A 239,708-nucleotide genomic window follows, 5' to 3' on the forward strand; every position below is an offset into this window, starting at 1 on the left:
TGTTGTATTACATGCATTAGAAAACACAATAAAATACCGAAAATAAAATTCAGAGGCACTTAATGGATTAAACAGCACAATATCCTGGCCCCTGGGAGGGATCACTGAGTAACGAGGGACAAAGTGCAAGGCACCGTTGGGTTATAAAGCTTGTAGTTATATTATTGTCACTGAATAATAGCACCATGAAACAAAAAGAAAAACTTGAGAGGCAACGAAATTTAAATGCAGTTGTCCTTAAATCTTCCTGGAATATAGTGAAAAGTTGAATTATAATACAAAAGTTGAAATTATTTCGTCGTCTTCGCCGTATATGCTCATATCAAGAGCGTGTGTTAATAGCTAATTGAATTGTAATTTAGTTCTGAATGAAGATTCCACAGAGTTGGTGATCGATTGAATTTGTTTATTTATTTATTGCCATTATTGATTTGTTAATATGCTGAGCAGAGATCACTTAGCAATTTAAATTTTGTGAAAGACGCACTTCATCACAGAATTATCGAAAACTTGAACCTCGTACTGAAATATCCTACGCTTATCCTCTCTTTTTTATGTTACGATTTTTTGCTGTTGAAATTTTGAATACGATTTTTCTTTTGGGAGAAAAAAAACCTATTATGAAATTATCCATTGATTCACTTTCTTTTAAGACGCGTATCAAATTTAAACCCTAATTTTTTTGCATTCAAATAGTACGCAAAATTCCAACCTTTGGAGAAATTCGTACCTTATAGCTGATATTTCTCATTGGCCTTAGGAACATCACCGATAATTTATGCTGAAATAAACAGCTGATATTTAGCCTTTTCTGTTTAGTATAAAACTCTCTCCCTAAATTCGGTCACTATGAACGCTGATTATTAATTTTAGTTAAAAAAACTCTCTCTCAAAATTCTGCCGGTATGAACTTCCGCTACATAGATACTAATTCTTATATAAGGTCATATCTATCGCGAATTTCGGGATCCTAAATGTGCAGTAAGGCAAAACTTAACTTTAGAATTTAGCAGCGCTTTGCCGTGACTTCGGAGGAGTGAGAGCCTCTTCTCTGAGCCTGCAGGCTTCCTGTTTGTGCATATAGTTTGGGCTAAATTAAAACTTTGCCAGAATTATTCACTGGAGCGACTTTAGAAGTTCATGCCAGCATGAAGTGACCGTTCATCATTTTTAGAACAGCATGAAAATAAAGTGCAGTCATTTTATGGGGAAGGATAAAAATCTGCTAGAAGTTGTCCAAGTTTGCATGAAAGTTAGTGAGATGCTTCAACTTCTTCCGTGTCAAGTTGCGTAGATACGATAACAGGTCAGCGAATTTTCTGGTCAAGGTCTTTGGTGAACTTAGAGGCTGCCTGAGGCAACGACAAGTGTCTGTCTCAGTCTAATATATGATCGTTCATGGTTTGGTTGATTACGTAGTACATACAGAAGTAAGTTTAAATGAAGTGGAGAGAAATTTTTTCCGGTTAAGAAGACAGGAATAAAAGTTTATATGTAAGTAAATTTTGGTCATGCTTCTTCAAAAAACCAGAAGCGTTGAAATCATATAAAAAAATTATTCTCTAATCGGAATATGAAGTTCCCCTTAACATAGGCAGGGCATATAATTTAAAATACTATAAGATTCAAGCATTAATCAATAGAGGATTTTTTTTACAGCAACAAGTACATATTGAAATGATTAGTGTTCAATGACGCTTAATTTTTCGCTACTTTGGAAACTTTTGGCAAAATACATTAAGGAAATATAATTTGACTATAATTAAGAGTTAGTCATATTACACTTATTTTAAAGAGTTTAACATGGGTTTCAAAGTAGTAAATTACCTTCATGCATGCATTTCTTATTCAGCGGGAACTATTTTCAAATACGAATTAAGTACTGACATGGCAGGCATTTATTATCATTATTGATAGCGTAATCAGGAGTTTTTGATCTAGCTTTTATTTTTGTTTGATGAGCCTAAATATGTGATATATTATGAATTATCATTTGATAAATCGCCTTATATTTGGTAATACAAGGAACTACCCAAAATAAAGGTAACATTATTCTAATTAACAATAATTTCAAAATTTCAATGATTCTAGTGATCAAATTTTTTGACATTGAACAACTCCACCATTCGTTGCCGGGTTCATCCTAGTTTAAAAAGCCTTCATTATTTCTGCCGAGAAAAGAGAGCAAATAAATGATCGGGGCTTCCAGCTAACTGGAGAGCTAACGATACTATAGTCCTAGCAAAGCCTCGCCATAACTCATAATAATTAAAGCAATTGATCAGCCGCGATAATTGCGGGACTTCAAGGAGCCAAAAAGTTGCTGAAGGTTCCATTATAAATCTTGTCGAATGCGGCGAAGCTTTAATGCGATGCGGGACACTTGACAACAAATATTTTGAGTCCATCGGAGAATTACTGCACACGTATGCGGTGATGAGCTGTAGATCTTTTAACCACAAAGTGTATTTTAATTTTGCTGTCTGTGGTGACTGTAAATAGTATTGTCTTCAATTTTGAAAAAATTTAAGCACTGAAACTTACATCCTTGTTTTTTCGATCCCTTTATTTATGCCTAATTAAAAATTTACTCAACAGGGTTCCAATTATACTCCGATTTACCTTAAGAAATCACATATATCTTAAAGAACATACTGGCTTAATATCTTTTATCAAACAATGATCTTTAATGAATATTAAAGCTAATCTTGTCTGGATTCAAATTTACACGTAAACTTGAGCTCACGCAATTTTCCAACTTAATTTTTTTAATGTTCACTGTGACTAGCTAATACAAATAAGATGCCTGTGTCTATCAAATTTTAATACAACCATTACGAACTAAAATAGAACATTAACTAACGGCGATACAGTTGGTTGAAAGTTTTAATTTATACTTTGCTTCGTAGGAAATGCATCAATTAATGGGACTTGCATCGTAAAAAAAACTAAGTTTAACTTATAATTAGATTCTGTCTAATATAAGCTAAATTTAGCTTATTCGGGCTGTTTATTCGTGTTTGCTGCTTTATTTGATTTATAAGTTCAGTCATATGGTTGGTCTTGATCAGATTCGCTGTGTGCAGGTCAATTTGAGGTAAAGTAATGTAGATTTTTAGACAAAATTTAAATATATATATATATGAAAAAATTGCGCTATATACGCTATAATCTAAGATGTCGCAATGAAACATATACTTATTTTTCGCTCACATTACACAACTATATTACACTGGATAACATGAATGTATAGTCAAGACAGTAGTTTAACATATTTCAAGCCAAAAAGTCCTTGAAGATGGCAATGCCCGTTTTGAACGCACGCACAGATAAAAAATAGATACTGTCCATTTCCAGCAAGCGCAGTGCTGGAAATGGACAGTATATATAGGAATAGGCATCCGCATTTTTAAAGTGGAGATTTCAGGTGAATGGTTTGTTATGGATCAGCACGCGGGATTGAATGAATACGAGAAAAATTACCCTGTAATGCAATGGTCAACGGCAATCGTGCCATAGCAGCTAGTTAATAGAATGATTAATTAATCCACTTATGGACTTCAGGTCGAAATGACCGGCCGTTCTGTTAAAACACTCCAAAAAGGACACTAAATGTTATTTTTTTTTTTTTTTTGAAAAACGGGATTTTGCCCAAAATGTCCAAAAGAATAAAGAAAAATTTATATGTTGCTAATATGCACTTTTTCATGTAAGCTGTACGAAAAATGGTACATAACTGGTCTATATTCGGGTCAAAATGACCCATAATGCAATTGAATACAGTGCAAATCAAAGTCAGAGATATATTCATTAGCCACCGAATGTTTTGACTTCCATTTGTGTCCTGATATGTCTTAGATCAATAAGTTCCAAAGTAATGAGAGAATATTATGCAGTGTTTTCGTTGGCTCTCAGAGACCACATATTCATTAACAGAGCTTATAATGGCAAAGCAGGTAACATGACCGTAAGTTGTTCGTGAGCTGAAGAGATGAGTGTGCGTTGTAACGCTGAAGACTAGGTAGAGCTGATTTAGTCATATATCCAGCGATACAACTCAAATTCATAGGGGAAAAATAATGATGTGTCCAAAGAAGATGGGGACTGAGGAGGAGGAACACGAATCACAGTTTGATGAATCATCTTCAGAAGTAAGAGAAAACTCTGAAGAAGAAAGAGAATTTTTTTTTCTAAAAGAGCAAACCAACTCGGTCATCAGCTTCTAATGAACAACACAACATAAATATGATTCCATCCATAACCACAAGAAGTTCTGTGTCCCACGCCCATGATATTGTTACAATGTTCTGCATGTTTGAATAACAATACAGAAGATGCTACGATGAATATGATTTTGTCATCGCGTTGACACAAAACTTATGGCCATAGGTAACTGAAATAAAACCTTGTTACAACCTCAAAATTAATAAGCTATTAGAAGGGTGTTGGACAGACGATATCAGATACCCATTAATCAACAAATAAAATATTACAGTATTGATGAACGTGCCATAGATAAAAAGGTAAGAAATTCATCATCGAAATTTTCGTACATACTCGCTTATTCAAAATTCCCTCCTCTAGTTGTGGTTTAAGATCAAAATCCTTCCAGCAGATCATGCATCATTCTGTCACACTACACCAAGCTACACCAATGTTAAAAATTAAAAATTTGCACGGAAAATTCTAGGCAACAGCGGCAGTCTGCTTCAGGCAAAAAGTACTCGAATGTCAGTAAAACTTGTTACAGACAACGAACAGAAAAGCCCGCTACCCGGCAGTTCTTTGTAGGGTGCCTCGCAGACATACTTGAAATTTGTCGCGTCGAAAAGACAGTATCTTGTCATGCAAATTTAGCTGCTGCTATAGCTGCGAATTGGTCAATAAAGTGGCCTAATTTTGCATTCCTAGTCTGATCTCGGATCACTTACACATATTTTATTTCTCGTCACTCTCTCTTGCATTCATACGTATAAATAGATTCAGTTTACAAGTTTGAACGCAGCTTCCTTGCATGTCAGCATTCAATGTCTGCCATAGTTCAGTAGCTTATCGACTTTTCGGGAAACAAATAAGCACCGGCGGGCCTTCCTTCTGCTGAGTCGCGTCTTCCACAGCAGCCACAAGTCGACGAACTTTGAGACAACTTACTTAATTACGAGACAAATTTTACAAGTACCAGAGAGCGTGTGGACGTGCATCACAAGAGCAGACATCTCTGCAGCCATTTCTTAAAAATTGCCACTTTAATCTAACGCTGCTAAGTTGCGCCATTGAGTAAAACTTAGTACGTAATAAAGGCCCCAATTGCGGGCTGCTCTGAACATTAGCTTGCAATTTGATACTTGGTATCTGTCGCCGGTATTAGTAAGCTGTTTTATGCCTTAAATCTAAACGATTTGAATCGAGGAAAACATTGTCAGTGCTGAATTTAACAGATATGAATTGGAATGATGGAAACCTTTAATGGAAACCATTAATTTAACCGTATCATAAAAACAAGTTTTACTTCCAATTAAGACGTCTGTGTGTTGATTTCATGCGAGCGTAAATTATTATATGAGTTCAAATGCCCTAGTGAAATCTTTGTATATACTCAACGGCGGCCAAATAAATTTTGAACTCTTTAATTGTATGAATAAACGAAACAAGGGAAATTTTTATCTGGGTTTGAACATAGTATTTATTAGCTAAATATCATTCATGTATATTGTGCAGCCACACGGTGTATAATCGATCAACATCATGTGCGTAAAATTGATCTTTGGTAACTATAGTTGCTCAATCACATTTTTTTTTTGTGGCAAGAAATATTAGTATTGTTTCGTACACAGGAATTTTTTACAAATGTTCCGGAGGATATCTTTTCATTTGTTTCAATACATAGTCCAAAAAAATATAACTCAGTACTCACAGCAGTGAGTGACAGAAAGCGCATTTTCTCGTCGACGAAAACTTGAGGTCACGGACAGACGGACGGACGGACAGACAGACAGACAGACAGACAGACAGACGGACGGACATGGCGAGCACAATAGTGCATTTTTTCCATAAATGAGAAAATGCGCTAAAAATACTCAAATTTATCCTAGAAACTGAGGGAAACTGCAGCAAATCCTTCCCAGCAAACTTGAAGAAAATCATTCCAAGTCGTCCAACTGCTGATCGCTTGACCGGCTTCCATTATCGGAAGCACAAGTTGTTCGAAAAAATTAAAATTACTTTTCAGTCACGGCTTAGAAACTTCCTCCGCAATACCAACCTCGTGCGCAGCACAGATATCAAAAAATACAATACATTTGAAAAATTGATAGTTTAATAATTGATTATAATAATAATCTGTAAACAATCGATAATAATAAAGCAAGCTTTATGCCTGTTATTAAATCAAGTTTATTTGTGGCGATGGAAAAAAGTGGTTTTTAGGAATAAGCAAATTTTTTTCAAGTATTCTAATATTAAAATGAAGAAATTCAGTAATTGTCTTAGAATCACATTCCGTTAAACATTTTTTTTTTTTTTGCAATACCTTGTTGAAAATTTCACGGACTTCACGGACTTCTATTTGTTGAAAAATTCACGGACTCTAATTTATCAGTTATGATCTAAATAAATAGATTGAACATTTTTTCATGGAATTATCCTAATTTTCTCGCAGTGAATGACCTAAGTTACGTGTTATTGTTATCAATGTGGTTATTCAGATTCATCCGGACAATACGCAACTGTTTTAATTGAGTCACTCTTTTCCAATGAGTTCAAATGGATTATGTGCAACACGTCGACAGTATATAACAGGAAGAGAATCGACCGAGGTCTGATCCCTGTGCAGAGGTGGGTAGTAGCGCGCTACATGTAGCGGTAGCGGTAGCGTCTCTACATTTAAGGCAATGTAGCGGTAGCGGTAGCGCCCGCTACATATTTAAGTAGCGATACGAGGTTTTGCCGCTACAGCACTACCGCTACATTTATAGCTAAAGCCTTTAGATTTTACTTAAGGGGACCGGCTACCCTCCAACAAAACTTTTTTGTTTACAGACGGATCGTTTTGAAACTTGGTACACATTTGTAAAACAGAAATCTAAGACCTTTTTGTTCATGTAAATTTAAAAAATGAAAGAAAACATGGAATTAATAGAAAACGGCAAAGAAGGGGTACTCTAAAAAAGTTTATAAATTTCGCAAATCACATGCTACAATGTCGAGACACATATCATTGGATTTGTAACAACAATATCTAGCGACTGTAGAGCTCCGATTTTTGATTTTCCTCGGCGTTTTTTTTCGCGTTCTTCCCATTTTTTCACATTTTTACCCCCCACCTTTCTTCTCCTTCAATATATAATTCAAACCATGCACATAATTAAAAAAGGCTTCTAGATTCGCTAGGTATTGTTTTTACAAATCGAATGGTATGTCTCTCATTGCCGTAGCTTGAAAACTGTTGGAGTTATAATTTTTTTAAGATGGCGTTTTTTGGATTTTTAAATTGTTCAGGGGAGCCAAAAGTAGCGGTAGCGGTAGCGTCGCTACATTTCCAAGTAGCGCTGCCCAGCTCTGCGGCCCTGTGGTACGCCGCAAGTGACCAACGATGGCGTAGAAGAAGAGTTCCCGCGTCGAATCGAATGCATTGGACTATAGTGCTGAGATAAGACTCGAATCAATGCAGCACTGAGCCGCGCAGGCCGGATGATACGTAAAATGACGCAATAAAGTGGCGTGGACGACCGTGTCATACGCGGTTGACAGGTCGAGTGACGATGGTGTCGCAATGTTGCCACGGTCTAATGCTCGCAGAATGTCTGAAAGCATCTTCACAACAACTGTTCCCGTCGAGTGGAAATGCGGTGTGCAGACTGGAGGCGAGGCATGAGACCGGACTGCTGAAGATTCAGCTGTCGGTCTCATGCCGATTCAGCTGTCGGTCTCATAAAGATTCAGCTGTTGATCTCACAAAGATTCAGCTGTCGGATTCAGCTTTTTCAGCTGTCGGGCCTCAACGCGTTCCAGGAGTTTCGACTGAATCGACAGGTTGGAAATGGGTCGAAATGATTTGGCATCAGAAGTGGCAAGGTCAGGTTTTTTTTTTCAATAGAGGTGCAATGTAAGCTGATTTGAAGTTCTCTGGAACAACACCGTTAGTGAAGCAGCGGTTGAAAAGTTCGACCAGAAGAGGTGCTAGGGTTACGACATTCCCCTTAAGTAACGACATCGACAGCGGATCGCTGGCACACTGTTTCTTAAGGCCCGTTCATACTAGGGGCAAAACACGAGAGTCAAGTGCCTCAAAGCGCATGCAGAGGCGCTTTGCAGCCTCTGCATGCGCTTCTTGACCGATTGACGAGCTAGCGATTGACAGGGGCCATGCCTCATGAAACACAAGCGCGGCACTTAGTAGATAGCTATTAAAGTATTGATATCACTTGTATGCTTAAATCGCAAATTAACTATGAATTTAAATTGATTTAAAAATTTGAATCAAATTAAAAATCTAAATTAATTAATTAAAGAAATTCAATTCGTTCTATGGTTTCAATGTATTAATTTATGATTCTAGATTCTACGAACTGACTATGGAGCTGGTCTCCGAAACGTTTTCTATAAAGATATGAATTTTTGTGGACTATTCTTTTTTTTTTAAATTCTTAGTTAGTAGATAGATGTCTGTGGTCTAGTAAGGTTGATTGTGTACGCTGGTCCGGCACTCCAAATGTCGACTAACACCACTCTCGTTTGGAGTCACTCTCTAGTTGAGAGCCTAATTGATCTTTATAGAGAACACGAATGCCTATGAAGTGTTCGGTCAAAGGAGTACAAAAATCGAAATACAAATGATGTAAGTTATTTTTACATGACGTGTTTAGTTTATGTTATTTTAGCAACTCCTGACAATTTATGCATTACCGTTTAGCGATTTCAAAGGATGATGTAATATCTGTACGAATATTGGAGCTTTTTATTTAACAATAGACTATATTTTTTATAAACTGTATCTTTTTGAATGTGCTACTTCTCTAATTATGATGCCTACCCGAGAACAATGGCCCACAGCTCAAATTCGGTGACATCCATCCTCATTGACGTCTAGGAGGCAACTAGTGTTCAAAGCGCGCGGTCCCAAACTACCGAGTAAAAAAAGTAGTGTGAACGGTTGTGCGCGGTGAGGCACTGCAGCAAACGACTCAAAGCGCATGTCGTTGCCACTAGTGTAAACGGGCCTTTAGGCAGCGCGCGCGTTGCAGCGATGACGTCGTCAGCTGTGACGCTAGCGAATTCATGTAGCACGCAGTCGAACGAGCACGGCGCAAATTTTGCCGACGGAATACGGGTTGACGACATTCGCGCAACAGAAATTTTGTTTCAAAAAACGAAAGGAATTCCTCCACGCTTACGTCACCCGACGCATCTGTATGACCTCTTCCCATAAGTTTGTTCAGCGAACGCTACAGCGCTCGAGAGTCGCAGCCGAACAATGACCGGCAACACGGCAGCCAAACGATAACAAGAAGGGGGCAGTCGTGAGGCAGCCGAGAGATAACCGGCGATACGGCTGCACACAGTAGCGATCAACACGAACACAAAGCAGGTTCCGAGGCCTACTGGTCGACACAAGCCGATGCTCAGCAGCAGCATTCGCAGACGTAGAATTCAGCGCAAATGATTGCCGCCGTAGCAACGACCTATTGCCAGCGATTACGAACACACCGTTATGATCTAACTCAGATATATTTTGCCTCCCCTCGTAGGCAATATTTTTTAGAAGAATATGGTATATCCAGCAATGTTTACAACTACAGTCTTCCATATGATTTTAGATCAATCGAGCTGCTTGAAAATTGTTAGCATCGTTATTTATGCCGGAACCTCATTTTCATTTAGATCCTTCTCAGTTTGTTCATAGTTACGGTCTAATGACGCACTTAGTCACTCTAGTGACACGATTGGCGTTAAAAATTACATGACGTGATATTTCGGCTCACATCCATCCAATGCCGCAACCTGATCCATACTATACCATTCACCTGATGACGCCACTTCAGGTACGCGAAAGCCTTCTCCTATAGTCCATTTCATGCACTGCAACATCTGCGTGAGCCCCCGAAATGAGCATGCCATCTTCATGGACCTTTTGGCGTCAAACATCGTCAATTGTATATTGAAACGAGACTGGCATGGCTATACATGTGATGCAGGGGTGTGAAATTTGATTATGTATAATAAAGGAAAAATGAGTAAATGGTTCATGCGTAAGTAAAGCATTTGAGTATAGTGTAACGTATTCATATTTGAGTATAGTGTAAAACATTTAAAAAGACTATTTTGAAATTTCACATAAAAATCGACATTATTTTTACCCAAAAGCGACTTGCACTTGACGAATTTGATCAAAGCCGACCTCATGACTGAACTTATCGAGCCTGCAAAGGAGCAAATACGAGTTACCGCGACGAAAAATTTACGTTTGGCTTAGCTGGTACCTAAGTAAAAATAAAGGCCGGATTTCCAGGTCATAATTACATGGGAGTACCTGTGTGAATAATAATTAATAATAATAATTATTAATAATTAATGATGATTCTTTTGAAAATTAAAAACAATATTATGTACAATCATCACGGACAGCAAAACCAAAATGCACTTCATGGTTAAAAGATCTCCAGCTCACCACCGTATGCGAGTCGAGTAATCATCCAATGGACTCGGTCCATTCGCTGTCAAGTGCGACGCATGGCGTTCTAGCCATGCGTCGACATAATTTATAATAGAATCTTCAGCAACTTTTTCGCTCCTTGAAGTCTCGCAATTATCGCGGCTGATCAATAACTGAAATTGTTATGAGTTATGGCGGAGCTCTATCGGACTATTGCATCGTTAGCTCTCAAGTTAGTATAGAAGCCCTGAACATTTTTTGCTCTCTATTCCGACGGAGGCTTTAAGACTAAAATGGAACAAGCAACGAATTGGGCTGTAGTTGTGAAATTTTGACAAAGTTAATGTTCACTAGAATCAACCCATGCATCTGTTATGGGAAGTTACTTGTATTACTAATTATATGGCGATAAACCTAATGGAAATTCACAATATTTTAGAGATATTGGCTGATAATATATAATATATGATATTACAAATTAGAATAAAAATTCCCGATTATGCTATCGTCATTGAAAAGCAAATGACTAGAGTGTCAGCATTTTAACAGTTTCTCCATTAAATATTTATTAAATAAAAAATAAAATACAATTCTCAAGCCCGGGAACTTCATATTCCAGTTTATAGAATGAATTTGCTGTCAAATAGTTTCAATTCTTCTGGCTATCTGAAAAAGCCTTGCAAAGTTTTTACTTTCAGTACGTCTCTTAATTAATTTATTTTTAAGCGGAACAATTTTTCTCCGGATTATTTGGGAATTTCTCACTGATACTCAATAAATTATACAAACTACGAACGATCATGAACTTAACTCAAATTTTGGAATATACACATTTATATAGTAATATTAACGATTTGCTTCATGAAACAAACTACAAACGATCATATGTGCAACTAAAATAGACGCGGACCTGAACCTCAGGTGCACCAAAGAACCTGAGCAGAAAATTCGCTGACCTGTTATCGTATCTACACGACTTGACATGAAAGAAGTTTAAGCGTCTCCTTAACTTTCATGCAAACTTGGACAACTTCTAGCATCTTTTCATCCTCCTCCATAAAATGACTGCGCTTTTTAGCGCATTTTCTCATATATGGAAAAAAGGCTCGATATCTATTGTGCTCGCCATGTCCGTCCGTCTGCCTGTCCGTCCGTGACCACGTTTTCGTCGACGATAAAATGCGCTCTCTGTCACTCACTGCAGTGAGAACTGAGTTATATTTTTTTACATGCTGTTCTAAAAATTGTGAACGGTCACGTCTTCATACTGGAGATAAAAGGTCAGTTCATGCTGGTCAATTAAACTGTATGAACAAACAGGAGGCCTGCAGGCTCAGAGAAGAAGCTCTTACTCCTCTGAAGTCACTTCAAGCGCAGCCAAATTCTAAGAGTTTTGTCTTACTGCACATTTAGATTGGCGAAATTCGTGGCAGAACAGAATTGGTATCTATCTAGGAAAAGTTCATACCGGCAGAATTTCGGGTAAGTTTTATAAATTATTTTTAAATGTAAATTTTTGGAAGAATTGAATTTGGAAGAGAGTCCTTTCATCTCGTGAGAAATATAAACGTTTATACCTGCACAATTTTCCAAGAGAGTTCCTAAGGCTAATGCTAAATATCAGCTGAAATTCACGAATTTTTTACAATTATAATTATGAGTCCTATATGTAGGATAATCTTTTTTTAACAGGATAAGCTGCTATCGAAAAAGGGAATTAATAGATAGAATCATATTATTTCTTCTTGGCTCAGGGAAAAAAATTGTATTCATAATGTAAAAAAAACTACTAATAATTATAATAGTAATGATAATGTTATAAAAGTTGGGATAAGCATTGGAAACTTTAGTATGAGTTTCAAGTATTCAACAATTTTATGTTGAGGTGCGTACTTTCTCACAAACAAATATTGCAAAGTAATCTTATTTCATTATATCACACTTCAATAATCCCCATTAGTAATTAGTCGAGGCAAATACCCCAGAATAATCAGTTACAACTCAATTAGCTAGCAACACACATTTTTTAATGTTAACATATACGGCGAAAACGAAGGAACGACTCCATATTTTGTATAATAGTTCCACCTATCCCCATATTCTTATAGTTACGTGGAAACACAAATTTTAATTTGGGGACCTGTAAAGTTTGATGTTTCAGGCTGCTAAATGCTTTTATTCAGAGACAATAATATTACTGCAAATTTTATAACCCAACGGTGCCTTGCACTTTGTCCCTCGTTACTCTGTGATCCCTCCCAGGGGCCAGGATATTGTGCTGTTTAATCCATTAAGTGCCTCTGAATTTACGGTCGGCATTTTATTATCTTTTCTAAGGCATTTAAAACAACAGGAAAGCCCGAAAGTCTGTGCAGCTGCGCAAGCTGTAAAAAAAGGAAGGACGCCAGGCTTCACTACGTGGCTATGTTCAGGTTTGGTATTGAATCTCTTCTATTTCTTGTACAATTTACAAGTAAATTGAGTTATTTTAATATGAGGGCAATGAAAAGCATAAGAAACGAAAGAATCCGTTATACTTAGTCACTCTGATTTGTGTTTCCACCGCAGAGGTTCGTGTTTAAATTAGTTGTGTTTATTTTTTGGTGTCATACTCGTGCTGTTTTTTTCGTGGGAGTGTATATTATTAGTTATTTCCTATATTTATGCTATGTAATCCGAACAAAATTTTTGTTTTAATATCAGTTTATTTATTTCAATAGTGCCGAATTTTTCTTTAGTTTGTTGTTGCACAAAGGCTCTGGAACAAGGACTTGAAGAGATTCAAACAGGGAATGAATTGTTGGACTGATGAGAACGCACGCTTATTTCAATATGAATTTTTTACTTAAAGTTTGGTTATCTAGATTATTATTTTTGTTGTCTTATTTATCATTATTCATCCTTCTTTGTGATTGCAATAATTTATTACACGACCATACTGATGTCTGGAGCGATTGACGGCTTTATTTCCTTATATGTACATTCATTGAATGGGCCCCGACACTATGAGAATTCTAAGATAATTCAGTCATTTTCAGACGTGCGTTATTTATCTTTTTATTTTATTTTTTGCGTTCAATGTTTTGTTACAGTTAAGGTTGGGTACCATGCCACGTATTTTGACTTTAGAATAACTTCTCATTTCGTTGCTTGAGATTTGGTCGGAACGTGCCTACACTGTAACCTCTCGTGTTCGTTGCGTTCATATTATGTGGGTGTCGGTGTAAATAGAATTTAGTTTCATAGTAATAAGTGGTTTAAAATTATAATTCTTGAAATTTGTTTGTCCATGAATCGTTTAAAATTCTTCATAGTATTGGTACGCTCGTGTTAGTTAATGTCTTGCTGATCATTTTACTGCGTATCTTTTGTACTGCGTACTTTCTGTACTGCGTACCTTCTGTACAGCGTACCTTCTGTACTACGTACCTTCTGTACTGCGTACCTTCTGTACAGCGTACCTTCTGTACTACGTACCTTCTGTACAGCGTACCTTCTGTACAGCGTACCTTCTGTACTATACCTTCTGTACTGCGTACCTTCTGTACTGCGTACCTTACTACCTTCTGTACTGCGTACCTTCTGTACTGCGTACCTAAGTATAACGAAAACTGTGCGTATGGAGGTCGGAGATGGCACTGAAACAAAGTTCAATTTACTAATTTTTCTTTTCTCTATTATTCGAATTCTATGCAAATTCGATGAAAATACGCGGGTGAAGCGTAACTGGGCTGCGAGAACGCGTATATTGGCTCGGAAGCAACCAACCAACACGTCAGCTCTGCAGCCAATGAACCCTAGCAGTTTTGTTCGGAGCTGCCGAATAAAAATACTAATTTCAAATTAAAAGCTTAAATATTTGCAGTAGTAACATGACATCGAATATAAATATATTATCTTTATGAATTGGGATTATCTATCTGAATTATCAATTGACGATAATATATTTATCAATTATGTATTATAGACCAAGCCTATTGTAATTTGTGGTCGATCAGGTATCAATTCTCGGGAATGCGTCGGACCCAGCCCATCAATCATTTAAAAATATATAGCATGCCAGTAGTCATTAAATTATGTTCTTATTAAATTTAAATTGAATATCTATTAAAATTAATTATCCGCTAGAGTATATAGTTCTAGATGGGCAACACCTTTATTCTAATTTGAGGTCATAGCTATGTCAGTCTCTGTAACTGTTTGACACACACCAGCACAACTTAGTATTACCGAGGACATAGTTTCATGAAATGCTGAAGCGGGTGCAATCGGCTGAAGCAGGCGTGTGGTCCATCTAGGGCTCAGGAGACCATGTGGACGTTAATAAATTAGCACCTCATGACTCCCATCCACATGCGACGACGAAGCAGTATGTACCTGAACTCCAATCAGTGTCTTGGGATAAACTAACAAAAATTGACAGTCACACCCCAGGTCAAAATTCTAAGCCGCGACCGACGATTTTCTTGGCCGAGTCAAGACAGACGGAGCCGTGAAACGGCCAGACAGCTATCCCTAAAACAGCTTTGAAAACCATAGAATAAGTGTTCCATGGTTTGAAAACCATAGAATAAGGGTGCTGCGCCATGACTAGTATAGCGAAAAACTCTGTAAGCTCGGCGGAGACGGAACGCGGCGCTGATGTGGTTTTTCATAACTCCTCAAATTCAACTCGAAAGTTCTCCCAAACATTGATATTTATTCACTTTAAAGCAGCAAAAAGTCTATTATAATTTCACGAGTATCAGTTCAGCCGTATCTAAATTGAAATTAGTATTCATAAGTCCTTTATTTCAACTCAAATGTTCTCTCAAACCTAGAAATTTATTCTTTTTGAAGCGACAAAAAGGCTGTTATAATTTAACGCGTATCAGTTCAGCCGATTCCAAAATAGAATTAGTATTAATAAATACTTAAATTCAACTCGAAAGTTCACCAAAACCTAGAAATGCATTCACTTTATAGCGGGTAAAAGTTCGTTATACTTTCCGAATCAGCAGTTCTAGGTTCAGCTGTTTCTAAAATAGAATTAGTATTCATAACTCCTTGAATTCAACTCGAATGTTCTCCCAAACCTAAAATTTTATTTACCTTAAGGATGCAAAAAGTCTGTTATAATTTCACGATTATTAGTTCAGCCGCGGCAAAATAGACTTATTGTTCACAGCTCGTTAAAATTAACTCGTAAGTTCTCTAAAACCTAGAAATTTAGAAGAAGTTTTCTAGAAACGAGAATTAGTATTCATAACTCCTCAAATTCAACTCGAGAGTTCTCATATACCTAGAAATATATCTACTTTAAAGAAGCACACAGTCGGTTGTAATTACACGCGCAATAGTTCAGCCGTTTCTAAAATGGAATTAGTATTCATAACTCCTTAAATTCGACTCGAAAGTTCTCCCCAACCTAGAAATTTATTCACTTTGAAGCGGCACAAAGTCTGTTATAATTTATTGAGTATAAGTTCAGCTGCTTCTAAAATAGAATTAGCATTCATAACCGTTTAAATTCAACTCGAAAGTTCTCCCAAACCTAGAAATTTACTCACTTTAAAGCAGCAAAGAGTTAGTTATAATTTCGTAAGTGTGAGTTAAACCCTCTCTAAAATAGAAACAGTACTCATAACATTTTAAATTCAACTTGAAATTTCTTCCAAATCTAGAAATGAATTCATATTAAAGCTGCAAAAAAGTTGTTTTAATTTCAAGAGTAACAGTTCAGCCGTTTCTAAAATAGAATCAGTATTCATAATTTTTCAAATTCGACTCGAAAGTTCTCTCAAACCTAGAAATTTATTTACTTTTACGCCTCAAAAAGGCCTATAATTTCACCAGTATCAGTTCAACCGTTTCTAAAATAAAATTAATATTCGTAAATTTTTTCTACCAATTAAACTAGCATTGGTTCTGGAAGCGCTCTTTTGTTGTGAGAGTTACCCAATTCCTGGCGCTGTATGGCACCGTTTAGAATTTATTAGGGCCAAATATCGTCGGCATTCAGCATGAAGATCGTAGGTTGTCCGATGCAGGCCTGGAGAGCTCGTCACTCCAATGAAGTACGTCGATGTTGACTCCTTGCAAGAGCGGCCATCGCACAGACCATCTATTACGTATCCGTATTACTTTTAAAAATATAACTCGGTACTCACTGCAGTGAGTGACAGAGGGTGCATTTTCTCGTCGACGAAAAAGTGAAGTCACGGACGGACGGACGGACGGACGGACAGGACGAACACAATAGTGCATTTTTTCCATAAATGTGAAAATGCGCTAAAGAGACATCGTTTGTGTGATTAAAATAGGCATTCGATAATGGAGGGCTGCATTTCTGGTATATTTGTGAATGCATAGTGAACATTATGTCCTGCGAGATATTTTTTCCGTAGCTATAGTCATTTTTTTCATACGCTATGAGTGATTATTAAAAGCATAATTTGTTTATGCGCGTTTGCAACTTCAAATTTAAAAAATTTTTTACTCTATAACGATCAGGCGTTCAATTTAGTTCTTTCCATTGTATGTTATATCATACTGCAGATATGCAAAAGGTTTAAAAAGTTTATCCTGCTTGAGGTTTTGATAGGATTGATAACAAATCATTCAGGTTAGTACATGCAAATAATTGTAACCAATTACATGACGTCATCAACGAAATATCTGCCAATATCTGGCTAATGAACCGTTGATGTATCATAGCAATAGGTGTTCTAAGTTTAAATTCGAGAAGCATTCGTTTCTGGAATGATATTTCTGAGCTTCAACCACTTACATGAATCACGAGACCTGCGCCAAGCCTTTAAAATTCTCTGAACACCTTCTGTGTCTCTAAGAACTAAAACATGCAAAATCCCAAAATATTACGTTTCATTCTGCTCTTTGTGGTGTGTTGTTCTATGCAACACGCTCGCTCTGATGAAAGCTGATAGAAGAAACACTCATCAGAGCACACCACAAACTTTTTGTCACTTCTACACAAGAATTTTCAGAAAACTCCGAGCCAATTTGCGAGCAGTCGAAGGTCCCGTGACAAATGTCAGCCATTTTTATTCCAAGTGACTGGTTTGATTAAATTGCCAGCTGTGACTGAACAGTAGTCTCCACTTCGCTTCTTGTCTTCGTGTCGAGAAATTTATGCCCGGCCCTGTGCATGTTCTGGCTGCTTGAACAAGTCCTGGAACTTCACAGAGCTTCTGGAGCAGAAATCGCGATCTGTGTTCAAATTTATGTTTTCACGTACTCAACGAACGTGCTTAGTAAATTAACATTGTGCCTAAAGGTTCAATTAAAATATCATTTTTTGTTTGAAGATTACTATATATTTCTTGCCGGAATTTTTTTTAGAAAATAGATATTTACAGTGACGCTGAATCGAAGACTTACAGTATCAATTAATAGAGCATGAAAAAGGTCAAAATAAACCGGAATTAGAACGATATGTTCACGAAATACAAGCTTAAGTACTTCAGAAGACCATTATTGATAATATCAGGTAAGTTTACTGAGTAATTAAATATCACTTGTCTATAAAAATGCAGTAATATCACGTGCATATTACACCAGCCAACACAAGCCATACTATTTAATTCAGTTCGGGACCTAGGTACTATACGTCTACTTTGGTATGGTTCATTCGGGGAGCAAAAAAATCAATTTTAGTACGGAACTTTCCTTGATGTTTATGATGAGTTAGGGACGAACACTCACAACACTAAAATGTTGCAGCAATACTTCATTCGATGCTGAATACTGCCGGCTGCAATGAAGTCGTTGCCATCTCTCATCACTTCGGCAAAAAAACTTATGCTCGTCCTAATCGCTAGAGAGATCCTAGAAGTTAAAAAAATCCAATCCTAGTTTTGTGAATCAGAATTGATTAATGGCGGCCAACCAGTGGCCCCTGATGACCTGACCAAAAAAAATCATGTTACTCATGTGCATGACGAACACTCCTGCACGACGAGAAGGTACGAGGACAACGATCGTTTATTCAAACGAGCATGTGAGGGATGCGACTTTTCTTTCCGTCTGCCGACGTTGAGGGAAAAGGACAACGTTCCTTTTCCCATCGATCCTCCGCCTCGGAAATCCAGGCTTGTCCGCGGCCGCGGCCAGCATCGGTCATCTCCATTTCCTGACGCTGATGAATGACACTCGCTCAACCATGTTCCGTTTTGCCTATTGCTTTAACATTTAGAGTTTGACGAACGGATACTGGAAAATGAATTTATCATTTTGATGCCTTGAATTAAAAACAACTTCACGAGTAGTTAAAAAAATTTTCCTGGATGAAATTCAAATGTTGACGATTTAAATTCAGTCGGCGAGGGCCGTATATACATTGTAATTCTTACGCTAAATAAATATATTTGAGTACACTTGCATCAATACGCTTGTTTGCTCATGCGAATTGCTTAACTTAACCGCGAGACGAAAGTTAAGGCTTCACCGCCAGAGAAACAGATGGATGTTAGGAATTTATTTCTTGGTGGTGCAAGTATAGTCTGCACCTAGAATAAGCAAGGTTTAAAAGCGCCCAAAGAATATAGAAATTGTTGGATGCTTTGATGAAAATTTTCGGCGACAAGGACAATATGTATTTCTATAATATTTGAATTGTGAATAAGAACTAGGCTAAAAAATTTGCAATGCCATCAAAACTTCGGTTACCAGGACAAAGCTGCAAAAGTGTATTTACTTGGTGAATGCTTCTTTTGAAACAAGAAGTTTGATTGTGCTTAGCTACGAAATTTTATCCTGCTCAAATACAGCTCAACTTACGTGTTAAATTTTCACCGAGAAAAGAATTACATCAAATGCTATTCTATAAAGTTTATTTACTTCCATAATTTATTACAACCACGTTATAATGACATGCCTTATTTCCCATATTTTATTAATTACTCTGCCGTTCCACAAGTCAGCACTTTTATTGCTGAATGTCCAATACATTACAGCGATTGGCTATAAGTGCACAAATATATATTACAAGAACTGATGAGCCGGGACACAAAAGCAGTGCTGCCGCCACCTCGGTTGTCCGTTTATGCAGACGCTAGCAATACTTCTTCCGATGTTATCGCGTCCTATGAAGAATTGGCCTTGTAGACTTAGTCAGAGAACACTACTGATTCATGCGGAGTTTTCTTGCATTCAGAGGAAAGAATATCCTTGTTGAGGGACGTCGATTATTTTCGAGATAAAACACAAAAATTGTAAGAAATTTTTAGCGGAAGTGTTCAAACATTGTTGAATATGTATTGGAAAATAAAAAATCACTAATTTGGAACAATTGTTTGGTAACGCTGGTAAAGATGACGTCAAAATAGGTATTGTTGCAAAAAACATGAATTGAATTAGACTTGAATAAACTAAAAAATAAACGACAGACAATGGAGTTTACATTTAAAATGACGTTCAGAGAAATGTAACTGCCTACTCTATAAAATGTATTTTCGGTTCCAGAAAAATCAGGTAAATCGGGTAAACACTCAAAATGAATTCATCAAAATTGCTATACGGTAACGATTCAAATATTCTTCTTCTTAAATAAATGATTACAACGAGGCTCTGGTTTCAAGTAACGATGAAAATGAGTCCGGAAAGCAGGCTGCGACAAAGCTGCTGGAGAAGTTACCCTTAATTTTTGTGGACGACAGGAGACTTTTGTCAGGCGTTCCAGAAAATTTTACCTCTGTGTTTTCAGACCAAAGAGACGTTCTCTCTTGCGTGGAGAGAAGGAATTTTAAACGAGCACAGAAGTAAACCTTGGTTTTTAAAGGACGAATTTCCAGTGTTTGATTTAAAATTGTCATTGAGAATAGTTTGTTTGTTGGTATTGTTGTTTCTTGGAACGTACAAACTTTTCTCTTTTCACTGGTAATAATCAATAACTTTAATAGATTCTAACAGAATATCATCGATATAATTCAAAAACTGTTTTTTGATAGTAACCTCATAATTAAGGCACTACCTTGAAATTTTCACGGATAATGTACATAAGAGGGTCAAATTAATTTATATTTAAATAATTGATTTAAATCAAATTGAACAGGGGGCAAGAGGGGTCAAATTGATAAGGTCAAATTGAACACATAAGAGGGTCAAATTGATTTATATATAAATAATTGATTTATTGTCAAATTGATTTAAATTTGAAACTTACGTGTATGAGGTTAAAAATAGGCTATTAAAAAAGGTAAAAATCTCTGTTTTTTCCCTTATGTTGCACTTAACAAAACCTCTGGATGTCAAAAATGGTTCAAGTTCAAGTCTGAAGTAATAAATTTTTATTAAAACTAATTGTTTAATACATGCCATTGCCTTGTTATCATACTGTTATATACTATAGAACTATATACTGTTCACTTCCTCATGGAAGTGAACCATGAGATAGGTTCCCACCTAGGAAACTACTGAATGCCGTGGGTTTAAAATCGAAGCCAAAAAGACTTAAGAAGCCGATAACTTCAGTAAAAACGAAACGTTTCATCCTACTTTTACTGAGCTGAAGTCTGAAGAAACAGTTTACCTGTGCGAGTGGATTAGTAGCTATATATTCATTTTGTCAGCTGAGCTTATAACGTCAGCCGAACCTCCAGTAATTTGGTAAGACTTGATTGTTTACATCAAATATAAATTTAAACAATCACATACAAATTTGTAAAACAAATTTACGTCAAATATAAATTACATCGTAATAAAGATATTCTTGGTTTATTTCGGATATCATGTTTTTGTGTAGATTTCCAGAAACCGATCAATAAGCATCACGAAACTGCATGTTCAGCTGACAATCTACGTTCCTAAAGAATCCGCATAAATGATTCTCAACAATTTCAGTTAAGCATCAACGCTCCAAGGCAACGCATTGTAACATTAAAGAGCTGAAGTATCCATGAAAATGTTAAATAAATAAAATATTCATATAATCAATATTTAAAAGTTAATATAAGCAGATTAATAATTAATGGGGTGATGTCAATTGCATTTCTGTGATATTGAAGGATATGCATATATTATAGCGTCTGTGTTAAATAGGGAGAATAAACCTTTTTATTCTGTTTTTGCAACTAATTATTGTAGTTGATGTATTTGTTCTTATATTTTCAAGTTTATATTTTCAAGTTTCAAGCTGATGATTTATTATTGAAATTCAACGTTGTAAGGCTCATGTTCATCTGAATTGAATTTCATTTAAAGGTTCCGAAAATGGATTTTATTTACTAAGTATTTAATTTTAGGCTTTTCGTCGTTTTACTTGGAAAATGTTGTGTTTTGAAATGTTATTGTCTTTTCCTTAAAAAAGATTATCTATCTATCTATCTCCAAGACCCAACATGTTGACTTCATTATTATGGAATATTACGGTCAAAACTTTAAATTATGCGGTCCAAACTTCGATATTTGATCGATATTTTATCGATGCGCATAAAACTCACGCAGGATGACGAATCATAAAATTACTAGCATAATTTTGAGACATAAGGCCGCTTCCGTGGACCGGGTTCGAGAGAAGCGCCCATCATTAGGCTTCATTCAAGGCCTATAATGCAAGCCGAGAAATATGCTGGTCCTACAGGATGGCGTCACTGGTGGCTGGAATATCAATCGATCCTTTCACTCCCGTGGACTGATTGATTGAATCAATAATTGAATTGAAATCAATAATTGACCGATTGAATTGAAATAATACTGATTGAATAATAATAATTATTCAATCAATATTATTGATTGAATAATAATAATTATTCAATCAATAATAATAATTTACCGATTGAATAATTTTTGATTGAGATTTGCAATGCTGAACTTAAAATTTTTTCGTACAGTTCAGGCGCGCAATCAATCATTCTGGCGGATAATGATAATCTAATTAATTCAGAATATTTAAAGGTGTGGGTAAACTGTAATTGGGATAAAATTGATGGTAGGATTAAATTGCTTATAATGGGAATTTTGTTTGACTATGAATTATTGCTTGTCCTGGGCTTATTTGTCATTTACAGATTTCTTCAGCAGCATTTTACTCTGAATTAAACTCCACTCTGCGTGTGCAAGACATAATAATTTAGCAAATTGAAATGAATGTATTCATTTCAAGTAATTTCTTCGTTGGAATTAAGTGGCAAATTTACAATCTAGACTTTCATGCAAACAGTCTTGCCTATGTAAACAATTTGTGGTTTTCCCGTCACCTTCAGATGGGATGAGTGGTGGTGGAGCTGTTGACAATATTTACCAAAAAACTTTGGTAAGAAATTTTGTGAACTATTTCCCCGGGCTCAAGAATAAACGAAAGATGTTATGTATCGGAAAATCTACTGTCCCAAGACGTTAATTGCTGCCAACGGCTTCCTTATACTGTAAGAATTTCTTTGATAATTCGTAGAGTTAATGAGATGCGAACGGCGACGTTGTCAGCGTTGGTTAAATTTCTTCATGAATTTATTCATGAAGCGTCGCTTCCCAGCCTCTTCCTCTTAATTAATCGCGGCTCATTAGAATTATCTCATTAATAGATAATTGATAAATTTTCTCACTAGTGGTTATAATAAACAATACATTGATTTATTCAGAATTTATCATTCATTAGTAAGCAATATCGAAATAATCGTAGATTCATCAACTTCAAAAGCCCAAATTATTACTATATATTTTGAGAATTTTTTTATGCAAATTCAGGTGTCAAATGATGGTAATATTATTTTTAAAAAAGTTTTTAACAATGTAACTGGAGTTGGCTTGTTCAAAACTGGAGCATTTTTAAATTTACCGTTACTTATATAGTTCACCCTTCGCCATTAATAAGCATTGGTTATGTGCACATGCATGTCGGTGTAGTCGGTGCAATCAAAATTATTATCTGAGAGAATATCCTGGTTAAAATATTGTACGAGTGAGAGAATACATGTATAACATTTTGTACGATGCAAGTAAGAAAATTTCTATGCGTCTTACTGTATTCACTTCGTACTGTGTGGCATACAAAAGCTGAGATAAATTCGATAATTAGGACTGTTATCATAATAATGATTTATTTAGAATATAGAGTTTCAACAGTTTTTCAAGTTTTCTAAAAACTTCCTTTTCAATTACACTTAGGCGTCGAATAATGATTCTGGATAAAAAAGACACGATCGCAGTTCTGAAATAAAAATCCATATATTCTAACGTTTCGGCTATCTACACTTTAGCCATCATCAGAGTAAATATTCGACGCCTAAGTGTAATTGAAAAGGAAGTTTTTAGAAAACTTGAAAAACTGTTGAAACTCTATATAAAAATAAAGTCCGATTTATTATTTCTGGATTTATTTAGAACAAATCGTCATAATAACCGTACGACGTGAGACCGTAGCATTGCTATATATCTTGCCTTTCACGCCGCCGTACGCATGGTTTGCTTGACTGCCAAGAGGGAAAATGACATGAACTTAAGGACAGAATTTGTTATAATTGTATTTGATCGTATATGTCTTAATTAGTGATGAACTGGGATGCAAGAAGAAGGAAACGTTTAATTCGAAACTGTATAGAGGTAATACATGTCAGAGATAGAGGCAACAAATAATATTCAATAAATTCAGATAATTACAGGAACTAATGAATCGGTTGTCGTTCGTGTTACGTGTTAATAATAATAATAACAATTCACAGAACATTTTTCTATCTGATCCGTGCATGAACTGTTATGCTTTACAACACATGTCAGACGTATAGGGCAGACTACTTAGATACAGTGAGTAATGAAATATGATTACAATAATAATAAAAATAATACAATCTTTCAATAGAAAATACCAGAATATAGCGGCGTAAATAACACTTTTTTCTTCCGTAAAAAGCGTACCGATCGATGAAAAAGCTGGTCGCTAAAAATCATGTCTATGGCCACTAAGTTTTGTTAGCAACTTTCGGCATGAGGGTGAAATCGGAGACATGTTAAAATATCGTACATAAAATGTTAAGCTGGTGTATTCACCACATTAGGTGGGTGTATTAAATGATTTGGACAAGCGTATTTCTTGCGTTGGTAAGTAACAAAATGTCTCTGGGAGAGCTACAGAAGCCAGAGCGAGCGGGATGTGAACGGCACCACAGAGGGAGGAGGGCTCGATACAGTGACAATTAATAGCGCAAATCGAAAGATCATTTATTAATTAGGTAGAGTGATCGCTGGATTAAATTAACGGACATTGTGCTTTATCGCACCATGATCGAACATGAGCGTTCGATCCGCAGGGTCCGTTGAATGTGAAACAAATGGGACGAATTCATTAGTAATGAAGATTGCATATTCATGAGAAATTGCAGACACAAAGAAAGAAGCACCGAAAGTAGATTTAAATAACAATGTAAAATTAATATTGAATTCAATATGCGTCCCATCGTACAGAAAAGATGGGTGACCGCCGGCAAATCAGACTGCATCAGGTAGAGTATGAGATGCATGTTAGATTAATTTGTACGACATGGACCGGGATCAGATATGTATCAAAGTTTTATATATTCCGTTTAATGTTATGCAATAGTTATCATTCGTTTGAGCACCAATTTCCAAGAAAAAATGCAAATTGTTCACAGTTTTATGCAATACTTACACGTATCATGCTTGGATGTTTAGACAAAGAATTAAACCGGCACAGAGGAAAAATTCTGCTTTATCAGAACTTTCAGGCTGGCTGGCAGTTTTTTCGCACAGAATATTCTTAAAGGAACATGGAACAGTGATATAACCTGTATTTCATCAGCGAGCGACAAGTTTAAAATTAAGTCAATATTATGTCTATCGTTGCAGGGTCTTACATGAGTTCAAGCATGGGGAATTTTTGCGCTAAAATTGTTCATATTATTATTTGGCGATTAGTAGCTGTTGAATGGCCAGAATGGCAATCAGCGAAAATAATTTTTCAATCCAATTTGGATAGATCCGGATACTGCACTACAGTCTGTTCTATGATCAAGTACTACAATGGCAACAGGAAACTAACAGTTGAGCCTACGACACTAGATAGTCAAAGCTAGAAAATGCATATTTCGGTGAATTTAAACTACGGCGCCCAATTATTTTTATTGGGCAACTGAAAAATTGACACGAAAGATTCTAAGAAAAATTTTGAATACAGTCAGTGTCACGAACAACAACCTCAAATGACGAGCGGAAAGTATCATTAATACGAGAATTTATCGTGAAATTTTAGACATAGTTTGTCGAAAGAACACGGACAGTGAATGGTGACAGGCACTTGTAGTGAAGGCACCAAATGGCACCCTAGACATTCTATAGCGTGTCTAAAACACGAATTATTTTTAATTACCAGCCCCGTCAACAAGACTCACTCATATACTTTGTTTACAACATGTAGATTGTTCTATTTTAAATGTGGTGTGTCATTCAAATAGTCAAGATCTTATAAATTCAGCTCATGAATTTCGTTAACGAGGCTGGTAATGCATCCGCACTATTCACCAATGCACATCTATTCGAATGCCTAATTTTTAGAAGCGACAACGAAGTGCAACGGAATTTTACTTACTATTCGAATTAGAGACCCTAAATAGTCTTACTTCTGTCCTACCATGTCAGGACAAATTTCTGTTACATTTAATTACGAGAGTTAAATTTACTGCATCAATTTAAATTTGAACGCTTAAAAATCAACGAACGATTTAAGGCTCATCAATGCAAAAGATAGGAAATTAGAAATTTGAAAAAAAAACAAAGCAATTATATTAGTAAAGTCCTAATGGATTTATGAAATTAAAATGAACAATTCTGCTTCGCATGAGTGCAAGTTATGTAGCCAAGACAAGTTGGGTAAAAAAAAACAAAAAACTGTCATAGTTTTTAAAATAATATTAAATCCCATGGATCTAGACTCGAAATAACCCTACATATTGCAAAAACTATGAATAAGCTGCAAAAGTTTTACGTTCATCAAGAATTTATACAGTGAAGCGTTCAAAAACTTGATTACTTTCAAACAACCAAGAATATTCATTTAAATTAGAAAATTTCAAATTAAATAAACTGTTGCATCACAGATCGACTGATTTTTAAGCAGTGAATAGGTTAGTTTTTTGTAAACATTGAATACAAAATTCAATAAAATAACATTCACATAATTCATCATCATAACTCTCGCTAAAGTACATAAATAATAAATTATATGTCGATATACAAGGGCATTTTCCCTAAAGACATTGTTTAGATTTTGTAAAGTCAGTTACTTTTTTAGGGTGTGAAGCTTAAAAATTCTACTTAATACAATTAAACAATTGCGTTAAAGCCACGATGTGCACAATGTGAAAGAAAACTGTGAATGTTAACATAGAAAACTACAGATATTTTTTATAATATTTTCTTGGACGAAACATACCAAATATCGGAAACATATCATCTCTATGAAAACGCAGAGAATAATTGCATAAATTAGCATTAATGTTCAAACAATATCACAAATGTCGATGATAAAATACTCGAAAATGAACGCAGTGGCATTTACGATACAGATTTTCTTAATTCTATAAGGCATACTTTGCTCTTTATAATACAGGACGATTTTTATGTACAGCTCTGGTGCATCTCTTTCTGCCTGATAAAATCTTAGCATAAAGATAGCTTGGTAATCAAAGCGCTCAAAATGAATATAACCTGCAGAATAAGATCGAAGCGAAACGGCTTTTGTGCACATTGATACGTAATTCATAGGCAATTTCAATCGTTTCAATGATTAATCAAACCCGCATGCGAGTATGGCAAGACCATAAAAATCAATCACATTACTAACGAAAATATCTAATACTTTAAAAATTAAAACGGTGCTTTAACATGAGCCACATAATACTCTTCCAAGTAAATAGCATTTCTTTGTAAAGCAAATTTTAAATAAAACATGCGACATGGTTCCGTAAATTTTCATTTTCCATTGTATTGGTATTGATTTTGGTTGCATACGGGTACCATACATTTAACAATAATAATATTTGTAGTGATTTACATGAAATCACACAAAATCCATCGTAATTATTGTTGATAATAATATAACTTTCTTGGAATCCTACGTAAAATACTAAGTGGCTAAGCCTAGTTCACAAATTCACTAACAATAAGACCTCAATAGGCAATTTACAGATTTATCATTTAAACTTTGGAATTCGGGGATAGTGCTCAATGCCTTCCTCTAATAACATAAATATTTAATTAGATATTCGCTAAAATTCTTATCCTAAACCATTTATCAAACGAATAACGCGACACCAGGTGCAGTGAGGCAAGCAAATGACAAACCTTATTAAAGAGAAGAAGTAAACGTAAAATTATATAATCTTTCACACACCATATCCTTTCATATCATAAAAGCCTGTCAGAATCATTTAGCCTACACATCTTGGCCATTAACGCACTCGATGTGATTGATAAATATTCGTGTATATACGCAGGTAATTTACCAGTCACTCTGGACATCGCTCGATTTCAAAAAACGTAAAACGTTCACAAATCTCGCAATGAAGATATGTGACAAGTTCGTAACCCACGCGGATGAAATGAGATTGTAGATGTTCATTAAATTTCATATATGTTATGTAAATAACCATACATAAACAATTTTCTATCACAAGAATTCTTCTCGAAAAATATGAAAGTGTTCAAGCCTGAAGCGTATATCAAACCGCGTCTCTTACACATAAAAGACCACTTTTTATACGTATACGGATAAGTTTTAAAATATTATTAAGTCAGCTTACTTCCGATTTCTCACTTTTTAAAATGTAGATTCGTAAGTTACAGTTTGCTCGACCACCCCACATCACTGTCTGTTTTGGTTTAGTGAATCAACTAAATATTCAAACTCAACGTCGTGCTACGTTAGCTACGTGTTTCTTGCAGTTCTATTCGCGTTTTGCATCATAACTTGAAATGTTTGTTTGATTCTCATGCAAGAACTACTTTATTCTGTTTATAATTTATAAGCACACTTACATTCAACAATTAAGATATTCAAGAAGTAATTTAAAAAAATTAAGTTACAAATTTTCGTACGTACGAGTGTAACTCTCACTTCTGAAGAAACTAAAATGAAATGACTTCGAATATGCGAAATATCGATTAACTAATAACTGGTTTTGTACCTAAATTTAATGTTATACTGAATTATTTATTATATTCTTCAGCCGGTGTTTAAAATCAGTTTTGTAAACTCGATATCGTCCTGAGGTGTTCGGACAGACAGGGGACGGACGGTATCACTGATGCACAAGACTATGTGAACAGCTACACTATTTTCTCGATTACTCTACTTATATGACTTTTTATCTAACTTTAAGTAGGCGGGTGTGACGAAATATAATCAAGCACTTGTCCAAAACGAGATTTTCAACTCGAATAAAAAGAAGTCAGAAAAAATTGAAATTGTTCAAGAAAATTCAACAAAGAATTCAACGGAAATTATTTTTTAACAAACGTCACGAAGAACCTTAACGATGCTGGCGACTGCGGATCACATTATCCAATATTGGAACTGGCTGGGTAGATATTAAGTGAATTCGGGTAGTATTTGATACATTATAACCTATTTATGAACATTTGATACAAAATATCTCAAAAGGAGAAATATATGACGTATAATATTCCGATATTAGGAGGTTTTACAGATAAAATCCCGATATTAGAAATATTTTATACAAATCCTAACACTAGGAATTATTATACATAATATTCTGATCCTAGGAAAATTCTAGAGCACTGTGCGAAAAAATCGTAAAAAACGGTGTCAAAACAGTGTTACCGGCGTTAAGTGACAGGCAGCCACGTGAAAATAAACTGTTTCTCCGTTATTCTGTTCTGTGGTTGTACGGGTTCCTAGTGTAAAATTGGGAATAAAAACGGCGACACGGCGTTTTTTTCACGTGCTTGCCGGTCACTGACATGCCGGTAATGCCGTTTAACGGTGAATTTTCGATCAGTGTGACTGCAACTTGTCATAGAGGCTAATTAACAATTAATAATTATTAGATCTCAAAACGAAGAGCAGTAGGAAGTTTTTAGCAATATTTTTAAAAACTTCGTAAATATTAAATTTGCAAATTACTTTCATAGAGTTAAATTATATAAATGAGGGTTTGAATTTAACAAAACTACTTAATCAACTTACGCTTGAGAATACATTATCGTACGAGTATTTAAAGCAAAATGACGTCATCTCACATGATATAATATTGAACAACCCTCAAATCGGTATAAATTTTAAAACAAACATTTTTTAAAATAAAATAATCTGTTCATACCTCTTACGAGATGTTAAGGAGACCAGGAAAAAAGCATTGACTTGCACAAATTCTAAATAATTTTATGCATAATAATAATAATTGAATTAATTAAGCAATCAATAAAGAAATCATATCTAATAAAATTCTGTCAATTAAATAATAAATTATTTCATTGAAATAAAGAGTTCACTAAAGAATAAAATTGTCGTACAAAAAGAAACTTATAGCGCATCAGTCGATCGAGAACGAAGCTGAGTATGAATAATGATAAGCTTTAATAATAAATTTACCCCTGCGTCGAGAAATTAAAATTACTTCAAAGAATAGCAAATTTACAGACAAAGTTTATAGAAATATAGGAACTAAAAAACTTTGCAGCCTCATTGAATATAGCAATAACCATTAAGGCGGATACGTTAATCTAAAGCGAGTTAAAGCTTATGGCTACTGACTCTACAAAGTGCTTTTGAGAAATTTAAAGATTTTCTCACTATGAAATACATAAAAATATTGTAGTGTATTAGTTTTAAAAGCGGAACACTATTTTCCGTGGTTAAGAATACGGACGATAATAGAAATTAGGCTATAAATTCGTCGGAAACAAATTTATACGAAAGTCAGTACTTTAGTAAATTTATACTAAAGTACAGTCTGAAGCATGATAGAGATCTTTAAACAAGAAATCAAAAGCATTATTCACGGTGTGGTTATCATTTTCTTAAAAATGCAACGTGATTTTCAGTTTTAATATTATACATCAATAAGAGTGTAAAACAAACCTAAGATTGCATCCATCAACCACGACTGTACGATTGTGCTCAAACTTCATCAATCCGGGACTTATCGTTATCATATTAGATAATAGGTTCAACGAAGACGATGGAAATAGAAATATGTTTCTAGGCACCAGTACAAGGACTTTACGTACGCTTTCAAATTAAATAATTTTTCTATTGATCCAAATAAATATCTACTTCACATAAGTGTGAACAGTCAGTCAAAAATTGAACACAATTAATCAGAACACAATCAAAGCTGCCGAAAAATGAGCATCATTAACTATGGTGACTTCATCCATCAACGTGGATGAACAGGCAAAATGATTTTTATTATTTTGAATGCAATTTAACGGTGACTGAACAAATTCAGCCCGAATATGTGAACTAGAGATGTTGGCGCATAAGTTTCATGTTGCCTTAAAAACATCATCGTGTTTACAAACAAACATCATCATGTATGCGGATAACACATAACTATATTTGCGCACAATCATCACCATATTTGCGCACAAACATCACCACATTTCTGTACAAACATCACACTATTTGCGCACTGTCTTCCCTATATTTGAGTACAAACATCTTGTTTACACACAAACTTGACTATATTTGTGCAAAAACATGATGGTGTTTGCACAAGTCTGAAGCGTAGAAGACGGTCCCAGAGAGCTTAGAACTCGAGGTCCCAGCCCGAATTTTCGTCAGGAGGCACTTCCAGGTCCCGTGGGTACTTGTCGAAGTTGCTGGCGTCCGTGGCATCGGCAACCTGATATCAAAATAATTTTATTGGAAGCCAGTCTTGATTCTCATTGATGAATAACTAAAAAAAGGAGTAGAAACGTTGAAAAGTAGGCTGATAGGCTTCTTTTAATATATAAGTACAACACAAATGACAAACATTTATTTACAGAATCGCAATTACAGTTGTTCTAGAAGATAGTTACGTCAAAAGATAATTTCATTATAACCAATTATTATAATTATAACACAGATACAATCGATTGTGTGTATTCTAGAATTTTCGAGCTGATGATGGATCTGGACTCCTATGAGTTTTCTATTGAGAAATAGTGAATTTTAGTGGAATTTCCATCGATTTTAAATTTTTAGTGAACTTGCGATTCATGCAATCGAGTGACATTACTGCATGATAACGATATGTGATCCGAAACGATATTGCACAATTACAGGGATATCCGAACGAGGCAGTTCTGGAATAAATACAAAACAATCTGGAATTAAATACAAAACGATCTGGAATAAATAATAAACGATCTGGGATAAATAATCGATCTGGAATTAAATATCCGACATAATCACAGGCACCTTAGGTACGATGGGAGGAGTGAGGCACTGCATGTTGAGGCCGTCCCAGTCAAAGCCCTGGAACCACCTGCAACACAAACATGCTTTAATGAAGAGAATTTAGATCAAAATATGTGCTTTACTTTGAAAGAAAACTGGTTCGATACATGTTTCAAGCAAATCGTTGAAGTAGCGATACTTACGATTAATTTTTCTGCTACTAAATACCAACTTAGTAGCCATCAGTTTAGTAATGATTAGTATTTTCCTTGGATGCATTATCTGTCTTAATTGCTATTCGCATTAGAATGTTTGGTAACGATAGTTATACTGTCAGAAGGCTCAAGGTTAATACCTTAACAGTCTTTATTGATGTACCATCCCACCTGCTAACGACAGTTACCATCGATATACAAAATATTCAAGCGTTACCTGTGTTTCTTGACGTCCCATACCCCCTGGTAATAAAAGATGCCATCAATATACAAAATATGCAAGCATTACCTGTGTTACTTGATGTCTTGTATGCCACCTGATAATGTCAATTACCATTGGTATAGAAAATATACAAGCAAAACCTGTGTTTGACCTCCATACCACCTGGTAATGACAGTTGCCATTAATATACAAAATATACAAGCATTACCTGTGTTTCTTGATGTCCTGTATACCACCGCGCTGGTAGCCGAGCCTCTCCGTGACGTTCTCGCGACACAGTCTCTTGATGAGCGCCGTCGCGGTGCGGGTGACGTGGGGCGGGAAGCTGATCATGTCGATGCCCTTCAGGATGATGTTGTAGGTCTTCATCGGGTCTGATGCGTTGAAAGGCGGCCTGAAAACACAGCAGTGATTGCAGTTTTTTGTGGTAATATGTTTATGAATTAGTTTTATGAGTTGGCAGTATTATGATGCGTTGAAAGGCGGTCTGAAAACACAGCAGTACTTGTAGTTTATTGTGGTAATAGGTTTATGAATTGTGTAATATGATTATTATGTATTATGTTTTATTACTTGGCAGTATTATGAAGATAACTAGGCATCCAGCGAGCGATTCTGGGGGAGCTTGGGACAGGTAATTGCTATGTCAAATCGTTTTGCATGATACATTAGATAATCAAATAGACCACAAATTCCAAAAGAACATCTTCCTCTTATTTTGGATTTTAAATTTGAAAATGTTAATTGAATCTTATTTGCTTTTAATTTCCTGTTTTGTGGTGCCATGTTGTCCCATTAAAAAATTTAATTGCAGATGATATCCCGAGGCGATTTGCACTTTGGATACGCGCTTGAATAGCCAAGCATTAGTAACACCCAGAGTCATACACTCGAAAATAAATTATTGCATAGGCAAAATGAGATGAGACTCTTCAGAACATGGTAAAAATTTATATTGTTAGACAGATAAACAATCCATCTTGTGTTGACAATTGCAGCTCAGGTGACTAGTGATTAATACTCGGATGTAGGTGCGCATTATTCATATACCCTACCCCTCGAGTGTAGTGCATTGTCGCATATACGTTTCAAGAGACCTATACTCACGTTTCGCAGTGTATTCGTTCCTTCAGGCGTTATGCTCCTCGAATATGTTATATTCTGTACAATATTCCAGCTATACTACTCACGTTTCGGCGTGTATTAGTTTCTTAAGGCATTAGGCTCCTCGAATATGTTATATTGTTTTTCAATACTCCAGCAATACTACTCAAGTTTCGGTTAGTATTAGTTCCTTAAGGCATTATGTTCCTCGAATATGTTATATTCTGTACAATATTTCAGCAAAGCTACTTACGTTCCGGCGTGTATTAGTTCCTTAAGGCATTATGTTCCTCGAATATATTAAATACTGTACAATATTTCAGCAAAGCTACTCACGTTCCGGCGTGTATAAGTTTCTTAAGGCATTAGGCTCCCCGAATATATTTTATTGTAATTCAATACTCCATCAATACCACTTACGTGCCGGTGAGGAGTTCGAAGAGCAGGACGCCTACAGACCAGTAGTCCACAGCTCGGTCGTGTCCTTTGTTAAGGATGATCTCAGGCGCCACGTACTCCGGCGTGCCACAGAAAGTCCAAGTTTTGCTGCTCATGCCCAGGTACTTGCTGAAACCGAAGTCAACCTGCGCGATAATAAAGAATAAATAAGATATAAAAAAATTCCCTTAATAAAAGTAACTCTATGAGTTATGAGTAACATAAAGGAACTTTATGTAAATACAAAAACCAAACTGAAGAACCCATTTACAGAGATAAAAGCCCAAATCCGAAGTCAACCTGCGCGATAGTAAACATTAAATAACACTAATAAGCAAACTAAACTTAACGGAAATGAAAGAAACTCTATGAAATATGAGTAGCATAAAATAACTAAGTAAATAAAAACAAAACCCAAGTAGAGAAGAACCCATTTACAGTGATAAAAGCCCAAATCCAAAGTCAACAATATGACAATAAATAACAATAATAATAATATAAATAATAACAATAAATAATAATATAACAATAAATAACAATATGATAATTGTCAACAATATGACAATAATAGACAATAAATATGAATAAAAGACAAGCAAAACTATACGTAAATAAAAGTAACTCTATGAGTTATGAGTAACATAAAGGAACTTCATGTAAATAAAAAAACAAAACCCAGGTACTGAAGAACCTACTTACAGTGATTAAAGCCCAATTCCAAAGTCAATCTGAGCGACGACAGAAATTATTGTAAAAATGGATAAGAAGTGATCGTGTAGGCGACAAGTATGCGAAGGATGATAAATATTCATCGTCTGTCATACTGTCATAGGCTTGAAGTAATGAGCGAATACTTAGTAAATTGCCAATTCCCAGGTCCTAAGTCTTTTCATCCGTTCTCATACGTAGGAAAAAAAGTCAACTAATGATTCTCAAAAATAAAGTCAAAATTATTTCTTTAACTTTCGGTTAAAATTTCTCTACTTAAAAAAATTAAAATTTCTCTGTTACTTCATGCAACTACAAAATTTGTGATAAATACCAGACCCACCAGGTGCATGGAAGCTGGCACATTTAATGTTTGAATTAAATAATTGACAAAAGTTTTATGTCAAAATCAGGAATTTGTGACTTACTGATCTCTGGCTACTTTTTACGCCATGAAACGAAATGATACGCCGAGCCTTGAACTTGTGGTTCTTAGTTTCAGAATTGAATTGTTGCATGAATGATGAATGACATTATTTTGCGTCGAATATCAACCATAGCCTAAGTCAGAAAAAAACTATACTCATTTTAGGTCAGTCATTTTTTAACTAAATAATGATTTTTATATTATGCTCGATACCAAGAAGCACTTTTGAAGGGTTTCTTTATGAAGTTTGAAGATAACGACGAAGGCGTGAGCTCATGGCTAAAAGAATTTTTCACGAATTTAAACTTACGAAATATGTGATACAAAAGGGAAGGGTTTTTTTCTCACTAATTTATGATATCCGTTGTGGTCATAAGGCAATCCTATTTTCTAGTCAATTTTTTGATAAAACTGATATATATAGACAAAACCATAAATTGTCGAAATTTCTAACAGAAATTAATAATTAAAATTTACGAACAATTATAATGTAAACCGTTAATGATCAACGCACTAGTTTAACATATCCATTGTTGTCGAGAAGTAGGTTTTCAGGCTTGAGGTCTCTGTAAATAATGTTCTTGGAGTGGAGGTAGTCAAGCGCCTCCACCACGCAGGCGCTGATGAACCGCGCGGTCTCTTCGTCGAACCAACCGCGGTCCCGCAAGATGGTCCACACCTCGCCCCCCAGACACGCCTCCATCAGCATGTACACGCACTTGCTGTCCCGGAACGTCTTGTATAATCTGGGCACGAGAGAGTCATATGAGAAATAATATTGAAATAGTGCATGGTGAATGATATGGGTGAATTGGAAATAAAATGGAAGTTCACTTAAAGTTGAAAAACGCCTCCATCAGCATGTACACGCACTTGCTGTCCCGGAACGTCTTGTATAATCTGGACACGAGAGAGTCATATGAGAAATAATAGTGAAATAGTGCATGGTGAATGATATGGGTGAATTGGAAATAAAATGGAAGTTCACTTAAAGTTGAAAAACGCCTCCATCAGCATGTACACGCACTTGCTGTCCCGGAACGTCTTGTATAATCTGGACACGAGAGAGTCGTATGTGAAATAATAGTGAAATAGTGCATGGTGAATGATATTGGTGAAATGGAAATAAAGTGGAAGTTCACTTCAAGTTAAAAGAGGCCTCTGTCATCATGCACTTGCTGTTCTGAAACGTATCGTATGATCTTGACACGAGATAGTGCTTTGAAATAGTGCATGGTGCTATTCCGGAACATCTTGTATAATCCGGATACGAGAAAGTGGGTTGGAATCGTGTATGGTGTTGTCCCGGAACGTTTTGTATAATCTAAACACCAGAGGTTTGCTTAAAAATAATAGTTAAATAGTGCATGGTGAATGATTATGATATCATCGAATGAAAAATTATAATAGTGAGCTAGGCATCGACTTAAAAACAGGGCATTATGATAAATTTCAAAATGTTGTCGAGAAAAATTCGAACTAGAAAAGTTCTGTCTTGCACTTTTCTATCTAGAGTAGGCCAAAATTTAAATATCAGTCTGGATCAAAAACCAATGAATATTACATTTCCCACGAGAATTATAAGAAGCGTTGTGAATAAATGAATGTATATCAGAACGAATTGAAAGCCAAAATGACTGAAAGCGAAGCTATTACTTCGCTCCGAGTACAAGCACACTTCTTTGACTATACAAATTCTGACTAATGAATTCTGATAGTAGAAAACCCGAAGCAAAATCGTTCCATAAATGCACCCATTATTATTGTCAAATGAAACTCTAACATATGATTACATATAAGTAGGACAGATAGACGAAATTTCGTAACATATTCAGTTATTTCTGAAATGGCAGCAATGAATTGATAAAGGGAATTCCATAGCTACTGAACGTTTGAAAAAATATTCAGAGCGTTAAAGGTGATGCTGTAATCACCATTGACGATCTGATGGTTTCTGACCATTAACGTTTCATTACCTTAAACGTGGTGATGGTTTTATCACCACGTTAATAGTGATAAAAAAAGGAAAACAATATTTTAGGAAGTAGATTTAAAAATTGCGCCTACATCTCATGTTAGTCATACCAAAATTAAAAGAAATATGCGGTGAATAAATGAAATGAACCACCTATTTTTCATTTTAAACCTCAGAGATTCATGAAAACCTGTTCAAACAATAAAAGCACCTGCAGATAAATGGACTGCGGACGTTCATCATTATCCTCTTCTCAGAGTATACGTGATCTTGTTGCTGCGTCTCTACAATGTGCGTCTTGCGCAGACACTTGAGCGCGAACGTCTTCTTGCGGTCGTGCACGCACTGTACGAGCTCCACTCGCCCGAACCCGCCTACACCGAGCGTGGCTATGATGTCCAGGTCGTCCAGTTTGATGTGAGAGAATTCTGGGTGGGGATTAAAATAATAGAATTATATTCTTCTCAGTGATAATTAAAATTATAGAATTCTATTGTTCTGGGTGGGGATTAAAATAATAGAATTCTATTCTACTGAGTGAAAATTAAAATAAAATAATTCTATTCTTCTGAGTGAAAATTAAAATAAAATAATTCTATTCTTCTGAGTGGAAATTAAGATAATAGAATTCTATTCTTCTGAGTGGGAATTAAAATAATAGAATTCTATTCTTCTGAGTAGGAATTAAAATAATAGAATTCTATTCTTCTGAGTAGGAATTAAAACAATAGAATTCTATTCTTCTGAGTGGGAATTAAAATAATAGAATTCTATTCTACTGAGTGGGAATTAAAATAAAAGAATTCTATTCTTCTGAGTGGGGATTAAAATAATAGAATTCTATTCTTCTGAGTGGGAATGAAAATAATAGAATTCTATTCTTCTGAGTGGGAATTAAAATAATAGAATTCTATTCTTGATTGAATAATAGAATAAGAATCATACTTATATAAAAAATAAGGAGTTAACAACTGAAAAGATTTGATATGGGGGAATTATGTTATTGAACAACGAGAAATTTTAACGTAATAAAAGTTTAAATTGTAAACAAACTAGAAGAGTTGGGAAAAGCACTATTAGAATGAAGTATTACGTATGTTCGAAATATTTATTTGGAAATTCATTTTTGAGATAGCATTTATTATTAATATTATGCTACAGCTTGAACAATGAGTATTATTTGTAAATGCAAGTGAATTATTGAACTTTTATTTAACTCTTCATTTTTACAAGCACGATGTCTCAAAAATTTTATTGAGGAATACAAAATTTCGAAGGTGAAAAAAAAACTCCGCAATGCGACTGTCCGTTCTGTGGCTATAATTTTCTCAGGCCCAAACCTGGATTAACTCAGCAAGGCTGAACATTTTAAATGTGTTTTAAAACAAAAGCAAAAACAACTAACGTCAAAGAAAGATAACACATATATTGTGGACACGTACATAATAATTGAATTTTTTTCGGAAAAGGTCAGTGATTGCGGAGAAAGCTTAGATCAAACTTTAACGTTCATTTTCTTCTGAATTTCTGGATCAGTTTAGTTTATGCTAGCAAAGCAATAATAATGTTACTGTAGAGGAAATTCATCAGGCATGGCAACAGCGGCCAATCTTCATTGGTCCGCTGCGCCACGTCAGCAGATACGTAGCCAATAAGTAAGCGTAGGTAGCCTTAGTCATTAGCTCGTTGAAACTCGTGGGAGGTGGAACGCGAACTTCTCGTTTCCACTCTCGGGTAAGGATGCATCTTGGTGGAACCGTGCATCTTGGTGGAACCGTGCATCTTGGTGGAACCTTGCATCTTGGTGGAACCTTGCATCTTGGTGGAACTGTGCATCTTGGTGGAACTGTGCATCCTGGTGGAACCGTGATACCCCGGCAATCTTACGCACGCTGTTCAAGGGCACCGGTAACCTGCACTCCTTTACCTTTCCTGCTTTATTTCTATTGTTTATTAAATGTTAAGTAAGTTTCGCGTATTTCGATTTGCATCCCGTGGCGAGGTCTGGTTGCGGTAGATTCCTTGGCTGAGCTAACCCTGGACCGTAATTGGAATTTTCCAGCTTATCTGGACTACGGTTGTGGTAGTGCTCCGGAATTCCTTTACAGTTACTTTTAGTTCTAATTCTTTGAATACTAGGAGACAAAAGAAAAGTATACGAGCAACAAAATCTACACATAATAAATTTTTGCTAACCTTGCATGAAAATAATATTAGAAGGCTAAAAATTTTGAAGTTTATTAATTCGAACTCAAAGATATCTGAATTGAACAGAACCTTTAATTGTCGATAAATAAATTCCCTAAATTTAATAACAAAGTTGCCTTTTTTTCTTTTGGCGGCCTCTTACCCCTGGTTAGTATTAATACGGAATTTAAAATCGCTAATTTATTGGTACAAAAATTATATACTGTCCCAAATCGGTAATTTTTTCATATTTTCAGATTCGAACATAAATTCACCGAAAATGTCAATAAGACGTGAATATACGTTTTAAGTTATTATTTACATCACTTGAGTAAATAATTGATATTTCACCGCATTCTGTAATAATATTTAAGGTACAGCAAGACAAGGGAAAAGTTCACCTTCTTCAGGAGTGACGCTCCTTGGAGCAAGGATGTTTTTGGTGGACCGATGTTTAATTTACTTAAATTATTTACATCATTTGAGTAAATAATTGATATTTTACCCCGTTCTATAGTATTTAAGGTACTGCAACATAAGGGAAAAGTTCACCTTCTTCTGGAGTGACGCTCCTAGGAGCAAGGATGTTTTTGGAGGACCTCTCGTTCTCATACTCCTTCTCCCGCAGCTCCGACAGGTCCCCAATCAGCTGATTGAAAGAACTGAAACAAAAAACAAGCTCAGCGGAAAACCCGACGTTTCCAGTCCAACGGAACTGAAAGCTCATCGTTGTTGTCTTCTTCGGAACAATTTCCCGGGTTTTGTTGGGGCAGAAGTTCAAGGATGTTTTGTATGTTCAATATTCTGGCCTAATGTTAGGACGGAATTAGTACTGTGAGATATTTTTACTACTGAATAGTTAATAATGGTTTTCTAGATTAATGGAATATTTAGGGCAACCATTTTACGAAGAGAAAGAAATATTTTTTAAAGTACAGTCCCCGAACAGAGGAATTATGCCCACTCATGTTCTGACTATGATCATACAACAATCGCAACGATCAAAGCTCGTCAAAATAAAGTGCGACATTTAGGATTCCAATACAAATGAAATTAAACGACCAATTGTTTCTTCTTGTCGGTATTGACATTGGAACGGAGCCGCGCTAATATAAGTTCTATTTTCAACGCAGTGTTACCTTCCTTGTTCCTTCTTTCAGCGCTTAATCTCGCACAGTTCTCGTCAGATCAAAATCTCGAGTGCCTTGAGACAGACTTTCCACTTAATCTAACTGATCTGATAAAAATCTCAAGGGCCATCTAACAGACATCAGATGCATTCATCCCAGCCTCACATTTATAAAAAAAAATGAAAAAAATGATCACGATGAAGCCATTAAATGTATTAATAATTGTAATATGAAGATTTGTGAGTTTTTTCAAAACTGGGAAAATCAATGGGACTAAATTATTTTAAACATATCGATCATCTCGATAACAACAAATAAAAATATATTAGGAAGCAATTAGATGGATCATTCATATGTTTCGCGTTTCTCAGTGTCGGACCTGAGGTCGAATTGTTCGATCAGAAATAAATTATAGATACGAATACAACAATAAACCAACTCCAATCCAATTCTTAATCCATGAGTAAAAAAATTCAACTTGACTCGAAATAAAATAAAAAGTGTCCAAAAGTCATGTTCTCTTCCACGGAATATCAAAATAGGCACGGAATAGCCAGATCATTAACCAAAAGCAGTCAAGTTCACAATCTAGACCCCCTCCAAGCGTCGGATCCCATCTTTTACTGAAGACGTATCTCGCTACGTGTACGTATCTTGCTACGTGTACGTGTCTCGCTACAGGTACGTATCTCGCTACGTGTACGTATCTCGCTAGGTGTACGTACCTTGCTACGTGTACGTGTCTCGCTACGTGTACGTATCTCGCTACGTGTACATATCTCGCTACGTGTACGTATCTCGCTACGTGTACGTACCTCGCTACGTGTACGTGTCTCGCTACGTGTTCGTATCTCGCTACGTGTACGTGTCTCACTACGTGTACGTATCTCGCTACGTGTACCTATCTCCCTACATGTACGTATCTCGCTACCTGAACGTATTTCACTACGTGTACTTAAACAAGTTTTACTAAATTTGAGGTATCTTTTGATCGATGCCACTGATTGCTGTCCAAACACCATAATATGAGTTGACCTTCATATTATTATTTTATTGAATGAATGTCAAGAAAATTATATCATACCGATTCAAATGGTTAGCACATGTAAGTATGATTCCAATGTCATTTTATCTCTTTGGGTTATTCCATTTCAATATCAGAAACAAAGCTTGACAATATCCTAACAATTTCTTTTTTCGTTCGAATCCAATTTTCCTTTAATTTTGCGTTTGATTTTTGAAAGGTATAGTTACAATAGTTCAGAAATAAATTATGACATTTAGTAGTATTGTGTGAACTTCATAGTAATCGATGTTGAAAATCCAATTCCTTTATTTATACTAGGATATATATGGCCTGATCATCATTCACCATTTGATGCCGATTAGAAAGTCAGCTGACAAAAATGCATAACAATTATGAGACAAAATGTTTAACTTCTTCCTATGAATTTTTCTCGCCCAAAATTTTCTTCCTCAACACCTAATGCAATAAAATCGATTCCCAATATCATTAAATCTTAATTCTCAGAAACAAAGAATGTGTATATATGACTAAAGCTAATTTCATGGTGACTTCTCAAAACGTATACCAATAAGTCTCGTGTTCTTAAGATATCAATCTCTTACGTCGTCCTGATAATACGTATAACTTTTAAGCCCAGACAACTTTAAATCTACGGAGGCACTCGCCTTGAACGAAGCGCCCAGACGCTATAAAACATACGGAGGTACTCGCCTTGAACGAAGCGCCAAGACGCTGTAAAATCTACGGAGGCACTCGCCTTGAACGAAGCGCCCAGACGCTATAAAACATACGGAGGTACTCGCCTTGAACGAAGCGCCAAGACGCTATAAAATCTACGGAGGCACTCGCCTTGAACGGAGCGCCCAGACGCTATAAAATCTACGGAGACACTCGCCTTGAACGGAGCGCCCAGACGTTGTAAAATCTACGGATGCACTCACCTTCTGTCAACAACAAGGCACTCGACACCAGGCGGCGTGGCGATGACATTTGCGGTTCTATATTCCTCGTTGAGCAGCGCCTGCTCCCCGAAGTAAGATCCTTCTTCTAGCACACGCACTTCCTCTTCGATACTTTTGCCTGCAATACCCAAACAGAAATTTTAAAACACGCACAATAAATTTAACAAAAGAAGTAAGGATTGTGGTAAATGTTGGTTTGATCGCCATACCATTCAAGGCATTGGTTTCAATGCCTAAATATTTAAAGATTTGTGTTTAACACTTTACAACATCAAGTTACAATCGAAGCAGGAAAATTATGATAGACGAAATTATACAAGAAATAATGTAGAGTAAGTAACTTTCAAGTTGCACGACTATTTCTTCGATAATAGGATGACTTTTGTAAAATTGTATCATGTAAAAGACATAACACCTTAAATCTTCATTAATCATTTTGAGAAGCATATGGCAATGATTCACAGCATATCTCGGATTGGCTTTGTTACATAATTAGAAAAAATGTGTCATTCAAGAATTGACATTTGAATGACATTTGCAGTGTCATTCATGAATCTCAGTCAATCTGAAGGTTGAGCAACAAGACAGAAAAATGAATAACAGCAGAAACTTTTCAGACAATCCGTGGAGATTAAATGATTCATAAGCCGCGACTCGACAGGCATCAATTTTCCCACCATCTAGAATTAAATCAACATGAGAAGAACGAGACTAAATAGAGATAAAATAATGTGAGATACATACCAGAAATGAGTTATAGGAACGGTTATAAATGATTCATCACGAAAAAATACGAATATACGTATTAGTTTAGAGCAATAGTTTACATGAATAATTTGTAAATATTTCGGAACTTCGTTTGGCAATTCACTTAGAGCTAAAGGAACGCATGCTGGGCATGCCAAGACACCGAAGAGCCTAACTCAATACGCGTTTTCATACGTTTTGATATACAAAGAAAAAATCTTCTACGAATTTACGTCTCAAAAAATGTAATAAAACACACCGAACATTAAACACATGCTCATTAAAACTATCTCTTGCATACGACTTCACAAAAAAAAAACATTTTGCCTGTTTGAAAAAACATGGGCAATTAACTAAATTTCGATAATATAGACGTTTATTTACCTATACAAAATTGAAGGTTCATCACCCATAAGCAAATTCGTACATATTAAGGTAACCAAACATAAAATTTTGGAATTATCAGTTTACATACATTTTTTATTTTTTTTTCATCAACTTACATTTTATTTTATAGCAAGATAATTGAATGTTTCAGCAATAAATAGAAAAATAAAAGTTTTCTATTACCTCATGAAAATTTAGGTTTTGAAACTTATCTTGTATAGAAGAATCTATTATAATTAACGTCTAAATTAAACATAATTAGGCGTTAAAAGTTGACAGAACGAATAAATGCCATTAATAATTGCAGTGGCAGCTCAGCTTCATTTTCTCTTTGATGCAATGTAAAATGAACAGAAGACAGAGATCGGAATTCCAACAAATGAAATTCAAAGCAGTCGCTGCTAAAGGTGGTGCATACCGAAGCATTTTGCACGAGTATTTTATATCAACGATCTTTCATCTAAACGTTCTTCTATTTCAATGCTCTGTAGGAATATAGGGCCCTGATATAGACACCACTTCGCTCGCATTCATTACTGTGCTAGTAAAACTTACATCTTTGAGAGGGGAAATTGAAAGCGGAGCAATGAAAGCTCCATGCCAACAGTGGACTAAAATTTTAAAGGATTGAAAGAAACATTGGATGTTAAAATTTTCCACGCGACGAGCAATAAAATTGTGTAAAGGGTTTGATAGTGATAGCAAAACTTTAGCTTGACATCAATAATGAGCTTTTGGTACAAGGAAAAATGCCATGAGATTATGTAAATGACAATACAGAAATTTTATGATATTTTCCCGTAAATATATATGACATTTGAAGTATAAAATTTCGCACGTCTACGGTACATATCTCGGAAAATTTCGAAGTCATGTCGCACTAGCAAGAAGAAAGTTGTGGGGCTTGGCCGGGACTCGCAATTGCCTCAACAAAAGCCAAAATAGCGTTTCTTGTCAGCACAGAATTGCTCAGCGATTGACGGCGCAGCTGCACGGAGAAAGATTGCTGCCCATCCAGGCAAGTTACTTCGGAATCCCAAAGTCTGATTCCTACTACACAGAAAATGTCTCGAACTAATAGAAGGTTTTCGATCACGAAGTCTCGATTGAGTGTTGAGAATCTCGATGTTCCTGTCGTGAGATGCTGTTTATTTCATTGAATTGGAAGTAAACGAACGCTGGGCTACTGAGATAAAGAGAAGGCCGTCAAAATGTACAACTATTTGAGTGCTTGAAGTATGTGAGTGTTTGACGCTCTATAGCAATTCAATATTCCCATTGCAGAATACAATACGGGTTAAATTATGAAATTATTCAATTCGATTTACCACATTTTTTATATTTCATTTATATATCACTTATATACTTATGTTCCCAAACTGTTATATCTTCATTCAAAATAAAATTAGACTTTACACAGGAAGTGAACCTCATTGATATTAGCATGGCAACACCTCACGAACCAACCTTTAACTATAAAATTTCTACATCAACGCGTAACAAAATTCCACGCATCACCCAGCGCCATCCAACGGAGTGCCCGAAAATTTTCAAGAGATGTCCGGCTCCCAGTCAAATGAATGCGTTACAAACAAGCTTTGTAGTGACATCAATCAGTTTGCCTCTCGCAGAGATCATGTCACAGGGCTATTGAAGCGATCCATCGGCTAATTGAAGCCAACAGCAAAGACTTCAGGTTTCGACAGCGCGATATTGCATTATTTACAGTATGAAATGTAAACATATATATCTATATTTTAGACAATTTAATACAAAAAATTCTAATTTCACGCAAATTCGACTCCGCGATATTGCATTATTCACAGTATGAAATGTAAACATATACCTATATTGTAGACAATTTAATATAAAAAATTCAAATTTTATGCCAATCAGACGTTTTAAATACACTTGTGAGCAAGCATTAAAGTGCGATAGACTTTCACGATGCTGCAGCATGTCACAGCTCGTCTAGTTCTCAGTAATGCAAACCAGCGGCCGTTATTGGACGAGAAGCTTTTTAAATTAAAATATAGGCCGAGCTGTTATTCTCCAGGGTCTATACTTTAAAAAAAAGTTAAGAGATCGTAAGTTCATCAGCCAATCATTGACGGTCTTTCAAGCAAAATCCACCAATCATAGACAAGAAAATCGAGCGTAAGTACTTATATTCACTTAGCGAGTTTTGAAAGTATGGCCCCAGGGGCCATACTGATACTCATCGCAGACATGAAACATAAGCTTTATTTCGATGTATGTCATATTGGGAACAACAAGACGCCAGGCGAAAAAAACACTGTTTAATACGTAAGTTGAATGCAAAAATCTAATTTTATAATTTAATAGTTTCACTGACATGAAACATACACAAAGACAAAGCTGACAAAGTCATATCGTTCTAAAGAACTATAGTAATTAGAGAGCAACAAGAATAACTACGACTTCAAATTAATTGAAACATAGGATAGTTACGAAATTGCAAACCCCTATTACAGCTTAAATTACCGTTGCTTTTTAAGAGAGATACTAAGATGATTTCAGGCGAGATCGTTCAAGATACAAATATTTAAAAATCCAACAGAGCCGCAAACGAAGTGCTAATCTTACCGGACGCGAGTACGCGAAATCACATGAATATTTATTTCCAGATGCCACTTAGCATGAAAATACATGCGGGAGAGATAAGAACTACAGAGAAATATTTAAAAATAAAATTCTGAGTTCTTTTGGGGTTATGAATATCAGCAAAAGTCAAGACAAGCTTTGAAGGAATTTATAGATCTCTTCAGGTAAAGCTAAGGAGTGGAAATGTACGGTATCAGGCTGTTCTACGCCAATTACAGTAGAAGCAATTAATAATTCATTCAAGAAGACTCATCGATCTCTGTGATAAACTTTACAAAAAGATGCAGTAAATTGAATGCAATATTGTCCTACTTTAGTAAAATTATCGATCGCAGCAAGAAACTACCCACATGTCTACAGCAACGCAGTCCTCCAGGCAAATGACGTTGAAACATCGTTGATTACGAGTTGATTTAATAGAAACAACGTTTGAATAACGATTCTTTACCGTTATTTTCTCTCTGGGAAACGCAGTTGTAGCATCCCGCAGCTCACATATCGCAATCTGCACGACAAAGACTTCTCTTCTCCGTTATGAGAACGTGATGACAGAGATGGCGACATCCTGACGCTCAGAGGGTCTCGGCTCATCGAGTAAGTCATTTGCCACGGCTAATTGGATACCAACATTTGAGAGCCGCCGAGTCTGAATGCCGCGTTCCCACAAACTTGGGCGACAGGTCCAGTTTTGATGAACGTGTCGAGAAGTGCGACACGAGATCAATAAAATTGAAGTTATCATTAAGGTAAAAATTTTCATACTGGGCTTTTCTGTAGGCTGTTCTTTTTCGAAAGTAAGTTTATATGCTTGTTTTGTAAAAGGATTAAATAACTAGAAATGACATAGATAAATTTCTCTCCTCGATTTCGGAGAAAATCAATTTCTCACCTTACTTTGAATATTGAAAATCGTCAGCAAGAAAAAATTGTGAAACCCGCATGTTTTAATATTTGTAACAAAATATTAAAAATTAAGTTTTGATAATTTAGCATCCTCACTAGAATGTCAGTATTATAATAAGCGCGATATTACTACAATGAACGCGTCGGTTTCTGAATTTGCAAAAATAAAATTTGCACTACCACAAGCCATAAAATAAGAAATCATCAACTCATTTTTTTTAATTTCCTTAGATCAAAAATGACCAGAAAGTAGGGGTAAAGAAAAAAAGTCTAGGGGTAAAGAATCAGTCTGCATTCTTTACGTAAAATAGTGGAAGTTATTAATACATGACCAGTACTGGTCATTGAAAGGATTCGACGAGCTAAAGCAACCGTAGGAAATTTTGGTCCCGCTCGGTTATTAATTAAGAACTTTGAGACACGGAAGTTAAGTGGACGTGGCTCAGACTGGACCAGCAAGACTTCATGCTCCACGACCGAGTGAGTGGAAGATATTGTGTGGCATGACCACAACAGAGAATACAGACAAATCAAAAGTCAGTAGGTAAGTGAAAAATGGTTGGGTACCTTGAAAAAAAAATAGATTTTACCAATAAAAAATAGTAGTTTTTCTGGTAACAGAAAAATAATAAGGGAACTTTGAGTATTATTGAATAATAGTCAAATCAGCTTCAGGATATAAATTTCGGGATGAAAACACAGGTTAAGTATTATAAACGAAATCCAAATCCTATTCAGGTTGCCTATTCAAAAGTGAATTATTAGGAATAAAAATTTAAATTTATCAATTTCTATGTATATGATAAATTACTGCCCATTGCAAACATGGGTTGTCATAGATTTCTAAGAGACAAAAATAATAAATAATCTCAGTCGTTATTTATTTCAATAATCACATTAGGAAATTTTACAAGCGATATCACTTTTGTCATAAGCATCGGAAGAAACTACATATTTTTAAAGTATATATTACCTTACCTCGATTGAAACTTTAATTTGGAACTAATGTATTGGCATTATGTTACAATATAAAATAATGCAGCATTTTTTAGTGCATATTACTGCGCGCCATTTGTAGTGATTTGTTGCTTAGCTGATGTTAGTAACAAATGCTTTAAGTACGAAGATAATTATTATATTATTTATATTATGCTGATTGATTATGCTTTCGAACACTCGAACAATTTACGAACGGTTAAAGCAGCACATTCATGGTTAAACTTCAATTGTACATGAAATGTCATCTTATAAACAGATTTCAACATAATTTAGCAATTTCAACAGGTAAACGTAGCCTCATTCATAGATTTAGCTTGGCGTACCTAATAATTTGTTGATAAAGGATTTGAAAAGTTTGGCGTAGCTAATAATTTGTTGTTATGACAACGCGAAACAATATTGGGGTCTTCATGTAAGACAAACAAGAGTAACCAATGCAATACTGACTTAGATTTCTATTTTATTTCAATTAAATCTTAAAATGCAAAAACATGCTTTCTTGCGGTAATAGGATATAGCGCAATCTCTCATCAGGAATAATGGAGTCGACTTTTGTTATATCTATCATATGCAAATAGAAAATTAATTGAATGAAACATGAGCAATGAGAGATGATCGAGGCTGTCAAATGAATTCGTTTTACAAACGCCTTACAGAAATTTTTTATCCCAACAGAGGAATTGGGTCTGTTTTTCTTTAAAAAGAATTAAAATGTAAATGAGAAACTTTTCGATACTAATCCAGCAGTGTTAATTAGATCTAAAATTCATTCAAATGCGTAATTAAATCCGCAGAAATTTAAAGCAATGATATCAACTAAAAATTTTTACAGAGTTTCTAAACATGATCGATTTGAGACTTCCCGCAAAGCAGCCTTAAATTAAAATCAGTACTCCTTCTACGGAAGATACAAGTGAAATATAACTTTAACTCAGGACAAAAAATATATTTGTTCCGTTCCATTGTTCCTGAATCGTTCCAGACCAGCAATTTTTTAACAAATTTCCAATAAATATATTATATTAATAACCCATGTCACCTTAACGATCTTAATATAAGTCATTACCGTTAATGACCTTATTATGGAGAAGAATATACATATATACCTCGAAGGTTGACGGCGCGTTCTCGGCGAGCAGGCGCGGTTTTAGACCGGATCGCGTGGGGGTCCTCGAACTCTGACCTAGGAGATCAACTCAATAGTTCTTGTATAGCGGTAATAAGATCGATTCAATACTCTCTTCATCTTGAATCAGGATATTAACTCAACACTCATCTTCATGAATCAGGAGATCGACTAAATAATCTCCATTTGCGGAATCATTACATCGACTCGATATTCTCTTCTTCTCTTATATACGCATTTCTTCTGGGGAAATGAGATGAACGCGACACTCTTTTCTAAACACTCCAGGCTAATGACACTGAAATCACGATGATTACTAGTGAATTTTATTGAAACGTTAATTTAACGTCAGATGCCTGGTGTGGACCCATGCGATCGCGTAAATACTCTCATCTACTAGAGTTAACAGATGGCCTTGATGATCTATTCTTGAGCTTCCAAGAGATTAACTCAATACTTTCACCCCCTAAAGCCATGAGATCGACTCAATCCACATTTATTCTGAACCCATACAATCTATTCAGTATTCTTATCGTCAGGATCTTACAGTCGAAGCAATGCATTTCTTCTCGACAGCCAAGCCAATCTTTCCATTGCCTGTTGAGATTGCCTAAGTCAATTCGCGAGAGCGAGACATAAAAGAACCAAAGTACAACACAATAGACTGACAAAAATGCCTGATAGATAGACGATGTCAACTATTTTCATAACATTATACACTTGCGTAAAACTACCGAAACAGTATTAAGGTACTGAAAATTAGGACATATAATAAATGCTTTAGATAGGCAAAAGGATAGAATGGTCGACTACTTGGAATTATTGCCTTTTCATTTGATGAAACAGCGGGAATTTATCCAAGTAAACTAAACAAGTAAACTACAGTTTGCAACTTTCTTCAGTTGCAAAAGCAGAAAGACAACATACATCTATTTTCGAAAAAGAATTCACAGTTCAAGAGGAAAAAGCTAATGATAGATACTACGACTTTTAATGCTAGACATTAATTTTTCAAGGTCACATTGATAACGGACACACCAATCACTGATCAGGCACGGAACTCACCCCTAGGCAGGCCCCTTGTTGGCTTCTCAGCAGCTAATGAAAAAGAGGCCGTGCAAGTGGCGTGAGAAAATTAAAATCTCAAGGCTGTGCGATTAATAGGACGTATTGATTGATACGCCCGTCAAGCTCACTGAATCCAGGTCCATGTAAAAAATCTTTCGCGAAGGATATTGTATTGAACGGGTGTCAATTGAAATAGTAGGTGAATCCAAGAATGGATTGTCACACATATAGTAACGTCAATAAAAATTAACTGAGAGCGGAGCAGCTTGTAAAAAATAACATTTGAAGCCCATCTAAAATGAGCTTTCTAAGTTATAACAAGTGCAATGAATGATGGAAAATTCTGCTGCAATATTGAGATCACGACGCGTGTGCTATGGCTTCGCTCGCTTTACTTAACTCATTCTGGCGGATAAAACAGTACAATTTTCGTTAATCCATTTTATCAGGCACATTTGCAGCCCTTCTTTAACAGAGGCACAAAGAAAGTGCAATGTGCACTCTTACTCCCAATCGAAATAATCATGAGCTACAAACCTAGAACAGTTGACAGCGTAAACAAAATGTAATGTAGAATTAACTATACAGAACCAGAGCCACATCTGGATGAGGACTGCGTAACTTTTATTCATTGCATTAATTTTTTGCCTTTAATTCGAAGTCTAATTAGGCACGAACCAAGCGCGCCTGATGACTATGTTGCGTTTGCTAATTAAAATTAAAAAAAACGCTTAATGAGAACAATAATTGCCTCTTGATGCCACTGCATGATGCCGAAAACAAACTTTAAAAAGTAAGGGAAATTAAAAACACCGACATTTACCGATGAAGCAAAGTCTCTGCACCGCGCAATTTGAACACATCTCAGAATTTTTTGCGAAGTCCACAAATAGAAATTTCTGAAAGAGTCTCTGATAAGAAAGCAAGCTACATTCACGTTGAATGTCGCATTATATGTGAAATGTCAGGATGGATAAAATTTTTTATCACGCATGAGACTATAAAAAATATGACTCTTTCAGGAGTGTAAGAGAAATGAAATAAACTTTCAATAAACATTCCTACAATGCACGAAAATTCGAAACTCTGAGGCTGTATCCAATGTCCACTTTTAAAAAACACAATTATAACATATTCATGAATTATATCTCTATGTTTTAGATAGAATTTTTCAACGATAAAAAATCAATTAGAAACCAGGAATTAGCGAAGAGTAATCTTCCGAGAATTAAATTAATCGTGAACGGGAAAAACAATTCTCAGAACTGTTCAATTTAGCAGAACTTTTCTTCACTAATTAAGCTATTTGACCTCACAACAGTCGAAATTGTCGATTACGATTCCATTGATGTATAAAATTACCATCTGATGTTTTTGCACCAGGAATAACAATTAAAAACAGCGTAGTCTGAGAATAATTAAAATGAATTCACCGAAATGAAATGAAGACTTCATCCAATATTTTGACCAGGAGAATTAAAATAAATAGCACAAAAATATAAGTAAAAATTTATCAGCGACTAAATAGTGTGGAATAGTTTATTATCCAGACGCTGCTTGAAGTTGTTATGAAATAGAACTTCGTGAAAACAGATATTTTCCCGTAATACGAGTTTTCCCGTACACTTTCAGTTGCATATTTCAGCACTAGAACTAGCCTGAAGTTGAAAATTATCTATAATAGAATATTCAGCAGATATATTTAGTACAACTCTGGTGCCCTTAGAATTCAAAATCACTAGAAAACAACAGTTTATTTATATTTATTGAGCATCACTCAACTTCAAGGCATAATGAATTGTTCACAAAACATTGATGGGAAAAACGCTTGTAAAAAGCAGCCTCGAATACAGTATTATGTATGATTTTTGCCAGTATTATATCACAACCTCAATTAAAATATCGCATAGTTTTGATCTATTGAAAATAATTCAGTCCAGACTGCACGTAACTGAAACACATAAACAATGATTTGAGAAGGGATTCATAAAAACGCACTTAAGAGTCTGGAAGTATAAAAACAATATTAAAATGATATTGACGAATTTTATGGCGGAACATTATTTGTTTTCTGAAGAAATATTTGTCGCCTAATGCATCTCACTTACTAATTTATTCTTTATTGCGAGTCTGAAGTAAAATGCGGGTTAATGTGGGTTTTCATCAAGAAATTACTGTCAAAATAATAACATCTGAATTTTGGTAAACCTTGCTGATTATTAACTCAATCTAAAAAAGATTATCAGTAGATAAGAACGCAACACGTAGTTCGAATTTAAAGCAGCGAAATTTACAGAAAATTCATTTCAGACGAAAAAATATTGATTCAGAGCTGCAAAATATACAGTAAATTCATTTCAGACGAGAAAATATTGTGCTAGTAATTTTAGGTGGGAATATCAAAGCAAATTGTCACTTACCCGGAACTTTTTTGGTGACCTTCACTTTTCCGGACCTGAGGATGAAGAAAGAGTCTCCTTTGTAGCCTTCGCGGATGATGTAATGGCCCGGCCCGTAGAAGTCCTGAAATTAATCATTTTTCATCAGTCAATTTATCGTGATTTAACAAAAAAGATGCAAAAATCAATGGCTATAATGTTATTAACTTTGAATGGACGTCATATCAGAGACGTCGTTGAATAGTCCTAATGAGTATAAAAATGAGACCACGCAATTGTTAAGAAGATGGCATATACTTCCTTTCCAATTATGCTTATAAAGATGGCATTTCTAATTAAATGATTAGCATAAAGAGGGCAAGATAAATCGTCCTCAATAAATTGCTGCATATTATTGTTGATACCAACAGCAAAATAACAATGGTTCCAGATAACCGCATCATGTATTATGGACTGCTTCTGAATCTGAAATCCATTATCAACTTTTCATTTCTTCAAATAATAAGGAAATAGAGTGGATAAAAATTTTTTTGACGCAAAATTCGATTACAAAGTTAATAATGCACACTTTTTAGAGCTCGGGGAAAGGCACTCTATAAATTGAGTAGAATGAAGTTTCGTTTAAAAATGTGTAGTTGACTGTCATGCTCAATTGACGGCAATATAAATCAAACAAGCTCGTTTCAAATTTGAAAATTCCTAACAAACATTTTATTTACGGAATTTTAAATCTCAAAAATTGATGAATGAGAATGCGCTTTTGCTAAGATGGCTGCATTCGTGGACGAAATGCCAAATTAGCAAATAAAAATTACCATATAAATAAATCAATTGTAAATCAAATCAATTGCTAAACATGAGAGAGCGGCATGTCGGAACTACTAGACTCACGTTATTTGCTAATCAAAATAAGTTAGAAATACTAATTTTCATAATAAATTTTGAATGAATCTGAAATTTATTTTTTTAGTTTCTCTCATTGGCCACAAATGAGCAAAAAACGCACATTGTGATTCGAAAAAAAAGCCAGTTCCTTTATTACATGGATGGAGATGAAATTTTTGATGAAAAAATGTTATTATTAGAGAGAGAATTTATTATTATATATATATTTATTTATTTATTATTAGAGAGAGAATTTATTATTATTAGTTATTAGAGAGAATTTATTACCCACATAACTATTACTTGTATGTTTGTTAATTATAAAGTTAAGAGTCTGCTAAAAAATGCGAAACTTTGAGAATTGTCAGCAGGATAATATTGAGAAAACCATTTTTGATACAGCATCTAATATTTTTTTCGTGAACCAAACAATGTATAGCAACTAATCATCCGCGGAAGTATAGTTGCCCTGTAATAACTTTTACGGTTTATTTCATGATGGCTTTGAATGAAGGCATTGTCAATTGTGAACACTCGAGACACGATTACTTGATAAAACTCGACCTGTGCACAATGAGCAACGATGAAAATTGGAGCGAATTGAAACTGCTGAATTTCTTGATTACAGGTTCCTATAGATTTGTAGTAAAATTTATTTGAATAACATACTAATTGCGCAAGCTCAACAATCTAATCTATAACAAACTAAAAGAAGCGGAGCCCATTCTTAATTGGGCACTGCCCGAACTAAGAAAATAATTTAATAAATATGTTCGCGTATTCACAACATGAATACCGAGAAAGTTGAACACTAAGCTAAAACAGCTGCTATATGAACTAGAAAAACTAAATCAAATTCTGGCTTTAAACCACGTAGATTTTCGTGAAGGTTGGTGTATGGAAAATGACCTTTTAAAAAGTATAGCAAGTCCCAAATAATAAAGTTAAAAAGCCTTCTCAACCCATTTCCAAACGCCCAGTTTGTGTAAATAAGCAAGAATTGCACGAGCGACATTAAATAAAAAATTTGAGCGCTACGCTCCTAGTAAAAAAAACATTCGGCAGTCGAGGCTATGGTTTAAAGATCCGTATGCTGTATCAAGTCGAGGTTTAGAGAGTATTTGGGCATGTGTTCATTTCCTGCAACGTATTGTAATCGCATCCATGACTTGTTAAATGTGCAGTCCTATCCCGTACTGCTTGTCTTGACCAAGGACACAATGAAGTCAACTCAGACAAACACACTTGGCAGAGCGACTTAGTCACAGTCGATCCATGAGATAGGAAATTACGGGTAAGGAACGAAGCATCTTCAGCCTGCACGATTTTTTTGGTCTGATCTTCAATGTGGTCTGATTTTAAATAATAATAATAATGAAGCAGTAAATTTTGTAGAGCATCAAATGATGAGGCGAGTAAATTTTCGACATCAGTTCTTCATTTAGTATTTTATCTGAGGTAACATAATTCGTATTAATCCACGCTGTGTTTGCATTATTCTCCAAAGTTTAAGAGGCTTTCGGAGAGACAGAGAAGGATGATGATTTTAAGAGGTCTAAGACCACTTCCGGTTCAACATAAGCTCTGTGATAATTTCGATTTTGAGTTTTACGAAGTCATTTTCTTCGTACCTCGATGCACTGAAATCATGCGTTTACAAATGGCTATATTTTTGCGTTTATTCTTGAAAACGAAGATCGGATAATTCGCCACCAGATTTGACGCCTCCTTTGCAATTTTCGGTGTGGACGTCAAAATGTGCACATAAATGCCCATTTGTACATTTTATGTATATTTTAACCATTTAAACACATTTCTTAACATTCTAACCTTAATAATTTAAACTTTGTGTTTGAACTGCTGGCTAATCTTTGTGCACATTATTCGAATTTTGGTGAACATTTTGTGAGAGAACGACTAAGCAAAAGGTAAGGTATATATACTTATAGTGTGTGGTGAATTTTGTGCAGTATACTCGAATCCGTCAGCAGCGATGTTATTTTTCTTATCGGCTGATTACTATTTCTCGAATACAAATTATTAGAAAAGAAAGTAATTTACTTGTTATTTGGTGTTCTTCTGTGGCTACTGTCGGCAGTTAGACCACCAGACCCTATCAAAGCGCTGAATTTTATGCTAAAGTTGCGCCCATTCTACCAAAACGCTGCTCATATTAGTCCCACTTTAAACAATAAGAGAATGTCAAGTTATTTATTGTGGGCACTGAATTCCTTGAAGTGATATCATGAAGGTTACTTCGGTGGAGGCCATGTACTGGTACGGTTTTTTTATTTTTATTTTGCCGGCCTCTAATACAGGTGCCAAAATACAAAGGGGCTGCTGAAGAAATCTGACACTTTTGCACTCGATTGAAAGCGAGCGTTTATGATTAATATTTTCCAAACTAAAATGATGCAAAACTAAAATGATGTTAAACTAAAATTATGCTATACTAAAATGATGCTAAACTAAAATGATGTTAAACTAAAATGATGCTAAACTAAAATGATGCTAAACTAAAATGATGCTAAACTAAAATGATGCTAAACTAAAATTATGCTAAACTAAAATTATGCTTAACGGAAATGATGCTAAACTAAAATGAAGGTGAATTATCCATGCTCTTAAATTCAACCCATAGCAGAATTTATCAATCTTAGTAACAGCAATCTAGAGAACTAGAGTTCTAGGATCAAAAGAATTTTTTATTTAATACCCAATGAAGATTTTGGGCCTGAAACCCCATTTGCTTTCCGAATTCTCCGTTCCTGAAAACATTTCTAATTGAATGATAGCAATCAATGCACAGAGACATCCGCGAATAAAATTCACAAGCTTGTCGCGATATTTCATAATTGAGTTTGAAAAAATATAGATGGACTATCAGGAAATAGAAGCGATTTTGCATGGCATTCACACAATAAAAAAATCTGTACGCCTCTCATCACATGTAAAAACAGTATATTGATAATTGTAACTCTAAATCGACTACACATCATGCTATTTTCTCGTCACATATTATCATAAAATATGTTGAAATATTATCAACTGACCGCTGCAGTTATTTTCAAAGACGTGGTAAAGCTTTTTGCAGGACGGTTGCGTTTTATACCGCGCATCCTGAGCCGTCGATCAAAAAATCTTTTCAGAGCTGCTGGAAGCGACGCCGAGCAGCTAAATAAAATGTTCACAAAAAATATCCCCGCAAAGAACCAAGAATTTTATGCTAAAGAAATGTCAAGGTATTCATGGCTACCGCGGTCCAACGTATTCATTATGAGAAGTGTTGATAACGTTTCAAGGCCTCTCGACTAAGAAGATGCAAACTAATTAAACTAAGATTAATTAACAGACAACTTTTGAAGCCGCGAGGTCTAATGAGGCAAGAAAGTGGAGAATTTTAAGATTAAGCCTAAAATGGGCTGCGATTATTTCAAATTATGTTATAGTAGGAATTTTTACGGAGAATTAAAATAATTTTTGGAGAATGTTTAGAATAGCCCCATGAAAAACCCTGCTTAAAAATAGAGATCAGTTAGGAAGTATTTTAAAATATATAATATATAATTCTTCCTAATTACTATGGTAAATATATCCTTCCTTATTTAGACTTGAAACCAAGTGTATTATACAGGGAGGGGCATGAATGTGGATTAACTTAGAAAAACATTGACTACGCAAATAAAAACAAAGAGAAACTAGCTACGAACATTTGCCTAAATTATCTCAACTTTTCAGGAACAGCGATAAGCAATAACTATCATAATGTAAAGTAAAGATATTATTCTCATGATTTTCCCCGAATTATCTGAGTTTTTGAGAAGAGCAATAAGCAAGAACTTTCGTTGAGCAAAGATCCGGCATCCCAAATACGGAAGCTATACATAATTTTACACGCGGAAACATACATTGCTGTAAAAGTGGTATTTAGTGTAACACCTAACGTAACTGATATGTGATAGAATAAAAATAGAGTAAATACTTAATCTTTACTTTTACTGTAAGACAAGTTCATAGTTGCCGCTCCAAATCACAAAAGCCTGTAAATCAGCTTGATTTTCGAGGATTTATTAGTTTATTTGATCCGTAATACTAATTATAGTATTAAAGCGTTTGTTTTATACGTTCGAAAACTGTCGCAATGAAATTCGATTACGACTAAACACGGTAAAATTATTTGTGACACCGGTATAATAAGGATTGAACTTTATTGTATCTGAGCAATAAAGCTCAAAATTTCCTGCATTATTTCATTTCAAATATTTAAATAATAAAATATTTACCAATTTAGTTAAGAAGATCTTGGATAAAACGTCTCTAACCAGCAAAAAGCTCACGCAGTAGGTAACACCACCTAAAATATGCGGGCTTCAGACATGAGGAGCAGCTGCTGCTACATACAAAATGAGAAAGAAATGAAGTGGCAGAAATGATGCCATCAAAATATAGAGCATCGCTGCAAACGTGCGCTTCACGACGCGCGAAATGAGATGTTGCATCCCTGGAGGCTTCGTTAGGTGCAGCGACAGATGCAGAGCCTGTATCTGCAACTCCATCGCTGCTGCACTGGCTAACCTGGGGCCATACTTTCAAAACTCGCTAAGTGAACGTAAGTACTTACGCTCTATTTTCTTGTCTATGATTGGTGGATTTTGCTTGAAAGGCCGTCAATGATTGGCTGATGAACTTACGATCTCTTAACTTTTTTTGAAAGCATGGGCCCAGTGGAGCTTTGCTTCACGAATGGATAGTGTAATGGAGCTTTTTTACATTATTGCTAAGTGTGTAGATCGTTTAATATAGCTTTTTAGTTTTAATTCTAAGTGTGATTGAATTTTTTTTCCACTAACGGTGCATAGCATATTAAATGCTATAAATTATTGAGGTTAACTCTCTTTTCCTAATAAATTTTGATTTCGTGGCTCGAGCATGGTCGCTCTTTTCCTTAATTGTGCTTCCGTACTTTTTTGAAGTGCCGTCAAATGCACATTTTGCATACACAAAACCTACGAAGTCCCTTGTTTTCATCAGAGAGATTTTAGCATATTCTTGCTTCTGCAGAGGAATGAACTTGCTAGCTTACAGCAATTTATATGAAATGACATAATTTTTTTATTGAGAAAAATTCTGCCTCGATTTCGCAAGTTGATTTGAGTAAAAAAGTTCACAATTGTTGCACCAGAAACTTCATTTAACGAATAAATATTTTTGTGAAACTTAATGAAACTTTCAACTTAATGAATAATGTGTAAATTTTCGAAGCGCGCTGCTATAGAAAAACGTATCAAAACACTAAACTTTAGATACAATCCAGTAAAAGAAATTAAACAGAAAAATAATGCATAATAAGTCTACGATGACATTGATTTCTATCAAGATTTTTCATTCTTATGACAAATGCAATAAATGTAAACGTATAAATTTTTAGTGCATTCTGGTGTCATTCAACCTGAAAGACTTCTACATGGAAAAAGGCATACGATCTTTACCAGAAAAATCGACTCTCGGAATAATTGATGGGGATAAGATTGGAAAATTATGCCAGTTATTACATTTTTTTGCGTAGCTGCGAAAGGATAATGAAAGGAAAGTGTCCCGTCTAGACGACCAGTAATGGCAAATATCCGACCAAATCATGAAGCAACAGCGCGGTGATTGCACCAACAAATCTGCACCAACATCCGCTAGTGAACCTTAACGATGCAATCAAGAAAAGCCCTAACGACAGAAAGCAGAGAAGCAAAAAGCAATAACTGTGCAGACGCCGGCCAATAAACGCAAACGAATAACGAAACTTGACGCGTTCAATTAATTGAAGTTGACGTTCACGAATGAAGAGTGAACGCAATAAGGGATTTGATGCAGAGTTCAAGGTCTCTCTAATAAAGGGAGCAAGATTTCGCTTCTTTCAACCCCGATGCTAGCAGCAAAATATTTGTTAAGGAGACATAAACTCGTTCTGAACTATATATAAATTTTTATGAATGGGGAAACGATCATAATATGTAAGGCAAACCAATGTTTTAACCGATGAGAGGGTAATTATTGTCACTCTTTATTTGTGTTCTCCAAACCATTTGTGTTCTCGTATCTTTCCAGATACCAAAATTATCGGAGATTTCACTGCAGAAGCCTCAAGATTTACATCGTTGATTACAACATCATGTAGCAAACCATTTTCCAATCAGATCATAGATATACGCAAGTAGGGACATACCACGAAGCCATTATTTTTTCAGGAAAAGTCTTATGCATGCTTCATATAAGTTTAGTTCGTTGCCGTAAAAATCAATCAGAAAACAATAATATCATCACAAATTTACACAGAACTATAAATATATACATTACATGAAATTAGGTAATAACTTTTGTTCCAACATGAATCCTCAAACGAAGAAAGTGACAGCGAAGTATCTTCCTCAATAAATGAAGGATTCATTTCTCCTAGAATATTTGTTTCTTTCATTCGGAATTCACAACATAAATGCTCAACATGGCGATTTCCGCAGCAAACCACAACCCTGAACCGTGTCGTGTTTCTGGCAGTTCCGTGCACAGAGCAGCGGTGTCGAGTGACGGGAAATTCTGCAAGCTGTGAAATTTGGAACAAGAGAATATTTAGCGTGTCGTGTGGGAGCAAGGAGAATATTTAGTGTGTCGTGTGGTAGCAAGGAGAATATTTAGTGTGTCGTGTGGGAGCAAGGAGAATATTTAGTGAGTCGGGTGGGAGCAAGGAGAATATTTAGCGTGTCGTGTGGGAGCAAGGAGAATATTTAGTGTGTCGTGTGGTAGCAAGGAGAATATTTAGTGTGTCGTGTGGGAGCAAGAGAATATTTAGTGTGTCGTGTAGGAGCAAGGAGAATATGTAGTGTGTCGTGTGGGAGCAAGGAGAATATTTAGTGTGTCATGAGGGAGCAAGAGAATATTTAGTGTGTCGTGTGGGAGCAAGGAGAATATTCAGTGTGTCGTGAGGGAGCAAGAGAATATTTAGTGTGTCGTGTGGGAGCAAGGAGAATATTTAGTGTGAGGTGTGGGAGCAAGGAGAATATTTAGTGTGTCGTGTGGGAGCAAGGAGAATATTTAGTATGTCGTGTGGGAGCAAGGAGAATATGTAGCGTGTCGTGTGGGAGCAAAAGGGGGAGAATATTTAGGTGTTGCGTTTGGAGCAAAAATTGAAGAATTTATAGGTGAGAGGTTAAATAGAAAAAGAATATCTGCTTGTAGCCTTAGAGAGAAAAAGCTGAAGAATATTTGAGGTGTTGGAAATAAAAAGCTGCAGGATATTTGGGTGTTGCTCTATAGAGAAAAAAAGAGAAGAATATTTAGTGTTGCGTTAGAGAGAAAAAACTGAAATATATCTGGTGTCGCATTAGAGAGAGCAACAGCCAGAGAACTGCGCACAACAGCACTCAGGGCAGCAGTTGAGAGCAGTTCCCGCCCTGTAGCCGCAATGCGGAATTCAGAGAATGTCGCAGTTGCGGACTTTGGCGAAGATGCAAATGACCGCGTTTATAAGCTTAGGTACACTAGAACTAAGCGCGATCTTCACCTCAGTGCAGGATATTCACAGGAAAAATACACAGGATGTTGCTGTTCTAACCCGGAAGCGGCCTGAATGATGGACACAGAACACACAGAAATGCGACTGAAAATAGACAGTATACTTACATGCGACGAGTATAAAATGTTGGATAAATAGCGATAGACTGGAGAAACACATTTTACTTGATATTTCACCCTTTCCATATTTCACCCGTTCCATTGAGTTGCCACCAACATAGCTGGTATTTCGAACACGTATAACCTGACCTGAAATTCATAATTAAGTACTCGTATGTTAAGAGAGGGCTGAAATTACTATTTATCAGCTTCAAAAGTTGTAATTATTGTAGGTAATTTTTTGTGAGGCATGAACATTTTGCGAATAAAAACTAAACTTAAACCCCAAAGGTTCTTTTAAGAGCTATTTTCCTATTGAAACCAGTGAGACCTTCTGATAGCCGCACATCAAGATAAAACTGAAATGCATATAAATTACACTGAAATAACACGAGTGCGACATCTTCGATTCTATATATGAACGAAAAATACTAGTTTCATCCACATTTTTTTCACAGCACACAAAAAATCCTCCATTACGATACGATCAAACAAATTTAGCTCAATGAATTATACAAAACTCACCACTTGCAAAGCGTCCGCAATTCTGCTGAGGTGATCTTTGGTAAGGTTCTGGAAGAGCGGAACGGACTGCAGGAAGGCGATGTTATCTTCGTGTTTCTTGAGCCCAGACCGCTTCATGACGAGTTGGTAGACGCGTCTGTCCAGGACCCATACCTTCGCTTCCGTCACGGCTGTGGTAGAAAAATAACAAAACAAATTTTACAAATGCTAATAGAATTAAGTCTTTAATTTTATAATTATAAAACTATTTATTTTGTTAAGCAGTAAAGAAAATTATTTGCCTGCTGTGAAAAAAAAACGATTCTATTTCATTTTATGAGCTTTTGTAAGAAAAAGAAACGCCAACTAATGAGATAATTTTGCCCCAAACTTGTTACTTAGCACAGGTTGATAGGTTAATAGTGCTTTCCATAGCATATAGAAATCATTGAAATCCTGGGTACCGTACAAAAGTTTTGCGTTTACCTCTCGACATTTCATAACGGTAAACACTTCGCGTCAGTCATTGTCAGTCAACACCGGTGAAAATACAAGGTAGGAGAAACACGGTACTGTGCAGCATACGAAAAATTATAGCAGTACTAGCAAAACAATTTACAATTTACGACTGTAGTTAGTATTCGCGAGCGACCCATGCAGCGAGCGGCCGAAGTCGCGGATTTGAAGCATCTGTATCGTTTTAAAAATACAAATTTGCCGGTAAATTTAGCCTCTCATTTCGGTAATTTTCACTACACCGATGAGGCTGACAATCGAGGCTGAACGGCCAGCCAGCAGAGGCGAGTTAAAATGAAGTCGAAAAAAATGGAATGATTGGATATTTATACGGCAATTAGTTCGACACAAACTCAATTTCAACGGCAGGAGTTTTTCGTTGCATTTAAACGGCAAGCGGCCATTAATTGGCGAAGAGGTCCAATGTGTCCTATTAAACGGTATTTATGAATAAAAAAGGAGCGCCATCAGCGATCAGAGCATCGTATAAATTGCGTTAATTAATTACAGGCATTCCCACTAAATGACTATGTTTATTTATTTAAGTATAAATAAGCGTTTAAGCTATGTTTGTTTATTGCGTTAAGTGTACGGACTGATTCCTGTTAATTCTGTGCCGATATGTACAAATGATTAGTTACAACCAATAAAATACAGTGATGCATTCAGTTGTATACAAAGTTACTAGTTGAAGGATAAAAACTGGAAAATAATTAATAAATTAAACTTGCATCAAGAAGCTAGTTCATTAAGTTAATTAGACATAAATATTCAAACCTGACAACAAGATTCTAGCTTGAAGCAAATGAGATTAACGAGTTTCACTCCTCAGAACCTGAAGTTTCTGAAACTGTAAAATTTAATAAATGCTCGTGCACGGACATCAAGAGTTCTGAAATAGTTGAATTTCAACATAGCAAAACCACTCAAAATATGGCTCTCTAATAGAGTTAAAATCATGAAAATGCAGATGATTTCTCAACTCAACGGTCAACGATAATAACGATGGAATTGTGGCTCCATAATCCAACGGGTGTAGATATTTTGTGGAACAAATAATAATTTGTCTAGGAATATTTTCAATGGCAATAAAAACATTTTAAAATATCAGATCTAACTTTGTGCGCACAGCTAATGAAAAATAATAACTTAAGCTTCTGGGAACTTCATGTTCATTCCATTTCAGTCTTGTCAGCAAGGCAGTAAGAGTAGGAGTACATAGTAGGAGAAAATTTTAAAAGCTTCCAGCTAGCAAAGCATCTGGGGAAAGATTCTAATGCCCTGAACTAGGGTTTAGCTGTAATAGAAAGTTTCAAGTCTCTAGAGATCAACTAACAGGAAGCCAGCATAACGATCCTCTTGGCAGAAAGGTAGGCAAAGGTCGCGTATAGCCAAGGGACGAGTGCAGCCAAGAGAGTAAAGTTAAAAGACAAGTACAGTCAAGAGACAAGTACATCTAAGGCACGAGTACAGTCAAGAGACAAGTACATCTAAGGGACGAGTACAGTCAAGGGACGAAGCACGTCTTGTTTGCCCTCCAAAAAACAGTCGTGTGCCTTTGATTGCACCCTCTGGTGGTCAGCCCTCGCTACCTCAAGCGACCCTCTTCGTGTAATTGCAAGCTCCCCGGCCCTCGAGTGCAACATTATTGCGGCAGTAATAACTTCACACGAGATACCCAGAGTCGTATTTAGCTGTGCCTTGCCTCGTATATCGCCCCCCTGGGTCTCTGTGACTGTACTAAATAACATAAGTTTAAAAGAAGATAGTTTATTTACTCAGTTTTTAATTTATTTCTTTAGTATAAAATACGATATTATTTAGATTTTAGTATTTTAAAAACATGCCATAGTGATCCAAGTTTCCAATTCCAAATTAAAGTGAAATGAGAAATTATCGAATGCGAAAATATGTTAAAGAGACCGTACTATAATGCTGTTCATAAACGCCTGTAAAAAATCTTAATTGAAATGATGTAGTACATAAAGATATCATATTAAATTTACAATATAACAGACGTTATTTGCATGGGACACTTACTGTTCCGGAAAAATTCTAAACGCAAAGACACGACACAAGCTAAAATAATTTAAGCGCTACGGTTATGGAGGTCGATATTACGCAGTCCTGACCAGCAAAAATAGTATTCAAGGTGACAAAAGTATTAAGAAGTTCGTCATGTTCGATAATATGATTTAAAGTACAACAGACTAAAATTATGAGAAAATCTTGAACGCCTCAAAAAATAATGGCGCCATTTTGCTAATATGTCCAATTTCATTTTAGAATCGATAAGTAGTCTCAAAAATGATTATTTAAAACGTTCCCTAGTAGACTAAAAACAAATTTTTGTAACACATTTTTGTACGAAAAATGCCGTCGACCTAAGGAATGAAGTGCGAACAAAAATTTTGAACAGTGGCTGCATACAGCCTCGCGACCAATCAGAGAATGAGCTCTAGCTAGGGAAGTAGCCCAGGGCCTACACTTTCAAAGAAAGTTAAGAGATCGTAAGTTCATCAGCCAATCATTGACGGCCTTTCAAGCAAATTCACCAATCATAGATAAGAGAATAGAGCGTAAGTACTTACGGTCACTTAGCAAATTTTGAAAGTATGGCCCCAGGGCTCTATAAAATGTCAAATTTCTGTACTATTCGGCCACGGAATGCCAGAGCGCCCTCACGGCAGCTCATGTTACTGAGCAAAGAAAGAGTAGAACGAGGCAGGAATTCCTAAGCATTACAAGAAAGAAGAAGACGGGTCAAATATTTAGCCAGGAACACGAATTACAACCTGCATGGAATGTAAGGGCTAGGCAGGCAATTTAGAGCACTCTATGCGAATTACTAGAGCAGCAGAAGCACGAAGAGAAGAAACACGAAAGGAGAATCACGAAAGTCATCTCGCTTAATAAAAACAAAAATAAAAAGCTGTTCCCTGAAACGTTGACGTTTAGAACACTGAAGTACAACGAACTATTATATAGAACCTATCTTTTAAATGAAAAACTATAAGTTGAACGTATATGCGATAATTTAAGAACACAATCTTATATAATTACACGCAAAGGTAATACAGTATATACGTAAGAAAAATGAAGAGTGGTTCGTATAAGAAGAAAACGAAGGGCGGTTTGGGAGAACGCTTGCCAAGGTAACTCAATGAACGGGTAAAGGAATATGTCATCGATTGGTAAAGAGAATGGTTTTCTGAGTGGAACTCTCGCCCCACCATCGAAAAATAATTACATCTCAGCAGTGTTTCCTAAAAACGAGCTAAAAAGAGCTATTAAAAGTGTAAAATCTCGGGCTAATATGAGTAAATCGTGGATAATATCTAAAAAGCTTCCTAAAGCAGTGAACTGATTAAGAAAAATACAAACAAATATTAAGCACAGACTGTTCCGTAAAAACTATTACTGAATAACGCATGAGCAGAAATTTATTCTTACAGGTATGGTTCAATAATAATAATAAAAACGTGGACATACTGAACACATGGAGATCTCTAAAATCTACTACGTTCTTGCCTAGCGCGCCTTGGTGAAATGGATACACATTGACTCAACAACACGTACCAAATTTGTAGGTAATTAAAGAAAGCCGCCGATTTCCGCCAGGAAAGCGAAAAAAATCTAGTATATATAGAGAGTATTAGCAACAGTCAATGTTGCTAATATCCTCTTACAATATTAATACCTTTTACAAAAATCTTGATCACGATAAAAGAATGAACAAATAATAAGGTTGATCATAATAGTTGCTTCATTTTTAGATTCAATTTCAAGAGTCGCTAGAATCCAATCTAGGTAACCACCCCAAGAATGAATGCACTCAACTCGGCTGCTTCATCAATAATGCCCGGTAATGGGTACCACTATTGGACCGAACAAATTTCTGATTAGCAAGCAAAACTTCACGAGAAGTTTGGGCGCGACTACACGAGGGGTAAAGGTCAGAAGGTCTGCAAAGTTCAGTCTAAATAATAAAGAATCCAGTGTCTCCAATCTTACAGATGTACAACGAATTGCTCATTTAATTTTCGAATTAAAAAAATTAATTTTTCATTTTTTTAATATATAAAATTTGCTTTACATATGGTTTTTTCCAAAATTATTTATTCTGTTAATTGATTCATGCATTGCCTCTGACTTCGCACAAGTGTGCAAAATTTCAGATCAATTAGACAGGTAAAAGTGTGTCATATATCAGTAAAAGATTTGTAGCTGACGAAATTATTTTTTTAATTTTTTTTAATATTAAAAAAAATATTTATTAATTTTCAAAATCATTTATTTTGACATTTGATTCATGCATTGTCTTCAACTTTACACAAGTGTGCAAAATTTCAGATCGATAGGATAAGTAGAAGTGTATTAAATTTCGATTACAAGATTTGTAGCAGACAAACAACAAGAAGTGAAGTTAATGAGAAGTGTTGTAAAATTGAAATGGAATCAACAAATCACGATCATAATTCCGATCACTTCCATTTTCATTTAATTGAAAGTATCATTGGTGCCAAAGATTTCTAAATATTCGTCGTGGGAAATATTTTACATGTAAACTGTCGATATGGTGCGATTTTAGCAACTTCGTACGTTAAAGTCGTAGAAGTTTCACTGTCCTATGTTTTTAAACGTGCAAAATTTAAAGGAATGTTTTAAGAAATTAAACTGGATATAAACAGATTATTCAGTGCCAAATACAGCTTTTTAACACATCACCAACGTTCTCAAATCATCACTTTGATAAAATCCAACTTAAATTGGATATACAGGGACTTTTGGAAATTCAACTATATTTACATTATAATCCGCTAGCGCTTCTCAAGGATAAGCGCTTGAAAAATATTTCCTGGACACGCTTTGGAACACGCAAATTTTAAATTATCAGTTTTCTCCCCTTTCAAGCTAAAAAATGGCAAATTTGCGCAAACTCTTCTTATTTGAAACACAGAATAACATTTTATAATGACTGGCCACAGCTTTACTAAGCACCACTTACAAACAAGGCCTCAAATCTACGAAATATACTTGTTTGCCCAACAGTTCTCTCAATCCCGTTAGCGTCACTGCATTCCTTGCTCTCACGTTAAATGTACAGATTTTAGAAAAAAATTGACTATAAAAAAGGTTATCTTGTTCATTCTGAAGGTTCTACTACTATATTCATATTATAATCGGGAGAAAAAATAGTATTTCAGGCTGAAATTCATGTCAAAATAAAGCACAAAAACCCACAGGCTGAATTTGGAGAGCCTTCAAATTGGAGTACCTCGAAATTGGAGTACATCGAAATTGGATCACCTCCAAATTGGAGTACCTCGAAATTGGAGTATCTCGAAATTGTAGTAGCTCCAAAGCAGGACGATGTTTGTGGATCGATTGGTCCTGTAATGCTTTTAATTTCCCTCAAATATCATAAGATGGGTCATTAGATTGAGTCATTACACCTTAAGCATCAACTAATCCAAGAAACTTTAGGACAATCCAGGACGACTTCCTTAGATATTGGGTAAGTTTATAAGCGAGCACGACGTTTAAATGACCGCTTAATAGCAAAATTACTGCAAAACTTTTTATATGAGCAATAAAATGCAAATTTATCATGACTGGTGAGACATAAAAAATTAAACTAGATCAAAACTTTTATTCAGTTTGCCATCTTATCGAGAATAAATTTTTACATGAATTTTGAATGATGAATATAATTATTTTAAGAATTTGATGAATAATTTTGACTACATATATGTACTCGGTTGAAGGAGCAAAAACAGAAATTATCATTCATGCCATGCATGACCAAATATTTTTCCAAAACAGGACATGTGAAAAAGCATTTCTGAAAAAAAATTAATGTAAGAAATCACACGAGTTGAAGTGAATAAATTTTTAATTTTCCCCTAGTAAGTTTCAGCTCGTGAGATTTCTATGACCAATATTCCGCAGAAGCCAGGATGTTTGCATTATTTGATTTATTAAAGATGTTATTTAAATGTAATATGTAATGTAAGATGTTAAATTGTATTTAAAAATCCGGGATTTGCATTGCTCATCTTTCTTTCTATTGGGAGTGAATTTAGTTTCATCATCTGGAAGCTTAATAAAATGATGCAGCGGGAAAAGCTAATCAGCACTTATTCAATTTTTGACACGGTATCTGAATGCTAATTCCTATGCTGGGACGATTAATTAATCAATTTCCCAGTTCTACTCTTCAGACTGACTGCGTGCATTTTTGTTTTCGGTTCCTTCTTTTCGGTGTAGGAACGGATTTTTTCTAGATTTTCGAAAGTTGAACTCATTTATAGTACACTAAATGATTCACTGCAATGACTTTTGCAATAAGTAAGAATTTTGATGAAACGACAGAAGCTTTCAGTATTATTCTTTATTAAAGAGGTAAATATTGCCGAAATACATACAAATTTTAGTGCTTCAAATTAGTAATAGAATAGTAATTATTCTTCCTACTTCGCATATTTCTTCAATTATCGCAATTTGTTGTCAGTTGGCGACCTAAAATCACATGAAGGATGAACGGCACGGAGACGTCTAATCGAAAGGAGTACAATATCATGCGTCCAGGGCCTATACTTTCAAAAAAAGTTAAGAGATCGTAAGTTCATCAGCCAATACACTGTTAGAAAAAACGGCGAAAAAACGGTCCCACTGGCGTTCTAGTGGCCGGTCGCCCCGTGAAAATAAACCGTTTCGCCGTTTTTGTCAGATGTTTTACGGATTTCCAGTGTTAAATTAGAATAAAAACGGCGACACGGTGTTTCTTTTCACGTACCGACCGGCCACTAGCTGAAACGCCGGTAATACCGTTAACGGTAATTTTTCTAACAGTGTAATTGACGGCCTTTCAAACTAAATCTACCAATCATAGACAAGAAAATAGTGCGTAAGTACTTACGTTCACTTGGCGAGTTTTGAAAGCATGGCCTCTGGCATATGGCATCCTTCAAACATGATTCTCGAATTTTCTTTTGGCTTCTGTTTGCTTTTGGCTTAATTTCGCTGTCGACTCAATTTCGCTTACAGTTTGATTTCGCTCTCAGTTTTACTTCCAAATAATAGATGTCAGTATGCGGTATTAAATGCCAGTTTGTCAATTTTAAAAATAAGTGTGAATTTCAGAGATAATAGTGCATCAGTTGACTTCTTAAAGAATATTATCTCTGTCGCCCTCCAATGCTCTCTGTGTACTTGAGTTTTCTGAGTGTCAGATTAACTTTCCTGCCACATTAATTTTTTCCGCGTAAAATGGGTTAGTGTTATACGTTAAAGTGTACTTAATTATAGCGTTATTTGTGTGATAGTGTTATTTGTATACCAGCGTAAATTTCCAGCGTTATTTAGCTGCCAGCGTACCTTATGGCATCTCTATTTGTGTGTAAACAAATTTGTATGTAGGGGAGAATTTTAATAATGTTGAATTTTTCTGCTGGAGAATTTGTGCGTGAACAAAATAATTATTATAGAGCGTTCTGATGAGTCTGTTTATGTGCGTGTAATTTATGTGTGTCCGAGTAATCCGTGTGCGCCTGTACACTTTATATCACGTTATAAATCAATACACAGTAATCACGTTATAAATCCGGTCACCGCTAGAAGGTCATCGAGGCCGAGAATGAGCTCGCCGCCCTGAGGTCGTTAGGAATCATTACGGCGCTGAACGGCGATAACCTTCACAAACAAACTAAGCGTTCCGCCTCAACCTTCACTGATGATAAAGCTCGAGCTCTGATGATAAAGCTCGAGCTTTGATGATAAAGCTCGAGCTCTGACGATAAAGCTCGAGATTTGATGATAAAGCGCGAGCTCTGATGATAAAGCTCGAGATCTGATGATAAAATTTGAGCTCTGATGATAGAGCTAGCGCTCTGATGATAAAACGCGAGCTCTGATGATAAAGCTCGAGCTCTGATGATAAAGCTCGAGCTCTGATGATGAAGCTCGAGCTCTGATGATGAAACTCGAGCTCTGATGATGAAACTCGAGCTCTGATGATAAAGCTCGAGCTCTGATGATAAAGCTCGAGCTCTGATGATAAAACTCGAGCTCTGATGATGAAACTTGAGCTCTGATGATAAAACTCGTGCTCTGATGATAAAACTCGAGCTCCGATGATGAAACTTGAGCTCTGATGATAAAACTCGAGCTCTGATGACAAAACTCGTGCTCTGATGATAGAACTCGAGCTCTGATGATAGAACTCGAGCTCTGATGATGAAACTTGAGCTCTAATGACAAAACTCGTGCTCTGATGATAAAACTCGTGCTCTGATGATAAAGCTCGAGCTCTGATGATAAAGCTCGAGCTCTGATGATAAAACTCGAGCTCTGATGACAAAACTCGTGCTCTGATGATAGAACTCGAGCTCTGATGATAAAGCTCGAGCTAAGACTGATGATAAAACTCGAGCTCTGATGATAAAACTCGAGCTCTGATGATAAAACGCGGGCTCTGATGATAGAACTCGAGCTCTGATGATGTAACTTGAGCTCTGATGATAAAACTCGTGCTCTGATGATAAAGCTCGAGCTCTGATGATAAAACTCGAGCTCTGATGACAAAACTCGTGCTCTGATGATAAAGCTCGAGCTCTGATGATAAAACTCGAGCTCTGATGATAAAGCTCGAGCTATGATGATAAAGCTCGAGATCTGATGATAAAGCTCGAGCTCTGATGATAAAGCTCGAGCTCTGATGATAAAGCTCGAGCTATTGGGAAAAAAACTCAAGATCTAATGATAAAATTTAAGCTCTGATGATAAAACTCGAGCTTTGATGATATAACTGGAGCTCTAACGATAAAATAGAGTTTTGATGATAAAAGTCGAGCAAAGTTAATCGATCAAAACATTGGACCTATTCAGAAATGCGTAAATAGATTTGACTAAGATGTCATGAAAAGCCTTAAGGGTGAAAAAGAATTGTCAAGCATATTCAGGCATTTCTGATCTTAGGAAAATTCATGTAATATAGATTTAGGAAAGATCTTGCAGGAATTCATTAATTTTTGGGCCAGTTCTTCCGACGCCGAAGATGTCATTATGGTGAACGAATAAACAAAAGTAATAAATAAGAACAGGAACTTAACAGGACTACACGTACAAACTAGGGATATTAAACATTTTTTAGCAAAAGAATGAAAAAAATGATTGAACAAAGATAGTTGTTCATTTCAAAGATCATTCATTTATGAAAAAGCTTTCATAAATAAATTGTGTTCAGTGAGAGATCTATGAGCAGTATGCCATTATCAAATGAAGTCTTTCACTGATCAATAGCTAAAGCTAAAAGCTTTTTTTTTGAAGTTATTTAATTAATTATTAATGTTTTAACGCAATCAAGTTTATTTTGTAAACAAGTTTTGTAACAAACTTGTTTGTTAACAAGTTTGTTATTAAAAGATTTTGTTTATTAAGCTTTACATTTATTTTATATTGTAGGCAGCGGTAAACAATAATTTCAGAAAGATAACGAAAATACCATACTAAAGTAAACACGAAAATATTACGATGTTCTCCTACGATATTACGATGTTCGTAATGATGTGGGAAACATTACGACAACATCTCACCTTAATAACCATGAAAAAATACGATAATAACTAATTGTTAATCATCGAAACTAAGCATAAGGCCTGAAGTTACGATAATAATCAATTGTTAATCGTGGAAATATAAGGACTATACCTCACCTTTAACACTGGCCGTTCTCTTGCAGTTGTAGAGGATGGCGAGTTCACCGAAAGCTTTGCCAGCCGAGATACGACCGAGCAACTTGTCTTCTTTGACGACCTCAAGCTCTCCCTGAGCCGACACGTATAGGTGCGATCCTGGGAAGAATAAATACACTTAATACCCAGCGACTAATTAGGGCATAAAATATAGTAAATACAGAGCAACGCGTGAATGCATGAAATGCAGTTATTACAGAGAGCCTTATTAGGACATGAAATACAGTTAATAGAGAGCGGCTTACGAGGGCATGAAATACAGTTAATTCAGAGTGCCTTCTTAGGGCATGAAATACAGTTAATTTAGAGTGACTTACGAGGGCAAGAAATATAGTTAATACAGAGCGGCGGATGAGTGCATGAAATTCAGTTAAAACAGAGCGAAGTACGAGACTACGAGTGCTTGAAATACAGTTATACAGAGTGACTTATTAAGGCATGAAATACAGTAAATACAGAGCGACGGATGAATGCATGAAATACAGTTAATACAGAGCGACGGACGAGTGCATGAAATACAGTTAATACAAATCGAAGTATGAGTGCATGAAATTCAGCTAAAACAGAACGACGTGCCAGTGTGACCCTGAGGGAAATGAATAAAGTCAATGCAGAGTGGTCCTGTAGCGGGATAACTACGCTCCATATACAAAGGTACTGGGTCTCTGCAAGCGGGCCCTAACGTACGAGGATGAATGAAAACTGGTTCAGCAAAGACTATCACTAAATGCGTATAGGTTTACGAATACAGATATTATATGGACAATAATTACAGATATTTACAGTCATTACAAAGTGTCGTAAGTCAGGCAAAGGTAGGCTGGCTACTAGCAATCCGCTGCTTCTCGCGAAAACTACCTACGCATACTTTTTCTCTTCAGTCTCTGTTAGAGAGGTGCGGCGACTGGAGAAAACTAATAGCGCGGCCAAGGCTGGCCCGCTACAGTCCTAGCTGTAAAAAATAAAATTAATACAGAGCGAGCCTGGGTGCATCAGGAATAGTTAATACAGAACGTCCGGATGAAGCAAGAAAAAATTAGTTTACTTACGTATCAATATTATTCACTCCTTAATTTAACAATTGAATGGCTAAAAATTTAACGGATTACTTCAACGAATAAAATTATGAGTTTGATTGCTGAAAAGAAGGGTTTTACAGATTTTATGAAACTGACATTGAGATGGATTTCACCTGTAAACCTCAGGATTATCCGACGTTTTTCTTTAACAAAGAGTAGAAATTCGCGGCTTGTATATAGATAACTCCCAAGCTGCATCTGCCTATAAATACCACCGAAAACTTTTTTTCCCGATCAGCGAGAAATTTTACTATGATTATCAGTTACTATTGAGCTTTATAAATTTTACAATGATTAAAATAAGGCAAAGGCTCAATAGTAAAGGGACTTCTAAAGTCATGACTCGGGCTTTCAACATTTTTGCCTGTTTAATATTCAAGTAACGACGCATAGATTTTAATGGACGTGATGTTTGTTCTCGATTATAGGCAACATTTGGAATAAGTTACTTCAAAGGTTATTGCAAGAGTACTGATCAGCGTGAAAAATTGTCTCTACAATTACTAACACACATATCAGTGAGCGCGCAATATGTGCGATTTTGCTGCGTATTTTACGTTTGTTTTATTAGTAATATGCAAAAAAAAACATTCAAAAAATCATTCATATTATACCATTGTTACTCTAGTAATTTTTCACCGTACTCACCTATATATAGAGCGTCACCAAACTTCTCACATTCCTCAACTATTTACAAATTGCGCAATTCAACTATTTGCGGACGCGGAATCAATCATAGCGGTATTGTTTTCGACAAGTAATTTCTTGAAATGTTTTGGTGCAGAAGAAAGACGACGCGAAGTCGATCCGTAATTCAGTCTACACTATAAATCGTCAGTTGTTCACCTGTGCTAACGCGATATCAGCGTCCTTGACAGTGACGAAATAATGTTGTGTTTTTTTTCAAAAGAACCGGTAGTATCAATTTCATTAATTTATACGAAAACAAATCTAATTTCACGTGCCACGATGAAAGAGAAACTGAAGACGAAAACAGGATGACTTCATGTAATTAAGTTATCAGGTTAGGAGAGGCAAACACTTGCGCAGATTGTGCGAATTTCAGCAAAGAAACGCAGAAAATATCGTAATGTCTCGTCGAAAAGAGCAATGTGATGCTAAAAATTTATCTGCATGTCGGAGTCCTTGGGCAAAACATTGTACGAGTATACATTACAGGCTCTTCGTTTAAATATTTGACTAAATTTCTACCTTAAGGATTAGATACGGAATGTTCAACACACAAGGGAGTTAAGGATTAAAGATTTTGTTAAAGATGCCATGAAAAAATTAGATGAACTCATTAAGTTTAGAGTTCACCCTCATGGACCTCAAGAATTTCTTGTTAATTGTTCCGAAATTAACTGTCTCTTGGCAAACCCTATGAACCCTATGAACTTCTGATTGAGTAGCCACTACCCTAACAAAAGTAGTAGGAAAGGTAGTAGGAAAGTAGAAAAGTACCCCAACATAATTAATATATAATAATATTTCTATAATAAAGTATCACAACACGTACGGCAATAATTCAGACTTCGTTGTCTTAATTTCTTAAATTTTAAATCCGTTTGGCCAGAAATTGTCAACCCGTTGCGTCCAAAATATTAAACCCGTAACGTCCAAAATATTCAATCCGTTACGTCCTAAGTTATCAACGTTACATCCTTTATTGTCAACGCGTTATGTCTATCAATCATTGTCGACCCGTTACATCCTAAATTGTTATCCTGGTACGTCCTTCATTGTCAACGCGGTATACGTACTAAATTTTCAATCCAGTTTTCCTTAATTATCGATCCAGCACAAACGATCGCGGAGTGAGACCCCAAAATAGACGATTAAGCAAGGAATTCCTGGTAAATTCGAATATCAAAATTCAATTTAAAAATAGTACGTTACATTCTGTGAATAAATGTACCATTTTTAGAGCTTATATAAAGCCAAACTTAAAATTTAATTTGTAACCTCGATAAATTTTGAAAATGGTAAAGTTTTCAACTTTTGAAACGAATAACTTACCAAGAGAGAAATCTGTATAATATCGTTGTATCTGCATTATATAGAAGGCAAATAAATTGCATGAAATATTTCAGCTGTACTAAACGCATTTCTGGCCTGAGAATATATTTTTTTCACCGAATCCGCAGATACTTGACAGCAAACAAGCTCTATAATAGCACCAAAAAATGTACGATTGAACGACTGAAAACGGAACTCCTATTCATGATGCTCAATAGGATAAATCAAGCACTCGATTCACAAAATACGTGACGATAATACACATTTATTTTATTTAACTTTTTAGAAAGGCCTTTGAAAGGTACCACTTACATGAATTTGAAGCGGTCGCGCAAATATTACCTAGCGAACAATTTTGAATACTCTCGTTAAGGCAGCTAAATCCGCAAATGATCGGATTCCTGCACGTGGATTTTGGAAAACATTTTAATGATGATATCGTTCCGAATAATTAACTGAGAGACAAAATAAGATTGAAAACACACAGCTAAATTAAAATTTGTAACCTCAAACTTCTAATTCTTAACCCGAACGTTAAAATGTGTAATATCTACACCGAGCGTTTATTTCCAATGTGAGAAATAATTAAATAACCTAAATATTTTCCGCTATTTCTAAATTTTAATCGGTTTCTACATTTTTACATCTAGAAATTTATTGCCTCAACCGTTGTGCGCTTTTAGCACATCTAACGACCAAATAAACACCGCTTGCACTTACATGCACTTAGTTAAATACTAGATAAATACAAATACAAATTAGATAGATAAATTAAATACCAAGCCGAAAACAATCCAATGAGTATCAGAAGCAAGCAACGTTAAATAAGTCATAAAGAACCAGGCCAACTGATTTAAAATTCCCACTATATGAACTGCATTATTCAAAAGGTCGTAAAATTCAGGTGTATACAAGAGTTTATTTTAATCAAAGACATAGGATATTCATTTGTTTTAAATATTAAAGCAGGAGACTCGGAATAGAAGTTTGAAGCGGTCTGACAGCGATACATCCCATCCATAAAAACTTTTCACGACTGAGGTGAGCAGAAACTGGTGAAGCAGCTATTGGTAAATTTGCTGTTTAGGACGGGATATTAACAAAATTTTTAAGCTGCAAATCTAAGGGCCTCACTCCTGAATCATAGGCAAAATTTTCGATTGTTTCACTGCGAATGACTTATTCGATGAAAACGTAATAAGACTGCTTACAATTTCTTCAAAAATGTATCTGTACAACATTAACTCGAAAAATCATATCAGAAATCATATAACTTATTGTGGATTTTATTTTACTCAACAAATCACTTTTTTCTAGGTTAGGTAGCCTGCACTTGTAATTTACCGATATTTTTGTTTGGACAGTAATTTCGTTGCAATTATTACAAATTATCGAGTTTTACAATTATAATTATTATGATTTGAAATTGCGAGAGTTGTAGGTTAATTATTATTAAGTAATTATTAATAATAAGTGCCACAAATACTTAATAACTTATAATTAATAACTTATAATAATAACTAATAACTAAATTATTAAAAGCCACAAATTTTTCATCAGTAAATAATTCACAAATCTATAAAAAAGTCACAATATGTCTCCATGGATCCCATCTAAGTTTTGTAATCTAAATACAGAGTGCAGAAGGGCAAGGGAATGTAGGCCACAAGAGGGCGCGTAAATGTTGCAGTGCAACACATAGCAACGCTACAGCTCTGTAAATAATTAACAAGTCTATAAAAAGTCAACGTGTCTCCATGGATCCCATCTAAGTTTTGTAAACTAAATACAGAGTAGTGCAGAAGGGCAACGGAATGTAGGCCACAAGAGGGCGCGTTAATGTTGCAGTGCAACACATAGCAACGCTACGGCAGCTCTGCTGTACAGCGGCCTGTGCAGATCGATCTGGAAGCTCCAGGTATGAGCGACACCGCGCCGGCCTATTGACCACCAAATTACACTTGCCCTCCATTTCAGAGGGTCAATGATTCTTGCAGTCATGCTGCACCTGCGACTCGTGGACTAGATAGGAATATTAGATAAATGAATGGATTGAGTGTAGTTCAATGGGAACGATTGCACTGCACTGCAGTCATTGATTTGCAGTGAATTGTGTTCACTATCAAACTCGAAATAAGGTTATGCCCAAATCCCAAATACTGCACATATGCCCAAATAGCGCCAGATTATAAGGATTCCCAAATAAGATTATGCCTAAATACTGCACATATGCCCAAATAGCGCCACATTAAACAAAAGAAAAATCACGATTACAATTTCTCAACGGGCTCACATGCGTCTTTTTTTGCAATCAAGGTCGCCGAGTATCAAATTTGGTAAATTAAGTAATTGCAAATACAATTCAATATTCAATACAACACAACTTTTTGCAAAAAGAGCGCCTGAAGATAAAATTACGCACGAAAGTCAACTCTTTACATTACACATTGCACTATGTCCACACAATTCCTATAAAAAACTAATGTAGTCGACGAATTATGTGCATTATTGGACTTGAACACTACTTGAAACCTCTTTATGACAAAGAAATAATCTCTCAACAAATGAAGAATAATCTTCATACAAAACTTAATAAATACGATCGCACGCAAATTGTCAATTAATAGAGCGGGTTAGCGCAATTAATTATATTAGTTACACAAGGGTAGGTAAGACGTCCCTCAAACTCACTCAGTCATATTCTATTTTTCTCGTCCTAAGCGTTGAAATTCCGCTACTAATTTTCAAATTAATAGTACATGATAGCCCTATAGGCTAAATTTTTGGGAGCCTTGGAGAGAATAATTATAAAAGGTAAAAAGAATTTTTAATTTTCGTCCTAAGAATCGTCCATTACGACTGAGATTATATTTATACTATTAGAGAGATGAAGGCGCTAAGAGGAGGCATGGCCGGTGATCTACGAAGGATGCTTGGAGAAAGTTTAACGATATTCCAAAAATTCGAGTCCAGAGAGAAGTTTTTGGCGGCTGCATACATGCAAATTAGCTTTGAGCAGCCTCAGTCCAGTTAACTTTTGGCAGCATTATGATAGTCACAGGATTGCTGTTGGTGTGCTTCATTTAAAGATCTTGCATAAGAAATTCTGGAGTATAAAGTTCGATTTTTTTCGTTACAAAATTTAAAATTTTTTAATTAAAAAAACAAATGTTTTCGGATTTGTAAATTTTATATACAGGGAATAAAACATTTAATGTTAAATCCAGACAGTGAATTCGCTTGTCAGGGCAACGTTAGGAATTTAGATACGTTGTACGTGTAGGCAAGTAATATCGGGGTAAGAATGTAGTTATATTGTAATTAATTTCTGCAGGCTTCACTACAAATTAACAACATAGATGAAAATTTATGTTGAGATTCAGGTAGACCATTAAAACGCCATCGAGTGTTGAGAATTAAATTACTGAATATTTTTAGATGAAAATCTCTGGTATTAATGATTACTTGCGAATTACATCACAATAAAAAAATGAACTAAATTAAAAATCAGGAGTATCTTGAAGGATCATTTCTGCAACACGCCGCAATAAACTAACGAATTCAGTCACTGTACATAAGAGGGCTTCTTCTTAAGCTGCCGCAGCCAATCCAAAATAGACAAAATCCTGTCTTTTCTTCATTCGATTCCATGATCTGCAAAATTCTTGACTTTGGTTTCCTGGTACACGCTCTTCCGCTGAGGTGCTTACGACGAAATCGTACCAAAGAAGATTTGAGGCTTTCAGAAAAATAAAATTATTCAACTTCACGTACGCCCATTTATCCTATACATAAAATACATTTTTTCGCAGCAGATTTATTCCTCCGGGCTGGTATACATTTTATACACGTGTAAACATTAAATCGTTCACAGAGCAAAACTATTGCATACAGATTAGTACCACCAAATAAATGAAGCGATATCTGTTCAGAAATTCTTCGTCTTCGATTGGAAGAGAGAAGCAAAATATTCACGAAAGAATTTAACCATTTCAATAGTAACTTTAGCAATTGTGCAAAGTGCATTATAACTATTAACTCTTCTTATTTATAGTATATTGATTTCATATTGATTATCCAGTAACGTTAAAATAAAGTAATTCTTTAGTGTGATTTACGAATAACAGATACGATTTGTGATGCAAGAAAGTCACGCAGTTGCCATCGTTGTGGCGGTCACTGAACCTTTGCGTGCAAGTCGCCTGAGCAGCAGCGTAATTACATATAATTAGCAGCCTCGACATATCGAGTGCCTGACACTCGTCTTGTGCACTGCATGGCAAGTCATCCCAAAATTGCTCGAGTAAATCAGTGCGAGGCAAGAGATTAGTGTCATACACTAAGATGGATAGTACCATTTTAAAATGCAGCTATACCGGTAATGATTTAATTAGCCATGAAAAATCAGCCTTAAATTACGTGAGCCCTGTTAAAAAATATCACTTTGCTGAATATAAACAAAACGCTGTTTTTCTCCCGGGCATATTCCTCAGACGCGAAACGCATGGCCAGAAAAACAGAAAAACAGCTACCACACCATAAGTAACGACAACACGTTACGTCTGGCTCATCACTGAAACATGACTTTCTTTTATACAGCTATACAATAAATAATGCTAAAATTAAGAGCTAACCCAGAGACAGCCATAGTGATATTGTAGTAAACTATCTATATGCTAATTTCTTGATGTTGAGTAAAAATATTCAATTTGGAAGAGATATGATTTTCCACTGATATGGCAGATTTATAATTTGTTACAGCAAAAGCCTGTTTTATGAAAATGTATTGCGTACCTAGGCACAAAGTAAAATAAATGAAGATCCAACTTGGATTGAGCTAAAGTCGATCCCGTTGAAATTTTCCACACGGTAGTCAATAATTTAATTTTTTCAGTAATTTATAATGACAAAAATAAAATCATTTAAAATTCAGGCTCTTCTTTACATCTCAAGTGCAACTGTTTTTGCACCATCATCGTATTACCGCTGGTTAATTTAGATGTAGAACACGTTCATAAACTGGTCTCGGAAACAAGATCACTTCCTTCTTTATGCCTTTTAATAATAAATCTGGCCTCTGAACTCATCAAATGAGGCTCACGTGATAACAAGAATTCAATGATAAAAAATAATTTTGATGCTGACGGTATGTTCGGTTAAAAAATTTTTCGCGAAAGCAAAATATTTTATTGAATTTTCAAACTTTTCATTAATTAAAACAGTACGTCGGCCATTACAGTTCGTTACGTAAAATTAAAACTCCATTGATATAGTGCGATGTAAGATAACTCTAGCTAATGAATTGTTATATTAGGATTGTTATATTGAATCTAAGTAAGTGCAATGTAAGATAACTCTACCTAAGAAAACCCATTAAAAATTGAAAATATTTCGAAATTTTCTCACGGTTGACGCATTTATAAAAAGCAATCAAAGAATCGTAACATTAGCACAACAAAGGCCAATTAATGAGTCAGGCGTGTGTCCCAGCATAGGACAGTCAATAGTTAGTTATCTACGAGACTGTCCTATGTTTTATTATGGCCCCTTTATCACTTGTTGTATTTAGGATCAATTTATTTTATGTTTTATTAGAGGTCACTTTATTTCATGTTTTATGTATGATACAAAGATAAGGCAATAGGAATTTAAGGTGTCCTTCCTCACTGGCGCTGATGCAAAAATGTTATAATAGGCGTTTGTTGAGAACCTCCCACCTCATCGCAGTTTATAAGACGAGGAAAAAATACAGCTCAGCAGCTGGTAAAGCATCCGTTGCAGGAGTAATTTCCTGCATTAATGATATCATTAAACGAATAGAAGAATATTTATTATCATATAATACAAAAATTATATATACTTAATGTGTCGCATCGTATGCTTTTATTTTTATTTTCTCGACAGTGAATTGGAATTTCCTCGTTTTCTCGACAGTGTAACCATCTCATTAGGATATTTAATAATAAGGGAAAGATTTTATTTCCATAATTCCTATTGTAAACCTTTTCTCTTATATGATGAAGTTCCGAACAAGTTCCGTTTTCCGTGTCGTCCTTACGACAAATTAAATCATCAAACATTCAAAAGTCAATCAAAGTTGATTTTCGACTGTTTCAATAATTACTGAACGACGCTTCATCAATGCAATTAACTCTTAACTCTAGGGATACTTCTATCTGTGCGTATCTTGAGAGTTAATTAGTATGTTTTCTATGTAAAACTTATAATAAGTGAGAAATTATCATCAACTTTGCCTAAACATGTTGCAAGAAACAAACAAATTGCCTTCTAAGTTCGCAGGCAAATAATCTAATTTAAATCATGTATGGTTGATCATTGAGTGGATGAAAGTTCGATGATTTCACAAAGCCCAAGTTACGATCGAATGAGTTTTCCAGTCCACGATTACGATAAGCCTTTCTATCCAACAAATATTAAATATATATAATTAATTTAAAAACCATAACGGCTCAATGGAGAACTCTACGAGACGAGCCCAACAAACGCTCTAAGAGACCTTTAACAAAAGTGTATCAATATCCATCGAAGCGCTAATATAATCGCTATTCATCTTTACATAATAATTTAATGAACGACACCATATTCCTCTATTTGACTGCATAAGTTGAATCTTACAGCGACGGAACTCATTACAAACCATGTTAAAAACCATGGTAGTTCTATTCTAATTAAGATAATGAGAGACAACTCACCCAAGTCTCCCTCCTTGGTGATGCAGGCGCCGGTCTGGGACCGTTAATAATAAATGGCCTCGATGATTTCTTTCAGATGGACGGGGACTAATTAATCTTAAAGACAACTCACCCAAGTCTTCTTCCTTGATGATAAAGGCGCTGGGCTGGAACAGTTAAGAGTACATAGCCTCGATGATGTCTTTCCGCTGGACAGGGACTAATTAATCTTAAAGACAACTCACCTAAGTCTCCCTCCTTGATGATCCAGGCGCCGGGCTGGAACTGTTGAGGGTACATGACCTCGATGATGTCTTTCCGCTGGACGGGACCTAATTAATCTTAAGGACAACTCACCCAAGTCTCCTTCCTTGATGATCCAGGCGCCGGGCTGGAACTGCTGTGGGTACATGGCCTCGATGATGTCCTTCAGCTGGCCAGGGTCTAGGCCGAGATGTTTCAGGAAGTCGTTGTCGTTGATGGCATCCTTCAGTAAACTCTTCGTTCTGGAAAAGGCATCATATAACAAAACATATAAAAAACTAATGGTACGAAAGTAAAATTTTCATAAAAAGAATTGTCAGTTAATATATCTGATAAAACAAACATACGGTATTAAATAATTAAGAAACACGAGATACAACTAATAAACATTTCGTTTATTGCATACGGTATTTAGAAAGCCAATAAATATTTCACTCATGATAAGAATTGCAGGAATTAATTTTTAATAGACAATCGAAATTTCTATTTTGTCCGCAAATAATATATTTCTAAATAAATTTGAACAAATTACAGCAATCTCAAAAGACTTTAAAGTTATCCACGTCATATTGAAATACGGAATATTACTCGACAATTAAAGTCACATATATGCAAGTCCCATTATAGACAAGTGCCTCTATTATGTCTGAAAATTCAAACTTCGACATTAAATTTCGTATAATAATCCATGTGCAACGAGTTCCTTCTCAAGTTATGGCAATTGTACCGCCAAGATGCATGAAATGCAGAGACAAGGCTGAAATGCTTCTCGCATTACTGCGCCGTAATACCGAACGTCTTTTAACTGCTAATAATTATTCAACCGACATTTCATGCATTAATTGGAAATAGCTTAAAACTATTTCCAATTTTGACAGAATAGCTGAACGCTTCGAAAATTACGCTCCGGCAGCGTTCGCAAATATTGAAATACTAAAGCAACGCAACTCCCGTGAAATTTTTCCTAAATTTTACTCGCACTTCCAGCTTCCATCATATATTTTCCATCTGTCGATTGCAAGCATTAGCAGTACTTTTCCAGGAAGATCAATCGACAGCGACATAAAGCATGGTCAGTGAACTTGAATTTGCAGAGATTCCATCTCCGAATATTGCATCACATTCATATTCAGGAATTTCAATTTTTTATGCGTAAAATAAATAAAAAATGAGAAGACCTAACTGCGAGACAATAAATACGAGTCTGGAGAGATAAAAAGTCGTATTACCTATGACGTGCGGAACATAATAAATTAGGAAAATACTACACGTTACACTTTAAAGTTGATGAAATATATTGAAGCTTCATATATCGATGATGCAAAATATCACGTCTCAATGCAGATATATAGATAACAATTTAAGTAGCTATTACACATAATTTCATCATTATTTTGAAATATCGATATCAAATATCTTTGTTTTTAGATCAGTCACCGCGAAGGAACACAAAATGAGGAAATTTAGTACTCGAGAGAACAATAGATTGAAAAATTAGTTTTACAATAGCTCGTTACCTTCCACGGAACTTGGCATCTTCATGTTGACTAATAAAAATTAGGAACCCGAACTACATTCAAACAGGACATTAATGAAATTCAAGCTACTGAACTATAAGAAAGCGACTTTTTAGTGACTCGAGATAAAAGTTTCACTTTGCGGGAGAGAATATAAACTAAAACCATTTGGCGAAATAATTCGTCATATGATATGATAAATGATGATTTGATGATAAATAATTACATGCAGGTTAATCTTTAGTGTATCCACTTTTGAAATAGAGAGAAACGTAAAAATTTTCGACCATCGTTACTCAAACACGAACGGAGCTGCGAAACTATAAATATAGTTACTTAAATGTTCGAAGCGAAACCCGTAGACTTCCGATCAGTTAATTCACTTTATGTCTTCAACGGGTTAATTGAAATGGCAATTCCTTAAAATAATACGGGCAGTGCACATTCCGAAGCCCAGGTATTTTAAATTGGGGCTGGATTAATTAAGAGATACGAACCAAATTACTGGAATTATTAATCCCAGCTTATTAATATAGATGAGATTTAAGTCGAAAAGGCTCGCATTGGCAACAAAACCATAGAAATTGTTCTAAAATTATAGAAAAATCTATGAAGTGTTCATGAAAATGCAACTATATCACATTATTAGCATACATTAAAGGAGGGGAACGGATAGGGGGAAGAGTTATATATGAATTAACGCGTGTGGCTAAAATAAAACATTTCTAATTCAAATACTATGAATATCGTTAGAGATATAATAATGCATCTCACATCCAATACAAATGCATCTGCAATAGACATCTCTATCTGTAATCCAAAACTGTCAAACCCGGTTGACTATTATATGACAACCATCATCCGCCTTTACCTCGAAAAAAAAAACTCAGTACTCACTGCAGTGAGTGACAGAGAGCGCATTTTCTTGTCGACGAAAACGTGAAGTCACGGACGGACAGACGGACATGGCGGGCACAATAGTGCATTTTTTCCACAAATGAGAAAATGCGCTAAAAAGAACGGAAATAAAGGCATCACCTTAAATTTGCTTGCAATGATCAAAGACGCCAAGCTACCAGCCACATTCACGGGAAATGTTTGAAGATGCAGTTTCTTTTGGGGGCGCTGAAGCGGATCAGCATAAAGCTATTTGCTTGTTTGTCCTCTCAGTGTCAGCTTGCAGGGACCGGAATATCAGCATCACATTGTTAGGGAAAACTCGTATGTTATCATCTTGCGTGTTATTTTAATAGAAATTCATCGATTATATTTATTGTTCGTCGCCATTTTAGTTCAGATTTTAAGGAAGTGGGAATGCAGAAGGTGTGATTTACTAGATTATTGTGCGGTGTGAAGCCCGAACTGAGGTACGTAGTCCTGAAGTGCATCATTCGGTTATGATATGTGGATTGATGCAAATCGATGTTTATAATTTATTTCTGTTGCGTTATTTAATATGTATATTCATTACTTTAAGTAACTAGTCAGAAGTTTGATTACTCATTACTAAACTTTACTACTAAATCACTCTCTCTTTTTAATTACTAAATTAATTGTCCATTTTACAACCCTTCTCTTTAACTCCACTTCTTGTTTGCCTATTTGTCTGTTAGTCTGTCTGCTACAAATCTTGTAATCGAAATTTAACACACTTCTACTTATCCTATCGATCTGAAATTTTGCACACTTGCGTAAAGATGGAGACAATGCAAGAATCAAATGGCAAAATAAATAATTATATAAATAAATAATATTTATCGTAATAAATAATTTAAAAAACTGAAATAAAATTTTGTCAGCTACAAATGTTATAATTGATGTTTGACACACTTTTACCTGTCCAATTGATCTGAAACTTTGCACACTTGCGTGAAGTCGGAGGCAATGCTTGAATCAATTGACAGAATAAATAATTTTTAGAAAAAAATTTATATATAAAAAATTGACATATTAAATTTTTTAATATTCGAAAATATAATGAAAAATTCATTGTACATCTTTAACATTGGAAACACTGGATTCTTTAGAAGTGTTGTCTTTTAAAGGAATTTTTAAACGTATATTATTTATTACTCATTTAGGAAAGCCTCAAACCAAAGACTTGATACCCGAGACTTAGTCTTCTTCTCCAATATATCAGTTTGGCCATCACGTGGATTGTTTATTCTATAGTTGATGGATTGTGCAATAAAGTGATTTTAATTGCAACCATCAGTGACCAAATGACTCTATTCGATTATATAGGCCGAGGTGGCGTGTTGGTGACCCCAACAACTTGTCAGCCCGAGTTATGCCTTCACGTACACATCCGCATGCCTACCCACACTCAACTTTCCTCATACATGCAAGTATGAAAGGTGAAATGCGGATCCAAAACCGCGGCCTGGATTTAAGTCGTCTGCGCGCCGTGGTTTAAATACACTGCAAATACGTCATATACAATACATCGGACGACATGCGATTCGGACGACATCGGACGATTGAGCAATGCTTTAACTTAAACCCATTAAATGGCAAATAAAGATTGAATTTAACAGATTTAATAAAAAAATTATCAAAATGTTACGTTCAGTCAGGAATCCTTTTGTACATGGCAAAAATTTTGAAACTTGAATTATTCAATTGTATAATTATCAGAACTGATAAAACTATTTCATTTATCGTTACCCACGCTAAAACAGTTAAAAAATACAAAAAAATTGAAAGTAAAAGTAGTAAATATAATTGAGAAACTAAGCCTACGATAAAATGAGCATGATTCTAACCAAAGATTTGGAAAATGTCAAATACTTTCACCTAGGTCGGGACAAGTGAGACTGATATGAATGTAGTCATGGATTTTCATTTTATCTCTGATTCATTCTAAAACGGATTGGTATAAGTAACTATGTCATTAAAGAGGTACAGGTACACAAATCAGACCATCAACCGTCAGGCTGACTCCTACAATTCGCAATACATAGCTGTGGTCGTGCAAGCCACTGGAGGAACTTATTAAAGTGTCCAGCTCTTTAATAGACGTGGTGCTTCAGTCCAGAGCGAACTCTTGTAAACTGTCCACTCAAAATCTGAGGCAAGTCCCAGTGACCCAGTGGACTCAAAGCTAACGAGATTTGCTAGTAAACACTTGAGAATTTGCATCCACCATCTACTTTCTGACATATATGACATCGAATACATTTCATACACCAAATTGTGTTCAAACGAAACTACAGCTATATAAATATATGAATAATAGATTCATCGCCTTATCAAAATAAAATTTATAAGTCGCGGTAAAGAGTCATTAATAAATTTTTTTAAATTTATATTTATATTATAAAAATTTCATTTTACAGTAAAAGTTTTTTTTACGCCGATCTTCGTTCCACGCATAATACACAATGATACCCAACAATTAAATGAGATAGAATTAATATTTTGATCAATAATTTGGTCATGAGTCGTTCAGCATAATGCAAACAAACTACGAGTAAGAAACCACTGCAACGTTAACCAGGTCCGGTACTGACATAAATAATTATGTAATTAACGTAATTATAACGATATCAGCGTATTAAAAATCAATCAGAACAATCGTAATTAAATTGACACAAATGAATAGTATTACCGTAACATTACTTGGCATACGTATTACTAATTGAATCGGAGGATTAGGTTCATAGATCTTATTACAAATTTAAGGCGCAATATGATTCCAGTAAGACGCCGTCTTGATCACACAAGGCAATTTAGGTCGAGCGTGCAACACGATAAGATAGAGCGGCATGGAAGCCACACAACAATGCCGTTGATATCCTAACCAGCACAACTAATAATAATAATAATATTAATAATAATATTGCAGGAAGTGTAGAAACAGCTAGCTTTAATAACAATGAAGTCGAATTTCAACAATCAACATCCTTATAATAATGCAGTGCAAGTCATGTCGTGCGATTATGTCAGGCATGAAAATGATTAATATTATTATTCAATGCAAATCCTATCGAGTAATCCTGACAATTATAATTATTAAAAGCTGAAGCTCATGTGAGGACAACGTTTAGGCCTACAGAGGCTCGGCCTTGGCAGGCCTGATAATTGAGGATCATAGCAATTATTTTCGCTGAGCAACTCAGCGAAATTTAATTAGCTGGGCAGTGCTGCACGAAGGATTGTATGCAAGACGAAAAATTTAACCTAATTTAAATCATTGGATTTTTATAGGTGGTTATTCAGTGGCAGGTAATTGGCCGCTAATGATCAACGAGAAAATAGATCTTTTGTAAGTAACCATAGCTGAAAAGTTAGGACGCGCTAAATAGGCTGAGTCTGACATCGAGGAAATGAATTCGAATTTTACGCTGAACGAATAAACTGAAGCAAGAAAAATTCTCACAGAATTTTCATGAAAGGTGGATAAAGCTTTAATTGTACCCAAAATAAATGATATTTTTTAATATGGAGTGACGAGGAAGTTCAGAGAGAAACCTGTAACATGGGAGTCTTCTACAATTATAATGGTCAAATGAAAACGTATCAAATTTTAGTCAAGTACAAAACACAAATTATTTAAAAACACTTTAAAAGTTCAGATTTTATAAGCTAATATTTAAAAGCTAAAGTTTCGACATAACTTTTTAAAGTTTCTAAAGTTTCGACATCTATACATCATTAAATCTAGTTTCGTACACTTTCATTATTTTTATTAGTGTTCACATCCATGATAATTTCTTTGATCGCTCCATCGTCAGGCGGGAATAAAACATTCCTTAGGGTCAATTGCTCTGAGAGTTTGCACTGTAAGGTGTGCGGTATTCTCATTTCAAGAGATAGTTTGAAAAAGTAAATTATCCCGTTGGTAATTTATTTTGATGGCTATCCCTTTGGTTGAATAAGTAAAAACATAAAAGCTCTATTCTCCATGCACAGTGCGAAAAGGCATTTATAATAGAAAAATCTACAGAATTATAACAAACCTCAACGACCTAGAGTTGATTCAAATTTCAAGAATACAAAAATTTTCTAGTTAATTTTTCACTTGTGTTAGTGTAACTTTCATGCGTGAAAAATATCACCCATCGTTAACGATGGATGATATTCCAGTCTACGGCTTGGACCAAATTTGAAGCCAACGCAATGCTTTCCTTGATATAAAAGTGCGCCCAGAATTTGAAAATCTCTCACTGACGAATATTAATGGAAATTTTTTGAATAAAGCTCGCCGGACGGCTCGCAAATGAGAGTTGAGCGATGCAGTGATTTGACTTGTTGATGTTATGTCAAGACCAAGAATTAGCTTAACGGATGGCTTGACCTGGTTGACTTTGTTTGATGTTGTCGGCAGTATAAACCTAACATGAAGCTTAATGATGTTTCATAAATAATGGATCATTTCATGTTTTTTCATAAACACAGCTGAGAACATTATTTTTCGAAGCTGTGAATACATGGTGATATTTAATAAACGCGGTTCCACACGTGTGACACTATCTATTTATTCGAATTTTAATCTGCACATAATTTAGTCAACCTGAAAATTAGGTGTTACATGAGCTTATGACGTTTGTGAACGAACGTCAAAAATCGAGAGAACCCCAGCACTTTTAAGGAGAAGGTAACTTCGTGCATGAAGGTTAATTGAAAATCTGCATAATACTAGTCAATTTACTGCGTAGAATGCTTCCATTAAACCATTTCTTGGACTTATCAAGGCAGTACATCTTTACTAACATGCTAATTCTTACAATTCTGTACCGCGATTTATTTATAATTCATTTATTCTTCCAATTTTGAGCTCATGATGCGAGAGCGACGGTTGACCGAAAGCAAGTTATTATAGCCAAAAGCCAACACGTACACGAAAGGGATAAATATATACATAAACTGTTTATGAAGATAAATGAAAATACTGTCGCGCGGCTGGGACCTTATGTAAATTCATTGTTGTAAAATAAAACTCCGTGTGTTGTACTTGGTTTGTCATACATTTATTGCATTAATGCCGTGGACGTGCCAAGCATGTACTGATGACGAGGCGTGACATGCGCGGGACGCTGATTATGATAGGGGAGGCCACGCCAATTAATTAAATGGACACTGAGCCTCGTATGCGCCGATAGTTCATGGTCTTTGCGGCAATACTAATTTCAACTACCCCGAATTTACCCGCTTTTGTCAAAATTTCGACCTGCACGTTGCAACGAAAATTGACTTCTTCGAGTACTTATCAAACAGGTCGATTTCGCCTGTCGACCAACAGAACATACGGCTGAAAAACGATAGTTATTTACCAAAAAGTGATATTTCCCGAAGAAAAGGATCAATGAGAAATAATGCTATAAGCAATAAAAGTTTTATGTAAACTAAAGCTATTGGTGAAGTACGCTCTATGTAAATATTCGAAATATCCCTATAACAAAATTTTTTATTAGTCGTTGCGATAGTTTGATACCCAGAGCCAGCAAAATTACCGACCCAAAGTCAATCCGAAAGAACATGCAACAATTGAACGAATTACAGAAGTATCTTATCCACATACGAATGTCAGATAATTCTCGACCAAAAGATGGAATTTTTTAAAGATAAAGACAGCTCTTACGGCCATGTATGGACCATTTTTGATACATTATTAGTATATGCGTGCTCAATGTCGATTATTAAAGCAAGCCACGGAATTCCAAGAGAGAAAGATTAAATGACGTCACTTCCAATACTGAAACACAAAAACTGAATTCTTTCCTTCAAACAATAAAAATTAGTAAATAAAACAAAACAAAATGAATTTAATTCTCCACATGGAGTCTCAGAACAAGTTGAGAAGTTCTTCAAGTTGGAGTCTGAGGCAAAATGTCGACTTGAGCTTGGCATCTCAGCGTCGAACTTTGCCAATAAAGACCAACACGAGCGAGGGGACGGCAGGGGATTTATGACTACATCCATCAAGCGTTTCCAGTCCAACGAACACGTCATGAGCTAAAACTAACTCGAGGAATACGGACACGACTTCCCTGGATAAATTAAACTCCCTTGAGTAATCGCTTCAATTGGTAAACTAATCGTTTTTTAGACGTTTCCGAAACCGAATACGAGCGAGCAGTGCTACTCCTCGTTTATTTAAGCTATAAAATTTCAGTAAACGCCCAAGTATGTAAAAGTAATAGTTTTTTCCACGTTCTCCATTGAGACCGTTCGGAGAGAGCGAGCAATGTTACACCCAATGAATCAAATAATCATGAGTATTCAGTTCATTGGTTAAACTGATGGTTCTCGTTAACCTGTGCTTTGAAATGTTATACGATTTTGATGATATTGAATACCGGTACAGCGGTACACCCAATAATTCAACTGCGTTGCATTGCGTAGCAGAGCTGAAAAATTCTCCAGAGAATATAACAAAATAAAAAATTATTCATCACAGTAGAAGCCTGAGGTCGAAAAATTGTATTAATTAAAAAAATTACTGCCAAAATAAAAAAAGCAATGCCTAAATTACATACTCAGAAACAAGAATAAGCGGAAATTCTTTTATCTGACAAGTAGAAGATTCCTGCAGTAAATAACAAGTAGAAGATTAATCCCTAAAAAAAAGCCGAATTTCAAAAAAGCCTTCCCATAACCGAAACCTGCAGTCATGGGATGCATGTACGAGTAGATAAAGCATTTATCTGTGTGTTAAATCTTATTACCCAGTTCACAAACCTGTCTTATGAAAAGATGACAGCTCATCGGTTAGTAATTCGTCAGTTGGCCGACGATGAAATCTTATGTGAAGATGCAAAAAAATATTCAAGGAACTAAAAGCGTCAGTTCTGGTAACGTGCTACTTATTATGAATTATAAAAGTCAGACTGATATATTAACGTTCATAATATATGCGCAAGCGACGCCCAATGCATAAACAAGCAAATGTTTGAAGCAGAAATTTCTCCAATGACATAAAAATTCTTAACGATGATCTGGAGTTTATATTAGATGGAATTTAGTTAATTTAATTTAAATTATTCTTCAGTTGCAACAGAACAGCAATGAGAACACTCGGGAATGAGATGCCTCAAACTTCGCTGGTCAAAAACCCATGCAAATATTTGGAGCTACGGGCGCTCATTGTTCCTCCAGCACCGACGATCTGAAAAGCAGTTCAAGTTTCGCAAAAATCACTACTACTTTTTTCGATGACGAGATGAACTGGGACCCTACATCGTAACACCAAAGCACGGGTCTCATTAAAATTCCCACCGCCTCAATTTCTCTACCAAATATAACTTTCTGTGGATTCTTTTCACTGTAAAGACCATAGAGATACAAGAAGCAAATGAGAAAAATAAGATGTCGATCAACTGGTGATTTCTAGGGGGAGCAAAGCTCGCCTTGAATAAAGCAGCTGAATATTTTCCTTTTTCATGCATCATTTACCACTTCTATTTATTTACCCTACGGCTTGCGGTCGACTTCCTACGGCTTTTTAGAAGCAAATTAGTTCAGAAATAAGATTTTTAAAATAAGTCTGAAATCAGGCTTCGATAAAAGGGCATCCGACAGGAACGAAGTAGTAAAAAGCATCAGAGGTTTAGGAATTTAGTGAGTTCGATTTCTGGAGCAATCAATGAATTCCTCCTGAACAATTTTCCAAGTTGAGCAAATTAGTCCAGAAATTTTTTTTTAAAAATAAGTCTGAAATCAGGCATCGATAAAGGGGCATCCAAAAGGAACGAAATAGTACAGAGCATCAGAGCTTTAGGAATTTAGTGTTTTCGATTTCTGGAGCAATCAATGAATTCCTTCTGAATGATTTCCCAAGTTACTCTTGCATTTCTAGCAAAGTAATTCGGACACAAATTAAACAGATTACGGTTCAAGTAAGAATAGTAACACCACATGTGGCTAAACTTAACCTCCAAATGAAAAGAGGTTGTATGTAATTCAAAAAAGGACACGCCATGATGCTCACACTGTAATAAATTACTCATATAATTTAGATAAGCAGGCCATCTCACGATTTGACTAACTTACATTGTAACAAAGGCACGCATAATTTAGATAAGGACATCCCACGATTTGCCCAACTTTTCCTCCACGACGATACAAGTATAAAGAAGTTACGTCCCGGAATAGATTGTGATGGATGCTGCGATCATGCGAGGTCTTGAAGCCGCACATGGCAACTTCACGAGAAGAACCGAGACGAGTAATAAACAAAAAGCTTAAATATTCAACATAATTATATAATATCAACATGGTTGAGGTTAATCACCCTAACAAAATTTGCGTTATTCTGGGTCTGCTTAGCGCCCCGAGCGAAATCAATTTCTGATTAGAATCTTCTACCGACTTTATAGTCATCTGAGAGTCTGACAAGGGTTGGCCGAGCTGAGTCATACCGGCCTGGCCAGCTACTCAAAGGCTGCTCTTCGAACCCTGAGCCGAAACGGACATATAGAATGTAATTTAAGTGCTCCCCCGAGTCCTAGGCGGCCCTAATGCAGGGTCGCACACGCCTCTAAATTTTTGCTAGGGAAAGGATTATGTATCTTACTATGACTCGAATGCCAAGTTCTCTTCTCCGATGGCTTTGCTTTCTGCTGGTAGGGACTGTTCTTCAAATCGATTTCTCACGAGGTATGTGTATGGCACTGTGATAATTTGTTCCTGCTACATGTCTGACATTGTTACTTGTACTGCCATGTTTGATGTGCATACGTAGTCCTCAGAATGTGTGATCGTTTGAAGTAAAATCAGTGAATGCAAATGCATCGGATTAGAAAGAAACGGATAAATTTTTATCGACACCATTTTGAAAGTGGCCATCGGTGGCTCATCGATGCGCCACTGGTGTCAGTGGGTAGTTATTGATGAAAGAAGAGTTTTTCGAGTAGGGTGGTCAGTCGCAGGTTAAAGGTTCACAAGGAATTTAAAAGCAAAGAAAACACCAATCAAATTCACCATATCGATATTGAAAACGTTTCGGAGTCCAGCTCCATCGTCAGTTCGACAATCTAAAAAATAAAGTTCCATCAGTTCGAACTGATGATGGAGCTGGACTCCGAAACGTTTTCAGTTTCGATATGGTGAATTTGCTTGGCGTTTTCTTTGCTTTTAAATTCCTTGTGTACTTGCGATATAAGCAGACTGACAATACAGGTTAAAGGTAGAACATAGATGTGTCACGCTATCGATGCCGCATCGATGCGCCATCGTTACTCCACCTATAGCCATCAATAATCATCGATGCTTCACCAATAAATGTTAGTTGGGATAGATGGTTTTTAATAAATAAATCTAATAATTATAACTTGCTGTACATAAACAGTGAAGACGCGAAATCGAGAAAAAAACTTCGGAATAGAACGAGGATTTTTATCAAGATTTTTAATGACCTATACTATGTCATGAAATTGGAACCAGAACAAGAGAGCGGCACCCTTCAGAAGCCTTTGCTGGAGCAATTTTCGAGTAAAATTCATTTAAGACAGAAAATGAAATTACCAGACTCGAACCATTTCGAACTTTCTTCTAAAATTGCCAGCGTTATTTAAAGGAATAAAAAAATTTCAACTAGTCAAATTTATGAGTAACCAGGCAAAAGCTGGCCTTCATCTGTAATAAAGTGTTTATGTACAATGGGAAATAAATTACTATGATTCTGACGTCGAAATAAAATACATTTCTTTTCTCTTTCTCCTGAGGCTCAAGCGTCGCTGTAAAGGAATTGTTATTTAGAAATTCTTTTTTTTTTACATTCAAATCATTGAAAGACTATGCGGTAAGTAAATTAAGTATGGAAGTAATTTTTTTTTGCCAGAAAAATACCGCGCATGAATTCCTGAGCCTTTGATCACAAAGAGTAGGAAAACATAATTTAACGTGATATAATTGAAGCTGAATTATTGTCAAAATGAAAGCTGTGTCACGCAAGTTTGAATGCGAATCTTACACGAATACATGAAAGCTAATTAACGGCAAACAGTTAAAAGGTTTTCATTTATGAATGAGTTTTTCTAATCTCTGATTCACATATTTCTGATTCACATATTTTTCACATATCACATATAGTAATTATGCTTCGTAACTGGGCACTATTTCAATGATCAATTATAATACAAGCCATTATTTCATAATTAAAATTTTTATTTATTATGCCTCTCCTCATTTTTTTTAAAGCGAGCACATTTTTTCGTCACGAGCATAAAATGTTTCCGTTTAATTCAGAAATGAGAACCAAAATGCCACTTGCCTCTAATTACTGCGCCGCTGAACATGCGCTTGCTACCTTGACGAGTCGACCAGCCCGATCACCCAATAAATTCAATAAAATTTTTTTTATTTTACGTTTCCGTTTTTCGTATTCGGGCTAACCCATTCGCCAGTAATAAAATCAATATTCCATCCCTTCCTTTTCCGAAAGCAATATTGTACCTAGCATTCTTTGCGACAACATTCATATTTAAACGAGAAGACCAGCAGCACTTATCCACCAGCGCTTAATGCCATGGTGCCAAATAAAATTGTATATCAAATTGGGATCGCAAACTGTTCATTAAAAATATGAGCTTTCTGTCTACTTGATTAGGCAACAAGTGACTAATGTTTTATCAAAAGAAAAGTGACAGCGGCCATTTCTATCCGTAAACAGAACTCCTTTTCGCAAAAAAATAAATTACAAGTCGAACTTCTACAAAGCACGTTTCACCTCCTTTTTCCTCAATGAAATCACTTAAGCTGGAGTTAAGTTTTTTTCTGTCAGGGATATTCTTCGATAGTTAGCAATCAAGCAGAACAGCGGACAAATCTCGAGCTCAAGTCGTAGTTTTTTCCAGGGCAATTTATAGTGAGACTCATCAAAAGTTTTAACGAGCAGAGTAAAAAAATCTACCTAGCTTCGTGAGCAGAAATGTATTGATAAATATCGCGTTAAGAATAAAAGCAGGGTTAGTATAACGTTATTTAATATGCTACAGTACTTGCTTAAAGCGTGCATTCATTTCAAATGCATTAACTAACCATTCATTAACTATGGAGTCGAACCAAAATAATAAACAATTGAGATAAGGTAAAATAAATTAATGATTTTGTGAAAAATAATGATAATTACGCTAATTCACTATTTACGCTAATTAATGATAATTATGCTAATTAAATATTTTCTTACAAAGTTACTTCTATTATTTAATCAATGTTCATCGTCACATAACGTATGTATGAAAATGCGATAATACATTATTTATTTAGCGCTACATAAAGTCTTCAGCTAATTATAATTAGGTCTAGAATCTAAGGATAGGCAAATAAAGGCTGATGCAATAAAGATAAAACGAGCAAACCAGTACAGCAGAACCTAGTTACCTCAATAGATCAAGAAAATAATTTTAATATTGTATGGGAGAGGGCACAGAGAAAAAGCTAAGCTAAAGCAAAATTTTATCATAATGTCGTCGATGTTTACAAATAGTATTCTTTCAATGCTACACTGTTCCAAGGCATGATAATATTTCATGAATAACGAGACCTAACCATTGTTCATATCATCAATTGGCACATGCGTTGGAAATATAATATAGAGTAGTAACCTTGCTCCTGATCAGTTATCAAAATCCAATTTAAACTGATGCTTGCAGAACACTTGCAGCCAGATAAATCTATCCAGTCAAATATATAATAGCGGGCCAAAGTACCATAAACTCTACGGTTATCTTAACAAATATTTTATTAAGTCACGATGAACGAAACTAATTACAATTACTCTATGCTTTTCGTGATATAATTCTTTCCACCAACACCGCCATACTAGAAATACGTAAATACAAGGGATTATCCTTCAGTCACGGTGACTAGAAACGAACTAAATTAACTTAAATACTAGTATTAGGTGATAACACGGACGACATGTGAATACAATAGAGTTACTGATACAGCTTATTGAATATCAAACCGCAGGTACAAAAACAATTATTAATAAAATAGTTTAATGGAGGTAGAATCTGGCACGAGCTAGTCAGCGTGGACTACAAATTCAAAAATCTTTCCTATCAGAGTCGATGATTTCCATGCCACGCGAAAATGACTCGCTGAAACAAGGCCGCGTTGACAAATGGACGTTCAACGATAAAATTTTTCCTAACCAGTAAATGAAACTGTTAATTCATCGTCTAATTATATTCCTAACAAAATATTTAGTAATTATAAATTCCTAAATTGACATCTGGATGATTTCACATGGTCACTCTATATGTTTGCTAATGTTATGAGTAAATTCATTTCTATTTATTTATTACGAGTACATTCACTGTACTCATTTGCCACCAAAGAGACAAATTCACGGATAGAATAATGTAATAGGTAATAATTAGGATCATTTGGTCAACCATTAGGGCCTTATTGAGATGCTAAATTCACGCATGGTTTGACAAAATAAAAACTTTGGTAATGAAATTACTTTCTCTTAGTCGAAGTTTTTGTTGAAGTCCTTAATTCAAGCATGCATAAATTATTATTACAGGATATAAAGTAATTTGGCAGACCTGACGTTTTTATTGCAGTCCTTAACTCTCTTTTAAGATCATACTCTGTTATGAGGAGATATACGATACTTTGGAGATTTGATATATTTAATTGACGTGTGGTATCATGCATCCATTAAGACAGAATATAAAGCAATTTAACTGACCTAAAGTCCTTTAATTCAAGTGCAGATTAATTCACGTATTATACACATGTTATGACGCTATATAAGGTAATCTGACCGAGCTGAAGTTCTTATTGAAGTCCTTAATTCACTTATAGTATCATACATTCACTATGACGCTATACAAGGTAATTTAACTGACCTGAAGTCTTCATTGAAGTCCTTAATTCACTCATAGTATCATACATTCACTATGACGCTATACAAGTTAATTTAACCGACCAGAAGTCTTTATTGAAGACTTTATTCATAGTATCTACGTTCACTATGACGCTATATAAGTTAATTTAACTGACTTGAAGTCTTCATTGAAGTCCTTACCTTATTCCTAGTATCATACATTCACTATGACGCTATATAAGGTAATTCAACTGACCTGAAGTCTTTATTGAAGTCCTAAATTTATTCCTAGTATCATGCATTCACTATGACGCTATATAAGTTAATTTAACTAACTTGACAAGGGTTGACATTTGTACCAGAAATCTTTATTGAAGTCTTGAATTAATTCATAGTATCTACGTTCACTATGACGTTATATAAGGTAATTTAACTGACCAGAAGTCTTTATTGAAGACTTTATTCATAGTATCATAATTCACTATGACGCTATATAAGGTAATTCAACTGACCTGAAGTCTTTATTGAAGTGTTCAATAGGCGCAGTGTCAGCGCTGTCGTTGCCGCCGCTCTCACCGGACACGCCCTGACGCTTGGTGCTCTTGCCCTGACCGACCATGAGATGTTGCTCCTGTAGCTTCATCAGCAGCTCTTCCTTGTCTTGCATCGCCCCTACGTGCTGAGCCAGCACGCTCTGCACAAACATCAATCATTTATAATTAATCTCCTTGTCTTGCAACGCCCCCACGTGCTGAGCCAGCACGCTCTGCACAAACATCATTAATTTATTATTAATCTCCATGCAAATGACGTTGAGGTAACGTTGAGATAACGTTGACATAACGCTAAGATAACGTTGGTATATCGTTACTCTAACGTTGATATAGCGTTAAGATAACATTGATATAACGTTAAGATAACGCTGAGATAACGTTAAGATAACGTTGAGATGACGTTAAGATAACGCTAAGATAATGTTAAGATAACGTTGAGATAAAATTAAGATAACGTTGATATAAAGTTAAGATAACGTTGATCTAACTTTAAGATAACGTTGAAATAACGTTAGAACAAAGTTGAAAGAAAGTTGACAGAACAAAAACAACGTCGAAATAACGTTAGAACATAGTTGAGAGAATGTTGAGACAAAGCAAAAAAAGAAAAAACTTTGAAATAACGTTGATACAATGCTGAAACATTGTTGAAAACGTTTGAAAATTTTAGAAATAATAACAAAAATGTTGCGTTGAAACCACTTTGAAACTATTTTGAAGCAGCGTTGATTACCAATTCATTCCGTTGAAACAACGTTTAATAAACGTTATTGAACATCAGATGCACGGCGGTTGAGTGTATAAAAAAGGCTTAGCTCGATAATAATGGAATGTTACTAAATAATATGCAGTAATTGATTCATTACGTGACAAAATGAACAAATCAATTTCAAAGGCTGGACGACATATTTTCCAATCGTTATTCCTAAATTCTTCGATTGTTTTATACTCTCGTATTGAGATGCTTTACTAATTTTTCGATCATAAAATCTAATATGTTACAAAAAAAACAACAATATTTGAGACCAGGCACCACGACAAACCAAAAATCTGAGGCTAGGGATTCAAAATTAATCCCAGTTCAATTGAGCGCATCATAGTATTTTATTTTTAGCTCATAAAGAATTATGCGAAAATTGCAATCAGTAGAATTCAAGAATGAAATATTATATCAAAAACTCTAAAAAGTAGTTAAGACGATAGATTTTTTTGCATTAATTCGGCAAAAAATTAGATTTTATTCACTGAAATTTTCATTTAAATGAACTCTTCTAGGCAAATGAATGTTTTAATGTCGTGGGCACGCACTAATATACCGCGCGAGACAAATAAAAGACTCATTGTTCTCCTTTGAAAAACAGCGAAATAAAATGACATGGGCGAACAAAGTACTTCAGTGTAAAGTAAATTTATTGCTGAAAAACTTGGTACAAATGAGAACACTGCAGCTTATGATTTAAACGCTTCACTTCACGAATGACTCATTAAAGTTAGAAATAAATCTCTAATGGGAAGAGCATGTCTCGTCGTATCAAACGCTTCAGAGGCAACTAGAATTCAGATGAATAAAAAAGAGCAGCATGGCTCATCGTTATAGGTTTTTAGAGCCACGTGAAGTAGACGGATGATGACTCGAAGAGTTCAGAACTCCTTAGTAAAAACAAGAGCGCGAAAGATTTTCCGCTGATTTTTATCGGCAACTCAATTAGAGCGGCAGATGCACAATGGATTATTTTAAATTAGATTCAATATTTGAGCTCGATTGGATGAGCAAGAACACCTTCTTAATTCTAAAATGAATGTTGATTATTTCTTATGAGTACAAAAAATAGCGATGTGATCAAATACGATCACTGCAATTTTTTCACATCAGTAAAAGAAGCACCGATTAAATAAAGTAGTCGGTTGACGACTGCTTTATTGCATCAATATTATACTTTCTTGAGCGTATGTTTGTTTGAACCCTATTTGAAGAGACGCAATCTGCCATCCAATGATGTGTAATTGTGAACATGTTATTGAAAATGCTATTAAAAGGTGGATTAAAGAAGTTGCTCTTATTTACATACTTTTAGAATGTTTTTTAATGAAAGAAGCAAAGACAATTATTTTCACGCTGGTGAAGATCAAATTTGCCATGAAAGTGTCTGCTAGCTGGTACATGTTAGAGATGGTCGAGCGAGTGTCCACGATACCTACCACACCAAGAAATTACTAATATTCCGAATATCGACTCGAAAAAATGCAACATCTTGCTTTAATAGGCTCACCATATATGCCAATAACGTAATACTTTTAAAATGGATCTCAGTCATTAAAATATTCACAGCTCTTCTCTTATCTGGACGTGCATATGACATTCGATGTGATCTTGAGGCTGTTCAGGATCATATATTCCGAGCAGTGCCATGAGCACCGGCAAGTAATTCATATCAATAAATCAACATCAAAAATATTGATAAAAACGAATCCAACCTGTGTTTGTCGTTGATGAATAATTTAGAAGCTTGTGCCTACTATGACACAGATAAAGCTTTTTACTAGAAAAAAACAATGCATGTAAGAATATTTCTATGATTTGGCTGAGTTCTTCGCTGGCATGCAGAGAAAATAAACGTGCGCGATAGTTAATGAATCGTAGCTTGTGAAGAAAAGGTTGAGGCGAGATAGACATGCCTCTGCCTCATATACTATCACTGAAAGGCTAGCGAGTTCGCCTCAGCCTCATATATTCTGCCATTGAGAGGCGATGGAGGCCTACCTCGGCCTCATATACGTTCACTGGGAGGCTAGCGAGATCTGCCACAACTCTGAAACTTTCATTGGGAAACTAGCGAAATCTGAATCAATCTTATAGAGGATAGTTTTTGACAAGCAAATTACCCGGAAAGCAATATTAAGCAGGACGTGATAGAGATAAGTAGGAAAGAAGCTCGCCAACCCAACATGTATGAGACGTATGAGCACTCGCTCGCCGCGCTGAAAAAGATTCCGAGCTGCTGTTGACTACGTCAACGTGGCTCTAGATACCTGCGTCAACTTAAGAATATTATAAATCTTATGAAACACATTTAATCGATCCATATAATTTATACTTAGCGATACAATAAAATAGTCTCAAATGATCGCAATATTTCAAACACAGCCAGTCAACGTGAAAAATTGGATTCGTCTAAATCTATAGGAAAACTATTTTTTTTTGTAGCAAAAAACTTTCCACTGTTACTCGGACAATTTATATCATGAGCATTCTGAAATATACCCAGTGGCTTCGCTATGGCTTGATAATTTTGTGAACACCTAGCATCTGTTTGTCAGTTTTACTCACACATACCGAATTTACGACAAATTTTCGCTAAATTTAATTGATTCATAATCTAACACGCCAAATAGAACGAAATCGTGATTCCGAATAGATCTCGAATGACCCGCAACCCGGTAATTCCTTTCTACGTTGGATAAATTACAGTGGCAAATTTCTTCGCGCACTGCTCAGTTTGCGCGAACGGTTATCGGTGGCTTACTTACAAGAGGAATACCTGCAATGCGTCATCGATGATTCAAACTTTATAAATCATCGATGATTCATCCATGACCGCCACCTACACTGTACTAGCCATCCACTCGATTTATTGGTGTTTTACTGTCGATTTTTTGGCAGATGTGGCCAGCACTGTTATGCCACCTATAATCATCGTTGCGCCACCCTTAATTATTATTTGGGTTGGGAAGTTAGAGAGATCTGCCTCAACCTTATGTAATTTTATTGGGAAACAAGCGAGATCTGCCTCAGCCTCATATACTTTCATTAGAAGGCTAGTTTGATCTGTCTCGACCTTATATACTTTCATTGAAAGGCTCTGCCTTAGCCTCATATCTTCCATTGGGAGGCTAGCGAGATCTGCCTCAACCTTATATACTATTATTTGGAAGCTCTTACGTTCTCATATACTATCATTGAAAGGCGAGTAAGATCTGCCTCAGCCCCAAATACTTTCTTCGAGAAGCTAGTGAGACCTTCTTCAGCCTCATTTTATTTCAGAGAGAGGCAGGCTGATGAGGGAGGCGTTTATAAAACTTTGTAAATATAATGAACTAATATTATCGAATATGATAGTATCAATATGTTAACGTGATGCGTGGGTTAGTAAATCAAGATATAAAGATAAATGTCCATATAAATATCTAACGAGTTTTTATGTAATGTTATATATTATATATGAATGGGATACAAAGCTCGTAGTCCGGCGAGTCATGATATAATGCTAATGTTTCCACGGGGGAAGGACACAATGCTCAGTCAGATATTGTTATCTTTATTAACAGTGAACTGGCGAGCTAAGCCAAGGCGTCTCCAGCGTCGCCTGCAAATTAGAATGGTTTAAGGGCATAACGGAAGCCTTGAGAAAGAGGGACCTGAGAACAAGGTAAAGAGAACTCTTATGAGCTACATTGATCATATATGGTCTTTAATATCATACCGAAATTTCTGGGATTAGGAAAAAAATATCCAATTTTGAAAAAAATTAGATGATGAAGCTTGCAAGTGTCACGCTTATATTTTAAGAAGACTTGATATATAGGTTGATCAACGATAAATTTTATTAGAATTAATTTTTGAACAGGAATAATTAGTAGAAATAATGTCAACATGAATATGAATAATATCCAATAATATCCAGATAGGACAATGTTCAATGATCTTGAAACAACAGTAAAAAGCAAATCCGTTGAAAAAACGACCGATACATAGAGAAATTCGTGAACTGAGTAGAACTAGAGAGAGTTGAGTATTTTAAATTAATTTATTGATTAAATGCTCAACTAGTATATGTCACTTCTAATAAATCTTTTTGGAAGGACGACGATTTTTTCATCGTGTCCGTGCAAAGCCTAATTTTTACACTCCCAATTTATGCACGTATTTTTGTGACCGACATACAGAAGTTTCATCTCTATTTTACTCTATTTTTCATAAATCTGCCAGAAATTATACTTGGCCCTAAGAAATTAATTGAATCAAATTACTTTTAGAACAAACATAAGTAGAGATTGAATTGGTACTGACGACATAAAGTTTACTAATCTCACTCGTACCAAATTCAACTGTGCACCACAAATAAGTTTCAGGTTACCAATCGGGAAATTTCGCCATCGGAAATTATTCAAGGCCAATAAGTGGCCTCACGTCTCAAATTACCAGAACGCCGAACCGAGCTAGTGAATGCAGCGTTAACATCTGTGAGAGACGAAGAACAAAGAGATAAGAGAAAAGCAATTAAATAGCGAAAAGGGCATGGAAGAACGGCTATAGAAGAGCAAAGAATAGATAGAACAGCTATATAGAAGAGCAAAGAGGGGTAGAAGAACAGCTATAAAAAAGAAGAGAAGGAATAGGAGAACGGCTATAGAAGAGCGAAGAGGGGATAGGAGAACAGCTATAAAGAAAAGAGAGGGAATAGGAGAACAGCTATAGAAGAGCGAAGAGAGGGATAGGAGAAGGCTATAGAAGAGCGAAGAAGGGATAGGAGAACAGCTATAGAAGAGCAAAGAGGGGATAGGAAAACTGCTATAGAAGAGCGAAGAAGGGATAGGAGAAGGCTATAGAAGAGCGAAGAAGGGATAGGAGAACAGCTATAGAAGAGCAAAGAGGGGATAGGAAAACTGCTATAGAAGAGCGAAGAAGGGATAGGAGAACAGCTATAAAGAAGAGAAGAGGGAATAGGAAAACAGCTATAGAATAGGGAAGAGAGGACGGGATAACGACAATGGAAGAGCGAAGAGGAGACGGGAGAACAGCTATAAGAGAACGAAAATGGTATAGAAGAACAGCTATATAGAAACACCCGCGTAGTAGCTTCATCAATTTCTATCGCTTCTAACGTCGGGCGATCGCATTTGAACGACTATAAGATGGAAGTGCAAGCATACCGCATACACAACGCAGCCTCGTGTCTACGAATATATTTACCGTAGTCACTGCTATTCTCATGTACGAACTTGGTGACTAGAATTACCCTCAGTAGATTGAGAAGTTCCCCAAACAATAGTGCGCCGTGAGCTTTAAGTCGGAGAGAGAAGGGCTCATGTAAAACCCCTCAGACGGGTAAGAAAACTTCACTACGGGCGGCGATACGATTATTGGCGATAAAAAGTTAACCACGCTTCTTGTACAAAAATAATTGTTAATTAGTTTTAAAGTTTGAATAGTGATATTTTCTGAATAAATTATTACAGATTGGATCAAATTAAAACAATGCCAAGTTCTAAATTAGAAAATTGACATCTCCAAAACTTAGTGATGAACCCAGAAATTGACTTAGAACGTATTTCAAATTGAAATGCGCGCAGCGTAAAAAAATTCATAAATAAAAAGGGAACAAGTAACAAAAGATTGAGCAATGGCTATACGAATATTTTTTTTCTGTCAAATTTAGTCGATGCAAACTTGTAGAAAATTGCTAGCGGCATCAGTCAATAGGAAGCTTCATAACCGACGAGTGGCTACCTCGCACGTTAGTTGACTTTAAAATTACTCTACAAGTTGAAATTGTCGAACATCATAATTTCTATGCCAATTAGGAGACTAGCATTTTTTTCCCTCACTCTGTGTGAAAATGTATATCATTCACACTTTTCCGTTGTATTCACTGTGAGCTGATGCATAATTCTTCGAAAATCTTTTGCTTGATGTACCAACACTCAGAAAATGGATGGGTAATTTTGTTTGAATATTGAAACACTTTTCGGGCCAAACTGCGTCAGGGTGACTCACGCTAGGTCAGAAATTAAATTGCTATTTGTAAAAACTATCACACATTTCTCTGAGAGTAGCGTGAACAATGACAAAGACATTTTATTCTTAGAACGTAAACCCATAACATGCATCCTTGGTATCCACAGCTTACGTTGAGTCGACATCACCGGTCCCATTTGTTCATCCTCAACGGCGGCCCTGAGGACAAATGTTATACCGCAGGGAGGGACAAACGGACAAAGTTTACAAAACTTGTCAACAAATCCCATTTTTCAAGAATAATGATTCACTCAATTTCCACCAGCACTGGTGCCTTTTAAAGTGATATTTTTCGGGGTAAGATCTCCCCTCAAAAGCTTAGATATTTCATCCTACTTATATCGAATAGCTAACATGTTCGTGACCGTGAACCGTGATAACAACTCTCCGGCTTTTTAGAACCGCTTCTGTGAATTTCTCGTAAGTTATCGTTGTATATTTTGGTTGCTACACATACAGTGGGGGGAAATAAATATTCGTTCACTTGAAAAATCGTATTTTAATGTACGTATGTAAGTACACAAACTTAACAGGAAAAGTGATTTAAATTATGTACAGAGGCGCATAGTATTCAAAAATACTATCAAAAGAAATTAAATCTCAATAAAACAAAAAACAATGCAACATGTTCACTTTTCGGGTGAAAAAAGTATTCGTACAAAACAATAAATCCGCATTATTTTAATTTAATAAATTTTTGTTGCATTGGGATTTAATTTCTATTGATGCTATTTTTGAATACAATGCGCCTCTATACATAATATAAATCACTTCTCCTGTTCAGTTTGTGTACTTACATACATTAAAATACGATTTTTCAAGTGTACGAATATTTATTTCCCCCCACTGTATATCGCATAGGTATGGTAATAGTCCAACAATCACTTGAAAACTGATGGTTGTAGTAGCTTATTTTCTATCGAAATTGGTTGAAATTAGTACATAAAGACACGTCATCGCAATAAAAATAGATAAAAAAAGAAAATATTCGATGCATGAACGACACTAAAACTGAATAACTTGATATATTCTAGAAGCCAAACAGGTTTCGCGGTCATCAGATAAATAAAACGATATGAAGTGACACGAAGATGACGTGGATTTGATTGAACTGTCACAGGTCGCGCCTCAGATCTGGCTTCGTAAAGAGAATCTATATAATTTCCTTAAAGACTACAATACAAACAAACAAGCGTAAGATTTTACGGAATAAAATTGTATGAATTACCCTAAAAGTTATTTCTAAATGATCTAAATACTATAAAATGATCTATATACCATAAAATGATCTAAAAATTTATTTTCTATTATTTTAGATCAGACGCATTTTATGATTAAGTAAACATTCAGAAGCAACTTTTTTGCCAGCCCTGCTTCCTTTGCTCGTCAAATAACGAATTTTCCCACAAATACTGAAATTTTATTAAAAGCAGCGCCTTATCACAATTAACTCTTATATATTTTAAACGCAAAAATTATCGACATTCCTCGAAAATCAATGAATAACAGATAAATTGTGCATCAAAAAGCGTTTGAAGTCGGCGATTAAAGTTAATGGCGATGCAGAACAAAAAAATTAAATGTCTAAACTAAAAACATAGGTACTAAATACTAAATTCACATACTAAAATTATTTTTTTAGTATGCGTGACGTCCAAAACGTTGTCTCGATGTTCAACAAAGAAGTCATCTTAACATAATGTTTGAGTTTTTATAAAACGAATAATAATAAAGAACTGCCAAACTATTTTGTTGTACAAACTATATTATAGTTTGAATATCAAACTATTTTGTTGTACAATAAAACGAAAAAAACAATGCTTTATAAAAAATGGCCTCTGAATGAATAAAGCGAGTGCCACAAAACTAAATTTTTCACAACTGAAAGATCCTCTTCCAAATAACCGAGCATTCATCGAGGTATTGAAGGGGAAAAAAATGATTTCCACTGACAGCCTCGCCACGGACATTGAAAAGAATTTGTTTGTGGCTGGTTGATCAGACGGCCACAAACAAAAACAGCATTTTTACTCAATAACGAAGAGTTTTAGTGCAGTTCGATTGAAAAATTTAGAACTTACAAGCATTTCACTTTTAAAATTGAATAAATTACAAAAATATTGTTAGAATTTCGATTATTAAAAAATAGAAAAGTCAAGGACTCTGGCCAGTTATGGTAGTTTTGTTGAAAATATTAAAGGTGATCTTCCAGACTTCAATGGACAGTCAACCCTTTTTTGACTTTCAACCCAATAAAGTGCTATCAAAACAATGAGTATCTCATGAATAATGATCATCCATTAAATTGCTATAATATATATTTCAGTAAACAAAATTATACAGTTTTTACTGTCAGGACAAAAACATGGAACAGGATCTCATCGACACAGCTTAACGCCGCCCAAAAAAACTACCATGTCATGGCTTTGCTCGTTTGTTTATTTATTAATTAATTTTTTATGTTCTTCTGCGGTAACGCGCTACCGTCAATCCAAATCTAATGTAACAAAATTGTTTTAAGCCTGTTTTATGGAGTTTGAGTTAAGGTGAAGGTTTGAGTTAAGATGAAGGCCTTGCGTTGCCAGGCCTTCATCGCATCCGCATTGCAATTTGCATTGCGTATTTTACGATCAAACACACACACAACATAAACACACACAACATAAACACACACAACATTAACAAACACACACACACAACGTTAAAATTTATACTTGTAAATACAAACTTATAATACTCATCTAGATCCACGTGGGAGACCGACAAATTTTAGTGCAAATTTCTATAAGGAAAATAATTAAAAAAATTCTACGAATAAACTCCTTTCTTTGAAATCGACAGAAATATTTTCTCATGAGAAACTTCAGTCGAGAAATTTTGGGGGATGCTTGATTGAAAATTTGTGATTGGTTTATATTATAGATGAAAATCTCATTCTCTACGGCTGTATAGGCAGGAACAATGATAATTCTAATAAAGAATTAATCGATTTAATGACAACTTGCATATTGTACGAAGATCGAGGAAATAATTTCCTCGCTTAAGCGATGAAAAGTATCACTCGGAGTGTTGGTAATGCAGATATTGACATTGCTATGCCAAGTATTCTAATATTATAGCCTCAGAGCTGAACTATAATTCATAGGAGATTAACATGTATACAAAATTGAAGAATGTATAGAATCTTACTGCACGGGAACCACCATTTAAAATGTTGAACAATTTAATTTTTGTGCGTCAAAAAACTTTGACGAGCATTGATTAATTTGGCGGCGTTATTGCGATGCAATAACGCCGCCAAATCGTTATTGCGCAATCGTGTGCTGGACCTCTAAGCGGTCAGCTGGTTGGGACGATGCAGGCTGCGATGAAGTAACACAATCGTGTGCTGGACCTCTAAGCAGTCAGCTGGTTGGGACGATGCAGGCTGCGATGAAGTAACGCAATCGTGTGCTGGACCTCTAAGCAGTCAGCTGGTACAGACGATTCGGGCGTGAGGGCGGGAAGCTTTACTGCCTCAGCAGCTTTAAACTGGCGACTGCAGAGGCTGTGCTGAGGAGTCTGCTACTGACGCAGTCAACTGCTCATTACCACGCCGCTACGGCTATTATTAAGCAACTTACTGCACTTGAGAACAAACTTATGTAAGTATTGCTATGGTTTTAACACCTCCAGTGCTCAGTTTGCTGCAACATTGAGGGTGTTAATACTGCGTGGATTGTTCAATTACGTTACGGTCATGGTCCAACACACTATACTGCCATTAGGACACACTATACTGTGCCATAATGCCAGTATAGTGTGTACTACATACTAAACATGACACATGGCCGCAGTCAGTTTTTTAGCTGTATATCAGCATAATAATTTAGTATTTTTGCAGTGGATGAACATAACAATTTAACATTTTTGCTGTAAATGAACATAATAATTTAACAACAATGAAATGAAGAAGATAATAAAATCATATGAATAACGTCTTATCATAGGTATTGAAGTTTTATGATTCTTCTTTAAGTGGCATGAAAACATCGCTATAACCTAGATGGGCTTTCAATAATGTTCGCGTCTCTCGATTGCAGGCCATAAGCCATGATTTTCAAAATTATTAACGTGGTCCGAGAAATGCAGTCTCTGCGGTAGACGCACAGGTGCAATAATTATCACAATATATTAAGGTGTTAATAATGAGCTAATAATGTAGGAGCAGCAGGCTATAACACCGGTGATAATGGCACCAAACTGCCGTGAATGTGTCATCTCGGCAGGTGGCGAGGGCGGTTGTGGCGATGTCACTAGAATACGTGGCACAGGATGGCAATGCCATGGCTAGAATATGTGGCACAAAGTGGCCAGTAACGAAAAATGGGAACGGTAACAATAGTAAAAGGCCACCAGACGCTCGGTGCACAATTTGGTTTTTGAAGTATTGGCATCAGGGTTTTTCGAGTTTATTGAAATCGAAGAGACCCACCAAGGCTTTGATCGAGGGGAAGAAGAAATGAAGTGAATGACAGCCCGGCAGGAAGATTATGGGCTGCGACCAGGTGCTTTTTATAAATAATGCAGTATGTTATACGTATATACCTTGAAAATTGGTTAATATAATTAAATTAAACAAGCATTTAATTTCATGGATGTGAAAGATTTTTTAACGGTGGTATGTTGTAGTTTTAATTCTAAACAAAATTCAATTAGGTTATATAGTCATTTTGTAGAGTGCTATTCAAAGACAACGGCTTTTTCACTAACTCGAACAGTCATAAGAAATATTCTTCTATGACAGGTATTCGGTCAAATGTTTGTCATTCGCTCAACGCTTTCTCGCTAAACATTTGAAACGATTTTGAAAATCCTCGTCCAATTTTAAATACTTAAAAACTTATATCTCATATACTGGGTATAATCAAATTACAGTGGAACTCGTATTTCCAATCATAATACAATTTACAACCACCGTATATTCATTTTCTCAAGGAGGCAAGTTTGAAATTTATTAATTACAGGAACGTAAATTACTTCTAATACTATCTGAGAAAACCGAACATACAAATCTCAAAATATATACAATATTGACATCCACTCGTCAGTTAATTTCAACTGAAACCAACTAGTATTATTCAACGCTCAGAGTGAGATCAAAGGAAGCCGTAAAGTAAAAAAAAATATAACTCAGTACTCACTGCAGTGAGTGACAGAGAGCGCATTTTCTCGTCGACGATAACGTGGTCACGGACGGACGGACAGACAGACAGACGGACATGACGAGCACAATAGTGCCTTTTTTCCATAAATGACAAAATGCGCTAAAAATCGACATATACCCTGCATGGCGGGACAAACTCTGCCCACTCAGGTCTTGCAATATAAGCAAACCAATGCCAGGGCATTAATCAAAAATGGACATACATTTTTTAATGAGAATAGATTTTTGTGCAACAAATACAAAACGATTTTTGATGTTCATTCCCACGAATATTCCTTGGCATTTTAAAACACAAAGCTCAAAATCGAGTTCCTGAAATAATGAAAAATGAGGATTAATTTTGCTGCTCAATTTTTATAATGCCGTCAAGAATATTTTACTGAAAAATAAAAATAAAACGTACATACTTTTTCTGTGGTTGATACACGATCCTTTTCAATCCTGTCTTTGCTTTAAAATTTTTCAACAAGAAATTTATCTGCAAGCCTGTTCGTAAAACGGGCTTTGAAAGCATCCGCTGTCAGTTAAATTGCACTAAACACAGATCCACTGATGAAAACTGGTGCAGTAAAACTCCTAAAGAGTTAAATGGTTAAAGGTTGTTCAGCTCGGGCTCTGTAATGAAGCAACGAGAATGCACGGCACATCAGACAAACTTGGCCACATGAGAGAACAGCGTAGGCGAGGTTGACAGTAGATCTCTCAAATTCCAGCGCCTATTTATTCAGGCGCATTTCCCCTGCTTTAGAAGGCAGCCTGGAATTACTGCCACTGTGTGTTCAGGACCACATTCCCGCAGAAAAAGAAGGCAGCCTGGAATTACGGCCACTGTGTATTCAGGACCACATTCCCACAGAAAAAGAAGGCAGCCACGAATTACGGCCATTGTGTGTTCAGGACCACATTCTAAAGTAAGAAGAAGGCAGCCTGGAATTACTGCCGCTGTGTGTGTTCAGGACCACATTCCCGCAGAAAAAAGGCAGCCTGGAATTACGGCCACTGTGTGTTCAGGACCACATTCCCGCAGAAAAAGAAGGCAGCCACGAATTACTGCCACTGTGTGTGTTCAGGACCACATTCCCGCAGAAAAAAAAGGCAGCCTGGAATTATAGCCACTGCATGTTCAGGACCACATTGCCCACCCAAAAGAATTGCCTCGTGCCTTTCTCTCTATATGCTGAGTCATGAGGAGGTTTCATTTACGATGGAAGGAAGGCAGTCGTAAATAACAGGGACTCATCGATACGTTCTTATATTAAAGATGAGAATAGAGGCAGAAATCTTCTCACTTCTGACTCTACTCGACGCACAAGACAGCCTTAAACGCTTGTAACAATAGACAATACAATATAGTGTGGTGTAGTTTACATTCTAATTTAAAATAATGAAATGGGAAAATATCGTATTCATGTTTTGACCAAAATACAGTTGATTATTGATCATTAACAAAGCAGCTGACTTACTATAACGCAATCTATGCAATTAAGGCAAAAAGTTGTGTGACGTAGATAACCTTTTAAAAGAAATTTAACCTGTTAAGATTTAAGGTAAAGATTTTAACAGGTTTAATATTTAGGATAACTTGCTAGAGGAAAATTAGGTATTTTAAATCCCATCTCGTCATGAACTCTCATGCAAAAATGAAGAGCCAAATAAACATCAAGAATCACCCGTACACCAGCACTACGAGTTCTGTAATGAACATAGTTATATACAAGACATCCACTCTTCATCGTGAACTCACCACCACCAAACTTAATTATTGAGTCAAATTTGATCCCGGAAAATGCACGTAATCTCAACAGCGCTCGCTCGCCCCTCTTAAATTTCCCTTATAATTCACGTGGAGAAAAGACTCTAAATGCCAGAAATTTCCCGCAGATTTTGCCGATTTCAAGAGACAAAGCTGAACAAATGAGCGTAGAGGATGTCAGTTAAGACGAGGCATTGCGGTCAATAGCTGTCGCTGAGCCGGCACTTTACAGCGTTCGTGAGTGGCTTTTTTTGCAGAGAAATCTTCTAGGTGGTCAAATATCGGAGTAATGAACTGAAGCGTCATAGAAATGAATGAAGTCATTTATTTTCCGCCAGTCAAAATACCGAAACGATAAACTGAAGCGGAAGAAAAATGAAAATGGTGATTTTCAATTTGTAACTATATCGAAGTAATGAACTGAAGCATCCGAAAAATGAATGAAGTAATTTCTTTTCCGCCGGTCAAAACAGCGAAGCGATACGCTGAAGCGACCAGACTATAAACTTTGCAATTTCTTTTCTGCGGTCAAATATCAACGCGATGCAATGAAGCGTCCGAGAAATATCTTAGTAATTTCTTATGGGTCAATATTGATAAACCGTAACTACGCAGTCGTTTAAAATTATCTGTTATTTTCAAAGGAAAGTATATCACAATTTTAGCCATTATTCCGCCATTTAAAGACTTCAATTCGCCAAAATACCATCTGTTACCAGCAATTTGACAGTATATACGTGCATTTTCTTGGAAGTTTGGCTACAAGAACACCCTCTTCATACCAGAATATTGATCAATGAATTTTCCAGTAAATTGAATCGCAAGTTTATCTTGATCCATAAGTACACGTCAGATTCAAGGAAATCACATAAATCATATAAAAGTGAGATACGCATGCCCGTTACGATGCTTCAATGCGACCAAAAACAGCTTCGGCCACACGTTTCTAAATGTTAAGTATATTATAAACACTTAAGTAGGAGGACACGTATATTCTCAGCTTCATATTAATTCCTCATTGAAAGCTAGTTAATACGTCTTGATGGGTCCATTAATATACAGATAATTGCCACATTAGAGGTGACGCACCGATGGCTATATTGAAGCCAATTTGGTCACTTGTTTCTTAATTTCCCAGATGAAAACTTCATTCTAATTAAATGGTTGCCTGCATAATTTATCGTCGTTGCGTCAGGTAGATAAAGATAAGGTTTTAATATATTTCCTCGTAAATTTATCAGGCATTTTTATTGTTTATCAGACTCATTTCTGGAATGAAAACTGAAAAACGAAGACATGAATGATGAATAAACGAATACAAAAGAAGCCACCGTCAATCAATGAATGGGCAATGAGAGAATCACGATTCTCTCAATGAGAGAATCACGATTCTTGCCACTTTAAAACTAAACTATTAAGATATTATAGTGATAAATGACTTAAAGAATCGCCTTACTGCCAAATAAGTAATTCGCTTCTACCCAAATTTAGAAGATATAATGAAGGGAAATGACTGAAAGAACCGTCTTTCTGCAAAATATTAATTCGTCGCCAGCAAAATTTAATCTTACTCCTTTAAGGCGTTGCTTAAACGAAATTCGATGGACGTTTTATCTGCTCTCAATTTTCCCGGCTGTGCATGCAAAAAGGTGAAAAATTACTGCACTAAATTGCCGCTGATAAAAGATATAAGCCTGAGTAGCGAATTATTTAGGCACAAAGCTCAGCGGGGCAGAAAATGAAGTTACCCATCATGACACTCAATGTTCAATACAGAACATCGCATGCAGGCTAGAGAACATCATTCCTGTAAGAATGTTTAATTGTGAAGAACAACTAACGAACTACCGATTGTTTCATGGATACTCGATCAATCATGGGATGAATTGTCTTATTCAATCAACGAAGAGACTCCTAACGTGTTTTTAACATGGATGATGAATGGTCAAAATGGATGAAGAATGAATCTCAAGATGATTATTGCACTACGTCAACCAACGGGGTGATAGCAAATGAAAATAACATCATTCCTTTTCGAAATAATAAAATAACAACTTTGGAAAAAATTAAGAAAAGCCAAGTTTTTAATCTAATTTCATAAGTGATTATTGTCAATCTTGACCATTTTAAAAATTGGTGATAAGAGAGTTTGCATTTTCCTTCCATTTTAAAAACAATTTCGTTTAGGCGATGAGTGGAAATACTTTTCTTAATTACTGACATACCAGGCAATGTCAACAATGTATATTCATATTATGCTCTGCGAGATTGCTCATCAACAAAGATTAGATTTAACGAATTTTTGAAGTTCAGTGTAACACACAAATGAGCGGAAACTGTGACCGTTTGAAATTTTGTAATAAGAAAAATATGTTCAATGAGAAAATAATAATAATGATATAAGTTCAATAAGAAAATAAGCAACTTAAAGATTAATTATAAGTTATGTTAGTTGAACGTGTGCAATCAATATCGGCCACGTAGTATGTAGGTGATAGGAGCTCCAGTCGAGAGCATTCATTTCGGGTATATCTTTGAAAGTTATTGAACATTTCAAATAGAACTCTAGAGAATTGGCTGGAATAATAACTTGAACTCAATCATGAAAAAGAATTTTACCACCCATCGATAAATAGGAAGAAGATTGATGACAAGAGAAATGAACACTGCCAATGTTTGACGCTAATGACATGAGTCTATAGAGTTGAGGGCGGGCGGACGAGCGGACTGTTTGATAGAGCGGCCGCACCCATGGCGATCGCTTTCAGGGGACAGACTTGAAAATTCTGGTAATTAAGCGAGTTAGGCCTAAAATACATTTATTAGGACTGCTACAGTATGCTAATTAATTTGGCGCACTATGTGGAAGAAAACGATTTATCAACTGAAATCATTGTGCTTAGATAACCGCATTACCTTCACTAATATGAAGCATGTAATGCAAATGCCAATAAATACAATAGTTAAAATAAAAAGTTCACAAACATAAAAAAATTAGGTATTTTATTCCTCATCAATTTATTTAATAATGCATCATTTTAGCTATGATATTATCTTATTTATTTCATTCAATAAACGATTTTTCATAGGCTACTTCATTTACATTTGATCCTTAGATTTTACTTTTCATTCACATTGGAAACAATGAATCAGCGATTGAATTTTGTTAGAAATATTCACTGAAAGATGTAAGCTTGGATCACAATACAGGGCTTACAAGACTCACGCAATGCTCAGACAGATTACATTCACCTTTTAGTTCCCCAAAAATCTCTGCCTAAAACTTGGAAGGTTGGACAGCTTGAGTTCGAAAAAGTTCACTGACGAAGGCCGCTTCAAATATCCTCTTGACATACGTCTAATTTCTTGCCCGAGTCCCTGAAAAGTTCGAGCACAGAGAGCGGTAGTTTTACACGCAATTTCTGCTTCAGGGTGGAATTGAATGAAGGCGGCTGAGCCTGACCAGAATCTCAGAGACGTTGCATGGGATCCATTGGCTGGATTGACAAACCAGTTAACTAATACATAGAATTAATTCGGCAGGGTGAGTAATTCTACAAGATCATTGTAGCAGTCATATTCATGATACGGATGAATAAACACAAAGTTTGAACTATTTTCCAGAGTAAAAAAAAACGAAAATACAAAAACCGGGGAACATTTCCTGCATTTCTGCCAAAGGATTCATCCATGTCCTATTAATTTCAACTTTATATCTATTACCTGTGACGAGTTGCTAGGCCATTAGATAAGAATAACATTGGAGAAATTTAACTAATCGAAAACGAGTCATTTAAACCGAACAGTAGCGGCAAATGTTAAAGTAGGACCTGAAACACGAAGCCTATATCCCAAACGAGAGAGTATCCAATTCCACTGTGACGTTTGTGGCTGTAAATTTTACACAGAATTTAATTGTTTATCATGAAGAGAAAACCTAAGTCTCACAATATTTATGCCGAACATTCTGTCTCACAATTTATGCCGAACTTTTAGTGCAATGCCCTAGATTGTTTTCCACCAAACGATCTGCTGACATTGCTGAGCACTTGCGAGATGACATGACACTTAATGACTAAACACCAGCCCTAGCCCAAACGTGACGTACGGTTAACTGGTCACTGCGCTCTATGTTTTACCTAACACCAGAAATTCTTCACTATGGTGGCGCGGCTTAGGGCTTGATTTAGCCCATGACACACACTCGGTCTATGAGCAGAATGAGAAGCATGACCAAATATTCTCAGCATTGCAAAACTAAAGCAAAGTGTGTAGAAACTGAGGTAACTTGAAAATACTTTCAATATTTTAACACGTATCATGTATGAGCAGTATGACATGATATTCTCAGCATTGCTACACTAAAGCAAAGTGAGCAGAAGCTGAGGTAACTTGAAAATACTTTCAATATTTCAACACGTATCATGTCTGTGAGAAGCATGACCAAATATTCTCAGCATTGCAAAACTAGAGCAAAGTGTGTAGAAACTGAGGTAACTTGAAAATATTTTAAATATTTCAACACGTATCATGTGTACGAGCAGTAAGACATTATATTCTCAGCATTGGTAAACTAGAGCGAACCGAACAGAAGCTGGTCGCTCAGGTAGTAGAAGCAGCCTGCGACGCGCGCTATTATTCGCTTGGCTGTGAATGAATGGCACTGAGTTGGCACGAGTGCAGGGAGATCGAGTGAGGTTCTGCAGTGGCCACGAAACTTGATAATTTCGAGCTGCGAGCAACTACAGTAACTTCGCAGACTGCTACTGCAAAAACTAAATTAATATCGAGCTGTGCAAAGGTACAGTGACTTTGCGAAACAGACTCCAAATGCCAAAAACTTTATGTCAACGATGGCAAAAACTGTAGAGTATGACAGTTCTTCGTTTGATGGAATTCAATGAGAATTTTGTAGCAGATAAACTTTCATTCCAATGAAATCGTTGCGAGAAGTCTCGTGATTGTTAGCGATCACCCAGAAAATATTAACATTACGTTTTTTAGGAAAAAAGTTTCAAAATAATATGAGACGTATTCATTGTGATGTGCTTCAAAAAAAAAGAATGAAATCCTACCTTTATAGATCCAAAGTTAACGACACGTTACGTCAGTCATGATTATCACTCTCAATCTATACCATAGAAACACGTTTTCCGACTCTAACCAACATTTTCGCCGACAAATTTTAGTACGTTCTCAAGCAAATAATAACAGATTTTTAGCACTTGACGTTTTTCGTGTGAAAACGAAAATTTTGAAAAATAAATTCGAATATTTGTATTCACTCTACCATAACTGTGATAACTTAGTCAACTGTAGCTAACTACACCTTATATACACTATACAGGTATAAAACTCGCCTGATGCTTCCATAAGTGTAATTTCTGATGATATAGTTAAATAACTATTTTATGTATAACAGAAAATTTTTGAAACCAAGCTAATTTACCGGTCGCACATACATGACTACTTAAAACAACCGAGCTTCGGTGCTCGCTCCAGCAGAGCTTTATATGGCTCGCTTCCACAGGTGCAATTTCGGGTGATGATGATAAACAAATTCACTCTGATGATATAGTAAAATATTTATTATTTTATGTATAACAGAAAATTTTTGAAACCAATTAGCTAATATTCCGGTCGCAACACCAAACTATATAAAATAAACGAGCTTCGGTTCTCGCTTCAGCGGCGGCACAAAAACAAACAATTAAACCGTCACTAAATGACGAGCAAGAAGATCGTCTTGGCACTTCTACTCGATTGTTCTCTGTAACATTTAAGATCGCTCTAAAGTGACACGCACTTCTCTTTACGACTGCAATTGTAATTAAAACTTTAGGAAAATGTCAGAAAAACGAACTTAAGTGCTGTTTCACAGTAATAATTACCTTGAGTAAGTTTATTATACTTAAAAGGATATTATGTATAATTATTATACTTAAGCGTACAAACTCACTTTAGAATTTAGTTCAGAGTTTGAAGTACAACTTAAAACAGAACATTGTGCGAAACGACCTGAAACAGGTGTAGAAATTTCTGAGTTCGCTAATGTTCCGTTAAATCAACACGAACAATTTACACGTAGAAACCCGAATTGTAATCGGGGTATCGAAAATTAAATCGGAATACGGATTCATTTATTGAATTAATCCGATGCCAGGCAGTTGATAGAGTACATTTCAGAGGGTCAGTCCTAATAAAGTATTAATTTCACACCAGCAGGGAATTATTACAATGGGGCATTATTACAGTGAATTTGAAGTGAAATCTAAATATATTTTATTTCATCTAATTTAAATATTCGTATGATAAAATGAAACTTGTAACCAGTAGAAGAAACCTCGGAAAAAAATGTTAACAATATCAATAATATAAAACATATATTATTGCATTATATTTCTCTCGATGAAGGTTCAATATTACGTTTTTTAAGGCTTCACAGGATGATGGAACTGAACTCGACCACTAGCAAAGCGTTATATAATGCTACGAACACGGATCATGTGTAATCAAGTGAAATAACTATTACTATTCGTAAGCTAAAATTAGTGTTTGAATCGTGAACCGTCTCTAAAATATTGATGGTTCAATTTACGCAATATTCTTCCGTTGAATAATCATAGCAAGGCAATTAACTGCATTGCACTTTAGCAGAGCGAACTGCAGTGTTTGACGTCATAATCTGTGATGCTCGTCAACGATGCGTGGATGAATCTTCATGGCCGGAATTCTGTATAAAAATGGAAGAATCAAAGGAATTTCTGCATATGCCCTGCAGTCTGACAATAATGAGGCGATAAGTTTTATGAATGCAGATATTCAAGCCTCTGAGTGAACGTTAATGTCAAGCAGTCTTGTACGGCACTCGAGAACTGCAGGGCAGAGCCAGCCCGTCACTCTTGAGTAAGTAATAAACTTCTCATAGAACAGCGTAGAAATATTTCGCACACTTTAGAAGGGCGTTTTTTTTAAAGGCATCGACACACGACGTCTGAATGTTGGCTTGCTGCTCGTAAGGCATTGTGACGTGTGCGCTAAATTCCTCAGCCCGCGCACCACTTGCTTCGGATGGGTTTAAATAATCGTGGCATTTGAGAAAGAATTTGAGCTGATTTTCTCGATAAGATCAAGCTGAAATAAAAAAATAAACCATTTGACAAGTGATATCCTAGAATTCGTAAGTTTATCATTTAACATCAACCTTACCTTTGAATAGTTACAATTTTATTTTTTTCGGATTGGCCTATAATACTCATGGCATTTGAGAAAGAGTTTGAGCTGATTTTCTCGATAAGATCAAGCTGAAATAAAAAATAAACCATTTGAATAGTGATATCCTAGAATTCGTAAGTTTATTATTTAGCATCAACCTAACCTTTAAATAGTTACAATTTTATTGTTTTAGGATAGGCTTAATACTCATGGCATTTGAGAAAGAATTTGGGCTCATTTTCTCGATAGGATCAAGCTGAAATCAGAAGAATAAACCATTGGAACTGTGATATTCTATAATTCGTAAGTTCATTATTTAGCATCAACCTTACCTTTAAATAGTTACAATTTTATTGTTTTCGGATTGGCTTAATACTCATGGCATTTGAGAAAGAGTTTGAGCTGAATTTCTCGATAGGATCAAGCTGAAATCAAAAGAATAAACAATCGGAACTATGATATTCTATAATTCGTAAGTTTATCATTGAGCATCAACCTTACCTTTAAATAGTTACAATTTTATTGTTTCTCCAAATTCATTTTTTTTGTTCATAGCACTTGTACAATAAATTCTAAAACCTCAGATCGAGTTTACATGTATATCGGAAATATAACCATCGATGCAGCAAACGCACATAGTTCTTGGATGTCAGCTGACATCGTTTACTTTTGTGGAGCAACTTTACGACCTCAGCGGCGTCAGGGAATTTCGAAGATTATATTTGCATTCCAAACAAATTCAGCGATTGAAGCACATATCAGAAAAGAATTTTGCAGGGCGGGACTCTTCTAGATATAAATCCTGGAATGTCTACCGTGGTTATTTATACGATTGATCCGAAAATAGCCAAGCAACATTTGCCGATTTACAGTTCATATCATAAAGCCAAATCTTGTTTGATTTATAATAGGAATAATAAATCTGTTGATTTTGCACAAAGAAATGAGAGCAAAGTAATTTGGCCTTTGTTTTATTTGTAACGAGAAAAAGAATATAAATTGAATATAATAAATGATAGGAGGTTCAATCAAGTACGTAAAATTTGAGCAAATAATTTATGAACTAACGAATTTGGATTTTATTTCTAGTAAGATAGACTATAATACAACTATACGTATGAGTAAATGATGCAGATTAAATACTAAATTGACTCAGTTAAGAATTCATTCTGTAGAATCAAATTTATTAAATTCGAGAGATATACTTGCACTAAAATGAGTCTAAGACTGGAAATAATTCACTCAATATTAGTACATTAAGACATCAATATCCACCCCTACTATAGTATATATTTTTAATAAATACAGGGTGATTCACCGAAACTTCCTGTTAAGAAGCCAGATGTTGTCGCCGAGCAACCAGATGTTGTAGGAAAAGGGCGGGAGTATTTCATATATGAAAGGCAAGGTCGTGAAGTTTTGTGTCCCGCATAGCCAGCTGCCACTATGCATTGGACAAGTGACCAGCGTGCGATTGCTGTCGAGGCTTACTTCTTAATGGCTGTTTTGCAGAGTTTTCTCCGTCTAAAACAACATTTTGCAGAGCACCTCATCTAATTGAGAGTTGACCTTCTTTAGCCTGCCCGATCCCCCTATTTGGCTCCTTGTGATTTTTTTATGGGGTTATCTTCAATCGCTTACAATGACTGCCCAAGGACCCTATATACCTCGTTGAAGAACAACATACGCCACGCCATTGCCAACATACCCGTCAATATGCTTCAGGGAGTTAAACGGAACGTCAAAAATGGACTAACTGAAGACAATTGACAAAGGTGGCCGTCATTTGTCCAATATCATCTTTGAAGCTAAATGATACAAAAATTCCGGTAATGTCTTTTACAATAAAATTTATATTGTAATGATATCTTCACTAATTCTTTGTAATTAAACTTCCAAATCGGGAAGTCCACGGTGCAGCAATGAGATGCAGCTACATGTCCACGGTGCAGCAATAAGATAAGAGTCAGCAGGACAGACGTGCCTACGAAGCAGGAGTGGATGAGATTGATCAATATCTCGTCCGCAGCCGCAGCTTTTATAGCAAGACTGGAGAGCCTCAGACCGCAGGGACCGCCTTAAGAATGGCCGTCAAATCTTAGTCAAAATTCCAATAATAAAGTTTCATCCTTAGTTTGCTTTAAATCGTAGGTTAACACATTATGTGCACCACGGTCCAACAGCGCTGACAGATGGCCTAAAAACGGCCATGTCCGCGGATAGAAAGGCCTAAAATTCAAAATATACAAGTAAATTTGTAGGTTTCGGTAGAAAAATTAAAGTTTTCCTTGTTTCTGGAAATTTTAAAATTCAACGAGGAAATACCGCCATAATAAATTTTTGTCAACAAACGCAATTGAACAAAAAAACTAAATTGCGGATTTGTCCGGAAAAAAAGGCTCTGCAATTGCGGAATTTGTCCGGAAAAAGGCCCTGCATGGGTCGAGCCGCTCTCAACGTGTTAAGCAAGAAATTAAAAGTAAAGAAAAATCAATTAAATTCTTTATATATTAATTGGAAGCGTTTTGAGGACCAAAAACGAAACTCTAAAATGTTTTTGATGAAGATATTTTGAATTTGCTGTCAAACTGTAATTTACGCTTTCATTCAAATTTAAGTTTAACGCGCAATTTCAGCGTACTAATGATTTAACTAAATTGACGACTAGATTAAACTAATGACTGACGATAACTAGAATCAGGATCAAATAAAGATACTAGTAGAATTAGGTCTAAAAAATTATTAATAAAATATTAATTTTCAAAATTCATTCACCATCACACTAAGCAGTCTCAGTCTGAAAACGACGATTACTAACGTGCGATTTCAGCGTACTAATGATTTAACTAAATTGACGACTAGATTAAACTAATGACTGACGATGACTAGATATAGTCAAAAAATCAATATACAGTCTCCAGTCGACAATAATATATCGTATCAACTTTACGCATCAAGGGCAAAACATTTCAGGCCTCAACTTGGCGAAATTTTCTGGATAAAATTCTGCAGAGTCTCTACACGATTTATGGAGTCGTTTCCATCCTGCAAAATCTTTTGTGATAAACCGCAGCTGATATAACAAATTCTGGACGAGCAGCAAAAACATCCATGTACGAGAATAAACCTGAAAAAAAAACTTGACCTATGAGAGGTCAAGTAGGCTAAAAGAAATGAAACCATGTGAAGATATGAATAATATGAAGTAATTGAAGAATAAGAATAATTGAAGAAAAATAATATGGAGTATTATTGAAGAATAAATAATAGATTTAATTCACTGTGATAGGTAATTAAGCGGTATCCACACCAATAATAATTTAAATCGATCTAATATCGATACAAAATCATTTTCTTTCCCGAGAAAATTTATGAAAGCCAGGTTACACGCGGCAATAGCTAATAAATCATCCTTTCAACTCAAAACTAGGCTTATGAACGGAAATTTGGCCACAAACACAAAAGCATATTAGCTACTTATGTGTTTGGTTTTTGAAAAACACATGTAAATTAAACATCTAGCTTTATCTATTCTCATTTTTTAGCTTTTATAATTTATTAAGATTACGAAGATTGGTAGCGACGGTTTTATCAGACCTATGCTATGCAGGCGCTGTAGCCTCATAAACACGACGCGATATCCATTCCGCTGAGAATTTATGCCCGTTGCATACGAGTAGGAAAAACACGTTGAAATAAACCACCAACAACGTAATAACGTCAAAATTCCTGTATTTTTATACTCCATACAACCACGTCCTTCGTCTTCAGAAATTTTATTTAAAATGGAAACGCCAACATCACAGAAGCGCCTTTAACTCGATCGAATGTAGGTACATGACTTAGGAAATTAAATTGAGAAAGCGCAGATCCTCTGAAGTCAAAAGTTTATATTATAGCAACACGGCAAACTTGAAAAAAAAAACTTTTCTCAAATTTAGTAATAACAAGACACCCAAGAAATTTTTTTTTTTGAAAATTGGTTATCTCATAGATTGGTAATGAAGCGCAACAGAATTAATTATACCAGATCGGTTGAAATATTATACGTAACGTAATTACTGAAGCACGTGGAATGTGCAGGCAACAAAACATAAAATGATACTTCCAGCCTGCAAGTAAGTACCGTTAACCCATGTAAATATAAAGAATACTGATTGAAGTGCGTAAAAAAATGCGCTCACTTGTCCACAAAAAAAAAAATCTGTTTGGAGCGCGTTAAATTTTGCAGTTTGCCAGTAAGTAAAGATACTATTTAAATGCGTAAAATGGTGCTGTTGGCCTGTGCGTAGTGCTTGAAATGCATAAAATGTTGCCGTTTATCCTATACGAAATAATGTAAGAAGAGTTCGTAAATTTACCGGCGTAAGAGCAGCTCAAGGCTTGATCGCATCGACGTAACTGCGGTCAGAGTTCGAGAAGAGCGATCTACGCTACAGATCACGCACCGTGCTTGCATCGTAAAACGGAAACTGAAACGACGTTCGTTGCACTTTAAAGACCAATTTTGTGACTTTATGACATCAGGGAAATTCTAAAAGAAACGCGGAAAAACCAACAGGGCCTCCAGCAAACTAAAGCAACGAACGACAATGGAAACTGCTCTATTATGTGTGCATTTGCGAAGAAATTGCTCTGTTTTGCAAGTGAACGAATGGGCATTTCAGGGCCAGTGCAGAAGAAAAAAATTTTGTGGTCACGAGTAATTGAAAGCATAAATTAACTCCTTTGTGAATGAAGTAATATAACAATAAATACTAGTTTATTCTTGCAAACGAATGTAAACACATGAATGACCGAAGTTGCAAAAATTTCTCGTATTTAGAATAGATTAGATTCGGGTTTTAACCATCGGACAAATCCACTCAGTACTCATTGCAGTGAGTGACAGAGAGCACATTTTCTCGTCGACGAAAACGTTAAGTAACGGACGGACTGACAGACGGGCAGACGGTCGGACGGACATGGCGAGTACAATAGCGTCCTTTTTTCCATATATATGGGAAAACGTGCTAAAAATGTTGGAAATCAATGCGACTGGTTATAACTAACAAAATGAGAGTCAAGTTTTTTCCGAAATATCTTGAGCGAAAAAGTAATCAGTACCTTAATAAACTCTTTATCTTCTAATTGAACAGAGAGAAAATTTACGCTCACGATTATTTTATTTTATTATCTCTATACAAACAATTATGCTGCACCAGCTTACGCATGCAGTAGTTTTAATTGGTTGATGATATCAATTTCTGTTTTTGCTGATTGCTGTTTAAACAAAGTTTTACTAATTTAAATTCATTGAAGTACATTCAAATTTTTATTATTTTAAATTATGCTCAAGGCCCTGAATGCATTTACATATGCTTATTATTTTCAAGAAAACCTGAAAATCTACAATGACCGGAAATGTTTGGTTCTACTTTATAAATCCCCATAAATTTTTTTCATTATATTGATTTACGAAGGCAAGCTAATATTGTGTTGAGCGTTCGTTTTTCACAACTAACCACCCATTCATAATAATTAAGCAATGCTCAGTTCAAAGAACATTTAGCCGCAAACAAACTTGCCTCAATTGAATTAATTTTTAAAACAAACGAAAATCACAAGTGTATAAAAATAACACGTGTTCATGATAGAAAAACACGCACAACTTTAAGAAGGAGCCATGTGGTAGATTGCTTCAGTGATCCTGAGATCCACGACGATAGAGTGTTCCATTGCGATAAGACTATATAGTACCTATCCGCAGCTCGAACAACCTAGCGAACCTATCAAGATATTCACTTGCTCTTCTATTCTGATAGTCTGGTCCTAGTGTCAGCCCGCACCACGACGACATTCACTCTACTCTAATAATCTGCTAGACTAGTGTCAGACCGCAGCTCTAAAAATTTCATTAACTCTTGTAGTCTGAGCGTAACGTGTGAGAGTATTTGCGATTAATACGAAGGCTTAAATTACGAATACTAACATACTAATAAACATAAAACATACTGATAAACATTAAATTACATACTGATATTTCAGTCAGTCCCGTCAAATGTCAAGAAATAAGAAATTAAATATAGCGTAGTACTGAACACTCATCAAAGGCAATATTGTGACGGTCTATCACGGCATAATGTCATGTCATACTGTCATGATTAATCATGACGGCACGGCATAATGTCATGTCATACTGTCATGATTAATCATGACGGCACGGCATAATGTCATGGCATACTGTCATGATTAATCATGACGGCACGGCATAATGTCATGGCATACTGTCCTCATTAATCATGACGTCATAGATTACTGTCCAACTCAATCATAACGATAAGAAAATGTGTATTCGCGAAATACTATTGTTTATTTATTTTATAATTTAATACAGCGAATTAGCTGTTGTGTAATTTCAAAATAAACAGGGATGAAATTCAGGCTTCTACATTCTCCAGAGCTCGGAAAAAAATCAAGGAACAAGTTGAGGATTGGCCATTTTTACAAACGAAACATGGTAACTAAACTTAAGTAAATCTTTGAAAATAATGAGAGTTCGTTAGCCAAAACTTCCGCGACTGAAACTCCAAATTTATTGAAATACTCTCGAATTGACAGAAAAATTGTAGAGGAAATATAATAAAGTCCACGTGTACAAAGCTAAATCAGAGGTATCATTACAGCAACAAATGTCAAAATGGTTGCAGAAGTGATGTTTAAACCCCCCCAAAAATAATATTTCAGAGAATAGTCACATTAAATTTCCTATTCAGAGGTGTGCTGTTGTAAAAACTTCAAGTTTTATTCGTGATAATGTATCCGACTGTAAAAAACACTAGCAAAATGGAGCTTATTGTTCCAACGAAACGAAAAGTTCTACTATAAGAATGCCTTCATCCAATTAAAACTAACATTAATAGCACCGTTAGAAACTTTCCTTATTTCAACGTCAACCCACGAAATAACAGTGACCCCTTCGATGGAAAAAAAATTAATTTCGTGAACAATAAATATACACTTCATAGCCTAAGGACTGAAGTAAATTATACTGCTTCACAACTTTCTAATAATACTTACATTAAAATTACAATTCATCAAGCGAAGAAAGGAAAATAAAAAGGCATAAACTTAACCTGTTTCTAATCTATTGAAGAATGGTCTGATTTTCCATGCTGAGTGAATGGTGAAAGGGAAAAATGGACGGAACTATTTCAGTTTCAAAAGCCTATGCCGTGGCAAAGACTTGAAGAGAAACCAGGTGAAAAAATAATTCTTTAAAAATACCGTAGAGCTATAGTCGCGATGAGTTTGTGTTTGTTAAGTGCAATAATGACTAATTCATTACCGTTAATAATTTAATGCCTCTAACTTTAAACTTTTCCCCCAACTTGGGTCACAGTTGAAACAAAAGCCTGAGCCGAAACAAAGCCAGCCTCGTACGTGATAATTAATATTAAGGCTTCGTTTATAAAGCTTAAATGCAAGGATCTCAGACCAGCACGGCAAATTCATTAAGAACGAAGCCCTCGTGACCCTCATCAAAAGCGAGGGCTGAGAGAGGGAGGCAACTAATTACTTGAATTGTGAGGGGAAAAAATTCCATTGGCATGCAAAAAAATTATAAATAGGAACTAATACCATTTCATAACGAGGCTCTTAAAGTTACCTCATCTTAGCTTCATTTTTAAATGAGTTTCAATAACACAGATAGAACTTTTATCCGTTCGATTAATAGGAAACTGAACCAATAAAAAAATTTTACAACGCTGTTTTCAGCATGCTAGAACAGGACAAAATAAAATCTTCAACGTGCATAATAAAATCGTAATCTTAAAAAAAATGTAGAATGCCGCGGAACAAAAGATTACCACATAGCAATAATTTTTAAGCACAGTTTCGTACAATTGTTGGAAAGATTTATGGATGACAATTGTTCAGTGAATTTATTTGATATTCATATCATTATTAAGTTATGAAACTATCACGCATAAAAATTCTATTTTGTGAAGAGTCAGTTATATTTATTTAATTTAATTTTCTACAGATTTACCAGGCAAGAATCTCGTTGAATAAAAGAACATGTTTTAAAACATTGCGGCGAATCAGACTAAATTATTGAGCACTTACCTTGAGTTTATGGATCTCGCGCTTGAGCTGCGACACTTCATCATGCTTGGTTTTGAGCTCCCATTTGATATTGTTGATAATTGACTGCTGCTCGTCTATCTTGCAGTCATCTTCTTTCTTTTGTTGCTTAAGCTCCTTGACCTTCTCTTTGAGATACAAGTAATCGGGTGGGTACACCGACCCCTGCGGTAGTTTGTTGCTGCCTAGAGGCATGTTGATCTTGCCAGGGCTCTTGTCGCTCTTGCTATGACTGGACGTGGCAGAGGTGCCGTTGCCCATAGTTTTGTACGGGGTATCTACGCCAGGCCGTGAACCGGCCGTGCTAGCTAAGGGAGGCAGCTTTGACCCATGGGGCATGCTACCTTGCATGTCATCGCAATGCCATGCTGCAGCAGCACTGCTTCCTAACTCACTACCATCAACATATCCATCAACATCGCATGACGTGACACTGGTATCACTAACAGCGCTGCCTGACACACCTAACTTCACGACACTTGAACACACACTGACACTTTCGGCAGCGGGCACGGTCGGTTCCGACACAGCGGGGCTACGCTGAGGCTCGCAGACGGAAGACGATACGTCTCGCTCGAGGATCTGAGACAGACTGACTGGCCCAGAGCTTGGTTCCGAAGGGTTTTGCATGCCCACCGAAGAAGACATACTAATGTAATTGCCAGCTTCGCGTTTGTTCGATTTAGTAGCGCGCTCTGTGCTGGAAGATGAAGTCACTGAGCTTCCCGTCACGGGCGAGAAAACAAACTCCGAGCCTTGGTCTTCATCGTCGCTGTTAGACGAAGCTCTTGATTTAAGAAGCTGACTCATTTCTTTCAGGCCTTCAGGGCGCCTCCCATTCATCTGCAATAAAGATAATTACATTAGTTCCTCGTGAATAATCTTAAGCACGTGTTATTAACATCATTCTATGTCATCATTAACATCATTAATTGTCTAGGAAAATAAATCTATGCTAACGTAGATGTAATTATAATACAGTATTAAATACTGTAAAATTATACTCCTAAAATCAAATGGTAATCTTTTAAAATCTATGTACGTTATACATGTAATTATAATTTAGTGATAAATAAAAAAAATAAAATCCTCATATCAAGCATTAATCTTTCAAATTCATGAAGAGTCCACACATATTTCTCGAAACATCTTTGTAACCGAAAGAAGCGCAATTACTTTCACCCTAAAATTAAAGGAAAATTTTTAATTCGCAAAACTTAGCAGCCAAAATAATGGGCAAAGTGTCACAGTTTAACTGAAACTAACATAAAAGGATTAAATTGCAAGAAGTCACGCGTAATCAGTGGCAACGAACGGCTCGCGTTTTTGTCTACAATGTTTTGTCGACGTTTGTTTAAAGTCTACGGATTATAGGATGAAATTTTAAGTTATTCCCTTGTCCACCTATTAGCAATCAGCATCTCCCGCGGAATAGAAGTCTTTGAATAATTTAATTCAAATTTAATTTTGTAGCTAATAATAACATGTTTATAATTTAGTAGAATAATTTATTCGTGATGGATGCTTTTAATAAGTTATAATTATCGAATAATGTTCGACAAATCTATGTACGGTATCAGTGCCGACGACAATAAAAGTTTACCTCTGAATTAATTTCAGACGATTTAATATCATAAAGAAATATGTAAGCTATGACATGATATACTAGCAAAACACAATAGTTACTCAGTATACGGAAGATCACACTGTGAAAAATGAATGTGGCATAATGTCCCAATATTGACACTATTTTACAACGAACGTAGCCCTGATACGCACTTTTGCCTATCCAAACTGGGTCAGGTTGACACACCCAAGAGCATACCGTACATCGCTATTTGGGCAACGTCCCACTCATCTCTCTGCGTGCAGGGCACATGCAGTAACGAAGACAAAAGTTGAGCTTTGTTGCACCGTAGCGCCAAATCATTGCAAAGTAGTCGATTTAAAGCGTACAAATTCGTAGCAAATCCATGCAATATTTCAAGGCATCTAATAAAAGCCAGAGAACTAATGTAATAACTAGAAACTATCTCTTATTTCGGTGCAAATCCATACAATATTTTAAGACATCTAATGAAAGCCAGAGATCTAACATAATAACTAGAAACTATTTTTTGTTAAAACAAAGTGCCGCGCGTCAAGCGAATGCGGGGACCAAATGGTCAAAGGCAGTGATCAACAAGTCGGGTATATATAGGCAAGAGAGAACAGAATGAACAGAACAATATGAACAGTGCAATCACAACAGCATAATATGAATAAAACAATGGAAATTAAATAATATAAATAGCGCAATGAGAACTGGTCAATACGAACATCGACAACAACACTATTTAAAATAGAATTCAGAACATAAATTCAACACGGAACAATACGAACAAAACAATTCAGTCGCTCTGCACGCCATTGAACACAAGCGCTGAATATGCGCGACACATAACTGTATTGCACCACAGAGGCATGCAGGCATTCAAGAGGTATTGAATTATTAATGGAGCATGGAACCAATTATGAGGAATGAAGGCATTGATTAGGCACACAGCCATTTATGTGGTATGCAATAATATATGAGCCAGGAGGCAATTGATGGAACATGAAGGCATTCATGCAGCAAGTTGACCGCTTTGATTGTACAAAACAAAACAAAAAGATCCGGTGGCAGATAGAGTCGAGGAACTTGATATTTTCACTCGCGCTAAGGTCTTTTCTTTCGTAAACGAACATTCATAATTTTTCAATCAAAGTGCACGTTAGGTCATGTTTGAATTTACCGCTACCTACTAACTTTGCGATCAATAGCCTGAACAGATTACGTGAAATATTTGCTTCCTCGAAATTTTTTTCACATTTCACGATTAATTTGGATTCAAAATATCGAAACTGTGCCCGAAATTTTCGAACGAAAGGGGTTTTATTTTATATATTAAAGGACGGAACTGAAACGAGCGTAGTCATGCTACCAGCTATTTGCTTATCTGTCGCGACTTTCGCGCACAATTTTAAAGGCCCAAATTCCAAAATTTGAGATCGTCGCATTCCAGCATTGACTTCAAACAAAAATGACAAGTGATAACTCGTGGGTGCGAATTACGAAGCTAAAAATTTCGCCAACGATGGAGGCATCGCATCAGACCGCCAGGAACAGCAGCGATCGGTCGAGGAGCTTGACGACACCGACAACTGTCCAGCACACCAGTGAGAACGAAGCATGGGCTTAGTAATCGCCCTAACAGAATTTGGAGTCTCGGTAGCTGCTAACACCTGCGGCCTATTAAATAGCTGACCAGCCAACCCTAGATCATGAAACCGTGGAGCAGTTCGCACGAGGAACGGATTACTTGCGAAAATGTTCAGACGCAACACTTCGAGCTTGCTAACGTCACCCTGAGATGAACTCGCTCAAGCTGTTCGACAGTACGCTGAAAAGTGTCGACGCAGCTATTAATAGATCTTTGAAAATGGCTCTCAACGCTGCACGTGAAGGATTGGAACTGGCCGAAAGACACAAAATGATCAAAGAGTGGGAATAGCTTCTGAAATAACGTTAATAAAGTTAGTAAGCTATTGAAAACCAAAAGCAATAGCGGCAACAAGTGCAGTAGCATCATGAAGATCTGTAGCCACAGATGCAATGGATGTCGTCGATGGAGGAAACTATCATGAAGCTCTTCGACCTCCTGACCGCGACACCACCTGGGATCGAGCTTAGGTCCTTGACAGATGTGATGACAGACATCGCCACCTACGTGAAGCTAGAAAAGGATCGTTGCGATGGGCAATACACATTTGAGAGTTCTACCGATTTGCATGGAAGGCCTTAGTCCCCAACGAACATCATTCCAGGACAAGAAGAATACTTCCCACACCATGGACCAGGCGTGTAGCAATACCCTACTCGACAGGCTCGAGGTCCTGAGTACCCACATCCTACGATGAGTCCAGCTGCCGGCGCCCAGAGTCCTATCCAAGGTTATCAGAGCCCCCAAGAATGGTCAGCGTAAATGGAAGGCATGTACAACGAGATGAAGCAGTCATATGATGGAGCTAATCGTTAGCAAGCCCTGAGATAAGCTTAGCCTGTACTCATGTAAAAGGGCGCTCAACAGCTGGACGAGATGAGAACGGATCCAAGCTACCGAAGGAAGGGCTATTGATTACCGATGCGAATGATCTTCTGTTACAAAGCTCTTCAAAATTTATTGTGTTATGCTTCTTAATCAAAATATAACTGGATGATTGATTACCAAGTTTTCTATTTCAAGAATTCCGTGGGAGAAGTGTCTCCTTAACAACATAAGTTCTGGAGCTGATAGGGTTGATAAAAAATTTTCGAAATGATTATACTGTGATTCAACACGAGCTATGAAAGTGTAATAAGTATTATGAAATATTGATAATTGCTTTTGAAGTGGTTTACTTTTCCCTAATAAAAAATGTGTAATAAGAATTACGTGGATGCTGAGACTTCTCACAAAAAAAGTATTACCGATTGCAAGATTGGTAACTGAAAAATTAAAAAAAACGTCCTAAATAACATATAATTTTCGTTTCAAATGTTTATTTTAATCAGTGAAAATAAAATTTTGGAAAGGAGTAGCAAGCAATTATGCTAGTTGAATCTCATAGCAGTTTATTATTAGAAGCCATGTAAGTCACGTGTGGAATATTTTCAATCTTTTTCTCCATTCTCTCATGATTTTTCTCGTTAAACCCGTGATTTTAGATAAATTTTGTCGAGGAGTGATACAAGATTGAAGTAATTTTGCTTCGCTTAATAATTATATAATTAATTCAGCAATTAAGGGCTAGCCGCTAAAGGAAGTTCGGGATGTTCGTTGTCCCGCAGGCCCGTGTTCCAGGGCCTATACTCTCAAAAAAAGGTAAGAGATCGTAAGTTTATCAGTCAATCATCGACGGCCTTTCAAGTAAAATCCACCAATCGCAGACAAGAAAATAGTGCGTAAGTACTTACGTTCACTTAGCGAGTTTTGAAAGTATGGCCCAAGATCAGCACAATGAGAACAACGCAACTAAGAACACTAAGAACAGCGCCCCCCATGGCTTGCCTGCATCACGGAGCGCCCTACAGCTCCTTATCTCGAGGCGTCCAGTCGCTCTGCGCGACATTGTACACGAGCGCTTAATATGCGCAACTAAAAACTGCATTGCAACATAAAGGCATGCAGGTATTCATGAGGCATGCAAGTATTTATGAGGCATGCAGATATTTATGAGGCATGCAGGTATTAATGAGGCATGCAGGTATTTATGAGGCATGCGGGTATTTATGAAGCATGCAGGTATTTATGAGGCATGCAGGTATTTATGAGACATAATGAGGCATGCAGGTATTTATGAGGCATGCAGGTATTTATGAGGCATGCAGGTATTTATGAGGCATGCAGGTATTTATGAGGCATTCAGGCACTTATGAGGCATGCAAGCACTTATGAGGCATGCAGGCACTTATGAGGCATGCAAGCACTTATGAGGCATAGATGTATTTCCGCACATGGAGCCAATCATGAGGCATGCAGGCCTTAATGAGACAAGAAGCAATTAAGGCTTTATGGACTTCCGACACGGCACTTAATAAACTACAATCCGTAATGAATGCCGCTGCTCGACTTGTGTGCAATAAGCGAAAATTCGACCACGTGACGCCGATATTGCGCGATCTTCACTGGCTGCGCATGCAGCAGAGCACGCAGTTCAAGGTCACTGTTCCGACATTCCGATGCCTTCACGGTCTGGCGCCTCCTTATCTCACAGAATGTCTGCAGCTCGTGTCGGATCTGCCTTCTAGAAGACGATTGCGCTTGTCATCAACAGCGGACCTCATCGTACCATCTACACGTCTACCTCGTCGTACCATCTACACGTCTACCTCGTCGTACCATCTACACGTCTACCTCGTCGTACCATCTACACGTCTATCTACCGTCGGAGACAGAGCGTTCCCGGTTACCATTGCCAGACCTGTAACAGTCTGCCGGCGTCCATAACTTCAGCTCCGTTGCAGCTTGCAGGTGTTTCGTCGACGCCTAAAGACGGAACTATTTCGCAGAGCCAAGGAATCAAGTGCTTAGTCATTTTATCCGTTCCCATCCTTTCTCGTGTCTATTTATTAAAAGCTATTAATCTTATGTGTGACATGCCCACGCTAAATGCTTCGTATATAGAATAATAATATAAATGAGGCATGCAGAGAATTATGCAGCATGTCGGCGTTCATTAGGGACGATACATTTATGAAAAATGGAGTTATTTGTGAGGCAAGAAGTTATAGGTTATATAAATTTCTGAAGCACGAAAGTTTCAAAAATACTAAAAAGGTTACAAGAATCTAAACGCAACTATTGGATTTCTATGAGTAACAGGTTCGTTCTCTGATTTTATAGAACCTGCATACAAAGAATGAATTTCATTGTTTTTAACATAGTTTTCTTTATTATGACAATAATTTAAAAATCCTAGGCCCATCACTGATAATTGATAATCATCAATTATCATCATTGATATTTCTAGAATATATTTTCTCCATACATATGAATGATTTATGTTTAAGACAATTACCGGTACAGTCTTCAATCATGGAATGCGTGTGAACAATAAATATTTGTCTAACTGTACAGAAAATGATTATTTTCAGAAAATTTATTTCCAATTTATTTCATCACAATTATTTCAGTATGTTAGTTCCATATTCATGGACATAAGTTGGATAATTTTCAATAAGGTGATTCAGGAAAATTTCAAGAATTTTTTTGCGGATGCTGGAATATATATAATTTGCAAACATATGATTAGTTTAGTATACGTTCAAAAACACATTATTTTAACAACGCAGCGAAGAATTAAATTTTCAATCATTCAACCATAGTCCATCAAAATTTCTCTCGTGGTTAAATATTTAATGTGAAATGCCGTCTTTTCGTAAATAAATTAGCCGTCGTTTTCATAATTCCTAGTCATTTTTCTTATTAAAGCAAAAGTCATGAGTTGCAATGCATTGAAATCTACAATTTTATATATATTTCTTCCGTCGTTCTATAAAAAATGCGTGTCGAATTTGTCACGAGTTTACCGGGATCTTCGGACGTTCCATCTTTGAAGCGTCTCCATGCCTCAGTGACGGAGGATGTAACGTTGCTATTTGATGCAGAATATCTGCATGTCATTGCCACGCACAGAATTTCCACAGAATTTCCACACGAATTTCCACAGAATGTCCACAGAATGTCCACATGAATATCCACATGACATTCCCTCCCTGAAGTGCAGTGCACCTTGAATTTAGCAATCGCCATAGACTTATCAGGAACCTAGTGGATGGAAATGCTCCCTTCGACGGCACACCGAGCCAATAAATACAATATAGTGTGTGTGCCATGGAAGCTTGCACCATCTTTGAAATGATTATTATAAGCTGGGAAATGATAGGACAGAAGTTGTTCTTAAATGCAAGTTTTGTTGACGACCAGAGAATAATCCTTATCAATAACATACCGGTACCTGTATTATTTGTCTCGCGTTGACGAATTAGAATTTGCTTTGTGAATAATTCATATTACGTGACATGAAAACAAATGTTATAATATAATTGATTTACAAAAAATTGCTATGGACAAAAAGTTACATCTGCAAAAATATTGGTTTTTGACGTTCGTGTTTCTTCTCAAACGCAAGCATAAGCTGCAGGCAAAACAATATCCCTCCAGAACGTCGAAGGTGTGGTAAATTGTATTCGTTCAAGCAGTTAATGAATAAATTTACACTCGTTTGTTTACATTCACTCGCAGTGTGAATAACTACATCGCGTTTTCCTATTCGCACACTCTGAAGTAAAAGAAGAATAACAAATGCATTCCAAAAAGAGCGATTTTAGTCGATAATCGATTAAGAATTATTTCTGATCATTATGCACATATATACATGTCATTTAAATCATAAGTATAGAATATCATAATTAAACAAGAAGTCAAGAATATCTTGAAATTATGTATAAGTAGAAAATATAACATTGCACATTGTAAAATATAAATAAAATATAACATACATTGTAAAATACGGAATGCATGGTCGCTCACATAGAAAACAAACCGACCAAACATCCCAAATTCTGAAATGAACTTCTGCTTTAGTGTTTGTCTCCAGAGCCAAAGTTTTATCTGAACCTGTCTTAAGTTGGCTCCAAATATAGCGACTGAAAGAATTTCGGACCCAAGCTGAGGGCGAAACAAGACTGGCAGGCTTGGTTAGAAAATGTTTCTATGGAGGCAGTTGAGTTTGCTGTAATTCATTTGTTATTACATTTTTCGTCACTCAAAATCTTCCTAGACTTGGAAATATTTTTCAGCATTGGGTCAGAGATTCTTGAAAACAGTAGCACAAAAAATTAATATTTCTTCCCGTGCAGAGTAAACAGTATATATAGGAGATGCCGCTCGACAAATCGACAGTTTATTTGTTGAAAAAAAACTGCCTTCAAAATTACTGGAAGCATTATTTGATCATTCAAAAATTGATTCACAACAAGAATTACCGACTTTCTTCGTGGCGAAGTAAGATCATATTTTTGATCAAAGTAAGATCGCGAAGTATTTTCGTCGCGAAGATATAAGATCATATATTTTGTCTTTATATATAACACGGACAGAAATGCTGACGTATTTCCGTAAATGCTGACGAGCCTATTCAATGTAGGTATAAATCATAAATTATCAAATTGATATTCCATGTAAAATTATCTTGCATCTTCATGGATTTACATTTTCTACAAAACGAAGTAACTTTATATGGTCGGGAAGCTCGAGATTTGCAATTCTAGCAGCTGCTTAACTTGAGGCGCAAGTTAAACTTTCACCCCTTAGACTGTTAACACTTTAACCCAATAACTACCAATTGCCATTCAATGCAAAATAGATAACGCTTTTTAACTCTGGCAGACAATACTCAAGGAAATGAGTGAGATTTTGTCCATACAACGATGCACTTTTTGACCTTATGTCGCTCAGTTTAGTCCTGCAAAATGGCGTATCTCTGTTACGTTCAGATAATATGTCACTATTTCTACAATATGATCCATTAATTCCTCTGAGAGACAGAGTTCATTAGGTCGATTCTAACAATACGAAATAAATATTATGCGCCAGCAATACCGTCGTGTAGCTGCGCCAGCTTTCATACAACAGCATCGTACGTGGTGGTAATGAATATAGCCTTGAATATCTGGAGACTGAATCTCCATGAATCTTCAGAAACTGGGGGAAAATATCTCAGACTGAAACTCCACGAATCTCCAAAGATCGGAAAATTTATCTCGGAGAATGGATCTCTGTGAATTTCCAGAGATTGAAAAAATTATCTCGGAGAAGGAATCTCTATTAATTTCCGGAAACTGGAGGAAATTTCTCCGAGACTGAAACTGTGAATCTCCAGAGACAATAAAATTTCGGAGACTAAATATCTGAGAATCTCCAGAGACTGGATAGAATATCTTGTAGATAAAACCTTCACGAATGTTTTCTTTTTAAAGACTTACTCTTTCCACCAGCATCGGACGTGGCTGGCAGAGAAAATTGATGATGACGATAAATTGATGACCTTCAAAGGGAGGATTATAACGTAACGAAGTTCATAACGCAAAATTGAGTAAATATAATAATATTGTCTACGGTTCAATTTTCATAGATAATAACTATACTGTATACTGTCATATTGAAATTTACTACCTACTATAATATTAATGTCTTCAAAATTTAGAGATTTACTATTCAATTGTTTATCTGCTGCACTTTGGCTCCTAGCGTCCAAAACGACGTTTTAACGATCAAAAATACACTGTGCAGCGTGAAGTTTTTTAAATAAAAAAAACGCAAGTATTTTTCAATTTGGTATAATAGTTTGTTGCGTATGTTGAATGCGACCAAAATTAACCGTCTAGAGAGGCGAGTCTAGTGCATAACAAGATGCTTTTAGTCGTCTATTTTAAAGGTACACTTTATTGGCATCCGATGAGAGAAATGCAAGTTTTCCATCAAAAAGTTTAAAGCCAAACAGCAGGTTAAAAATCTTTTGGCTTCAATCAAATTAAAAAAATACACTTCGGTAATTAAGATAAAGTCCTGGCACGACAGGTGCCGGTTAAAGCTTGTTCTCTAAACAGATAGCATGAAGAATGCGTACAAAATAAGACGACTCGATATGAAATTCCTTAAAATTTAAGCGAAAACAAGTGCGCTGACCGAAATCGATCACGAACAACGGAGGCTCGCACTTGATAGAGTTAGCCTTCAAATGTGGGTTACTGGGTCGCGCATGAATGAATGCAGCCGTTTTCTCTGACTGCAAAGAAATTGACATAGAAAACGTCAATGAGAATTTTTTGTAGGAGGTACTGATAGAAAAAAGAATGTGTCCCTCTGGTTGTTGCATCTTGCATGCGAGCAGATATCTGGTTTCAACATCGCGAACCAAATAGATAATCATTCAAATATGCCAAGTACGAACTTTCTTTTGATTTATATTACTTTCATTATTCCGTAATTAAATCCTAGAAGAGATCATTTATTTCTACACAAGTAAATCATAGGCCTATTATCGATATCGAGCAGCATTGCCAGCAGCAGCAAAGAAGTATAAACCAAAATTTGAATGAAGCGCAGCCGTTAGCCACCAATTCAACTCATAAACTAGCCATGTAGCCAAAGCTAAGCCTAAACATACACGGCTACATCCAGCACAGTGACACTTCGCATCTGAGCTACAATGTCGCAGAACACGCTAGAAACACGTCAATTCCGTAACGGCTTAAAGCCAAAGCGTAGCATGCCCGCTCGCGCGTGCTGCCGCTGGAGGAAGGCTCGTGCTGAAGTATAGTCTCCTTGAAGATTATACTGACATAAGCAGTGGCTGCGGGCTTACAGCGACTATGTTACTAAACCCTTAATTTCTAAGGCTACTCTACTCAGTGGCAAAGACAAAATATATATGTACGGGACAAAATGTGAAAGTGTTGGCAATGACAATATTGGGCAACGCTGGCCACTAACATGCATCCAAATTGCGCATAAGAGCTCAGCTATGCGGCGGCATGCGCCAACACACGAGACGGTCCATAACACTAATTATACGACGATTTAACTGCCATGACTTTCGCGCATCTTCGTTATGAATGGTATTTTGCGTGCGTGTTTTGCATCCAAATGCACAAGATCCTTATTATTGAAGGTCATAGAGGATTATCGACGAATAAAAATAGAACCAAACTTTCAATAAATTCGACAATTTCATCATAAGTTTGACACGCTTCTTGCATACTTTGGCCTTGAGGCGATATACTAGAAGAAGAAATCTCTAACGTTGGGTTTTCCACAACGATCTGCATATGTTAATTTGTTTAGAAATATTTTCTTCTCGAATCATAAACTTTCCTTCTATCGATAACATGCAATTCAATCAAATTTAGTTGTTGTTACCAAATAAAAATCATGAGCCACTTATGAATGATTTAATTCAAGTCTTCGAGGACTGAGCGGAATAAAGACAAATGTATTATAGTCAATTATTCTATAAGACCAAATATTTTACCTTAAAGACGAACAAATTCCTATGGTCAAGCATACAGAACTTACACACATATCAAAACTAAAATCAAATTTTGTAACTTCTTTCAATTATGGTTTAAAAATTAATAAATATTAATCAACCACGAATAATTGTTATAATCGATGGCGTACACGTTTTCTGGTGATTTCTGAATGCGTTTCATTTGTCCGACGAAAATTCCATTACTAAACGTATCATGAACCCATGTGCCCTGAACTTATGTTTAATATTTCGGATTTCCAATCACGAAGGAGTTTATGGCTTGCAGATGACCGAGCGACAAAGTTACGAACTTACCAAGTACGAGACCGTGTTTTACAATTCAGCTTTTTACTCTCTACTGAATAGTTCTAGGAAATTTACTCTGATCACAGAGATATTAATTTATCTGCTGATTTCAAGAGCCAAATAGCTACGGCTGGAACAAAAATGAAGTTTTGGGATGCAAATGCTGTGCTGAACTGCAAATGCTTCTTCGTCTTGTAAACGCAGTCGGCGCATGAGGAAGAAGCGAGCCTGGAACTACGGTGATGTCTGAAATGCTGTTACGATGCTGTGCTACGATGATGAATTGGCAGGAAATATTTTAGGGAAGGAAGAACCTTATGGAAGGAATAATGTCGGGGAAGCAATTATATTAGAACAGGTTCTCCAAAATAATTGATACAAGGACAGGGATTGTGATAGTGCAAGAATGAGAAAAAGTTGTTAGGGTCGGAATGGTGTTAGTTAGGGAGAGGAAGTTGTTCGGCAGGAATGATACTTCCGCAGGAATGACGAAATAGTATTTGGGTCTAAATAGCAAATTGGCTTTGAAGAATGATGATATTACAGAAATGACATTTGCCCTTGAATTCATCATTTTCAGATGAACGATGAAGGAATGAGAAGGATCATATACGCAAAAGGCAATTTATCTCTGTGTTAAGGGCAAGCAAACAGTCCTCGCTGCAAATGATGTTTGGGCAGCAAATTACGCTCATCCTAAGTGGATAAATCCAGTAAGGATCCTCAGTAAATCCAAGCAGACGAGCTTGTCTGGACGGAGGATTTTTATGACATTAAACAAAGAGGGGATCGCGTAAATGGCCGCCCGAACCCAGGGATAAGCTGGGAATTATTTGCTGGTACACAAACACGCGCCAGCCAATCACACAACTTGCTTCAATAATTTATAAAGCCGATCAGGAATTTGAAGTAGGAATTAACGATATTATTAGTTATTAAAGTCATTGAAATTGATTTTTAATGCATTTTCTCATTTATGGAAAAAATTCACTATTGTGCTCGCCATGTCCGTCTGTCCGTCTGTCTGTCCGTTGTGTACGAGAAAATGCACTCTGTCACTCACTGCAGTGAGTACTGAGTTATATTTTTTAAACAACTATTCAGAAGACACCGTATGCTAGCGGCCCCTTGAGAGCAGCGCCTGCACTCTGTCAATGATTTATGACGAGTTATGTCCTCGATATGAATACATATGCATATCTTTTGCTTCATTATGTGCACGCTTATTGATAGTTTAGGCGCACATGCTTTCAAACATTTGGTGTATATTGCTTGAAAACACAGCAACAAATGCTTTCAAACATGCGACGCATATTTATTCATTTACAAGGTTTTACTTCTTATTTATAGCAACGTAGATTTATTTATAACGATATATTTATGTATAATACAAGCATAAAACATTCTAGGTATATTGATTCATAACAAAAGTGCTGAGGCAATCAAACATGCGACGTATGTTGTTAATAGCACAGGAGTACATGCAATCGAACATAAAACAGGACGTGTACTGTTTTGAATTTACTGTATTTATTGCATTGCGTTCACTCTGCAGTAAAGAGCACATTTAAACTGTCCCTAATATTTATTTGAATGTTAGTGATTTTATATTTTTCATCATTTTCGTATTATGACCCATGTTATCATTACGAAAATACACTGCTGGCAAAATAACTTTAACCCTTTCGTAACTGACGGGACTTCACATTCTCAAGCCTCTAGGTATTGATATCATTGATAACGGTAAATGCAAAACACCATAGAATATTATTCACCGAGCCGTTGATAACATGGCAATATCAAATTCATAATATTTGATTAATTTATCTAAAATTTAATAATATATAATGAAATACGTAAAAAATGTCAATATGCGGGTGAAGCGAGGGCAGAAGTTGGGAATGAGGTCATATAATTCAATTATTCAATATTTTGTTATATCTAATTCTTCTTTGTTTGAATATATATGAACAACATATATATTTATATGAAATTTTATTAATATATAGGGGCATATATTGAGACCCAGGCAGGCTATACGGCCTGCGTGTCCGCAGCACATCTGAGGGACGAGACGAGGGCAGCCACACGACCCTCACATTACGAGGGTAAAATATGAGGGGCATCTGTGAGGGAAAAATATGAGGGGCGTATGTGAGGGCACAATGTGAGGGACGTGCGTGAGGGTACAATATGAGGGGCGTGCGTGAGGGTACAATATGAGGGGGCGTGCGTGAGGGTACAATATGAGGGGCGTGCGTGAGGGTAAAATATGAGGGGCATGCGTGAGGGTACAATATGAGGGACGTGCGTGAGGGTACAATATGAGGGGCATGCGTGAGGGTACAATATGAGGGGCGTGCGTGAGGGTACAATATGAGGGGCATGTGTGAGGGTACAATATGAGGGGCGTGCGTGAGGGTACAATATGAGGGGCGTGCGTGAGGGTACAATATGAGGGGAACAATATGAGGGGCGTGCGTGAGAGTACAATATGAGGGGCGTGCGTGAGGGTACAATATGAGGGACATGCGTGAGGGTACAATATGAGGGGCGTGTGTGAGGGTACAATATGAGGGGGCGTGCGTGAGGGTACAATATGAGGGGTGTGCGTGAGGGTAAAATATGAGGAGCGTGCGTGAGGGTACAATATGAGGGACATGCGTGAGGGTACAATATGAGGGGCGTGCGTGAGGGAAGAAGTTACCCATTATTATGCAGTTATTCTTGTCTGCCCAAGATTATAGGGGTAGGAGCCGACGCCTAATTTGCGTTTAATTAAATAATGCAATGCTGAGGAACAAGAATAATCTAGCTCGTATTGGGGATGCCTACATTACATCAATTATGCTCGTTATCTATATTTATATGTCAGTTGTACGAAAAATATACCAAAAAAAAAGCGATTACATTCACGGTAAATAATGAACATTATTGCTAGCACAGAAATTACTAGCTGGCAATCGTCAGAAGAGATATCATTTAAAATAGTTCGCGGCTTTACCCTGATATCAGTCAATTTCGTTATCAGTGACCACCATATAGATATTACCTTCCTAAAGCAAACCGCACGCACAACCGGAATTATGGAAGCCACAGTAAAAAAATAACAACGAACAACCAACGAACGTTCTTTCGATAACAGCATTAACAATAACGTTCGTTATTCGTAATATTCGAACCGATAAAAAATTTGTCTCGTCCAAGCGCATGGTCTTGTAGTGTTCTAAAACATTTTTTTAAGATTACAGGTTTTAAAATGAACTTTTAAACTGATCAGAAAATATCAATGTAACCCACTCGATCTCTAAATTACTTGACAAATTTTTACAAATTTTCCCGCCAGCGCTCACGCATCTTTAACAAAATCCTATAGCCATAATTCGTCTTATAATATGCAGCAAAAATACTTGTTAAATAATGCTGGTTCAAAGTCTTATAAAATTATGAAATTCAAAGTGTAGTGACATTTCAACAAAATTCACTAAATGTATGCCTGCTGGTATACATGAATGATTAAATGTGTGTTGGCGTTGCTTGCAGAGCTGGGGCCATACTTTCAAAACTCGCTAAGTGAACGTAAGTACTTACGCTATAATTTCTTGTCTGCGATTGGTGGATTTTGCTTGAAAGGCCGTCAATGATTGGCTGATGAACTTACGATCTCTTAACTTTTTTTGAAAGTATAGGCCCTGTGTGCTACTTCAACCCCACCCATGTCAATACTGAATATACAAATGTATACATAACATTATTATTCAAACTCTACAGTACTCCAAAACTCAACTATGCATTGGTAACCGTAACTGGGCTGAATTCATGTGATGATATTCAATGACGACATGCATTCATTCAAATGATAAAAAAATTTCCTGCTTAGAGTTTCTCTCAACTTTTTTCAAGTACCTAGCGTTTAAGTACCCGAAATGTTATTTCAACAATTTTTATTCATTTTAAGAATTAAATTTCAATAAATTTTTCACGTTTGTTGGGTAAGGTTACTTCTCATGGTCGTTACATAAAGCTAAGAAATCTCAAACGGCGAATATAAATATTATGTGCATTGAATAATAATTTTATAATAAAACTTAATATTATAATTAATGAATAGATAAAATTAGCTTCCAAAATAACATTCATCCAAAATTACCATTCTAAAAGCCGTTCTAAAATGCAGCGAAACGTTAACCCTGATTACAATATTTTGCTTGCACGTAATATAGTGCAAGAAAATAGCAATCATGTACTTAATATTGCCCAACAATAATGGCGCTGGCGACGTGACAATCCTGATAACGCCTATGATTGCATTATGTTCCCCTTAACACAATTAAGGGGAACTGTCATATTGCAGTTCTTTAAGTCATAATCCCGATGATTATCTATTATTGCGATAAATGTTCGTATACCAGTACAATGTTCACCCCAGAGATCTGTACCATGTTCATTCTTACATCTATTCATATAAGAACAACATGTTCGCAACTGCACACATTTTCTATACGAAATTTAGAAATTACGCACTGAAAATTTCGTCACACTGACACACAGACACTGATTCACTCTGACAATTGCGTCGCACTGACACACTGACACTGAGTCACTCTGACAATTGCGTCGCACTGACACACTGACACTGAGTCACTCTGACAATTGCGTCGCACTGACACACTGAAACTGAGTCACTCTGACAATTGCGTCGCACTGACACACTGAAACTGAGTTCTCTGACAATTGCGCAAGCATTCAGAGAAATATAACTTAGGTTTCAGTATCGTGACAATTCATCACGTTGCAGAAGGCATCTAAACATCCTAGATTGTTGCCAACAAGAGTAAACTACATCAATTGACGCACGCACTACAACACGAGACGTACGTAGCAACAAATACCGGCCTACATCGAGCAACAAGCCACTTTTTTCAGGAAAGTGTTCATGTAAAGTTGGCAGCCTAATGCAATTATATCTTGACTTATATCATAATTATTGCATAGATATCATGCAATTCATTTGATAGTCAATTAACCTATGACGCTGGGTGCGCAAGTAAAACCTTCACCTTAGCGGGTTATTTTGAACGAAGTTATTGCAGAAGTATGTTAAATTAAATGTTTTGATAACAATTCAAATTTTCTCTCATGTTGCGATTTTCCAAAGAATTTGTCGATTTTTGCACGTTTTTTGGTCATTAATAGAGGGCATATATAGATACGGCAAACGTGCGATGCTTCATCGCCCACATGCATAATCGTCACTTTCATTCGCGGGAACAGAAAATGAAAACCAACCCCATCAGACGCATTCCCTTCCAGCTCCCAACTCTTGTCATTTGGTAAATGTTAAATTTTCTTTGGGTTTTTTAGTGTAGTAATTTTGTAATCAAATATTTAAAAAATATGGAAGGAATAGTGAATGCATGTGTTCGTTTTACATCTACAAAAGATAAAGATAAAAGATTGTAATGTACGTAATACTGTAATGCAATAAAATAAATAAATGTAATGTAATAAAAAGATAAAAGATTGTACATGAGCAGCACACTAACAAACATCAAAGAATTGTAACACTCGCCATGTTGCAGCTGCTTGAACACCACATGACATGAACCAATTCTCTGACATTCATCAAGATAAACCAGCGGCTGCAATGATTAGAAGAGCTTGTAAGAACCTCGTAATCAGGTAGTGTTGGGGTCTTTACAACAGATTTGGCAGGCTTAATTCACATGCATGTGTTTGAAAAGCAAACGTATACAGATGCAAAAATCTGATCACGCGTAAATTCGTGTTTAATAATGTTCACAATAAAGGAACAACTTATCAGGATAAGTGACTTGTAAATAAGTGGTTCACTGCTCAACAGAATTTGAGTACAGAACGAGCACTATTTTATTTCTAAAGAGTAAAAAATATAAAATTAAAAAACTCTACGGCTAGGGGGAAATATGAACCTGATAACGGTATCAGCAATTAATTTTTAAATTTTCTGATTGTCGATCTACTCAAAAACTATAAAAATTTGCCGTCGCCATTTGTTATAGATTTTTGTGCGTAAGTGAAGATTGATTCTAAATATGTATTTTAAAATGAAGACAACCGTAAAGATTGTTTGACGTGTTACCTTTTACAATTATAGTTAATATGGCTTCTAGAACCGTTCCATTATTTGGAGCTGCAGCACAAAATGAGGTGTAAACTAAATACGTGTCTTGTATCAAATAGGTCTTAATTGAACTTCATGTACATATTTTATGCGGTAAATTATATATCAGCCCTTGAGTGGGACACGATGTTACAAGTACGAGTACGCTGCAGCACATTTTTGGTCAAATTGGTTTTTTATCTGTCCTAAAATACATTTCTTGAACACAATTATGCGGATCAAGCAACAGTCGGTCAAAATTAAATTTAGAAATGCGATTGGTTTCCTTCCTGCTAAAAATTTCATCGAATAATTTTTCTAGCAAATATAAGTGGCAAAAGTGAAAAAAAAAATTAAAATGAATGCAAAGCTTTGTCAGCGCATGAATACTGTTGAACTGGGAGGGCATTATAATACAGGGAGCCAAAGCAGGTTGCATATACTGCAGTATAGCAATATAAATAAATAAATTTCCATGTGTATCCTTTAGTAAGATACTACAAGATATCGTTCGGTCACCTTAATAATTTTTTTAGAATCGATAAATAATTGAAACTTGCACGATGTCCCAATCTTGTGCCAGATTAGGGCGCGAAATATCGAAAACATTTTCAGAGAATGCAGTCAAAAGTAATGTAACGCGTGAAAATTAGGTTCTATATATAAATCTATTCAAGCTATATTCAAATTGCGAACGAAACTGAACGATAAAATAAGATCATTATAAAAACATTCGAGTATCAGACAAAGCACAAGCTGCCTGGCTTGGCTCGCGGCATAGACGACCTAATCTTTGCCATCCGAAGTGTCAAGAATATTTTACCGAGATAAGATAAGCCACGAAACGCTTGCCATGCGTAAAAACATCAGGAAAATAACGCTTAAAAATATCGAGACACAAATGAGGAGAAGCCGGTGAAGATAGAAAAGGTCAATGAGGAAAATGACATAGTTAAATTGTTTTTGAATTAAAAGATTTATATTTGATATCCTAATAGTTGAAATTTGTTTGCATCATCGAACGTCTTTATACAAATAATCATGTATCGAAACATCTAAGCGTGGCAAATATCGAAACGTCACTCCCACGCTGAAATGTAACAGAATTGCCCGGTTTTTTTAATATATTCAATTACTATTTAATCCAACAAATGTAGACGTTTTACGGTCTATAAGAACGAATCAAATAAAATTCAGCTATTTATTCTATCAAGAGTCAGCTCATCACAAATTGTACATCACAAATATCGTTCAGGTAAATCATTCGCTTGCAGAGTTGGATGTTATCGTGTCGCAAAATAGTGAACAAAAATAGGCGAATATAGCCAATTTTGCGCAAAAGAGCGTCAGAAAGGAACAGAAAGGAAAAGAAATAAGGAACCCATTCTTTTGTCTCTGATTGAGTCTTCACAGTAGCGTGTGCAAGAGTTTATTTGAATTTTACCCTGCATCTGAACAAAGACACGAGCCTTTGTTTTGATAATAAGTGCCGAGTGCACGAACGTATTTCGTACAAACAAACGCATCAGTCACGCGCTAGACGTGGGGACAAAGCCCGGTAAGAATTAGCAGAGCGAATTTGAATAATTAAAAAACGTCCACAATCATGATTTGGGAAGCTGAAGCTAAATGGTCCATTGTTATCTTGTATCTGCTGGGAAAAATAATGTTGAATTTGCACAGTAAGCCTTCATGCATCGTCACAGAGATCTGGGCAGAATTCTGTTTCAATTCTGCCCAGATTTTTTATTATGAATTCTGCCCAGATTTTTTCCCTTATATCTGAATTCTAGAAGGGGAAAATAATTTAAATTTAACCGAGCATTATGATCGATCCAATTTTCATCTAAGATTTCAAAAGAAATAAAATCCACTGAGGTTCAGCGCATCGGCTCGTTAAAAATTTGTTCAACTATGAACAATTTTTGCAAGAAATTTTATACCGGGTTGACTTAACATAAAGAGGCTGGTTTTGTAACAGTTTTCTTTCGAATTCTGGATAAGGATGTTTTCAATGTCTGATTTCCAATGCCTTTGATATGAAATGAAATTTACTTTCTAGGAAGTCTTTCACCGCATTCTAAACGAACATGAAGTTCCAACACGTGATTGGAAATAACATTGAGCTTGATTACAAGTTATCAGTACAAACAATTGAAGCATCTAATACCATCACTAAGGAAGCTTTCAACCACATGCCAGCAAGAGACATCCAGGTAAAAATAATAGAATTGCTTGAGGAAATATTTCGTAAAAATACAAATTGAAAAATTCCACGCTGTCAACGACAGATTTGAGGAGGAAATATTTGAAAACGATTTCTAAAATAATAGACGGGTCGTTTTTTTTTAATCTATATAGAAAAGCCGATATATAATCTATATATAATATATGGAATGTTCTGGGGCGAGGCCTCGAGAACTCGAACGCTGTCACGATAGGGCACGAGTAAGGCTTTGAAAAATTACTACAAACGATATAAATGTTCGCGATGATTATTACTGAGATAATTATTACTAATATAATATTACTACTACCAACGATATAAATGTTCGCGATGATTATTACTGAGAGAATTATTACTAATATAATATTACTACTACAAACGATATAAATGTTCGCGATGATTATTAACATAACAAGCTTGTGTTGTTAATTGTTGCCAGATGTACAAAAACGATGCCAACTACAAGTGTAAATTCTAGCAATTAAATAAATATAGTCTATTCCCAGAGTTGAGGTTTATATCGAGAATTGTATATATCTTAATTGGTTGAAGTTATCAATAAAAGCTCATTAAACACACACCCGGTATTGATATTAGTCATTTACGATTAAATCTACCATTTATTTATGAAATTAAAGTCAACAATGACGAGCAATGGCACAAAATATAAAGTATACATAATTTAACGTTCTAAAATGATGTGTTAATTAAATAATACAATTGCGTTACACAGGCAACTGACCTTATATAGTTATCAATTAATTAGGACGTAATCAAAGACATGTTTACTGAAGTCATTGACGATACCTTAATGCAACATGGTTAAGCATACAAATGAAAACATACACGCGGCCATAAATGCATGGTCCGAGTGCATTAAAAGCTCAATTATCGTTCACGAACTAGATTTTCATATTAGCATCTCTGACGGATTATAATAAGAAAAACTAAACGAGAAAAGATCATCAAGTTATCGCCATGTTACCCTTATATAATTACGACTATTAAAACAGATACGGCTTCGAATGGAGCGCACTTGTAAAGAAATAGGAAAAATACCTAACCGAATTACAAGTAAAATGAATGGTTATTTTATTTCTTGGTTGCGAAAAATGCCCTCTTTTGAATAGTGAAAAATAAGTACCAGGGGGCGTAATATCGAAAATATTAATGTGTATTCAACTCCGGCACCAATCACTGCCGGCTTTTCAAGCTAAACCCACCAATCACAGAAGAAAAATAGGTGGCTACGAGTATTTAGGTCGCTACGTGTACTTAGACCGCTACGTGTACTTACGCCGCTACGTATACTTAGACCGTTACATGCACTTAGACCGCTACGTGTACTTAGGCCGCTACGTGTACTTAGGCCGCTACGTGTACTTAGGCCGCTACGTGTACTTAGACCGCTACATGTACTTGGGCCGCTACATGTACTTAGAACGCTACATACACTTAGACCGCTGCGTGTACTTAGACCGCTGCATGTACTTAGGCCGCTGCGTGTTACTTAGGCCGCTACATACACTTAAACCGCTACGTGTACTTAGGCCGCTACGTGTACTTAGACCGCTACGTGTACCTAGGCCGCTACGTGTACTTAGAACGCTACATACACTTAGACCGCTACGTGTACTTAGACCGCTACATGTACTTAGGCCGCTACGTGTTTTTACGCCGCAATGTGTACTTAGGCCGCCATACGTGCACTTGATATAGCACGGCCCCAGTGCAGCAAACCAAGTCTGGGCGCCATGCAGGTTTTCTAAAGAACTTGCCGGTCGATGCCAGCCGTCGTTTTGCTGTTCAAAAATCTAAACCGGCTGATCGACGGCCGACCTTCGGCCGCATGAACCCAGTGATGATTTCCAATAGGGTATGTCCGTACTGCATCGACCGACCCAGTTACTCGTCACCGGAAATCAGGGAATGCGTTGCTATGCGTTCCATTACACCGGCCTAGCAGTTATTAGTAATGAAATATAAATGAACATACGCAGATACAGTATACTTGGCTTCAATATATTTTTAAGTTCATATATTTCATATATTTCATATTTTTCATGTTTCATATATTTTTCAAAAATTTATTACAGAGATAATCGCACGTAAGTAAATTTCTCTTCTAAGCAAGGTGAGCAGCATAAACGATCGCCATTTTATTCACAAAAAAATCAGGTTTCGGACTCAACGAAAAACGGCAAGATATATTTAAATATAACGATATATTAAAATAATATATACATGGGTACATGTGTTTATTGCCTTCATTCTTATTTATAATATTGACGAATCAATCGGGTCCACATATTGCAATAATATAGTAATGCTTGAATTTCAGAAGTGAATGTTTATCGCAATCAACGACAGTTTAGATTCAAAATTGTGCTTTCAGCGTCATATATAATAAATTTATTTTCTAGTTATTTTTAAATTTTTTAGCTATTCAATGAAACGGCAGTAAAAATCTTCACATTTACTAATACTGGGGAACTGATCGGAATATTTTAGCCAAAGCTAGAAAATTAAAAATGAGAATATGGGCCTAAAAAGTTTAAATTGTGATTAAAAAAGTGAAATTTTATGTTGCAGAGGAAAAAACTTTTACGATCTCACTTCGAACCCTTACAACATCACACCTTTTTTTTAAATTGCGCCTGAATTTTGAAGCTAATAATCATAATACAAATCAATTTACACAAGTAGCTCGTTTCCAATGTATTTTCCTTAAGGAACGAGCGCACATTTGCCACCATTTCTCAGGGTTGCCAAATCCTGTGAAAAAAACGGCTAAATCCACTCATAAAAAATCCAAAATTTATTATTTATCAGAAAATTAGCAATTTTAAACAATTAGTGTAACAACTCGGTTTTTTGGTTCCTTTTATATTAAAACAACAAATTTAAAGCTATCAAATACTTTTACAGGCAGGCCTGATTGAAAAGAGGCCAAACTCGTCAGCTTTGGCCGGAAAAAGGCCCATATGTCAACCGAGCTACACTGCTGTGCCATTTTCTTCTTAACGTAGGAACTTTCTTTCTCATCTCAAGCTCATAAATCACACAGACAACATCTTCCATTTTAGCTCGCTAACCGCGAAATTAAGTGTTGATTGTTTGGCTGACAGATGAGGCATGTGAATACGGCTGACAGATGAGGCATGTGAATACGGCTGACAGATGAGGCATGTGAATACGGCTGACAGATGAGGCATGTGAACACGGCTGACAGATGAGACATGTGAATACGGCTGACAACGGCTGACAGATGAGGCATGTGAATACGGCCGACCGATGAGGCAAGTGAACACGGCTGACAGATGAGGCATGTGAATACGGCTGACGGATGAGGCATGTGAACACGACTGACAGATGAGGCATGTGCATACGGCTGACTGATGAGGCATGTGAACACGGCTGACAGATGAGACATGTGAATACGGCTGACAGATGAAGTATGGAAGCAAGAGTTTGTGCATAGAAGCATTCAGTATTGGTAACATTGATTCCAACTTAAGGAATAATGAGCCAGGAAATGCTAGGCAGCTGAAAAATTTTCAAGTAGGTTTTTATTACCATTAATGAAGACTAATGAAATGGAATGATAAAAATATTCGGAAAAAATATTAATAGATGAAACGTCTAGCTAAGCTAAAACTATCATCAGCAAACAGTTAATCATCAAAATATGGCGCAAAAATACCTAATTAAATAAGGTCAATGACTATCCCATTTACCTATAGATTTACCCCATCAACAAAACAAAGTAAATGCAAAATACATACGTATATACAGAAATACATACGTACATACAAAAATACATACGTCTAAACAAAAATGCATACGTATATATAAAAATACATATGTGTACATAAAAATACTTTCGTATACATAAAAATACATACGTATATATAAAAATACGTACGTATATATAAAAATACTTTCGTATATATAAAAAATACATACGTATATATAAGAATACTTACGTACGTATACATAAAATACATACGAAACAAAGTAACTGAAAGTAACAAGAGGCACGCGCAAGTGACCTGTATATGTAGCAGGTTCTATACATCAAGTCTGAGCATGACAAAGGAGAAGCTCAGCGCTACTCATCAAGATCCATGGAAAGTGCAGAGGCCATCAGATTTTGAGGCCTGCTAAGCCCATTGACGCCGGCGTGTTACGAACATATCGAGAATATCTCGCGGTCGCCATCATGCATCTATTAATCAGGATCGTGCTCAGGCCGTTGAGCTGCTGTAGTCTTTCGATCATTGCCAGTAATTTGCCTTCATAATATCAGGTTCGGAGTTCACCCACATCCAACTCTTACTAGACTTACACGTCATTTTTTCTCGACATGATTGATGCCGGTCTATAGCCGACGCTCGAACAGCCTTCGCTGAGGGCTGTGTTTTACGATTCTTTTTTACAAATTAGATTTTTTTCCTTCTACAGGATCTGGATGTCTGGTGTTCGAGCGTTGTCTTAGCACTGGCTGGTTGGTCAGGTTCTTGGGCAGGCAACTTATTTCTTCATTTCTCTCAGTCATGACCATTTTTGGAGCCTGCTAGTCGACCCTCCACCGCGCCTGCTCTTCATACAGTCTTCAGAGACTGGTAATTTTTACGAGTACTAATACGTTTCAGTTCAGCATCACTCGTCGACCGTATATGTGGTCGACCGACGTTTAAAAATTTCGTCCATTGTTAACGCCAAGTTCTTATGCATTACCCATATGAGCATTTTAGCAAGTTAGTACTTTAATTAACTGAATTATTGAGAAGTGTTCACATCGCAGTAAAATGATATATTATTGGACAAAAAAACGTAGAATTTTCATGGATTAAGTTCTATCATGATAAATATTTTATGACACCGACTATTCGAGATAGCCAGGCAAGAATCTAATAAAAAAAGTATCTAATAAACATAAAAATAATAAAAACGTATCTAATAAAAAACTCATGCGTTACAAGAACAAATAAGTAAAAATAACATCCATTAGAGAACTCATCGCGAGAGAATCATAATTTTACATTATTTACTCTTGAACAGAGCCAAATAGATTCGAATCAAATTAATTTTCACAATAACAATTAAAATTATTAATTTCTTCTTGTGTCGCGCAGCAAGTCATCGAGAGAAACTAATTTGCAAGCACTTACGCCCAGCCAAATAGAGCGGTCAGATTGAATAAACATTTGCCCAAGACGACCAAGAACGAACCTTTCTTGGACTTCAGTTCATTCTTGTGGCATTGACGGCCGCTCAAGCCAAAATTTGTACCGTGCAACTTCTTATTGGGTGTCCAGACCCTATATCTTGATAGAAGTAATGCATGGTAGCTGAGACGTAGCAGTTGTGAGTGTGATACCATACCATGCAAGCGCGCGAGCGTGAGAACAACCGTTGAAATTTGGTTTGTTTACATGAAAACCGCAGACAAAAAGAGACCTCCTGTACAGGAGACCTATATAAGGAGCTAGAGAATCTAGAATCTTGGTCGAATTGTGACCGAAGCAGACTTGGTGGTGATTGAATAGAATAGAATAGAATAGAATAGAATAGAAGTGTCGACACTGAAGAAATAGGCCCACGGCCTGTTGCCGATTCTTTTACTTTTCGTGATTTGAATTCAAAAGGGATCCGGCCTTCTTAACCCGATCTTTCCATAACTGACGATTAATTTGATGGTTTTGACTTTAACGATGGCCCTTTTATATCTTTAAATCTCCGCTCTGAACTTCGGTGTTGTAAGACGTTCCATTTTACTCCAGAAAATCTCCACTCATTAACCCACTTTTGCGAGAGCTAATACGGGACATTGATTATCTCTAGATAATCTGACCTCATAGAATTACTATACTTCAATAAATATTATTCCTCATTGAGCACATCTCTGCAACGATTAACTTATTTTCTACAAGGGCAGGTATTCGGTCATCAAGCTCAAATTTTCGACAAAAAAACTTTGGAAGACAAGTTCATGCGCCCAAAAGTGTTATATTAAGGCATAAAAAAAAGAAAGAAGGTTCCATTGTCAATTTGCCACAACATGCGAACGGTGACATATCCATAATGTACCTCGATCATTAATTCTCACATATCCATCGCTTCCATCCTCCACAGCGCAGGCGTCAAGAAAGTTAACATTTTTGTTCATCTGTCTCTCTGTCCATCATCCATTCAGAGGTATCTCCCCACCATCGCCCAGCTGGACGAAATGCCATCTTTTATGTCCACATGTGTCCTCTACAGCTTCTGCGGCCAAATGTGTCCTCTCCTATAATTGCGGTGGCCACGAGCCCTTCTTTCGCGTTCATCGGTAAAAGCTCACGCGGCCAATGGCCCTGTCCTCCATTATGTCAAGGCGGCCAGAATAACCTCTCCTGCACCTCTCTCCCTTCTCATTCCCCTATCATCCTTCTCATCTTTCCTTCCCTCATTCCCCTCTCTTCCCTCATTCCCTCACATTCCCATCCTTCTCATCTTTCCTTCCTCCATTCCCTCACATTCCCCTCTCTTCCCTCACATTCCCCTCTCATTCTTCTCATCTTCCCCTCCATTCCCTCACATTCCCCTCTCTTCCCTCTCATTTTACCTATCTTCACTCTCAGCTTGCATTCTCTTTCCAAACATTCCACTCCTTCCATCTCATCTTCCACGCCCATCCCTCCCATTCCCCTCTCGCCCCTCTCGTTTTCCCATCTCTTCCCTCACATTCCCCTCTCATCCTTCTCATCTTCCCCTCCCTTCCCTCTCTTTTTCCTCTCTTCCCTCACATTCCCCTCTCATCCTTCTCATCTTCCTCTCCCTTCCCTTTCCTTTCCCTCTCTTCCCTCTCTCATCCTTCTAATCTTCCCCTCTCTTCCCTCTCTTCCCTCACATTCCCCTCTCATCCTTCTCATCTTCCCCTCCCTTCCCTCTCTTTTTCCTCTCTTCCCTCACATTCCCCTCTCATCCTTATCATCTTCCCCTCCCTTCCCTCTCTTTTTCCTCTCTTTCTCACATTCCCCTCTCATCCTTCTCATCTTCCCCTCCCTTCCCTCTTTTCCCTCTCATTCCCCTCTCTTCCCTCGCATCTTCCCTCTTCTGTCTCCATATCAGGGCCTGATGATCGCCTCGCCGTCTTTGGTCCTCAATCGATACCCTGCCCAGGCCGCTGCAGGGCACGGGTACTCTGACCTAAAGGGTCTGGTGGAACATGAGTACAGAAACATGTGCTAGGGACATACTACGCGAAATATGTGTTCGGGACATAGTACGCAAGATATGTGTTCGGGACATAGTACGCAAGATATGTGTTCGGGACATAGTACGGGAAATATGTGTTCGGGACATAGTACGCAAGATATGTGTTCGGGGCATAGTACGATAAATATGTGCTCGAGCGAAATATGCGCTTATCTCTTACCGCGAAATATGTGTTCGGGACATACCTAGTACGGGAAATATGTGCTAAAGGCTTACATAGTGCGCGAAATTTTTTACTATTAATTAAGTTGGCACCCTCCTACACAGCCTGGTTATATAATGTCTATTTCTGCCTCCGCGGTTACATAATCGACTAGGAGATCGTAAGCTAACTAAATGCAATCCGCAATGCAGATATACAGTAATTAAGCTTAAGTGAATATATATATATTGTATAATTTGTAAGCAATGGACATAATATTAAGCTTGGGTGAATAAATAAATCATTTACTATATAAGCAATGAAATAATATTGAATTTGGATGAATGTGTATATTGTATTAAATATATAAGCAATGCACATTATATTAAGCTTGGGTGAAGCGAGCGTCGTTGACGCGTTTTCGTATACCGCCGGAACGCACATTCACTAAAACCGTATTTAAATATTGAATGTTTGAGGAAATTGGATCGACATATTATAGCTTTAGAATGAACATTAACATATCATGTTACATTTATCATGTTGAATTGAACAATCACATTAATCACATTGCATCGATCAATTTACACACAACTTTTTATATAATATTTATATCATAGCGAAGGTTTTAAAATAAATATGGCTCCCATTTTCTCGAGTCTTGCCAGAATTCTCATACGTTCCGAAACAATTAAAACATAATAATATAATAGTGTTACGTAAAAAATTACTATTAATAACACTATTACTTAGACATAAAAATAAAAACACTATCACCCGGCCTGACGAATGATCTACATGCGCAATAAATTGTCTGTACGTCGTCTTGTAAAACGAATCAAACGGCAACTTTCCGACGTCTCAGTCAGTAAATTGTGTGCTTGACAATAAAGTATGTGGGTTTACAGCAGCAAGAAGTGTACACAGACAGTATTACTATGTCTCTCTCTGTGAATTATTCTCGTGCGCACTATACATGAGCCTGAGTCACTATTGAATGAGATGAACGCACAATGACTCCACTGATGAAGCTATGCAGAATGGACTATAAGAACTCAACTGTTCACCGGGTTGAGAATGAAAAATAAGTAAATTAAACTAAATTAAATAGCAAATCACTAAATTAGTTCCATTTTAAACGTTGAAATTTTATACGAAAATGCACGTCAGCTAACTATGATACTAATATATTCGCTTAAATGGTTCAGCACCAGGATCGATAACTTCAAAGAATATTTTAAGATAATTAACTATGATTCAATTATGTGTATTGTCCCTATCTGACTCAAATTACATCCATTATCTAACAATATCTTTCGGTTAGATAAAAACTTGCGCAAAATTCAGGGAAGATTTCACGAGCACAGTGCATGCTAGAGATGACTACGTGGCGTGAGAAGCAACCAACGCTGAAGTCTGTCCAATTTCAGCGCAATCTTCGGAATAACGAAAGTTTATCTCTTATCTGTTTTATCGTGCATCCTTTGAGACGATGAAAACTTATCCTTTATCTATTTCATCGTGCATCCTTTAGGACGATATAATCTTATCTCTTATCTGTTTCATCGTGCATCCTTTGAGACGATGAAAGCTTATCTCTTATCTGTTGCATCGTGCATCCTTTGAGACGACGAAAGCTTATCTCTTAGCTGTTTAATCGTGCACCCTTCGAGATCACGAAAGCTTATCTCTTATCTGTTTCATCATGCACCCTTCGAGATCACGAAAGCTTATCTCTTATCTGTTTCATCATGCACCCTTCGAGATCACGAAAGCTTATCTCTTATCTGTTTTATTTTGCCCCAAGACCCAGCAACAGACTGTGACAAATAATAGACTAGAATAAAAGATTTACTGAGAGTCAGATGGTCTATTAATGCAACAGACCGATGAGAATAGTGTTAATTACACTCTACATTTTGCTGCAGAGTCTGCACGCGATTTTATCACTCAGAGCGTTGATTGAGACGCTGTCCAAATACTGATGTACTTCACGCCCTTCAAGATTTCATCACCGCAAAATAATTTACATCGATTATAAGAATAATTTACATCGAGTAGGTATACATCCCAAGCTTCATACGTTGACACACTCAGGAAAATGAATGGGTAATATTGTCCAAATGGTAACACACTTTCAGTATGGAGTGCTGATACGTCCTGTTACCGGGCAATAGTGCGTCAGGATGGTCCACATAAAGGCAAGAAGTGCATCGCTATTAATTTTTGCCCATAATTAATTAACCTATCATGGAAATTTTTTGCTATGTGTTGACCGAACGCTGCATACAATGAACGAGAAATATAAACTGTACGCATTGGATAAGATTATGGAGAACACAATGTGTCGTGAATAACACAATGTGTCGTGGATAACACAATGTGTCGTGGGTAACACAATGTGTTGTGGATAAGATAATGACAATGTGTCGACAGAAGCCTCGCAAACTAAGAAAATGTTTAGGTCATATTGTCTAAGTATTGACGTCCCTGCTGCTTGTAGCACTGATACCTTTTTTTCCGGGCTCAGCTAGGTCAAAATTACCCACATATGGACGAAAGTGCATTGTTATTAGGACAAATCTCGTTAGTTTCTTTAAGTGCTCTGCCAAGAGTTACGTAAGGTTCCCTAACCTCAACGTAAACTTCGCCCAGCTAAGCGACACCGCAGCTAATATGTGCGCAGGTCGCTGACATCGCTGATAAAAAATGTTAAGAGCAAAGAAAACGCCAAGCAAATTCACCATATTGAATTCGCCATATATCGATATGGTGAATTTGCTTGACGTTTTCTTTGCTTTTAAATTCCTTATAAACTTGCGATATAAGCAGACTGACAATATAAGGACTTATATACGATCTAAATACTGATATAAAACAATGCAAATTGCCGCAATTTTTAGCGCGTGTCCAACGCGTGTCTGAGAAAGAGTTTAAGTCTTTCATCCAAAGTTAAGGTTGGCTGAAGCCGACGTCGTTTTAGGGCATGACAGCGCTAACTTAGGAAGAGAAAATAAGATGTTGATATTTATTATCATGCATGCAGTGATAGATGTTATGATCAAAGACAACAAAATTTCAAGGTTTGAAATCAACGTTTAAGGGGCTTCTGAATTTATAAATAATGTGCGTTTATGGAGGCGCGAGGAATGATATGTGAAATTTTAAACATTAATTTTTATAACCCTTTATATTTGTGAATGTGTAACTTTAATAGAAAACTTCGCAAAATCAAGATTTTCACGCAAAACTTATTACGAATTCAGTGGATAAGTTCAAATTTATCCAAAACTTAAAACCCCGGATATTCAAAGAAAAGGTCTCGAGGCGTTACACAGATTGCGTAAATAATATGGTTAAATATTGATTATTAAAAACATCATAAATCAACCACATTAAAACATAACGATAATTATTATTTCCGTATTATCAGTAGCTTCAGAAATGCAAACGAAGACTATACATTTATTTCGATCGTTTCATCAAAAATTCGTTTGCTTCAGTCGTAGGGCTTTCAGTTCAAAAGCGCTGCACTCACCAAACTATTAAAATAATCACTTTATACTTGATTTTTTAAAGGGCATTACTATTGAATGGTTAAGGGGTTATTAAATTAAAGGAACACCGTATACTTCGTCATACTCTTTTTATCTGGATGTAATAAACTTCTCCTAGGATAATAATATACCGTGCAATAACATATTTAAAAAAAAGATAACTCAGTACTCACGGCAGTGAGTGACAGAGAGCGCATTTTCTCGTCGACGAAAACTTGAGGTCACGGACGGACAGACGGACGGAAAGACGGACGGACGGACGGACGGACAGACAGACAGACAGACGGACATGGCGAGCACAATAGTGCATTTTTTCCATAAATGAGAAAATGCGCTAAAAACATCAAAAGAGATTAAAGCTTTTCATCGGTAAATAAATTTCTCCTAGGATAATAATATACAGTGCAATAGCATATTTAAATAATATCAAAAGAGATTAAAGCTTTTATGTTCATCGGTAAATTCTTCCTTGTTGCTTGTGCCAAAACATGGCAGTAAAAGTGTAGCGTCTGGGCCGAGTGCCTCATTTGTTGGCGGTGGAGAGGAACCAAAGAGAAGTGTAGCGTTTTGTTGAACTTGATAAAAAAAATGCAAATTGACGCAATTTTTTCAACAATTACCGCAAAAATTGCCGTTTGCACCGTGATGTAGTGTAGGTGTGTGTGGGCACCACCCTACACACGTGATGAGGTTCATAAAACTATACGGACTCTTCGACATCAAACTAAGATGATACATTGTTAATTATTATATTCTTATTATTATTACTATTATTATATTATTTTATATTAATTATTATTATTATTAATAAGTAACCTAATCGTAATCTATACTATTATTGTATAATATTAATTTTTATTACTATCATTAATATGTAACCTAACCGTAACCTATACTATTATTATATTATATTAATTATTTTTATTAATAATAATACGAATCCTAACCGTTAACTAAACAAACGGTAACTGTAGAATAAAGGCTATACCTAATCGTTGACTATAGGAATCAACCGAAGTACAAAGGCTATAATCTTTGACCAAGGAAATTGACAGCTGAAGAACAGTGGCTTAACCCAATCGCCGATTAATGCAAACGATGTACAGTCTGTATATGTTGTTCCAATCGTTAACTTATACAGCAATGTCTGTGGGATGAAAACAATAATAGATAGATCTGTGTTAAATTTAGCTTGATAGTTAACTAAAAAGACAATTTTTAGTCCGTGCAGAGAACAAAACTAACAGTTACATGTAACTGAAGAAAGCAATGTACAGTCAGTGTACAATCTTATGGTGTTTAATGTTAGAAAACTTCCCAGTTACACTCACAAAAAATAATGGGTCATAATGTGCAAATACACTGAGAGAAAAAGGCCCCCCGTTTTGAAACACTTGGGTGTTTCAAAACTTCTCGAGCTTCACGCGCTTATATGTGTGCGGCAAGCGTCGCGTGGTCAGTGCGCCGAATGCTGTCGTAGGAGGTGGTTGTGTGGACCCGCCGCTCATGAATGCCACGAATCTATACTGCTTACGGTTAATTGGCCCAACTCAATTCGGTTAATTGTTTCAACTCACTGCTGTTCTTTTGTAAATAGTAATGTTAACGAGCGACGTCTATACCATTCAATCGCATAAGAAGTTGATCATAAAGTCGAAGATTTATTCTGGTAGTACCGCGCACAAGACAAAACAAACACGGCAGCTCTATGTAGTTGCCGTCTCCGTAGCTGAGTGGACTAAGGCGCCTGCTCGCGAGCGTTTGGTTGCAGTCTTGGCAGAGGTTCGAATCTCGGCGGGCGAATCATAGTTTCTTCAACTAGAGTTCGATAGAGGTGAGAGCAAAGAGTGTAGTTTCATGATGATTGTACATACCGATATAAATTGTGTAATAAATATGTGTATAAAAGAATAAATATGTGACTAATTTCGCTGTGAAGGAGAAAAAGTTGAGACACGTTAGTTGAGACACCTGAGTTGAGACACCTGAGTTGAGACACCTGAGTTGAGACACCTGAGTTGAGACACCTGAGTTGAGACACCTGAGTTGAGACACCTAAGTTGATTTTACGACGATGTTAGTTGAAGTTTTACAGCAAATGTTAGGCTTTAGTTCCGCATCATGATAATTTGGTGGCAATGATTCATGAGCACAGCTGAAGATCATGAGCTGAGCTGCTTTTCATGCTTTTAACTTACCTTACGTAACTAGTATTGGCAATGAACATACCTTACGTCATTAGTATCAGCATTGAGCGCACTTTACGTCACTAGTATCAGCATTGAGCGTATCTTACGTCACTAGTATCAGCTGTGAACTCTATAACTCACGATATTTAGGGCCCTGGGAGTAGCAGAATAGATAGTACATTACTCACGTTTGAAACTTATGTGTTTTCAACGGCAACACATTTAATACACAGTAATTATTTGACAAGTAGTACGTTTTAAAATAGACAAATTGTTTTTCATTATGCAATTATGGGCTCAATCATGCAACTTCGGTAATGCCACGAAATATATAATAAATTGTTATATGTTATGAATGTGGTCCGTGATTTCAACTTTTCGTGGCTCAATGTTACTGTCGATCACTTTAAAAAAATTGAACTTTTTGATGTTAACTAATTTGTTGAAGTCCAACAACATCTAAACTATTGGACGCTCGGAAAAATTCGGTATATTTCTAAAATAAGCAAGCAGTTCACTCAAGTTGATCGGGTCAAGTTAACCACGTTGATGTAACTTTCAGTACTTGAGGTTCATAGATTTAAAATAAATCATATGTTTTTCCTTATTTAGATTTCTTCGTGCTTTTGAGATGGCTGCTGAGATTTTTAAAGAGCGGCTTAATCAATTCAGAAAAAATTATTGATTCTAGCCGATTATTGAAGATGTAAAATGGTTCGATAACTCAAATATTTACAAATAGTGTCTCACAATAACAAATCGTTCGAATTGTTTTATTTAACACAATTAAATTAGTTATTATAAAAAAAGGAGTTATTTGCCCTCGAATAACACATAACATGAAATAACACCTGGATTCAATCTTAATAGAAACTGTAATAAATTCGTTTCAATACATCAGAACAAAGACAGTATCATTACATCAGAGCAAAGACAGTATCAATATATCAGAGCAAAGACAGTATCAATACATCAGAGCAAAGACGGCATCAATACATCAGAACAAAGACGGTTTCAATAAACGAGAGTTTAATTGAAAATTGAAATTGAAAATTTATCCCATTTTCGTGCAATTATTCGCCGAATCTCCCATTAATCTTGCAACAAAGAATACGTCAGGCTATAACTCACCAGGCTTGCTACTCATTGTGAATAAAACAAGGTTCGTACCAAGATAATCGCAGTCATGCCATCAGGCTACAAATTCCGACATCAAAGTAACATCTGTCAGATGAACTTAATGTTGTTTCTACCAGAAATGTAAATTGCTCGAGCAGCGAATTTCAAGCAAATATTGGCTCTGCATTTTAGTTGCTAAGACACGGAACAGGTTTAAGCTTGAAGCAGTTTGTACATGGGAACATAAATATACGACTTAAAATAAGAAAGAAGCTTCTCATTATGTCGGAAACTCTTAATCTGATTTGCTGCTAAGTCGTGGACAAAATAAGTCGAGCCATGAACAACAGGTGGCAGGTTAAGAACAAATTCTTATTGTCAATGTCTGGCGGGAAGGATTTCTATGAATAACGATCATCGGTATATCAATGGAGAAGCTGGTTAATTGTATCACAAAATCACTGAATCTTAGATCCACGAAAAATCTAAATCACTCCATAATGGATCAGAAATCGGGCTGGGGCACTTGATCGTATCCAATCAACAGCTTTGGTGAGCTAGATAAGATATTTTGATAATATTGCCATTCAAATTAGTGCGTGCAATTAATAGATCTAAAGATCTATCCACCGAAACTCAGATTTTTCTATTCTTAAATATTCTAGCCCTGAAGTGCATATTTGACCTTTTTATGCATTAAACATTAGTATCTTAATGCCTGGTAACACGTGTTACTGCTTGCAGACGAGGCATCAAACCTTCGCCAGGCGGCATATTATCTGTCGCCAATGCTATTCGTACCACAAACTATCACTTAATTGCCTTTAACTAATATCAGGCTTAAGGTATCCACTATTTATACGACGTTAAATAAGCATTATATTGGGAGGCGAAGAATCTCGTGTTTGGCGGCGAAAGCATCAAAGCATTTCTTTATCTTCCCAGTTGACGCGCGTGAAAAAAAAAAACCTGATTTTTCGCCGCTTCAGTGTAAGCAAACTTAGGTTGTCGCACTTAGCGTTGTGGGTGGACTCACTTAGTTTAGTGAGTGACGCATGCGGCAGCATCCGTAACCTACTCAGACCAAATTCTTGGCTGGTTTATCGGTGGCCAGACATGTTCTCATAATAAATGAACGATTGTAATATCAACCTTCACATATCATATGAAGCGATATAAATCAACAGATTTTGGCATGACTATTCGGTTCGCTACTCGTAATTCGAAACTATGAGCTTATAACAGTAGGTATATGATATTCCTTTATAGGTAGGTACTTAAGATGAGATTGTTCAACACTACTACATAATACTACATAATTAAGTCAAGTTAATTAGAGGATGAAACCTCGAAGTGCAAAATCCACGTGCGCTTCGAAGTAGACAGTTTTTGTAAATTCGAAACCATTTCGATTTTTTCGTAGACCAGTTACTAGAAGTGCTTCACAAATGTGCAAATAATTTCTCAACATGCGCGCTAAGATCTCAGCAATCCCACGAAATCCTGAAATGATTTTTACATAAGAATAATAATGTTTGTGGTGGAAACAAATAAAAGTATCAGGATAAACAGTGTTGTTGCAGAAATTTTTCCTTAAAATCAATATATGTGACGGCAGAGTTGATTTTATTTATAAGATAAATTCACCATACAGAAACACACCACACAGCACCACACACCACAGCACCACACAGCACAGCACCACATACCACACAGCAAACAACTGAGACACTACACGTACAACTGACACGACACGCACTCAGATCTGACATGTTTAACTGGAAAGAAGACAGTTCACACATTCGACACGCACTCAATGTAAGACACAATTGACATTCGGCACGCTCACAGACCCAACATACATACCTCCAGCACGAATATATAAATACAATCTGCTCTCAAACACACAGACACTAGAACAATTTAAACAAAAATAATCTAAATGCTAAATTAAATGGAAACTTGAGCGAAACGAAACTTGAGCGGAACGAAACTTGTGCGAAACTAAACTTGAGCGAAACTAAACTTGAGCGTAACTAAACTTGAGCGAAATTAAACTTGAGTGAAACGAAACTTGAGCGAAGCGAAACTTGAGCGAAACGAAACTTGAGCGAAAGTAAACTAGAGCGAAACTAAACTTGAGTGAAGCGAAACTTGAGCGAAACGAAACTTGAGCGAAACGAAACTTGAGCGAAACGAAACTTGAGCGAAACGAAACTTGAGCGAAACGAATTGCACAATCCACCCGAAACTGACGAGTGTGTTAAAAATGAAATGTGACCCGAGCTTTGGACACTGCAAGTTTCCCACGATATTTACAAAATGCAGAACGCGAGGTTTATTCGCACTTTTACTCTCGTTCAGAATATTTTTAATCAGTGAAAAAATGACTGAATGAATGATGAACAATGGACAAAAATATATGGAGGTGTGTTCTTGCAATTATAAAATTTTCAAAGCTAAAATTAACTTGTTATACATCAATGTTTCAACTTGTTCAACCAAAACTTTCTAAACTGAAGAATATTTCTAAAAGTTAATGATTCGTAAAAAATAATATTTTAAATTACTTATGATGGCGAGTGGATGACAGCCATATAAAGTGATAATGATCATCTTACTTAATCAGCGTATAGCAACACTCATTTGATATTTAGCAAATTAAAAGTATACTTAATTTAATTTAATTCAAATTTAATTTAAATAAAAAGACTTCAGATGCCACCAAGTTCTCTCTACCAAGCGTTTAAATACCTAAAAAGAACAATAGCAAATAACGAACAAAAAGTCTGTCGCAATATTTAGGAGCCCATGACCCTTCATTTATGTGAGAACAAGCACTTAATTTTTTTAAATGCCTTCTTCGATGCCAGGTCTAAACTATGCAATATGCAAGGCAAAGTCTATGCAATATATACCCTCGCTTTAACGGACAATTTTACGACCAATGGAGATATTTCGAGCGTGAGTGATAACGATGGCATTACAGCACCTCAACTCGTAATAAAGTGGATTTCTCAGTGATCAAATAATTAATACATGAACTAAAACAGCATTCCTTCCCGACAGTTATGAACTTTAATGGCCTCGTGAGGGTCATATTGCGATGCGAAGCGAAGCTGTAATGGCGATGAGATATTCCGGTCTATAGCGAGCCTATCATTAACTGCATAGCTGCAACACGTACGGTGAGAGATCTGCTGGCATCATTCTGGACGATTGTGATAACTGCTGTAATAGCTAGGAACTGGAGACAATATTCAACCATATTTGACATCTTGGGACAACGTTCAACATTTGAAATGTTGGGACAACATTCAAAAACATTGAAACGTTGGGACAACATTCAACAACAATTGATATATTAGGACAACGATCAACATTTGAAATGTTGGGGCAACATTCAACAACATTTGACATGTTGGGACAACATTCAACAACTTTTATACGCTGGAACAACATTCAACAGTATTTAATATTTTGGGACAAATTTCAACAACATTTTTTAGATGTTGGGACAACGTTCAGTATTTGAAATGTTGGGACGACGTTCAACAACATTTGGTGTGTTGGAACAACATTCAAGAACATTCGGTATTATGGGACAACATTTGATATGTTGAGATTTTTCTTAACATCAGCAATAATACTGTCTTTGACAGGGAATATAGGCTGGGAGGCGTTTTGTACACCACAAGTCTTAAAACCAATTATAAAAAATTATAATTTTTAAAAAAAATCTTTTAATTTAGTTTTTTAGTAGTTTTTTATAAAAAAAACTACTGTAATCAATTTGATTGATACAGTACTGTATCAATCAAATGCACTAATACTACTGTAACTGCAACTGGTGACAACGCCATTTGATTGTTGCGAAACACCATGTCATTTAATGTACCAGTAACACTTAAGCTCAAGATACTCAACAAACAATCAAAGAATATCTCATCAATTCCTCAACGAGGATAAAAGTGATCAAATGATCAATTCAATGCTAAAACTAATTTGCATCGAAACACTGTCACAGTAATATGTATTTCAGTAAAAACATTTTAGTATTAGTTTCAGTATTCAAAATTTATTTTAAAACTTATGTCATAATTTTTGCACTTGGTAATGAAATTTGAATACTACAATGTGTTATAAACTCCAACCAACGCTTCACTACATCATTAATTAAGCAATTAAGCTTTACCGTCGCACAACATAATCATTATCTTCTTCTCAGTTGGTGAAACGACGTGCGGTGAATAAAATACAATTTAATTTTTATAAACATTCAAATGCCGGTAAAATTTATGAATACGCACGTATGCTTTCACAGCCTTATTTGTTGACTAGCTGCCTAGATCAAAATTGTGGTAAAACATTTGTTCCATAAACCACTTTCAAAATATTTTTTTAACAAAACACTCAGAATAGGAAGATGCCACTCGAAACAAATACGCATGTAAGCTAAATAAACACTGAAACCATGATCACATCACACACAAAAACACAACACTCAGACGCACCACCATCAAACCAACACAACAACACACACACAAACTTCAATCGTCAAACAAATTCCCACAGCTACAAGGGCCTTACTATATCAAAACTTACTCGAGTACACGTAACGTCATGAGTACACGTAGCGGCCTAAGTACACGTAGCGTCCCGAATACAAGTAGCATCCTAAGTAAACGCGGTCTAAGTACACGTAGCGTCCCGCGTACAAGTAGCGGCCTAAGCACACGTAGCGTCCCGAATAAAAGTAGCGGCCTAAGTACACGTAACGTCCCGAATACAAGTAGCGGCCTAATTGCACACGTAGCGTCCCGAATAAAAGTAGCTGCCTAAGTACACGTAGCGTCCCGAATACAAGTAGCGGCCTAAGTACACGTAGCGTCCCGAATACAAGTAGAGGCCTAAGTACACGCAGCGTCCCGAATACAAGTAGCGGCCTAAGTACACAAAGCGTCCCGAATACAAGTAGCGGCCTAAGTACACGTAGCGTCCCGAATACAAGTAGCGGCCTATGTACACGTAGCGACCGATTTCTCGTCTATGATCGAGGGTTTAGCTCGTAACTCCTTCATTGATCAGCTGAAGGAGCTAAGAACTCGTAACTTTTTAACATAGTACGACCCCGGAGCCGTTTTAGCGCCGCTTTCCCGGCCTTGGCGCGGCTCACCGCAGCACTGCCGCCAGGGGCCGTGACCGCCAAAGGCTGTCGTCAGATTCACTCCACGTTCTCGTGTGGGGTTTGTGTAGTGAATGTTAGTGCTGTGTTGTGGTGAGAGTTAGTGTTGTGTTATTTTGTGCAATGTATGTATTATATTATGAGGTTTTTATCTAATATGTGTGCGCAAATTTGTTGCTGGTGGTCTTCTATAATCTGGGTAAAGAATGTGGAAAATTTTGTCGATATCGTTATATTGGCAGGCTACCATAGCTCGCAGCAAATTTTATCACTTTATAGTGGCTGTTATCAGTATAATATGTGTATAATATCATTTATTCATAAACTATATATTTTTACGATCGACTCAAGACTTGCGTCACGATAAGTACCGATAAAACACGGTGGGGTAAAACACTGCAAGGAGTCAGCACTTGACATTACACAATTTTAGCAATCATTTCCTCAATTTTTTCATACAATGAAAAAGACGAAAGCCACGCATCGTCGGAGGCGTCTTGCAGATGGTGCCTGTTGGTGCAATATTCCTCGCACTGGCAGTGTTAGTGCTTATTAATGTGAAAGCGAACGTATATGTGTATTTGTTATTGTAGTGCATGTGGATGTTAATGTGAAAGCGTACGTGTAAGTGTCTGTATTAGTGCATGTTTTATTGCTTGAGTTAGAGGATGAGAAAATACAGGTGAAAGATTTATTGTGTAAAGAATTTCGGTACGTAATTTTCGTACTAGTACTTCTCTGCTGTGAACACATCCCTGCTGTGAACACATCTTTGCTGTGAACACATCTCTGCTGTGAACACATCCCTGCTGTGAACACATCCCTGCTGTGAACACATCCCTGCTGTGAACACATCCCTGCTGTGAACACATCCCTGCTGTGAACACGTCTCTGCTGTGAACACATCCCTGCTGTGAACACATCCCTGCTGTGAACACGTCTCTGCTGTGAACACATCCCTGCTGTGAACACGTCTCTGCTGTGAACACGTCTCTGCTGTGAACACATCTCTGCTGTGAACACATCTCTGCTGTGAAGTTGTGAACACATCCCTGCTGTGAACAACCTATACATATATAATCATTTAATTATTAACCGACTATGAATTCATACAAACAATGACCTCACACTCGACTCATCCACTTTCTATTAAAACAAATACAAATTTACAAATATAAATCATCGATTATATCTTTCATTAGCCCTTAATTTTCTAAGAGCCTCCACGGAGCCGGTATTTCATATCACTACGGACATCATTTACATAACAGTTTGCATTGCTACAACGAATTCTAACTAACAAACCGAAATGCGTGGCCGGCACAATTCACTTGAAGTACATTTTTTTTTAACGAAATCCCATTTTTTTGTTGTTTGGTCGGCATCTATGATCAAAAACTTGCCAAGACGGATTGCGTTGAAAGTTTCCAACCTTGAAAGTATAAGGCCATTTCATTGATTATTTTTATGTTAGTTTCATGAGTAATTAATAAAAGCTGGAAAATATATTGAATTACGGTCACTAAATTAAACAAATTTTCATTAATTTTGTGATCGTGAAGGCAATAATAATTATTAACAAAGTAGGGCAAACGGTCGGCCTCGCGAAAAGATAAATTTCTTAAATTTATCTTTTATAAATTTCTTAAATTTCCTAAATTAAAAGATTTATTGCAGGTCTTTGTTCGTATTAATAATGGCAGCGGAGTGTGGTTCACACGCTGTATTTCACACCACATATCCAATTTTCCATACTAGACCAAAATAATCAATAAATTTATTACTTAATTATCAGAGCGAACATGAGATTGGTAAGGTTATAAGAATGCTGCTTCATACAAATAAAATAATTTAAATAAAGAAACACGAGCAACAAGAAATCCCACATAAAAATTGCATTCAAATAATGCGTTTGGGAAATGTAAAAAATTAGTAACAATATCTGATATTTATAATCTATAGGACAAATATAAATGCTTATACGTCACATATCTCTGATTGTAATTGTATATAATCAGAGTTAATAGCAGCTAACATACGTGAATGTATGATAATGATGCCTCATTTAAACAATGGCTCGCATCACATCTCAATTATATTTATAATAAATCAAAAATTCCTGCTGAATAATTATTATATTATAGGGCATCCAGAAAATTACTGCCAGCAGCGATGGGGGCTTTAATTTTCTATTTATTTTATTACTTTATTATTAATAATTAGAACTGCAGAGTCTTTTCAGACAGGTTGGTAAATTTTGCTCTATTCGTTCTAGCTTTCTTTAGTATAGCGACTAAATTTTTACAAGCTTCGCCATGGAGAATTTCCACTTGTAGTGAAAAAAGGAGCTAAATTGTACTACTCCACTTGTAGTCTTAACGAACTAAATTGTACTACTTCAACAAATGAAATTGTTCTAAACCTGCATGACTGCTGACCCGTTCAAAAATAATGAATATCCGGAAAATATATTGAATTTATCCAGCGCACATAACGCGATTCCGGTTATTGTATCATAAGAAATATAGGCTCTGTTTTCCGGAAAAGCAGAGCCTAAATTTCTTCCGGAAAACGCTATGTTTTACAGTTCAAGCTTTTGTTCCGTGGAAGCTACAAAATTTCCAGCAGCCTACATATGAAAAATATATTAATTTTATATTTTTATAAAACACTACGGTTCTTGAAGACAATAATTATTGTATTAACATAGTTTTTAATTGATTACAATAAACGCCTGTATTTTTCCGCATCAATTCAAGTTGCTTTCATGCAAATTTCAAATCTAAATCATATCTATATTTTCTCATTAACATTTTTTTCAGATTACAGGTACGAAAATGTCAGTATCAGATCTGAGGGTAAAAAGTTGTCATAAGGTTGCACATAATTATAAATGAGTGTAAGAGCGTCACTATTTAGACAATATGACTCATTCATTTTTCCTAGTGTTCCCTAATTTCATATGTACAAGAATAACACATTTAATTCTTGCAATTTTTTACATGAAAACCCCATCAATATTTCTCAGCATGTGTACGTTTGGCTTAATTTACAGAAATTCGATCTCTTAATGTATATAATTATAATAATAATAATAATATTCTAATTAATATTATATATCATGCAACTCACTCGCTGAACAGAATGCGCAGCAACTGCGTTCAGCCGCAGCCTTCACAAGCCGCAGTCTGCAAAAAGATCGTATTCATTAAAATTTATCATAAATTTTACCCATTGTCAATAAAACATGTACGTTGTACAAGGAAAACTTATCTTCCAACCGCTGAGATGTAGAAAACCTAGAAGAAATCGTGAATAACCGTAAACCAAATATGGAGACTCTAAGAATATCGGTTTGGTATGAATACGGCGCTTCTCCTCCTGACGATACGGTCAAGCAAGTATACGGCACTGCTAATCCATACGTTACGGTCAAGTAAGTATTAATACGGCGCTTTACTTCCAGCCGTTACGGACAAGTAAGAATTAATACGGCACAACTCCTCTAGACGTTACGGACAAGTAAGAATTAATACGGCACAACTCCTCCAGACGTTACGGTCAAGTAAGAATTGATACGGCGCATCACCTTCAGACGTTACGGTCAAGTAAGAATTAATACGGCACAACTCCTCTAGACGTTACGGACAACTAAGAATTAATACGGCACAACTCCTCCAGACGTTACGGTCAAGTAAGAATTGATACGGCGCATCACCTTCAGACGTTACGGTCAAGTAAGAATTAATACGGCACAACTCCTCTAGACGTTACGGACAACTAAGAATTAATACGGCACAACTCCTCCAGACGTTACGGTCAAGTAAGAATTGATACGCCGCATCACCTTCAGACGTTACGGTCAAGTAAGAATTAATACGGCGCTTCACCCCCAGACGTTACGGACAAGTAATAATTAATACGGCGCTTCACCTTCAGACGTTACGGACAAGTATGAATTAATACGGCGCTTCACCTCCAGATGTTACGGACAATCAAGAATTAATACGGCACAACTCCACCAGACGTTACGGTCAACTAAGAATTCATACGGCACAACTCCTCCAGGCGTTACGGACAATTAAGAATTCATACGGCACAACTCCACCAGACGTTACGGACAATTGAGAATTCATACGGCACAACTCCTCCAGGCGTTACGGACAATTAAGAATTCATACGGCACAACTCCACCAGACGTTACGGACCATTAAGAATTCATACGGCACAACTCCACCAGACGTTACGGACAATTAAGAATTCATACGGCACAACTCCTCCAGACGTTACGGCCAAATAATACGAGGAAGAATTGCGAATTTCTGGGAGCGGCGGAAGTTTCTTAATGCCGTCGCCAGCGCAGGCAATTCGATCACACAAATGAAAATGCGAGAAAAAGAGATTAGATTTCAGTAATAAGGAAGGGCGGAGTCTCGGTTAGACTTGTAATTACCGACACGCAAAAACTCCAGAAACTTTCTCCCAGACATACACGCAAAAAAATCAGATATTGTAATTAGGTATTACCATAATGGTCTGGGAGGAGTGCCAGTAATTTAAAAATATAACTCTAGTAATTTATGATCACAAAGTAATTAGTAAATGTTCTCGTTGGGGTTGTATGTGTTCAAGAAACCTATATTTAGTTGCTAGTTTGAGATTAGATGTGCATGAGATGTTTCTTTTAAATCCTTTCAGACTAGTGAGTTACAGTGCCGTAGTTTAGGTTAACTAATTCTTTCTCTTCATAGGTCAAGATAAATTGTATTTCGAAGGCATGTTCTTCCATGAATGGTAGCAGTAAATAATAAAATAATATTGTAGCAAAATTACATATTGCACAATACTTCTTGTAGATTCAGTGCGTGTTACTGGGCGGCGCTCTCGTTGTGAATTTCAAGCTTAGCTTTCTTGACTATAATTTGTAACAATTTAAAAGCAAAGAAAAGTCCACAAATTCTTAGTTAATTTGCGATTTAAGCAAACAAGTGATCTAAATTTGCAACAATTATTGAAAAAATTGAAATTCTCGCATATTACATGACCTCTGAAAACCAGCATTGTGCGAGCTTGGTTAAATTTCACTTAACATTCCAGAATTCGCTAGATATTGAAATTCAGCCGCTATAAATTTTTTATAAAAGGAAACACAACTGAAAACATAATAATATTAAGACTAAGAAATTCAGAAGCCAATTTTTGGTATCCACGACTTTATTTTGAAATTAAAGTTTAAGAAGAAATCCAAGTAAATAACCATACCCACATCTAAAATAATCTAATTCTTGAACCGATGATGGAAGTTGTGAATAAACATTATAAATAAAAAAACATGGCGACACGCAACAGGCTACAAACATAACACAGATCGTGCAACGCGTATAAAAAATAACAGCTCAGGTACGCTTTATGTAAGAGGAGGTCATTCCATTTCTCGATTGTCGCCACGCATAAAAGATACACAAAAAAATAAGATTCAAAGATTCGATTGCTTCGCTAATTGCCCGCGCTTGTTATGAGGAAGCGCAGCAATCAGGCAGCAATCAACAGGTCTGACGCTCCTAATTGCCTCTCTCGCTGCCGGCGTATAGACGTTTCTGGACAGCGTGCACTTAGAAAAATTTATGGCTCATAGTGTCCAAATAATGATCCGCATCCTCATCAGGGACCATACTTTCAAAATTCGCTAAGTGAACGTAAGTACTTACGCTCTATTTTCTTGTCTATGATTGGTGGATCTTGCTTGAAAGGCTTTCAATGATTGGCTGATGAACTTACGATCTCTTAACTTTTTTGAAAGTATAGGCCCTGAAGCACAAGTACAATCCGGGCATATTTAGCACTGATACGTCCTGCCAGGGCCAGGTTGAGCAACACAAATGCAAAAGTGTGTCGCTATTTGTACATACATAGTCTGGCTTTATTTCTTTGAGTGTTTCTGCGACAATATCAACACAAACTACACAAAGCGGTACTTACTACTGTTTGATTCTTGATACGTTCTGTGATAATTTATATCTATGAATGAAGTAACCGTTTAGTTCTTCTCTACTGAATTACATGTGATAATCGACTGTTGCTACCATGCACGCGTGTTCCAATTGGCAAGACCTAACGAGCTATACAAGAGTGTACATGTATGTGTGAGTGTACATGTGTGAGTGTACATGTGTGACTGTACATGTGTGAGTGTACATGTGTGAGTATACATGAGAGTGTACATGTGTGAGTGTACATGTGTGAGTGTACATGTGTGAGTGTACATGTGCGAGTGTACATGTGTGAGTGTGTTCATTCATTCATTAGCCTTTATCGAGTTCATTCATTATAAACTATGATAGATAAACATGCACATTGATAGAGTGGATGGCATTTCAGTGTTTTTTTAACAGCGCTTCTCCAAATAGAGTCACACTCACATTAAAATCTCGTTAGGGTGTTTTTGTTATACGCGAGTCATTGCTACCACAACATTCATATTTTAACGATATCACTTATGATCGAGTGGCTGAAACTTTGAACTGTGACCTTAAATTAACCTATTTAAAAGCGTAAAGTTACGACCGGGGCGAACTTTTCCAACCATGAACTTTCTACATTAGTATAATATCCTAAAATCGTATTATTTTGAACAATCGTTTAATAATAAACCAACGTACGGTATCGTTTAAACAATTGTATTATATTGAACAAACGTATCGTGTTCTTCAGTAGCATTATTCTAACTTGTATTACGTTCTAGAATCCTACTATCTACTACAGTCGCATTAATTTCTACAATTGTATTACAATCTACAAGCATCCGCAATTCTAAATTCGTATCATATTTTACAATTGTATTTTATTCTACAATCAGATAAGATTCAATAATCTTTGAGATTCTGCAATCTTATTATATTATACAATCATAATAAACTATGTAATCGTATTGAATTCTGTAGCCGCATTTAATTCCACTATCGTATAACATTGAACAATCGCATCATATACTACAATTGTATATAATGTTGAACAATTGTATTATATTTACACCTCTATTATATTAGACCGACGTACAATACTGTAAAATCGTATAATATTTTAAAATATTTACCCATATGCCCCTACCCATAATTGGAACGACGCTAATACCATCTGATATGCTAGTCAATACTATATATCCTTTGTATGCAGCATGTAACTAAATAGAAAAAAAGAAAATTTTCTCGCAACTTGGGCAGTACAATTCTTCGAAATTTGCGTATAAGTGAATGAAATTGTAGTATGAATTTGCCTTAGTTCGGCAGTATATCCCTATTCACATTACTATACGTGCGTATCTCACAGAAAGAAGAATATAAATTAACAATAGACCAATACTTCAGTACGTTACAAAACACCTTCGTTGGATGTCAGAACAAATCTTCCACAGCAAAATACTTGCCATCTGTCCGTCATCTCTGATTCACTAATAATAAGAATGTTTCCAGCATTACCCCTTATAAAATATTTCGGGTCAATAATCAGTGTTTATGAGCGACTTATAGCCGGCGACGGTTGGCCACCTATAATTCGCCGATAATGAACTCATCGGCTCTCAGGCGTAGGAGCTCTGCTGTCTCCGCAAGCCATAAAAGCTGGACGCTCAGGCATCTTATTTACGAGCTCGACGCCCTCAGCCTGTTATCTACACGCGCAAAATTTCCTTTATGCCAGGTTAAGAAATTGTTAATAAAATTTCGTTTAAGCCATTGTTAATGAAATTTCGTTTTTGCCAGGTTAAGAAATTGTTAATAAAATTTCGTTAATGCCAGGTTAAGAAATCGTTAATAAAATTTCGTTTGTGCCAGGTTAAGAAATTGTTAATAAAATTTCGTTTATGCCAGGTTAAGAAATTGTTAATAAAATTTCGTTTATGCCAGGTTAAGAAGTTGTTAATACATACAGGCACGTTATTTTAATTCTTTGAATATTTCTGTTAATGTTTCTGCTGTTTGGGAACATGGAAATGCACTATTTTATTAGATTAATTCAATAAACAAATCGAGTTACAGATGATGTAAGAACAATACAAAAGAAATACATGCTCAAGCGTACTCGACTTTGACATAGACACATGTATTTGCAAAATGAAATGTGTTCTCCAAATTGTCTTTTTACCATGGCTCTCTGATGCTGTGTTAGAACTTACTTTAGTTTCAAAGTTATTATTTGTTATTATTTTATATTTATTATATTAGTATATCCTTATAAGTTATTGTGATTATAAGTTATTACTCTATGTTCCGCATTGAATGGAGTTACATTAAATACGATACTCTCGGTTTACCGAGAACAAAGAGACTATTGAAGGGATTCATCTGCCATTCAGTGGGTTAGAATGAACTTAATTAAAACGAGCGCTCGTTCGCGATCGTATGGCATTTTGAAAATTATTATTGCAATGAATTTAAACGAAAAAAATTAAAACTAATAAATGATAATAACCAGATTATGAACTTTCTTTAATAAAAAACTGTGGATGCTTCTATCTGATCGTGACGACGGTGTATTTGTGCGAAATTTAGATAAAGTGAAAAAAGTAATTGATCGTGACCAAGGATGACAAACATTGCGGAAGAATAATATAATTACAGGCAATTCATTACATGTAATCATCAAACCATGAGACGCACTAGGCTGGTAATGCAGTAACTGTGCATGCACATTATCAGCGGACCATGTAATACACGCAAAATAGCCAAAACCCACATAATTTTAGCTCAAAATTTTAGAGAATATAATGCCAATTTTGAGTAAATAAGCTATGTATTTTTAATTTTGATTTTAATATTTTTAAAACGCAAAATAGCTCAGAACGAACGATGACGAACTATGAGCTCAGAGCGCACCATGACGAACTATGAGCTCAGAGCGCACCACGACGAACTATGAGCTCAGAGCGCACCATGACGAACTACGAGCTCAGAGCGCACCACGACGAACTATGAGCTCAGAGCGCACCATGACGAACTACGAGCTCAGAACGATAACTCTGAACGCTTTCACTCATCAATGAAGGGGCAAAGCTAATCCATTCGAGGCAATTAGTGGTCTTTTTAAATCTTATATTTTAAAGAACAATTACGATTTCAAGTTAATTTTTGTTTTTGCGTGTTTTAAACATTTACTGGTACAGAAATAAAATTCAAAACGGAACTTTTTCAGATTACAATCAATCAATAAATACTTACTACATACAAAGAATTTACGAATTTTATGCAACAGAACTATAAGCTACATGAAATTATTTAACAATAACATGGTTCGGCCGAGAGGTCATCTTAAGATGCTTTGAAGTCAAGTAAGCGTGTATGTGTATATCTATACACATACACGGTAAATCTATACATACACATACAAGATTCTAGACAATAGAGTCCTAACGAGACGTCTTCATGTTAGCGAAGTGGCTTGATAATAATCCTAAGACTGTCAACATATCAAGAAACGTTAATTACGCAGACGAGCGTCAGCCGACACATTGTGTTGGAAATTGTGCACATGTTAGTTAGTGACGATGAATTATAAAGTTTGAAAATGCTTAAAGATCGAAAACAAGTGTATAAAGTTCAATGCAGTAGACAGCTCGTAAATTAACGTACGAATAATTCACCACACAAAATTTTATACAAATGAGTGAGATAAATTCTGGACAATTTTAAATTCTGGTATGAAATAATTTTTTTATGAAGAGCATCGTTTGTAATTCTATTTCCTGAACTGCAAGGTTGAGGAAATATCTGCATTATTTCATTTCTTATTCTATAAAAAAATCTAAAAAAAAAAAGAATTTTCAATTTGTACCCGAAATGTCAAATTGTGAAATAAGTCGTACCTATCATAGTTCACTTAACCTTCCTTTTCCCGAAACTTCTACCAAGAGTTCATTGAATAATGAACTAGTAGACAAGGAAGCAAATGAAATCCATTATTAGACGTTACGCCAATACAAATAAGCAATCATGTAATTTAAATTTAATTTATTTAAATTTTTTCCAATTTGATTTAATAATTTTTTTAATTTAATTTACGTTTTTTTATTTAATTTTTTTCAGATGTGAAGTAGAACAATGACCGAATAACGCACGTGAACTAAACAAAATTTAGATCTGAATGACACGCATCACAACTTTGCACTCCATCCAGTCAATTCTGCTGTAATATATGGAGGGCGTTACTCCGCTTCCTGCCAGCAATAAATGTTTCATTTTACAGCTTGCGTATAACGAACATAAAAAGACTGTTAGGCCATACGCATAGGCATAATTTTCAACACTTAGTTCAAAAAGGTTTTTATTGGGGGTCGTCATGGGACAACATCGTTTCTGAATGTGAAAATTTACAAAACTTTATACAGTGAAATCAATTATTTGTTTAAAATATATTACTGCAAGATAATAACAACTGAAATTAAGATCACATTGCTGATGACCGAATAATTGGTTGGAGCATGAAGCTAAATTACCGAAGTATTTCGCTCACAAAACACAACGGAATTAAGCAAACAGACGACTGAAGGTCTGAACAAAATGTTGCGGGAAGAGTCGGTATAGCTTAGCGATTACCGAAGCCCCAAGTAATACACCTATGATACATAGACCAACCTGGACGATGGTTTTAAAGTCTAGGTATGGAAAATCCAATACTAAATACAGTACCACCTCTCATAGACTTAGAATTGTAATAGATACGAGAACTTTAATTATTGTCGATAAGTATAATCTATAAATAAAGCAAGTGAAAAGTTCGGTCACATGAAGATCGGTCACTTGAACAAGCTTCTGTACGTCCATGAACGACTTGTTAATGGAAGAGAGAGAGAAGGAAGAGAGAATGAGGGATAAAGAAGGAGTGGAAGCGATGAAGAGAGCGCTTGTGGAAGTGAGAGAGGGACAGTGAAGCCGAAGCGAGGGAGAGGCAGGAAAGTGTGAGGCAGAGTAGGGAGAGGCAGCGAGGGAGAGGAGAGGGTGATGTTCGTCACGGTTCGGCGCGTCAAGACACTCCCTGCCTGCTGCACCACACAGCCTTGCACCACACAGCCTTGCACCACACCCCTGGTGCATCACACCTCTGTTGCCTGGTGATGCTGTGATGCACTGTGATTAAGCATTGCAGTGCTGTGCTACACTGAAATTGAAAACCGCCACGAAGTGCTACATTGTGAACATAAACTGTGACACTGAAGAGAGTTACAAACTCGATTGTTTTAGATACAATTTGTTCGGGCGCTAAATTAGATAAAAATTTGCTACAACTGCAGTCGTGAGGCGAACCGACTAACAAGCAGGCGATTAAATTAATACGTGTTAGAATACATGTAATTGAAGCGATATACTACACTCAAACACACATCGCGTGACGTCACCAGGCTGAGCCATAACGCTCAGGTCGGGTGAGCAGACACCCGCACACATCGCGTGACGTCATCAGGCTGAGCCATAACGCTCAGGTCGGGTGAGCAAACAATGAAAGGCAATAAAAGCTCAAAAAGGAGTCACCGCGGCGCGGGTGAAAGCGAGTGGGAGGCTGAAGCTCGCCGTGCTCTGCAGACCGTAGGCCGTCAAACGACGGTAAATAATACGCTTTTATTTACTTTTTCAAGCAAAAACTAAGCTTGTTTAACGAATATTTTCTAGGATATTATTTCTTGAAAATATTGCATTACGTTTTCATGTTGAAAATAAACCCATACACACTACTAACGTCTTTTCAAACGTCAATAATTACAGTGTTTAAAAGCAATCAACATACATTTTCCATGTCAAGATGAGTAAAGAGACAAAATTGACCATTTATGCATGCCTTTTTGTTGATAACCGCGTCCGGCAATCACCCCATCACTTAATTTAAGCACCCCTGTGCAAAAATTAACCTGAATTAAATTAGATGAAAGCCCAAATTAGGCGGTTAGAGCAGCGCTTAAGATGGGGATGGGAAGGATGCATTTCAAACTTATTTTGGTGCACGACTATAGTTTACAATAATACGCTTATCACAATTGTGATAATTATCACAATTTATCAGCACAATTGTGTTTATTGAAAATAATTGAATAACGTTCTTCTCCTAACTCGTATCCTGACTGAAACTCATTGACTTGTATTTCAGGCAAGGGAAGCAAAAGGCCGCGAATTTTGAATTATTTCGTTATGGCTAGGATGTTTAGCGGCGGGTAATGATTAATAATGATAATTTAGGCAATAATTAGGTTGAGTTCTCATCTTAACATTTACACTTTGAACAGAAGCATACGTAGAAGTCAAGTTTCTGGTTATAAAAAGTAGCTATTAAACAAACCCCCACCAAGATTAAACAATATTTTGCGCATTAACAATGTGCTTCATAGAAAATATTCCTTTTTTCGTACCTGTTCTTGCCCTAGCGTGGGGAAGGCGGTCGTGGCTTCCCCCAATTCACCCTATCAAGATGACCAATTATACTAACGTTATTCCTACCTGTAATGTTATTCCTACCTGTAATTAACGTTATTGTGTAATATAATAAAAATGCATAATAAGTGGCACCAAGCAAACACGTGTGACATGCTTACCCAGCATATAAAATAGAAACTATGAGAAGCTTATTAGTTGGGTAATTATATTAAATGAGATTAAAACTACTGAACTCAGCTTAACCTTTTATAAATTTCAGTCTGAAGTAAATACAGCTTAACTAAATATTCTCGAGCAAAGAACTTAACTTAATTAACTGGAATGCCAAAACTCGCGAGAAATTAAAAAAAATCCACCTTTGTTCCCTGCACCCAGAAAAATTAATGCGTCATGTTGTCCAAATGGTGACACATTTTCTGCACGTAGCAGACATACGCACAGTTATCGAACAAAACAGGATCAGAATTGCCTACTCAAGGGCAAGAAATACATCGCTATTCAGACAAAGTCTCCCCAATTGTTCTGAGTGTAGAGTGAACGTTCTTTGCAGGACTGACGAAAAGTACATCGCTATTCAGACAAAGTCTCCCGTATTGTTCTGAGTGTAGAGTGAACGTTCTTCACAGGACTGACGACAAATACATCGCTACTCAGACAAAGTCTCCCCCATTGTTCTGAGTGTAGAGTGAACGTTCTTCGCAGGACTGACGACAAGTACATCGCTATTCAGACAAAGTCTCGCCTATAGTTCTGAGTGTAGAGTGAACGTTCTTCGCAGGACTGACGACAAATACATCGCTACTCAGACAAAGTCTCCCCCATTGTTCTGAGTGTAGAGTGAACGTTCTTCGCAGGACTGACGACAAGTACATCGCTATTCAGACAAAGTCTCGCCCATTGTTCTGAGTGTAGAGTGAACGTTCTTCGCAGGACTGACGACAAGTACATCGCTATTCAGACAAAGTCACGCCTATTGTTCTGAGTGTAGAGTGAACGTTCTTCGCAGGACTGACGACAAGTACATCGCTATTCAGACAAAGTCTCGCCCATTGTTCTGAGTGTAGAGTGAACGTTCTTTGCAGGACTGACGACAAGTACATCGCTATTCAGACAAAGTCTCGCCCATTGTTCTGAGTGTAGAGTGAACGTTCCTGACGACAAACAGCGGAGGAGGTCACCAGCGCTACTAAGCCTGAAGCCTCAACCGCAACACAAGGATTTTCCTCAGTTTCACGGCAAAATGAATGCAGAGACAGAAATTGTGTGTTTTTTGTTTTTTGTAACGCTAGAAATTGAGTTTTTCATGATTTTGATTAATTCTCACACATTTTATTTGAGAGTGAATAACTCACAAATTTTATTTGTGAGTGAATAATTAATCTTTAAGTTTATTGGTCAACAATATAATGAATGTGAAGACAAAACTGGTTGTGCTTTTTTTTTTGTGAAGAAAACAATGAAAAAATTACGAAAATGGAAATTTTCGTAATTTTATTTAATCTTCACAACTTTAATTTTCTGCATTATTCTTGACGTTTCTTGGTCAACAATACAATGATAGTCAAAGCCATATTATTCTTCAAATTACATACCGCCTGTTTCTTCTCTCCTCAATGCAAGAAAAATTTTCCAGGGGCGCGAATAAAATAATCCAGGTTGCTTTACGTGCGTCGTTAAACACAATTAAAGTAATCATCATCAAACATGTAGGACTTGAAATTAGTATTCATCTGAAGTTCAGCGGTAACTCAAAAATTAGGAGTGAAAACGAACACCGACAAGCTTAGCCCAGTATCGGAAATTTAATTTCTGGAATGTGAGATAATATCATTGAATAGAAGTAAATGTAATGTAGAAGTTAATGAAATAAATTTCTGTGATGTAGGAGCGCAGCTTGCGCTCATCTTTCTTCTGCATGGGACTGGGAAAGTATTTCGTCATTTTTCAATTCAGTTTTTATTAGCAGAATCTGGAGAGCTAGTCTGGATTTCCTATTATTATGATTAGTTATGACAGTATATTTGTACATAACTTTAAATTATTTATATCCTATGAACAAGATTTGCGTTATTCCCAGTAGTGATTGGCTGATTGTATATCTGACATTTTTCACACTGTAGGAGTTCATTTCGATTGTTGCATATTTATTTTGTACTCGTATATCTTACAGGAGGAGATGCAGAGCACTTTCTTGTATGTTTTTTTCACCATGAACTTAATGTCAACCAACTCCAACAAGCTTTTCTTATTTCCTAACAATCACGTCTTCTCTGCAGTAATTACGACCATTTTGGTAATATAATTTTTAAGGTAATTTGATGAGCTATGAGCAGAAGCGCTTCAACAACCTAATCTAATCACCCAATTGATGTTTATACTTTCGCTACCGTTAATTGGTGGCATTAGCGAAAATATTGGATTACTCTTCCGGAACAGTGGAACACGGATCAAAGATGTCAGTACGACAAAAATTTACAAGATGTCATTAGAATAAAAGAACGTAACGCAGACCCAAATGAAGCGCCATCTGTTCTTAATTGTTTCTGTCAGTTTTGCAAGAACACGGCGAATATTTGAGCTGAACGAATTTAAATGAATTATTATGATTCTTATTCATGAATTTGCATAAGAAAAACGGTGTAGAGAAAGTGGGCATGATTTGGAGGATCGTAAGCGTGATTCCATCATCCTCTATTTCATGATGATCTCAGTCTGAATTGTATTTTTTTACGATTGAAAATTAGTATTAATTACCTTTTAATTCTTGTAACAGCGCGCGAATAGAAACTATTAGACAGACAATTTGTACGTATATTTTCAATTCTATCACATCAATTAGATAAATAACCAGCAACTTTAGTGGATTTCGAATCGATTATTTTTTAATCTGACATTAAAACATAAGTACGAACAGCTAGAGTATTTGTACTTATACTATATAAACAAGTGAACGGTAAATTTAAATATCTTTGTCCATAATAACCACAAATTTGTGCTGCTGGATACACAACTGCATGCATGCTACGCTTCTATCTATAGCGACCATTTATTTTTCAGGTCACATAGGAACTTTCAGAAGAAAATGATTACCAACCTTCGCTTCTGTGACTTCTGAATCATCATAAAACCTCCCGCAGTCACAATTATCGTCTCCCTTGTTCACCGAGACCGAAAATATCGAGTTGATTGATTCCAGTCCACGTACACACAACGTGCATGTATGTTACTCGTACTCCAATCACTGCTAATGAGATCTAGGGGCGGTGAGAGGCAGTTTGTAAGAGGGATTTTGCAGAAAGCCAGTTGAGGCGAATAATTTATTCATTGTGCCAGGAGAGAGTGGGTATCACTGCACACAGACGCATGTTTACTCATCACATATGGCCGTGGGTATCGCATTACAAGCCAGACGTTAAGTCAAGTGACAGATGAGGAAGGTGACGAAACACAAACTCAAATCAAACACGCTGTTAAGGGCAAGTTTGCATGATGTTGGTCAGTGAGAACGTTCCGGTGTCAAACAAGCATGAGACTGGAAATAACTTTTGTCATCTTCTTCGATATATTTGTTGAATTGGTTTGTAAAGAAATTTAAATTGCTATGTTTTGACACATAGCAAGCATCACACATCGTCAATGGATGAATTCCATGCATGTGTAAATGTACGTCAACTGAAAAAAATACAATAATAGCTGAAGAAATCGTCGACTGGAGCCATATTTGATCATAAAAAATTCCGTTGTATGGATATGTACTTTAAAAATAATAAATTACAGTTTACACGATACAAAAGGTATAACGTTCAAAAAACTTTTCAGGAGTAACTATTTGCAATTGAATTCAGTGACCTTATTGTAGAGTTTTAGAAGAATGCGATAGTTTCGATAACAACTATCAGCAATGGAGATCCTATTTCATCGGCTGGTAAATTTCCCTCTACGTTACGTATGTTTTGCACGAGACTTATCATACTTAAAGTTGCCGTTGCACGCAGTAAGAAAGACGAGACACGTGATGTGATTGGAAGACCTAATAATACATGAATAATAGCCCCTGAAGCAGCAATACCGACGAATATTGGTCTTGAGAGCTATGTAATGTTGTAATATACACGATTATCGGGGGGTTTTAAAATGGCCGACGATCGATCGATACTAAGTTGGTTGTAATTTTCTGAATGGATTTAAAATACTCGGATCAGAAAAATATTCTAGTAACATCAACGAAAACAACCAACTTAAAAACATCGAGAACGAACCTTCGTCTGAGAAAGATTTCATGCCACATTACCTGTGGTTTGTACGTTTACGGTGGAACAATAATTACGACATAGTGCATGAAACAACATCTATGGTTATACCACTACATATATTATGAAAAAATTATTTTAGCGACAGAACTATAAAGATACCTTGAAAAGAAATTCAGCTTGCATCATTTTTTTTATCGTATGAGACTTTCGTTTCACCAATGCGAAGCTTGCACTCAGTATATCATAAACATCATATGCCAAATGTAGCAAAGAGTACGCGTTGGGACTAAATTATGTATTCAAATCACATCTTTTGCATGGGTATTTTAGGAATATAAGTTACACAATGACAGGCTGAAGAAAACTTGAAGCGGTTGTCAAGTTAGATCGTATCTGATTGCTGCGCTCGTATCTTGTCTGACACCAGCAGCCTCAGTTTTACCTTCATGCAAAGTAGCCTGAGCTCATTTTCTGCTAGCAAAATATTACTGCAAAGGCTAGAAACTTTCTGAGCTATAGCTGTAGGCATCTGCTGTACGTCTGTGCGCATTCGTAATAAATGAAATAAGTATTAGAAGAAATCTATATACGGCGTCTCTAACGATAAGTTTGAAAATAACTAAGACAAGGAGGGAATTTGAGGTCAATGCAGAGACGCGTTGTGCTTTATCCCTATCAAAATTAAGAGTCGCCCCAGCTTCTGGTACCCCAAATCAGAAGCTGGGGCGACTCTAAATTTTATTAGGGATTCGCTGTAATTACATCGACGCCAACACCAAGTTACATACACCGCATAATAAGCTCATGCATATACCCAAGAACAATTTCGGTTTCTATTTCGCATGATAAGTAGAGGTACGCGTCAGGAATTATAACATCAGACAGAATATGCCGCTTTAACATCAAAGGAGCCCGGCATAAAAGCTATATTGTATACCTCATAAACATAGGACAGATTCTCTTCGTAGATAAAAAATGCACATATTGAGGAAAAATTCGTGTAAAAACTTCGAGCGAGGCAAGCAGACACGCCGAAAACAACGGACCTCAGATTTCGCGCGCCAAATCGAAAGCTAGACTCGATTTGCATGCAAAAATCGAGCAGTTTTCATTACAGGGCAGTCGTTGATCGCGGATGGATTGAAGACATGGATAACCCAGGAGTAGGAATCATAAATGGAGCTTTAAATGGCCAGCCATCGACGGCTGAACCGGCGCGGAAGATCAAGCCATGATTTTAAATAGGGTTTCGCCTCCAGTTCATGCAACACAGATCGCTGTATGATAGCACACCGCTAATGGGAGGGAACGCTCTGAACAACAGACCTAACAGCTCTCGAAATACCCGAATAAGAAGAAGTGTTTGTGACTCACAACACAGTATGGTAGCTCAGGTAAAATTCTCAGCAGCCAACAACACGGTTCGGTTGGCCGAAGTTATAGTGCAGACTTTGCAAGAGTTGTAAAGCGCTCCCACGCACTATGTAACGCTGAGACGTTAACGCTCAAATGCTCGACCTTGTATGGATATGGAAGGCTTCGAGAGATCGTTCACATCTCAACACAGAGAAAGGATTCCGCAAACAAGAAGAGATCTTCCTTTATGCCTGCTCCCAATCTGCCTATCAGATCTTGCAGCAGATCTTTCAGTCTTTTCCAGTTTTTTTTCTTTTGAGCTGGTTGCATTTCAGCAGAGCTGTTTATAGTCGCCATCCTACATAATCTGTAGCTGAGTTGCTTCATAAACAGCTGTCGAGCTGTTAAAAGCTGTTTCGCTACTATGGTTGACAAGCTGTCCTTCTTAAATTAAAACTCTGCATTCTCTTTTAAAGTCAAATTCTGCGATCAAAAGAGCACGCGAAAAATTGATTTAGAAATAAATATCGTTCCCCCAAAGACACATTCAAATCTCTACAGTTCCTGATATCGTGCGTCGACTTTTGAAACTCCACCAGGTATTCAATGGCGTATCGCTCGCGTACTGAAGTGAAGGTAACAACTAGTTCCATTCCGTTTTTTTCAAAGTTTTACAAGATTTGGCCAAAAAAATCCGTTATTTCTTCGACTTTATCAAAACCCAGTTGCTGACAGAACGAAAATTAAACTAATAGTGGCTTGAAAGTGGATCATGAAAGCACTGGTGATAGATAATGGATAGAAATTTACTTTATTTATTAATAGTATGGACGCCAGGCGTGTGGCGGGGTTGGGGGTGTGGACGCCAGGCGTGTGGCGGGTTTGGGGGTGTGGACGCCAGGCGTGTGGCGGGGTTGGGGGCTGTCTCTTATACACATCTAGATGTGTATAAGAGACAGCCACACAGCCTTGCACCACACAGCCTTGCACCACACCCCTGGTGCATCACACCTCTGTTGCCTGGTGATGCTGTGATGCACTGTGATTAAGCATTGCAGTGCTGTGCTACACTGAAATTGAAAACCGCCACGAAGTGCTACATTGTGAACATAAACTGTGACACTGAAGAGAGTTACAAACTCGATTGTTTTAGATACAATTTGTTCGGGCGCTAAATTAGATAAAAATTTGCTACAACTGCAGTCGTGAGGCGAACCGACTAACAAGCAGGCGATTAAATTAATACGTGTTAGAATACATGTAATTGAAGCGATATACTACACTCAAACACACATCGCGTGACGTCACCAGGCTGAGCCATAACGCTCAGGTCGGGTGAGCAGACACCCGCACACATCGCGTGACGTCATCAGGCTGAGCCATAACGCTCAGGTCGGGTGAGCAAACACCCGCACACATCGCGTGACGTCACCAGGCTGANGGGGGCGAGCAGGGGAGTAAGGGGGGCGAGCAGGGGAGTAAGGGGGCGAGCAGGGGAGTAAGGGGGGCGAGCAGGGGGTTAAGGGGGGCTAGGTAAGACCGTCTGCAGACCGGCAATAACCAGACCCTGCATGGGTGCGGCCTGAGCTCAGCGTAGCACTGAGCATACCGAGGCTCGCGGCCTTATGCACAATATCATTATATTCATTGTGTTATTAATATCATCAAATTAAATATCAATATCATTATTTTCATTGCGTTAGTATTATAAAATATGTTTTATTTTCATATTCATTATTTACTTAAAATATTCATTGTATTAATATCACATTCAATATATTCGTGGAGAGTTCCATAGTGGAAAATCAGGCAGAATATTTGCGTTTCTTTCCATTATATCGACATGAATAAATCAAGTAAATAAAATAAAATAATAAGGTAAAAATAATTTTATTATCAAAATATGTTCCGTAATAGAGAGCCAGGCTGATAAAGGTGGTCAATTTTAACTTAATAAAATCGGATACCTGATAAATAAAGGCAAGATAAGGTCATCATAGATGAAGCACTGGAAAAAGATTCATGACAAAGTTCAATTGGTAAAATCTATGAGTCAAATCGGCAAAAGGCGGCTACTAAACTAAGACTATTGAGTTACAAACAAAATGAGATACATCTACGTGACTTGAATTTGTAAGCTAATATTAACTAATTATGCAAATTAATTCAGGTGATTAAATATTAAATTAATTTTTAGTTGGTTAAAAAAATCTGCATTCTGGTCACTCAGGTACCTAAAAAGATGAGTAAAAGAACAACTTCACTAGATTGCAATTTACCCATACCTCCCTTCATGATCCATGCACTGAAATTCTTATATGAAATTTTATTATCAATAATGGACAAGTAAACCATTTTCTGGTTTGTATAGTGGTCCTTATACATGTATCGCATTTTCCACAAATGGTGAAATTGAAGACAAATAGTGAATATGTTATATGACACGCACCATGAATAAGGATTCACAAAGGCATTTTAAGCAGACTGCAGAATAAAAAATAGTGGGACGTTTTCTATTAAATAGATCCTAGTTTTCATATTTTATTGAACCTCCTGATATAATTTCCTAGAAATAGGTGAATTTTTCGTAATCTAATCAGTTTACCAGCGTGGGACTTTTAATCAAGATTATCGCTGCAATCTGTACACTATTATGGTGCATATGCTATCAGTTGAATGATTAGTTTCGTAATAATAATCAATACAGTGATTAATAAAATAAGTACATACTTGGGCTATTTTCGATTTTTCGGGGGTAAACGAGGAATTTCACATTTTAATATTCCGAATAAACCACAAATACAAATGTTAACAATCTACGTCTATGGTTAAAACGATTACTTGTGTACGATAAATTAGGTAACAATTATATTATGAGTAATGTGATAATAAAAATAATTAAGTTTTGTGACCGCAGCGGTAGCGGTAAGTATAATTACAATGCAGCGCATATGACACGCGGAGAAAGTCAATGTCATTTCAAATCACCCAGCGGAGTCTTGGTAATAACCTGGTAATGCGAACTTCAAGGAGACTACATGAACAAAAAAGTAATCATTGGTTAGAATCGTGGATCCAGAGCCATAAATATAAGTCATTATTTGTGAAAATATTAGCCTCTGAACCATAAATATAAGTAATCATTGGTAAGAATGTTAGCCTGTGTGGAACCTAGTTGGAATATTCATTATTTTCGATAGTTCTTCTCCGAAATAGCGAGTAATAGCAATGTATCGAGCCGACGTGTTAGACACAGTATCAGACTACTACTATACTATTGTATCATCTACTAGTCTATACTATTGTATCGTCTACTAGTCTATACTATTGTATCGTCTACTAGTCTATACTATTGTATACATCTACTATATTGTATCAGATGTATGAGTTGATGTTCCCGTAGCAGCGTGCTGAAGTGCTCAAGTTATACAGGCTTAAACTAAATTACTTTACGATGATTCGCCAAATGCAGAGGTATGTCCACAAATAACACAGCGCTCTAATGTTGTAAGGTAAATATAATTTGAGAATCCTTAGCGTAGAAAATAATTAAATTAAAATAAAATAGTTAAATTTAATGATTAATATAATTTTGGTGCGTCAATATTAGTGGAACCTTGGGGCTAGAAAGCCGCTCAACCTGCACCGCTCCGATGCTCTGAACAATTCAAACTCAGTTTAATTTCTAATTATGTTCACCGCTTATAAATGAATAAAATTCCAAAAAGTATAATAAATTTATTCAAGTTCAGCAAGCAAGATCATCACAGCCTCACATTACCATGAACATTAGACAGCCCAGAGAAATATTGCTCGTATGTTAAGGAGATCATGGAAATGACAGCAAAGATTCGCCTCGACATTCAGAAGGAAAAATAACCAAGATATGTGAAATTAATTTTAAAGTCACTCAGAAAATAGCATTGACTTTCAAATATGTATCATACCAGAAATAATTTTTTAACTCTATTTCAATTTTAGATTCTATTTATTTTTTAGAAACTTTATTTTAATTTTAAATTTTTATTGCAACTGAATTTCAATCTCATATTTTGATACGAAAATTAAAAATTATCTTAGTCGTATGCAACGTTGACTTTTTTGTGTTACAAATAACGAATAAAATATACTCATTTCAATTCCACGCAACCATTTTCAACAATGAAAACTTTTATCGCCAATTACTAAGAAATTAAATTTGTTATCTAATTTTCCCTCGAACCCAGCTTTCCTACACGAAATTCACCAGCTGCAGAAAAATCTTTCGTAAAATTCCGCGCTTTGAATAATATCCAGTTTAATTATTCAAACAAATTACTATGAGTTAGCTATAGTTTTACTGAGCGACATTTTGTCTTTTAGTTGTAAAGACCTCTTTTGCTTGAAATTTCACATTAGTACTTTCATTATTTTAGATTCACGTATCTGAGACTGGTTTTAAGCGAACATTCTGAGTTCAAAAACTGTGATTTCTTGAACTGTGTGCAGGATTCATCAATTCTCTACTTTAAGGAATTCTGCTAATTTTCAATCGAATTTGGACAATTTTAATTTATTTACCAACTTAACAAAATGATATTTTTTGAAAAAGCTGAACTATTTGTGTTATGTCCACTATATAGGTCGTTATTGAAATCAAAAACTTCTTACTTGAAATAATCCATTATGAAAAAATCTCCATTGACAACCAAAAGAGAGGTTTGAATTGAATTCGAATCAATTATCATAAAAAACACTCCATAGCAACTATTCGAATTTATTTTAAATTTGAGAACTTTTCATTTGTTTATCCAAAATCCAGCTTTTTTACTTCAAAATTTCAGCTTCGAAATTTCGTTACATGATACGTTGAAATTCACTTCAATTTTTCACAAACCCGAACATTACCCGATAGCTACAACTCGAGCTTAAAATAAAATATAATTTTTAGCACTCTTGAAAAACTTAAAAATAAACGTTAAAGATACCTCGAGAAGATAATTTTTAATGCGTTTTATAAACCAAACAGCACATTTTGGCCATGCCCACAAAATATACCTTAAATTCTCATGCAAACAGTTCGGTTAAAAAGAGAACGATCTTTACGAGGCAATTTAGAACTCAATCTGACGGTTTGACAGAGTGTCTTGTTCGCAGGTGATTATTAAATGAGATCAAACGATTTCTCGATCACGAAATATTCAAAATAATTTGCTCTGCATGAGCGATAATTCTTCACGGACTGAATCACAAGAGACCGTACGTGGGGAAGATAGTTTGATTTTAAATTAGGTGCTGTGACCCATAGACCAGAATTTGAGGAGAAAAACTTCAAAGTCGCACGAAGATTGAGTAATTTTGGCCCAAAGTGAAGATGTACAATATGAGACGAATGAGGCGGTGTCGGAAATGCATTTGCTTGAAATTTGAGCGAAAGTCAGATACACTGACATCGTCTGCCAACATTACCGGGAGTCAAAACTTCGAGATTCAAGTTTATCGTCGAGAACTTTTAACTTGATACAGATACATAGTCTGGAAACTTTGACAACATTCATATACATCATCTGCATACTCTAACGAGATACATCCGATACATCATCTACAAACTACAACGAGATTCCGATACATCATCTAGAAACTTTAAACGAGGTTTAAATATGCGTACATCGTCTGGAAACTTCAATCGGATTCATATACATCGTCTACAAACTCCAACGAGATTCCGATACATCATCTAGAAACTTAAACGAGGTTTAGATAAATCGTCTGGAAACTTTAATAACATTCAGATAAGTCGAAGAGATGAACTGGTGAAAGCCCGCACAGTGAGCGCTGAGTGGCAAGCAACTCACCAAACCTTATTCTGCTCATCAATCTTATGAGCAAACTCTGAACCAGACCCTCTGCTGCTGCTGCAGTGCAGTGCTCTAAAAAGTCGACTTTAAACTAGCTCTTGTGGGTCAGCATGTGTGTAATTCAGGAACTATTTTTCAAAATTAAATACAAGGATCCTTTTGTACTAAATAGCCAAGTTAACTTACAGGAAGTAAGCCAGGTATCAACACATTAGATTTAGAAACTTACAGGCAAGTCAGAAAAATCACTAGTTTTCATCATTTCGTATTATAGTTAATCTAGGCAGGCTTATTAGTTTACTAATCTTTTGTTTATAAGTCTAGCCTCTAGCCCTGTTCTTTGATAGCAAAGACTTCATTCAATCTTAGTTTAACCGTATAGACCTCAGGTTATCCTTTGTGTAGGCACTAGGCATTATATTTGATTTTGCAAATAACTTGAATGCTGATAATATTTCCAAAGTATCCCAGCGTGAGGCTATAGATCGCTAGAACAACATCCGCCTCTCACTTGTACTGGGCAATCTCTGTAAAATATTTTTTTACTCGCTGTTCTCAGTTAAAAGCCAGCAACTTGCAACCGACACGAGAGTAAACATCAGACGGTGCGGCGGCTTTGGTCAAACGTCAGCTCCCGGGAGGTAAATTAAATTAACACTGAAATAACACCAGCCAACCACCGGCCAGTCGTAAGCCGCCGAAGAAAACACCCGTCATTTACGACCAGTCTTGGCAAAGTCGTCATGAGTTAACGCGGCTAACGCTAATGAGCAAAAAACAGGGCTCGTCTTAGGTCAGTGACATGCGGTGACTTCCTGTAGAGTAGACGTGAACATCGCTGCACTCCTATACTTTAATGACTTAATAAAACCTTAGTATTTATCATTAATCCTTTTTACGGTGAAGCATATCTGAACATCGCTACACACTCCTATCCTCTAATGACTTAATGAAGTCAGCGTATTTATCCTCAATCCTTCTACCAGTGAAGCATATGTGAACATCGCTACACTCCTATCCTCTAATAACTTGATTAAGCCCTTAATCATTCTACTAGTGAAGCATACGTAGAAGCCCCTATAATACTTATACGAGTTAATGAAGCTCACAAACTAATACTTATCGAGACCATCTCTTGATAAGAAAGCCAACAAATCACTTAGCCAACGTATGAATCCTCACTTGATGCATGATCAAGCTTAACCACTGGACTTGAATCCAATAGATCAAGCACTCTTGCATTAAAAGTATGAACTCGAATAAAATCCATGTACATGGGAACGTTAGAGCCAAGTGACTTGACAGAATTTGTGTATGTGAAAAAGTAGAACCCTTGCTCAAATGACAAATTTTCCAACCATACCTTGAAAATGCTCCAGGGGATCTAGCAAGATTGCTGCTGCATTCTACGTTCATCATTTCTTGCTGTCATTTGTACCTCACATTATTGCTGGCTCTGAGCAGGTTCTGATACTTAGATGTTTTTGCCTCGTTAGAATTAAGGAACGAACGACAGGTGTACATACAATCAAAATTCAAGCTGAGCACAAAGAATTTATGCGCGCATCTGTGACTTGGGCACCGACATTTATAGATCTCGCCCTCTAACTAATTGATGCTCTCGAGGCGCAATCCAGAAGATGTCTATTATCGCAGCATCAGTAAACCCACGATTATAATGAATTAATACTTGAGCGTCTCTCAAAAACTTGCATGTGTAAGATATATAGCATCACCGATCACTTTACATCTGTGATCGGTACTTTACAATTGTGCTGCGACAACTCCAACCTGAGTCTCTGTTGCATCGCTGGTTTCGTTTGCGTATTAACGCCGGCTGGAATGAGCTAAACATAAAATTTCGTAAACATTTCGACTGACCAATTAAAACCATAATTTAAATAACCTAAACTACAATGGTTAATTTTTACTAATTCACACATCCAATTTAGTTCATAATTAAAATAACTTAAACCACAATTGTGCACATTTATTGAGGATGCAGTCACAGGTGTTAACCCTTAGAATCAAGTCGAGATTATCCCGCTAGTTATCTCTGGCTATGTTCTTAACGGGTAATGAGAAGTTAAGAATTATCGCAACTAGCTTGTTTTAGACAAACGTGTTCCAACAACCAAATAATACAACGAGCTCAATGCGAAATAAATCAAATCGACTTCTTTCAATTTTTCCTCGTCATCTAGAATGCAATGCAAGAACATATACTGTAGATTCGTCTGCCCGTTCACGTCATGTCAAAAACTTCTCATGCATACAGTTAAATACACAAACATCGTATATAAATAATCATTTTTAGATTAAGTAACATTTTAGTAAGCAATTAAGCGCGGCTGCAAGTGAAGCGACTATCCGAAATCATAGTTATAGTGATTGATTAAGCTAACCATGTATTTTTTATTAATATAATAAATGATGGTATTTTATACGAGAGCAATGGCATTCTATGCTAATGTTCCTTTATTTCCGAATCTAGCGTCAACAATAAAAATCACACTACTCAAAGATAATGGTTTAATAATTCATGATGAGATCATGATGAGGAAACGTTAAGTAAATAATGAAAATCCTACTCGAAGTTAATTATTTAATCCTCAATAATCAGATCATGATGAGGAAACGTATAGTCAATAATGAAAATCCCACGCATAGTTAATGAATTAATTGTCGATAGTTAGCTATAAACTACGCAACAAACGAGCAGGAGTAATTTTAACGAGACTATTCACTGATCAGCTGCAAGATAAAGCAGCGGCTTCATAAAAGGCGAGTATTGGCTACGATAATTTAGCACAAAAGGAGTTCGGGGTAAAAACGGGGAATAATTTAGCACAAAAGGAGTTCGGGGTAAAAACGGGGAATTTATAGCGCACTCTTGACCTCTGCCACCATAATCGCGAAACTCGGCATTTGTGTTTATAGGGTAAAAAATACTTATCTCTCAAAGAAGGTTAAGGTTGAACGCCAAGTAATTGGTTTCTGAATGCAATAATTACAATCATATTCGAATTAACGCTGGAATTTTATTATAGTTTGGGGTGCGAAATTCCAATATCACACGGCATTGTAACTTGAATTTTCGATTCTTAGGTTTTGAGAAGTAAGTATACCAAATATTTATTTATAATATCATTTTAATAACTATATATTAATTATATATTGCATTATTGAAAATATGTCTGTACCCAAACCAGGGTGTAAGTTTTCACTTCTTAAATTTATAATACTATGTTCGCGTTACGAATAAAAACCGTTACTCGTGCACTCCAATTAATGCACCAAAAATTTAAGTAACATTTAGAGTAAAATTAAGTCTATTAGAACAATTGGGATGATTTACATAAAGTTCACAGGACTAAGACTTACGCTAAAAAGAAACAATGGCGTCAACATGACAGAGATTTTATCTTCATTCTCTAATTCTTAATCGAAGACTGCTTGACGCATAATATTTAAAAGACCCCACACAATAAAAAAAAACACTATTTTTCTGGTATTCTTGTACAACACAAGCATCGCAACGCACAAGCCATATTTTAATTGTAGCGAATATTCTGGCTTGGTTAAACCGGTATTGTTCGAGTGAGAGTCTCACTCTGCCTTACACAGGTGGATTACTACAGATATTTGCTTAGCTGACAACCGCTTCAAAGCAGAACACTTGCTTCTCTGAACCAAGCGAGCATCTTTATAAGATACTTGATCCAATACCATATCATCTTCCATATTTTCTTTGTATTTAAAGCTGGTAACTTGCTAGGTAAAACTAGAATATTTGGAATACTTTCAAATGTGCTGCTATTTCCATGCACGTGACAGTTAGAGATGATTTCTAAAGTATAGTTATATAGTCACCCAAAGCAGACGCAATCAGGTCATTTGCTTCTTCTGAAACGCGTTTCCATAAAACTGCATGGTTCATGACTACCATATTTCAGTAGAATATTGTGAGATAAGTCATGAAGCTGTCGTGTAAATAACGTAAGGTTCAGACCACTAAAGTTCAGAACTACAAATCCGACAAAGTTCAAAATAGTTGAAGTTCAAATCAAGTCAGTCCTACTAAATGCCTGCTCTGAAAGTCTCAAGTCTGAAAATTCAAGAGTAGCTCAATATGAATGGTGTTCAGGTATGAAGGCACCTTTATTTGTTGCTAAACATGGCCATGGCTCTGAATGCCCTTTTTTAGAAACGAGCCGAGCTAATTTTTAATGCATATCGTCAGAGATCAGAGCAATTTTATTCGTGCAATCATCATTTGAGAGGAAAAAGCTGGAGCATGAACTGTACCTCGACCGCGGCGTAAATCTGAACCTTACTGGGTGGTCGCGCCCGCAGCATCTACTTATAAATTATCAGTGGATTATCGTCGGCCACTCATAAAACACCCTAAACTGGATACACTCAATATAAGGGTAAAGTAGCACCGCTCCTATGGCTCGCTTCATGAACAGTACGAAGCTCGGTCTTGTAAGGCATAGAAGCGTCTCAGTTGAGAACTTAATTGCGCATAAAAGGTAAAGCGGACAACATTTGCCTCAGTTTAATAATACAATTTCAAAACATAGCCTCGACATGAGATGAAGCTCGTCCGAGTACATGAGTTGGTCTCTATTATACTGGGGCGACGGCCGTTGCACATAAGGTCAAGTCTCTAATTTACGCGCGGTGCGATATCGTCCAGCGATCGCAACGACTGCTCTCAAATATGAGCTTTACAATCGGGAGCTGTTCGCTCTTTAAAAACTACGGCAGAATCTGAATGAGAGACTTGGCTGGAAAAACAATGACAGCTCGTCGAATGATCTGAATGAGGAGCCTTGGTATTATTGGCCTGAGAGGCCAAGAATATTGGCCTGAGCGGCCAATATTAAGCAACGATTTGTCTTTTGCTCGAGCGTCCGCAACAAAATGTTAACAACATCACATGCGTATTTAACTTGGTCCTGTATATCATTGACATGGAATCATCACAAATACCAATATCTGAAAATTGCACATGAACTTTAAATTCCAGTCAATCATTATTCAAGAACTAGTTTACATGGAATAGAAATTTTCATGTTAAAGTCAACGATCGAAGTATACCCACAAATTAGACAACAACTCGCATTGCTAGGCATTACTTTGTCGGCTCCTATTCTAAATCATGTTTGCATCCAAAGTACGTAGAAAATTTCCTTTGAAAGTACGATGAATTTTTCATTAAATATCCTATTTTACGTGATCACAACATCAGAATGAGCAGAAAAATGTAATATTACATAAATGAATCACATTATATTTTTATTGACGGGTATAAATCGTACAATATATTTGGAATCAACTTTTCATTTATCGATCACTCATTCTTTAACCAAATAAAAACCAAATTAATAAATAAGATCCGATGAATTAAAACATTAAAACAATCGAAGAGACAATTTAGTGCTATTTTCATAGCCCGCCTCACATCAAGGCACTTGGATTTGCCCAGTTTTTGGAGAAGCTCACTTGAAGCATATATTTTTTCGGCAAAATTGGTGTTGCTTTGGTATATATGGAATCAATAAAAATTACAGTGGGGGCAAAAAGTATCCGACACAAAGGAAAAACTTTAATTAAAGCCTATTCAATAAAATGACATAAACAAACACTATCCTAGTGTAATTTGCATGGTAAATAAAAATATCGTATCAAAACAAACAATATCATTAAATGTTGACTTGTTACTTGCAATTTTGCAGAAGTTAAGGTTTCCTTTCCACAAAGTATTTCCTTTGTGTCAGATACTTTTTGCACCCTCTGTAATTGCATTTACTTACAATTTTTATTTTACCTCTGACTTAATACTCACCTTACCTTAATATGTTATTGGTAAACCAGCGCTTTGTCGCACTACTTATATCATTCTAATTAACGAGAGACGATGCCTCACGTTAATGAGACCGCAATGAGGAAAGCCCAAACTTAACTCGCTCTCATTACCTCGCACCTTCATTAAAAAGCGTGATCAATTTAACCATAACTTGCCCGAATTAGCTATAACTTGCTTAAATTACGTTGCGAAACGTGTCGTCAGGCGTACAGGTCAGAGCAAGTTACCTCGGCGACAATATTTTTATTATCAATATATTAGCCATGTGTCATTAAGAGGTCATTATTTAGGTTAGTTTATTAATTTATTATTTATTAATTAATAAGTTAATAATATATTGAATATTAAACTATTCCACTTACATTTTTCATAGGAAAAGCCACGCTAAATATTGGGAAATATAAAAATTAAAATCCGAAGCTTACAATCATCATAAAGAATCGAAACATTGTAAACATTCTCCTAAAAAGGTATTAATATTAAAATATAATATATCAGTCAACGGATAGTCATTAAAAGCTTTATTCTGAAAGAATTTTACGCAAAAATAAAGATTCCAGCCTTTTAATTGTTCCGAAAATTAAATCTAAAGCATCAGCAATAAGAATGCCTCGTGAAACAAAAGGTAAGAAACGAATTAATGTACAGTTTTTCTTGCTAAGTAGGCAACCGGGAGCAGATAAGGAAAAAACAATCGCAACTCATTAGTGCTGTCAGCGGTCGAAATCACAGCATATATCGCAACTCATTAGTGCTGTCAGCGGTCGAAATCACAGCATATATCGCATCTCATTAGCGCTGTCAGCGGTCGAAATCACAGCATATATCGCATCTCATTAGCGCTGTCAGCGGTCGAAATNACAGACATGAGCTATGTAGCTATGTTGATCTAACAGAGCTATGCAGCATGCAGACATGAGCTATGTAGCTATGTTGATCTAACAGAGCTATGCAGCTACAAACATGAGCTATGTAGCTATGTTGATCTAACAGAGCTATGCAGCATACAGACATGAGCTATGTAGCTATGTTGATCTAATCGAGCTATGGAACATTACTCCATGGGCAAGAAATTTATCGCAGTCATTCATAGTTATACGACAAACAAACGTTCACGAGTATCTCCATACGTACACTTGTTTGAAACATGCAACGAATGAATGAATTCAAGTGTGTGCACTCAAAGAAATGAATGAGACTTGTCCCAAATAGCAGTGCATTTTATGTAGGTCATCCTGACTCAGTTTTGCTAAATAAAAGAGCGTATTATTGTTACGTCCGCTTCCTTCGGACATCAAAGCAGAAGCGATATTATTTGCATGGGCCATTCAAAGCGCCCGCAATCATATGGCATCATCGAGCTGCCTTAATTATAAGAGGCTTCTAAAGGAGCCATAATCGGATAATAAATAAAGCCATTAAGATGCAATATAATGCAAAAACGGGGTTTGGATATACCCGAGCAGCTCAGTTGTATGTGTAGGCACGTACGTCTGGCAGCCATCTTTCAATTCTCTAATTGGTTTTCTTTATATAAGGGCAAGAAGAGATCAGAAAGTGTTAGCTGCAGAGGAGTCTTGATGCATGAGCTACAAGCGTTTCAGTCTACATCGCCTCTAATTAAAAAGTTTAATTTTGTTGTGCTGCTTGCGTGTTTACATGTATAACCAGACCGGTTACGGGTGGTACGGAGAACCAGGCTAGTTACGGGTGGTACTAAGAACCAGACCAGTTACGGTGGTACTGAGAACCAGACCAGTTACGGGTGGTACTGAGAACCAGACCAGTTACGGGTGGTACGGAGAACCAGACCAGTTACGGGTGGTACGGAGAACCAGAACAGTTACGGGTGGTACAGAGAACCAGACCAGTTACGGGTGGTACAGAGAACCAGACCAGTTACGGGTAGTACGGAGAACCAGACCAGTTACGGGTACGGTTCTGACCTAAAAGGCTATCAAAAATTGCCTTGCAGAATAGCAGGCTAAAGATTATATCCATGCAGGAAAATTAGCTACGTAATTATATGTTCAAACATCGTGATTTGCAAGCTTTATTCCTTCACATTATTTCAGTCGAAAATATGTCAAGGTTAAGAACTCGTACTCATTATTAAGAAGCTTGTGAAATTATTTCATAGCTTGTACAAATAGCCTGCGTTAAAATAGAGATTCATGTTGAGAAAAATTGTATGAATGTTGGACTTAAGAAAAATTGTTACATCTGCGTATTCAACACAGATCATTAATATACAGCCCAGATATTGATCGCATTAATTGCTTTCTAATTCATATTATATATAAGATACCAACAGGCTCAACGTGCGATTAAGTGTGCACCTCTGCTTGCGAGCATCAAAATAACATCAAGGCCAAGCCGGCCTTCGTTAGAAACTATTGATATTATAAACAGAACTGAAGCACTTGTTTCTAGCGCGATCGAATCACTTTCGTAGTTATTATGTTTTAATCGAACCCTGCAAACTGTTTTTCTGATTAAACGCTCATTAGTAAATGATTTTCTCTAATGAGCGGTAAGTGGCGGCTGAAGTGCAGTATCGGCTGAGTGGCCACTAATGTGTTATTGACGGCAAACGAATTTACTTTCACTTTTAGAGGAATGTGTCAATTAACGAACAGAGCATCATGTGAAAAATTTTTGACAATTGTTGATTGATAATTTTCCAATAAAGTTATAATTGTTTATAGCTGTTCAGAGGAGAGATTGGCAGGCATAACTTATCCTTATCTAACCCTTATGGCACCCATGCAATACAGAATATGCTCTTAGGAGGAAATAACTGTGTCGTATTGCGCAAATAATGACATTTTCTTATCCAAATTGGGTTAGGATTTCCCACACAGCAAAAAAATGCATCGCTATTTTGACAAAGCCTCACTCATTTTTCGAGCGATAGATTCCCAAAATTTGAAGAAAATAATATAAGTTTTACGGAGACCAGCGTTTACAACAACGGAAACGTGCAATAAATTTTCAGGTAACGTGTCCATTATGAGGGTATACAGGCTCGAGATATCGAGTGCGCGTTAGCTATTCGGATGCTAATTTCAGACGCCTTGTAAAATAAGATTGAGAAACTTTTACGCTGTCATTCAGAAGATGATTAAAATCTAATGATCACATGTAAAAGTTTTGCAAAAAGTGACGAAAAGAGTTTTAAAAAGAAAATTATGATTATTATTGATTTAGAAATTTTTTACGGTACTGCGAAGTAGTCGCAGTCTGCATTTAATTCAGAACTCGAAGATCGTTACAAGCATGTTTGAATTAATACATGTATTAATTCAACCATGGTTACAAGAGTGCAGCAATGATGAGTGTCTGTGTTCGCACAGCAATTACAAACATGGCTGGGATAGATCAGTAGAAGGTGATAAGTAAACTAAGGAGAAGGCTTTCTCCTGGTAATTTGCATACCATGATTAAAGTGTCACTCTTGGAGAACTTTAGGTTCCGCTCATGAGAATTTTAATGTATACATAAACGTAACATGCGGTTTTTCTTATAGTGTAATAAGCAAATATGAACAGAATTCTTCGTCAGCATCAAACGAATATACAATGATAAAACCACAGTATGATATTATAATAAATTATTCGCATCATTCGTATAAAAATATTTGTACTGAGCAATGCACATGATATATAAATAAAGACAATTCTTATTATAATGACCATTCGATGATTATATGCACTGCTGTAAAAAATTATTAACGAAATAAAAGGAAAATGGAAAAAAAGGCTACACGAGTGATAGTCTCTTAAATCAGATAGTCATTGAGACGTGAAGATCATAAATACTAATATTATACAGAAATTTAAAGAGAAGTTCAGACTTATGGGAGATTTCTAGCGCGGCCACGGTCAAAACTAGGAATTATTTTAAATACATTCCTGCAATATATTTCATAGGTGGAAATACTTTGTTGAGATACAAAGTAGCATAAATATCATGAAAAATTGGAGCTTTCATGACACCACAACATAGATTAACATACCAGACGAAAAATTCTTAGTGTTAATTAACTATTTAATATTCTTTTATTCAAGTAAATTTTCGCAGTTGAGTAACAAATTTGGCATCTAATTAACTGCAACAACAAACTCCTCTGAACCGAGGCGGGACAATCATTCCTCTGTGACTCACGCATTGCAAGAAATTCCGGCCAACCTGCGAATCTGAATTCGATAACATGAACACAACGAAAATAATTCAGCGATATGTTAAACGTAAAAAATACACTGAACAACATAACTTAACAACAAAATATTTCATCCGAAATTTATATTTTTATCATTCTACCCCAAAATGGCAAACTAAACAAAACTATTTAGACTAAAGGTTGCAAATAAATGTTTTTTATCGTCTTCAAAAAGCGCGATGACTGAGTCATGGTTGCACTCCTATGCCAAATTAAGTGACCTGGCCTCCATTAAAGGCCGACCCAAAACTAAGTTATCTCATGGATGTTAATTCGTCAGCTAGAGAAAGTGCGTAAGACATGAGCTGCCTGCGTTGCACGTCACTCACGCCTACCCACATCACGAACACGCACGCTACACGAACTAGTCTAAAGACAAGGAATAAGTTAAATAGATTTTAATTGTTTTTTAATATATATATATAAAGTACATTAAAAAATAATATATAAATCAAACAATTTTCGTACTAAAATAAAATTATCCCACATTTAAAACTAATGTTTGAACCAAATAAGTTTCGAACTAAAATAGAATTATGCCTCATTAAAAAGTATTATTTAAACCAAACAATTTTCGAACTAAAATAGAATTATGCCACATTAGAAAAGTAATTTTTAAAACCGAAGCTTCATTTTGTCATCCTTAAGTTTTTCAATTAGTATTTAATATTTTACATTTTTAAGAAGAATATTTCCTTTGGAAACATGAATTATGAATGAAAACACCAAATGAGATTTTAGCGATACCTTGAACGACCAAAGTAAGCTACGAAAGATGTCACGTATGTAAGTGTTGTTTTACCAAAATCTATATAAGGTAGAATTTTTCCGGGTCGTGTTTATCAAGAGCTACTACACTTTTTAAAATAAAATTTTACCGTTTGTTAATTTTTACCCCATACATATCATATGCTTTAAATGAAACCGAAATTAAGTATTGGAGCTCAATACAAAAATCCACCTAAGAACCTCTGTCACGGCACAATTTCCAGGTCATTGGGGAGAGAATAGCGTCCTGATAACGCTTATCCGGCACATAAATAAATTACCAGCAGGGAACCAGTCGTGAGGCGCCCACGCTTGTCGTCTATCAGATACCAATACGAGTTTTAAAAACATTCAATAAGACTAAAGGAAATAAATGCAGGATAAATCTCAAGCCCAAATAAGGCTCAGATTTTTGCACGCTGTTGAAGTGCAACTGAGGTCAAGCTCGAAAGGAAATTTCGCGATGACAAAACTAATAATTTGAAAATCATATATATTATATCTTTGATAATTTCATCTTTTCCACTAATTAATATGAGTTTCATCGTCTCCATTATTAATTGACATTACTAGTAGGCAAACATAATAAAGTGTTAACCCCACGTCATCTTGGGTTGAGACATTTTTTCAACTTTCACTCGGCTCAAAAACTTTTAGCATTTGTTTCACAGCAAAAAACATCGATAATAATTAAACGATGGATTGACAAACAAAAATTCTTAATATCGTAATGAGCAGATTAAAAATAATTTAGTAACATTTCCATCTTATTAGTAAATCCTCCTTCTTATTACTAAATCCTCCTACCTCCTTCGCAGGTGTACATAAAAGCAGTAATCTTTCGGTAAAACAAGTTTGCTATAAATAGTATTCAGCAATTGGGATCGCTTTTACACGAAAAGAAGTTGCAGGGCACAACTTGAGGATGTTATAGCGAACCCAAACCAACATTGGACGAGCAAGACTAATGACCTGTCAGGAGTATTGGATAGCTCTATTACCTTAACGCTTACGATCACCTTAGATCAATTCAAACTCTGTGGCAGCGCTCTACAGGTCAAGGGACATCTGTGACCTGCAATTAGCTATCCATTGCAAAAGCCACCGAACAGAATAATATTCAGTTCTTAGAATCTGCATAACTAGCACATTTAATCGAAAGGTCAAACTTGGTTAACTGATTCATTTTTTATTAGTTAATGGAATAAAATTATAAAGATCAGTAACAAATTTGACAGTAACGGTCGCCTTTCAAGTCCTGAACATTAACATACAGATGTCTTACACACTTGAAAATTATGCAATTCCCTAACGCGAAATATCCAGTAAAATAGCATAAATTTCACGGGACATAAAGGGTATACGGGAATAAGGTTTACCCCCCTTTTTACGCGGAGTCATCAAGCGTCGCTGGTTCGTTACTTGAAGAAAACGACACGACAGTTTCGGGCCCACTGTTCAGCGGCCAAAGATCACAATCAGGTGATCCGTGACGTATCGGTGGCAAGTTATTAACTAGACAATCAAATTACTGGTAATTATAAGCAATAAATAATTGAGATAAGTTTACTGTAAAATGTAGTCTCATGGTATTATCTATAAAATATTACATCAAGCGATCGAATTTAATCGAACGACATAATTTAAGTGCCAACTCGTGCACTTGTCTGCATTAATGAATGATGATACCTCGACTCCACTATTCATTTTCGTTAAATTCAAGAACATACATCGTAAAACTTACAAGTAATTCAAGAAAATTAACCCCGACATTTTCTATTGTAGTTAAAATCATTAGTGCAAACAAAATTACGAAATCACCACCAAAATTTTGACCAGCAAATTAATTTGAGAACGATGTCCACAAGATTAATCGTGGAAAGTTACCTACAGTTCCGCATGACGTGACCTAAGCCAGTTCGTGCTAGTGCGTGCCAATAAGGCAGTTAGGTCAGGCTGTACGTCAGGCAGGCAAGCGATGTGTCACTTCATAATGTATCCATGAATAGAATTACATGCATGCAATGCCATAAGACGTGACGTATCGCGCGCCCTCTATGAACACCGCACGAGAAGATACGTCCAGAGAAAGATCAATATGGGAGAAGCTACAGCTCTGTGAACATTTTAAGATAGTTCTTATTTGGTACGAGTACATGTCCTGAAGACAGCCCCTGTAGATAATAATGAAGTATTGTTTTTAATACGGACCAGACGTTCTCATGGTAAGTGCCTGGGCGCTGCACGTCATAAGGAGCGAACCTTCACGGTTTAGCGCGTGTAGCGACTAAAGGTTTCATCGTCATATTTATTGCTGTGTTTTCGTGGCATAAATTAATGGATGCAGTATAATTTAAATGTTTCGCGAAGAATATCATCCAATATTTCAAGAAAATTATAGCAAGGGAGCTGCGTACAACGCTGTATTATAAACAGCAGTATCGGTTGAATTAATTAGAGGAAGCCAGCACAACAGGCAACATTTTTAGGGGGATGACAACAGAATAGCTTTTGTTCGACTACTTCATTGATGAAATAAAAATAAAATTAGTACGGCTAATCAACAGCATGCGTTAAAATATTATACGAAAAACAATGGCAATGAAGTCGCAGAAATTGACAGTAAAAGAAGCTTGTGGTTGCGTCAAGTAATTTGTGACTGGACTTCTAATTTCACAGCAGCGCACAAGGCATTGCATCAAATTTTGAGTTGAATACTACATTTATTAGTGTTTATTATCACAATATCATTATTATAATTATTATTATTATTAGATATTATATTATTACAAAAATATTCGTGTTTAAATTAATAAATCTATTTCCTAAATAAAAACAAACATTTATGCTTATCAATGATTTTTCGAGTTTTTATTATACAGATGCGAAATAATTCCTGGGCTTCCTATATTAATGATTGAAAATTACGCGAAGAACTGGTGCGCATCCAACGATCCGACATTGCACATGAGCAGCGCATGGAATACATGCACTCGATCTTTTTAGTATACGTATCTTGAAGCATAAACTGAATAAGAAAGTTTTCTACTACCAATAAAATTATGTACCAATATGTATTCAGAATCAACCAATCTTTTATAAAAATTTCAATATAAAATCATCAGTATTATTACCTATCAGTATTACAACCATACTATCAAAAGTAACAGAATACTATCGGTAGCTGAGGATACCTTTTAACCATTTCACCGCTATTCATACCTGGTAACGAAAGTAACCATCGGCAGACATTATAGGTCAACCCCTTATCTGAACAAACATTAAGCATTCCTACGTTATTCTTACCTAAAAGCCCGCTAACGAGAGTAAACATCTGTCCATAAAAATTTAACCCTTGTCTGTCCAAAACTCAGCTGTTCCAATACTATTCATATCTGAAGACCTGGTAACTAGATTGATGATCGGCAGACAAAAATTTATCCCCTTGTCAGAACAAACATTAACCGTTCCAACGTTATTCTTACCTAGGAGCCCAGTAACGATATTAACTCAAAGTATTAAAAAAATCTACTGATACCGAATCTATTGTCAAAGTTCTGCATTTGTGAAGCGACCGCAGCTACAGCCATGTAAATTATACGTGAAATCTGGCATTGGCAGACGCATGAGTGGCATTGACAGACGAATGAGGGGCATTGACAGACGTATGAGGGGCATTGACAGACGTATGAGGGGCATTGACAGACGCACGAGGGGCATTGACAGACGCATGAGGGGCATTGACAGACGCATGAGGGGCATTGACAGACGCATGAGGGGCATTGACAGACGCATGAGGGCATTGACAGACGCATGAAGGGCATTGGCAGACGCATGAGGGCATTAACAGACGCATGAGGGGCATTGGCAGACGCATGAGGGGCATTGACAGACGCATGAGAGGCATTGGCAGACGCATGAGGGGCATTAACAGACGCATGAGGGGCATTGACAGACGTATGAGGGGCATTGGCAGACGCATAAGGGGCATTGGCAGACGCATGAGGGGCATTGGCAGACGCATGAGGGGCATTGACAGACGCATGAGGGGCATTGGCAGACGCATGAGGGGCATTGACAGACGCACGAGGGGCATTGACAGACGCATGAGGGCATTGGCAGATTAATTTGAATTTAAATTTGAAGCATTAGGCTCTGCGTCGAGCCTGACTTTAAGAGCTCAAAAAATAATTAGTTACTTAGTTTCTTTTCAGACGTTGAGTTTATTTGTACGTGTCTCTAGTTGGAATATTAGCGATTAAAGGGGAAAATCAACCACGTACACTCAGTGAATGCGTCACATTTTCCGCATCGTGACAACTTCTCTTAACCGGAACACGAGCGAGAGAATAGTATCACTGATACGCCCTCTTACGGAGCCAAAGTGGGTCTGGATGACCCACATCCGATCAAAAATTGCCCTGATGTGAGGCAATTTTAAAATCTTCACTAATATCTCTAAGTACCCTAATATTGGCACTTATTCCCATTTATTTCTCTGGGTATAGGCGGTGGAATCTTCACGGCCTCGGTGAGTTGCAGATCACGCGAGTCGTGACTATATGAGCTTCACGAGCCTGCAATGCCGTGGGTTAATTAATGACCTAACGCAAGGAAGAGGGCTTTTGGTTCAATGCGTCACACAGCTACATAAATACTCTGGCTTATATTAATAACTTTGATGACATTAATATTGCTGATATTAATTATTGCTGACATTAATATTGCTGATATTAATTATTGCAGACATTAATATTGCTGATATTAATTATTGCTTGCATTTATATTGCTGATTATAATAATTTTCTGATATTAATTATTGCTGACATTAATTATTGGTGACATTAATTATTGCTGACATTAATTATTGCTGACATTAATTATTGCTGACATTAATTATTGCTGACATTAATTATTGCTGACATTAATTATTGCTGACATTAATTATTGCTGACATTAATAACTTCGCTGACATTAATTATCGCTGGCAATAATTATTGTTGACAATAATTAAAGCCGGCATTAATTATTGCAAACATTCATCGGTCCCGTACATCGGCCGCTTTGAAGGGCGGGCGATGTGTTCAGATTCACGTCGTTTGAACGCGGATGTTGAGTGAAAAATTTGTGCTTAAGCGACCCCTGCTGACATTTTCTGAGATTAATTGCCACAGGATCGACATAAAGTGCCCAATTGCCCTGTAAATAGCCATGGACATTTTTAAATATTATTTAAACTAATCATCAGTTACGCTTCGGTTGGTCCTATCATGTTTGGTCCTATCATGTATCAAGACTCCGAGTATTTTTAATGTCTATAAATCAAAATAGATGGTGTTTTCATTTAGATCGTGTTTTCATTTGTAAATGAAGATTTTGTACGTCATGAGGCAGCAAAGCAGGAGCAGCCTCCGTGCCAAAATGAACTTTATTTCTTCTTAAACTTTCTCGCCTCCCATATGCCTGTTTGGTGGACCAAATTCTCTGCCTAGTGTCCATGATTTTTTCTCCTTATATCGTTGTCGGAATCTTTCTTTGACGCTAATATTTATTTTTCCTCCTTTATTATAAATTTTTCGAAACGCTTCTGTCGTTTTTCAGCTTTAGGGCTGCTATAATTTAAAGGTAGTAAATAGGAAATAACATAAAGTATAAAATAAATTCGCGAATGTAACCACTGAAAAATATCTTATTTATAGCAGGTTATTAATATTTTAATTACCCGACCAGAAGTCTACGTCATCATTGTAACGTCGCAGATCTGATTTGAACGTCAATTTGTCCAGATAACTCAGATAAAATATGGGATGCATTCACTAAACTCCTATAATTCCTAGGAGTAATTTTATGCATTCACTCCTTATTCACTTACTGTGCGATGTTGTGGGGAACCCGCCGTAGCAAGCACGGTCTTTTATAAAGCACCATCTTCAAAAAGAATGAAAATACGTCAAAATTCATTCATCACATCGCGCGCGTAAGTAAACACAGGAAAAATCAGGATCTCAACCACGCTCCGCTGTAGGAATACATCCTTCGCCGCAGTCTTTGCCGTATAAGGAAATACGGACAAACTGATGTAAAAAAACCTTCGCCGACCGCTGAACTTGGAAAATATTGGGCGAGTATAACGCAAGCAAGCGATTGTGGCATGCAACATATACAGCACGGCGGTGGTATGAAGCAACAGCACATGTGGCATGCTACAGCACGACGGTGGTATGAAGCAACAGCACATGTGGCATGCTACAGCACGGCGGCGCTATGAAGCAACAGCACATGTGGCATGCTACAGCACGGCGGTGGTATGAAGCAACAGCACATGTGGCATGCTACAGTACGGCGGTGGTATGAAGCAACAGCACATGTAGCATGCTACAGCACGGCAGTGGCATGAAGCAACAGCACATGTGGCATGCAATATCTACGTAGCACGGCAGTGGCATGAAGCAACAGCACATGTGGCATGCTACATATACGTAGCACGGCGGTGGTATGAAGCAACAGCACATGTGGCATGCTACATATACGTAGCAAGGCAGTGGCATGAAGCTGATTAGTGTTAGCACATGCAGTGAGTGAGCGGCACTGCAATCAATGGATTATTTAGATGCAGCAGATAGCCTTACTTCACCCGGAGTCACATGCCGGGTTGCCAGAAGGGCCTTTTTACGGTCAAATATGATGGTTAGGCCTTTCTTCTATTGCGTTCGTCGGCAGAAATCTATGACGGCTTTAAACTTGTCGTTTTCTTCATAGTATTAAAACACGAAAATTTTCTTCGTAATGCCGCATATTACAAATTTACTAATAAATATTGAATTGTGGCCGGTTTTGGCCTTTTTTGCGTGGGTTTGGCCGTTTTCACCCGCCCCTTTTGCCAGCCCTGATCACATGCTGTGTGCATGGAAAATTACGACCAGCAACTCCGCATGTAAAGAGGAGTTCGAGTACGATCAAAGTATAAAATTTAGAGAAATTCAACTTTTAAAATATACTACAAAAAATGTAACTCAGTACACACTGCAGTGAGTGACAGAGAGCGCATTTTCTCGCCACCGAAAACGTGGTCACGGACGGACAGACGGACGGACATGACGAGCACAATAGCGCCTTTTTTCCATACATGAGAAAATGCGCTAAAAATAAATGCCTCTCAATTAAAAAAGATCCCGGTAGGAGAACAAGAAAGCATGAAAAATACAGAAGTTCACCATGAACATAGCTCGGACAAATAATTAAGATGTTTTATGAATGCAGCTTTTTAAATGAATACCTAAGAGCTGATTTGCTTAATTAACGATAAAACAGGAGTAAAGTGGCGACAATGAATGTTGAAAATTCCTACCAATTATAAATTTTACTTATTTTGGCCAAAAGGAATTAAACTGCACATTTGCAAGCTTGACACCCTAAACATAAACTGACCCTCGATAACGAAAAATAAGGCAATTAAAAATTAAGCAATTAATTAAATAGCTCGCCATGCCATCCATTATCTTTGAATATATCCTCATTCAAATGGTAATGGGACTATTAACACAGTCAAAACACAAGCATAGCGGATCCAAAGCAGGTATAAATCAAAGCCAACACCGACAATTCAGGCAATTACAAACATTAATGACACTGTAAAGTATTATATACTTAAAAAGAAAATACGTAAACATTACAATAACCGACTGAAAATTCGAAATCCCTGTCGGATATTATGATAGTCGAATGTAATGCCGACGATAAGCAACTTAACTCACATGTAGTATCTGCTGTATTGTAATGATCAACTAAAATCTCGATTCATGATGTTCTTTTGTGGTAAAAATCTGTATTAAAAAATAATCAGGTGCGAGCTATGACATCAAAGCAGAAATCCAAATGCCGATGCAATTTTTGTCTTTAAGTGATACTAATGTCCCAGTTTGGCACGGAAAAAGTGGTATCAATTCTACGTAATATTCCTTCTGTGGGTCACCGTTTGGACAATAATAATCACCAACATTTGTACCCACAATAACAAGTGGACAACTATTTTTACAATGTGACCCATTGAGTTTCCTGAGTGAGGCAAATAGAGCTATTTAATCGAGTTATCGGCAAAGCAGAACAAGATCTCAAAGCTGGCGCGTCTAACACAAGCATTGTGCGCCGTAAGAAAGCAGGCATTGTCCCTCCGACATCTGAAACCTTGACGCGATCGCGACCAATGACATCAGCGCTGCCGTCCCCGATAACGACTAACATTTCCGATCATCTGAAAATGTTCCGCGGAAAATAAAGTGAATTTATCCTATATCAGTGGTTCCCAAACTTTTTCAGGCTGGCGCCCCCCTTGGCTCCCCAACCCCCCCGCTGACAGACACATATAAAAACAAAGGCCTCTTTCTTGATATTTAGTACGCTGCAATTTTGAAAGAGAAAGGTTAAACACAGATCTTTCCAGAGGCCCCCAAAGATCTTTCCACCGCCCCAAGGGGGCGATATCGCCCACTTTGGGAACCACTGTCTTATATCCTGCCACACCAACAAACGACCAGCATCTGCACTAATAACTGAAAATGTTCCGTAAAAAAAAATAAAAAATCTATTCCATGTATTGCCTTACCTACAAACGATCATTTTTTTCGCCAAGAACTGAAATTTTTCCGCGAAAATTTAGTGAATTTATTCGATGTATTGTCTCCAACTAACAAATTCCCAGAACACGGACTGATTCACCGTCAAGAATTTTAAAGTAAACAAAATTACATAGAAGTTTACAATATTTTCAGGGAATCCATGATATTTTTCGATGACAACATTAGGTAGATTTTCTGGACATTTTCTTTGCTTTTAAACTACTGGTTAAAATTGAGATTCACGCAATGAAATGTTCAGAACGCAGATTCATCATTCGGTGTGTACGTAAAAATGGTCTCATTGGTGATAAGAACAGCTAAACTTGAAGATTATTCACAAGTTATAGCGACGTCCCGTAATTTGCCAAAATTTAGGCCCTATAACAGATATTTCCCTAACTCTGAACTATCAAAGTATAGAGAACTTTACTCTGCCTCTGGTTGGTTTAAGTCTAAATCAGAAAGTTCAGTTTCATATATGAATGATGCCAAATTCGAAAGCATGGAACATATTCAGGCATTTTAATTTTACAATAAATAGATATCAAATTAAATCGAGATATATCCGGCCACGTTGTTATTCTTTCATTTTAATCGCAGGCTTAAGGATTAAGAGAAAAAATCTAAATAGACTAAACAAATGAGATTTATTACATAAATTACATAACGCTTGCTAGCATACGTGACTTTTTTTGGAAAAGTGAAAATATATTGTAAGGTTTAAATTTATAAACTATTGTATCTCGTGAAATATAAACTGCGTTCGTCAGATATCAAAATAATATTCATACAGCGCAAGAAAAATTGGTTTCTAGACGCTGAAAATATTCAGTTCTACGCGCGCTTACATATTCCACGTACACAAACATGATGAAATGTGGAGTATCTATGTAATACATAGATACTCCACTCAAAACATTAGCTTTTTCACGGCTTTGTCGACGGCCGAAAAGTGAAGTAGTAAATGGTAGTAATTAGATCTACAATGAAGCTCTGATAAGGAGTAAAAAAAATACTCAAGAGTTTAACTTCATGCAGTTTAAAACATACGTTCATAATCCTGAAATAGAAACGAATAAAAACTTATTATCAGAAATTTCAATTAAATTCAGTTTTAGGAAGTGAATCTGAATTTAGTTTCAAAAATTGTTTGTTGGATAATAGTGTCATCAGTGTGATCCAAGTAGTATGTTCACTAGTTGTGAGATAATCCATACGAAGATGAGTGATAAATAAAGACGATTGATCATCTTATTAATCACTGCAGTCTTCAACACAGCAAAACATTTGGTAATGCTCCATAGTTGGCAAATCAAGACATAATCTCCTGTTTAAATAATTCTACTAAATGAAGACGTATAATATGAATTTTAACCTGAATGGATGGACAGCTAATTAAACTTTCGAAACATTTCATCGATTATGACTAACAAAATATACATATTGATCATGTCCCTCTAGAAATTTTAAATTATCATGCAAACCAGGAAATTTATTTAGCAAGACCACCAGAAAATATTTGTTGATCATGACAATTTAAAATTTGTACTGATCATAAACACCGCGATGAGCAAAACCGATAAACTTTTTACCGTACCAAACGAACTTTCTAAACGAACTGTGAGCTCCGACCACTGAATTCAGACAAGCTCCTTATCAAAATTTAGAGGAGTGCTTCCACTAAATTTAAATGTGTTTCCTAAATTAGACTTAGACTCACATTGCAAAATAAATTAGAGACATAACATCTTAAATAAGGAAAGGTTAACTGAATTCAGACGAGAATCAAAAATGCACCTCAAAAATTAGCATCTAAAAACCAACAAGGGCACCGAAAATGAAGTGTTTTTATGTTGCCATTAATTGTTAAAGAGCAAAATGCATCATAGCCATCATACGTTCAACAACTTACAATCTTGGTAAAATCAGCGATCACGGTCCAGCTGACGTTAAGTTCTTTCTTTTCATATGATAATTGGCTGTAACACAACATCAATATTCACAAACCAGATGTTTAAATATGAGATTATCAGTAATAGAAAGGCATCTCGAGAGTTACAACTTCGGTTGTTAATAACTCGTCAGAGAATAATGATTACAAAAACAGCGCTCGATTATAGCTCAAAGGTTTATGTTTACGGTTTCAATTCAAATGCTAATGAGGACGTTAGTAATATTTGTAAATTAATACACTGGAAATACTTTGCTTGACCTCAACTGGCAGACCTTGCAGACTTCGCTTGCAAATGCAAACCCGATCCAGTGCGTTCAAGTTCCCACAGTATGACCCTTTGTCTACGGATACTTTAAACGCTGTCAATGCCACTCGTACTAAATGCCCTTGCATCTTGAGTTACGTGCATTAAACAGAGAGTAAACGCTTTGTCTACAGATACATTAGTGCCCATGCTATTCGTTCATGAAGGACAGTCAGGTACTGCTATCGTCAGGAGAAAAATAGTTTGTACCATGCATGCGTGAACTGAAAAATTCTTTAAATACTCAACCCTGCATGTAGCGTCTAACTGTACATATCTATCCACTTTCACAAGGGTGATTTTCGTATATATTTGAAGTTCATTCGTCCAATTGGACAAATATATCAATTGGTTTTAATTTCAGGCCGCTGCACATTTGGAAGTTTTTTAACCTGTCACGTTATTTTAAGGAATAAATTTCATCTACGTGGTATGGATGCAATGATGCATTTTGCACTCGCAAGATCACGAGTCGCTAAAGGGTTACATTGAAAACGGGAACCACTGACCACAAGTATAGAGATCACTGTCCCTTAGTTATAACCCATTATTTATTAACGAACACACTTTTTTGAGCTATCCATCTAACAAGGTATTATGTTCCTTATTGCATTTTATTTCGGGTCTCCAGAAAATTAATAATGACTAGTATAGTCATCCCTTTTGACGCGGATTGATGATAATGTACATTCATACAAAGAGCCTCACTTGAAAAACGGGAGAGCATAAATGAACAAGCATATATCAAAATATCAAGTTTTCACGAATATTTATAATATATACCGTACGTGATATTGACATCACATTTATTCACTTGTGTTTGATGTACATTTTATATCATATTTCATATCTTTTTATCAATATTTTATTATCTTCTTTGCATCAAATATAGTCGTGGATCAATCAAAAAATTTTAGGCGTTCTTGAAAAACTTTTGTGACAGAACTGAAAAAGCAAATTAGAACAGTTTCAAAAGATCAGAGTTTGCATTACTTCACAGTTATGGAGTAATACAAGTCCGTGTCGTAACAAGCATGTAGCGCCGCCATCCAAGCACAAGTCGTAATTAACAAGCATGTAGCGCCACCATCCAAGCACAAGTAGTAATTAACAAGCATGTAGCGCCGCCATCCAAACACGTGTCGTAACAAGCATGTAGCGCCGCCATCCAAGCACGTGTCGTAACAAGCATGTAGCGCCGCCATCCAAGCACGTGTCGTAACAAGCATATAGCGCCACCATTCAGGTACATGTCGTAAGAAGCATATATAGCGCTGGGATCTCTATATCTTCTAGACTGAAATTAATGCTGGTGAGTGGGATGGTATTAGCAGGAGCGGCGCGATCGTTACGATGTCATAAAAACAGTAAAAAAATATTTACGGCGATTTTTTATTTCCCCAAAGTTACGAGTGGACGGACGATCATTGGCCGTCAAATCAGTTACTTCGGTTGATTGTGGACGAGACGCTTGTTCAGACGAAGCTCGAACTTGAATGGTATAATTTAGCCACCAGCTCCATATAAGGCTAACACCAAACCGATAACCACTCCTTTGGATCCTATAGAGACCCCGCAGCAGCTCGGCTACAAGGGTCATGATTCCGCAAGAAGTTTTTGCATGTCTTGGACAGCAATCCGAATATGGATGATGTTCAGTTCACTCCCAAGCAGTAAACTACGAGTGAATATGAAGAGCTGGAATATTTCTTAACCGCCAAGAATAGCATGGCTAGCCATTCGCAACCCTGGACTAGTAGGTAATCCAGTTATTGCAAGGAGGTCCAAAATAACAAATGATCGCAATCACGTTTACGTTCATCATTGAAACGGTGTCTTATATGTTATTCATAGCAGCACGCATGCCACGTCAGCATCACCTTCCGGCTCTTTAATGGAAATGCGTTAATATCAGTTGAAAGCAAATGCGATTAGTTAGATCCCGCAGTACGCGATTGGTCCAACAATGTACTTAAAAAAAAGACTGATCCAAATATCAATGCACTTCTCCTTGTGTAGGTCAATCATCCTGACCCAGTTTGGCCTGGCTAAAGAGTCCGCTATGTGTTCGTGTTGTGGGTAAGAAAGTGTGTTGCAATTTGAACGCTATGACCCAAACATTTTTCTGCTGGAAGTCTCTTGCAACTCGTCACAAGGTTCTTGCATACCTCAGTAGCATTTTGCAATGTTTTCATTGACGTAACATAATGCAGACCGACACATGAAGGTACCATTAAAGCGTGTGAATCATGGCATTTACTGTTCGACATCGACGCGGACACGAATCAAAATATTCTAGAGGGATCTTCAAGCGGACCGGCCACAGTGAAGGTTCGAATGGATCGTTAGGCATGCAGTCCGGCATCCTGACCATTTCAGACGCACATTCCAGGCAAGGTAGAACTGACCGACGTCAATTGGTGGCACTAAGCAGTTTGGAAGCTGCACATGCATGCGCAGCGGCGGTCAACACGAAGAAGATCGTTCGTATGCAGCGACCATAACTCCTATATTGATTCTTTACCCAACAGGCAAATGACGTTGAAAAACATTTATACAATGTTGATTAAACGAAATAAAGTTTAATTCGGAGTTAGATGCATTGTGGGTAGGTTTCAGCTTTAGAGGTTCAGAGGACTTTCTACTGCAGTATCGGTTCCACTATTGCAGTATCGGTTTTCACGAGCCATTATTCAGTCTCCCTTCATCAGTTAGACTTGAAGTGAATTACACTTCCTTACGCCAGTGATAAATTGTAAATCACGCATACGAAATAATTTAGCAAGTTCCAGGAATGAAATAGATAATCATTTGTTCACCTCTTCATTAGACTATTTGCAAACAAGACAGATGACGAATTTCAGAAATATTATGACTAAATTCTTGATTATTTTGAGGTCTAATCTTTACAGCAACAAAAATTAACCATGGTTATGAAAATGTGTGTAATAATCAACGTGCTTATCGTTAACCCTGGAATCGTCGCAACGATCATCCTGTTGTCATTTGAAACTGAATTGGATAACTGAAATGATTTCAGTTATCCAATTCATGTGAATTGCGTGTGTGAAGTGTGAAATTCTTCCTTATTTCAGGTTTCCGCGTATTTCAAATTCATTCATTCATTCATGTCAATGACTCACAAAATGATAAAAAAAGTAAAGGGAACACACGAAGCTGGTCCTCGGAAATTAGATAACAATCTCACCATTTTGCAGTTTTTTTATCGTAAACATTATACTAATGGTGAAAGCAGTTAGAATTGCTGGTAAATAATGCATTCTTTTATTACGTATGGAGATCCCACAAAATAATCGTTCGATAGATAGCGTTTCTGATAAGACCTGCACACTCAGTAAAATGTATGGGTAATATCGTACAAATAGCGAGATACTTTTTGTCTGTAGCACTGATACGTCCTTTTCCTGGTCAAACTGAGTCAAGATGACCCACACAGAGCCAGAAGTGCTTTGCTATTTAGACAAAGTCTCACTCATCTTTCTGAGTGTGGGTGTATTTTGGCTAATTTTTTGGCTAATATGATTTTTTGGCTAATTTTAATCATATTCCTACCTGAGAAATAATTAATTATCAGTATGAAAATTAAATTAATTATCAGTATGAAAATTAAATTAATTATCAGTATGAAAATTAAATTAATTACCAGTATGAAAATTAAATTAATTATCAGTATGAAAATTATATTAATTATCAGTATGAAAATTGAATTAATTATCAGTATGAAAATTAAATTAATTATCAGCATGAAAATAAATTACTTATCAGTATGAAAATATTGCGCGCGTGACACTGAGGGCTCATATATGCGCGTGCAGTCACGATAGTAGTGCGGTTATTCATTTATAACTCAGAGATAATTCAGTGATAAGTCCGCGATAAATCAGTAATAAATCAGAGATAAGTCAGAGATAAATCATTGATAAGTTGCAGTAAGCTCGTCACATTAAGACATTTATCAATCATACGTTCAAGTAAGCTAGTAACGCAAAGAAGGAAAATAAAAATTTAAGTTAATTCCGCACAAAAAAAATAATGTACAATAATATAAAAACAAAAATGTTCGCGTACAAATCGCTTCAAATAAATATTGCAAGAGAATTCATCTGTTAATTAAACTCAATTTTATATTAGAACTACGAAGCGTAACAAATTTGAATGATACCTACCAAATTCATCTACTAGGATGTCGAAGGAAATATTATTATATGGACTAAAATTTATTTTGACTTTGTATACAAACTTTTATCAAATTAAATGTGCTATTAAACTGACAGGAAGGGAGGAATAGTCAACGATTCCAATATTATTAATTTGTTCAAAAATGTAACATCTTTGTTCGTAGCGGTAACAGCCTGCCTCGAAATGCCGTGAATCGGACAAATAGACGTTTACTCAAGGTAAAGCTTATATCAAATCGTTAATTTAGCTCATATGAACTGAAATTATCGACTTTCAACCAGATTAAAACGCACGTAACGATTGCTTAGTTTTATCTTCTACAATTAGTATTCTGAACATTAAATTCATCACAAAGATACCATTACCCTTACTAATTCCGGTATTACGCGACTACAGTGTTAGTACGAATATACCGATACTAACAACAGAATACCAGTATACGTATATACAGTACAACAGTGCACATATATACAGTTTAACAGTATACAGTACATACAGTATACAGAAATAAACGTTTATGAATGCTGTCCCGATAAATCAAGGCTTGGGTTTGATCATTAACCGGCAGACACAGAATTACAGATAAGATTGAATGTGAGATTCAAGCCTTCACCGCCAGAGAGGATCAATACATTCATTTATTATAATGTTATTCGTACCTGAGTTGTAAGTTGATCAGGCAACATTAGGTTAAGGTCAAGCATGCAAGGAAATCTAAATGATACACTCGGAGAAAGATTAGGTCATAGTGTTCAAATGTTGACACACTTTATGCATGTAGCAATGATACGCAGTTTTGCAGGGCCAAGCTATAGGTTCGAATGACCTACTTAAGCGCAAGAAGCATATCGATATTTAATTGGACAAGTTTCTCCTGATTCTCTGAGTGTACGTGGGTATATATATTTTGTTATTTAACTTTGGTTTCTGTCAAAAAACTAATTAAAATTAACAACTAATGTGAATAAAATTTTCGCATCAATGGTACTTTACGTAGCTTTCGTATATGCATGAACACCAAGTGAGGTTTCTGTTAAAAACGCTTTAGACAATCACTAGAGTTTTCTTAATTGGTATACACTCTATTTTCCGAACAATTCGAGCTCACGTACTCTTCGCTTGTCAAATAATTGACTCAAACTTTCAGCGTATTTTCCAATACAAAAAACATACAGAAAACTATCAAATAACGTCAATAATTCTCATCAATTTCATATGAATTCGTATAACAATGATCAGAAAACCGTTCATTCTGAAATAATTTTTTAACGTTAAATAAATAATGGAGGAGAATTTCGGCGACATTAAGCCAGTCCGAAAATGGCATTTAGGTTCACATTAATGGCTGATCTCGATCGTACACTTTCATACAAGTAAGCTTTAATTAACGAGCTTCCCAGCTCGTTCTTATACGAAAGAAAACGCGAAGAGAATATAGAATGAAAATAATTTTAGGAACGATTGCAGAAAGGTCATTTGGGACAAACATTTCTTCCTTGGCAGTCTGGGTAATTTTGGAAATTCATACAAATTTCACATACTTTCTTGTTTCGCGTAAAATAGTATGTGACGAACTGCAAAAAAGAAACAAATCAATCACAATTTAATTCCCATTGATGAATGAAATTCTACACATATAAAGCAAGCGGAAAAATTTCGAATGGTTATAACTTTTGGAACTGAATGCCATCAAGAAAATCAATTGAAGAAACTGATGGCCACAAAAAAATAAGTTCTGTAACTCTCGCGAGCTCTCAAAAATGCCAATGGCGCCAACGCAACCGGTGTTTCAAAGAAGGCAGTTGCATTCAGAAAAATGAGTGCGATTTTGTCCAAATAACGATGCACTTTTTACTCTTGAGTGGGTCATAGTGACCCAGTTTGGCCTAGCAAGAAGGCGTATAAGGGCTAAAGGCAGAAAGAGTGTCAGTATTTGGACAATATAACTTAATAATCTTTCAGAGCATGCAGAGCGCAAAGCATCGAACGCTGCGCAGTTATGACGTTCAAATTTCCATAGGAATGTCGATGCGCTAGCCTACAAGCGTTCATTTAGGAGTCAGCCGTCGTAAAACATCGAAAACGCAACAACGAAAAATATTATGGGCTAGGATAGACAATAGAGCGGATATCTAGGCAGACAATTGAAAAAAATAGCCAATATTCCGAAAGTTTTAGTGCGCTACACGCTTGTTTGGCTTCGTTTGTAGCCTGGAAATGAGTTGTCGAGCAGGCAGACCTCATCACAGCTCTTGTTTCCAGCACGTAAACACTCGTCTGGGCATCTGGCTTTAACTTGACAGATGTCAATGTGTCATAAAAATCTAGGATATCTCTAAGGATATAAAATTTTGGGCGATCCCTAACTTTATTTCCATTAAAATATCCACTTAATCGTTTATAAGGGTAATTCAATTTTATATTTAATATAACTGCACTCATTTCACAATATTATTTCATTTAATTTGCTGCCATTAGCACTGCCTTTGGAATGTATTTTGCGCCAGAATTTCCTGTCTAAATTTCGAGCTCATGACTTCTGCAACAAACATCTTGCGCAGCAGGCGCGGATTTCGAAGTTATAATCTCATGCTAATCAACGGTCAACTTCATAAATTATGAATGATTAGGCAACGATTTAATAATACTTAAGATAAGATAACATTACATCAGTGATAACACGTATATAACTTAAGATAAGATACGTAACACGTAACACAAGATAAGATACGTAACGTAAGATAGCGTTACACCTGAGTTGTAATTTTGTTGTATTCTGAGCAAGAATTAATTAATTAATCAACTCAATAGTATGCTTCTATAAAATACAATGAATTTATTTAGATGGTGGTTCCCAATATAGGCGAATTTTCCCCAGTGTGTGACATTTTTTCGTTGGTTGTGATTGCATTGCAATTCGTCATTACAATTTATATAGATATGCATCAACGGTGGCACTATTTACCAACGGTTACCGGTAACATGTTCATGTGCATGTTAAATTAGGTAACAATAAGAAAATGTTTCGGGATCATGGTTCGAGGCGAAACTACTGTACACTTTCTACCGAAAATGTTTATCATCATCTATCGGAACCACCGAACATAATTTCCTTGATTGCTTAATGGTCCTTCACTGCAGTGGCCATGCTGCTGAGACTAGCAAAGTTGATTGACTTAATCCCGAAGGGGGGGGCGCGTAAATCAAATTCCACGTACGTCTTTCTTCCGCGACCTCATCTAAAACACAAGCTTATCGCCTGCTAATATCGACAGATGATCTCACCATTTTAGGCACGCGGGAAAAAAAACTGGCACACTCGCCCACACAGCTGCTACTGTCGAGCAAACTTGTGAACATTGACTGCTTCTCCTTCCGCTTAGCATGAAAATCAAGCTGAAAATTATGAATAACTTTTAAGGGCATGCATTGAGCAACCATTGACTCGATCCTTGTACGGTCACGGTCGATATACGACGATATCGCGAACGATATTTCTTTGTAACATAATTACTAGCTTGGCGAAAGCCTCACCTTCATACCGATATTTAACAGACTCGAGACAAAGATTGCAAAGATATTTAACAAACTCGAGATAAAGATTGCAAAGATATTCAACAGACTCGAGATAAAGATTGCAAAGATATTCAACAGACTCGAGATAAAGATTGCAAAGATATTCAACAGACTCGATATAAAGATTGCAAAGATATTCAACAGACTCGAGATAAAGATTGCAAAGATATTTAACAGACACGAGATAAAGATTGCAAAGATATTCGGCAGAAACGAGCTAAAGATTGCAAAATTATTTAACAGACTCGAGATAAAGATTGAACTGTGCTTGCGAAAGTCATTTTCTCGCGTGCGATACCTAGGTACTACTACAGTGTAGGTATTCAAGCAAGAAACTATTTAGGTCACAATTTTTGGGAGGAAATCCATGAATCTTAGAATTTTATAGAACGCTGACCACAAAATTTACATTTTTCTTAAATTCAAACTAGGCGATTACCTGAACTGCACGAATTGCCATTTTGTGAGCAATATAGTGGTAACCGAAACTTACATACAAGAAATTTGATTCAACAGATACATTTAGTTTCTTAGTTACTTTCCAGCAGTAGTACTACAACAAAATAAATTAATACGTGGCTCTGTAGTTGGTTTAGTTTTCGCAACTGCAGCAAAACTCGATTTTTTGCCTAGAAAAATGTCGAGTTTCGGGCTAAAAATGCAAGCGGAAAACAAAAGTAATGACATAACCAAATATTTATTTGTTTTGAAGCTGCATGTGCAACTGCGTTATCTAGAAAATGAGTATTTTAATAAAGCACAACTAATGCCGTATCGTGAACATATCGTGCGTGTGCCGATGCTCAATAATTTGTGACATCAAACTAATAATGAACGTCCTGAATGATAAAAGCATGAGCAATACCTTCTATCTCATTAAAGAATTCAATCGAGTTCATAGGACCGGCAGGGTCGTTAAAGAAGATTGGTGTGAGTAGGCAGTACTCAAAATTGTTATATGCAAAAATTAATTTGCAAGTATGTAAGCAGAAATGAAGTATGAAGCAGGAGCAAGTATGTAATAAAGTCGTCGGGACACGAAATAACGCCTACGCGTGGTGACGAATCTGTCACAATGTCACGGCACGGTTTGAAATGTTGCAGTCACCTGAACTAACGCGTGACTGTAATTTCCCTAAACGACGGCAAATTGCTTACCAAGTTCAATGCGCAGACGCCTCACAAAACACCACAGCACATCACTCAATGTTTATAATCTAGAGCACGAATTATCTGAGCTGTTCAGAGTTCAATTTTATGAATGGGAACTTCAAGTGACTGGAATCTTGCGCCACGACACGGAAGAAGGCAAGAGAGCTGCACTAACACAACACCTCGCATCGCTGCCAGCAGCACACTGACCTAACTACCGCTGCACCGCAATGCACTGTTGACTTCTGTTGGGCGGTCAACGGCAATTTATGACAAGGCGTAAACACACTCATGGAATATTTAAACTCTGACTTCCAAATTTAATTCAGTTAATTCACACGACTATGGTGAGTATAAGAAATGATCTTTATATTCGTGCTTCAAACTTCAAAGTCCATTCTCAAGTCTATAATATATAAAATTAATATCTGATGAATATATGTAATCGCTTAATTTATTTTTTATTAATATTTGGCAATATAAATTCGAATTATCTTCTAAATTCCTGTTTGATAGCAAACATATGGAGTTCAACGAAACAAATGAGTTTACGTCAACTCTGAAGTGCGTGGAAAAAAAATTTTCCGCCACGCAAGCTAGTGCGTAGTGAACATTCACGTTTGCAAGAACGCTATGTGAACTGTTCAAAAACACGTTAAAAAAAGTCTGACCGACGTTCTAGTGGCCGATTGTATTCTCCCATACTGTGAATTGCTCATAGACAGATTTTTTTCATTTCACTGCATTTTAACAATCTTTAGATGAGCAAACATCATAAAGAGTGCTCGCAATTTCTCAGTTTTTTACAGATTAATTTCTATTATTAAGGTAACATAATCAATCGAGAAAGCAAACTTGCTCATCTCAAACGTGATGGTAACAGGAGAACAGGAGAGAAATCGTTCACAATTCTCTCACGTCACATTCGAAAGTCATTAACATTTCGTGTGTCGTCGCTACGGACGCCTTTCAAAAATCACAGATATAGTCTATAGACAGATGGCAACCTAACGCAATGTAATTTTCGCTATCACGCCTGTATATAATCTCATGTAAGTTGACGTTAATGAAACATAGCAATTAACATACTGATGTAATCAAGGAAGTGAAGTTACCTTCGTTGGCGTCATTTGCAGTCTTTCACTTAGGCCGAAATTGGCGTTCAAAAACTGGAAGTTAACTAACGTTCAACATACTAGAAGTTATTCAAAAATTTCACGAGTGAAGGAATTTTATCTTTTTATAAGTGTGATGTAATATCATCGTGTAAACAGGTATGAGGAAATACCATCGTAACGTCAAATACTTAGATACATAAAATATTAAATTAACTCACTGAAGGAAGGTAGAAGCAATGATAAACGTCCTTAACTCAATGAAAGTTTGGAAAAAAAATATAACTCGGTACTCACTGCAGTGAGTGACAGAGCGCATTTTCTCGTCGAAAACTTGAGGTCACAGACGGACGGACAGACAGACAGACGGACATGGCGAGCACAATAGTGCATTTTTTCCATAAATGAGAAAATGCGCTAAAAATCATTCCCGCCACGAAAATATACAATGAAGAGATCTTTGCCCGCGTTTGATATAACATAATGGATGTTCTTCATTATATTGTACTATCAATCTTGGCAGGTAAATTCAGCTGCCATTATGACCATTTGGGTTTCTTTTATTCCTCGGAAAACCTTTACGTAAAATTTAACTCAAAAACGGCCATCTCTTCTCACATGCAAGTTGCCAGGAACGCAATAAATGAAATTCTAATATGTTGATGAAGCCAAATTTACCGTCCACGTATTATCAGCATTGATGATTATTGAAGCATTAATTGCTAAAACATTTATGTAATAACATTTTTGCGGGAGATTTAAAACGAATTATTGATTTATATATTTCGTATTGAATCTGTTAAAATAGTTAATGATGCTTATAACAAACTGCTGTCACAAAGCTCCCACCATAATGAAGAACCATATGAAAATACTGAACAACTACATGCACCCAAACTTCCCTGTACGTATTATTCCGAACTGAACGTATTAAACCGAACTGGACGTATTATTTCGTGGCTAATGTGTCGTATTAATAGATTTTTATCTCAGTTCATGCATTATAATAAATTCAATGATTAGGTGTGCTACATAAATTTGAGATGGGCTCCTTGGATGCCTCGTGGTAGGAGCTGCAAATCTCTGCCTGCCTGATTATCTTATGTTAGGAAATAAATATTCGATTATTGTTTAAAATATCTTACCAAAATCGTTCATGACCCTCAAAAGTGTTCCGGCGATGGCCTGTAGCCGATTATTGTTGGTTAGGACACAGCTACAGGTTGGGAACCACTTAGCCACAGTTAATTCACTGTATGTACTTTTTTAAACAAATGAGCTGATCTTTTGCTGAATATTGTGGACGATACACGATTATTAGACCGCGCATAAATTACACATCCATATTATTGAGGCATGGCTAAAAAATTTTCTATGAATATTCTTAAAAAACGACAAAATTTCTTGCGGATACTATTCAATTTAACACAACAGTCATCGATAATTATCTACAAAATAGTGCCGTTATTTGATTCTGATCATAATGATACAATTCATTATATAATGATCCAAAATTAATTTATTTCCAAATATCTTTCAGTGTATAAAGCTTATATACGAATAGATAAGCATAATTCATTATTTATTAAGTAATTATTGGAAATTTCAACATGGCAGAAACTTTCTTCCGCTCGAAGTCCATGATTAGTGGCATAATTTGAAAATAAAACTTCATTTTCTTGTTTAATCGCGTCAAAAACTTTAAACGTGACTACACATGCATTTAATTAATTAGCTATCAAAATAAGGCCGAATAATTCTCAAGAAAGGTTTTATTGACTTTTAATAATCCATTGACTTGAGGTACAGCATCGCTGCCTTGTTCCTGGAATCAATATTCAGAACAATTGTTGTCTAAAATATATAAATAATAAAGAAAATAATAATGAATAAAGAATTAAAATAGATAAACTCGTACATAATTTTCCATTTGGTAATCAATGGAAATCAGCTTGCGTCGTCCGAGGGAACTGGAATTCAATTCTGTATTTTTAAGAAAGCTCATAAGAAGAGATGATTTCAAATTTATGGAGTCATACTAGAAAATTCGAATTTAATTACTGCTTCATTTTTCTAGAATCTGCACCGATACGAAAAGACAGAAGCAACTTTCGGCTCGTTTTTTAACGGCTTTAGGCCCAGTCTCCACAATTGAAATTTTCCCGGAAAATAAACAATCAATTAATTGATAATAACTAGAACAATACAAAATAATCTTGCATCGCAGTTAATTACTTGTTCTGAGTTTGTTGCTCTTCTGAATTTTGTAAGCGTAGATATACTTGCATGCGGATCTTCAAAACCTTGACTAAATATGGGAAAATTAATTCAGGAATTAGGAATTAAATTCTTTCGATGAATTTTCAACGCCTGAAAGATTTAAGTTGGCCACATTAATAGAAGACGAGTGAGAGTTGCCGTACAAATTTCAGAACAATGAAAAAAAGATGCCAAAATCAGTAAATCAACTTAAGATCACATAGTGGTCGACAACGGTGATAACTAATCACGGGAATAAATCGTTCAGGGGATATTAACATTATCCCTATACTTCGAGGACACAAAACTAATCTTTATTTAATTGAAATTATACGCAGGATTAGACAGAATTTTCATCGTGGATTCAAACGTGTTGTTAAAATTCATTTGTAAGAAAGGAGTTAAACTGAAATATTCGTGGTGTAGATCACTCATGAAGGCCAAACCCGAAGTTAATACGTTGTAAGGTTTGCTCAGATCAGTCGAACCGTTCTATGCAATTTCAGCAATTCCATTGTTCTGTAAGTTAGTGAGCATATTTCACTACCCGGAGAAAAAAGACTCTGACGTGACAAAAGTGTGTTTTCGTTAAACATGAACACGTCATGAGTGCCCAGCAAGTTTCATTGGATGAGTTCAAGTCACGTGACGCAAACAAAGATGATCGGCCACTCGTATTCCAGCCTTGTCCCTGACAACGGTCCTTAGCAACATATCAACAAATCGCTCAACATTCATTAAGTTCCAGTACAAAATCCTGTGAAAAACAACACATCAAGGAATAAATAAGCGCTAAGACCTAATTTACTATTTAGTTGGTATAACTAGTCTGAATTATAATTTATTAAATAAAAATATGTATCAAATGCCCATGGGAATTAAGATCTTTAACAGTACGTATGAGATGGGTACAGAGGTGCCCAGTCTGGCACAGCTCGTGTCGTGAATAGCGCGGCCTGAACTACGTTAAGTTACCAGCTGTTTATCATTGCAGACTTGAAAGAAAATGTAAACGCACACAAATCGTACATAAAATCTTAGTGAAATACAATAATTTTTGCTAATATTGAAATTTGGCTCACTCGCATGCTTCGATTATCGAAAGCAACGATCAATTTGATTGACTCATGAACAATGAAAACGTGAAAGAATAAATTTAAAGTGTCATGGAAATTGCTTGATGACATAAAGTTATAAACGAGGCTCTGAATTACTTAGTTGATTGTATTTTTCGACAATAAAATAAATGAATATATAAAGAAATTCTGGGGCATGACCTTTCGCTGTGCTCGTTGTTTATAATTACCTCAGATATCTTAGAAATTGTTATAATTAGTGCATTATAACAGGCTCGATGCAATCCTTCCTTATCCTAGGGCGCACTCGCTTGTTCTGAAGATATATTATTTTATAATCTTATTTAGTGTCCATTTAAATACTTACGTTTATTGAACTTGTAAACATGATTATGATATTTCAAATGACATATTACTAGAGCAACATGGAGCTTGAAGTTGAATCTATAAATTTGCGTAATTTCGGGATACTTATTCATTTTAAAGCATGTAAAATAATCGAATTAATGTTCCTGAGAAACCTTATCTCAAAAATATTGAATATCAATTATCTATCAGAATGAACCAATTTTTTTACAATGAACAACGATTTTAAGAAACTTGAAAGATGAAAATAAAGTACTCCAGTTTTATTCAACTTTTTACAAATTTTTTAGTATTAGGTCAGTGTATTAGGAAAATTATGTTAACATTCTTTGTGTAAGTGGCCTTCTTGACAAGTTTCTTACTCTTATTTATCCTCGAAAGTACTAAATCGTTTCATTGAGTAATTTCGAAAGCAATTGACGTACCATTAACAATTCTTGGCACCAAAAATCGTTGCACATAAGTCGCAAGTTAAACCTTAAAGCTCGTTTATATATATATTTATTCTACTTTCGCAGAGTATTGAAACTGTCGTCTTCGAGTGAAATGACTCCTTACTTGTTAATTATTCTTTCATGCCTCAAAATTCTCTGTAAAACTTTTCCGCGCGATTTAAACACACCCTGACACATGATAATATCTCCGGCTCATCCTGATAAGCAAAACCAATAGCTGAGATGAGTTCGGCAAAACGCAAACCTCGTACTCCATCCCCTCTCGAGGACGAGGGTTTGTTTACGGGGCCAAATCAAGAGGATTCATATACGGGACAAAATACAGAAGATTCATTTACTGGAAAAAATAAGGAGGATTCGTTTGCCGGTCGCAAGTTGTCGGTTTCGGAGTTCGACTCTCCAGCATTGCTGGATTACGATGCAGTGGCTTCACCAAGCGCGTCCAGCACGTCTTCTGAGCCCAGCTACGTACGACAACCTGGGTTCGAGCATCACGCGCATGAAGTTCCAGTTGGGAGATCATCACATACTCAGCAAAGTGACTTGAAAACTCAGAAAAACTTGCTGCCCAAGAGAATCAAGAAGAAAAAATGTCGTCCGGATGAAGGGTGTGACATGATTGCTATCGATGTAGGACCAAGTGTTCCCTCAACTAGACCAAAAATAAAGAAAGGTGAGGAAGAGTACCTACTATTTATTTGTTGATTAACATCTTTTTGGAACAACGAAAACACAAGTCCTCGGTAAAACAGTTATATCTAAGTAATATCTAAAAATTGGTTAAATAATTATAAAGAATTTCTTAAATAATTTTTAAGATCGCACAGAAATAGCAGGGTCGATTCACGAAGATCTTCTGGCGAATCTTGAACAGTTAACAGTTTCTTAACATTTTGGTTCACCACTTGTGCCTTATAAACCAAATTGTTTGTAACCAGTGGTCATTAAATTTTTTTTATAACTTATGCGTTATAAGACAAGTTCTAACAGCCAGTATAGTCATGAAATCCTTTGTTCATACTTACGCGTTATACGACAAGGTTCTCATAGCCAGTGTAATCATTAAGTTTTCTGAATTACTGATTGTTGTCACATGTTCTTGCCATGATAATATATTTGCTATATCCTTCAATTTCCTGATCATTCAAGGTATGTAATCAAGAACACACGGACACCAAATCGTTATATGCTCACAGTCGCATCCACAGTCGAACAATTAAGGTTAGCCGAAGAAAAACCGCCCTAGGCACAAAATACGCCTTACGAGATTTGTTGTATCAAGTTACACTCACAGAAGTGAGGGAAACTTTGTCCGAATAGCTATGCACCTTTTTCCCGTTTGCGGGTCATCCTGACTCAGTTAGGCGCAGCAACAAGGCGTTTAAGTATCCGTTCTCTCCGCGTGTCGTGGGTTAGAAAGTGCGTCACTGCATTGACCCTTACATTTTTATGAGTATTCCTGTCAATCCACCGATCTGTTCTAGCTTTACTCATACACTTACTCGTAAACTACAAAAATAAAAATTTAAAAATGCAATTTCCATATTCATGACCGAGTAAAATTGAAACTTTTAGACTTCTCTCAGTTACTGTAGTAGCAGAACGTTCTCAATTCTTGGGTTATTATGCTTTATGTTTTATTATTATTTTGATGATTATTATGATTATGATGATTATTATGATTACTTTGATTATATTAATTCACTGAATTGGACGAGTTAGAGTGAGTGTCCGGCGCAGACAAGTATGTTATTTTATCGCCCTGGCAGGACACGACAATTTTCTTCAACATCAAATCATCGCTCATTCCGTACCGCAACCTAAGAGAAAAATGTTTCAATAGTCCCTCATGCAACATGCCATGACACACTCAGAGAAACGGTCGAGACTTTGTCCACATTGTGATACATTTTTACCTTTTTGTTGGAAATCATTATTCAATTGGCCCGGCAAAAGGGTCCGGTCATTTTTTTTGTGTATACAATCCGGTCATTACAACACTTCTCTTTAACTTCACTTCTTGTTTGTTTGTTTGTTTGTTTGTCTGTCTGTCTGCTACAAATCTTGTAATCGAAATTTAACACACTTCTACTTATGCTATCGATCTGAAATTTTGCACACTTGTGTAAAGTTGGAGACAATGCATGAATCAAATGTCAAAATGAATGATTTTGAAAATTAAAAATTTTTTTCAATATTAAAAAAATTGAAAAAATAATTTTGTCAGCTACAAATCTTATAACTGATATTTGACACACTTTTACCTGTCTAATTGATCTGAATTTTTGCACACTTGTGCGAAATCAGAAGCAATGCATGAATCAATTAATAGAATAAATAATTTTGAAACAAATTTATATATTAAAAAATTATATATTGAAAAGTTGAAAAATTAATTTTTTTAATATTCGAAAATTAAATGAGAAATTCATTGTACATCTGTAAGATTGGAGATGCTGGATTCTTTGGAAATGTTGTCTTTAAAAAGTAATTTTTAAACGTATATTATTTTTTTGTGTATAAATCCGGTCATTTTTTTTGTGTATACAAGCCACTTAGCCGTATGATACATATTGGATCATACGGCTACATACGGTGGACTAAATAATCTAGTATTAGTAATGGATGAAACATTAAGAATAAACGTTTAGTATTAACATCAGTGTATTAGAAATTTAATATGTATCTATATATAGTATAAAATGAATTGTGATGCAATTTAAGATGTAATAATTTGATATTGTTGTTAGTATTCAGTTCTATAACTACTAACTATTGTTAATTGGTATAGTTTGATACAAGTTATTCCTTTTTACAACACTTCTCTTTAACATCACTTCTTGTTTGTTTGTTTGTTTGTCTGTCTGTCTGTCTGTCTGCTACAAATCTTGTAATCGAAATTTAACACACTTCTACTTATCCTATCGATCTGAAATTTTGCACACTTGTGTAAAGTTGGAGACAATGCATGAATCAAATGTCAAAATAAATAATTTTAAAAATTAATTTTTAAAAATTAAAAAATTATTTTTGTCAGCTACAAATCTTATAACTGATATTTGACACACTGATACCTGTCTAATTGATCTGAAATTTCGCACACTTGAGCGAAGTCAGAGGTAATGCATCAATAAATTAATAGAATAAATAATTTTGAAACAAATTAATATATTAAAGAATTTTATATATTAAAAATTTGAAAAATAATTTTTTTAATATTCAAAAATTAAATGAGAAATTCATTGTACATCTGTAAGATTGGAGACACTGGATTCTTTGGAAGTGTTGCCTTTAAAAAGTAATTTTTAAACGTATATTATTTAAAATATTTTTTGGGAACCTGCTGTTTGATCTTTCAACACCAACAAAAATTATCGTTCAACACATTGAAAAAAAATAACGAACAAGGAAATTATTGGTAGAATCATTCTTTGGTCTCCAATCGAAATATATATAGTGACGTTAATAATATCATTTATGAATAATAATAATGTCATTATTATTCTTTATTAATAATATTGTAGAGGGCTAGGTTAATTATTAGGGATTAGTAATGTGTATTAGCTTGATGTATGGTTTATAGGAAAAGGGATGTATTTTAATTAGGATGTAAAAGTTGTAAGATTGTTTTAGAAAGAATCGTAGCTTTGCTGACTGGTGTCGTACGAACGGATTCATTCGGATTTTAGAGAGCGGACTGTAAGGATCACTCTATTCGGCCTGTATATGTCTTGTTCCAGATTGTCTCGATTAACTTTGTAACCTTACCCAATTTTATATCTGTGTTGTGGTGTTGGATTTTAAGTATATCTTGACGAGAAAAGACTATTATTCCTGACAACAGTTCATGCGAACCTGGTGGTCCACAACAATATAAACTACATGAATTTATTCTATAATAATATTTAGTAGATGGTTATAAATGTGATAAATAATAATTAAATAAAATATCTATTAAAAATTCTTAATGATATTATTACTCTTAACACAATTCTGGATGCCACAGAACCTCTACCAATGAAGCTGCGAGACTTGCCACCGAGCTTCTGGGTGCAGCCCAACAGAGCGAGCTGTCTGCCACCGTCTGGCACGCTGCTGCCACCGCTGCTGCTGGGCAAGGACTATCATGACGTCACAGGTCAGTCATGACGTCACAGGTCAGTCATGACGTCACGGGTCAGTCATGACGTCACAGGTCAGTCATGACGTCACAAGTCAGTCATGACGTCACAGGTCAGTCATGCCGTCACGGGTCAGTCATGACGTCACGGGTCAGTCATGACGTCACAGCTCCTCTTGTCCTGTTGAACTTTGCCTGTTGAACTCACATGATGATACAAGGAGAGAAAACTATCGTTGAGTGCTCTGACTAGGAGTGAACCGCTTATCCTTCACTACTAAACTGGGGAACCGTTGCAAGGGACTTCCTACAACACACTGGTGCATCAATTTTCAAATTTTTATTCTTGATGGCTGTCACTTCAAAATTTTGTCAATTATCATTTCATTAAAAAAACTGCAGACATTTTGAATACTTTGTGTAGTAGTTCACAGCTTACGCGGGTTCGATCCCAGCTCTGTGTGCCAGTTTTTGGTCAGAATCGGCGAAGAGGCCGGGCGGTTAAGCACAGCTGAATTGTAGCAGTGAGTTGCGAGTTCAAGCCCGCAACAAGCTGTGAATGTTCTGCAATGTTAAGAATCCGCGACAGGCCTACGGCCTAATAAACGTTGAAACCGCTATATTTATATATATCTTCTATAATGAAATGTTCGAATCACATTCCATTTTTTTGATCGCAGCGTAAAATGTCGATATACGAGACATATTCAGTTCGCAATACCGACTAAATATTTTTCTATTGCCAGACGTACGGCCGGTCACTCCCCCAGAGGTCGGTGAGCAACGAGTGTGTAGGGGAGACGGCAGTAAGTACTCCGTTTCTTCCCCCTCACCCACTCTCTCCAGCCACTCACTCCTCAACCTACATCACTCACCATCATCGTCATCAATCATAAGCTCCACCATCAACACATCTCCTTCATCATCTTCACTATCGGCCCTAGCATCACAGACATCATCTTCATCATCACAACCCAAATCATCCATTTTTACTGGCTCTCTACATTCACCGCCACCCGATGCTGTGATGTCACCTAATATACAACCCTGCACATCACCAACATCACTGTACTCTGCATCACAATCTCCTACCATGAAACATCATCCATCCTACTCATCGCAATCTTCTTGTCCTGCTTTATTCGGCGATTTATCTCAATCTCCACATTCATCTTCACCAATTCTACTATCGTCGACCAAGTCATACCAAGAGCGCCGGGGCGAAACCATCATCAAAGTGGGCAACACGGACCTTCTTTTTAGCCTCTTCGATAAGGTTGAGCAAGGAGACCGAAGAAAACTTCAACTCTTGAAGAGAACTCGGTGAGTGAAATAAAGGCAATTAATTGCTAAATGGTAAATAATATGTCATTATACAAATGATTTATTACTCTTTTATGGGTTTCTTAGTGCTCTTTTAGAGTAATGAATAAGCTTTTGAAATAGAAGCAAATTATTAATATTGAGAACTCGGTGAGTTAAGTACGGGCGTATGAGATAAATAAATATTAATTTCTAAACGGCAAGTAATATGTCATCATCTAAGTGATTTATTACCTTTCTAGAGATTTTTTTAGTACTCATTAAGAGTAATAAATAATCTTTTGAAACAGAAGCAAATTTTAAAAATTGTCAAAGGCAGTGGAGAAAACGTAAACTCTTTAAATTATGATATATAATTTACCTAAAGAAATCCCAGTAGGTTACTGAAATACTGAATTTAAAATCCGGCGACTTTCACATGTATCACTTCCTAATAAAAACTATGTACTATAATTCTTTATGATTGCATGAGAGGCTAGACGATATATATATTCAAGTCAGTGAAAACAATAGGCAATGAAGTTATCCTTTATGTTTATTGTACAGTATTGTATTGTTATCCTATTAAGCGCTTTCTTCCTGTGTAATGTTCCTAATTCTGCGCTTAAAACTGACACGTACTTAATGGAATAATTCATTTATTCTATCTTCCGAAGTATGTAGTCATGTGAGTCTGAACGAAGCAACGTTATGTTATTATTAAATAATAAGAATTACCTGGAAAAATCAGTCATTTGCTGTAATAACTGTTCTATCAATACAAAAGACTTCAGAACAGAAAGTTAATAGAGATTTGGGATTAAATCTTTCATATAAACGGATGCGAAACTAATATTTTCAAATATAAAAAAGGTGTATAAAATTAAAAATTAATTAAATTTATTTAGTGTGACAGCACTTTAAACCTTACTGTTCGAACAAATATATAGGAATCCATAGCCTAACTTTGAAAAATTCATCCCCTTTCATCGTAACTCTTAGCTATTGAAAGCTATTTAAATACTTTTATTTACCTCGTTTTACTAATTAACTGTAAAATTCGAATGAACTTTTGCGGGTCATGGGAAATTATCCCTGAATGAAATCTTTGAGGTTTTTATGTGAATATAGTTCCTTTTAGTAGTGATACGGAGCGTGAACGCTACAGGCGGTGGTGTTATTAACTGTAATCGATGTTTGACTCCAAGGTCGAGCCACTGTGTAGTGGCAACTATACGGAGACGTGTTCGCTGTGTCAGGCGCTGAAGCTTATTATAGAGCTGCTTGTTTAATATTACTATCAATCTTTAATTGTAGGATCGTTACTGAAAAACTAATACATATTTCTCGCGGTTATTTGTAATACTTCGATTCGGTATTTTCTGCTTTCTGCTTTATTTATCTACTAGCAGCTTGGACTGGAGTGGATTGAGATAGAAAATCTCAGCAATTTCAAAATCCCGTCAACCTGCATTCTGTTAGCCTGATATCTTTCATTCCGAGAAACATCATCTCGTATTCTATACCCTATAATAAGTTTAAAAACTAACGAACCTAATTTTTGAAATGTCATGTTCTTTTAGACAATTAGCATAGAATTTCATTTAGCTCCGAGTTCGCAATTCAAGGGACATCATAATTATTATTATTGAACGAAATTTAGAGTATAAAATAAAAAATCACACTTCAATTTCATAATTCACCCCTTCCCCACCCTATCTTGTTGAGTCCAATGATTCAATTAATACGGATAATTTTTAGGTCCAGCTCATATACCGACACGATAAATAACCTGGCAACCCACTTGCACAGCCTCTATATATGAGTATTTACGTAGGCCTCTATACATTCGTATTTACGTCTGCCATTATATATTTGAATTTACGTCATCCTCTATATAGATTCGTATTTACGTAGGCCTCTATATATTCGTATTTACGTCATCCTCTATATATTCGTATATACGTCATCCTCTATATATTCGTATTTACGTCATCCTCTATTTATTCGTATATTCGTATTTACGCCATCCTCTATATAGATTCGTATTTACGTCATCCTCTATATATTCGTATTTACGTCATCCTCTATATATTCGTATTTACGTCAGCTCTAAATATGCGTATTTACGGATCCTGGCGTCAAGCAAACTCTCAAACTTTGACCAATATGTATAAAAATTTTAATTAAACAATATGCAGGATATAATGTATACAACTTTTCCTTTGTATGAGAAAACTACATTTAGTTACATAGCTGCTTGTAATTTTATCAGATTCCATCAGCGGATCAAAATGAATTATTTGCGATACACCCGCCATCTTGTCAGCATTTTACGACGATCTTTCATTCACAATCATTCAAGTTATCCCTTAATTCCTAATTAAGTATTAATTTTTTCTATGTAATTTTTCTACAACTTGGGAACGTTGACATTTTTTTATAAGGCCAAAAAGCCGGACCGTTGCTCGTTGTAGGCTCGTTCGCTAAGTTTCGTTTTAATGCCCACGCGGCAGCATATCGAACGAATCATGAATATGAATTACCAAGCTTGTCATGAATATGAATAACCAAGCTCATCATGAAGATGAATAACCAAGCTCATCATGAAGATGAATAACCAAGCTGGTCATGAAGATGAATAACCAAGCTGGTCATGAAGATGAATAACCAAGCTCGTCATAAAGATTAATAACCAAGCTCATCATGAAGATGAATAACTAAGCTGGTCATGAAGATGAATAACCAAGCTTGTCATGATGATGAATAACCAAGCTCATCATGAAGATGAATAACCAAGCTTGTCATGATGATGAATAACCAAGCTCATCATGAAGATGAATAACTAAGCTGGTCATGATGATGAATAACCAAGCTCATCATGAAGATGAATAACTAAGCTGGTCATGATGATGAATAACCAAGCTGGTTATGAGATGAATAACCGAGCTCATGCTACCGATAAAGTATTCATTTAATCGCCCCTAGACCAAGTCATTCTAATTTTGCAGGAAATTTTTAAGTGGTCCATCAACTGATATTTTAAGATATTCTACACAGCTACTTTTATGACACGTTATATGAATCTTAACAGTTTTACATCTCAATATTTACACCATAATTCTATACGTGTCTCTTATTCCTCCTGTCTAACCTCGCATTAACTGTCGACAATGATATTCATACCTACTGGACAGGACAGGTTATCGTATAGTTAGGACAACGGATACAAACATATAATAATATTACATGCTTGCTACGGGTATATTAACCGGTTCCAGAGCTATTATTATCTAAGGACCCATACGAATGATATTATTGCTAGTATCTAAAGCATATACGTACTTATGCGGATACATCAACCGTCGTTAGCACTAACAATTCATATCTAATAGCCTGATATCTGGAGCTGTCCTATGTTTAATAACGCGGAGTAAGCCTATTAGCTGCCTAAACACAATGTTATTACTCAGAGTCGATAATAATGTTATAACTATAGGAGTCAATAATAGCATCATAATTCTAATATATTTTCATCACAATTATTATAATTATGATATAAAATACATCTTATAATCAGGGTGAGGAAAGGTAGCAACCCGCCTCCGGTGCGCCACCACCGGGACGACGACCCGTGCCTCGTGGGCGCTGTGACGGAGGGCCTCTTGCCGCTGCTCGACTCCACCCCTCACTCGTCAGGGGCGTCCACCCCACTGGGGACCAGGCATACCCAGCAGGTCATTATATGAATGAACGCCAAAAGGCCAGATCACTAAATATCTTTCAGGTCATTATGCCAGGTCATTAAATACCTTTCAGGTCATTAGACCAGGTCGTTAAATACCTTTCAGGTCATTAGGCCAGGTCATTAAATACCTTTCAGGTCATTAGGCCAGGTCATTATGCCAGGTCATTAAATACCATTCAGTTCATTAGGCCAGGTCATTAAATACCTTTCACGTCATTAGGCCAGGTCACTAAATATCTTTCAGGTCATTAGGCCAGGTCATTAAAAACCTTTCAGGTCATTAGGCCAGGTCATTAAATACCTTTCAGGTCATTAGGCCAGGTCATTATGCCAGGTCATTATGCCAGGTCATTAAATACCTTTCAGGTCATTAGGCCATGTCACTATATATCTTTCAGGTTATTAGGCAAGATCATTATATACCTTTCAGGTCATTAGGCCAGGTCACTAAATACTTTCCAACATAGGATATACCATTTTAAAAAAGATACAATTTTACTGAGAATTTATTTGATAATTTGTCGCATTAAATTAATCTAGTGGTGGCATGGGTAATTTATTGAGAGAAATCGTGCAGAATTCTTTTCGCGAGCTCATGGGCTCGTTCCCTCGCAGGAGTAGTTATTTTGCTTAAAATAAAAATTAATTTCATTCATGTTAGCTTGAATTAATCTTTCCAGTGTCTGCCTATTAAATATTTAGAAATTAAGGAATCATCAAAGCAATCGAAACAAATATTTTCGACTGATTAATTGAATATAAGTTTGTTGTATTACGCATTTAACCTCAGAGTTTCAAACTCATAACCGATGCATGAAATTCTTTCACAATCCATATTTACGTATATTTTGCAAGTTAACAAAAATTTGAGAACAAAGAATAGTCAAAAAGAATAGAACAAAAATAGTCAAAATTTGAGAACAAAGAAATTCGTATCTATATAGAAAACGTTTCGGAGTCCAGCTCCATCGTCAGTTCGTAGAATCTAGAATCACAGATTCTATAATCACGTATTTTTTCGTGGGCAGGTTGTAGAAATGGTGAACCTGAAAGGAAGCAACCGCACGTGGTCGCTGCCATCCCTAAACGTCGAGCCAAACTACAGCCAGATGCTGTCCGAGCTCGTCATGAAACTTTGACCTCATATCAACATGATTACTCGCTCGGCTGTTTTGTAAATTTTAATATGTAATATGGCTCGGTCAACTGTTTTGTAAATCCTAAAAATACGGCGCTGTTAACTGTTTTTTAAATCTTAAAAATATGGCTCCGTTAACTGTTTTGTATATCCTAAAAATACGGCTCCGTTAACTGTTTTCTAAATCTTAAAAATATAACTCCGTTAACTGTTTTGTAAATCTTAAAAATACGTCTCCGTTATCGGTTTGCAAATCTTAAAATAATAGCTTTATTAGCTGTTTTTCAGATCCTAAAATATGACTTTATTAACTGTTTTGTAAACCATTAGAGAGTGACGCGATCGACTTATTTTGTAAATCTTTAGACAATCACTACATTGACTGTTTCGAAAGTTCAAAAACAATGACATGATTGATTGTTTTTGAAAATTTGAAAAACATTGACGTGCTTGCCTGTTTTGTAAATCTCGAACGACTGACAGACGTCAGGAATTTCTGAAGTCCGAATGATATTTTATCTCTCAATTCCATACGGTATTATAAAGACCTATTGTTACACATGAGTAGTTTCTTCTACGCGGCATAATGCAATATTGAACGAAATGTTTTTATGAACAGTGCACATTATCATTGATGTGGGACCATAATTCTAGCGTTGTTTAAATTAAATTGAACACATCTGGATCGATCAAATAGGAAATTGGTCATTCACTTCTTAATATCCGTTATATAATCGCTCATTTTAGAAGAACGCAAACATAAACTCTTCAGCAATGATATACAAGTAAATTTTCGGTCAAATTTCAATTAAATGTTTCGAGATTTCTGCTTAATATATCAGCTAAAATGAGATTATTTGAACAAGAAGAGAGAAACTTAATGAATCTAAACTCACAAAGATAAAAGTCAGTTATTTGTACCAGTCTAAATTTGCCTTGAAAAACTTTGAGTAGAATAAACCCAATAAAGATTAAGCGAGAAAAATGGCACGGACTTCGATTTAGTGACAACCGGTTTTGTAATTCATGCTTCTCTTCCTAAAAAGGAAAGGAATTTAATGATTTTACAGAACCCATTTGAATTATACATTAAACTTGTTAATTTTCCTGTCAAGGAAAATTTCCGCAAGTTATACGATTAAATTTTTGTTTCATGCAACAAGCCAACAACATATAAATTTGTTATACTACTTAGACCAAGAATGAATTCATTTCAGTCATGTAGGTATATATCACGAGGCTCAAATTAATCTTCGGTTTCGATATTTATTTTTCCACAAACGTATCCATTTAATAGCTATGCTCAATTAAATAAGAGCATTTTTGACAGCCCGGAACTGATTTAAACTCTAAACAATGCATTGTGTCGCGAAAGCTTCAGAGCTCATTCATGTTCAAATGTTTACATTAACACGATCATACTCGCGTGTAAATATGAGCATGAATAATGAGAACATTTCTCCATTGATTATGAAAGCTCTCACGTAAACCAACCTCATTGACTTGCAAACTCCTACACTTCTTATCACTTAAAGCAACGTTACATCTCGTCCAGCGAACTGAACTAATGTTTCGGAACCTCCGGTCATTAGATAAACGTAGTATTTCTGTAGAAATGATAATTGAAGCTTTTTAACATGTGTCTGTGGGATTTGTGGTCAGTTGCGTACGAGAATCCTTTCTGTGTAAGCATGTATAGAGGTTTTCCTCAGTGGACTGGAAATTAGAAACCGCTGTTCTTGATTTTGGTACATTAGAATCTTAATTCGAACAATGCGATGAATTTTTTTTCACAACTGCATGGGTAGTTTTTTCAATACTATTATTTATAATTTTTATTAGACAATTTTCATACCAAGTTTGATTTTGTTGTTGTAAAAGTGTAATTTTTGTACATTTAGCATGTTAGAAGCAGATATTAGATACAGGTATTGGTTATTGACACGTTCATAAAACTGACCCTGAGCTAATTACATCTTAGTAATTACTAAGATCTACTGATCCTGAGCTAATTACATCCCGTATCGGATTGAATATTTCTAATTTGTGATATAACAACGGACCATGCACGAGTGTTTCTCTGTATAGAATTAATACAAAGGATGTGAATTATATAAATATACTTGTTGAAATCAATGCAATTTTTACGTCATACAATATGCATTCTATTCCCTTTACTTCGAATTATGAAGCGGTTTAAATTTCTTCAACAAACTTGATGAACTTAATCTATCCTCAGACTTTCATTGCATTTCCCATAACCTAAACTAGCTTATTCTAAAACTAGCAGTAGCATTTCCTGATAGGACACCGGAGCATAATGTGGGAAACGCGTTATTAATTTTCTTTTTTACAAATTAAAAATCGAATACGAAGTTAAATTAAAGAACTACAAAGAGTACATGAGATCCCAGAAGTGTTCAATTTCAATCGGTAAGAAAAATCACTTTGTGTGGCCATAATTTTTTTAATTAATATAATTTCAATTTTAGTGGCTGCATTAAAAACTACATTATCGATCAAATTTATGTTGAATTTCATGAAACTCAGCCTTTCTAACATGACAACACAATATGTCATTAAACATTTAATATATCCAGCCAATATGTCATATATGCTGTCATACTAGATAACATATTGTACTATAACAAACATGAATGTTAAAATTTTCAGGCAACAAACTTTCGAATTTTTACAAATTAATTTTCATCTATGAAAATCCGCCATTCAGATCGCGTAGTGTGCAGTATGGCTTGCTCTATGCAAGGGGCATTAGGCTCCAGTAACTATTGAGTAGTTATTCGTGGTTGCGTAGTCATGAAAATTTTGCTTTTTAAAGACCGAAGTAGAATAACAGTGCATCGAATGTTTCTTAAATGTTGGCTACCGCATTGGATAATTC

General features: G+C 36.2%; 2 protein-coding genes across 2 annotated transcripts; one reads left to right on the forward strand and one right to left on the reverse strand.

The window, feature by feature from the left end:
- Positions 1-30,101: 30,101 nt before the first annotated feature.
- On the reverse strand, positions 30,102-221,419 carry LOC108666480 (cGMP-dependent protein kinase, isozyme 1-like). Its single transcript, XM_018153366.2, has 16 exons — positions 221,234-221,419; positions 169,835-169,890; positions 126,960-127,820; positions 97,839-98,020; positions 82,120-82,268; positions 71,934-72,071; positions 61,723-61,892; positions 52,675-52,777; positions 42,379-42,517; positions 39,833-39,942; positions 37,305-37,521; positions 35,633-35,864; positions 33,966-34,129; positions 32,650-32,835; positions 32,025-32,091; positions 30,102-31,464 (listed from the first exon to the last, which is right to left on the reverse strand). Exons 3-16 carry the CDS (start codon positions 127,818-127,820, stop codon positions 31,369-31,371), a joined length of 2,814 nt encoding a protein of 937 aa, XP_018008855.1. The 5' UTR covers positions 169,835-169,890; positions 221,234-221,419; the 3' UTR covers positions 30,102-31,368.
- A 5,140-nt stretch (positions 221,420-226,559) lies between these two features.
- On the forward strand, positions 226,560-238,901 carry LOC108666470. The gene is made up of 5 exons (XM_018153352.2): positions 226,560-227,171; positions 230,505-230,636; positions 231,365-231,941; positions 235,501-235,657; positions 236,697-238,901. The coding sequence occupies exons 1-5, from the start codon at positions 226,721-226,723 to the stop codon at positions 236,805-236,807; spliced, it is 1,428 nt and encodes a 475-aa protein (XP_018008841.1). The 5' UTR covers positions 226,560-226,720; the 3' UTR covers positions 236,808-238,901.
- Positions 238,902-239,708: the final 807 nt, after the last annotated feature.

Source organism: Hyalella azteca, unplaced genomic scaffold (genome assembly GCF_000764305.2).
Source record: "Hyalella azteca isolate HAZT.00-mixed unplaced genomic scaffold, Hazt_2.0.2 contig10770, whole genome shotgun sequence".
NCBI classification, from domain to species: domain Eukaryota; kingdom Metazoa; phylum Arthropoda; class Malacostraca; order Amphipoda; family Hyalellidae; genus Hyalella; species Hyalella azteca.

Coding starts and splice junctions, on each gene's coding strand:
- LOC108666480 (XM_018153366.2), bottom strand. CDS start 127,820: ATGAATGGGAGGCGCCCTGAAGGCCTGAAAGAAATGAGTCAGCTTCTT. Junction 82,269..97,838: donor CACTTCAATAAAGACTTCAG/GTCAGTTGAATT, acceptor TGCCTTTTCCAG/AACGAAGAGTTTACTGAAGG. Junction 61,893..71,933: donor GAGAACGGCCAGTGTTAAAG/GTGAGGTATAGT, acceptor TTTCTACCACAG/CCGTGACGGAAGCGAAGGTA.
- LOC108666470 (XM_018153352.2), top strand. CDS start 226,721: ATGAGTTCGGCAAAACGCAAACCTCGTACTCCATCCCCTCTCGAGGAC. Junction 227,172..230,504: donor TAGACCAAAAATAAAGAAAG/GTGAGGAAGAGT, acceptor TGGATGCCACAG/AACCTCTACCAATGAAGCTG. Junction 235,658..236,696: donor GGACCAGGCATACCCAGCAG/GTCATTATATGA, acceptor TTTCGTGGGCAG/GTTGTAGAAATGGTGAACCT.